Source organism: Typopeltis vanoorti, chromosome 6 (assembly GCF_054136105.1).
Source record: "Typopeltis vanoorti isolate ZY-2024b chromosome 6, IOZ_Tvanoo_1.0, whole genome shotgun sequence".
Classification (NCBI taxonomy): Eukaryota; Metazoa; Arthropoda; class Arachnida; order Uropygi; family Thelyphonidae; genus Typopeltis; species Typopeltis vanoorti.
This window is the reverse complement of record NC_143554.1, coordinates 124,372,500-124,660,857: the sequence shown is the minus strand read 5'-3', so window position 1 is coordinate 124,660,857 and position 288,358 is coordinate 124,372,500. Positions and strand designations below refer to the sequence as shown.

The window sequence follows — 288,358 nt, the reverse complement described above, 5'->3', positions numbered from 1 at the left end:
ATTATAAATGAGGTGTCAAATCCCTCCAGTTGGTGAGAGTAACCATGAAATAATTACCTGGGTGCTAGCCAGCAGTGTGAGGACCTATGTGAGAAAAGGATATAAATGGAACTACAAGTCCAGTGTCCATGAAGAGTTCAGGAGAGACGTTGCAGGTCTAGCATTGAATGAGGAGATGGCTGGAAAGGAAGTCAGTGCAGCTTGGGGGGATATTCAAGGACTGTCTAGTAGAAACAATGTCTAAATGTATTACATACATCAGAAGGCTAAATAAAGTAGGTTTGAAATGGATGAATGAAGAAATTAAGCATATGATACAGAGGAAAAAGGTGTTATGGATTTAGCATAAGAGGAGTGGTAATAATGATTTTCATGAGGATTACAAAGAACAGGTAAGGAGGATGACTTGGTTAATAAGGATAGTAAAGTGCATGAGCAGATTAGCTAATGAAGCCAAAAAGAATCCTAGGGAGTTCTTTCAATATGCAGCCACCAAAAAGAAAAAAAGAACGATTGTGGAAAGATCACATGGAATGGAGATAATGGAATAAGAACAACTGCTGTAGAGGATATATAGTTGAGATATTATATAAGCAGTTCATAAAGGTCTTTTATTCTTGTGAATGTGACATAATAGAGATTTTGAAAGCAGTTGATGATGATGAGGAGGAGAGACTGACTGTAAGTGAACAAGAGGTATATGGGGAATTGAGCAAACTTCATGTTATCAAGGCTGTGGGGATAATATATCACCACATATTTTGAAGAACCGTGCCAGGGAGTCAGCATCGGCTTTGACACACTTTTTTAATATGAATCTTGCACTAGGTCGAGTTCCAAAGGAGTGGAAGGAAGGAAGGAAGGCAGAATTGTGCCACTTCATAAGGGAGGGGATAGAACTCAAGCATCAAATTATAGGCCTATCTGTGCATTAGTTGTAGTTAAAGTGTTGGAGAGGTAGGTGAGCACCAGGATGATGGTTGACAATGGTATTATCTGTGGTGGATACATGGATTAGCTAAAAGGAGAAAATGCTTTAATAATCTACTTATTACAATAAGGTGATGTCTTCATTGGGTAGAGAAAACAGATAACAGTAGTATACTTAGATTTTGCAATAGCTTTAGATAGATTACTGAGATTATCATATGATAATTTTATAGTCAAACTAGAGTGGATGGGATTGGATATTAGATTAGTGCATTGGATCAGAGACAGGCTATCTGATCATATCAGCAAGTTGTGTATGGGGTAGCAATATCCCAGAAGAGGAAAGTCAATACTGGTATGCCTTTGGGGGGGGTCTGTTTTAGGACCATTGCTGTTTAACCTGAATCCCTTGTTCAGCTGTTTGCAGATGATGCAAAGTTGGGACAAATTATGAGGAGTAGAGCAGATATTGTAGTCTTAGAAGAAGACGTGAATGGATTGATTGAATGGGTAGGAGTAGAGATACCAGTTCAATGTTGAAAAATGTAAGGTTTTAAAATTTGGGAAACAAAGATGGGATAAAGAATTTATGCTTGCAGGGGATATATTGTTGGAGATGGAAGAAATGAGAGATCTTGGGGTGATGGTGGATAAGGATCTAAAATTTAGAGGACACGTTGAAAAAATTGTGAGGACAACATAATGAATTCTGGGAATAATGCGGAGGACACTGATTATAGAAATAAGCAGATTCTTGTTCCATTTTATAAGGCAATGATTTGGCCACACATGGACTACTTTGCACAGATTTGATCACCTGGTGTTCGAATGGACGAAGCAATGTTGGAATGCGTCCAGAGGTGACACCGACTAAGGTAGTTTCTGATCCCTGGAATGTTGTATATGAGGAAAGATTGAGAAGATGCAATTTACAGAGTCTGCTTGGTAGGAGGAAAAGGGGGTGATATGATAGAGACTAACAAGTCAGTAACGGATTGTTACAGGATCAGTGTTGAAGAGGTGTTTCATAAAACAGTGGGAAATCAGGGGAGGACAAGAGGTCATCCCTGGGAGCTGTATAAGGAAGGGGTGAACAAGGGCATGAGAAGCAGGTTTTTTGCAGTGGGAGTTGTGAATGATCGAAATGCACTGACTGAGAGATCCTGGTGTCTGTAGAGCATCTGAATGTTTTTAAGATACAGTATGATAAGCTCCGTGCATGACAAAAGGGAACTCCTAGATGAGTCTTTGACTCCATGGGGGGTCTTAGGGTAGTAATAATAATAATAAGTTAAATCTGGTCTTCTGGGTTTCTTGAGGATGAGGAATCAGTGGAGAAGATTCAAAGGCAAGTGACCAAAATGGTTAGTGGTCTATGAGATATTCCCTGCGAGGATAGATTGAAGGTGTGTGGATTGCAGAAGTTGGTTGATAGGAGAAAAAGAGGGGATATGATAGAAACATTTAAGTTGCTTAAAGGGTTTTATAGGATAGATGCAGGGGAAATTTTCAGCACTTGGCTAGAGGAACCAGAAAAAGGGGGTCATCCCTGGAAGTTGAATAAAAGTGTGGTTAGTAAAGGGGGGGGGGGTGAAGACTAGATTTCTTGCTTGGAGAGTTATGAATGACTGGAATGAGTTGCCAGAGTCAGTTGTGAGCACTTTGTTTGTTAATGGGTTCAAGGAGAAGTAAGATAGATTGTGTGGTTAGTTTGGGTCTCCCGTGATGAGTCTTTGGACTCCATGAAGGTGCCTCTACAATAATAATAATAATATATTCCACATTCTTGCCCCAATGTGTCATTTCATCTTTCCAATCTTGTGCTAATTTGCATTGTTGGATCGTACTTCCTTGTTTTTGATCCGCCATCTTGTTTTAATTCTGTTCTTAAACAAGTAATAAGTTGCTGGTTGATTACTAATTTAAATATAGAGAAATTTATATTTTTAGACTGTGCCACTCTATATTTAGATTAGTCTAATGAAATGTAGTGAAACCAAGCATCAACTAATTTTATATCAATATTATTTCTTACGTTGATGAGTATATCTCTTATTTTTGACGCTCCCACTAGGTTCGATAATTTCATGAACGAGAGATTCAGGGGCAAACACAATTTTAAAATCATCAAAACAAAACATTTAATTAAGGGTTATATATTATACATATAAATTCAATTCTGAGAACAAGATAATATAAATGTTTTAGCTTAACTGGTCACATCTTACAGATTCAGTCTATGGGCATCCTGCTATCAGACTTATAGCTTTCACAATATTAAAATAACTTTTAATAGAGTTCGATATCACAAAATCTCTTAGTAACAAATTTTACTATTATCATACAATCAGTAAAGTCTCAATACATTAATGTTGGCAACAAATGCTTCATAAGTATACACTTTCATACTTCATACTCCGCCTGATTTCAGCAAAACACGTGATAGTTAATGTGGGTAATAAAGGAGGAATTACACATATATCTCTGCACTGAAGTAACATAAAATTGGACAGTTCTTACCGGATAAATCCTTTGCTCATCAATTTCACTATGGGCACACTTTATAACTCTATTTACTTAGCACACTATGGCAACACTATTTAGAATAAATCTTCTCAATGATAACTGAAATATCCTGACTGGTCGCACTTCACAAGTATAGACGTACTTGGATAAAGGAAAAAGCTTATTCCTTCTTTAACACTATTTGACCAATTCAGCTCTCTGTTAAAGTTCCATGAAACTAATGGAACATGTAGTAATTCTTTAACTTATAGAATTATTTTCAGTTGCCTATTACTTTTCCGGTCCTTAAATAGTCCAATTACAGCACTAAAGTTCTAGACACAGCAATCCTTTGCATTCACCTTGCTGCATCTCCTATTCTCCTCGCCTGTCTGTGCTATACTCAATGCTCTCGTGTCCTCGAATGGTCAGTCCTGAAAAAGAGAAGCCTTGGTTTTCTCCGCTCTCAGCTTATATACCTCCCTTCTTTTTTTCCTGCCAAAATTGTTTCTCACGCTCTAGCTTATGTCAATTCCTTCTCTCCGTTGAATATCATATCTCGTGATCCATGCACACGCTAGCTATTTCTAGCCCGTCACCATAGTAACAAACAAAATAAAATAAAAACAGAAATATTGCATAACATTATATCTTTACATACTGGTAGTGATAAATAAAAAATTAAAATATTATAATTCACATAAGGCATATTAAACTTATATATACAATTCCTCATAATATTAAATTAGGAATAATCAAAACAAACAGAATAATATTTCAATACAAGGTCCTATCATTGCTAACACATATTTTCGATTAATTAATAAAATTTAATAAATAAACTCAAGGCAATTATATGAATAATAATTTACAATCATGGGATTAATACCAAATAATTTTTACAAGTACAGCCTTTGGTATGGTGGATTATGTTGGATTCTGAAGGAAGTATTAATAATTTTAATTTCTCTTCATTCAGAATCCAACAACATCTTCCTTTGAATCCCTTGTTCTATAATAGCAACTATATATTTTTCTTTGTTTACCTGCTATCTGTGGGAATCCAGCCCAATACTGATGCTTCTCTCAAATACTCCTTGACTATTTCTCTTGTACCACTGATGTCTTTTCTTGCAGCTTCTGATGCACAGTACTATTCTATAATGCTTTCTAATTGTGTGACATAATTATCTGTTTTTTATTTCAATATATTTTCCTCTCTTCTTAAGTGAAAATTCCCTACCTTAAAACTGCATGATCACTCTCTCACTTATCAGACAGAATTGAAGGGAATACCAGATGGTTTAATATAAAATTAGGTGTACTACAAAGGTGCACACTATGCCCACTCTTAATCATCTATATGGATCACATTATGAAAGGACGTGGCATCAGAGCTAATATTAGTGTTAGATATATCAAACAGCTTCATTCTTATGAACAAATTCACTGGAAGTAAATCTCAAGGATTTACTAACTAAACTGAATAATAGCTGTAACAAATTTAGAATGAAAATCAGCAATAAAGAGACCAAAACTATGAAAAAGGAACAGAAAATGCCCATAGAACAAGTAAAATATTTTAATTATTTTGGTGCAGTTTTTAGTGAATATATGGCAAATTAAATATGGAAACAGACAAAAGAATATGGTTGCTTAAGGGCCAAAGCCAAATAACTAGGAGAAAACCTCCACAATACCTTCAAGGAATGCAAAAAACTGACTGGGGCTTTTGACCTAATGTCCAATCCTCACCTACACGTGATGAGCCCCATTGGTAGGTATCCAATGGGTACTAAATGAATAAGGATGGACTGGCAATATCAGACTTAGCTGACCAAATTGTACTCTCTGTTGGCTTAAACCACAAAAACATATGATTATATAATATGATGAAATTTCCTATCTGATGTGTCCAGTTACAACCCCTGCTATTTTTGTCAAGGAAACAGTATGAACAGTGAAAAGTCAGCTACTGGAACAAATTCCAACTCAACATCTAGAAGGAGATTGACAAAAAGAACAACAAACCCAATGTCAGATCTAGCAAAGATTTGAGTGACAGTCATCCTAAGACCAAATTAATACCCGCTTTCTCTTTTTTTTTTTTTTTACCAATTTAGATGGTGCCTAATTAGAACTGTAGTCTTTGTGTTGCTCGCTACAACTGCTCATACTAGTCCCATTGTTATATCGGATTCTGGTTGTCTCACTACTGTAACAAACTTTGTTTGTGTGCTTTGAAGATGCTGGATAGAATACCAGCGAAATATTAGCAATGAAGGCAATAAATAGTTATTTTCTTATCAATCTGTGTTTGCATCTATACCATTAAAACTTAATCAACATTATGTGATCTTGATTTAGAAGTTTACTATTATTCATTAAAACTACTGCTGTTTCAATTACTGGTTGTTTTTCAGTTTCACTATTATGTGTTTCATAAACTGTCAGCATAAATCTTCGAAATAACATAGAGCTTCAGATGAAGAGTAAAGATGTAAGATTTGCCTAGAGTACTGCTAATTTTTTCCCTTTAAAACGCCTGGAAGTCAGTACCAGTGCACACCAAATATACAATTTCACCTTAACACTTGATTAAAAGTTAAGTCAGCCCTTTTACTGATGAGAATACAGATGCTCGTGAAACTTTCCTTGCTGACTTCTTTTTTTTATAATTTAACCATGACATATAAATTATGTTTTATTGAAAATTTTGCTCAGTATTTTTATACAATACTGAACATTCTGTATCACCTCCATCATACTTTCAAAATTTAGAAATTATGTATTTTTTGAAACAGGTGGTGGATACATAGGGCACTGAATATTTGTCATACATATATAACTGCTCTCTCTCTTTCTTTTTTTCTTCTTGCCAAATGAGATATTTGGACAGATATTGCAATACCTTGTGGGATTTTTTTTTTAGAGACGGAGCATGAGAAGAAAGGAAGGCACTTTTAGAATTTTAAACAAAGGAAGACACTTCACAGTGTTGGAAAGTATCTTCCTTTCAATCTGCTCGATTGGTCATTGAAGTGTCAACAGGTGACCCACATCCATTTTAGTGGTTACTCCTAGTGTATGGAAGATTTAAAAAATTTCTCTTACAAGAGTTACTTATAAATCTGCAAATATGTTTTATATTCTAATAAAACATATTCTAATTTTCCTATATTTGCTTCATAGAGTGTTTAAGAATATAGAACTGTTATGGGCATGAGGTGAAAAACAGAACTTTATATCCTAACAAAAATATTCAGCAGAACTACTCATCATATCTGACCTGTCAAGTGCTTGTGTTATCTTTATGGTATTCTATTACACAATGGAGTTCATTATTTGCCGACTTGTCTGTCTCTCTTTCTCGATGATTTCATACAATTTATATAGTATGCTTCCCACTATTTTTACTGTCCATGGGAATACACTGACCAACAAATCAGCCAAAGATTTCTTCTGCTATAGGCAAAAACATAAATATTTTCTTCCAGGTAGCAGATGAAGACAGAGAAGTGCTTAAGTTTAAGTGAATTATATTCATAATTCAGGAATTAATGGACCATCATTTATGCATCAGCATAATCACAAAAACGTTAATCCTATTTGAGAGTGTTGGATCTGGTAATAGCATCTAAAGATCTATCTATAACTACAGTAGCAACTCTACCTCTGATCAGGGAAAGTGACCATGCAATCTTGTCCTGAGAGGTTGCCCAACATGTGGAAATTTCGGTCAAGAAAAGGTTTATTCAGAACTACAAAGCTGGCTATTATGAAAAACTTAAGAGAAAACTTGGAGTAGCTCCATGGTATAAGAAACTACATGGAATGAATGTCATTAGTGTATGGAAAGTGGTCAAGGATTGTTTGAGTGAGGCAGTATCAGAGTGCTTACCCACAGTCAGGAGAATGAACCAAATAGGGATTAAGTGAATGATTAGCACTATAAAGTATGAGCTGCAAAAAAAGAAAACATTATGGAAAGAACGTAAATAAAAAGGTGATCAGTATGTTCATGAGCAACATAAAGCACAAGCAAAAAGGGGGTAATTAGTATGGTAAGGAAGGTTAAATCAAATTTTGAAAAAAAAATTGACTAAGCAGGCTAAACTAAATCCAAAAGACTTTTTTCCTGCAAAAGCAAGTAAGAGAAATAATGATTATGGAAAGATAACTTACTCAGTGCTGATGACAGGAAAGTGACAGAAGCAGAAGAAACAGTTCAGTTACTCAGTGATTACTTTGCAATGGTATATTATCCCAATGATGACTTTGCAGTTAGTAAGGTGACAGAGACTGATGTGAGCTTTGAGGTAGATGAACTGGAGGTATTCAGTATACTGAAAAATATTAATGTGAATACAATTCACATTAATATTTTTTCAGAACGGTATGTTCAGGAACATACCGTTCAGTGGTCCTGAACGGTATGTCAGCTCTTATGTTACGAGAATGTGCATGTGAACTTGCAGTGCCTCTGACAAAGTTGCTTAATCTAAGTCTCAGCTCTGGTAAGGTTCCAAGGGAGTGGAAAGAGGGTAAGATAGTTCCATTACATAAAGGTGACTCCAAGACAAAAGTAGCAAATTACAGACCAATTAGTATCTCTGGAGTAGTGGTTAAAATATTGGAAAAGTTGGTTAAAAGTAAAATTCAGGAATAGGTGAATATGATACTCTACAGGAGCAGCATGGCTTTGTAAAAGGTAGGTTCTACCTCAGTAATTTATTGATATTTTATAATAAGGTGACAGCAGAATTGGATAAAGGAAATGGATACTCCATGACAGTGTTGGATATTGCAAAGGCATTTGACAGAATATTGTGTAGAAAACTATTATGTAATTGGAGCAAATGGAAATGGATATGAGGTTGGTGGAATGGATGGGGGGAGGTATATATGGTGGAGTGGAATCAAGTTGAATGAAGGTGATTAGTGGAGTGGCTCAGGACTCTGTACTCTATTCAGTTGTTTGCTAATGATGTAAAACTAGGGAGGGCAATAGGTGATAAAGGTGATGTAGATATCTTACAGGATGATTTAAATATATCAGAAGCATGAGCAAAGGACAATGATTGTCATTTCAATGTCGCAAAATGTAAGGTAATGCACTTTGAGATGAAAGCATTACATACTTCAAATCATATTGATAGTACTAGTTTACAGGAAATTGATGAAGGTAATATCTGGAAGTGATGGTGAAGAGAGATAGAGAGAGAGAGATTTGAAATTCAGTGGACATATTGCATGAGCTGGCAAAACAGCTCAGAGGATTACTTGGATGCTGAAGAATGCATTAGTGAAATTATTATTATTATTATTATTATTATTATTATTATTTCGGGCGACTACAGGGAGTCCTTAGACTCATCGAGGGAGGCCCTAAACATCATGTCCATACAACTATACGACATTCTCGCAGTATCTATCATACCTTGCCTTGAACTCGCTCACCGTCATAGCACCCACAACAGACTCTGGCAGCTTATTCCACTCATTTACCACTCTAAAAGTAAAGAACCCAGCTCTAACACCCCTGCTAACCACACTCTTGCCCAGCTTCCATAGGTGTCCCCTAGTTCTCCCACCACCAGTCCTGATCTCAAAAATATCCTCTGAATTAATCCTATAGAATCCCTTTAGCAATTTGAATGTCTCAATCATATCTCCCCTTTTCCACCTATCAACTAGTTTCTGCAACCCACAAATCTTCAACCTGTTCTCATATGGTTCATTCCATAGACCTGCTATCATCTTAGTCACTCGCCTCTGGATCCTCTCCACCTCCTCCCCATCAAGAAGGAACCGAAGTGACCAAATCTGGGCACAGTAGTCGAGATGAGGTCTTATCAAGGCTCGGTACAGAGGTACAATAACTTGCTTGTCTCTGCTCGTCAAGATATTTTTCAACAACCAAGTGAGTTGATGAGCTGATTCAGCTACTTTTGCAATGTGCCCCCTAAACTTCATCTCCCTATCCACCAACACTCCCAAGTCCCTGGCCTCATCAATCTCTTGGAGTACAGTTCCACCGATGTGGTATACTGCTGCTAATCTTTTCACCCCAAAATGCATAACCTTACATTTTGTCACATTAAATTGACATCCATTCTCCTTAGCCCAGAACTCCAATCTATCTAAGTCATCCTGCAAGTCTTTGACATCTTCTGCATTCACTATCGCCCTACCCAACTTTGCATCATCAGCGAACAAATGAACTGTTCTTCTTAGATCCTTCCCTATATCGTTAATGAACAAATTAAACAGCGATGGTTCAAGAACAGAACCCTGCGGCACACCACTAGTCACAGGCCGTCTTTTGAACTCTACTCCTGAATAAACTACTCTTTGATATCTCTCATTCAACCACCCACCTATCCATCTCACCAACCCTATATCCATTCCCATATGTTGTAGTTTACGGATTAGTATTCCATGTGGTATCCTGTCAAACACCTTTGACAGGTCCAGCAGTATCACTGTAAACCCATTTCCCTTATCCAGTTCAGCCATCACCTTGTTATAAAACTTGAGCAAGTTACTGAGGCATGATCTACCCTTCACAAAGCCATGCTGTCCCCTGTACAGTATCTCATTTTCATCAATCCATTCCTGTATTTTTCCCTTGACTACTTTCTCCAAGACCTTGACAACGACAATTTATAAGGCTATGATTTGGCCACATGTTGACTATTGTGCACAGATTTGGTCATCTGCATTTCTCAGGGATTTTGAGGTGGTGGAGAAAATTCATAGACAAGTGTCCTAGCTGGTGGCAGGTCTGTGGAATGTTCCCTATGAGGATAGATTGAGGGCGTGTGGGTTACAGAATTTAGCTAACAAGCAGAGGAGAGGAGATATGAGAGAAATGTATATGTTATTAAAGGGATTCCATAAGATTGACACAAATGTTTCAATGTGTGCGTCTCCTGAAATGAGTCTTGTTGACTCCATTCCATGGAGTACCCATATAAATAATAATAATAATATTTACAGAGCCAAGCCATGTGCCAGAATGCCACCATACAGGTGGTTACAAAATCAAATGAAATTACAGTTAAGGCCACAACTAAAATCAAAATGATTCTAAATACAAAAATTAAAAAAATTTAGATAAATGAAATGATTGCATGACACATCATTATATTCAAAAAAAAAAAAAAAAAGAAGAAGAAAACAGGGAAAAAGCACACTATTACTTACCATTGTTATTTATGAGGATGAGAATCTCCCAAATTTTAGCAATGGATAGGCAGTTATTCCAGTTTAAGTTGGGGCAGTACAGAAGTACTTCAGCACCCTTCTTAAATACTTGCTTAAACTTAAAAGCACCAATGTAAAAGGTGAGTATTGGACCAGAGGATATTGTGGTCAGGGTCCACTCCCTGTCGAATAAGGTCCGATATTTCAGGTTTACTGTTGATGATAAGACACATATTCTTGTAGTTGTTTTTTGACTGAATTGCCTATTTGTCTAAAATACGAGCAAAGACACTCACACTAAACCTGGTAAACACCAGGGAAGAAGAGAGAGGCTATGTTTATTTTTTGTGGATGGTAACCAGGAGGAGATTTTGTTGTTAGGGAAGAATGTAGGGACTAAACTATATCTTTTCAGCAGTTTTGCAATTGCTTCCAAGATACCTGCAATGTATGGGATAGGAATTTGCCATACTGGTTCAGGAGTTTTGGGATTATTATTATTACTGAAAGACCCTATGGAGTTAAAGACTCATTTAGGAGGTCCTTTTATCATACACACATCTCATCATACCATGCCTTAAACATACTCAAATTCTCTGAAGACACCACCCTCTCAGGCAAAACATTCCATTCATTCACAATTCTGCATGCAAAAAAAACCTGCTTCTCACTCCCCTGCTCACACCCTCTTTATACAGCTTCCAGAGATGACCTCTGGTTCTCCCCTGATCTCCCACTGTTTTGTGTAGAAACTCTCCAATACTGATCCTATAACAACCCCTTACTAACTTGAAGGTCTCTATCATATCTTCCCTCTTCCTCCTCCTATCCACTAGATTCTGCAAACTGAATTTTCTCAATCTTTCCTCACATTCGCCATTCCATAGTCAGTCTCCTCTGGACTCTTCCCAACATCTCTTCGTCCTTTTGAAAACCAGGTGACCAAATCTGTGCACAGTAGTCCATGTGTGACCTAATCAAAGCTTTATATAATGGAACAAGAATCTCCCTACTTGTACAAGTCAGTGTCCTCTGCATCATTCAGAGAAGTATGTGTGTTGTCCTCACATATATTTATCTTATCCACTATCCCCCAAGAACTCTTATTTCCTCTGCCTCCGACAATATATCCCCACCAAGTATAAATTCTACATTCCATCTTTGTTTCCCAAATTTTAAAACCTTACATTTTACAACATTGAGCTCGCATCCCCATTCCCGTGCCATTCACTCAATTTATTCAAGTCTTCTTGTAAAGCCCCAACATTCTACTCTTCATAGTTCATCCGTACTTTGCATCATCTGCAAACAACTTAATATTTCCATCCAAATCTTCGCTAATATCATTAACATACAAGTTAAACAGCAATAGCCCTCAAACAGACCCCTGAGGTAAACCACTAGTGACTTTTCTCTTCTCACAACTTGCTGATACCTATCAGAACACCAGTCTCTGATCCAATGCACTAATCTAATATCCAAAACCATCTGCTCTAGTTTGACTATCAAATTATCATGCAATAATCTATCAAAAGCATTTGCGAAATCTAAGTATATTACTGTGTATCCCTCTCCTCTGTCCTAGGAAGCTATCACCTTATAATAATAAGTAAGTAGATTACTAAAATATGGCCTCCCTTTAGCAAATCCATGCTGTAAATCCAAGATGATACCATTGTTATCGACCCAATTCTCGATCCTGGTTCTCACAAGCTTCTCTAACAACTTAACCACAGATTGATAGAAACCTGAAATTTTGGGGACAATATTGCAAAGGTGGTGAAGGTAACACAGAGGACTGCTGCAATAATGAGAAGGACACTGACCAGCAGAGATAAAACAGTTATCATTCCATTTTATAAGACCCTGATCAGACACACTTGGACTATTGTTCTCATATTTGGTCCCCAGGATTTGAAAGGGATAAATTAACTGCAGAAAGAGTACAAAGGCAGATAACAAAGATGGTTTCAGGACTGTACAATGTTAGTTATGAGGACTGGCTGAGGGAATGTGGACTCCATAGTTTGGTGGATAGAAGAAGGAGAGGTGATATGATTGAGACTTTTAAGCTGTTGAGAGGTGGTTACAGGGTTGGCACTGGAGAGTTCTTTCACTTGGTTGAACAGTGTGAAGGAGTGATGACAAGGGGCCATCCCTGGAAGTTACGAAATGAAACCGTGAGCAAGAGGGTGAGGAGTGGTTTCTTTGCATGGAAGGTGGTTGAACCATAGAATGCATTGCCTGATAGAGTGGTGAGAGCGAGAACGGTCAGTGAGTTTAAGGAGTGGTATGATAGACTTTTTGTTTCCTAAGAGGGACCTCCTATGATGAGTCTTGATAGACTTTGTGTTTCCTAGGAAGGACCTCCCACAATGAGTCTTTTGACTCCATGGAGGCCTGAATAATAATAATAATAATAATAATAATAGAATTACCCCCCTCCCTTTTTTACCCCTATCTATCCTCATGAAATACATCATACCCTTCCATCTCAATTGCTGTCAGAATGTCATCCTCATCCCACCATGTCTCACTTATTCCAACAATTTTTGGGTGTAAAAATTAATTAATGCAACCATTTCTTCGTTTGCTTTGTTTCTTACACCTTCTAGCATTTGTATACAAACACAGCAGCTCATTCCTGGATCTATAGCTAATTCCACTGATACCACTAATTTGAGTGATTTTTTCCATATTCAACTCAAGCCATTTTACTTTCTCCTTATTCATCTTAGAACCCTCTTCAACTCCAAATGTTTCCTCTTGATCCCAGGTCATCCCCCTTCCTTTCCTGTCTACACGTGCATTCACATCCTCTAGTAGCATCCAACTTTCTCACGCTGCGTTCCCCTGTCCATCCTGAGCCTCCCCATTTCCCTGTCTGTCTTGCACACCTGTTCTCTCATTCTCTATACTCATATCATTCACTTCTTCATTTATAACCATCTCTTCAATTTCTCCTGTCTTACTCTCCGGCTCTTCCACATCACTTCTCACTTGATCAGATTCATTCTGTGCACTCACTTCTCTACCTTCCAGCAGCAATCTTGCCAAGCAACTCACACAAAACCACTCAAATACAGTCCATCACTCTTATACAGTTCACTTCGTCCTTCAAACTCATTCCACACATTAACAAACTGCACTCCTTTCTCCCTACACATTTTTGCTAACATATCATTCATAATCCTTGCTCTCCTGTTGTGTCCAGGATATGTTTAAACTTCCATACAGTAAAGCCCTTCTGTTGCATGATGCACTGGATGTTGTTCAGTTCTTCTTGGAAAGCTTGGGAATTGTAGGAGATAACATGTGCTGTATTGAGCAAAGTTTTGAAGATGCCTGTTTTTTTGAGATGGATGATAGGCTGAATTTTGTTATATGCAACAGATTGTGTAGATAGGTTTATGGTGAACAGACATTTTGGCTTTAATTGTAATTTCATTTGATTTTGTAATCACCATATAGTGTCATTCTGGCAAGTTGCTTGGTTCAGTAGAATTAATGTCCTTTGTTCCAGCTTCCCCTTGTGATTATGCTGATACAATGTGATAGTATGTTAATTTCTGCCCATAATATTTGCAATAATAAAAATTATTATTCTTTATTCTTGTGAATACATGTGTCTAATAATCTATTCATAATGGTTTTGGTGGGGATTTTTTAAATGCAAAAGGGCATGCAAGAATACCCAAGCTCAGCTATAATATCATTTTTAAACTGCTTAAGATAACTTGAGCTTAGTAGCGAAAGATTAATGAGAGAGATAATTTCTAGTTATATTATCAGCCATTTTAGTTAGATTATAATGTACACTCACGAGCAGTTGAATTAGAGATACCTGCCGTGTTGGCAAAATGATGCTGTGGTCAACCCGGCGAATGGAATAGTGCCGCGTGATGGGGATGTTGTCAGACCTTGTACTGATTGTCTGAGTAATAGTCGAGCACAGAATGGGGAAGACTCGAGATCTCAGCAAATTTGATCACGGCCAGATAGTCGAAGGCAGACGTATGGGGCACTCCATCTCCAAAGTTGTGCAGGCATTGGGCTTTTCACGGGCCACTGTGTCGAGAGTGTACCATGAGTACATGGAATCGAGTAAAACCAGAGCCGCCAGGGAAAACTTCCGTGATGTACAACGTGTTGATAACAGGGGATGCCACCGACTAGCTCGAATGGTAACAGTGGATAGATGGGGCCACAGTGCCGAAGATCACTCGCCAATTCAATGCTGGACGACAACAACGTGTGAGCAGCCACACCATCCAGAACCATCTCCTCGCTATCGGGTACAGAAGCCACCACCAGTCTAGGTTACCTCTGCTCACCGCACATCACAAGGCACAACGATTAGCATGGGTGCAGGAACACCACCATTGGACCCTCGACGCATGGAAAAAGGTCATCTGGACTGATGAATCGAGTACACGTTGGTACACGCCGATGGCAGGATATGAGTGCGTCACCAAGCACATGAAGCGATGGATCCCTCGTGTCAGCAGGGCACCGTTCAGGCAAGTGGTGGTGGTATCCTCGTATGGGGACTGTTTACGTGGGATGAAATGGGTTCCCCTGGTACATCTATCATCATCCCTCACTGGTGAACGATACGGGGACCTGCTACAGATCATGTGCACCCATTTCTGCACCTACAGCACCCTGCAGGAGACCTGTACCTACAGCAAGACAATGCACCGGCCCACTGCTCCCGAATTGTGACCGAATTGGTGGATGAACACTCCACAGACATTAAGATGCTTGGTTGGTCCCCGAGGTCCCCTGACCTCAACCCTATTGAACACATCTGGGATGCTGTCGAGAGAGATGTATGTGCCCTGGATCCTGCTCCGACCAATCTCCATGCATTGTGGGAGGCTGTGCAGTGGTCATGGATTAATTTGGCTCTCCAATGTTTCCGGTGCCTTGTGGAGTCCGTGCCATGCTGCATTGCCACTGTCATCAAGGCAAAAGGGGGTGCTACTTGCTACTAGGCAGGTATCTCTAATTCAACTGCTCACGAATGTATATGATTCTGATTTCTGAACCACAAACATTACTTCCTTACAAAGTACTATATATATGTACTACAGGACGATTTAAATATGCTGGCAAAATGGGCAAAAGTTAATGGATGTCAGTTCAATGTGGAAAGTTATGCATTTTGGGATTAAAAGATTACCAGCTGTGTACTACACTGATGGAATGGTACTCCAAGAGATTGATGAGGCTAGGGACTTAGTGTTGTTGGTGGATAGGGAGATGAAGTTCAGGGGACACATTGCTAAGGTGTCCAAGACTGCACATAGGGTTACTTGGTTATTGAGGAACACACTAACATCCAGAGATAAAGAGGTTATTATTCCCCTTTATAAAGCATTGATAATTCCATATTTGGATTACAGGGCTCAGGTCTGGTTACCTGGTTTCCTTGGAGATGAGGAGGTTGTGGAGAGGGTTGAGAGGAGAGTGACTAAATTGGTGAATGATGTAAAAAATGCTCCCTACATTGATAGATTGGGAGCTTGGATTGCAGAGGTTGGTTGATAGGCAGAGAAGAGGGGATATGATAGAAACATTTAAATTACTAAAAGGTTTTTATAAGATTGATGCAGAGGAAATGTTTAGCTGTGTGATAGTGATGGAAGAAGAGGTCATCCCTGGAAATCAAGTAATAGTGTGGTTAACAAGGGTGTGAGAACGAGGTTTTTCACCTGGAGGGTGGTGAATGAGTGGAATGCATTGCCTGGCTCAGTTGTGAGCTCTTCGTCTGTAAATGAATTCAAGAAGAGATATGAGAAGTATTGTTTTGATAGTTTGGGTCTCCCACGATGAGTCTACTGACTCCATGGAGATACCCATAATAATAATAATAATAATAATAATAATAATAATAATAATATACTCACCAGTGAAACTGAAAATGTTTTCATACGAAGCATTCCCCAGCAACTTACAAATCCAAAAATGACTACAATGATACCACAAGATATTAGGCAATCAATAATGAAGAACAATACTTTATTTCTAACTATTGGATCAATAACTTCATGTGTTGCATGTCCCCAAATGCCAACACAAAATGTTATTATACCTGTGAACTGCAAATAAATAAATAAAAATATTTACAAAGAGAATAGAATAGACATTCAAAAAATAACAAGTACAAGTTATATGTTTTAGATTAACAACACATTAAACTATTACATAAGTTGGAGCAAATTAGAATGAACATGAGGTTGGTGGCATGGATAGAGGGGGGCAGCTGACTGACAGATGCCATATATACAAATTAAACACTCTGTTTAATCTATATTGATGATATAGGGAATGATTTAATGGGGTATCTAGTTGTATGCACTGGGAGGACAATGGTTAATAAAGGTTATGTAGAGATCTTGCAAGATGATTTAAATAAACTGGCAATGTAAGCAAAGGATAATGGTGCCAGTTTAATGTGGCGAAATGTTAGGTTATATATGTTGAGATAAAATGATTACATACTGTGCAGCACAATGATAGTACTATATTGCAGAAATGTGAAGGATAGGGATTTAGAGGTGATGGTGGACAGAACAGTTGAAGTTTAAAGGGCATATTGCAAAAGTTGTCAAAATATTTGAAAGGATTACTTGGATGTTGAAGAATGGCAGTTGCGAGTGATCTGACAGTGAATAATTTAAGGACATGTATAATAGGCATTGTGTGAATAATTGTTAGTGCTGATTTCCTATGATGAGTCATCTGCATATTTGTAATTATAATTGTGGGCTCCATGGAAGTGCCTGTAGCAATAGTAATGTATTCTGTTTCTGTATGGAGATTCCATTATTGAAAGTGTGGTTAATAAGAGGGTGTACAAGGTTTGTTTATCAAGAGGGAGGATGAAGATTGAGTATATGCTTGGTTCGACAGAGGGAGAATGTGAGGATGGATATTAGGAGATTATTGAAGAGCAAAAGACAACAGTAAGAAAGATATGCAGTGTTTTTCCTTATTATGACAGTGATTAACTGTGACAGACAGAAAGCAGAAATCATGAATATCTTGATGGAGATGTGTGAGGAGAAAGAATTGCAATGAATTCGAAGGATAGATGGAATTATATATATATATATTTTTTTTTTAATAATGTCCCCCACACACGAAAGGTCACAGGACCTATAACACTAACTATAGTGCTATGTGTGGATAAGTGATTAAGGAGAAAGAAGTAGCCTATTGATATTTTTCTTAAAGAGCTGGAGTTGTAATCGGTGGGAAAAACTGTATGAAAAGTAATGAAACTGTCTTTCATTCCCTCAACCTCTGTTCCAAAGAACAGAGGTTGAGGGAATGAAAGAAGATGATAAGAAGTTGTTCAGTATGTTTGGAGTTGGACAGTGTATGGATTTTGACGAGTGGCTGCTCTAGTTCTTACTATTTCAGAGGAGCAGTGTCCATGAAAGTGCCTATAGAAAAGGCACAGTCCAAAAACAGTGCACTTATGGGAAAGTAGCTGCAGGGAGTCTGTGAGGAAAGGATTATCTATTAAGTGGATTGCCATCCTCTTCAGAAAATCATAAAGAATTCTTAGGAAGGTCTCGTGTGCACCACTCCAAAATGGGAACAATGTTCCAAGATTGGTCAGATCTGAGACTTAAAAAGTGTTAGGAGTTGTGTGGAAGGGAAATAATGTTTTGAATGGAAAAGAACAACAAGCTTTTTAGAGACCAAGGAAGCTATGTATGTAATATGCTTGTGCTGGGATAAATTATGTGACAGTCAACTGAAGAAGAGAAAGGAAATTGGAATATTATTAAAAGTAAGAGGGAGCAGGATCTTTCTTGTAGGTAATTAGACAGGCCTGAGTTTTTATGGCATTGAACTTTACTAAGTTATCTTTACCCCATTTGAGGATGTGCAGGAAATCAGTGTTTAAGTCATTGGTTATGAAAGATCTTGAGGTGTCTATCATTTGAGTACTACAGGGTTTCTCGAATGAGGAAGATGAATAAAGAGTACTATCATCAGCAAAGCTGTGAATAGGATCTGAAATCACAGAGAGAGAGAAGATCTTTGATGTAAAGGAGGGAAAAGCATGGGTGAGAGAGTATAGAACCCTGGGGTACTCTGGCATTGATGGAGAAATCACCTTGATACATAATGAACACTGTTAAAAAGTTGGCAATCACCAAGCAGGAGGGAGGAGATAAGGCAGTAGCTTGTTCTGGAGTGATGTAAAGACTGATATAAAATGACTGATTACATTTAATGGTTTGATATGATTGAACTATTGAATTGGAAACATTATTACTGAAAGAAGAGTAATCAGCAGTGGCGAATCGTGGCTTGAAATCATGGGGGGTGCTGCAATTTTAGAAATATAAATACACACTGTAAGTACAATGTATATGTGTTTGGATAAAATATCAAAATTATGGTAAAAATTTTTTTAAAAAAATAAACATGAAAAAATATTGTTTATTATTGATAAAATTATACAGTTTGGTATAATTCAAATTACTTAAAAACAAAATCTATTCCTTTAATTACAATTAAAGGAATGGATTTACAATTTTTGGACATTACAATTAAACCCTTTAATTGTAATGTCCAAATATTTAAAGAGACGGAATAAACATGATAAGTGCTATGAATACTCTACTACTGGTGCAAACTGCATATAAACAACAGTGGAACTGAGCTATGGACAGTGCCGCATTATGCTAGTAGCTCGCATCTCACTATGACATGCATATGCTTGCGCACATAGCAATATGACACTGTGGTAAACACAGTGCTGCTAGCATCCTTAGCTCTCCTAAAGTGCTACAAGATGGATTTTTATTATTTTTTATACAAAATAAGAGAATTGTATAGGATTGTTGATGATAAAATTAAATATTACAAGCAAATATAAATAAATTAATAAATATATTTATATATCGAGAAAAACTGGGGGTGCTGCAGTTCCGCAGTACCTAATGCACGAGCTGCCCCTGATAATGAGTGACATGAACAAGAGATCAGAGGAAGTAAGAAGTGATATGAAACAGCAGGAGAGTAAAATAGGCAAGACTGAAGTGCTGATGAATGGAGAAGTGTGCAATGAAAGAGATTATAAGAGAACAGAAATGTAAAATGAATGTGAAATTGGGAGAGTCAGGGTAAACAGGATGACAGCATAGAGAGTGGATGTTAGAAACAACATAGACTGTCTATGTGTGTGTGTGTGTGTGTGTCAGGAATGGGAGTGGAAAAGTCAGAAATGATGAATTATATGTGTAGAAATGGTTAAAGAGCCAAAAATGAATCCCAGGATATCAGAAATATGGGAGGTGAACTTGGCACATTGATTGAGTTAAAAATTGTTGGAATGAACGAAACATAGTTGGACAAAGAAGACATCCTGAAACGTATGATGTTTTTCTTAAAGGCAAGAAGAAGAAGAAGAGGAAGAAAAGAAGGGAAAGTGCAGTTAATGAAAGCAGGACAGTTATGCCAACAAAAGGTGGAGATGTGGGAGAGAAACAGTGGCAATAGTTTTGAGGAAGCATGATGTAAGATGAAGAAGATTGGATGAGATGTTTAGTTGGCTGTTGATATAGGCCAGAGAACAAGAAAATGGTGATCATTATGGGTTATTTTAATTATGATCATGCAGAATGAAAAAATTGCATTTGACAAATAAGGAGAATGAATTTCTTAAGTTTTTTTCAGGGGAAGCTGTCTTGGGCAGCATGTAATGGAGGGCATTAGAGAATCACAAGTTCTAAATCTGATTGTATACATCCCATTCACAAATTGCATCAGAGGCTGCAAAAGTGAATGGGATGCCAAACCATAAGGATATATATTTAGAAGTAACAAGGCCAGCTAATTATGAAATGCTTAGGAGAGCTTGAAAGTATTGCATATAATCCGAATACACATCATTTCCAGGATGTGCATTCTGATTATATTTTGATAGTAATAATATTCCATGGCATATATTGAAGGAATGTTCCAATGAGTTAATAGTAGACTTGGCACACTTGTTTAACAAGAGTTTTGGTAATAGCATGATTCATAAAGGAATAAAATTGTTCCACTTCACAAAGTGTGTGATGCTACGAATTATAGGTCAATCTATGTATTGAGAGTTATTACTAAGATGTTGGAGAAATTTGTGAATGTTTAATGCTGCTTTCTTTCATAATGTGATTGATATAGATGATGAATAACAGTGGAGATAGCATACATTCTTGTCTCACACCTAATTTTACACAATCCATGAGTGATAACAGTAGCATTCTCTGTGATGATCAGCATGGGTTTATTAAAGGGACGATGTGTTATTGCAACCTACTTATGTTTACAACAATATGACCAAAATTTGGGCAAAGGAGTGGTATATTTAGGTTCTGAAGGCCCTTTGATAGATTGCCACATGAAAAGTTGATAACTAAACTGATAGATTAGTCAGTTGGATAGGCAACTGGTAGCCACACACACATACACACACAGGTATCAGCAGTTCATGTATGAGTGGAGTGGTATTGAAGAGGAAGAAAGTCACTAGTGTGCCACAGGATCTGTTTTGATTGGGAAAATTTGAAATTATAGCAAAGTATAAGCAAACAAAGTTTGTGCCTTAAGTAATTTCAAGACTGGGCAATTCGTATATAGAAGTTAATAACTTCACATTACTTGCCTTAGTATCCCATAATGCAAAGTGCATATCCTTATTGACATGTATAATGCTATGTATTATGGGAAGGATCACTATCCAGACTGGTTTCGACCTTTATTGAGGTCTCATCAGTGGGAGACAGCCCCAGAAGTGATACCAAGGTTGAAGTAAGACAGAAGCCATATTTCCATATATGAGTAGCCAAAAGGTGTCACATATTATTATTAAATACTCTGGATTAGAGATAGATGTTGGAAGTTTTTCCACTTGATTATAATATAAATACCAGATGCCAGGAAATTATATTCTTTGTTTAATCTTTTATCCAAGTGTAAGCAAACGAAGTTTGCACCTGAAGTAATTTTAGGACTGAGTAACTTGTATATAGAAGCTAATGACTTCACATCACTTGCCTTAGTATCCCATAATGCAAAGCATATATCCAACGGACATGTATAATACTATGCATTATGGGATACTAAGGCAAGTGATGTGAAGTTATTAGCTTCTATATATGAGTTGCCCAGTCCTGAAATTACTTCAGGTGCAAACTTTGTTTGCTTATACTTAGATAAAGGATTAAACTAAGAATATAATTTCTCAGCATCTTTAATTTATATTTGAAGCCTTTTGTCTACATTGGCCATGATATGTAATTTGGAATCTAATCGGTGATATTGCAAAGTTAATGCTTTGTGGAAGGATGTTGAGGTCAAAATCAGATAATGTATATGAGGACTTGATAACAATTTTATCCTGGGGTAATTTGGAATTTGTCACTGAGATTATATTTTCCAATGATTAGGTTTTATAGTATTTCCATCATTCTTTCTTTCCTGACTGTGAATATGTACTCTGATTTTTCATAGGTAAGTCTATCTAAACTGTTCCAAATTTGTAGAAAGCAGATATTCTTCTGGCATACACTTGTCTTACGCTTAAGTTTTACATAAAACCATTTTCCTACACCTCTTCCAATTCAAACTGCTGATCTTGAACTTAAGTATAGATTATGTATTTTGTATTACTTGATATATATATATAATGTCCTGTTTACAGCATATTACTGTAGCATTTTATTATTATCATTATGATGATGATTGAGGACATCAATGGGATCATATGACTCATTGTGTGAAGCCCAATAAAGTCTACCATACGACTCCTTGAATCCATTCACCGTTCGTGCTCCCACCAATCTACCAAGCAATACATTCCACGGTTCAACCACCCTCCATGCGAAGAAACCACTCCTCACTGTTTTGCTCATGACTTCCTTTTGCAACTTCCAGGGATGGCACTCTTCTTTATTTCCCCTGTTCCACCAAATGAAAGCACTCCCCAGTGTCAACCGTGTGACTACCTCTCAGCAGTTTAAAAGTTCTCTCTCCCTCTCTCACACACACATACATACATGCACACACAGGTAATCCTGTCATGCCTTAAACTTAAATACGCTCACATTCTCATTCACTTACACTCTCAGGCAAGGCATTCCAATCATTCACAAAACCTGTTTCTCACTCCCTGTTCATATCCTTCTTATAGCGCTTTCAGGAATGATCTCTTGTTCTCCTCTCATCAAACACCATTCTATGAAAAACCTCTTCCATGATAATCTGATAAAACTCCTTATGAACTTAGAAGTCTCTATCATATCCCTCCTCTTCCTCCTAGACTGCAATTTGCATTTTTTCAACCTTTCCTCATACTCAACTTCTGGAAACAAAAATCTACCTTAGTTAATTGCCTCTGGACCCTTTCCATTATCTTTCTAATAAGCAGGCGACCAAATTTGTATGCAATAGTCCATATGTGGCCTTATCAAGGTCTTATAAAATAAAACAAAATCTCCTTATTTTTGGCAATGTCCTCCACATCATTACCGGAATTTGTTATGCTGTCCTCACAATTTTAGCAATGTGTCCTCTAAAGTTTAGGTCTAACTATATACAGCTTATTCTCTAACTATACATAGATAATTCTCTTTTTACACAGCTTTTTTTTTTTACACGATTTTGAAATAACACGGTTTAGAAAACAAAAGCAATTCTATTTTTACACTTTGTATTTTGACTTAACACAGTTCAAATGGTGCTTATTTTTAAAAGTTCTGTTTGAATTCAGTTCTGTTAAAAAGGGTATTTCCATTATAATTATAATTTTCTAGTACGGTACATATGTGGTTAAACTTGAATTTTGGGGACTCCCCACCTTGATGTTTTAAATTATTATTATTATTACCCCAAGACCTCATGGAGTCAAAGACTCATCTGGGAGGTCCTTTTATGACACACACATCTCATCATACCGAGCCTTAAACACACTCAAACTCCTTGCAGACACCACACTCTCAGGCAAGGCATTCCAATCATTCACAACTCTGCACAAAAAAATACCTCTCACTCTCCTCTGGTTCTCCCCAGATCTCCCACTATTTTCTGTAGAAATTCTCCAGCATTGATCCTATAACAACCCCTTACCAACTTATAGGTTTCTGTCATATCTCCCCTCTTCCTCCTGTCCACCAGACTCTGCAAATTGCATCTTCTCAATCTTTGCTCATACTCGACATTCAAGAGGTCAGAAGCTACCTTAGTCAGTCACCCTTGAACCCTTTCCAGCATCTCTTCATCCATCTGAAAACCAGGTGACCAAATCTGGGCACAATAATCCATGTGTGGCATAATCAAAGCCTTATACAATGGAACAAGAATCTCCCCACTTCTGCAAGTCAGTGTCCTCTGCATCATTCCCAGAAGCCTTTGTGTTGCCTTCGCAATTTTGGCTATGTGTCCCCTAAATTTTAGATCGTTATCCACTATCACCCCGAGATCTCTTATTTCCTCTACCTCCAACAATATATTCTCACCAAGCATAAATTCTGCATCCCATCTTTGTTTTCCAAATTTTAAAACCTTACATTTTGCAACATTGAACTCACATCCCCATTTGCTTGCCCAATCACTCAATTTATTCAAGTCTTCTTGCAAGGTCACAACATCTTCACTACTCTTTATGGTTTGTCACAACTTTGCATCATCTGCAAACAACTGAATATCTCCATCCAAATCTTTGCCAATATCATTAATATACAAGTTAAATAGTAATGGCCCTAAAACAGACCACTGAGGCACTCCACTAGTGACTTTCCTTTTCCTGGATATCGTACCCTCATACACAACTTGTTGATACCTATCAGGGAGCCAGTCTCCAATCCAATGCACTAATCTAATATCCAACCCCATCTGCTCTAGTTTGACTGTTAACTTATCATGAGGTACTCTATCAAAAGTTTTTGCAAAATCCAAGTATGTTACTGGGTATCCTTCTCCTCTGTCCAAGGAAGCAGTCACTTTATTGTAATAAGTAAGTAGATTACTAAATCACGACCTCCCTTTAGCAAATCCATGCTGTCCATCAAAAATTATACCATTGTTGTCTACCCAACTCTGGATCCTAGTTCTCACAAGCTTCTCCAACAACTTAACCACAACATCTGACACACACAGATAGGCCTATAGTTTGACTTGAGTTCGATCACCTCCTTTATGAAGTGGCACAATCTTGCCCTCCTTCCACTCCTTAGAAACTTAACCAAGTGCAAGACTAGTATTAAAAAAATATGTCAAGGCAGGAGTCAACTCTCTGGCACTTCCCTTCAGAATATGTGGTGATATATTATCAAGTCCCAAAGCCTTATTTACATCTAGTTTACTCAACTCCCCAAACACCTCTTGCTCACTTACAGTCAGTCTATCCTCCCCATCATCAACTGCTCTCAATCTCTCCATGAAGTCACATTCACAAGATTGAAAGATCTTTATGAACTGCTCATTAAGTATCTCCACCACACATTCTGCAACAGCTGTCTTTATACCATTTTCTCTAATCGATGTCATCCTTCCATAATCATTCTTTCTTTTGCTGGCTACATATCGAAAGAACTCCCTAGGATTTTTTTTGGCTTCATTAGCTAACTGCTGTTCATACCTCTCTTTAGCTACTCTCACCAACCAAGTCACTCTCCTTGCCTGGTCTTTGAAGACCTCATGAAATTGGTTATTTCCACTTCTCTTATGCTGCCTCCACAATGCCCTTTTTCTCTGTATCGCATGCTTGATCTCTTTATTCATCCATCTCATACCTACCTTATTTAACCTTCTCACCCTTGGAATACATTTAGACATTGCATCTGCTACATAGTTTTTGAAAATCCCCCAAGCTGCATTGATCTCCTTTCCAGCTAACTCCTCATTCCATGCTACACCCGCAAGCTGTGTCTTCTGAGCTCTTCATAATCCTCTCCCCCTTTGTAGTTCTACATATATCCTTTTCTCACGGGATATCAGGGATTACTCTACTCTACTGAATGCCAAGTAGAATTTATATAGTGAAATCACAATAAAGTGTTGGTGGCTTTAAACAGTTAAGGATTGTGTGACTGTATTATTCTGCAGCAATGATTCAGGAGATCGAATATTAAAACCATTACTCATTAATCGATCCCTAAGACACCACAAACAATGAAAGGTGTGGATTTTAACACATTACCAGTGCACTAGAAGGCAAATAAAAAGGGTTGGTTCAAAAGAAATTTTTAATGAATGGTTCCATCAATGTTTTGTTCCAGAAGTTAAACGCTATTTGATGGAAAAAAATCTGGACTTTAAAGTTTTATTGATTATAGACAATGTGCCTGTCCATCCTGTTTTAGAAGTCCCCGAATGTGGAATTTTGTTTTTTGCCACCTAATACAACATCCTTAATACAACCACTAGACCAGTGTGTGACCACAATGAAAGGTGTGGATTTTAACACTTTACCAGTGCACTGGAAGGCAAATAAAAAGGGTTGGGTTCAAAAGATTATATGTATATATATACATATATAGGTGTGTGTGTGTGTGTATCTTTTATATGTATATATACATATATGTATACACATATATATACATATAATCTTTTGAACCCAACCCTTTTTCCCTTTTTATTTGCCTTCTAGTGCACTGGAAGTAAGTAAGTCAAAGTAAGTCAAACTTGACTTACTTGTCTGTTTGTTTACTTGGGAAATGGATTAAAACAAGTTTAGATTTATATACATATAAAATAGATTGGTATCTTTAACATACATATACAGGGTGTTCGGGATAAATTTGACATATTTATAATTAATTATATTTTTCCGTAAGTTACATGTATTAACACACACTTCTCTTCATTTAAAAGTTTGGACCCTTCTTCATTCACATACAAGATGTCAGAAAGGATGGATAGCTGGAACCCACCTGAATCATGGAAGAGAATAACTTGTATCATGATGATTCGTGCCCGCCATCAAAATAAGGATATTACGACTGCTGCCCAATGCTCCCTGAATACAGTAAAAACAATCAGGCATGAACTAGAGACTTGCAATGGTGACTACGAGGATGTAGCAAGAAGAAAGATCCCTAGCAGACGATCTGATTGCGTTCGTACAGCAGAATTCCTCGCAAATCTGCAGGAACAGGTGTTGAAGAACCCTGGCATTGGAATTCGGGCTTTGTTCGTGGAGTTGCTAACTGTAGTCAAGCCCTGGATAACAAGGGTAGCCAATGGTAGGCCGTATGTATGGCAGCAGGATTCGGCCCCTTGCCACACCTCTGGGAAAAGTCAAAAATGGTTGTCTGAAAATTTCTACGACTTCACCAGTCCAAATGTTTGGCCTCCAAACTCCCCAGACCTTAACCCCATGGATTATTTTGTATGGGGCGCAGTTGAAAAAGACACCAATCGCACTTCCAGTAATACAAAAGCCCAGTTAATGGATAAAATTAAAACAGTTTTTGCGGCCCTTCCCAGGGAGACTGTAGCATCAGCTTGTTCGAGGTTCCGAAGCAGAATTGAAGCTGTGATCGATGCTAATGGTGGTTATTTTGAGTAAATCTTGTTGATAGTATTGTAATTAACTCTGCCTGTAATGTTTTTTTGTCAATTCATTAAATTTAATAGATACAAAGAAGATTTTCTTTTTCCTTACGAAACTGTCAAATTTATCCCGAACACCCTGTATATATATATATATATATATGACCTGGTAACCCCACTTCCATGCCTATTCATTCAGGTAATTTAGTCATCTTATAAAGCCACATCTGTTCTACACCTCATATTTTTTCCCAGCTTTACATTATCTGAAAAGAACTGAATATCCCCATTCAAACCTTCCCCAATATTAACATACAAGTTAAACAGCTGAACTTTTGATTGTATGTTAAACATGATTAATAAGTTAAACAATGATATGTTAAACAAATGATAAGTTTATGTTTAAGCAAATGATATTTTTAAACATATCATTTGTTTAATAAATTATATGTTTAAACAAATTAAACTACTTATCATGTGTCAATCAATCTATGAAAAACCTTTGAAAAATATGAGTATACCACTGTGTATGCATCTCTTGTGCAATGCACATGTCAACTTATTGTAATAAGTAAACAGATAACTAAAACATGATCTTCTTTTAGCAAACCTACTGTTCATTAAAGAGAATGCCACTATTGTCAACCCAATTTTGGATATTGTTATTTACTCCAACACTTTAACTACAATCCTTGACACACAGATTGGCCTATAAATTTGAAGCTTGTGTCTTGTTACTTCCCTTATGAAGTGGTACAATCTTTGACTTCCTTCTACTCCTTTGGAACTTGGTTCAAATTAAGATTCGTATTAAAGAAATATGTCAAGGAAGATGTCTACTTCCTGGCACATTCTCTCAAACTCACAGCAATATATAATCATCTTGCACAACATAAGTTTACTCAAGTTCCCACATACCTCCTGCTCCCTAGTAGTCAGTCTCTCCTCCTTCCTTTCCACAGCACTCAAATTCTGCATGATCTCACATGTTCACAAGGATAAAATACCTTTATGAACTGCTCATTTAATATCTCAACTATATCCTCTGCAGTGGTTATCCTTTTACCATTTTCACCCACCAATATCATGCTTTCATAATCATTCTTTCTTTGACTGGAAGAACTCCCTGTTTTTTTTTTTTTTTTTTTTTTTTTGGCTTCATTAGCAAACTACTGCTTCTACTGCATTTTTGCTATCCTTGCCAACCAAGTCATTTTCTTTGCCTGTCCTTTGTACCCTTCATGCAACTGATGCTGCTTTCATAATGCCTTCTTTCTTCAGACTACATGCTTAATTTTTTTCATTTATCCATTTCGCAACTACGTTATTTACTAGATGTTTAATAGCGACATGTGCATTAGACATAGTATAATGTTTTAAATAATAAATAGCTTCACGCATGTAAGAGAAAACTAAATTGAATTTACTACTCCAATATATTTCACTCAATATGTCATGAGTTTCATTCACAGAGAGGTCAGAAGAACTGGTAACATCATTTAAATTCTGAATACAAGAATAAGTCATACAGCCTGAATATAATATCACATCTCAGTCACAGCTGTACAGTAGGAAGAAACACTTTAAAAGTTCAGAGGTGTAGGTATAGATATATATTTAATTTTAAAAATTATAAACAATTAATAGCCTACATTACATATAGGCATACAGTCAGTCTGATTAAAATTAAGATGGTGGCATAGGGCTTCACATGATTAAAAACAAATAGATGATTAAATTTGAACCTACTGTAGCATAGCATTTTGGTACAGTTCCAGTGAACTCTGTGTCTAGTGTTGATGGCATGAGAAGCAAGGCCTGACTTTCAGATCCCAAAAATCTTATACAATCTTGATATTCTTGGATTTTAATAGTAGCAGAATGGCCAGTCTGTCCAAAGAAGCAAAGATGACAAGAACAGGGTATTTGATAAACACCAATCAAGGATAGAGGTGATAATGTATCTTTGATAGGTGGTAAGAAAGATGACAACTTCTGGGCTGGTTTGAAGGTAATATACAGGATGTATCAAATTCCTCCTACTGTACCACTGCAACTGAGATATGTGATATTATACATATGCTGTATGACTCTTTTTTGTATTCAGAATTTAAATGTTGTTACCAATTCTGCCTTCTCCCAAATGAAGCTCATGGCATATTGGGTAAGAAAGGGCAAAATGTATAGGAGTAAATGTTAAAGATACCAAACTATTTTAAACCTGGTTTTACTCCATTTCCCAAATAAGCAAACAGACAAGTAAGTCAAGTTTGCGCCTGCATATTGCAAGTCTAGGTGATCCCACACGTAGTGCAAGACCAAGGCAACTCATGGTAAAAGGTGGATAAGCTCTGATCACTATTCTTAATATTTACCCTTAATGCAAAGCACATCTCCTGGAGGAGATGAATGATGCTATGTATTAAAGGCAAGGGGCCACTACCCAGACCGGTTTCGACCTTTATTGAGGTCTCATCAGTGGGAGCCAGGCTAGAAATACCAAGATTTTAGTAATACAGAGCTTATAAGTATTTTACCAGAACAAGTTACCATAAGGTTAAAACACCTTATGGTAACTTGTTCTGGTAAAATACTTATAAGTTCCATATTCCATTGAAGTAACATTTACTGACTACAATAGAGTCTAATTGATTTTTGTATCTTCCATCTGAACTTTCCCATGTGTAACATGCAGTTGGTTTTTGCTCAAAATAAATGTCACTTATGATGAGACTGTGCTTGTTACAGAAGTCAATCAGCTTTTGTCCTCTCTCATTTCGAATTCCTAGTCCAAATGGACCCGTGTGTGTGGATGTTCTCTCTGATTCAACTTTTGCGTTCCATAGCACAAATAACTCGATCTTTCTTGCCTCCAACTTCCTTTATACACCATTCTATTTCATCATACATGATATCTATTTCTGCTTCCTCATTCTGTTCTGTAGGAGCATATACTTGAATGATCAGCATATATTTAGGTTTAGATTTCAGTAGAATTGCCAATACTCTATCTGATTTTTTGATTATATGGATAATGTTTTTATTAGATTTCTTCTCTACAATAAACACTACCGCTCTTCTTGATATTTCACCACCTGACGTATATTTTTTATATATCTTGCCATTTGGAAGTTCCGACTCAAAATCTGATGATCCTTTCCAAAAAGTTTCATTGTTCCTAGTATACTAATATTCAATCTCTCCATCTCTCTCATCACATTAGCCAATTTACTGCATTTATTCAATCCTCTTACATTCCAAGTAGCAATATTCAAGCAATTTTTGCATCGAGTTTCTTTATAGCAGTCACGGATTGATGATACTGCAGGGCCTGCTATATCACCCTGACACCACTGTTTCAGGCATATTGAGTCTACCCGGGCTTTTCTTTTCTGTGCAGACATGATGCTTTACATAGCGGCATTTTTTACGGAATGGGCTGCCAGAACCATCCAATGACAGTTAGTTAAATAAATTTACATAGAATAAAGAAGAAATTAGGCAAAACACTAAAACTAGCATACACCAAAAAATAGCATATATAAAATAGCAAACAGTATACATGGCTCTAAGAATTCAGTTCAAAATAAATCAATCAGTGAAAGGCTACAAATATGTGATAGTGTTGAAAAAAATTGGCAGAGTCACAAGATGAGATCAATGGCAAAATCATATTAAAACCAAGATATTAGGAAGGAAACAGACACTGCCAGCATTCAGGAATGTGTAAGAGAGTTAATCTAAGGTGGTTTGGTTACTTCCAGAATGGGAGAGGAAATGTTAGCAAAATAGGTATTTTATATCCACGATGAGTCTTTAGACTCCATGGAGGTCTGGTGTTGATAGGTAGCGATTATTATTATTAATAATTACATGGAGCCAGAGACTTATTGTGGGAGGTGCACACTTGCACACAATACTTATCCAACTTTAAACAGATTCAATGTGTCTACATTCACAACAAACTTAGGCAATGCATTCCACTCAGCAACATTCTCCATGCAAAGAACCATCTCCTCACTACTCTGCTCACACTTCCCTCATACAGTTTCTAGCGATGGTCTCTTGTTCGTTCCCCCCTCTTCTTCTTATTCACAAGCTCTGCAACTTACATTCTTTCAATCTGTATTTGTACTCTACATTCCAAAGTCCACTGACCACTTTTGTGAATCTTCTCAGGACCCTTTCCAACATATCCTCATCACATGAAAACCTGGCAACAAAATCTATGCACAATAATCCATATGAGGCCTGCTGAAGGCCTTATACAATGGCATCATAAATTCTCTATTTTTGCATGTCAGGGTCCTCCACATCATTGCCATTACCAGATGTGACGTCTTCACAACTTGTGCAATGTGGCTCCTGAATTTCAAGTCCTTGTCCACTATCACTCCTAGATCTCTCATCTCCTCTACTTCCTTTAAAGTTTTACATAAACTTAATTTATATATTAACATAAACTTAATTATGCAGTATAATAACAGAAATGGTGATGATCCACAATACATGTATCAAAATATTTAATCTATCTTATTATTATTATTATTAATATCTGATGTCCATGGAGTCAGAAACTCATTGTGAGAGGTACACACTATTGCACACAATGCTCATCCAACTGTGCTTTAAACTGTTTCAATGCATTCACAATACACTCAGGCATTGCATTCCACTCACCAACATTCTCCATGCAAAGAACCTACTTCTCACACCTTCGTTACACATTTTCCAGTGATGGCCTCTTGTTATACTCCCCTCTCCCCATTCTATGAAAAATCTCTTTCATGTCAACCTGATAACAACCCCTGACTAGCTTATATATCTCAATCATATCTACCCCCCCCTCTCTTCCTTCTATTCATGAGGCTTGGCAACTTACAACTCGAATTTTCAAATGGAATGTATAGAGTTACAATCAGATATTCAACTCAAAGAAAAATTCGATCATGTCTCTTTGCTAGATTTTTATAAGACCTATATTTCGCTTCACAATCATGTTTTATTCACATCATCAATTTTTGGTAGTGTATACATTTGTGAACAACTATTTTCAAGAATGAAGCATACAAAGAGTAAAGTTAGATCAAAATTTCTGATGAGAACCTTTCTTTTGTTTGCAAGAAAATTTCTTGCAAACAAAACCAGACATTAATGCATTGGTTTCACGTAAACAAGGCCAAATAGCTCACTAGTTTTGTGTTTATGCTGCCCTCTTTTTTTAAATGTTATAATAAAAAATTGTAAAAAATAAAGAAAGTTTTGTAACTTATATACATTAAGTATATTATACATTTTATGTGGCCCAAGACAATTCCTCTTCACCCAGGCAAGCCAAAAGGTTGAGCACAATGCTTTAAAGTTTCCCCACCAAAAAGTGATGAGATGAATAAAATCTCACATACTTCACATTCCATCATTGCTTACCAAATCTCAAAACTTTGCAACATTGAATTGGATTTAAACGGTATTGATGCGAACACAGATTGATAAGAAAATAATTATTTATTAACTTAAAAGCTAATATTTCACTGGTATTATATCCGTCATCTTCAGAGCACACAAAAAATTTGTTACAAATGTGAGACAACCATAATTTAGTGTAACAGTGGGGCTAGTATGAGTAATTGCAGCGTGCAAGACAAGACGTGTTGCACGCTGCAATTACTAACACTAGTCCCACTGTTACACCGAATTGTGGTTGTCTCACATTTGTAACAAACTTTTTTTGTGTGCTCTGAAGATGCTGGATATAATACCAGCGAAATATTAGCTTTTAAGTTAGTAAATAGTTATTTTCTTATCAATTTGTGTTCGCATCAATACTGTTTAAATCCAATTCAACATGTGTGACGAACACATAAACCTATCCATGCGTTCGCAACATTGAACTGATAGTTCCACTTACCTGACCATTCATGAAATCTGTTCAAGTCCTCTTGTAAGGCAATAACATCTGCTTGACTCTGCATTGCTCTCCCCAGTTTTGCATCATCTGCATATCACTTGTTAAACCCATCCTAATATCATTAACATACAAAGTGAACAATAATGGTCCCAAACTGACCTTTGTAGTATGCCTTAATTAAAAAATTAATTTTCTTAAAGAATTTTTCAACTGTGTCCAGGTGTAAGTTACACAGAATGAATAACGCACAGTTATCTCTTGGTGAATATACTATAATAGTAAGCACAGGCCTGGTTGGCAAATAAGTTAGCATATCTATTCTCCAGTTAAGAGGATGCGAGTTCAAATCCCACCATAGGCATGGATGTTTGTGATCGACCTGCTGTGTAGAAAAGGCATCTGCAACTGCACTTCTCCTAAAAGGAGTGTTCACTCCGAAAACCCTATGAGTTATGCAAGTGACTATATGACATCCAGTAACATCAAATGTGAATTACTAACTAATAATAGTAACCTGTGCATATCAAGAATTGAGGATACTACATTGTGACAGCATTAGCTCATTTATCCATAACAAAGGAAGCAAAACATTACTACTAAATGGTCCTAAGGAGTAGAAGGAGAGCAAGATTGTGCCACTTCATAAAGGAGGTGATTGAACTCAAGCATCAAATTATAGGCCTATCTGTGTGTCAGGTGTTGTGGTTAAGTTGTTGGAGAAGCTTGTGAAAACTAGGATCCAGGTGTTGGGTTGACAACAATGGTATTATCTTTGATGGGCAGCATGGATTTACTAAAGGGAGGTCATGCTTTAGTAATCTACTTACTTATTACAATAAAGTGACTGCTTCCTTGAACAGAGAAGAGGGATACACAGTAATATACTTAGATTTCTCAAAGGCTTTTGATAGAGTACCTTATGATAAATTGATAGTCAAACTAGAGCAGATGAGGTTGGATATTAGATTGGTGCACTGGACTGGAGACTGGCTATCTGCATATCCAGGAAAAATAAAGTCACTAGTGGAGTGCCTCAGGGATCTGTTTAGGGCCATTAGTGTTTAAGTTGTATATTAATGATATAGGTGAAGATTTGGATGGAGATATTCAGTTGTTTGCAGATGATGCAAAGTTGGGATGAACCATGAAGAAGAAGTGAAGATGTTGTGGCCTTGCAAGAAGACTTGAATAAATTGAGTAATTGGGCATGGAAATGGGGATGTGAGTTCAATGCTGCAAAATGTAAGGTTTTAAAATTTGGAAAACAAAGATGGGACGCAGAATTTATGCTTGGTGAGGATATATTGTTGGAGGTGGAAGAAATAAGAGATCTGGGGGTAATAGTGGATAAGGATCTGAAATTTAGGGGACACATAGCTAAAATTGTGAAGACAACACAAAGGTTTCTGGGAATGATGCAGAGGACACTGACTTGCAGAAGTGGGGAGATTCTTGTTCCATTGTATAAGGCTTTGATTATGCCACACATGGATTATTGTGCCCAGATTTGGTCACCTGGTTTTCAGATGGATGAAGAGATGCTGGAAAGGGTTCAAGGGTGACTGACTAAGGTAGCTTCTGACCTCTTGAATGTCGAGTATGAGCAAAGATTGAGAAGATGCAATTTGCAGAGTCTGGTGGACAGGAGGAAGAGGGGAGATATGACAGAAACCTATAAGTTGGTAAGGGGTTGTTATAGGATCAATGCTGGAGAATTTCTACAGAAAATAGTGGGAGATCGGGGGAGAACCAGAGGTCATCCCTGGAAACTGTATAAAGAAGGTGTGAGTAGGGGAGTGAGAGGCAGGTTTTTCTCAGGCAGAGTTGTAAATGATTGGAATGCCTTGCCTGAGAGTGTGGTGTCTATAAGGAGTTTGAATGTGTTCAAGGCACAGTATGACGAGCTGTGTGTGTGATAAAAGAACCTCCTAGATGAGTCTTTGACTCCATGAGGTCTTGGGATAATAATAATAATAATAATAATAATAATGGGTAGAATAATCATATATCTTGTGTAAATGTGAAATTTCCACTAAAGGAGTACATATGGAATTACAGAGTGGGTAATTATGAATAATTTAGGAGTCAGTTTGGACCCAATGACAAGGCATAAAAAAATTCAAGGGAAGGATGGAAAATAGTTGTACATTTCTGAGGGAAGCAGTATCAAGCTGTACACCCAGATACAGGAGAATATATCAGGTGGGAGTTAAATGGATGAATAACATCATTAAGGGAGTTGCTGAAGAAAGATTATTTTTAAGGAAAAGAAAGCATCAGAAAGCTCATGAATAGTCCAGTTAATATGCAAGAAGGATGAATAACATGGTAATGAAGAGAAAATCAAATATGAGATTAAATTAGAAGGAGAAGAAGAAGAAGAAATTATTGAATTTATAAGCAATCATCTGGGAAGGGTGTATATCTCTCAGGTATAGATTCTGCAATGACAGACATGAATGGACCAACATGAGATAGAGGTAGAAAAACTGGAGGTGATCAGGAAATTACAAAGTCATGAAAGTTTTGTCGGTGAAGAGGTATAATAGATATTACATGAATAAAGTTTAGTGTGGTCATCCCACAATAAGTCTCATTGTGGGATGACCACACTAACCCCAGTATAATAATAATAATAATACAGCACCATATTAATTTTTTGTTTTGAACTGGAAGGACATGTTCACTTACCCAGAACATCAAACAAAATAAAGAAAGAATGCCTGCACTTATCCAAAATTCCCTTTCCAAATATTCAATTTCATGTGTCTTGTCTTCAAATGCTATATAATTAAATACACACATTTTGAAAATATGCAAAACTACAAAATACACAGTTTATGAGAGAAATACATGTACATAATAAAACATATATATATATATATATAGAAGGTTAGTCGATTGGTAGAGCCTCTGCTACTAATGGCTCATGCAAAAGTTAAGCAAGTCTGAGCGTGGTTAGTAGTTAAAAGGGGTACAATCGTTCAATGCTGTTGGCACACTCTCCCTCGATGTGTCTTTGGATTCCCTGAAGGTGTCACATAATAATAATAATATATAATATAGCCATATTAGCTATAAATATAAATCTCTAAATCACTCAGTTCAATCTTAAATAATTCGCACTTGTTTATGCATAATACTCATGTGAGATACTGCTTTATCAAGTGATAATTGCTGTTTAACTTTTATATTAATGATATAAGTGAAGATTTGGATGGAGATATTCAGTTGTTTGCAGATGATACAAAGTTGGGATGAACCATGAAGTGTAGTGAAGATGTTGTGCCCTTACAGGAAGACTTGAATAGATTGAGTGATTGGGCACGGAAATGGGGATGTAAGTTCAATGTTGCAAAATGTAAGGTTTTAAAATTTGGAAAACAAAGATGGGATGCAGAATTTATGCTTGGAGAATATATTGTTGGAGGTAGAGGAAATAAGATATCTGGGGGGTGATAGTGGATAAGGATCTAAATTTTAGGGGACACTGCCAAAATTGTGAAGACAACACAAAGGCTTCTGGGAATGATGCGGAGGTCACTGATGTGTAGAAGTAGGGAGATTCTTGTTCCGTTGTATAAGGCTTTGATTATGCCACACATGGACTATTGTGCCCAGATTTGGTCACAGAGTTTTCAGAAGGATGAAGAGATGTTGGGAAGGGTCCAAAGGAGACTGACTAAGGTAGTTTTTGACCTCTGGAATGTCAAGTATGAGAAAAGATTGAGAAGATGTAACTTGCAGAGTCTGGTGGACAGGATGAAGAGGGGAGATATGATAGAGACCTACAAGTTGGTAAGGGGTTGTTATAGGATCAGTGTTGGAGAAATTTTACAGAGAATAGTGGGAGATCAGGGGAGAACCAGAGGTCATCCCTGGAAACTGTATAAAGAGGGTGTGAGTAGGGGAGTGAGAGGCAGGTTTTTTTTGTGCAGAGTTGTGAATGATTGGAATGATTTGCCTGAGAATGTGGTGTCTGCAAAGAGTTTGAATGTGTTTAAACTCTGAGCTGTGTGTGTGATAAAAGGACCTCCCAGATGAGTCTTTAACTCCATGAGGTCTTGGGGTGATGATAATAATAATAATAATAATGTTTCAGCAACAATAAACTATATTTCATACATCATGAGGTCAATTATGCAGTGTTAAGGTGGATAATGTTTGGATGGAGGACCATGTTGTACTGGGTGGCCTCTGTGATGAATTCTTGAACTCCATAACAATGGAGTGCAAGAATTCATCACAGAGGATAATAATAATAATTTGATTTCATAGAGTGTAACAATAATAATTTCAAATAGTGAGAACTTAACAAATTCAATGGATTTATCACAACTTTTTATCCATCATGGCAGGACTGGAATGGTCCCTATGAGGACAGATTGAGGGTGTGTGGATTGCAGAAGAGGATAGGAGAAAAAGAGGAGATATGATAGAAACATTTAAGTTGCTTAAATGGTTTTTATAGGATTGATGCAGGGGACATGTTTCAGCACTTGGCTAGAGAGACAGAACAAGGGGTCATTCCTGGAAGTTTAATAAAGGTGTGGTTAGCAGGGATGTGAGAACTACATTTTTTGCTTGGAGAGTTGTGAATGAGTGGAATGGGTTACCAGAGTCAGTTGTGAGCACTTTGTCAATGGTTCAAGGAGAGGTATGATAGATTGTATGGATAGTTTGGGTCTCCTGCAATGAGTCATCAGACTCCATGGAGGTGTCCCTACAATAATAATCTACCCTATTGATATAAAATGATAAGCCGTTTTATGAAACGTTTTTATGTAACGTTTTTGTGTCATCGTTTTTTGTCAAGTTATTTGAAACATTTTGAAACTCAGGGGCTACCCTGAGTGTCAAGTCTTCAAAATTCGAGTCATCAGAATTCAAGGAGAACCAGCCTAATAGTCCGGAACTCCGGGGGGGGGGGGTAGGCGTCAGGGACGAGGAGTCCCCCCCAGTAATAATATAATAATAATAATGATATCCAAGGTGAAAAAAAAAGCCCGCTAATTTTCGCTTTGTTATAGTGTGTTTCAAATTTCATTATTTTTTTTTTAATTTGCTGCCGCACATATCATCAGTTGTTTCTATTGTGCAATGTACACTGATTCTGAAACCTAAGGATGAACACTATTTCTGAAGATTAGAACTGCAAACTTAGACGAATCAGCTTGTGAAAATTTGTATAACTGACGATTTCGAGTAGAACGCGAGTACACATTCACATTTTTGAATATCAAGCAACGGAGTCACGTGGTAGCACTCAAAAGGATAAAAGGCAAAAGGCTGCACTAAGCGAATTGTGTTTAAAGGATGCTCTTTTCATGAAGGAATAAAGTTGCAAACTTGGGTGTACTGTAATATTCCAAAGACATCATCTTTATTATTTCGTGCGGGGAAGAATTATTTTCAAGCTTGAAGGAGGCCGAAGAATTGTTAATATTGCCAATAAGCTTTTGGAATTTCTCAAAGCGTTGTATCCAGGGCAGCGTTTCAAACCAATGGAATGTGTTCTAGACATTTGCTAAGAGGTCGTACTCACTCCACCATGAAGCATGAAGACAGATCTTTGGTTATAAGCGAAACGTACTCAACGCACCACGGCACGTCAGCTTGCAAGTCGGTTCCATTCAAGCACAGGTGCGATCTCAACAAAATGTAGCAAGACGTCAAGGATCATTGTTAGAGTACATGCAAGTACTATTTTGTTTGCTGCCATAAATTCAAGAATGCGAAATTAAAAAAAAAAAAAGAAAAGAAAAGAAATGCCGCTCATAGGCACTGCCTTAATTGTTTAGTATTCAACATATTACTCGGACATGAAAACACGCACAGCAGTACAAAAAAACTAAAATCACAACAGTATCAAGAATCCCTAAAAAGTACCTTTATGCTCCAAATTCAAAAAAGGATATTCCCAAAATCAGGGGGAGAGGAATACTTTCGTACAAAAAACAAATATCTTCGTACACAATTATACACTCTCTATCCAAAAAAGAAACCGAACGTTTCGAAAATAGAAGAAACTAGTGGTGCCACCTGTTGTATCTTTTTGTTGTCGAAAGCGGTAACCTTCATTAGTGTTGTGTCAACTGTTTATGACATTTGTTTCATTAGAAGCCGAGTTATAGTGCCAAGAGTGACAGTGTGTTTTGACTAACGGTCGGAAAATGAGTTTCAAACAAAGAGCTGCGATTGAATTTTGGGTTAAATTTGGTAAAAGTTTTACCGAAACGCATCAAATGCTTCAAAAAGCATACGGTGATGAATGCTTATCCCGTACTCAAGTTTACGAGTTGTTTAAGCGACTTTAAAGTGGTCGTGAGACGCTTCAGGACGACTAAAAGCCTTGCCGACCAAAAACTGGACTGAGCGAAGTTAACATCCAAAAAGTGCGTGATTTCATCAAAGAAAACCCGAAATCGTCAGTGAGAGTGATTGAAGATGAATTGGGGATTCCAAAATCACAACTGTGCACAACATTTAGACCGAGAGTTTGGGCCTTCGTAAATTGAATTCGCGATTTGTTCCCCACAAGTTGACCGACGACCAAAAATATATCGAATTGAACACTGCAAGGACCTCATTAAAACCGCTCGTAAGGACTCAAACTTCCTTGAAACGATCGTTACTGGTGACGAAACGTGGTGTTTGTTTTGAGTATGAGCCCGAAACAAAGCGCTAGAGTGCTGAGTGGAGACCACCAGAAGAGGGCATCCGAAAAAAAGTCGCTCAAGAAGTCAAAAATAAAGACAATGCTGATTTGTTTCTACGATTCCAAGAGCATTATCCACAAATAATTTGTTCCGCCTGGCCAAACGGTCAATGGCGAGTTTTATCTCGAAGTTTTGAAGCGATTGATAGCGAGAATTCGTCGCGTACGGCATGAATATTCGTGACGAACGGTCGGTCGTCACGATATTCATGCCACACTGTAACTCGGTATTCAAACCGAGTTACAGAGTTACAAACATGCCACACGATATTCAAAACATAGTCACTCTTGGCACTATAACCCGGCTTCTAATGAAACAAATGTCATAAACAGTTGACACAACACTAATGAAAGTTGCCACTTTCGACAACAAAAAGAAACAACAGGTGGCGCCACTAGTTTCTTCTATTTTCGAAAAGTTCGGTTCTTTTTAGAGAGAGGGTGTATAATAATTATTATAATCATATGCAATCGATATCACTTCCGATGATGTACGATTCAAGTACTTTTGGTCGCTCTTGGCTATCAGGATAAGCAGCTGTCTTACAATAATACCGAAATTATCATCATCTTAGGTAGCATCTTCATATTGAGGTTCGTAATTATGGATCTATCCATAATACAGCACTGGGGCTGGCTCCGTGTGTGTTCACGGGTTTGGTTTGCCTGTTTTGAGGGAAGAAAAACTCGAATTTCCGGGTGAAAAAAAAAAACCTCTATTACCGTATGACACTGACTAACTCGTCTTTAGCCAAAAGAGAAAAAATAAGGGTTCCTCACGTCATGGGCGGGAATCGATGCCAGCCTTTTTCGACCAAAGGATTTCTTCTATACCGACCGAGCTACGGAAGCTCTAATACCGAAATACATTCTGAAATATGTTGTGAGTGAATTCAAGATTCCCATATAATTTGAAATAATCATACACTTGGGTATTCCTTCTTTATAGAGGGGTCTGGGTTACCTTGATGGACCTGTGTTTCACTCAGGATTTCTCAATGAGAGCTGGTCACAAAGATGCCTCCAACAATCTATCTTGAGCCTCTCTCTTCCATGTTATACCCATAGATTTCACTAGTGGATCTTCCCATCTTGTAGGTCGTCTTCCCTCTTTTCTCTTTATTCTTGGTTGCCAGTTGAGTATTCTATATGTCTATCTGTTATCCCTGAGTCTGGCTATGTGACCTGCCCATCTCACTGCAGTTACCACATCTTTTATGCCTGATCTCTTTCTTAGTTCTGTGTTTCTAACATGTTCCATTTTGCTGATGATACAAATCCTGCATTGTATTGCATGCTGAGTTATTCTGAGAGTTTCTTCTTCTTTTCTTGTCGTGTTCCATGTTTCTGATCAATGTGTGAGTGATGAAAGAATGTCACTATTAAATAGTTTTGCCATCACAGAGATGTCAAGATTTGGATCAGTAAGTTCCTTTGGATCATGATGTTCCTTTTAGTCTGTTGAATGATAGCCATGAAGTTTTCTTTCTTTTTGCTAGTTCTTCATATAAACCATTATTCATTTTTAGTGTTTGTCCTAAGTAATTGTAGGAGTCAACTTGTTCTATAGGGATGTTATCAATACATATGTGACTGTCACTTGGGTAGATGTTTTTGATCCATTTTGTTTTTTCTAGATTCATTTCTAAACCTATCTTACTGCTGTCTGTGTATATTTTTTCACCCATTTCTTCTAGGTTTTTTGGGTTGTGAGATATCAGTACCAGACCATCGGAGTAGTAGACCAGCCACTAGTGACCAGATCAAGATCAGATAAGGAATCGTGACGTGATTGGTTGTTCATTTGATAACGTCATGAGTTTGTAATGTTTGGAATTTAGTGATGTCACCTCCAACTGATACTGATAACTCCAAAGTTATCAGTATCAGTTGGAGGTGACCACTAAAAGATATCCGCAAATGATGAGCTCGCTCATCTCCACTAGCCTGAGCAGACATCTTCTGGAGGAGAGAGGGAAGAATAGGGTTAGGGGGTGGAGTGGAGTGGGGGAGCATTGCAGGGAAGACCTCTGTCACCCTCTTGACTACCTTTTCACTTCCACTACCTAATGCTATTTTTTCCCCCATCCCAACAATTTCGGACATATGAGTGAGAGAACTAGTCACATGGTCTAACATCAAAAACACTTTTTGAGAATAAAATACTTAATATAACAAGGACAAATAATATAGAATACCTTTCGAGCCACAGAGATAAGATTTGCCCTATGATGCCCTATTAATCAGTGAGACTCATCTACGGCCCTGTGATAATCTCAAGCTGAGGAATTACTCTTTAATTAGACATGATAGCCCTAAAGCCAGAGGTGAAGGTATTGCAATCTTTATCAAGAAAAACATCCGTTACAATGAAATAAAAAAGATTCCTACAACTAATCTGGAAAAAACTGGCATAGAAATTTACACCATTAAAGCAGGCAATTTAAATATATATTCCGTTTATAACCTCCAGACAGAACTCTGCTATCCTCTGATATTTCTCAGCTGCTTGACACTACAGAAGCAACAATAGTAGCAGGAGATCTAAATTCAAAGCATCCCTTATGGAATAGCAAGTGTGCCAATTACAACAGAAAAATCCTTCACAATTTTGCTAAGCTGAAAAATATTATCATCGCAGGTCCGATTGAACCAACACACTATGGAATAAACGGAAGGACCAATGTATTAGATATAGCCATATTCAAAAACACATCTCATCAATTCCAGCTGCAAGTAGTTAACGACCTCAGTTCGGACCACAACCCAGTACTTCTAAAACTGGGAGAGGATCCGGAACTTATTCCCACTCAGTCATTTACTAATTTCACAAAATTCAAGGCTACAATCAACACCATCATGGATTCAGTGCTGAATATCTCCTCCCGTGAAGAAATTGACATGGCAGTCAACAACCTGGAAAGCAAAATTCAAACTGGCTTAGCCGCAGCCTCTTCTATTTCCACTCCAGTTAAAGTAAACCTACTTCCACAAGAAATCCTTGCTCTAATCAAAAACAAAAATAAAATCAGATGCCGCTTTCATAACACGCTATCTCCTCAACACCGTCAAGAGCTGGACAGAGCATCAAACTTACTTCGTTATGCACTAAAAAATCACAGAAATCAGCAACGAGAAAGAAAACTTTGTTCCCTGAAAACTGAAGATAACTCTTTATGGAAATTGGCAAAAACTCTCTGTACAGATCGTTTCAATATCCAGTCCATTCAAGGAGAAAGAGGCAGAGTTTATAGGGATGATGAAAAGGCAGAAGCTCTCGCTGAAGCTCTTCAACTTCAGTGCAGTCCTAATTATGCGCATGCGGATTTGGTCTTCATAGAGAAAATTCACCATCGAGTCCGTACTGCGCTCCAGCAGCCTAGCAGCCATGAAAATATCTGTCCCACCTCGCCTAAAGAGGTCTATTAAATCATTAGGGAGCTTAACAACAAAAAAGCCGCTGGCCCAGGTGAAATTAACAAAACAATCAAGGCCCTTCCGCACAAAGCTGTCATGCATTTGGTAGCAATTATAAATGCAATACTCAGATTAAATTATTTTCAAGTCCGATGAAAACAAGCAGACATAATCCTCATTCATAAGCCGGGAAAAGCGCCTCAGTTACTGGAAAGTTACAGACCCATCAGTCTCCTTTCATGCTTGGGAAAAATTGCGGAAAAAATCATGTTCAATCGACTTCAAGATGTGGTGAACAAAAACAACACAATACCGAAAGAGCAGTTTGGGTTTCGAACCGGGCACAGTACTACACAACAAGTTCACAGACTGGTCGAATTCATCACTACTGGATTCAATTGGCAACAACATACAGGAGCTGTTTTTCTGGATGTAGCAAAAGCCTTTGATAAGGTTCGGCACAAAGGCCTCATCTATAAATTATTTATTGCCAACGTTCCGCTCTACCTTATCAAACTTATTGACTCCTTTCTAAAAAACCGGAAATTTCAGGTCAAGTTGAAAGGACTCAAATCCTCTTTGAAAAGAATCACTGCAAGTGTTCCTCAAGGCTCGCTGCTCTCTCCGCTGCTTTTTAACATCTTCGTTGCTGACATCCGTAACACGACATCAACCACCACAGCTTGTTATGCGGACATGGCAATTTTGAGGAGATCTCTCTCTCTCTCTCTCTCTCAGGCTGAACTTAGCTACGCAGCGCTTACAAACCTAGAAAAATGGCTCAGAAAATGGAGAATAGCTGTGAATGCCGACAAAAGTACTGCCATTTTTTTCACAAGATGGAAAGCATCCCACTACGGAGAAGTCAAACTTTTCAACACAGCTATTCCATTGAAATCCAGCACCAAATATTTAGATATTAAACTAAATAACCGTCTCAACTTTAACTCTCACATCGATTATGCCTGCAGCAAGTCAAACTCCGCAATTATACAACTTTACTCTCTTGTCAACCGAAGAAGCCGTGTCAGCACTGAAAACAAACTACGAATCTATAAAGCAATTATTAGACCCACACTGACTTGACTTATGGATCACCGACTTGGGGTCACACCTCCCCTGGCAACATCAAAAAGCTACAGGTCACCCAGAACAAATGTCTCCGTATGATATTCAATGCTCCGTGGTTTGTCAGGAATACTCTCCTCCACCGAGACACTGACATTCCTGATATTCACATGTTTCTCCATTACATATTTCACCAAAGCAGCTAATCATCACAATCAACTCATTCGAGAGTCATCTAACTACGATGAAAACGATAGGTGGAAACACAAGCGTCCGAAAGCGGCTCTGCTCATCGGTACAGAGACTCCTACAGTGCCCTATAATGGGTGAACCAGGTGCTCGATAAATTCTCATTAATTTAAGCCATCTTTCATAGCGATGAAGTGATTATAATCCAAGGGATTGAGATCCATCCAGCCACAAAGGTTATTATTATTATTGTTCCGGGAAACTCCAAGGAGTCAACAGACTCATCGAGGGAGGCCCTAACATCATGTCAAGAACAACTATTCGACATTCACACAGTATCTATCATACCTTGCCTTGAACTCATTCACGGTCGTAGCACCCACAACAGACTCTGCAAGCTTATTCCACTCATTCACTACTCTCCAAGTAAAAAACCTAGCTCTAACACCCTTGTCAACCACGCTCTTGCCCAGCTTCCATTCATGGCCCCTAGTCCTCCCACCACCAGTCATATTTTCAAAAATATCTTCTGGATCAATCTTATAGAAACCCTTCAGTAATTTGAATGTCTCAATCATATCACCCCTCCTTCGCCTATCGACCAATTTCTGCAACCCACAAATCTTCAACCTATTCTCATAAGGTTCATTCCACAGACCTGCTATCATCTTGGTCACTCGTCTCTGGATCCTCTCCACTTCCTCCCCATCACGAAGAAACCCTGGTGCCCACAGGTTAAAACTTCCCTATAAAAATACCAAATCATTATACTGAACTGAATTCGTATGTTCAACGTTGACTAGGAGGGAAGTTTTTAGAGTAGATAACATTTTAAATTTAGTGACTTTTTTTTAAGTAAACAACAACACTTCTTGTTGTTCCTTTATTTGTAACCTACATAATTTTTCTTTCGGGAAATGTGAAGACGCAAAAACATATAAAGACAGCAATGGATACAAATTTATTACAAAAAAAAATAAAAAAATAAAAAACTGTGCAATACTTTCTTTCGCGTGCTATCAGTTGAAATTTTGCTTTCAATGTGGCTGGTTTAATGCTCACACCTCACCGACTTATGCTCACTCAACTATCTCTGAAACAAAAGATCAATACCAATTTACTTCCATCCAACGCTCAGTAAATATGGGAGGAAAAGTGACTTAGGTAACCTATGGAATAAGATAATTGAGAACAGAAACTTGCCCATACATGCAGGCTCAGAGATTGAAATCTAGGCAGCCTGCCAGTAGAATAGCTGTTTAACTGTTATATGAAGCCTGCTTGTTTTAGTAATCTTAAAAGTGAACATTATTAAAGGATTCGAATGTCATAACTCTATCAAATGTTGCAAAATTAAGGTAAAACAATCACTGCAGCTGCTACTATTAATAAAAATGCTTACGGTATTTTGCCTTGCTGAAAGTGATGTATGATGATCTTCGATCCGATCTTGTTTGTGAACCATTATACCTCGCAGAAGCACTTCCACTGTCAGACTCATATTCATCAACTTCCTCAATAACTTCCAGTGCATTCGTTTCCGTAAAAGTCTTACCGCTCTTACCGCGCATATTAATAAATATTTAATGGATTCAGACTTTACTTCGTATTTGTCATTATTGTCAACTATCGGGCAAAAATGAAACTAAACATAGATAATATAAATTCTGAATTTGTAATTAATAATATATGAATAAAACAATTGATATTAATATTAATAAAACAATTCTAAAATAACTAATTGAACCAACTCATCCTAAATTAATGGAGATAAATATTATCTGAGTATTACTTAATGCTGTTATTGTATCCAAACCAATTCTGTTCAATAAAATATTTTTGAAGTCTGTATTATAAGTGATAGAAATTTAAATATCGAAAAAAAAAAAAAAACACTCTAATAACCAGCTCAAAATGATTTCGCAATAGTTATCGATCTGTCCTCTAATTTTAAGCTGTTGAGAATTAGCAGTGCTCTGACATGGTTATTCAACTTGAGTACGATTTCTAAAAATTAGGAGGCCAAGATAAACTCCGGTATACAAAGAGCTAGAACAGTAGTAACCAATCATAGATCAGTCGGTATGTATCTCAGGAATGGTTATAAAGATGTTGTAGAAGCAAACTGGTATCTGCTTCCAGAAGATGAGTAGATAATACTTTGATTCCTCTATAGAAGACAGTATGGCTTTGTTAAATATAAATCTTGCTTTACGAGTGGAGGGGTGGGGGAAGATAAAAGTTCTGATAAACATCTAGAACAAAAATGATATTAAAGCATCTGATATAACCACATAAAGAACATATCTTAAAACATTTTAACCCTTAAGTTTCATCAAATTGTAATATTTTGTCCATTTTCTTTTAGGATGTATAAAAAGACATGTCACGTACATGGTGATTATCATAACTTTTCAGTGAGCTCTTGTATCAATTTGCTCACATTTTCTGAGAGACTGACTGCCGAGTTGAAGAAGATAGGAGAATGGTTGGCTGACGGATATCAGACAGTAACGTACAGAGTCACCAGTCTGATCCAGCTCATCGTTCGTCGAGATAACCGCCAGGCTGATCTCGACGAACTGGTTCTACAGGCAAATGATGGTGAATATCAGTTCAATGTCACAGTAAAATATTATGCATCTCGGACTGAGAACATTTCAGACAGCTTTTTATCGAGTATGGAAATCTGTTATACGTGGGCGCTGAAGCTAAATTTCGAGGCGATTATAGAAAGAACGTTAAAGTTTTGGGGCCGCATTGCTATGGTGTTTAAGTCATCGCAGCAAGAATAGAGAAGTCATTCTCTCACTACAGGCTTTTATAATGGAACGTCTTGAATACTATGCTCATATATGGTCCCGTGTTCAAAGGAGATTAGGAGACAGTTGAAAGATCCAGCAAAGGACATTCAACATGATATCTAACCTAGTGAATTGTGCATGTGAGGACAGACTGAGGGAATGTGGGAATGTAGACACAAGTGGGAGTACGAATAAGTTACTGATTTTTGGTATAAACAACAACAAAAAGACATACTTAATACTTTCGCTGAAAGTAAACAGTGGTGTTAACTGTTAGGAAAGCAAAGCTACACTTTTACCTATGGTACCCTGAGGGTCAGATTATCTGGAACCCTACTCTGAAGACCAAACGAACATTTTTAACACACTTCACATCTCTAGAAGCAGGCTGTTGGTCTCGCACCAGTAGACGAGAATTCCTGCCATCTAAAGACTTTCACAAACACCTATGCATAATGGGATTTGAATCCACATCTTGTTCAAGACGTACACAGAGTTTGTCAGAAGGCAATAATGTTCGTATATATAAATATTTCAAACAGGTTGACTTTCCTACCGGAGATTAAAAATTCTATGGACTTTCCAACCTCCTGTGAATCAGCATATAGTTAATCGTCGATTGTTTTAAACTAAATTGTGTACTTTTTTTTTTTTCATTTCGTCATCCCTCAGTCACTGGGATTCAAAATACCAAATCCCTTTCAAATGGGATTTTTCCTTCAGTAAATGGACACAATTCATAGGCCCATAGCAGTGTAGTATACTAATTTCAGTAAATCATGTTTCCCTAACTTTATTTTCCAAATTTAAAGCAAAAAAATCTTACTGGTACGTTATTCCGTACTTTCAGATGGTCAGTATTCACAAAACATTTATTTTAACAAACCTCAATACACCATTATCGCTCCTGCTTTTTATTTATTTATTATTATTTTAAATTAAAAATTCCACTCTCTCCCTGTTTAACTTTTCATGAAATATTGAAAATAAATACAATGATTTGGACCCATTTCTTCACCATAGTGACGGTAATTTCTACAGTGAAGTTGGATGTAAATAATAATGGTCACTTCCGAAGCGTAGATAGACGTTCTCGTGTTGTCCTCGTCTGTTTTTTTTTTTTTTTTTCCCTTAACAGAAGTTCTCTAATAATTATTGATACTGAAATTTTACACATCTGTTTCAAACAAGTCAACAATCAGTGTTTGCAGACTAGTATAATGTATTATATCATATAGCTTACATATAATCATTGTACCCAGAGCCGTATTTACACACGAAGCTCTAGCTAGGGGTCCTCGAAAAATTAGGACAATTTAAGGATCCCAAACAATGAGGGGGAGGGGAGCACTCTGGCACACCTTGGGCACCTCCAGTATGAGGAAAAGTGTAAGTATGACCTTGATTTCACCATTGGAAAAATCAAGCATATGTAAAATGTCATATCAGACTAATATTCTATGTTCATTTTTCCAGACTACAAGAAGTTCTGGCCCAAATCATAATAAAACATCAAGCCCCCACAATATTTAGACACGTGACCATGCATATTTGTAAATAACGTACTCTTGCAGCCTTCATTCCAAAACACAACTATCTGGATTGAAAAGTGTATATTGTCATTCGTTATTTCATATTATACTTTCTTATGCGTCTGTCTAATCACGAAGAATTCCACGCTACTGAATTCAAATTTAAGCAGTGCATCCTCTATAGAAGCCTAAACTATTGTGTTCATTTCGTCATATTATAGCAAAACTTCAGCACTTATGTGTTGCCAAGGTGATAGAATTCACTTATGCGCCCAAAGGTAGGAATAATACAACAGCTTTTATGCACTCCACCATCATATTAATTGAATACTGACTAACAGAGCCGTCGCCAGATTAGATCGCTCCCTGAGGCAAACAATTAAATATCGCCCCTGATGGATTATAAGACAAAAATATAAGAAAATCTCCAATTGCTATTGTGTTGTTTATTACAAGCGAAACATTAATGCAAAACGATTGCATAAATAATATTAAATGTTTGTTATATGAGGATATCGCACAATAAAACTGTTTATAAGCTCTTCTAAATTTAAATTATAAGCTATGTTCGCCTCTATCGATATAGTTCATAAACCCAACCAATCTTTCTTGGGGTCATTGCTGTTCGCAAATAATTTTTAATCAGTTTAAGCTTGGAAAAACTTCTTTCCGCATTTGCTACGCTAACAGGAATTGTTAGCATAGCGACGGCACCTACCGCAATATGGCTGAACAGCGCCCTTATTAAGCTGCGCCGTGAGGCAGGCTGCCTTTATACACTTTGTCGACGGTACTACTGACTAATATGGTATAAAATGATAAATCGCAGGAAGTTAGTTAACCTGGAGCATGGTTAAGTCTTAATCATTCTCAGTACACAAATCAAAGTCCTTTAGAGTATATCCATTGTTATTATTTATACTATTTCTGCAAAGTGATTTTTTTTCAACACTTCGCAATTCTTTAAAGTCTTTTTTTTTTATCTGACGTTTGTATAGGTTGTTTTGGATCTGTATTTCGAGCTAGATATTTGAAGAAAGTCTTGTATAGCGAGAGTTTTAAAATTACAAACTCAGGAAAACTAGAACTTCATCTAGAGGTTCTCTGGCAGATGAGTATACGTACAAGCACCCCTGAGTCAATTGCGTGTGAGAAAAATAAAAAAATCTGAATGTAGTGACTAAAATCTAATTTGGATGAAAAATAAAATTCGAGTTGGAAGCATAGTTGTAGATCCAAGAGAATACTGTAGGTTATGTAAAATAATGCCAAAAGCACCTGAAATAAGGGGCAAAAAAAAGTTATTGGCATCTGTTAATTCAATCTTGGCCTAAAGTTAGAGCATTGGTGATATTTGATTAACGGAGAATGATATGTTTATAGGGATAGAATGTACAGGTATAGTGCATTCTCTATACGATTAACGAGTATATAGAAAATGTCAATAATAACGGATATATAAAAGATGGGGAAAACGTGTGTGGGGAGGGGTATAGCTGATTATAACAGAATTATACTCAAAACGATGCAGAAATACTGAAAATTCACTGAGGCCATTTGTGTGAAATAGGAAAGGACAATACTGAATATATACATTGGGATGTCGAAGGTATCCATCATCAGATTAGTAGAATGAATGAGTTGTTATTATGTAAGACTTCAACCATGTGGACATAGATTGGAGCGAGCAGAAGTCATGTAGAATAATAATAAAAAAAAAATGGAATTTATGTAGCTATAGTAACTACCTGAAACAGCATGTGATGGAGAGGACTGAGATTGCTGGATGATCAGGTGATTATAGATCTGGCACACTCAATCCTCTCCATCATCGCATTTATCCAATTGTGTCCAAAAAATCAGAGAATAATCAATATGCTTTGATCTGGAGAGCAGTTAAACATGCGGAATTTACAGTTAAGAATAGGTATATGTAATACTGTAGAACCAGTCATTAGGATAAACTTAGACGTGCCGGAAAAAAGTCGGCATGCCAACGACTTTTTTCCGGCACGCAACCCATGGCTCACCTTAAAAATAATTAAATAAATAAATACATATCCAACAACTTCTGATAGGTTTTCATTGCATTACACATGAGGAGACTTGATGTGCAAAAGCTGGCTTAAAGGACCTTCAAGAAGTGATGCAAACAGTAACCAAGGTTGTTAATTATATTTCTGCACGTGCTTTGAATAAAAGACAATTTAAGAATCTATTGAATGAGGTGGATTCGGTGTACAAAGGACTACTAATGTACAACAATGTTTGTCGGCTTAGTCAGGGTCTTGTTCTGAAACGATTTGTCGAATGCCTGGATGAGATAAATCTCTTTTTGACTAATCAACAAATGTCTTATAAAGAAATGTGTGACTCGTGTGGGTGTTTATAAACTGATTTTTTTTTTGTTTGTTTGTTTGTTTTGCAGATTTTTGCGAACATTTAAATGACTTGAACCTTAAACTACATGACTCTTGATGTTATGTTTGATAAATAAAGACATTTGAAATGAAATTAGCAGTTGATGTAGACAATGACAGATTTAGATATTTCTAAAACCTAAAAAAAAATACATAATCTCCAAAAGGACAAAAAAACAGACCGCCAATATGATGTCTTCAAAAGCTATATTTAAACGTCATTGTGTCAACTCTTGAGCAGTTCTCTCTAAGATTTGTTAAGTTCAGAGAATTAGAAGAGGCTGCAAAATTCATTAAATTTCTAGACACTATAAAACTGGATGAATTAAACTTGCAGATGTTTTCGTGGATAAATATGGATGATTTTGAAATGCAGTTGCTTGATTTTCAAAGTATCTCAATTTGGAGACAGAAATTTGTTGACCTCAGAGTTGACTTGTAAAATATTGAAAACTCTTGATGACACTAGTAGCACATGCGTGTCTCTAAAGGTTATAAAATACTCGTATAAAACTGATATAAATTAATTTTTATGTGGACTTTTTCAATCAAAGGTGAGTTTGCTGATCTCATAAGGAGGTAGCAGAGTTTTTTCTCCCGGAAACTCGTGTCTGTATTTTTCATCCCACATACAGACAAATTGGCCCTTCAAAACACATGCAATTTACAGACAAAAAAAAATACTAGTTGTAGTGGTGGGCGGTAGATGGCGTTGATGGAGAGGATTGGTAGTAGAGGTGCGGTGTAGTAGTAGTGTTGGAGACAGTTGTATATAGTAGGTGTCCTCCCGCGATGAGTCTTCGGAATCCTTGGAGGTGTCACGAATAATAATAATAATAAATTATTTATCATCAGTGATGCAGCAGCAGTCTTATTGATGCTAAGTAAATAAAATCCACTAGTTCTCTTTCTCTAGTTTTTATTTGATGTTTTCTGTTAAAAAAATAGTAAAGATTAACTTCTGTTTATATATTTATTATGTGGGTAAAATAACATTTTATTTTATCTGTAATTTTTATGTATTATTCTTAAGGGATTAAGAATTAATAAAAGAATATCTTTAATTTTCTTTTCTTTTCTTTTATTGTGCTTTAGCCAAGTAAAAACATTACGAGATTGTGCACTGTAATATATTGGAAAAACTTAAAATAAACGTATGTCTCATTGATCTTTATAAAAAAAAATAATAATAAAAAATCAGAATTATTGTTTATTCTTTTGATGTTAAAAATTTTGTTTTGGAACTGAATATGGCAGATAGAATTACACTTAAAGGCAAATAAAAAGTATCCACGCTATCAACAGAGTAGAAGGACTTTTCCGTCACTAATTTTTGCATTCATTCAATCTTATATGACTTCCAACAGGGGCGAATTCTTCATGCTTGCTCCGCAAGCTCATTAATTAAGAAGGAATATTTATTTGTTAATAAATGCATGCATTTATAAGCATTCCATTTAGGCTTTTATTTTTGTAGACAGAAGACGTCTTAAGCTTGCGCGGCAATAATTGAGCTTTGCGTTGTGTATCGAAGGCCGATGATTGCTAGTCTAGTCACAACTACCTTGGCTTGCTCGGTTGTATGATCTTCCGGGTCCTCGCTGCAGCACTGTGATTTGATGCTCCAGTTCATTTCACAGATATTGAATAGGGTTGAGATTTGAGATCAGGACTATCGAGGCCAGTCAAGTGTGGCGAATTTCATGTCCACAAAACACACAGAGCAGCAGCCTTGTGGTATGGTGCATTGTCTTGCTGAGAGAGACAATAGTCAGTTCTGTAGAAATAGTAGGAAGCAGTGCATTGTCCAGAATGTTCAGATACTTCTCGGAGTTTAATGTTTGTGGCACCACAAAGGTTCGAGGCAAAACCAGGATAAACAACAATACCATCACACAGTTACCTCCGAAATTCATAGGTGGGGGTTGCACACTCCAGTAAGAGATGTTCACCAAGCATACGCCACACTCACACTGGTTAATCTGCTTTATACAGGGTGTAATATGATTCATCGCTCCATAACACAGATTTGAAAGCTTCCACCTACTGCTGTACATGTTCTTTGCACCCGAAAACGACGCTGCATGTTGGATCAAGCGATGGGGAGTGGTATATTGTGGTCCTACCATGGAAACCCATCTTGTCAGTTTCGGCTCTGATTGCTTTTGTGCAGATCCATGTTCTAGTCGATGGCCAGAACTCTGTATTTTCAACTTGCTAGCCGATGCATGATGGTTTTTACGCTCACATTGGGTGAGTATGCCGGGCCATTCACTGCATGTAGAACTTGTAGTTGAATCCATGGGCTTCCATCTCGGTATGGTATCACTTTGTTGTTGATGTGCGATAGCCACACTTGTCAACAAATTGTCAAACAGATAGGTCTACAACAAGGTATCCTATCACAATGCCTCTTTCAAAATCCGTCAGCACCCTTCTCACAGCCATTTCACCATGACACAGTGTTACTGTATCATGGTGAAATGGTAATCACGTTAATTCCGTGTGGTATCCTGTCAAAGGCCTTTGCAAAGTCCAGAAATATCACTGCAAACTCATTACTCTTATCCAATTCAGCGATCACTGTATTATAAAATGTGCAAAGACAAGCAAGTTATTGTTCCTCTTTATCGAGTTCCAAAGGAGTGGAAGGAGGGCAAGATTGTACCATTTCATAAGGGAGGTGAAATAACTCAAGCATCAAATTATAGCCTTATCTGTGTGTCAGGTTGTAGTTAAGTTATTCGAGAAGCTGGTGAGAACTAGGATCCAGAACTGCATTGACAATGGTATTATCTTTGATGGACAGCATGGATTTGCTAAAGGGAGGTCAAGTTTTAGTAATCTAATTACTTATTATTATAACGTGACAGCTTCCTTGGATAGAGGAGAAGGATACACAGTAATATGTTTAGATTTCGCAAAGTTTTTTGATAATTACCGCATGATAAGTTGATAGTCAAACTAGAGTGAACGGGTTGGATATTAGTACATTGGATTGGAGAAGACTGGCTATCTGATAGGTATGAGCAAGTTATGTATGGGGGAGCAATGTCCCGAAATAGGAAAGTCACCAGTGGTCTACCGCAGGGTCTGTTTAACTTGCATGCTAATGATATTGGATTGAGATATTCAGTTGTTTGTAGATGATGCAAAGTTGGAACGAACTATGAAGTGTAGAGATGTTTTGGCCTTACAAGAACGAACAAATTGAGTGAATGGGCACAGGAATGGGGGATGAGAGTTCAATGTTGCAAAATCTAAGTTTTTAAAATTTGGGAAACAAAAATGCATGGGTGTCTGCAGAGAGGGGAAACGGGACACCATCCCCCTGGGATGGAGTAAAAAATTCCACAAATTATAATCGTAAAAGTGATTGAGATATATGACTTACACCTTCGACCATAGGACGCTTTGTCCGTCTTAAAATTTTATTACGGGTCGGCCGGTTTCGGCCCTGAGGTAACCTGTGAACTAAGACTAGTTCGTTTTCCCTCTGTGTCTGGTGAGTGTAATTGTAAATTTATAGTGAAAGAAATTTAAAAAGAAAAATACAAATTTTAAAAGATAAGCGTATATAATTCTATAATCTACTCGTAAAAAAAAAAAAATTAAATAAATAAAAATGTATAGATGTAATTATTTGTCTCCAAGCTTTTCATGCCCCTCCCCCCCCCCCCGGAAAATTTCCTGCAGACGTCCATGGCTTTTGGATACACAAGTTGATCCGATTCCTGGAACATCAATTCAAAATGACCCTGTGAAGTTAATTTCAGTAAATAATTTATTAGAATATGATGTTCGTTCTTACGTCGGAGTTTCCGCTATAACACCAACTTTAACATTTGAAATCCTTTCTAATACTTATGTTCCCAACAGGGACTATGATTTCAAAAAAGATTCTTCCAGAAAGAGACAGTTTAGATTTGCTTGGTTAGAGGAATACTCACCACAGCTGTGTTATTCAAAACTACAAAGAGGTGCGTTTTGCAAATATTGTTTTGTCTGTACCAAAAGTACAGTACAAAAACAAAAAGTACGGGATATCAAGGCCAGTGGCGCATCCAGGGAATGGGGCCAAGGGGCCCGACCCTTCGAAAAGAAAAAAAACTCACTAGAAAATTTTCCAAAAATCTTTTCTAATTAAAATTCATTTTTTTTATTTATGTTGGTCATGTCTTCTATTTCTATACTACTTATGAATTAGTGATCCTTGCAGATGCTCAGTCATTGGTCGTATGCGATGCATAGTGTGTATTCTCAAATCGTCTACTCAACTCGGTCCATACCAAGATTAAATCCTGAGTGCGTGGCCCCACTCCAAGATTAAATCCTGAGTGTGCCACTGATCAAGGCGCATTTATAAAAACTCCATTTATAAAATATAAAGATTTTAACCAAGCCGCCCAGAAATCACATGCCATCTCAATGGCACAAAGAAACTGCTATTGATGAGCAGAATTTTATAACAATCCACAAACATCCAGAAAAAAGCTATAATTTGTGAAATTGATAATTCATACAAAAAAACTATACAGTCCAATAGAATTAAATTAGGTTCTATTTTATCAGCCATTGTATTTTGTCCCACACATGATTTGCCATTAGGGGGGAAAAGGAGTGATTCTGGAATTTACATGATTTATTTCAATTTCGGATCGAAATGGGAGACTTAATTTTAAAAGATCATTTGATGAAAACTCCAGCAAATGTCTGGTACTTCTGTAGGAACTGGACATCAACTAATAGAACTTTGTGAAATGGAAATACGAGAAAGCATTGTATCTGCTGCAAATAAATTTATTGGATTTTCAGTGTTGGCTGATGAAGCCATAGATATTGCTGGGATATAGCAACTTTCACTTGGCATTAGGTTTATTAACGAAAACAAAAATATAAGGGAAGAATTTTTAGGATTTACAAACCACTATGATATGGAGTTATTTTATTTTTTAAATTATTCATTTTAATTTATTAATTTAACCACCTTATCGGGTATTATGGATCAAATAGGCATCCTCATACGCTTCGTATCCATCCAATATTTCAATGGTATTCCAAGTTTAATACGTACTTCGCATCCATGATAACCTTGACGGCTATAGACATCTTGGCCGATTGAAATGATACTGCTGGGCATTGTAAAGGCATTTGAACAGGATACCGCATAGAACTGTATTAAATAAATTTGAGCTAATGTGATGGATATTAAGTTGATGAAATGGATAAGAGGGTAGCTTACGTACACATCAAATAGTCGTATATGAATAGAGTAGAATCCAGGTAACTACTGCAGTGTCTTGAGGCTCTACACTTCGACCGCTTCTGGTTAATTTTTAACATTGTTAGTATAGGAAATAATATGAAAAGAAATCATTTCCTGTATTAACGATGAATGAAACCTGAGTAAGACAACAATTAATAACGATATGATAGAACAAGATTATTCAAATAGGCTGAAAGTATGAAACATGATTTAAATGGGTTTAATGATTTAAATAGGCTCACAGAATTATGTTATAAATTTGGAATGAAAAGATCATAAGCTATGTACTTGCCCTGATTGGACGAGGAGTTGACATTTAGAGGAAAATCGCATAACTACACAAAACAGCTCTTAGGAGCACTTAAAATTTCAAGAATACACCAAGCAGAATGTCTGTGTAGAACTGCATACATGACGTTTGCATCCATAGTGCTATGCTCCATGAAGAAAGTCCATTCTGGGTTTGATAATAGGCACTGGCTGGAGGAACTTTTCTAAACCTTTCTGCAACCAATTTACGAGTGAGTGGGTCTCTGATATGGACATGCGAATTTTTGTTTTCATTCCAGAAACTCAAGAAAATAAACCGTACGACATACGGGGCCGGCTGAAGCGGGCGCCGCCGCCAGGGAACGGTTCATAAGTTAATTTTTAAGAAACAAAATTTTTATCATAAAAACAAAAGAATTCTTAGAATGATCAATATTAAAATAAATGAAGCCGTATACACTGAATAAAAATTAAAAAAAAAAAATGTATACTGCCGCCTCTTTGATCAGCCGGCTGTTTACAATTTTGCAGCTAGAGCAGGCTAAATGCTTGCCTGCAGAATGTTGTGTCTACTGCAGTCTATCTAAAGTGAAAAAACGGTGAACAGTTTTTATGCGCAGAAACGAGTTTTCGTACAAAACATTTGTTGCTAGTTAACCAGTCATATGGTACGCATCTCAGTAGGCTACTGACAGTAGCGCAGTACGGACTATAATTTCGTCTCTCTGTCGTGTTGTGTAATAATTTCTTGTGGGTATAAAATAGAAATGGAATCAAAAATTAAAAAAAAAAAGTTATCCCGTGCACAAAATCATAAGCGTCATGCTGCGAAAGCAACAGATATTAAGAAACAAACTGGGGCTCTTAATAAATTTGTTAAAATATTAAAATATTCTGATGCAGGTAACCAACTCCATACATCAAAAATCAGAGTTGAAGAACTGTGCACATCATCCTGTTTGCATGAAGGCACTATTGCAACTATTGAACAAGATAAATATTATTTTAACGGTGTCTCCATGGAGTCAAAAGACTCATCGCGGGAGACCCGACATTGACACACTAACCATTATTTACACAATACCTGTCATACCTCTCTTTAAATTCATTCACAGTTGAAGCATTCACAACCACCTCTGGCAAAGCATTCCACCCATTCACAACCCTCCAAGTAAAAAATCTAGTCCTAACACCCTTGTTAACCACACTCTTACACAATCTCCAGGGATGGCCCCTCGTTCTCTCACATCCTGCACTGGGCTTAAGAATATCATCAGTATCAATCCTGTAAAATCCCTTTAACAATTTAAATACCTCTATCATATCTCCTCTCCTACGTCTATCAATTAGTTTTTGGAGCCCACAGATCATCAATCTATCCTCATAGGGAACATCCCACAGACCTGCAACAATCTTTGTAACCGCCTCTGAATCCTCTCCACCACTTCCGCATCACCAAGAAATCCTGGCGACCAGATCTGTGTACCATAGTCCAAATGCGGCCTTATTAATGCCTTATAGAGTGGAACAATAACGTCCCTATCCCTGCTTGTTAGTGTGTTCCTCGACAACCATGTAATTTGATGTGATGTTTTGGCAATCTTTGCAATATGCCCTTTAACTTTATTGAATGGAAATATCCACAATTTTGCATCATCAGCAAACAAGTGGATATTTCCATTCAAGGTATTTCCAATATCATTGATGTATAAATTAAACAATAGAGGACCAAGAACCGAGTTCCCTCAAGGGCTCACTTTAGTGAGTACAGGCATGGCAAACCCGAGGTACCTGATGCTGGACCATGCCTTACTTCATGTAATATATATCTGTTATATTATTCTGTAGACTGGTCCCTCCTCTTCTTTCTTTGCTTCTTTCTCCTCTCCTTGCTCCTTCCCCCTGATGCTATTAGAGTATTCGAGGGCTAGGGGCGAGTCTTTCCTATCTTGCTAAGTCATTTCGTCTTATGCAGCCACCGAAGGAGGTAAGCTAGCCTCAATAGGTGCCGGTCCCAAGCCCGGATAAATGCGAGGGTTGATGTCAGGAAGGGCATCCGGTCGGAAAACTTCAGTGCCAACTCAAAGTATGATTATGAGTCGAAGAGAAAATGATATAAGGGCTAGGGCGTACCCCTTAAGCGACGCGCAGCCACATCGCCCTACAGCTGTGAGAAGTGAACGAGGGCTACCTCATCAAGGGCGGGTGCGGTTAAAGAAGCGAGCTCAGCAGGTGGAGAGGATGTTGCGAGTGGGAACACTGAATGTTGGAAGCATGACTGGAAGGGGAAGAGAGGTGGCAGACATGATGAGGAAGAGGAAGTTGGACATTTTATGTGTGCAAGAGACAAGGTGGAAAGGCAAAGGAACTGGGAGATGGATATAAATTGTTCTACTCTGGAGCGAATAACGAGGGAAGAAATGGTGTAGGAATTGTGGTGTGTGGCAGAATGAAGGGTGAAATACTGGACGTGGGTAGAAGGAACGACAGGATCATGCGAATGAAATTGGGTCTTGGAGAAGAGCGGGTCGTCGTATTATGTGTATATGGCCCGCAAGTTGGTTGTACAGCAGAGGAAAAAGATGAGTTCTGGAACGTGTTAGATGAAGAAATGAGGGAATTGGAAGAAAATGAGATGGTGATTGTCGGAGGAGACTTGAACGGGCACATAGGAAGACAGAATAGAGACTGTGAAAGGGTGCATGGTGGCCACGGAGTGGGAATGATGAACCAGGAAGGAGAGAGGGTTGTGGACTTTGCAGTGGCGTTTGATCTGGCAATTGTGAACTCGTTTTTCTTCAAGAGGGAAGAACATTTGATAACATTTAGAAGTGGTAACAACAGCTCACAAATTGACTACATTTTGACTAGAAGAAAACATCTTAAGATTGTGACAAATTGTAAAGTAATTCCAACGGATCAAGTAGCACAACAACACCGACTGCTGTGCGCAGACTTTAAAATAAGATCGAAGATAAGAACTTCTGGTTGCCATGGGATGAAAACAATTAAGTGGTTTCGCTTAAAAGAGGAGAGTGTGAGGAATCGTTTTAGGGAGAGAGTGTTAGAGAGGATTTCGGATGGACTGGAAAGTGTACAAGATTGGTGGAAACATAATTCAAAAGTAATCCTGAGCTGTGCAATCGAGGTGCTTGGTGAGACATCTGGAAATATTAGAGAGCAGAAGGAGGGTTGGTGGTGGAATAATGATGTACAAGTGGCAGTGAGAGCTAAGAGGAAGGCAAAGCAGAAGTGGGATGAGTCAATAGTAGAAGAGGACAGAGAGGTGTACAAAGAGAGAAAGCAAGAATCCAAGAGAGTTGTGGCACAGGCGAAGGCCATGGCATATCAAGATCTGTATGATCAATTAGAAACAAAGGAAGGACAGAGAAAAATTTACCAACTAGCGAAATGTAGAAATAAAGCAGCTAAGGACATCTTACACGTGAGGCAGATCAAAGGGGCTGAAGGAAGAGTATTATGAAGGGATGTGGACATAAGAAACAGATGGAAAATATACTTTGAGGGACTTTTGAATGAGGAAAATGCAAGGACTCACAGAGGAGATGGGCAGCCTTCTGAGGGGATGGTGCAGAACATCAGTAGAATGGAAGTGACGGAGGCCATGAAGAGGATGAGGAATGGAAAAGCGGTGGGCCCCGACAGAATTCCAGTAGAGGCATGGAAGGCACTGGGGGAAGAGGCAATTGACCTGCTGTGGGACCTGTTCATGAAAGTTTGCCAACAGGAAAATATACCCGAGGAATTGAGGGAGAGTACTCTTGTTCCCATCTACAAGGGTAAAGGGGATGCACAAGACTAAAAATTACAGAGGAATAAAGTTGATGTCCCACACAATGAAGATCCTAGAAAGGGTTCTTGATGGTAGATTGAAGGAGGAGGTGGAGATTGCAAAGGAACAATTTGGCTTCATGCCTGGTAGATCAACAACAGATGCTATCTTTGGGTTACGACAGATGATGGAAAAATATCAAGAGAAACAAAGGGAGCTACATCTGGTATTTATTGATCTGGAGAAAGCATATGATAGTGCCAAGGCAAGAAGTCTGGAGGTGTCTGAGGGAGAAGAAGGTGCCGGATAAATATGTCAGGTTGGTGCGGGAAATGTACAGAAATGTGAAGACAAGTGTTCGGACCTGTTTGGGACAGACAGAAAGTTTTCAAGTAACAGTTGGCTTGCATCAAGGGTCAGCATTGTCCGTTTCTGTTTAATATTGTGATGGAGGTGGTAACAGAGGAAGTGAGAGAAGATGCACCTTGGACAATGTTGTATGCAGATGACATCTTGCTGTGTGTAGATTCCAGAGAAGCGGAAACTAAACTGGAAAGATGGAGAAAAGTACTGGAAAAGAGAGAGGTATGAGACTGAGCAGAAGTAAGACAGAGTATATGTGTTGCGCAGTGGGCGGTGGCCAGGAGACAGATCTGGAGCTGGAAGGAAATGTCATCAGGAAGGTGAGAGACTTTAGATACTTAGGTTCAACAGTGGAAGAAGATGGAGAAGCTGAGAAAGAAGTGGGATGTAGGATACAAGCGGGTTGGAGGAACTGTAGGGAGATGGCTGGAGTGTTATGCGATAAGAGGGTGCCGATCAATCTGAAAGGCAAAATTTATAGGACAGTAGTGAGGCCAGCTATGACATATGCTATAGAAACTGTGGCCCTGAGGAAAAATAACATTAGCAGGATGGAAGTAGCAGAGATGAGAATGCTTAGGTGGATGTGCGGTGTGACCAGAAAGGATCATCTGAGAAATGACTATGTCAGGGGAACAGTGAAAGTTACGAACTTAGGAGCGAAAATACAGGAGGCAAGGTTGAGATGGTTCGGTCATGTGATGAGGAGGGAGGACGAATATGTGGGAAGAAGGGTCATGCAGATGGATGTGCAAGGAAGGAGGAAGTGTGGGTGGCCAAAGAAGAGATGGAGGGAGCTGGTAGAAGAGGACTTGAAGATGAAGCACTTGAATGTGGCGACAGCCCAAGACAGGAAGGTGTGGAGGAGACTCATAACAAACGGTGACCCCACTTAAGTGGGAGAAGCTGCAGAAGAAGAAGAGGACCAAGAACTGAGCCCCAAGGTACACCACTAATCACTTGCCTTTTCCTGGACTCAGCTCCTCCGTAAACCACTCTTTAATATCTGTCTGCCAGCCATCCTTTAATCCAAATCACCATCTTCGGATCCAAACCCATTTGCTCTAATTTATGTAACAGAGTTCCATGTGGAATCCTGTCAAAAGCCTTTGCAAAGTCAAGCAGTATCACTGAGTAAGGATTTCCTTTATCCAACTCCACTGTTACTTTATTATAGAATATAAGCAAATTACTTAGGCAAGACCTACCCTTCACAAAACCATGTTGCCCCTTATAAAGTATCATATTGCTGTCCACCCAGTCCTGAATTCTAATTTTGACCAATTTCTCCAAAATCTTAACCACCACTCCAGATATATTGATTGGTCTATAATTTGCAACCTCAGTCTTAGAGCCTCTCTTGTGCAATGGAACTATTTTCCCCTCTATTGGCACTTTACCAGAACAGAGGCTTAAATTAAACATTCTGGTTAGAGGAGTTGCTAATTCTCTTGCACATTCTCGTAACACACGGGCGATATGCCATCTAACCCAGTGGTAGTGTTTTCCCCTCTATTGGCACTTTACCAGAACTGAGGCTTAAATTAAACATTCTGGTTAGAGGAGTTGCTAATTCTCTTGCACATTCTCGTAACACACGGGCGATATGCCATCTAACCCAGTGGTAGTGTTAGCATTAAGGTTCTTTAATATATTAAGCACCTCAATTTCATCTATCTCTATACTCTCATCAGTCAATGGCACATCTGACACTGCACTATCACTACGAAGATGGTACACTTTTGCGAAATGATCAAAGTAATTGAATCTAAGCAATTCAACTATTTGATTAGCTTCAGTAATTTCCCTACCAACACTTTTTAAAGTAATCTTTCCATGGATATTCTTCCTTTTACTAGCCACATAGCGAAAGAACTCTTTAGGGGTTCTTTTGGATTCATCAGCTAGCTTCATCTCATTAGCTTTGGCTTTCCTTACCATACAGGTTACTCTCTTTGCCTGTACCTTATATTGCTCATTGGAACGCTCATCATCTTTTTCTTTATACGTCCTCCACAACCTTTTCTTTATCTGCAACTCCTGTTTAATAGTATTATTCATCCATTTTACTCCTACTTGATTTCTCCTTCTGACTCTGGGAATACAGTCTAATAGTTTTCTTCAAATACTCCTTGAGAATCTCCCACGCACCATCAACATCCCTCTCCTTGAATTTCTCATGCCATAATACAGCTGAAAGCTGACTTCTCAGCTTGCCATAATCACCAGCCTTGTAATTCCACATATACCCATTCTTAATAGAATATTCAGCACATCTTTCAATCTCCCCGGTCAAGACCACATGATCGCTTTCCCCAAGTGGAGACATTGTAACTAAATTACTTATTGATATGTTCTCCGATGTTATGACCAGATCTAACACTCTAGAATCTCTTGTCCCTTCCATCACATGCTGTCTCAGATAATTCTCTCTTAACAACTGTATAAACTCCATTTCCTTTGTTCCTTGTGACCACTCCTTCCCCCCCCAATCTATGTCCCCAAAGTTAAAATCCCCCATAATAATTACTTTACCTTTACTCATCGTGCTAATTTGTCAATACATGCTATATATTCTCCCTTATTCCCCTTGGATTATAGCAACAACCAATTACATATTTCGCCTTGTTAATCTCTATCTCACACCAAACAGCCTCTAATGAACTGCCCTCTACATACCTGTCACAGTGAGGTACTTCTATCTTTTTTGGCTTTAATGTTTCGTCTATCATTAATAAAACCCCTACCCCCATTCTGTCATCTCTGTCCTGCCTGAAAATACTGTACCCCTTACATTCAATCCCAAGAACTATATCATTCTTGGTTAACCAAGTTTCGCTAATTCCTATAATTTTTGGCCATGTTGTACTAATGACAAAAATTCTTCACACTTATTCCTAATACTTCGAGCATTAGTATACATAAACTGCAATACTCCCTTCCTCCCATAATATCCCTGTGCGAATTACCTCATTCTGTATACAGTTAACATTCTGCGAACAATTAATCCCAATTTCACAACGATTAATGACCTTAGTACCATTTACAGTTGACTCTATCACCTGCCTCCCTAGCAAATCCAATTTCCCTGTTTATGACCCTTTACTCTGTCCTTTATCAATAAATGTTCTAAATGCCAAGCTCCTCATCCATTTAAGTGCAAACCATCTCTCTTAAAATACTCCTTCCTTTTATCAAACTCATTCCAGACATTCATAAAATGAATATTCAGTTTCATTTCTTTGTAAAACCTTTTACACAATCTTGACACCATTCCAAGATTGTGTAAAAGGTTTTGCAAAGAAATGAAACTGAATATGAACATGATTTAAGTGAAAAATAGTTACGATTTAGTCAACTACAGATTTAGTTGAAGTCGACCACGAAACTAACACATTGTTAGTCTCTGTGAATTTAGAAGATCCAGGTGAACAGGGAAATATTGATGAAAAATTAAGTTGTATTAATTGAAATGGGGCCTGTTCAAAATAAATATATAATATATCCCAGAGATACATATGGTCGTAAATTTGGCGACACGTATTATAATAGAAAAATGGAAAACGGGAGCTCGTGCCAAGAACATGGCTCATTTATTCCAAAACTTTAAATTCTGTTTTTTGCTTTTGTTGCAAACTTGTCGCACCTACTGAATCACCCACTGAGTCTTGTAGAAGGTTAGGACGATTGGAGAAATGTAAGTACAACTTTACATAGACATGAGACTAGTTTAACTCACATGAAAAATTTCTTAAAATGGAAGGAACTTGATAAAAATTAAAAACAAAACAAAACTACTATTGATTTTGATTTCCAGACTAAAAGCATGTATGAAATGGAAAAGAAACATTGGACGAGTGTTTTAGAACGCTTGATTGAAATTATATAAAATTCGTTGGTAGCCGAAATTTAGCTTTTCGCGGATCATCTGATAAATTATATTAAAGAAATAACGGCAATTTTTTTAAATTAATCGAACTGTTTGCGAAGTTTGATCCAGTTATGGAAAATCATGTTGCAAGGGCCCTACAACGAAACAATAAAGTACACTGTTTGAGTAAAGACACTCAAAATGAAATATTGGAAACTTTAAGTAACGCAATCAGGGATACAATTTTATTATCAATTCTAAAATCTAAATATTATTCCATAATTTTAGCCTGCACACCTGATGCAAGTAAAACAGAACAAACGACCATTATTATTCGTTTTGTTTCCTGTGACAACGGAACAGGGCCATAAGAGGCAATCATCTTGATTGTAAGGGAAGCGGCACTCCCATGGACCCCTAGCAGGATCTATCCTCCCCTTCTTCTTTGAGGAAGATCCACTTTCTTTAATCTTTCCTATAAGACCTTATCAGCCAACTCTTCTTACTTTATGACACTTATGCTATTAGAGTACTCGAGGGTCATGGGGTCTTTTCATTTCTGGCCTTACAACTATGCCCTCTCTATAAACCTTACTATATTTCTTCTATAATCTACTCTTTCCCCTTCAATATACCCTATTCCTCCTATGGGTTTAAATTTGGAAGAAGGCTAGTTCAGAAGCCTTAAGGTAGCAGCCTTACCACTGAACTATTCCATCGTCAGGCTAGTCCCCTGACATGGAGAACATAATCCTACTTGTAAGCTGACAGAAAAAGATAATTGGATTGAATCTATGGTAAACGACCCTGGAATGGAAAAGGGAAAACGAAAATGGAAACGACAAAATCTAATACACATAGCAAACTGGAATGTAAGAGGAATAGCATATAAAGAAATAGAATTAGACCAGTTATTAAATGAAAGAAATTTTAAAATAGCAGTAATCACTGAAACAAAAAAGAAATTAAAAGGAACTATGAGAACTGAAAATTTTAATGTGATATACAGTGGAGTCGACAGAGACCAAAGAGCACAAGCAGGAGTCATGATTTGGATTTATAACTCCCTTTCAAAACAGTTAAAACATTATAAATTATGGAATGAAAGAAAAATAGAAGCTAGAATAAAAATAGATAGAGGCTATTTAACAATAATTGGTTTATATGCCCCAGAAGGAAGAGAACAGGATAATATTGCTTTTCATAATCAGCTACAAAACATATATAATAAAATAAATAAAAATGATTACATAATTTTAGCAGGAGACTTAAATGCAAGAATTGGAAACACGAAAATTAATAATAATATAGGAACACATGGAGAACACACTCTAAACAGAAATGGTAAAAAATTGATTGACTTTGTAGTTTATAATAACCTAAAAATAATGAATTCCTTCTATAAACATAAAGACATACAGAAATATACTTGGGCAACAAAAGGATGGAAATCAATATTAGATTACTTCATATTAAACGAAAAGACATCAAAATTTTCACTAGATGTTGGCGTTCACAGAGGATATGAAATAAGCAGTGACCACTTCCTTGTTAAAATAAAATTAAGATTACCACCTAAATGGCTACAAGTAACAAGAACAGAAAGAAAAATTGAAACATTTGTTTATAAAACTAGACTATTGAATGACACAAATGTACAATGGCTATATGAACAAAGAATTAACCAATATCTAGATAAAATAAAACAAAATGAAGAAATAGAATGGCTTAATATAAAAACGATTCTAAATGCAGCAGCAAATGAAAGCTTACGAAAGACCAAAAAATTCAATAAAAGAAAAAAACTGAAGATCTGGGATGATACAATCAAAGAATTAATCAAAAAGAAAAAAGAAGCCTATCACAAATGGTTAAGCAGTAAAAGATTAGAAGATGAAATAGAATATAAAAGAATAAGAGCCATAGCTAAACGAGAAGTCAGAAAAAGATAGAGAATCATGGAATAAACTTGTTTCTAATTTAGAACATGATTTATATAAAATAAGACCCAATGTATATAAGATTTTGAAACACTTAAATGCAGATACCAAAGAAAACATAAAATTAAACATTGAATTGAAACTAGAAGAATTTCTAAATTACTACACAGAACTGTGGACAGACAAATATTTTAAAAAAGACAACTGGCAAACGATTAACGAAAATGAAAAGGAAATAACTGAAGAATTAGAAATCAGCATAAAATAAACAAGAAACGGAAAATCACCTGGAGAAGATAAGCTACGTTCAGAACTATATAAATACGCAGGAAAAAATTCAAAGAAAGACTTATTTTTAAATAAAATTTACTCAGCTGGTATCCCCCCCCCCCCCAATAGAATGGAAAAAAGCATTTGTGATTCCTATCTTTAAGAAAGGTAAGAGAGATGACCCTAAAATCTATAGAGGTATCAGTATACTAAATTCCTGTTACAAAATATATAGCAGAATCTTAAATAACAAACTAATGAAATATTCCGAAAACTTTATTCTAGAGGTACAGAATGGATTTCGAAAAGGACGATCATGTATAGACCCAGCCTTTTGCCTAAAATTAATAATAGAGAAAAGAAGAGAATATAATTTAGAAACACATGTTTAATTTATTGACTTTGAAAAAGCATTTGACAAAGTTAAAAGAAACATATTATTTAACATATTAAAAGAAAGACAAATACCAAATAATATCCTTAAAGCTATCACGAGTATATACGAAAATAATCAAACACAAATAAGATTAAATCACGAGCTATCATATACGAGAGAGATAAACCGAGGGGTCCGACAGGGATGTCCCCTCTCAGCAACTCTTTTTAATATTTACTTAAATGAAATAATAATAAAATGGAGTAAAAATTTACATCAAGGAATTAAACTTTCACCTACAGTTAACTTAAACACTCTCCTCTTTGCAGATGACCAAATAATAATTACAAATTCTGAAGATAACTTACAGAAAGCTATTTTAAATCTAAATGAGATATCCAAAGATTATGATATGATAATATCAACGGAAAAATCAAAAACTACAGCCTTTAAAGGACAAGATCCAGCAAGAACTAAAATAGTAACAGATAACAAGATCTTAGAACAGGTGAATTCATTTAACTACATAGGATGTATGATCACATATGAAAATGAAAAAGATATAAACGTAAAAATTGCAAAATATTTAAAAATAACAGGTGTAATTAACTCTATATTTAAACCAAACCTAGTTCAAAAACAAACCAGGCTAAAAGTATACAATACATTAGCCCTACCTGTCTTAATGTATGGAAGCGAATTCTGGACAATAAAACAAAAAGACAAATAAAGATTAACAACAGCAGAAATGAAGTTTATGAGAAAAACTGCAAAGTATACCCTATTTGATCACAAAAGAAACGAAGATATTATGAAAGAATTAAATCAAGAACCAGTAAGAGAAAAAATTAAAAATTATAAACATAAATGGATGAAACATGTTCAAAGAATGAAAACAGAAAGATTACCAAAACAAGCCTTAAAGTACAAGCCATTAGGAAAAAGAAAACCAGGACGTCCTCTTAAACGATGACTTCTAAGGCCGGAACAGGCCATGCTAGGCCTAAATCCTTGATACGTATGATGATGATGACAATGGAATTGTCAAGATCAGGGAAATTTAGATTTTGCAGATGTATCAGATTCCACAGGACCTGGTTTATGTGCAACAATAATGGAACAACTGGAAAAATGGAACATTCCCATTGAAGACATGCGAGGTCAAGGGTATGACAATGGGGCAAATATGGGCTCCAAAATTTGCTTTTGAACAAAAATTCTCTAGCTTTTTACGTGCCATGTGCTGCTCGTACTCTACATTTAATCATTAACGATGCAGCCAAAGTGAATGCAGATACACTTAGTTTCTTTGCAATTATTCAAGAAATATACAATTCTTTTCATTCTCTTACAAACGTCGGGCAATCCTTTTAAAGTTCGTAAAAAAAAATAACATTGAAACAGCCATCAAAAACGCGATGGGAAAGTAAAATTAATGCAATCCGCCCTCTACGATAGCAGTTAAGAGAAATGTATGATGCAATTTTAAATTTTAAATAATGAAAATTTTAATAAAGAAACTCAGCATGAAGCACAAACATTATGTGCTAAAATAAAGGACTACAAATTTATTTACTCTCTTATTATTTGGCATGATTTACTTAACAGAATAAAGCCTGTGAGTAAAATGCTTCAAGACAAAAATATGAACATTACACTTGCTTTAGAATCTATCGAAAACAAAAATATTCTTACAAGAGTGTCGATCGGATACAAATTTTAAAGAAGTTCTAAAAACGGCAAAATAACTGAGTGAAGAGGTGGATGGAGAACAAGAATTTAAACCTGGTACGGAAGTTCGACGAAGAAAGAAGACATGATTGTCTTCTCTACATGATGCTCGTAGTCCATCAATTGGACTACGAGCATCATGACGAAACGTCACAATCGACAGAAGATAAATTTAGAGTTAGTGGATGTGTTTTATACACTTCTAGACGTTGCAATGTGTTCGTTAATAGAACGTTTTGAACAACTAAAAGATATGATAATTTCATTTTCTTGTATAGATTACTACAAATTAATAACGAAGATTTACGAAAAATTTGTGACGATTTAGAGATTCTCTTGAAGGACTGCGACAATAAAAACGTAAATGCAATAGAACTATATGACGAGTTATGTGCTTTCCGGGATATTATTCAGAAGGATAATTTAAATATTTAAAAGCCCTTTCGATATTCTTAATTTTATTGTGTCCAATAATTTATCTTTCCCTAACTTTTCAATTGCTTTAAGAATACTATTAACCTTACCTGTTAGTGTAGCGAGCGGTGAACATTCCTTTTCCAAGTTGAAATTGATTAAAACCCACTTAAGAACAAGTATATGTCACAAAAAAGGCTTGTTAGTTTGGCGTTAATAGCTATTGAAAATGATATATGTGCGGAATTAGACGTTAAAACCATTATTTCTAATTTTGTGAATATGAAATAAAAAACCTTAAAATTTTAATAAAAAAAATTCGAGTATATTTATGAAATTTAATTTAGTTTGTATTCATTTTGTTATTCTGTAAAGATATTATTTTTTGAATACTTATTAAATGTTCTAATTATTTCTGAATTATTTTATTATTTTCTCATCTATCTTGATTTTTTTTTAATATGCTAAAAGATAGTTCCACTTATAAAAATTATTACAAGTTACTAAGAATTTAGTAACTTGTAATACTTTTAAAATGCAAAAATTTTTTAAACTTTAGTTCAAATAAATTTTAACTTTAATTAAAATTCATTTTAATTTTGTCAGAAATTCGCGTTGGTGAGAAGGCTATAATTCCATTATATTTAACGATTAAAGTGAAGTGACTTTATCAAAATTTGCTTTAACTTTTGAGAATTTTTTTGAATATATGGGTTTTTAACGATTATCCTGCCTAGTCAACACTCCCGGTTCGTTACATTTAGCGAACCAACAAGTGGCTGTTCTGTCAAAATTTATTTAAGAAATTTCAAATAATTTAAATTTTTATTATTGTAAAAGAACTATACACTCCCAGATCGTTACAGGGGCGCTGAAATAGAAACTGCATGCAGGCGTCAAAGACCCTAGCGCTGGCTCTGATGACATACACTATTTTCAGACAGCAATATATTATAATAGTGATGAGATGGCATGTGGGATACCTGTCCATTAGTCTTCATATGCACTCATTGGAAAGAAGTCAACGAATACCATAGTGAGAGGAAAAAACAACCATGGCCCTACCTTAATAAGATTTAGGGCCTCCTTTTGCTGCAACGGATGAAGCAATCCTATAAGCACATATCCCATAAGCCCACGATAGCAATCAATAAAAAGTTTGGACCATTCTTCCTGTACGAATTTAGTGAAGCTCTGGACTGTTGTACGTGGATGTCCTTTAATCTCACCTGATGCTCCAGTTCATTTCACAGATACTGAATAGAGTTGAGATCAGATCTGTTGAAGCCAGTCAAGTGTAGTGAATTTCATGTCCACAAAACGCACAGAGCAGCAGCCTTGTGATATGGTGCATTGTCTTGCTGAGAGAAACAATGGTCAGTTCTATCGAAATAGCAGGAAGCAGTGCATTGTCCAGAATGTTCAGATATTTCTCGGAGTTTAATGTTCAAGGCAAAACCAGGAAAAACAGCACAATACCATCACACAGTTACCTCCGAATTTCATAGGTGGGGTTATGCATTCTAGTAAGAGATGTTCACCAGGCATACGCCACACCCACACTGATCCATCTGCTTTGTACAGGGTGCAATATGATTCGTTGCTCCATAACACAGATTTGAAAGCTTCCACCTCTTGCTGTTCATGTTCTCTGCACCATCGAGAATGACGCTGCATGTTGGTTCAAATAATGTGGGGTGGTATATTGTGGTCCTACCATGGATACCTATCTTGTCAGTTTTGGTTCCGATTGCTTTTATACAGATACATGCTCTAGTCGATGCCCAGAACTGTATTTTCAACGTGCCTGCCAATGCATGATGGTTTTACATATTATCCTTTGTAGCATCTTATGCTCACATTGAGTGAGTACGCTGGGCCATTCACTGCGTGCGAACTTGCAGTTGAATCCCTGGGCTTCCATCTCATTATGGTATCACTGATTGTTGACGTGGGATACCCCAATTTTTCAGCAATTTGCCAAACAAACAAGGTATACTATTGCAATTCCTCTTTCAAACTCTGTCAGCGCCCCTCTCACAGCCACCTCACCATGAAACAGTGCAACTGTATCATGGTGAAATGGTTAACATGTTAATTCCATGTGGTATCCTGTCAAAGGCATTTGCAAAGTCCAGCAATATCACTATAAACTCATTACTCTTATCCAATTCAGCCATCACTATAAAATGTGCAAAGAAAAGCAAGTTATTGTTCCCCTTTATCGAGTTCCAAAGGAGTGGAAGGAGGGCAAGAATGTGCCGCTTCATAAGGGCAGTGGTAGAACTCAAGCATCAAATTATAGGCCTATCAGTGTGTCAGGTGTAGTTAAGTTGTTGGAGAAGCTGGTGTGAACTTGGTCTCACCATCTTCATCTTTGTTGGACAGCATGGATTTGCTAAAGGGAGGTCATGTTTTATAATCTACTTACTTGAGAGTTTATTTTTCACTTGGTTAGACTATAATAAGTTTAATTTGATCCTTTATCCAAGTGTGAGCAAACAAAGTTTGCGCCTGAAAGTATCTTCAGGACAGGCATAAGGTAGTACAACACCGGGCAACTCGTTGCAAAGGTGGAGAAAGATCTCATCACTCCTATATTGCATTATGGGAGATACTGAGATAGGAGTGATGAGAGCTTTCTCCACGTTTGCAACGAGTTTCCTGGTGTTGTACTACCTACCCCAGTCCTGAAGATACTTTCAGGTGCAAACTTTTTGTTTGCTCACACTTGGATAAAGGATTAAACTAAACTTATTATAATCTACTTACTTATTATTATAAGGTGACAGCTTCCTTGGACAGAGAAGGATACACAGTAATATGCTTAGAGTTCGCAAAGGTTTTTGATAGATTACCGCATGATAAGTTGATAGTCAAACTAGAGTGAATGGGGTTGGATATTAGTACATTGGATAGGAGATTGGCTATCTGATAGGTATCAGCAAGTTATGTATGGGGGAGCAATATCATGGAATAAGAAAGTCACCAGTGGTCTATGCCAGGGGTCTGTTTAACTTGTATGCTAATGATATTGGATTGAGATATTCAGTTGTTTGTAGATGATGCAAAGTTGGGATCAGCTATGAAGACTAGAGAAGACCTTACAAGAATGAACAAATTGAGTGAATGGGCACAGGAATGGGGATGAGAGATCAATGTTGCGAAATCTAAGTTTTTAAAATTTAGGAAACAAAGATGCATGAACATCTGCAGAGAGGGGAAACGGGACACTTTCCCCCTGGGATGGAGTAAAAAATTCCACAAATTATAATCGTAAAATTGATTGAGATATGTGACCTTACACCTCGACCACGGGACGCTTTGTCCGTCTTAAAATTTTATTATCGGTTGGCCGGTTTTGGCCCTTGGCAGGGTAACCTGTGAACAGCAACCAGTTCGTTTTCCCTCTGTGTGTATTGAGTTACTGAGTGAAGTGTGAATTGTAAATTTATAGTGAAAGAAATTTAAAAAAGAAAAATACAAATTTTAAAAGTTAAGTGTATGTAATTCTATAATCTACTTGTAAAAAAAAAAAAAAAAAATTAAATAACAATGTATTGATGTAATTATTTGTCTCCAAGCTTTGCTTCCCCCCCTCCCCATGGAAAATATTCTGCACGAGCCCATGGCTTTTGGATACACAAGTTGATCTGATTCCTGGAACATCGATTCAAAATGACTCCATCAAATAATTTATTAGAATATGATATTCGTTCTATAACACCAACTTTAAAATTTGAAATCCTTTGTAATACTTATGTTCCCAACAATGACTATGATTTCAAAAAAGATTCTTCTGGAAAGAGACAGTTTGGATTTGCTTGGTTAGAGGAATACTCACCACAGTTGTTATTGAAAACTACAAAAAAGTGCATTTTGGAAATATTGCACTTTGTTTGTACTAAAAGTACAGTACAAACAATAAGTATGGGCTATTAAGGCACATTTATAAAAACTCTATTTATAAAATATAAAGATTTTAACCAAGCCACAAGAAATCACATGTCATCTCAATGGCAAAAAGAAGCTGCTATTGATGAGCAGAATTTTATAATGGATGATCAGTTTGAATGGTAGCAAGAGTAGCCTCATATGGGAATAAGTGCTTGGGAGAGGGGAGGGGAATACATCAGGTAATAGTGAATCTTGTGGAGTTGGCAGGGGATAAAGATAGGTATAGAAAGTGACATTTTTCTTCTTTATACTAATGCCTAGAGTATCCAGAATAAAGGATATGAATTGGTGGTGCCGATAGCATTAGCCAGTCCAAAGATTATTGGAATCTGTGAGAAATGGTTGACGGAAGATTATATACTGACAGTAATAAAAGTAGAAGGGAAAAGAAAGGAAAATGCAGTGGTGGAGTACTGCTTATGGCAAGTGATGAATTATGTCTTCTCAGAGTGGAGGATTTCGAGGGCAGTGACACTGATGGTTTTTAAATCATATGGTGTGAGGTAGAGGTGGGCAAGATAGAATATTTAGTGGGGTGGTGCTACAAGCCAGGGAGCATAGAGAGTGAAGAGCAGGAGACATTCAGGCAGTTGAGCTTGGTGAGTGCAAAATGAATTATTGCTATGAGAGATTTTAACAGCCATATAAATTGGGAAGAGGAAATGGCAAGTAATAGTATGGGAATGATTTCTGGAATTCATGAGGGACAAATGTCTTAGACAACATGTAGCAGAAGAAGAAACACAAAGTTCATGAGTTTTGGATTTGGTCATAGCATCAGAAGATCTAATTATAACTGAGATGGCATATCTGCTCCAGTTGGACAGAGTGACCATGGATTTGGAAGAAGAATAGACATACAGGAGAATCAAAGAGAAAGGAATGCATGTGGAGTTAAAAGCCAGGTGATTATAATAGTCTTAGATATCAACTTGGGTCAGTTCCATGGAGGGAGAAATTAGATGGGTGAGATATCATCAGTGCTACAAACTTGTGAAGGAATATTTATTAGCAGAAATAGCAAGTTGCATACCATGAGTGAAGAAGTGAATATAATTTGGTGTAAAGTAGATGACGAACAATATCAAATGGGAACTACATGTAAAAAAGAGGTTATAGAAGATATATAAGGAGAGTGGTTGAGAGCAGATGCATGAAGAATAAAAGACAGGTCAGGAGAGTGACTAAGCAAAGAAGGCAAAACTGGAACATGAGAATAGACTGGCCCCGAGAACCAAATAAAATCCTAAGGAATTTTTTCACTATATGATCAGTAGGAGGAGAGATGATTGTGGAAGAATGACATTGTTGAATAAAATGGGAATCGAGTGACTGATGCAAAGGACATAGTGGAGTTGCTCAATGAACACCTTGGGGTATTTCAATCTGGAGTAGGTTTTAATACTAGAGAGATAGGGCAGGTTCGGGGTTTAGAAGTGAAAGAAGAGCATGTGTTTAAAATACTGAGTACTCTGGATATCAATAAAGCAATGGGACTGGATGGGATTTCGGCACGTGTTTTGAGAGAATGTGCTAAAGAACTGACAGCTCCATTGACCTGGCTTTTCAATGAGTCTGGACATAGGAAAAGTGCTCAAGGAGTGGAAAGAAGTTAAGATAATGCCATTGCATAAGGGTAATAGCAGACTGGAAGTATCAAAATATAGTCTAGTTTAGATGCTAGAATACTGAATTGGATTCAAGATTGGCTATCTGACAGGTATCAGAGAGTTGTGTATGAGAAAGTATCAGGGAGGCTGCAAGTAGGATCTCACATGGATCAGTACTGGGACCTGTATTGTTTAACCTTTATATCAATGACATTGTAAATGGATTGCAGGGGGATATTCAGTTATTTGCAGATGATGTGAAGCTGGGAAGTGTTATTAGTAATTGAGCAGATGTAATAGCCCTGCAAAATGATTTGAATAAACTGGCCAGATCAGCAAATGAATGGGGCAGTTTAATTCAGCTAAATGTAAAGTCTTGAAGTTTGCGATACACTGATGGGAGGCTGCATACTCTGTTGGAGGAATTGTGCTTGAGGAAGTTGGGGGGGGGCAAGGGATCTGAGGATGATGATTGGCAGAAACCTGAAATTCAGGGACCATACTGCAAAGATGGTGAAAGTAACCCAGAGGTCTGCTGCAATACTTAGAAGGATGATGACCTGCAGAGATAAATGAGTTGTATAAAGCCCTGATCATACCACACCTGGACTATTGTGCTCAAATTTGGTCCCCAGGATTTGAAGAGGATAAATTAACCATGGAAAGAGTGCAGAGGTAAATAACAAAGATAATATCAGGACTACAATGTTAGTTATGAGGATAGGCTGAGGGAATATGGACTGCAGAGTTTGGTAGATAGAAGGAGAAGTGATATGACTGAGACTTTTAACTTGTTGAGAGGTAATTACAGGATTGACGTTTGGGAGTTTTTTTGTTGGGTGGAACAGGGGGAAGGAGTGAGGACAAGGGGGCCCATCCCTGGAAGTTAAGAAAGGAAATTGTGAGCAAGTGGGTAAGGAGTAGTTTCTTTGAATGGAGAGTGGTTGAATCATGGATTGCCAGATAGAGTGGTAATAGCAAGAATGATCAATGAGTTCAAGGGTATGACAGACTGTGTTTTCCAGGGGACTCTTATGATGAGTTTTGTGACTCAATGGAGGCCTGAATCATGATAATAATAATAATAAGAAGAATATTTTATACACAGAAGAAACTGACAGTATTATTTTTATAATTACATTATTAAATATGCATGTACTTAATAATTTTTTTTAACAAATTTGGCACATAATTTGCATGTAATATTGCCATTTTTAAGAAAAGCATATATGAGTATATATAAAACAGTGAAAAACTGAATATATATATATATATATATATATATATATATATATATTGGTAATCTGGATGATCTTTTCCTTCATAGGTGATCTAATTCATGAAACCTTTATAGAATCACCTACTGTTGTATAGGTGCTGCTATAAAAAGCAGCATATAACAAGGCACAAAATATATACATGAAGACATCAAATTGATAATTTGTTACTAAACAAATATTTTACAGTTCAATAAATACTATAAATATGCCTCAAGCAATTCTCTGATGTGCTTCATTTTATGCATTAAATAGATAGATAGCAGAAACCCATGAAACTCCAAACATCCCACAATGAAGGATGTTACTGCAGATGTCAGAAGGATTTTCATTTTCAAAGTTTCAATAAATCTTAAGCAACCCTGTAAAGAAAAAAACACATTAATTAAAAAAAAAAAATTACTAACAAAAATTATTTATATTCTTACTGAGCCTAAAATATTTAATTAAAATATTCCAAACATTTAAAGAAGAATGCTGGCTATGGAGAGAGGTTGAAGAGATATGGATTGGAGAGTTTGGTGGATAGGAGGAAGAGAGGTGATATGATATAGATGTTTAAGTTAGTGAGAGGATTTTATAAGACTAATCCAGAGGGGATTATAAAAAGAGTAAGTAGAAGGTGAGACGGGAAGGATCAGAGGTCATTCCTTGAAGTTATGTAAAAGTGTGGTGAAGAAGGGTGTCAGGAGTAGATTTTTTTACATGGAGAACTGTCAGTGAATGGAATGGAATGCATTGCCAGAATGTGTTGTTAATGCAAGGGGTGTTAAGGATTTTAAGATTCTATATGATAAATATGTTGTCAGTTGAATGAACCTCCCACGATGAGTCTGTTGACTCCTTGGAGGGTGTAATAATGATAATAATAATAATAATAATAATAAAATATTATAGTCTGCATTCCATATAGAATGCTCTTAGATTGTTCTAAATGACCAGTTTCCTCTTATATTCTTTATCAAGCTTTTCACTTTTGTAGCTTGCACCTTATGAATTTTATCAATGTGTGCTATTTTATATCTCTTCTAGCAACTTTGTTTTACCCAGAGCTTATCTGATTTCCTCTTATATCGTTATTCTCTATCATGCTTTTCACTTTTCTAGCTTGAACCTTACACATCTTATCGATGCATGATATTTTATATCTTTTCTGACCTGATCTCTTTATTTATTTGCCCAAATAAAGTTTCTGCTTAGTCTCTGATGAGAACTATCAGATCAAAACAGCTGTCAGATAGTGAAACACTTAATTATTGCTAGTTTGGTTGACTGAATGGATGGCATCCTTACTCTAAAACCTAGTCACCAAAAGTTAGGGCTAAATAGCCTTGCTTATTTTCTTTGGGGAATAAAAGGTATTAGTGAATAGAAGAAAAAAAAAAGGCTACTATTACTATCATTCCAACTCAGTTGAAAATTATTCTGTTAATTAATCAGTTCCTGCTTCAGATCATGCTAACCGGAGAAGTGCTGAGACAGCAAAAGAAGTGGATAATCTTAAGTGGCTATATGGAGATGCAAAAATTACCCTTTACTAGCTGCAAAATTTGTAAAGAGAGATGCAAGAATTAATCTCTTCCATCATGCTGAAGATGTCATAATACTAAACTCAATGGCATTAGACAGGATACCACATAGAACCCAATTATGTAAAGTGGAACAAATGGGGATGGATATGCTGTGAAATTTGTACTTCAGGTAATTCAGGGATCTTGCAGGATAAATCTGACTGACTGATGGGGCAAAGGAGAATGGTTACCATTTCAACATGGAAAATGAAAATGGATTCAATTTGGGATAAAAAGATTATAAACTGTGTATTACTTTGATGGAACTTTTTTGTATAATGAGACTTGTGGAGTATCCATAATTATAGAATTGCACATACCATAGTAAAAATTAATTTATTATATAGATATTTCATCATACCTATCATAAGACATCATCAGTGTGAGAAGGGAACAACAAGGAATTTGGATAAAAGAAAAAGTAGCATGTTCATTGGTTAAAAACAATTGGGCTGAAAAAATTTAACTTACATAATTTAAATTTAAAAATTAAACTTAAGAACTTTTAATTCAATGTTATGCTAGGCCAAATTGGTGAGGTTTGATGATCCGGATGTGGTTTTGATGTTCAGAGATATGTTTATTAACAGATTGTCCTGTTCATCTGTAGTAAGAGAAGTTGCACAAATATGGTATTTTGTATATGCTACATATCATCACTGATGCTATGTGGCATTTGTCTTTTGGAGAAGGCACCAGATTATGAATTTGGTTGATTGGTTTGTAAGTAGCAATGAGTTTATATTTTTTCTCATAATGTTTCCCACTCATTCAGAGATGCCTTTAATATATGATATAGGAGTCATGGATTGTATTCGTTTAGTATAGCTTTGTTTGAAAGTATGGCTAAGTTTCCAGTTCTTGTTTATCCTTAACCACCCTCCTATACATCTCACCAACCCTATATCCATCCCCATATGCAGCAGTTTACTGATTAGAATTCCATGTGATATTCGGTCAAAGGCCTTAGCAAGGTCCAGCAGTATCACTGTAAACCCATTACTCTTATCCAGTTTAGCCGTCACTGTGTTATAAAACGTGAGCAAGTTACTGAGGCATGATCTACCCTTCACAAAACAATGCTGTCCCCCCCATACAGCATCCCATTTTCATCAATCCATTCCTGTATTTTTCTCTTGACTACTTTCTCCAAAACCTTGACTACGACTCCTGATATGCTGATCAGTCGGTAATTTGCAAAAGCAGTCTTGGAACCTCTTTTATGCAGTTGAACTATTTTCCCCTCTATTCCACCTGCTCGGGACTAACCCAGACCCAAGACTCAAATTAAACAAAATGGTCAAGAGCACTGACAATTCATTAGCCGCTTCACGTAAAACCTGAGCTGGTATACCATCCAATCTCACAGATGTATTCACATTAAGGTTTTGTAATATACTATTCACCTCAATTCCCATATAAGCTATTGGTTCCTTCATTCCTGCAATATCACTACCTGGATGATGTACTCTTGCAAAGTGCTCGCTCAGTAATTCCACTATATCAACTGATTCAGTTACCTCCTACCATCAGTATTCCTTAAAATCATTCTGTCGTACACAGTTGTTTCTTTTTTTGCAGCTCAAGCTTAATGGTGTTATTCATCCATTTAACCCCTACTTGATTTACTATCCAGACTCTAGGTATACAGCAGCCATTACCTCCTTCAAACGCTCCTTTACCGCTTCCCATGCGCTATCAATCTCCAGCCCTTGCAGTTTTACATGCCATGGCACTGAACCAAGCAATCTCCTAAGCTTGTCATACTTACCAGCCCAGTAATTCTACATGTACCCTGTCTTAATTGAAAATTCCACACATTTAGCCGCCTCCCAGGTCAAGACCTTATGATCACTCTCACCAATTGGTGACAACATGGTCATATTTAATACAATCAAATTCTCAGATGCAATTACTAGGTCAAGCACTCTCGAACCCCTAGTATATTCCATTACATGCTGTCTCAGGTAGTTATCCCTTAATTACTACATAAAATCCAATTCCTTCCTCCCATGTGTCCTCTCCTCCTTCCAATCGATGTTACCATAGTTGAAATTATCATTATCATTATCATCATTATTATTATCATTATTCAGGCCCCAAGGAGTCAAAAGACTCATCAAGGGAGGTCCTTCCTAAGACATAAAGTCTGTCAAGACTCATCGAGGGAAGGTCCCCCCCTGAGAAACACAAAGTCTATCATACCACTCTTTAAATTCACTGACCGTTCTCGCTCCCACCACTCCATCAGGCAATGCATTCCACGGCCCTCCACACAAAGAAACCACTCCTTACCCTCTTGATCACAGTTTCCTTTCGTAACTTCCAGGGATGGCCTCTTGTCATCACTCCTTTCCGCTGATCAACCAAGCGAAAGAACTCCCCAGTGTCAACCCTGTAACCACCTCTCAACAGTTTAAAAGTCTCAATCATATCACCTCTCCTTCTTCTATCCACCAAACTCTGCAGCCCACATTCTCTCAGCCGATCCTCATAACTATCCTTGTACAGTCCTGCAACCATCTTTGTATCCTTTCCACAGTTAATTTATCCCCTTCAAATCCTGGGGACCAAATCTGAGAACAATAGTCCAAGTGTGGTCTGATCAGAGACTTATACAACGGAATGATAACCCTCTTATCTCTGCAGGTCAGTGTCCTTCTCATAATAGCAGCAATCCTCTGTGTTACCTTCACCACCTTTGCAATATGTCCCCTAAACTTCAGGTTTCTATCAATCATCAACCCCAGATCTCTTGTCTCCCCTACTTCCTCCAGTCCCCCATGATAATTACCTTCCTTCCACTCATTGTGTCTATTTGCTTATGCATACTATCTCCACCATGTATTCCATCACCTGGTCTATAGCAGCACCCAACGGTATATTTTGTTCTGCTAGTCTCAATCTCACACTAAATAGCCTCAGATGTGCTCTTTTCACTATCCTGCAGTTCAACTTCTATTCTGCTTGGCTGCAGTTCATCAGTTATCATCAACATTTCTGCTAACATATGTTAGCATAAATGTGTGAAAAGTAAGGAGTGCAGTTTGTTAATATGTGGAATGAGTTTGAAGGAAGAACTGAACTGTATAAGAGTGATGAACTGCATTTGAATGGTTTTGGTGTGAGTCATTTGGAGAGACTGTGGCTGAAAGGGAGAGTAATGAGTGCAGAGAATGAATCTGAGCAAAGTAAGAAGTGATATGAAAGAGCAGGAGAGAATGAAGTGGTGCTTATGAATGAAGAAGTGGGTAGCATGAGTGTAGAGAATGAGAGAACAAGTGTGAAAGACAAACAGGAAAATGAGGAGATCAGGGTGGATGGGGGAACACAGTTTGAGAAAGGTTAATACTCCAAGAGGATGCGAATGCACATATAGACAAAAAGGGAAGGGGATGACATGGGATGTAAAGAAAATGGTTTGATTTGATGAGAGTTCTGGAATGAGTAAGGAGAAAAAGAAATGGCTCAATGAAAGTATGGAGGAGTGACATCTAATATCAGTGAAACATGTTACAGATCCAGGAATGAGCTATTATGTTTGTTTACGAATGCTAGAAGTATCAAAAACAAGGGAAATTAAATGATTGCATCGATTGGGTTCGTGCAACCAAAAATTGTTGGAATAAGTGAGACATGGTTGGATGAGGATGGCATCCTGACAAGAATACAAGTGGAGTGGTATAATGCATTTCGTGAAGATAGAAAGGGTAAAAAGGGAGATGGAGTGCTATTAATGATAGAAAAAGAGTTTTGTCCATACAAAGTAGAGAAGTAAGGGGGAAATAGTGGTCATGGTTTTGAGGCAGAATTTGTGAGATGGAGGTGAATAGAATGAAATATATTGTTGAATATTGCTATAGACTGGTAATGTGGAGATAATGAGCAGAAAATGTATAAGAAAATTAAGCAAGCAAATTTGAAAAGGGTGATCATTATGGGCGATTTTAATTAAGCCAATATAGATTGGGATAATGAGATATTCCAATCTGGATATCTGAACAACTGGAAGTAAAGAAAACGACTTTCTTCAGTTTTTGAGGAACAACTATCTCATGCAGTATAGTACATGAAGATTAGGGATCTTGTATTTGATCATCTCATCAGAAGATATAAATGAGGTGAAAAATCTCCCTCAAGTTGGTGAAAGTGACCAAGAAGTGATTACCTGGGTAGTTGCCAGCCATGTGAGGACTTTTGTTAGCAAAGGGTATATGTGAAACTACAAGACTGGTGATTATGAAAAGCTCCAGAAACAGCTTGCAGGTGTAGCATAGAATGAGGAGTTGGCTGGAAAGGAGTTCAATGCAGCTTGGGTGATATTCAACAAATATCTAGTAGAAGCAATGTCTAAATGTATTCCAATGGTCAATAGGTTAAATAAGGTAGATGTGAAATGGATGAAGGAAGATATTAAGCATGTGATACATGGGGAAACAGGTATTATGGAGACAACATAAGAGGAGTCGTAATAATCACTTCCATGAGGAACACAAAGACCAGGCAAGGAGGGTGACTAGGTTGGTAAGGGTAGCAAAAGTGTAGTATGAGCAGTAATTAGCTAATGAAGCAAAAAAAAAAAACTTGGGAGTTGTTTCCATATGTATCCAGCAAAAAAAGAGTGATTATGGTAGGATGACACTGACTGGAGAGAAATATCTTAACTATATCCTCCTACTGTGGAGGATATAGTTAAGATATTTAATGAGCCATTCATAAAGGACATTCATCCTTCTGAATGTGACATCATGGAAAGTTTGAAACAAGTGGATGATGAGGAGGAGAGACTTACTGTGAGTGAGGAAGAGATATATGGGAGGTTGTGGGACTTGATATATTATGATTCAGGCCTCCAGGGAGTCACAAGACTTATTGTGCAAGGTCCATTCTAGAAAACACAGTCTATTGTACCACTTCTTGAACTCATTAACCATCTGTGCTATCACCACTTTATCAGGCAATGCATTCCATGATTCAACTACCCTCCATGCAAAGAAACCACTCCTTACAGCTTCCTTTCGTAACTTCCAGATATGGCACCTTGCCCTTGCTCCTTTCCCCTGTTCCACCAAAAGAAAGAACTCCCTAGTGTCAACCTTGTAACTACCTCTCAATAGTTTATGTCTCAATCATACACCTTTCATTCTTCTATCTACCAAACTCTGCAGTGCACATTCCCTCATCCAATTTTTGTAACTAACATTGTACACTTCTGATACCATCTTTGTTATATTCCTATGCACTCTTTCTTTAGTTAACTTATCCTCTTTAAATCCTGTGCCAAATCTGAGCACACTTGGACTGTGGGCTGATCAGGGCTTTATACAATAGAATGGCAACTCTTTTATTTCTGCAGGTAAGCATCCACTTCAGTATTGCAGCATTGAATATTGAGTATTCAGTATTGAGTCTTCACCACCTTTGCAATATGTTCCCCTGAATTTCAGGTTTCTATCAATCATCACTCCCTCCCAGATCCCTTGCTTCCCCCACTTCCTCCAGTATCTCCAGAGTATGCAGTGTCCCATCGATATATAAACTTCGACTATATTTAGCAGCATTAAATTGATATCCTCCTCCATTCATTTGCCCATCTCTCAAATTTATTGAAATCATCTTGCAGAGCTACTACATCTGTACTATTACTTACTAATAACCTTTTCCAGATTCACATCATCTGCAAACAACTGAATATCCCTCCTGCAATCTATTGACAATGTCACTGATATAAAGGTTAAACAATACAGGTCTCAGTACTGAGCCCTGTGGGACCCCACTTATAACATTCTGCTTCCTCAATACTGCTCCCCCATACACAACTCTCTGATTCTTATCAGATAGTCAATCCTGAATACAGTTGACCAGCCTGACATCTAAACCCATGTCCTGCAACTTAGATATCAGTTTATCATGTGGTACCCTGTCAAATGACTTTGAAAAAAAAAAAAAAAAAAGGCAGAGTAAGCTTTTTCCTCATCAACCACTCTTGTCACTTAACCACCTTACAGGCCATTATGGATCAAATACGCATCCTCATATGCTTCATATCCATCATATATTTCAATGTAATACCAATGGTATTACAATTTTAATATGCATTTCACATCCATGGTAACTTGGACATATATATATATATATGTGTGTCCTGGCCGGTTAAAAGGTAATCACATTACTAAAACAAGAGTGTCCATTAACATATCCATGGTAACTCTCAAGATAACATTATCCTCATCTGCCCAGCGCTGTATATGATCCCTCACTAATTTCTCCTACTGATGAAATACAAACTGGTCTATAGTTTGACACTTCCAGTCTCCTACCACCCTTATGCCCTCATATCTTATCCTCCTTCTACTCTTTGGGCACTTTTCCTATGGCCAGAATTTAATTGAAAAACCAGGTCGAAAGAACTGGCAGCTCCATTGTGCAGACATGGAGCTGTCAGTTCTTTAGCACATCCTCTCAAAACCCATGGCGAAATTCCATCCAGTCCCACTGCTTTATTGACATCCAGAGTACTTGGTTGAAACACACTCTTTTCTTTCACTTTTAAAATTCAAACCTGCCCTATCCCTCTAGTATTAAAAACATACTTCTCCAGGATGAAATACCCCAATAAAGTGTTCATTGAGGAACTCCATTATACCCTTTGCATCAGTCACTCTATTCCCATTTTTATGCAACAATGTCATTCTTCCACAATCATTTCTCCTCCTACTGGCCACATAGCAGAAAAATTCCTTAGGATTTTCTTTGGATCTCAGGGCCAATCTCTTCTCATATTCCAGTTTTGTGTTCCTTACTATATTAGCCACTCTTCTGGCCTGAGCATATTTTAAAGGAATGTGCCAGGGAGTCGACATCTGCCATGACATATTTGTTTAATATGAGTCTTACATTGGGTCAAGTTCCAAAGGAGTTGGAAAGATGACAATACTGTACAGCTTCATAAAGGAGGTGACAGAATGCAAGCATCGAATTATAGGCCTAGCTCTGTGTCAGGTGTTGCGTTTAAAGTGGTGGAAAGACTGGTAAAAATCACGATCCAGAATTAGGTTTACAGTAATGGTATTATATTTGATGGACAGCATGAATTTGCTAAAGATAAGTCATGTGTTAATAATCTATAATAGTTACTTTTTACAATAAAGTGACAGCACTGGATGTGGGAGATGGATACACAGTAGTATACTTAGATTTTGCAAAGACTTTTGATAGATTACTCCATAATAAACTGATAGTCAAACTAGAGTGAACAGGTTTGAAAATTAGACTAGTGCACTGGATTGGAGATTGTCTGTGTGATAGGTATTAAGAAGTTGTCTATGGAGGAGCAATATCCCAAAAGAGGAAAGTCACTAGTGGTGTGCCACAGGGCACACCATTGCTGTTTAACTTGTATGTTAATGATATTGGGGAAGATTTGAATGATCAGCCATTTGCAGATGATGCAATGATGGGATGAACTATGAGGAGTAGAGTAGATGTTTTGGCCTTACAAGAAGGCTTGAGTAGACTGAGTGAATGGTCATGGGAGTGGAAATACCAGTTCAATGTTGCAAAATGTAAGGTTTTAAAATTTGGTAAACAAAGATGAAATGTATAATTTACTCTCTTAGGGGGGTATATTGTTGGAGGAAGTAACAGATCTTGGAGTGATGCTGGACAAGGATCTGAATTTAGAAGGCATATTACCAAAATTCTGAGGACAACACACTGAATTCTGGCAAAGATACACAGGACACTGACTTGTTAAAGTAAGGCGATTCTGGTTCCAATTCCAATTTATAAGGCTCTGGTTAGGCCCCACATGGACTTCTGTGCACATATTTGGTGACCTGGTTTTCAAAAGGATGAAGAGATGTTGGAGAGGATCCAGAGATGATTGACCAAAATAGCTTCTGATCTCTGTAATGCTGAACATGAAGAAAAGTTGAAGCGATGCAATATACAGAGTCTAGTGGATAGGGAGAAGAGGGATAATATGATAGAGATGTACAAGTTAATAAGGAGTTGTTATAGGATTAAAGTTGAAGAGATTTTTTATAAAATGATAGGTGATTTGAGGAGAACAAGAGGTCATCTCTGGAATCTGTATAAGGAGAGCGTGAGAGGCAAGTTTTTTGCATTGAGAGTTGTGAATGATTGAATCCTAGTGTCTGCAGAGAATTTGAATGCTTTTAAGGTACAGTATGATGAACTGTGTGCATGATACTGTACCTTAAAAACATACTCATAAAACATACTCATCTAGGAGGTCCCTTTTAAGGGACCTCCTAGATGAGTATGTGACTCCATTGGGGTCTTAGGATAATAATAATAATCTTTTGGACTTAATAATTGCACGAAAGAAGCAGACGACTGACTGACTGAGAGAAGGGAATGCCTGACCTCCATATTAATATTAGAAGCTTTGGAATACAAATTTATCCTAAAGAATAACCAAACTTTCATTATATGAAGGATGATATTTATAGCATTGATGTATTAACAGAAGTATCTGCAACATATGAGACATAACTAGCCATCAAATGTCAGACTTTTAAAGATAAAAACTGTAAAAACAAACCAAGATGGTAAAATATTTAGTTAAAAATTGGCAGTAAAAGAAATAAATTATATATTAGAACATGCAGGAAGCATCTACAAAGAAACAAAAATAATACCAAAGGAGAATGAGACATATATATATGAATGACACACACACACACACACACACACACACACACACACACACACACACACACACACACACACACACACACACACACACAATAGTCAAGAAATAATTGAAATCTAATTACTTCATTCTGTATTAATCACATCAATATGGACATTAACAATAACTATTTTTACTATGATCATATCAAAAGCAATGAATTCACTATTCCTCTCAAACAACTGAATGGACCCAGCTGGCAATGTCAAATTTTGCTGATACCCAGTATAATAATCTTAAAGTCAAATATATTGCAAAACAATAAAGAATAAAGAAAAAAAATTAATTAAAGCTAAACAGAATCAAGGATAATGCACATTATACAAGTAGATATACAAAAAAAAAAAAAGATGTTATATATATAGAGAGAGATCTAATAATACAATAAGAAGCTAAATATAGAAGAAAATGTAATCACTACATAATGCAGATTGGAAATGTAAAAGGAAACAATAACTATTGCTATTACTACTATAAACGAATGAACTTTTGCATGAGATGCTAAATTACACATAAAAGTATTGCCTTTGAAACCATAACACACACATCTTCATATGTAAGACCAAATCCCTCAAATAGTTAGCAAATGATTTCAACCAGCAGAATGCAAACTCCATCTGACAACTACAGGAAGCAATTCTCCTCCACACAAAGCATTGTCCCCAACTAAGACAATAAGCAGTTCAGACAATGTGATTTCCACCAATAACAAAGGATGAACTCGATTCTGTAAAGTAAGGCTAACAAAATAACACTAACAAAGACATATTGATGGAAATGGATTGAAAGATATTGATGAAACCAGTAATAATAACAATATTATTATTATTAAGAGATGGTCAATTAACTGAAGTTTGATTATTCTAAAGCTGTTAAATAAAATCTTTGAAAGAGAGGTCCCTAACATCTTTTAAACCAAAAATCACATTAATCACTCTCCCAAACATAAATATGGAAAAAGCACATTATAAGCAACTGCAGACCAAGTGCTACATTGCTGATGATCAACCAAATTATAGAGTAAATTATGCATCACTCACACTCTCCAATGTATATATAAAAATTCCACATTATTCTAAAAACAGTATGCTTAAAAAAACAAAAAGGAGCAATGCTACTTGTGGAAGATTTTACTTGCCTAATCTATTTAACTTTGCATCTTTTTTTTTTCCCTCGGCCATCTTCAAAGACATCTCGAGAGTCCCATACTAATCATTATTCACACAATACCAATCATACTTCTTGAACTCATTCACTGATAAAGCTTTCACAACTGCCTCAACAAACAAATTTTATCTATCTGCCACTCTCCAAGCAAAAAATCTAATCTTGCTAACACACTCATATCATTTCTAGGGATGATCGTGAGTTCTCTTCCTGCCATATTGAAAAAAATCTTCCATGTCAATTCTATTAAAATCCTTTTAAGTTTTTACCAGACAGCCTCTTTTCCACCCATTAATTAGCCTTTGTATCTCAGAGACCTTTAATCTCTCCTCATAAAGAGAATTCTATGGTCCTGTCATAATCTTAGACATTCTTCTCTGAATCCTCACCAAAACATAGAAAATAGTAGCAGTTGGTTTTATTGACTTATCAAAAGCACTTAACACACTCCTAAAATATTACTTGACAGTTACTGTCAGTTCTGGAATAGGTTGGTCTTATACTTTAAACTTGGCCTGGAATAAAGGATGCAAATCACACATATAAGGATCAAACCACAACAGAGGGGCATTAGTAATATGTTGAGTCCCACAGGGATGTCTCTCCTTTGCTTAACATATATATGCATGACATATATATGTTAAATCCAACTTTCTTTTATAATAAACAGAGGATCCTTTGGAAAAATACTAAGCCCATCCATGAAAGCCATTTTAGGCTTCCATGGATGAACCAACTAAATCTCTTTAACTTGAACTGGAATGCTGGATTATTCATTCAAAAATGTGGGCCATTTTGATCCTAAATGGCTGTAAAACTTTTTTAAGATAAATTAATTAAGCTTTTTTATAAACTTTTATGAGATTTATGCATAAAACACTTTTCTGTTCAGTTCTTTTCACATGAAAGAATTCTAACAGTGGGATGCTAAGTTTGCTTATTGAGAATTGCAAGAGAACGTAGCAGAAGATTTGAGCTGTACTGAAATACCAGTGTCCTTAAGTACTGTTTTTATTGGAGTTTTGTTGTTTATATTGTGTTTTACTGCATGTTTATTCTTACCAAGAGGATGAGGTCAGAGTCGGGTGAGTTTAGAGGTAGCAGAGAAGAAAAAGATAAGTTTTTGAAATTTTTATTAGAGTTTTCTACTTTAAATAACACAACATAAAGTAATTTGCAGTTGGGAAATTCTACTCAGAAACATAAAATTTTTAGTACAGTTTAGTAGTTCTGAGTACTGGTTCTTCATGTACTATTTAAATGATGGCTGCAGCTCAGTCTACTAATAGCTTGTCACCAAGTCTTTTCACATTTAAGGACTATATTTTGCATAGCATACTACAGGATATTGTGATATGCAGTGTTTGTTGCATGTATGCATCCCAGAAGTTGGCAAGAAATGGAGAGTGCATACATGTAGAAAATGGGAAGAACTTTGTGAGTAGGAGATTAGTATATTAGTAAACCTTGGCAGCACTGTGTCAGAGGCAGGAGAATACCGAACTAGAAAGATGAGCAGTGTGATAGAGGGTGAGGATAACAAGTGGAATGTAAATGAAAAAATAAAAGTGGGAAGCGTGGAAAGTTTGAATCATTGTGATGTTTCCGGAGATGGTCTTAGTTGGGAGGATGACTTGTGAGCAAGAGTTGGTAGCTTGCAGAGAGAGAGAGAGAGAGATGTACTGAAAGAGGAGGCAGAATGTCTCAAGAATGAGTTGAGAAGTGTAAAAGAAGAGATTAAGTGAATGGAAGCAAGGAATGCAAAGCAAATCAGAGTAGGAGTGAGAGAGGATTATGGGAATGATAGAAGAGGAGAGAATAGAAACAGCAGAAGAGAGGAATGAGAAAAATGTGAGGGAGTGCTGGAACCAGGTAGAGAGAGATGCCAGGATAGCAGGTAAGTAGGGGAACAAAGAAAGTGTTAGGAGGAAGGGAGAGAGGGAGAGAGAGAGAGAGAGAGAGAGAGAGAGTGAGAGATGCAGGTGAGCAAAACTGTGGCTATGGCAATGAAGAGGGCTGAAAAGGTGGATGAGAGGATTGTGATGGTGGGCACAAATAACCTGAGAGGCAATGTAAATCTGGTAGCAAGAGATCTCAGGTTCATGCTTGAGACTGTATGGAAGAAAAGACTCAAAAAAGGAAGATAGTGTGTGTATATAGGTAGTTTTTGGTATTGAGACTACATATTAATATAAAGAGTTTATTAAAAATAAACGATTAAAAAACCTGACAAGTTTCGTGTGTTGTAAGACTTACATCATCAGGGGTAATCTGAAAAATGTAATATCTTACAAAGCATGAAACTTGTCAGGTTTTTTAATTGTTAAATTTTAATGAACTCTTTATATTAATATGTGGTCTAAATACCGAAAACTACCTACAGAACTGCTTAACCACAGAAACCTATCCACGTATTTCAAGCCTCTCTTCTGGCATATTTTTGCTATCATATCATTCATTATCAATGCTCTTCTCCTCAGGCCTTCATTATCATAACTGGTCAACACACACACACACACACACACACACACACACACACACACACACACACACACACACACACACACACACACACACACACACACTATGTCATCATCATCATCAAATTCCTGACATGTACCCTCAAGGGGTGTACAGGATATGATAGTACTTCATGAAAAATTTACCTCATTACTAACTTCCCATCTGCAATTTTCCTCCAAATTAGTCTGTTACTTGCCAAGACTCCAACATCATTACCAGATCTTATATTTCTATCATCTAAGGCACTTTGTATCTTATCAATCCAACCTATATCTTGGTCTTCCTCGGGGTCGTTTTCCTGCCAACCTGGCGGAGAAGACTTGTTTTGCTAATCTTTCCTCACCCATTCTGTTCAAGTGACCATACCACCTGAGATTAGCTCCGCTAACGCATTCCTGGATGCTGACAATGTCAAGTTCTTTCCTAACATCCTCATTTTTAAGATGATATTGCCATTGATGCCATCTGTTCACGCCTCTAATCTTATTCAGGATTCTCATATCTGCGGTCTTTAGTCTTTGGTCAAGTGTTTTACTTCTGACCCAGCTCTCAGATCCATAAGTTAAAACTGGTTTGAAAACTGTCTTGTATACAGCTAATTTAGTGTTCTGACTAATTTCTCTCTTATTCCATATGAATTTATTCAATTGACTTCCTACAATACCAGCTTTGTTGATTCTGTTGTCTATTTCCATATTTAATTTACCATCTTCACTAAAAATCATGCCTAAGTAGCTGAAATGTTTTACTTGTTCCACAGGTTCCTCATTCAAAACACAGTTGACATTTTCAACAATTCTACCTATTTTCATTGTCTTTAACTTTTTATTGCTGATCTTCATACCACATCTATTACAACAGTTATTCAATTTAGTCAGGGAATCTTGCAAACTTGTAGCAGATTTATTTAGAAGTATAACATCGTCCGCATAAAGCAAAGAGCTGACATTAACATCTCCAATTCTGATATCATGTTTAATACCACTTTCCAGTTTAGCAAAAGATTAGCAAAACAAGTCCTCTGCCAGGTTGGCAGGAAAACATGATATCAGAATAATGTGATCCATATAGATAATGAATATTAGAGGGGATAATGTACATCATTGTCTCACACCAGATTTAACATTAAACCATCTTCCCGTACTTCCTTCAATTATAACTGCTGACTTGCAACTCAAATAAAGACTAAGTACCCATTGACACCATATAACTGTAGTGTATTGAATAGTTTCTCTCTTGGCACCTTGTCATATGCCTTTTCCAAATTGACAAAACTTAAATTCAGATCTTTGTTATATTCCCATGCTTTCTCGACTATTTGTCGTAAAGTGAAGATCTGATCCTGACAGCCTTTATTTGGCCTGAACCCAGCTTGTTCTTCACCAAGCTTTTCTTCCACAATTCTTCTCAACCGTTTCTCAAGTATACCGGCATAAATCTTGCCCGGAACACTCAGTAGGGAAATACCTCTGTAATTCTCACATTCAGTTTTATTTCCGTTTTTATATATGGGTACTATTAGAACTCTACTCCAATCATCACGAATTTGTCCCTCTGTCCAGGCCTTCTGAACTATGCAGTGCAGCCACTGTAAGACTTTTATACCACCATACTTAAGCATTTCTGGTTAAATATCATCTACTCCTGCTGCCTTTCCACATTTCAAGCCTTTGATGTCTTTTTCTACTTCAAGTATGGATATGTATTCCTCACTGTATGCCTGTTGAGTGTTTTTTAATCACTGTGCTATCACTACTTGTTTCATTAAGCAATTTTTCGAAGTAATTACTCCATACTTCAAGGATATCTTTTTCTCCTGTTTTCATGCCACCTTTATCATCTCTAACTCCTTTTACAGCATTCTCTCCTCCATTTCTAAGCTTCTTCAACAACCTCCAGAATATCTTACCACCTTGTTGATATTTATTTTCTATGTTCTTGCCAAATTCGTCCCATGACCTTTGTTAAGCACTGTGTAAAACACTAGTTTTACACAGTGTTTGGCTTTCTTACATTTGTCTCTGTATTCTCTAAGAGCAAAAGCTGACTTATTTGCCAGGAACTTTTGATATGCTTTCTTCACTGTATGTAGATATATTTTCTTCACTGCCTGATTAACTTCCTGTGTCCACCATGGAGTTCTGGTTTTTCTATCCTTGCAGATAACCTCACCACATGCCTCTCTGGCAGAATCAATCAGGATTTTCTTCAAGGTTTGCCACTGATTCTCTAAGGTTTGGTTCTTGTTCTCAAACTCTTTCATTTTTTCTTCAATAATCTTTGTGTATTTTAGTCTACAGTTCACATCTGAGAGCTGCTCAACTTTCATTCCCTTTAAAACTTTCTTACATGTCATTCTTTTCAATATGAAATTCAATTTTATCTTACGCAAGACTAAATAATGATCGCTTCTAATTTCAAATCCTCTGTACACTCTGGTGCCCTGCACTAGGGAAAAAACATCACTATCAACAATAACATAGTCAATGAGACTTTTCTTATTCCTTGCCTCTTCTCTCCATGTGAATTTGTGTAAATTTTTATGTTGGAACATGGTGTTAGTAATAACCAGTCCATGTCCTGAGCAGAAATCCAACAGGTATTTGCCAATATTATCAGCTTTGCTCTTTTCTCCAAATTTTCCCAAAACATTTTTGTATGTCTGACAATCACGTCCTACTCTGCTATTTAGATCACCAACAAGGACCAACTTTTCCTTTTTCATTATGTCAGTAGCTTTCTCTAGAGCCGCAAAAAATTCCTCCACTTCTACCTTAGTAGAGTTTTCTGTGGGACCATAGGTACAAATAAGTCTCATTGTCCTGTTCCCCATTCTGATATTTGTCCACATCACTCTACTTGACAGTGCCTACCATTCAAGAAGATGAGCCTCGTATATTGTGTTGAATACTATGGCTACTCCTTCTTTTCCTTGATTGTCATTGCCTGAATATAACATTTTGTATTTATTGCTCAGAAAGATCTCACAAGTTTTTATCTTTTTTGTTTCAGTCACCCCTATTATGTCAATCTGGTACTTATCTAGTTCCTCAGCTAGCTCCATTTCTTTGCCATTCAGGCTTCTTATGTTGATAGTTCTGATCTTTAACTCTGGTGATGTTGAGTTGGGGTGTGCTTTCAGATTTGTTCCAGTAACTGACTTTTCACTAATCGCCCTGGTTCCCTGGAGAAAACAACGGGGGCCTTGTTTAATCGGGCGCCGCCCCAGCCGGCATGAAATTTTGTCATGCTGTACCACCATTTTGTTTATTGGTTTAAGACAATAAGAATACAATTTGGTCGGCTAAATCCCAAATTTCCATCCCATCCTCATTTGTTCAGTATCCAGGTAGATACCCAACAGGGTGCACCACAAGAAGGTGAGGATTGGACATTAGGTCAGAAGCCCTGGTCGGTTCTCCGCATTCCATTCCTTTAAAGGCTATGTGGAGGTCTCCTCTCAATTATACAGCTTTGACCCTTAAGCAACACGCTGTGTTGACAAGCATAATGCCTCCCAAGCATCCATTATGTGGATGCTTGGGAGGCATTTGAGGACAGAAAGGAACTGTATGTAAGAGACCACTTGCATCTGAATGAGGAAGGACATAGGCATCTGGAGAGAGAGATTGTTGTCTCTGAATGAGTCAGTGTGTCAATGCAGGGAAACTAGAATTATCAGGGTGGATGGTAGCAGAGGTGACCTCTTGTGGGAATAGGTGCTTGGAAGAAGGAGAAATATATTGAGTAATGCTGAATCCAGTGGAGTCTGGAGGGGATAATGATAGGTATAGAAACAGTAACTTTTTCATTCTTTATACTAATGCATGGAGTATCCAGTATGAAGGATCTCTGAGACGTGATTGATGGAAGATGATATACTGACAGTAATAGAAGTAGCAGGGTATAACATTTTTCTAGACGAAAGGAATGGAAAATAAGTGGTGAAGTACTGCTTTTGACAAGTGATGAATTATGTCCTCTCAGAGTGGATGATTTCAAGGGCAATAACAATAATGGTTTTTAGAGCATTTGGTGTGAGGTAGATGTGGGCAAGACAGGATATTTAGTGGCGTATAGCTGCAAACTAGAGAGCAGAGAGAGTCAGGAGCAGGAGATGTTTAAACAGTTGAACTTGGAAAGTGCAAGAAGCATGATTGTTATGGGAGATTTTAACTACAGCAGTATAAATTGGGAAGAGGAAACTGCATGTAGTAATAAGGGAATGGAATTTCTAGAATTCTTGAGAGATAAATGTCTTAGGCAACATGTAGTAGATGAAACATGAGGTTCAAGAGTTTTGGATTTGGTCATAGCATCAAAAGAGCTGATAATAACTGAGATGGCATCTCAGTTCCAATTGGAAAGAGTGATCATGTGGTTTTGATTTTGATTTGGAAGATGAATAGACATGCAGGAGTATCAAAGAGAAAGGAATGCATGTGGAATTATAAGCCAGGTGATTATAATAGTCTTAGATATCAACTTGGGGCAGTTCCATGGAGGGAGGAATTGGAAGGGTGAGATAACATTAGTGCTTGGGAAATTGTGAAGGAATATTTATTAGAAGCAACAGTAAGCTGTTGTAAGTAAGCAATTTGGTGTAAGTGGATGACAAACAATATCAAACAGGAAAAAAAGGTTAAAAAGCAGTTATGGAAGTGATATAAAGGATTGGGGTGGGGTTCATGAAGAAACAAAACTTAGGTCAGGAGAGTAACTATTATGGAAAAGAAGGCAAAACTGGAATATGAGAAGAGATTGGCCCTGAAATCCAAAGAAAATCCCAAGGAATTTTTTAGCTATGTGGCCAGTAGGAGGAGAAATTGTGGGAGAATGACATTGTTGGATAAAAATGGGAATAGAGTGACTGATGCAAAGGACATAGCGTAGTTGCTCAATGAACACTTTATTGGGGTATGTCATCCTGGAGAAGTAGGCTTTAATATTAGAGGGATAGGGCAGGTATAGAAGTGAAAGAAGAGAGATTGTGTTTCAAATACTGAGTCCTCTAGATGTCAATAAAGCAGTGGGACTGGATGGAATTTTGACACAGGTTTTGAGAAAATGTGTTAAAGAAGTGATAGCTTGGCATTTCAATGAAAGTCTGGCTTAGGGAAAGGTACCCAAGGAGTGGAAGGAGGGTAAGGTAGTGCCATTGCATAAGGGAGGTAGCAGACTGGAAGTGTCTAATTCTAAGTGAGTTTGTGTGTCATCATTAGTTGTTAAGATCTTGGAGAAATTAGTGAGGGACCATATACAGCATTGGGCAGATGAGGGTAATGTTATCTGTGAGAGTCAACCTGGATTTGTTAAGGAGTCCTCTTGCTTTAGTAATATAACTGTCTTTTAATAAAGTGGCAAGAGCCGTTGATGAAGAAAAGACATATTCTGCCATTTTTGTTTGATTTTACAAAAGGCATTTGACAGGCTACTACATGATAAGCTGATATTTAAATTGCAGCACACGGGTTTAGATGCGAGGTTAGTAAACTGGATTCAAGATTGGCTATCTGATAAATATCAGAGAGATATGTATGAGGGAGGGGGGAGATATCATGAAGGCAGATGTTTACGAGTGGGGTCCAACAGGGCTCAGTACTGAGACCTGTATTGTTTAACCTTTATATCAATGACATTATCAATGGATTGCAGGAGAGATATTCAGTTTTTTGCAGATGATGTGATGCTGGAAAGGGTTATTAGTAATACTGCAGATGTTGTATTATTTCAAATCCTCTTGCCCTGAAAGAGGATTTGAATAAACTGGACAGATAGGCAAATGAATGGGGATTTCAGTTTAATACAGCAAAATGTAAAGTCTTGAAGTTTGGAAGGCTGCATACTTTGTCCTTACATCAATGGAAGGCTGCATATTTTGTCCTTATATCAATGGAAGGCTGCATACTCTGTCCTGAAGGAGGTAGGGAAGGCAAGGGATCTGGGAGATGATGATTGATAGAAACCTGAAATTCTGGGAACATATTAGAAAGGTGGTGAAGGTAAGGTAACCCAGATGATTGCTGCAATACTGAGAAGGACGCTGACCTGCAAAGATAAAAGAGTTGCAGTATGATCAGAACTTAATACAATGGAATGACAAAGTCCTGATCATACTGCACATGGACTATTGTGTTCAAATTTGGCCCCCAGGATTTGAAGAGGATAAATTAACTGTGGAAAGAGTTCAGAGGCGAATAACAGAGATGATATCAGGACTGTACAATGATAGGCTGAGGGGATGTGGGCTGCAGAGTTTTGTAGATAGAAGGAGAGGTGATATGACTAAGACTTTTAACTTGTTTAGAGGTAGTTACACGATTGACATTTGGGAGTTCCACTAAACAAAAGTCACAGTTGACTTTTGTTTGAGGGAACTGGGGGGAAGGAGCAAGGACAAGGGGCCATCCCTGGAAGTTACGAAAGGAAGTTGTGAGCAAGAGGGTGAGGAGTGGTTTCTCTGCACGGAGTGTGGTTGAACCGTGGAATGCATTGCCTGATAGAGTGGTGAGAGCACAAACAGTCAATGAGTTTAAGGATTGGTATGATAGACTCTTTCAATAAATGGCATGAGAATAAACTACCTCTGCTTTGCAGATGACATTGTCCTGATTGAAAAAGACACAGCTAGGTTGGAACAGACATTGCAAACACTATATACAGAAGGAAAAAAATATGGACTAAATGTCAACTTTGAAAAAACTAAAACAATGATATTTGGACAACAGGAGTTACTGAACAGAGTTACCATAGACAGATTTCAACTGGAAAATGTGGAACACTTCACATATCTGAGATGTCACATGATGCATGACTTGGACCTCAAAAAGAGATAAAAATTAGAATAGCCAGAGCAACAACTATTTTAAAAGCCACCGACAAAATATGGAAGAGCTGAGCTATAAAGATTCAAGCTAAACTGTGCATTGTAGAAACCTGTATCTTCAGCAGCATGCTCTGTGGATGTGAGGCCTGGGTACTCCTGGGAGAATCTGAAAGGAGAATATTAGCATTTGAGAGGAAGTGCTATAGAAAGATCTTGAGAATAAGCTGGATCCAGAAAGTGAACAATGAGGAAATTTACAGATGAATACAACCAAAAGAAAACTTGATCCAGAAAGTGAACAATAAGGAAATTTACAGATGAATACAATCAAAAGAAAACTTGATCCAGAAAATAATCAAAAGGAAACTACATCTCTTTGGCCATATATGTAGAATGAACAATGAGAGGAAAATAAAAATGCTGCTGTTTGGGATGATTGAAGGAAAGAACAAAAAAGGAAGATCAAACAGAGAATGTGGTGAGGAAATTATCAAATGGTTTGGAAACTCTATACACAAACTGAGTCATTTTGCACAAAATAGAATGCAATGGAAGAATCATATCAAGATGGCATCAGATGCCTATGGGCATTGGCCCCATGGTTGTTGATGATGATGATAGACTCAGCATTTTCTAGGATGGACTTCCCATGATGTCCTTTGACTCCATGGAGGCCTGAATCTTAATAATAATAATAATTATAATAAACATAAACCATAAAATATTCCAGAATGAATAACTCATTCCATCATCAGTGCTACAGAACCACAACTAAAGCATGCCATCTAGGATGATTATATAATTTATTTAATAAGGACTTTTCAAATGAGGATCAGTTCACGTTCAGATGAAAAAAAAAAACAAGCTAGAAAAGGTCTGAGTAGAAAGGACCTATTGAAACCTTTTTTAGCTTTTTTATTTTTTCAAGGAGGAGTCCTAATGATCAGGAATTACTGATAGGCTACAGAACTTAGGTTTATAAAATGCTAAATTAACCTAATACAAAGAGAAAACACAGAATGGAAATTTGTATTGCATAACTTTAAACAAAATACAAAACACTACTTGCTACACAAAAAAACACACATAAAAACTGAAACTCACAGTTTTATATATTTGACTGTCATCAAAAACTGTGTGATATGGTGGAGGTCCATGGTTACACGTAGAGGCTTCTATCTCCTCCTGGTCTTTGCAACATTCAGGTATAACTACTTCAGAAGTGTTTGCTTTCCTCTGAACTATCCACCATACTGTATTTTGAAAGTCATCTGGACCATCAAGGCCACAACAGTGGTTCTAAAAAAATTACATACAGTGTTATATTTAATACAATAAGAATAATTATAATTTGCTATGATTATTATTAATATCTCTGGGGGGGGGGTCAAAACTATTATCCTATTACCACAATGCTTGTCACATCACACCACTAGTCATACACATAAAACTGAAACTCACAGTTTCAGTTTTTATGTGTTTAATATCTCCATTGGGGTCAAAACTGTTATTCTAATTGCCACAATGTCTCTCACATCGCACCACTAGTCATTACTAATACTATGTTTTAACATAAAGATGTGCACAGGCTCACATGGAGAGAAGACACAAGAAATGAGAAAGCCTCATTGACTACATCATTGTTGATAGTGATAACTTTGTGTTCATTCAGGTTGCAAGAGTGTACAGAGGATTTGAATTTGGAAGTGATCAGTACTTAGTACTAAGAGGGATAAAAATGGATATCACATTGAAAAGAACAGTGTGTAAGAAAGTTTTCAAAAGAATTAAAGTTGAGCAGCTTTTAAAAATAAATTGTAGACTTGACTATACAAACATGATTGAATCAAAAATGAAACAAATTGAAAACAAGAACCAAACCTTGACGTTTCAGTGGCAAACTCTGAAGAAGACATTGACTGATTCAGCTAGTGAGGCATGTGGTGAAATTGTCTGCAAGGATAGAAAAATAAGAACACCATGGTGGATGCAAGAAGTTCAAGAAGCAGTCCTGGAAAAGAAGAAAGCATACCAAAAGTTATTAGCAAATAAGTCAGCATATTCCCTAAAAGAATGCAGTGAAAAATTATTATTATTATTATTATGTGATACCTCCAAGGAGTCCAAAGACTCATCGAGGAAGGGCACCTACTCTACAATTCTTCATCTCCGCCAACTACGATGAACCACATCATCTACACCAATGCTATCTACTGCCTGCTGCCACCACCACCACCACTAGTATTTTCACAGACAATCACAAACATCTATGCCCACAGCAGGATTCGAACCCACAGCCTTTTGGCTGGAGAGCAGATATGCTAACCACTCAGCAAACCAGGCCGGCCAATGAGAGAGCTAAGCTGTGTGTAAAAGTAGCTAAGTAAAAGTCATGGGAAGACATTGGTAAGAATAAGAATATGCTGGTTGTGGGAGGACTAGGGGACATCCATGGAAACTGGGCAAAAGTGTGGTTAGTAAAGGTGTTAGAGCTGGGTTCTTTACTTTTAGAGTAGTGAATGAGTGGAATGCGCTCCCTGAGTCTGTGGTGGATGCTGTGACAGTGAATGAGTTTAAGGCGAGGTATGATAGATACTGTATGAATGTCAAATAGTTGTGACGAATATGATTTGGGGCCTCCCTCGATGAGTCCAATGACTCCCTGGAGTTGCCCGTAATAATAGTAATAGTAATATAGAAAATAAATATCAGGAAGGTGGAAAATGTTCTGGAGGTTATTGAAGAAACTTAGAAATAGAGGAAAGAGTACTGTAATAGGAATCAAAGATGAAAAAGGTGACAAGAAAACTGAAGATAGGGATATTCTAGATGTCTGGAGTAATTACTTTGAAAGATTGTTAAACGAACAAAGCAGTGACAGAACCATACTAGAACATTTTCAAGAGGAGGCAAAGAGGAGTATATATATCAATACTTGAGGTAGAAAAAGCTATCAAAAACTTGAAATGCGGAAAGGCAGCTGAAGTAGATGATATTTGACCAAAAATGCTAAGTATGGAGATATAAAAATTTTGCAGTGGCTATACTGCATAATTCAAAGAGCCTTTTTAGAAGGTCAAATTCCCAATGATTGGAGTAGAACTCTCATAGTACCCATCTACAATCTAAAAAAAAAGGGTAATAAAACTGAATGTGAGAATTACAGAGGAATTTCTCTACTAGGTGTTCCAGATAAGATTTATGCAAGAATACTTGAAAAGTGGTTGAGAAAGATCGTGGAAGAGAAACTTGGAGAAGGATGCTGGATTCAGGCCAAATAGAGGTTGTTGAGATCAGATTTTCGCTTTAAGACAAGTAGGTGAGAAATTGTGAGCATATGACAAGAATCTGTATTTAAATTTGGAAAAGGCAAATGACAAGGTGCTCAGAGAAAAGCTTTTCAAAATACTACAATTATATGGGGTGAATGAAACATTATACAGAGCAATACATAGGCTATATTTAAATTGTTAGTCAGCAGTTAGAAATTGAAGGAAATGCAGGAAGAGGATTTCATGTAAAATCAGGGGTAAGACAAGGAGGCACATTATCTATATGGATTGCATTATGAAAGAAAGTAGCATCAGGCCTTATATTTAGGCCCTCCCCTCAGTGGGAGCTAGATCGGAAGAAACCTTAAGAGAGCAAAAGCTCATATCCCAGGGAAAGCAACCACTTCTGCAATATAAGTAAAGGATGGCCTCCAGAAACTCTGGCAATCCCTCAGATCACTCTAAACTCAGCAAGTGCAAGCGATCCAAAGGATCATTTTACTCAGCAGTGGTTCCACTCACTGACAGGCTCATCCTGCCAAGGAGAGGAACCCTCAGCATTGGCTCTTCCCAATAGCAGGCTCACCCCCACCATCAAGCAGAGCATTATGAGATACCAAACTCAGTAGTAGTCCTACTCAGAGACAGGCAAAAATCCACCCCCTGAGCAGAGCCTCTCATATCTCTGTGCAGCAACTACCTTTGCACAAAAACACATCAGTGGGAGCCAGACCCCATAGGTGATACAAAGTTTCAACTTTCAACTTTATTGGCTTAAAGGGTGAAGCAGATGCTTTTCATATTCCCCACTGTCTGATGAGGAAAACTGTGAGAGGGAAAATATTAATGAGCCTCTTGCTTGCCCTGAGTGAGCCTGAGGATTAATCATTGAGGTTGCAGTTTAAAATAGCTTTTGGTCTTTTGTACTTGGTGTAATCTGTTGCATTGTAATTTGCAGCTAGTTGAATTAGATTATTAGGATGCGCAGATGCTATTGAAAAGAACTTAGGTTGCTATGGTCTGCATGAAGGTATAGTAACTAAGTTCTTTTCTGATTCCAAAGGATTATTCTGAGACATTTATTCTGCACACGTTGTAGTTTGAGGATATTAGTATTAGCAGTATGACTCCAAGCCGGAGAAGCACAGATGAGTATAGGATGAATCATCAACTTATATATAAGTAGTTTGATTCTGATGCTCAATTTGCTGTTTCTGTTTATTAGAGGATAGAGCTGTGCAATGATTTTTGATGTCTTTAAACATTGAGTCTTGATATGGGAGCTGAAAGTCAATTTTCTGTCCAACAATATGCCAAGATATTTGATCTCAGACTTCCAAGGGATTTCTGTGTTAAATAGGAGAATGTGTCCAGTAGGAAGCATCGATCTTCTGGCGAACAGTATGGCTACGCTCTTCAGAGGATTTATTTTGAGTCGCCATTTGGTGAAATATTGTTCAATTATCAGTAGATTTTCCTGCAGTCTTTTGATTGCTAGGTGCGGTTTTAAATATCTAGCTAATATCACTGTATCATCTGCATATAAAGCTTTGACAGATGACAGTGGGATGTGCGGAATATCACACATATAAATGGAGAAAAGAGTTGGTGCCAGTAGTGATCCTTGTGGGACACCAGCCAAGATGCGTTTTTGTATGGAGAGTGTGCCATTTAACTTAACTTGCATGCACCTATCATAGAGGTATGATCTGATCAGGTGAACCACTTCCAATGGTATTCCAGATGTTATCATTTTATATAGAAAGCTGTAGCGCCAGACTTTGTCGAATGCACTGGCTATGTCAAGGAAAACAGCCACAGTACATTGACGCCAGTTAAATCCCATGGTAATATATTCTACCAATCTGTATACTTGTTGTGTAGTACTGTGAAATTGTTGGAATCCAAATTGCTCCTCAGGAAAAATGTTTAATTTGTGCACTAGTTCTTGGAGTCTAGTGAGAATGACTTTCTCGGCAATTTTGCCTAGGTTGGAGATGAGGCTAATTGGTCTGTCGTTTTGAGGTGATCGCAGATCTTTCCCAGGTTTATGGATTGGAATTACATCTGCTAGTTTCCAGTGGGAAGGAAAATATTTGTAGTGTAAGATGGAGTTTATAATGTTAGTCAGATGCACAATAGCTGTGTGAGGGTAGTAGTTTAATCACCCTGTTTGTGATTCCATCAGGTCCAGGAGCCTTTTTGTTTTTAAGCTTCTTGTTATGCCATATAATTCTACAGGTGATGTGGGTGCAATTTGACTAGAGCATATGATAGAAAGTTTCAGCGAAGATCTGACATGTCGATGAACCTTGTATATGTGATTGAAGTCGAAATGGTCATATGAGGGTTTGCATTGCTTTTCTAGAGATTTTACTATTGCCTCGGCTTTGTCTGCGTCGGTATGGATAAGGCTAGTATCTGTTTGGAGAGGAGGAAGAGGTTTGTTTTTATTCTTGATGTTTTTGATAAGATTCCATATGGAGTGATTGTCAGGAGAGATAAAATTCAATTTTCCTTCCAAATTTGATTTCTGTGCACTGTGAGGGCATCTCTAACTGCAGAGTTGAATCTGTTCAAGATTCTTTTATCTTGAGGTGCTTGCATGTTGTGATATCTTTTTCTTGCTCTGTTCTTTTCTCTGATCAAGTTCATAATTCTTCTGGCAAGTGGTTAGATCTGGGGGTAGTTCTGGAAATAGTTACTGCTGCAACAGTAGTGTTGATTTGTTTAGTTAGATCCTTTATAGCTGTTTCAATTTTCTCTGTGGATTTAATCAATGGTACAGGATCAATATATTTTGGGAATACTTTAGATAGCTTATCCCAAGGTATATATATGAGTGGGAGGGGAGGAGACAGGTTATCCTGGTTTCCCAGCTTTAACAGAATGGGATTGTGGTCAGATGAAAGATCATTTAGAGTTACTACACTGTACTGGAGTCTTATATTCTGTAGGATAGTTATGTCTAGTACATCAGCTGGACTGTATGTGTTGTGATGGGTAGGCACTGTGGGGCCTGCCACAACCACATTGTTGGATCCAGAGTAGTTAGTAAGGATGTGACCAATTTTATTTGTGGAATGGCTATTCCAGATAGGATGCTTGGCGTTTAAGTCGCCAGCCATGATGACAGGCTCTCTGTTGATCAGTACAGCATTCAGATCTGAAAACAGTAATGTTTTTTGTGGAGGATTATATGCTGCAAAAATCTTTAGTTTGCCCACCATGCACGTGAGAATTTCTATGCCTGTAATGTCAAGATTAATGGTGAATGGAATATTCATAGAGTGATGATTGATGTAATTTTTAATGTAAATAGTGCCACCTCCTCTGCAGGATAATCTGTCAGTTCTGTACATCTGGTATCCATTTATCAAGAGTATATCTGGCTGACACCTTTGGGTGAACTCCCGGAGCTCCAAGATTCTACCTCTTAATCCATTTGCATTCCATGCTATGATCTGTAAAGAATCTGGTTTTATTTTATTTCTGTTCATGAGTGAGCACTGAGACTTGTGTGTCCTTTAGAAATCTATTTGTAGAGCATGGTGAGGGGTTGGATCTGCTAAAATCCAACAGCATATTTGCCAAGGAAGAGGTAATAATAGCTGTCAGATTCGGATGTGATGTTGGCTGTTCCAGGGATGTCTGTTTAGGGTGAGTTACATCTGCATATGTCCTAGATTGTTGTCTCTGAGTTGTTCTTTTACGGGCCTCTGACATCAGCAGATGGGCTTCTTACCCTTTATGTTGATCTTTACGAGGCTGAGAAGTAGTCTCTGACGTAGGTGTGCTAAGAGAGGAAGAGTATGTTCCTTCTTCTTCTGGTTTTCAATTTCTTGGATTGTGCGTGCATCCTCTGTAGTTGGCAGTGTGAGAACTGCCACAATTGGCACGTTTAGCCAGGGTAGATTTTGGCTTAGAGCATGTATTTGTTGGGTGGCTGACCCCACATTTTAAGCATTTAAATTCAGCCTTGCACATTTTCTGGGCATAACCAAACTTCTGACAGCTGTGGCATTGCCCTGTTGAAGCCCTTTTCCTTAATGGTTCTATAGTGATTTTCAGCCCACAGATAGACGTCAGATCATATATGTGCTTGTAGGTTTGACTGATCTCTACTAATACCAGTGGCATTAGAGTCTTGTCTCTCCTGGTCATTCTGCTGGCTTTTACAGGTGGTAAATCTTGCTGGTGTAGATCTGCAGTGATTTCTTCTGTGGAAACATCTTCAGATAAACCTCTGATGACTACCTTGAGGTTTTTTCTGATCCTAGTGAAAAAGTGTGGTACTGAATACCTCTGATATTCAATTCAGAGGTTAACTGTCGATAATCCATCATTATCCTGGGTTGGATTTTAATACCGTCTGTGATATTCTTCGCTTGGGATCTCTTATGAGAGTTGTAAGTTGTACATCATAGTCCTTAGCGACATCCATTTATTCTTTTCACACAGAAGAATTAAGGCTATCTTTTCACTTGAGGAGGTAGGAGAGTCCGGGACAGGGCCATCTTCTTCCATTTCATCCGCATTGGGTGGTTCAGAGGCTGCAGTTTTGCGTTTTTTGCAAGTGTGATCTTCCTGATAATCGGTGTGGTCAGTAAGGGGATTATTATTATTATTATTACCACCAAAGACCCAATGGAGTCAAAGACTCATCTGGGAGGTCCTTTCATCACACACACACACACACACACACAGCTCATCATACTGTGTTTTAAACACATTCAAACTCTTTGCAGACACCACATTCTCAGGCAAGGCATTCCAATCATTCACAACTCTGCACAAAAAAAAACCTGCCTCTCACTCCCCTACTCACACCCTCTTAATACAGTTTCCAGGGATGACCTCTGGTTCTCCCCTGATCTCCCACTATTCTCTGTAAAACTTCTCCAGCATTCATCCTATAACAACCGCTTGCCAACTTGTAGGTCTCTATCATATCCCCCCCCTTCCTCCTGTCCACCAGATTCTGCAAATTACATCTTCTCAATCTTTCCTCATACTTGACATTCCAGAGGTCAGAAACTACCTTAAAAAATTTCATTCCAAAGATAATCCTCAGCAGTTGTTGCTATTTCGCTAGCGCTGTCTTGAAGAAATTCTAAGAGTTGAGAGTCATCTGTATCAACTTCTTTTATTTCATGAACTACAACTTCTCCTGGCCATTTTGTGTGAAGCAGATTGCCTACATGTTTAAATATTGCCAGAAGCTGTTTAAAATTAAGTTCTTCGTATGGTGCAAAAGTTGAAGTAATGCATTCATTGAAATTGTCATTGAAAAATTTCTTCTTAATCCTCCTAGACATCACTCAGAAGAAACAAATAGATTCAAAGGCAATATATCTATTCCTTACATAAGTACAGGTTCACATAAATTAGCAAAAGTTCTAAGAAAATACAATATCAGAACCTTGTTCACTCCACTTCCAAAGATCCATTTCTTAATAAGCCATCCAAAACCTTGTCATCATCAACTCAAATACCCTGGTGTATATAAAATATTGTGTGATTGTGATATTCCTTATTTTGGGCAGACAGACAAATCTGTCGAATTGCATATGGAAGAACACAAGGGACATTACTTACAAGAGACAGCGAGCGAGTGCATTATCAAGTCATATCCTTTTCTCAGCAAATCCTAATGATGAAAATCAAAGTCACAAAGTCTGCTGGGAAAAAAAATCTACTAACATCTTCCATTGCAATGATGAATTAGAGAGAAAAATCGTGGAATCTAGAGAAATCATCTTCAATCCTGTTCATCTAAATAATAACTTGAGCTAAAACCTCCCAGATAGTCATTCAGCTGTAATCATGTACTGGCGTTCACGTGATGCTGCAAGCACGCACGCACTCTCCCAACAATGCAACAAACGAAAGAACAGCTTTAAATACAACTACAACGTTTTCATGCTAATTATATATAGAGACTGTCTATATTGTTCATAGTCTTTTAACCTTCAATGTTTAGTGTTTTTTCTTTTTTCTTTCTTTTATAATGTCACCTGAAGAAGGCTGTTACAGGCCGAAACTAGTAGTGTTTTTATATTAAAACCTTTTTACTTAAATCTCGGTTCTAGTCATTCAATTCTTCATAAATAATATATATATATAATCACTTTTATCTGTCAAACTTTGCTTCATATAAAAGAAATTCATCTGTTAATTTTGGGATAATTATTTGTTTCACTCATTTCTGCTGTAAACTTCCAACTCTTTCAAATCATCTCTCGCTTGCTCACTAATTCAACTTCCTTTTCAGAAGTACAATGTTCACATAGGCTCACCACTGCCTAACGTGGTAAAGAACATGGCAGCGAGATGAAAGAAAGAATAGGAGACAAGAGAAAGTGTGGATTTGTAGGAAGTGTGATACATTATTAGAACACGAGGCAATAAATGTGAAATTTAAGACTGAAAAGACGATGTATATGAAAGAAACGGAAATGAAATGAAAGCTTGTGAAACTGAGGGAGTGAAAGAATGCAAGACTGTGGAAGCAAAAGTTAGTGATAAGAGAGTGAAATAAAGTATGAATAAGGAAATGGAAGTAAGGTACGGCAAAATGAGAGGTAACAAGACTGCAGGAGTGGAAGAGAGTGAAATGCAAGATTTGATGAAACAGTTTATTGAAAATGAAAAGAGGAATATGCAGAATGATGTTAGATGTTAAGCGGAAACTAATGATGGTGTGCAAAAGAATAGAGTGAAAGAAAAAATAGTAAAAGAGGTGACGAGTGAATCCAGAATAGCAGTATATGGAGATTCCATGGTTAGAGGATTAGTTAATGGGAGGTCCATAAGGTCTGCTATCCAGGAGGGAGAATAAGTAGGATAATTCAGGAGTTAGACATGAGGAAGAAATGATCAAGAGAGTTAGTGGTGATTGTGGGGATAAATGATCTAAGTGAACATAAGGAGCATGTGAGGGTGAATATCAGGAAGTTATTGAGAAGAGCAAAAGATAACAGTATAGTGGGAAAGGTCAGTGTGTTGCTGAGGTATAATGAGTTGCAATGGAGAGCCAAAATTATGAATGATATGCTAGTGCAGCTGTGTGAGGAGAAGGGAGTACAGTTTGTGGATGTATGGCATGTATTTGAGGGAAGAATGAAATTATACAAGCATGATGGATGGAAGTACAGTGTGTGATGTATGCAAGAGATTTAGTGAAAAATCAGGAGAGTGGTATTGAAGAGACAGAAGTGCTTGGCAGTGAAAACAGTAGTATGACAGATGAAGAGAGAATAGGAATGCAAGAACAGAGAAATGGGGGGGGGACCTGGGTGGACAGGGAGACATGGCATAGGGAGAGTTGAAAGTGATAATGAATGTGTGTATGAAGATGAAGTATATTATGATGTGGGTGGAGAAGGTGAAACTGAGCAGATGTATGTGGCAAGTGGTGATAAAAGTGATTGGGCAGGTGTAGTGGAGAAATCACAACCGACAAGTGGCTTGGATAGGACTGGTTATAGACATAAAAATAATTACTGTACTTGTTTACAAATGTCAGAAGTATCAGAAATAAGGGGGATGAAATGGTTTCACTGATTGAGTTTATTTGCCCCAAAATCATTGGAATAAGTGAAACATAGTTGAATGAAGATGATATTCTAACAGGAATAGAAATGGAAGGATACAGTATTTAGAAAGGACAAGAAGGGGGTGCTGAGGTGATAGAAGGAGAATTATGTCGACATAAGATAGACATAAAAGAGGGAAATAGTGGCAATGGTTATTAGGCAGTGTAGTGTAATGAGGTTAACAGGAAAACATAGTTGGATGTTACTATAGGCCTAGAAATGTGGAGGGTAGTGATGAAGAAACGTATAAACAACTTGGATTAGTGAACAAAAGAAGGGTAATTATTATTATATTTTATGATTTTAATTATGGCAATATAGACTGGAATGAAGAGACAGCATTTGGGAATAAGGAAAATGAATTTCTCGAGTTATTGAGAGATCTCAGACATAAAGAAGGGCATTGATCATTTCATCAGAGGATGTAACTGTGAGTGGGGTTTCACACTTTCCTCCAGTTGGTGAGAGTGATCATGAAGTGATCACCTGGGTTGTGGCTTGCCACATGCAGACTTTTGTGAGGAAAAGATATATGTGAAATTATAAGGCTAGTGATTATGACAAGCTTAGGAGACAGATTGAAGCTATAACATGGAATGAGGAAGTTGAGCGATAAGGAAATAAATGCTGCTTGGGAAATGACAAAGAAATGCATAACAGCATCAATGTGTGAATGTATTCCGAAGGCCAAAAGGCTGAATAAGGTAGGTGTAAAATGGATGAATAAGGAGCTTAAGCATGAAATCTGGAAAAAGAAAATACTTTTGAGGAAGTATAAGATGAACAATGGTAATAATCGGTTACATGAAGAGTATAAAGTAAAAGTCAGGAGAGTGAGGAAAACAAAAAGTAGAACATGAGCAGAAATTGGCAAATCAGGCAAAGAAAAACCCTAGAGAGTTTTTTTAGACATGCAGCAAGTAGAAGGAAAAATACTCATGGTAAGATGATGTTAATGGATGAAAATGATAGAATGGTAACTGCTGCAGAAGAAATTGTTGAGGTATTCATTGATCAATTTATAAAAGTGTTTCATCCTCATCAGGGTGGAATCATGAGGTGTAGAAGACATAGACGAGAATGGCTTAATTGTGAGTGAGCAAGAGGTATTTGAAGAAAGAAATAACCCTGATGTCAATAAGGCGATAAGATTTGATGACATATAATCACTCATCTTGAGGGAATGTTCCAGAGAATTGGCAGTAGCATTGGCCTGTTTAATAAGAGTCTTGCAAGCAACAGCACAGGTTCCAAAGTAGTGGAAGGAGGGTAAAATTTTTCCACTGCATAAAGCTGGTGATAAGGCTGTAGCTTCAAATTATAGGCCAATCTGTATATCTGGAGTTGTGTTGAAGATACCGGAGAGATTGTTGAGGAGTAGGATACAGAAATCAGCATGGGTTTGTTAAAGGAAGATCATATTTTACTGACTTGCTTATGTACTATAACAAGGTGACAAATATCTTGGATAAGGGAGATGCATATACAGTGGTGTATTTGGATTTTGTAAAAGCTTTTGATAGACTGCCACACAACAAACTGTTAAATAAATTGAAAGAAATGGGATAGGATAACAGACTTCTGAGTTGGTTATCAGATAGGTATCAGAAAGTTGTATATGGGAGTGCAGTATTCCAGAAGAGGAAGGTCACTAGTGACGCACTGCAGGGATCAATGTTGTTCAATTTGTATGTTAATGTTGTTTTATTTTTGACGGTATATATCAGAGCACAAAATTATAAGTAAATAATAATTTATTGACTTATTGCTGATATTTCGCTGGTGTTATAACCAGCATCTTCAGAGCACAAAAACTTTGTGCTCTGAAGATGCTGAAAAAACTTTGTGTCTTTGTGCTGCTGCTACAATTTTGTTAAACTAGTTTGTTGATTATACCATGTTGTTGTAGTCTCACGTATTATGACAAACTGTATTTTTGTGCTCTGAAGATGCTGGTTATAACACCAGTGAAATATCAGCAATAAGTCAAAAAATTATCATTTACTTATAATTTTGTGTTCTGATATATACCGTCAAAAATAAAACAACATGTACGACGAATACATAAGCCTTTCTACACGTTTGTATGTTAATGATATTGGGATTGGTTTAACTAGTGATATGCAGTTGTTTACAGATGATGCAAAAGTGGGAAGAGCAATGCTGATTATGTGCACAGATGGGAGTGCAGTAATCCAAAAGAGGAAGGTCACTAGTGATGTACTGCAGGGATCAATGTTGTTCAATTTGTATGTTAATGATATTGGGATTGGTTTAACTAGTGATATGCAGCTGTTTACAGATGATGCAAAAGTGGGGAGAGCAATGCAGATTATGTGCAAAGATCTATGTGCAGAGATTTCTTGGGGATGAGAAAGTGAAGCAGAGGTCCTCCTTACCATAGTGAAGATGACAATGTCACTGTCTGCAACACAAAAGGGTTTACTATGGTCATCTGCTCAGAAGGCACACTCAATAGAAACCAAGGAACAATCTTATTTGATATTTGGAAATTGCTTATTAGATCTTTTTTGCACATCATACTTTCACTTTTCAGCCAACTATTGTGAGCCATCACTGAACAATAGCTGACCCGTGCCAGTTTTCACACTCCACTTGTTTTCTGTTTTTAACTTATATTCTAAGGATTATAAATATTATTACTGAAAGCACTTGTTTAATTTAAATGTCTTTATTTATGAAATTATTGGCTAAGTTTCACAGCCATTATTAATACAATTCTAGGAAAACATAAAAAAATAGAACAATTCAATAGAAAGCATGTGATATTATTATTATTTACATAACACCTCCAGTGAGTCCAAAGACTCATCGAGAAAGGGTACCTACTCTACAACTCTCTGTCTCCACCACTCCACCAGCCTTCATCATCTACACTAACGACATCTACTGCCGACCACCACCACTACTAGTATTTTCACCAACAAACATCCATGCTCACGTTAGGATTTGAATCCGCTGGAGAGCGGTTACGTTAACCACTAGCCCAAGCAGGCCAGCTTGTTATGTGCACTATCAGCTGCAGGAGCTCCATCTGCATTAATAGACATCCAAAATAAATTACAATAAAATAATTTAGTTAATAAATTATTTTTAACTATAAAGAAGAAATTAATTACAAATTAAGGAACACATGAATGGTGAGTATTAGTCAGCATAACTTCCCAAAATTGAGAAAGTTTTAGATAATCGTTTTTGTTCAGGTTTGAGTGTGAATGTGTGTTTCACACCCAAACCAAAGCTTTCCTTGTACAGTAATCCAGAAGAAAATAACTTTTGTGTAACACTTTGGTTTTGTTCCAGGAATCCTGTTTTGTAGATAATACGAGGCTTGCTAAACCAGATTTGTTGGGTTCTTTAAGTAAAATGTATTCCTGATGTTCTTCAAAATAAATTTGTGCATTTTATGCATTTGTGCAATTTTTTTTTTAGTATTATGATTATTATTCAGGTCTCCACAGAGTCAAGAGACTCATTGTGGGAGATCCTCCCTAAGAAACACAAAGTCTATCATACCACTCCTTGAACTCATTGACCATTCTTGCTCTCACCACTCTATCAGGCAATGCATTCAACCACCCTCCACGCAAAAAAACCAATCTTCACTCTCTTGCTCACAGCTTCCTTTCGTAACTTCCAGGGATGGCCCCCTTGTCATTTGTGAAATTAGAACAAACTGTATAAACAGATAGAGGGAACAGTTATGGGTCTCCCCTTTCCCCAACTCTAGCTAATTACTTTATGGGACATTTCAAATAACATATTCTGGATATTTTTTCACCTACATCATTGATTTGGTATAGATATGTTATTGATAATGAGTTTGTGGTATGGAACTCCTCCTTGTCAGATTTTTATGAATTTCTTGGAAAAATTAATTCAATAAACTCAAGAATCAAATTTACCCTGATGTTCTCATTCTCTACGTCAACCAAATGGTAGTACAGTTCTCAGTATACAGAAAACCAACTACATTGTAAATACATTGATCCTAACTTACATCATTACCCTTTTTCAAAAACATGGTGTAATCAAATCTTTAGTTGATAGAGCTCATAAAATATGTTCTACAGATTCTCTTCTAAACAAAGAAATGTTTATTTTAGAACTACCTTTATCTCTAATGGTTATAATGCAAAAACTATCAATAAAATAATCAATAATTATAGCTGTCATCTTAACCCACCTCAAGAAGAAATTACCAGAATTTGTATTCCACATGTTAAAAGACTTTCAGAAAAAGTAGTATGACTACAACGTATTAACTTAAAAGTCTCTTTCCATTCAGTCAGTTTATAAACTTTAATACCTTCCTTATCTCACCATCTTCCTCTTTCTTATCCTGGAGTTTACAGAATGCCCTGCTCTTGCAGCTTATGCTATTATGGACTAGTCATTCTGCACAAATTTGTTGTGAAGAACATTAGGAATACATTTCACTTAAAGAACCCAACAAATCTGATTTAGCAAGCCACGCATTATCTACAAAACACAGAATTCAGTGGAACAAAACCAATGTTACACAAAAGTTATTTTCTTCTGGAAAGACTGTACAAAGAAAGCTATGAAGCACACATTTATAACCCAAATCTGAACAAAACGATTGCCTTAAACTTTATAAATTTTGGGAAGTTATACTGAATAATACTCACCATTCACGCGTTCCTTAATCTGTAATTAATTTTTTGCTTACATTTCAAAAAATTTATTAACTAAATTATTTTTTTGCAATTTATTTTGGATATCTATTAATACAGATGGAGCTATTCTCCTGCAGCTGATAGTACACATAATATCAAATGCTTTCAACTGAATTGTTATCTTTTTTTGTATGTTTTCCTATAACTGTATTGACAATAGCTATGAAACTTACCTGAAAATTTTACAAATAAAGACATTTAAACATGATTCTGGTAATAATATTTTATAATGAATACATAATTCTCTTTCCCCTAAAGTTTAAATACTCGTGTTGGAGGATGGAAGGGGGGGGGGTGTATTTGTTCACTGGATGTAACATATTTGTCATCCCTGAAATTAAAGTCAGTCTTCCATATTTGATTAATATTTTGTGGAATAAGATTCATAATTACTATAATAAGAATAAAGCCCACAATTACTAGCCATATAACTGTAGAATTCTCTCGGATACTTCATCGTCATCAAATTCCTGCCATGTGCCCTCAAGGGGGTTTACAGGATATGATACTACTACATGAAAAATTTACATCATTACTAACTTCCTGTCAATTTTCCTCCAAATTAGTCTGTTACCTGTCAAGACTCCAACATTATCAGATCTTATATTTCTATTTTCTAAGGCACTTTTTTACCATATCAATCCATCTTTATCTTGGTCTTCCTCTGGGTCTTTTTCCTGCCAACCTGGCAGAGAACACTTGTTTTCATAATCTTTCCTCTCCTATTCTGTTTAAGTGACCATACTACCTGAGATTAGCTCTGCTAACACATTCATGGATACTAACAATCTCAAGTTCTCTCCTAATATCCCAATTTTTAATATGATATTGCCATTGATGCCATTTGTTCATGCCACTAATCTTTCTCAGGACTCTCATATCTGCGGTCTTTAGTCTTTGGTATAGTGTTTTATTTCTAATCCAGCTCTTAGATCCATAAATTCAAATTGTTTTGAACACTGTCTTATATACAGCTAATTTAGTGTTTTGACTTAATTTCTCTCTTATTCCATATAAATTTATTCAATTGACTTCCCACCATACCAGCTTTGATTAATATTTTGTGGAATAAGATCTGTTGTCTATTTAAATATTTCATTTACCATCTTCACTAAAAATCATGCCCAAGTAGCTGAAATGTTTTACTTGTTCTACAGGTTCTCCATTCACAATGCAGTTGATATTTTCAATGCTTCTGCCTATTTTCATTGTCTTTGTCTTATTATTGCTGACCTTCATACCATATCTATTATAACAGTTATTCAATTTAGTGAGGGAATCTTGCAGATTTATTTAGAAGTATAACATCATTTGCAAAAAACAAAGAGCTGAGATTAACATCTCCAACTTTAATATCAGGTTTAATACCACTTTTCTTTATAATGCAATCCATATAGATAATGAATAACAGAGATGATAATGTGCATCGTTGTCTGACACCAGATTTAACATTAAACCATCTTCCTGTACTTCCTTCAATTCTAACTGCTGTCTTACAACTCAAATAAAGATTAAATATTGCTTAATATGATGCCCCTTTGACACCATATAACTAACATTTTGAATAGCTTTTCTCTTGGCACCTTGTCTTTTCAAGATCTGCAAAACTTTAAATACAGATCTTTGTTATATTCCCATGATTTCTCAACTATTTGTCGTAAAGTGAAAATCCGATCCTAACAGCCTTTATTTGACCTGAATCCAGCTTGTTCTTCACCAAGCTTTTCTTCCACAATCATTCTCAACTGTTTCTCAAGTATACTTGTGTAAATCTTACCAGGAACACTTGATAGAGAAATACCTCTGTAATTCTCACATTCAGTTTTTCCCTTTTTATATGTGGGTACTAAGAGAGCTCTACTCCAATCATCGGGAATTCGTCCCTCTGTCCAGGCTTTCTGAACTATGCAGTGCAGCCACTGTAAGAATTTTTTCAGTACAATTAATGGCATTTTTAATTCAATAAATGAAAAGAAGAAAATGATGTAAAAAAAAGTGGTTTCAAGTTTCACTTTCTTTAAATAAGATGCTATGCAGAAAACAATAACAATGATTGCCTCAAGTCATCAGCTTCAAAACTAATGTGCTTGAGAAGAAAAATGAATATATTTACACAATATCAGATAGATACACTGCATGGATAACTGATGAAACTACAACTCAAAATTATCTACATATTTTGAAAATGCCATAACATCATTATATATATATATATATATATATATATATATATATATATATATATATATATATATATATAATGATATATATAATGATAAGCATACATACTTTTATGTGGAAATACCGCACAGCTTCATTAAGAGAAATGAAGGTATAATTTCCAAAGTGTTTATTGAAGTTTTCATGAGTTCCTTTAAAAGCAACAGATGCAATCTGAAAACAAAAACATGCCATTATTAATATAATTAACTATACCGCTCAAAACAATTAGGGGATATTTTGGTTTTCTTGTAAATTATAAAAATAATTTACAAATATAACACATGTATTTTAAAATATTCTTAATATACAACAGTGTAAAACATGCAACTGCATAAAAAATCATGTTAAAACTTGTTGAAACATGTCTTAGCCGTATTAGCAAGTGGGGGGTATAAAAGCATGGCTTGTTGCACTCAGTTCCACAGTGCATAATTATCACTTCAATTGTAAATTCGTGTCACCTACCACCCATTATTTTGTTAAAAATGGCAGAGAAACATGATACCTGGGAATCCATGGCTTGAAGAGCCATTGATCAATTAGAAGCAGGAAAAAAGCAGCAAGTTGTCGCTCAGGCGTGTCGTGTATCTCAAAACGTAATTTCATGATTTTGGAATTGCTTCTTTCTGGAGATGGGAAATGTTCGAAATCGTCTTTGTGCCATAGGTTCATATGCTGGAAGGCCAGTGGTTTGCATTCCACTTACTGCAAATCAGAAAAGAGACCAAAGAATTTGGGCATAGGCACACTGCAATTGAACAAACGAGGATTGAACTCATGTACTTTTTAGTAACGAGTCCAGGTTCAGTCTGCAACCAGGTAACTGACGTATTTTGATATGGTGTGAAAGTGGAACAAATAATAATCCACAGTTTGTTCGTAAAAGATCCCAACATCAAGGTGGGAGTTTGATGGTATGGGCAGGAATAAGTATAGGTGGCCATACTGATCTCTATTTTATCAGAAATGGTCCCTTAACAGCGCAAAGGAATCACGGCGGAATTTTGGAACGTCCATAATGCTGCTGCAATTGGCCAAGAATTCATTTTTATGGATGGCAATGCTCGTCCATCCACACCATGCAAATTTGGTACAAGAGTGGTCTGTGGAAGAAGGTACTGAATGAATGGACTGGCCTGCCTGTTCATTGGATTGTAATACAATCAAACATGCCTGGGATGCTTTAAGTAGGCATGTTTCTGCTCGACTGGTATCACCACATTTGCTTCAAGAGCTCAAAATGGCTCTCACAGAAGAGTGGGGAAATATCCCACAAGAACTCTTTGATCATCTTATCTGGTCCATGCAATCAAGATGTACCACTGCTTTGGCTGTTAATGGAGACCATACGCCTTATTAAAAATTAACAAAAGTGTTTTTGGCTACTCTTGTTGTTATTCTTGTTAAAATTATTTCACACTAAAATGTATAATTTGTTAAATTTGTAATAAATATCGATTCTCTCTCCTACCGGCCGAGGTGGATGAAATAGCCAGACAATCCCAGAATTTTTCATGGATCAAAACTTCATCCGTATTCTATGATTTACGTACGAATGATTTACCCTCCTTTAATCTGTACCTGCCGTTAATCCCTTAATGGCGATTTTAGAGCCATTAGCAGATTAACTGTGGTGGAAGGACTTGTCACTTGTCTTTACATGTGCTGTGGTACTTGGAATTTGCTTTACTGTACTAGGATATTTGATCTTTTTTTCTTTTTTTTTGTGGAATAATTTATTGTGTCTCTTTCCAAAAATAGAAGTTTCACATCTGCCAAAATAAATAATCAATCTTGAAATGACCACAGATCAGCCTTTGCAATGAATATATTTTAGTAATAGTAAATTTCCTTCACTTTACTGATAATATAGATTCTTTTCGTGAATTTTCAAATGTTTGCTTGCATTTAAAATATTTTGTCAAATATTTATATTTTTAAATAACATTTAGTGAAATAAATATGACATTTTGCTTTCTTTCTTTGCAAAATACCTTTATTTCAATTTTAGGAACGATTTTTTTTTTTTTTTTTTTTTTATGAACAACAAATGATTATACACTTCATTACTCGGTTTTGATATTGTGTCTTTTTTTTAGTGTCAAAAATTTATATCCAGTGGTATTTTATCAGAGACACTCTTCGCCTTCTTCTTTTGCTTAAAATTGCAACAGATTTATTTATTTTTTTTTTTTTGTAGGATGCACATTACTATAATATCCAGTGCCTAACCACTAGATATATTGAAAATATAATAGAAGGATATCCTGTATGGAATGATTCAAAATTTATGCTAATTTTTAGGATTTTTTTTACTGCAACTCCCCCCCCCCCGCCTCCTGTCTTGGAACTCAGTTACATAACTACTTTAAATTTCTACTGGTTTGAAAGCTTTCAGACAGTATTCAAAATCTCTTATTTCAGTTTACCATTTTGACAAAAGAAATAAAGCAATAATATTGTTGTATATTGGAAGCTACTAATTCTGTACTCTTTCTTTGCATCTGAAATCAGCTGGCCAGCAGTCTGCTGAAATTATTCTAAGATTTAGAAATACTATGCTATATTGTCAATATGGCAAACTGTATATCACGCAAAAGAAAGTTCAGTTGTGTTATATTTCTTTCTTTCTTTCTTTAAAAAAAAATTCTAAATATTACTACTTCTATTGCTGCTGGTTGCTATTTCTGAAATACATCTTAGAAATGCTAGACAATAATCCACTTAGCTGGAGGAAAAGCTAAAATCTTAGATTACTCTTTTGAGAAACACAAGAGAGAAACTTTCCCAGAAGTTGCAGTAAATTGCCTCAAGCAAGAATGTCTTGTTTTCTTTTCAGTTGTTCAGACATCCTAACACAGAAAAACTGATATCTCTTCAACAGGCTGATGCAGTATTTATGCCAAAAATGATTTCTTTATTTATAGTGACCAGTTTCACTTTTATTATCGAAAAATTCTAAATTATTTGATACAATTATCTTGAAAAAAAAAAAAGGATTTGAATATTACTATTATTACATAACATCTCCAGGGAGTCCAAAGACTCACGAGGGAGGGCACCTGCTCTACCTCCACCACTTCACTAACCACAACCACTTTTATCTACACCAGCACCATCTACCGTCGACCACCACCACTATTTTCACAGACAATCACCCACATCCATGCCAGGATTTGAACCTGCAGCCTTTTGGCTGGAGAATAGATACGCTACCCACTCGGCCAACATGCCGGCTCGAATTAAAATTTTCGTGATCAAAATGCTTGATCAACACATGTGAACATAATACTTGTCACTAAAGCATAAATTGCTAAAAACATTAATCAGATCCACAATTCACCATCAATAATACATGAAACTAATTCGTGAGCCACCATCTTTTTTCCTCCATATTTTAAGAGAAAAGGCACATATCTGTTACATAATCATTTATTTTTTGGTTGGGGGGGGGGTAGACATATTCAATCTGTTACAAACATAAATCACTTCGGGAACATGCTCATGCAGTTTAGTGTAAAATAGTAGCAAAAGTTTAACTACTTCAATAATGTTACGTATCTAAACTAGAAGAAAATGTCATTATGTCTGCTGATGTTAGAAATCTTACATAAATATTTTTTTTGGCATGAATTCTCTATCAGCTATAATGTAATCGATTTACAGATTTTTGCACTGTTGTATTGCCAAAAGAAATATGTGCAGTAATTTCTTCTTTCTATAACAAGAAAAAAAAAACAGATAATAACAGAAGAAAAATATGTAGTATTTTCTTTTTCATTGGGTGAATTTACAATGTTCATTCTTTGTGTTTTGAAATGAAAGTGCAAATGATTATTTTCTTACCATTTTTGCCAATAGAAAATCTGCTATAATTATACTAGTGACATTTTACCGTTTTTCTCCCTCAGGAGAAAAGAAATAATGCAATAATATTGTTCAATCTGTCGAACTTTATTGTAGTGCAAATATTTATTATCAAACTTTGCTGTTTTGTAATAAAAAAATATTCGTGCAACTTTAGAAATTTTTAATCTGTGGCACACACTGATATTAAAATTCAATAGACAAAGTTTCGGCAAACTGTATTCCTATTTACAAAAAAACTGGCGGACGTGTGTAAGAAGAGCTCTGGATTAAGATAAGTATTCTTGGAATAATTAAGTATATATGAGTATTTGTTTGAGTAAGAGCTGCTGTAAAAGTTGTGCGCTAGCAGTATTATTAGTAAGGAGGATTTTCATTTGCCTAAACTTAATTCCGAATTCATTATTATTAGACCTCAGAGCAGTAACCGGCAAAAAAAAAAAAAAAAAAAAAAAAAAAAAAAAAAAACATGCCGACGGTTTTGTCATTCCATGATTTTAATTTAGACTTCAGTCGTTTCGTTAAGTGTGAGGTGTGTTATACGTATTCTTTCTATTACATAAATGATTTGTGGATGTTTAGGGCAGATGGTATGTGCGAAGTGAACCTGAACGAGGAATTGATGAATGCAAACATGAAATTGATGACAGAAAGTGTTAGTAGCGAGAATGTCGCGGGGAAAATGAGTGCACATTCGAAAGAGAGGCGAAATAATGTCAAAAAATCAGTAAAAAAGAAAACGGGTGATATAAAAACCATAACGTATGTTAAAAAGGACGAAGGTGAGGCAAGAGTGGCAGAAGGAAACGAAATTAAGGGAATGAATGAAACTGGAAACAACTTGATGCAGGAATCGAAAATGGAAAAAAATCGAAAGAATGAATGATAGTGAAAGTTGGACACATGTTGGACCGAAAGTACGGAAGCACAGAAGGATGAATGAGAGTGAAAGTGAGAAGAGGAGGTTGAGAGTTAGAAAATTAGAAAGACTGAATGATAGAGAGAATGTGACGTGAGATTCGGAAGTTGAATTGGATTCAGTGAGGAAAGAGATGAAATGGGTGCAAAATGAAATTAAGAGAATTCAGGTCAAAACTATTAAAATAAATCATGATGGCATGAAAGAGTTAACGAAAGTGGTGTTGTATGGCGACTCCATTATTAAAGGTGTGCTGGACGATAGGATGCATAAGGTATGTTTTCCAGGCAGTAAAATGAGTAGAGTGATTGAGGCACTGGATATGAGGAGGGGGTGAGCAAAGCAGTTGATAGTTTTAATTGGTACGAAATGATTTGACAGAGGACAAAGAGGAAGTCAGAATGGATATCAGGCGGCTGCTTAGGATAAAAGAGAATAGTGTGACAGGAAGGGTGGTCAGCATGTTGCCTAGGTATCACTGTGGTGAAATGAGGCAGAAAGCAAGGATTATGAATGATATGCTGGCTGAAATGTGTGAGGAGATGGGAGTGCAGTTTGTTAATGTGTGGAATGAGTTTGAGGGATGAAGTGAACTGTATGGGAGTGATGAACTGCATTTGAGTGGTTATGGTGTGAGTCACTTGGAGAGACTGCTGCTGGAAGGTAGAAAGGTGAGTAGAGTGAGAGAGAATGAATCAGATCAAGTGGGAAGTGATGTGGAAGAGCAGGAGAGTAAGACAGGAGAGATTGAAGAGGTGGGTGTGCAAGAAGAGCAGGGAAACAGGGAGGCTCAGGGTGGACAGGGGTACACAGTGTGAGAAAGGTGGATGCTCCGAGAGGAGGTGAGAGCATGATTAGAGAGGAAAGGAATGGGATGACCTGGGATCAAGAGGAAACAGTTGGAATTGAGAAGGGTTCTAAAATGAAGAAGCAGAAAGGGAAATGTCCCAAGTCGAACATGGAGAGATCACATCAAGCGGGTGGTACCAGTGGAACTAACTGTAGATCCAGAAATGAGTTGTTGTGTTTGTATACAAATGCAAGAAGTATAAGAAACAAGGTAAATGAAATGGTTGTATTAATTGCATTTGTTCGCCCAAAGATTGTCGGAATAAGTGAGACATGGTTGGAAGAGGATGACATCCTGATAAGAATAGAGATGGAAGGGTATGATGTGTTTTGTAAGGATAGAAGGGGTAAAAAGGGAGGGGGGAGTGCTACTGATGATAGAGAAAGAGTTATGTCCCCACAAAGTAGAGATGCAACAGGGAAATAGTGCCAGTGGTTTTGAGGCAGTATGGTGTGAGATAGAGGTCAATGGAATCAAATACTTGGTTGGATGTTGTTATAGATCAGGTAATGTGGATGGTGGCGATAATGAAATGTATAATCAAATTAACCAAGCAAATAAGAAAAGGATGATCATTATGGGCGATTTTAATTATGGCAATATAGACTGGAATGATGAGATAGCAACCGGAAGTGAAGAAAATGAGTTTCTTGAGTTTTTGAGGGATAACTACCTCAGACAGTATGTAACACAGAGGGCATGTGAGGATTGAGGGGCTTGGATTTGGTCACCTCATCAGAGGATGTAATTATAAATGAGGTGTCAAATCATCCACCAATTGGTGAGAGTGACCATGAGGTGATTACCTGGGTGGTTGCCAGCAGTGTGAGGACTTTTGTGAGAAAAGGGTATATGTGAAACTACAAGTGTGTGTGTGTGGGGGGGGGTCATTATGAAGAGCTCAGGAGACAGCTTGCGAGCGTAACATGGAATGAGGAGTTAGCTGGAAAAGAGATCAATGCAGCTTGGGGGATTATCAAAAATTATTTAATAGATGCAATGTCTAAATGAATTCCAAGAATGAGAAGGTTAAATAAGGTAGGTGTGAGATGGATGACTAGAGATTAAGCATGCAATACAGAGAAAGAGGGCATTGTGGAGGCAGTATAAGAGAAGTGGAAATAACCAATTCCGTGAGGTCTACAAAGACTAGGCAAGGAGGATGACTTGGTTGGTGAGGGTAGCTAAAAAAAAGTATGAACAGCAGTTAGCTAATGAAGCGAAAAATAATGCTAAGGAGTTCTTTCAATATGTAGGCAGCAAAAGAAAGAATAATTATGGAAGGACGACATTGATAGGAGAAAATAGTATATAAAGACAGCTGTTGCAGAATGTGTGGTGGAGATACTTAATGAGCAGTTCATAAAGGTCTTTCAATCTTGTGAATGTGACTACATGGAGAGAGATTGAGAGCAGTAGATGATGGGAAGGAGAGACTGACTGTAAGTGAGCAAGAGGTGTATGGGGAGTTGAGTAAACTAGATGTTAATAAAGCTGTGGGACATGATAATATATCACCACATATTCGGAAGGAATGTGCCAGGGAGTTCACACCTGCCTTGATATATTTTTTAATATGAGTCTTGCACTCGGTCAAGTTCCTAAGAAGTGGAAGGAGGGCAAGATTGTGCCACTTCATAAAGGAGGTGATCGAACTCAAGCATCAAATTATAGGCCTATCTGTGTGTCAGGTGTTGTGGTTAAGTTGTTTGAGAAGCTTGTGTGAACTAGGATCCACAGTTGAGTTGACGACAATGGTATTATCTTTGATGGACAGCGTGGATTTGCTAATGGGAGGTCATGTTTTAGTAATCTACTTACTTATTACAATAAAGTGACTGCTTCCTTGGACAGAGGAGAAGGGTACACAGTAATGTTCTTAGATTTCACAAAGGCTTTTGATAGAGTACCTCATGATAAATTGATAGGCAAACTAGAGCAGATGCAGTTGGATATTAGATTAGTGCATTGGATTGGAGACTGGCTATCTGATAGGTATCAAAAAGTTGTGTATGGGGGGGGGGTGCCTCAGGGATCTGTTTTAGGGCTATTATTGTTTGACTTATATATTAATGATATAGGTGAAGATTTGGATGGAGATATTCAGTTGTTTGCAGATGATGCAAAGTAGGGACGAACCATGAAGAGTAGTGAAGATATTGTAGCTTGCAAGAAGACTTGAATAAATTGGCTGATTGGGTATGAAAATGGGGATGTGAGTTCAATCTTGCAAAATGCAAGGTTTTAAAATTTTAAAAACAAAGATGGGATGCAGAATATGCTTGTGAGGATATATTGTTGAAGGTGGAAGAAATAAGAGATCTGGGGGTGATAGTGGATAAGGATCTGAAATTTAGGTGACACATAGCCAAAATTGTGACGACAACACAAAGGCTTCTGGGAATGATGCGAAGGAAACTGACGTGTAGAAGTAGGATGATTCTTGTTCCTTTGTATATGGCTTTGTATAGGCCACACATGGATTACTGTGGCCAGATTTGGTCACCTGGTTTTCAGAAGGACGAACAGATGTTGGAAAGGGTCCAAAGGCAACTGACTTAGGTAGTTTCTGACCTCTGGAATGTCAAGTATGAGTAAAGATTGAGAAAATGCAATTTGCAGAGTCTGGTGGACAGGAAGAGGGAAGATATGATAGAGACCTACAAGTTGGTAAGGGGTTGTTATAGGATCAGTGCTGGAGAAGTTCTACAGAAAATAGTGGGAGATCAGGGGAGAACCAGAGGTCATCCCTGGAAACTGTATAAAGAAGGTGTGAGTAGAGGAGTGAGAGGCAGGTTTTTCTCATGCAGAGTTGTAAATGATTGGAATGACTTACCTGAGAGTGTGGTGTCTTTGACTCCAAGTCTTGAGGTCTTGGGGTAATAATAATAATAATAATAAAAACAATCTTATAGTAGACATATTTGAAAAAAAGTTGTATTAGACGATAATGTGGCACAAAGAATGTTTCAAAAATTAAGAAATAAAACATCTCAGAGAATGATTTACCCTACTATTCAGAATTGTTTGGAATACAATTAAGGTATTATATATATATATATATATATATATATATATATATTTATTTGTTGAAAAGCTTTAATGACTGTTACCGAGAGATAAAGATATGACAAGATATATTTAAAAAGATGCTACTAGTTTACTAGTTTCGTTGAATAGATCAACATCCTCAGGTATCCCAATCAAAGAAATATATAAAAAAATTACAGAGACTTAAAATTGTAATAACAGAACAAGTATAAAAAGACAGTAGCGTGTTTATATATATATATATATATATATATATATATATATATATATATATATATATATATACACATATATATATACCTTAATTGTATTCCAAACAATTATATATATATAAATATACATATGTTAAAGATACCAAGCAATTTTAAACCTGGTTTTACTCCATTTTTCCCAAGTAAGCAAACAGACAAATATGTCAAGTTTGCGCCTGCAAGTGATGCAAGACTAGCTGATCCTACAGGTAGCGCAAGACCAAGGCAACTCGTGGTAGAAGTGGAACAAGCTCCGATCACTAATCTTAATATTTACCCTTAATGCCAAAACACATCTCCAAGAAGGGGATGTATGATGTTTTGTATTAAAGGCAAGGGGCCACTACCCAGACCGGTTTCAACCTTTTTTGAGGTCTCATCAGTGGGAGCTAGGCTAGAAATACCAAGATTTAGTAATACAGAGCTTGTATAAGTATTTTACCAAAACAAGTTGCCATAAGGTGTTTTAACCTTATTAAATAAAAATCTCAGGAGGAGATATAGATGTAGAAAGTATTTTTACCTTGGGTATAATTATGTTAAAGATACCAAGCAATTTTAAACCTGGTTTTACTCCATTTTTCCGAAGTATTTCTAGCCTAGCTCCCACTGATGAGACCTCAAAAAAGGTCGAAACCGGTCTGGGTAGTGGCCCCTTGCCTTTAATACAAAACATCATACATCCCCTTCTTGGAGATGTGTTTTGGCATTAAGGGTAAATATTAAGATTAGTGATCGGAGCTTGTTCCACTTCTACCACGAGTTGCCTTGGTCTTGCACTACCTGTAGGATCAGCTAGTCTTGCATCACTTGCAGGCGCAAACTTGACATATTTGTCTGTTTGCTTACTTGGGAAAAATGGAGCAAAACCAGGTTTAAAATTGCTTGGTATCTTTAACATAATTATACCCAAGGTAAAAATACTTTCTACATAAATATACATAATATATATGTGTGTGTGTGTGTGTGTGTGTGTGTGTGAAGTACAAATGTGAAATTACACACACACACACACACACACACACACACACACACACACACACACACATATATATTTATATAAATATCAATTCTATTGTTGTGAAAACATGAAATTTCTCATTTGATGCATGCACACATACATATTTTGTATCAGAGAATATACGCAAATGTATTGCTTACTTTAAAATTGGAGAAAAATATATAAACTAGCAGAAAATATATACATATCAATTTAAATAATAACCATTCATTTCATTTTGTAAAGACCGATTATACAGGAAAACCAATAAGGTGAAAGTGCAATGAACAGTAGGTTATGATATTTTGAAAAAAACTTAGTGATATGATATGACGAAATTAGCACAAAAACATTAAACATTGATTCTCTAAGGTAATGCAATATTTACCGTATTTTCCGGCATATAAGACACACTTTTTTCTTTGAAAATAGGTCCAAAAAACAGGGTGCATCTTATATGCCGATACTCAGTTTTTTATCACACTCATTTCTGGAAATTTTCTCTGTTCCGAGTTACGTGATTTCTTTCTTGCAGTGTGTGAGAGCAGTCCAGTTACGTTAGTTATGTATTCCAGTTATGCATTCTTCCAGTTACTGGAATACATTCTAGTATTCCAGTTATGGATAGATATCATTCGATCTAGGTGCTCTGGCGGACAGTTAAAGAAGCCTGCCCTGCTAGTATGGGATCAGTTTCATTCTCACAGAACAGAAGATGATAAAATTAAACTCAAGGAATTGAAAACTCAGTTAGCTATAATTCCAGGAGGTCTAACTAGTCAGCTTCAACCTTTATATGTCTGTATTAATAAACCATTTAATGGATTTATGAAGGAGAAGTGGAACAATGCATCCAGAAGACTTTCAGATTTTCAGAAGAAGATTCAGATTTTGAGGTCGTGCCATCAGGAAGAAGGAAGAGGCCTAGCATTTCGCAAGTTGTCAAAGCTTCATGGGATGCTGTGAAAACTGAGATAGTGGTTAAATCATTTAAGAAGTGTGTCATTAGTAATGCACTGGATGGTATAGAGGACAATTTGTTGTATGAGGACTCAGATCCTGATTTAGAAGAAGATTCAAGTGTCTCTTCCTTTAGCTCTGGAGATGAATTTCTGGATTTTGACGAAGAAGATTAAAAGGTGGGTACTCTATTCCCTTGTTAAATTAGGTATTTATTGAAAGTAGGCCTACTTTTTACTTTATATTTGAAATACTGTAAATTCATTATAATATTCAGTGATAAAGTTTTCTTGCTAAAAAATGTGTGCAAAAAAGGGGGTGCATCTTATATGCCGGCAAATACAGTAAGTGAAGAAAGTATGCAAGGATTTATATTTTGTCCTGGAATTATAAATTGTACAATAAAAAGAGAAAATAAAAATAATTTCTATATTTTTAACCTCTCTAATATAACTAACAGCGAAGTTACCCAGCATAAAACAAGGAACTGCTTTCCTTGTTATAGGGAACTGAGACTCAGCTTTGGGAGATAATCTGTGTAAGTGTTCTCTACAGCATGAAGGATTATCGCACCTTCTAAAGGACAGAACAGTCAAATTGCACTTCTTATCCATGTTCTTTCAACAGGTGTATTGAATCGTATCCAGATTTAGCTGGACACACATATATATATGTACACGTCCTGGCCGGTTGGAGGGTTATTTAAACAATATCTCATCAATTACACCTTATCCACAAGTAAGAAATATTTATTCATGTATAAAGTACATGAATAAACAAAGTACCCAATAGTTATAATTATTTGCAGAAATTTATAATTATCTGACAAAAACTAAAATATCCCCTAATTGTTTTGAGCAATGTACATAATGTTGTGTGTACAGATTAGTTAGTCCTCCACTTCAGTGTTACTGAGTTACATTTGGAGAATAAGAAAAGAATCCTGCCTATGACTGGCAGAGAGGTAATGAAGGATGTGAAGGAGATAAAGAGTCTGTGGGAGAGCTAAAAAGGAACTGAAATTTTGGTGACATGCTGCAAAAGTTTTGATAATTATAATAAATATGGAATTATAATGAAAAAAAAATTTACTGAGCAGTCTTGCAGTCTTAAACTTAAGGCTAAGTTAACAACAAAAATTACTGTCCATTCTATGTGCTATACCAAATAGGCATACTAGAACAGAATTTTTGGTTATTGAGATTTCTATTGTTTCTGGAACTATCATAATGTCTATTGTCCAGGTTATGTTATTCAAGGAACTATATTGAGTAGTGATAATTCTGGGAAAATCTGAAGTGTGCATCAAAAGTTATGTTTTTTTTTTTTTTTTTTTTAATAACATGGAAAGTCATAGGAACATGGAAGGAACTACTTGAGAGGGTGGTAAAAGTCCAAATGGTGGACAAGTTCAAGAAATGGTATGATAGAATTTGTGTTGTTAGGCATTAACCTCTCATAATGACTCTATGGAGGTTAGGAAAAAGATGATGATAATAATAATAATAATATTTTTTAAGCTCCATTACATTGTTAGACTAGAGATATAATTTCATTTTTGCACTGCAAATGGTCTGAATTAAATTAAAATCAAAATGACTTAACAAATCTTAAGAGCTCCTAAACAACCAATTTCATTAAATTCCACCTGGATAGTAGGAAATTAACAAATAACAAATCCTGAAACAGACCCCAACTCAACATTAGCATTCGGCACTATCAAGATAAGAAGCCTGAATGGCAAAGAAATGGAGCTAGCCGAGGAATTGGATAAGTACTAGATCAACATAATAGGGGTGACTGAAAGAAAAAAGACAAAATCTGGTGAGATCTTTGTGAGCAATAAATACAAAATGTTATATTCAGGCAATGACAATCAAGTAAAAGAAGGAGTAGTATTCAATACACCTATATATGCCGGCCAGGTTGACCGAGCGGTTAGCGTATCTGCTTTCCAGCCAAAAGGCTGTGGATTCGAATCCCGCCATAGGCATGGATATTTGTGATTGTCTGTGGAAACACCAGTGGTGGTGGTGGCAAGCAGTAGATGGCATTGGTGTAGTTGGTGGTGGAGAGAGAGAGAGAGAGAGAGATGTAGAGTAGGTGTCCTCCCTCGATGAGTCTTTGGACTCCCTGGAGGTGTCATGTAATAATAATAATAAGAGTTATTATTATTATTATTTATTTACCTTCGATAAAATATTAATTTCTTAGAAAATGAATGCAACTTTTCAAGAAAAGTAATAATCATGCTTTTTTTTTTTTTTTGTTTTGAAGAGTAGACTTCATTTGCGAAGACAATCATCCTTATTATTATCATCATCATCAAATTCCTGATAGATATATATTATATATATATATATATGAAAGAATGATCATTAACTTGGTTAACATACATATTTTTTTTTTAACATACATTTTTTTTTAAGCTTCAGTGTTTTAGTGTTTTTTCTTTCTTTTATGATGTCACCCGATGAAGGCTGTTACAAGCCGAAACTAGTCATGTTTTTATATTAAAACCTTTTTTACTTAAATCTCGGTACTAGTCATTCAATTCTTTTAAAAAAAAAAATATATATATATATATATATATATAGCCAGCAAAGGTTGGTCGATTGGTAGAGCTTCTGTTACTGATGGCTCAAGCAAAACGTTATGCAAGTTTTCATATTTGCGCGTGCCCAGAATTTATGGCCTACCAAAAGTACACAAAACAGACACGCCATTACGTCCAATTGTGGAAGGAATTGACAGTCCAAATTACTACTTAGCCAAAAAATTAGCGGCCACACTCAAGGAATTGGCTGGTCATTCTCCTTCCTACATAAAAAATACACAACAATTCATAAACAAAATTAAAAATATTACACTCAACGACCAAGATCTATTAGTCAGCTTTGACATAACTTCCCTTTTCACCAATGTCCCAATCAATGATACTATCCTACTCTTACAGAACATATTTCCACACGACATCACGGCCCTCTTTGCCCACGTACTCCGCTCCGGATACTTCGTGCGGCAAAACAATATTTACCTTCAAAAAGAGGGTACCACCATGGGCTCTCCACTCTCCCCCCCCCCCCCAATAGCGAACTTTTACATAGAAGATTTTGAGCAACAAGTTCTAGAATCAGCGTGCCTAAAGCCCAAAATTTGGCTCAGATACGTCAATGATATTTTTGCCATTTGGCCCCACGGCCGCCAAGCACTAGATACATTCTTTAGCCACCTGAACAAACAACACAAACGCATCCAATTCACCATTGAAATTGAAAAAAACAACTCTCTTCCATTCCTAGACACACTTGTCACATGTCTTCCTTCAGGCTGTCTCTCCTTCTCAGTTTACCGCAAACCTACACACACAGGCCAGTACATACACAAAACTTCTTATCACCACCCAACACAAAAACTAGGGGTCATAAGCACCCTTAAACACAGAGCTCAAACCATTTGTTCAAATGAACAAGCTCTTAACCATGAATATGAGACCATCAAACATACCTTTATAAAAAATGGATACAGTATAAAAACCATTCATAAGATCCTCCACAAAGATACCACTAATAACAAAAAATCTATTTATTTATTAATAATTGAATAAATAAATAAATTATTTATTTTATTATTTTTATTTTTTTTTTCCACTAGAGGGCAGGCTAAGAAAAAAGGTTAGTTAACAAACCATTTGTTCAAATGAACAAGCTCTTAACCATGAATATGAGACCATCAAACATACCTTTATAAAAAATGGATGCACTATAAAAACCATTCACAAGATCCTCCACAAAGATACCACTAATAACAAAAAAGATTTCAAGAATGCTATTGCTATACCATATGTTAGAGGCATTTCAGAAAAAATAGACAGAACACTACAGAAATACAACATCAAAACCACCTTTAAACCCCCGACAAAATTAAGACATCTACTCAGTTCTTCCAAGGATCCCCTGCCACGCTTAGCCCACCCAGGGGTTTACAAAATAGATTGCACACGTAACATACCATACATAGGGGAAACAGGGCGAACCATCCCAATCAGAAAGGATGAACACAAACGTCACATAAAATACCTCCATTTTGGAAAAACCGGCCTTTCTGACCACGCACTCCATACATACCACAGAAATGACTGGAAAGGTACCAAGTCCCTACACCGCACCAAAACCTGGTTTGAGTGGAAATTCAAGGAAGCATGTGAAATACTCAAACATGATCCGAATCTGAATAAAAATGATGGTCTAACAATTCCAAGAACGTGGGGGACCCATCTACAACCTTCATAGCAACCACGAAGAAAAATCTCAATACAAGACCTAGTGAAGTGTTTTTGTTTTTTTTTTTCCTTTCTTGAACATTCAATAGCAACCTGTACTGTACAAATCCAGAAGATAATCGTAATATAACTATATAATTCCAGAAGAATCCTAGTACGTGAGGACTTTAGCAGAGTTTATTGTAGTTTTTATTTTTTTGTTTATTTTATTTTTATTTATTTATTTATTTATTTATTTTTATTTTTTATTTATTTATTTTTTTTTCCGCTAGAGGGCAGGCTAAGAAAAAAGACTAGTTAACAACGTACATGTAATTTACTTGTATAGAGTGCAACAGCATGTAGCTTGTTCTTATACTTCTGAATGCATCCTTCTGAAGATGACCTCAATACAGGGGTCGAAACGTAAAGTTATTATTTTATTATTAATCAGTAAAATAATCTTTTCAACACGTATGTTTTGTGTACCTAATTTAACAAATATGAATGCTGATCACCGTGTAACCTTAAAAGAAAGAGTTAAGCAAGTTTGATCACGTTAGTAGTTGGAAGGAGATCAATCGTTCAATGCTGTTGGCACTCTCCCTTGATGAGTCTTTGGACTCCGTGGAGGTGTTACATAATAATAATAATATTCCATAGTATTCAACACTAAATACAAGGCTAATCTTCTTGAATGGCAAGCAACATCAAGTAGAGTGATGTGGGCAAATATCAGAATGGGGAACTGGACAATGTAGGAAATTATTAATTATAAATGTAGAGTAGGAAATTATTAATATCAGTTCAAATCCTTTTGCCATATTTTGTCAAAAAAAAAAAAAAAAATGGTCTGCTTTCCAAGCTATAGATGTGTTTTACTATTACTGTGGCATGAATGTTTGTAAATCTGGGTCATTAAGCACTGGTGATTATGATATATAGGCTCTTCCAGTCAGTGAGATGACTTGCATATGGCTTATTTCCATAAATAGACTCTGGCAAGGAGAGTATTGCTGTGTTAAAAGTGTACCTTCCATAGCTTAAGGAAATACTAACTAGATTTCTATGTGCCTTTCATTGCTTGGTTGTCATGCTTCTTCTCTAGCAGTCTAGAGATCTCGCTTCGACACAAAATGAGTTTCTGGTATCTGTTCCCCTTTCTACCTATATGTAGTATGGGTGAAACCCACCTTGATCATGCTCTCCACACCATAATTATTTAACTAGGGAGCTAGTACCACCTCCATTCAAGCGTACAGCAGTAAAGGGGTTTCTGCAGTTCAGCTGTCAGATAGTACACCGAACCAAACTTGTTGGACTCTCTTTGGGGTGCTTTCCAATCTACTGAATAATACTGCTGACATTTGCTTTGCTAGCTTGTGCCTGGAGAGAGTCCAAGTATTGCAGCTTGCAAGGAGCAAACTGCACCCTGACCACAGTTGGATTGGAGTCTGGGAGCTTCCTGTGTAGAAGTGCTGACCCCTACTCTTTCATCACTGCTGCATGGTCCTGCTCTTTAAAATTTTCCATTATTTTACTTGCAACCATGATAGAGAGCATAAAAAATTCTGCAGTCGAATGCAGTTTAAAAAATCTCCCAAAAAACCTTCCAAAAAGCTCGTGTCGGTTTTTACAAATAAAATATAACACAAATATACATAAAAAATCCAACAAAATATCAGAATTCAATGCAATAAAAAACTTTGAGATTGGCTTTACCAATAGCCGAGGTTATAATTAAATTATAATATCAACATCCAAACCTGATATGTTATTCATGACTAAACCACAATTGGCATCCTCTGCAAAAACATCTCACCTCAGCCTCCCTCATTAATTTTTTATGCTCTATATCATGTTTGCAAGTAAAATGATGGAAAAATTTAAAGAGCAGGTGCATGCAGAAGCAATGAAAGACTAGGGATCAGCACTTCTACACAGGAAGCACCTAGACTCCAATCCAAGTGCGACTTCAGCTTGCAGCTTGCTTCTTACAAGCAGCATTACTTGGACTCTCTCTCTCCAGGAACAACCTAGCAAAGTAAATCTCAGCACTAGCTTCCTCATTACATCTGCCATTATGCCAGGGGGTCTGATATGTCATCAAATGTGGGATCTCCTTTATATTATTATTATTCAGGCATCCATGGAGTCAAAAGACTCATCGTGGGAGGTCCTTCCTAAGAAACACAGTCTATCAAGACTCTTCGAGGGAGGAGGTCTTCCCCCCTAAGAAACACAAAGTCTATCATACCACTCCTTAAACTCATTGACCGTTCTCGCTCTCACCACTCCATCAGGCAATGCATTCCATGGTTCAACCACCCTCCATGCAAAGAAACCACTCCTCACCCTCTTTCTCACAGTTTCCTTTCGTAACTACCAGGGATGGCCCCTTGTGATGACTCCTTCCCGCTGTTCAACCAAGCGAAAGAACTTCCCAGTGTCAACCCTGTAACCACCTCTCAACAGTTTAAAAGTCTCAATCATATCACCTCTCCTTCTATCCACCAAACTCTGCAGTCCACACTCTGTCAGCTGATCCTCATAACTATCATTGTACAGTCCTGAAACCATCTTTGTTATCTGCCTTTGTACTCTTTCCACAGTTAATTTATCCCCTTCAACTCCTGGGGACCAGATCTGAGAACAATAGTCTAAGTGTGGTCTGATCAGAGTCTTATACAACTGAATGATGATCTGCTAAGATCATATAAAGGAGACAGCTAATCACATACTGTTTACTAACCCTAACAGTGATGTAATCTTAATTGGTGATTTCAATGTCCGCAATTCAGACTGGCTTCCCATTTCCAGCCTTAGAGATGAAGCTAGAAAAGAAGTCAAATTATTTGATATCAGTAATGACAACACCCTGAAATGTTTCTTATCCACCTTCCAAATACACTGTTGATGTTAGCTCTTCTCTTGGTATGTCTGACCAAAACCTTCTTCATGTCTCCACTCAAAACCTCAACTCTTATCCAAAACCTGTTCTCCAACAACATATCAAAGCAGTCCAAGAGCCAAAAATTCAGGATATGTCCAATGACTCCCATCAAAAACCTCACTCTCACTCAGATTACATTACAGCTCATAAAAATTCCAAATAAATTCATTCATCAACAAATTCTAAGCAGATTTTGTAGAAGAGAAATGCACGAATCTTGTCTCCTTCCAAAGAGCAAATCAAATCTCCTGGTTCCTTGAGTGGAATGCAACTTCTATCCTTCCATGGTTTCACATCTCACATCCTAATAGTATAATAGTAACATCTCCTCTAAGCATCAATATTTTCCCCTCCAACTCTTGTATAGATGACCAAGACAGATCGACCTCCACTATTACACAAACTATTGAACTAGTCACTTCTTATCATGTATGAACATGATCTGAACACATTGAACCAACTTGTCATTCTCAATCTTCATCCCTACACCTCTGCTCTTTTGAACAGTCTTCCCCATACTGTTTCTCCCAAGTGATCAAGAAACACAAACAAATTCCTTTTTTCTTTCTAGTTACTTGTCTGCACTTGGTACTGTTGTGTCACAGGTCTTGGCAACTCTTTTGGAAGAAGTGGAGGAAGCTTATTATCTATAAAAAATGTCATTGAACCACAAAGAGTGGGGCCTCTATTCTGCTTGCTGGAAGCCAAGTAGCATGACAGATGGATAAGCTCCAAGTACAAACAGACATACTGTACACACACACACACACATAGTGATCTCTCAATTATTCAATTATCACATAACCAAAATATTCAGTTAACCAGTCCTTGGATGGGTTAGCATACTATTATTATTATTATTAGCTACTTCACTGAGTCCTTAGACTCATCAAGGGGGGGGGGGGAGGGGCAAAACATCAAGCCAAACACTATCCAACATTTACACAGTATCTATCATACTTGAACTTGTTCACAGTCATGGCACTCACAGCAGACTCTGGCAACCTACTCCACTCATTCACCAGTCTCCAAGCAAAAAATCTAGTCCTTACAATCTCTGCTAACTACTCTTGCTCAGTTTCTGAGGATGGTCTCTAGTTCTCCCACCACCAGATCTGTTCAGAAAAATTTTATCTGTATTAACTTATAAAAATTCTTCAGTTATTTCCATTTCTCAATCATATTGTCCCTTTTTCCACCTGTCAACCAATTTCTGTAACCCACAAATCTTCAACCCCGTTCTCATGTGGTTCATGCCATCTTGGTCACTCTCCTGTGGATTCTCCACCTTCTTCTCATTGCCAAGAAATCCAGGTGACCAGATCTATGTGCAGTAGTCAAGATGGGATTTTGCCAATGGTCGATAAAGAGGTATAATAACCTGGTTGTCTCTACTTATCAAGATATTCTTCAGTAACCAAGTAATCTGTTTTAGTCACTTTTGCAATATGCCTTCTAAACTTTAACTCCCTATCCACCAACAACTCCAAATCCCTGGCTTCATAAATTTCTTGGAGTATGGGTCCATCAATGTGGTACACAGCTGGTAATATTTTCACCCCAATAGCCTTACACTTTGACATGTCAAACTGACATCCATTCTCCTTTGCCAGAGTGGCAGTCTATCCAAACATCCTGCAAAATTTTGATATCATCTGTATTAATTATTGCTCTACCCAATTTTGCATCATCCAAACAACTGAATAGTTCCTCTCCAATCCTTGCCTATATTGTTAATGCACAAATTAAATAGTAGCAGCCCAAGAACAGAGCCCTGTGGCATGCCACTAGCCACAGGCCTTCTAGTGGACTCTACTGATGAATAAACTACTCTTTGATATCTCTCCATCAACCACCCCTCTTATCCACCTTGGCCAATGTTATAATCCATCCCCATGTGCTGCAATTTATTGATTAGCATTCCATGTGGTATCCTGTCAAAAGCATTTGCAAAGTGCAGCAGTATCACTGTAAATCCATTACTTTCATCCAACTCAGCTGTCACTGTATTAAAAAACATGAGCAAGCAGAGGCACGACTTACTCTTGACAAAACCGTGGTTCCCCCATACAGTGTTCTATTTCTGTTTATCCATTCCTGTAATTTGCTCTTGACCAACTTCTCCAGTACTTTGACAATGACTCCTGATATGCTGATCAGTCAATAATTTGCTATATCACCTACATCTTGAAGCCTCCTTCATACGATGAAACTATTTTCTCCCTTTCCACCCGCCTTAAGAGCTAACCGAGAGCTGAGACTTAGATTAAATAATGTGGTCAAAGGCACTGCCAATTCCTTTTCATAAAACTTGAACTAGTATCCCATCTAATCCTGCAGCTGTATTCATATCAAGGTTGGGTAATATGCTATGCATTTCCAATTATTCATTTACCTCGGTTTTCAAATAAGCCTTGTTCCGAATATTCCTAGCATTATTTGGAATTATTAGTATACTAGCATTAGTATACATAAAACCAAAATCCCCTTAGGCCCACCGCCATCCTGATGCTTTATACTAATTATTCCATTCTGGTTTGTTATCAGCAGTACTAATTTACGCATTTTAGATACATTCTCACTGATATCTGTGTACCTGCTCAACAGCGTTCCACTCCTAAAAGCTCTGGTTTTCCTGATTTTGCACATCTACTTTCACTTCATTCAACAATGATTTTTCCAGACTCTGAATACCTCATCCATTCAAATTCAAATCATTCTTCTTGTATAAATCTTTTTGTCCATCAAACTCACTCCACCCATCCACATCATTCCTCTTGCATAACCTACAGATCGACTCATTCACTATTATGGCCCTCTTCCTCAGCTAAACTCTGTCACACTGCAACAACAGACTCACTATCATCTGACTTCTAGAACAACTTTACATAATCCTGCATTAAGTCAAATGCAATGTCAGCTAAACGATAAGTAAATAAATTTATTTCCAAATGTGAAAATATAATTGAGCCTCCGTAGCTCAGTCGGTATAGACAAAGCCCTTTGGTCAGAAAGACCTGGGTTCAATTCCCATCCAAGACGTGAGGAACCTTTATCTTTATCTTGACTAAAGGCAAGTTAGCAGGTCTCATATGGAGGTAGGGGGTTTTTTCACCTAGAAACTCGGGTTTTTCATCCCCTAGAAAAGGGCAAACTGGCCCCATGAACACACACACACACACATCTAGAGACATAGGACACACTGGGAGGCACAGGGCCATCCATTTTATCCTCAAAATGGTCACAGTTGTGAATTCCACAGCTAAAAGAACCTCAATGGTCCATGAAAGAGCTTAAGGAAAAACAAGGGAATATAATTGAAAGATCACTGGGTGTATGTATACACAATTGCAGAAAAGAAAAAAAAAATTAATGAAAATATCACTCCAAGAAAGGGTGTCAAAGAAGTACAGAAGTATGATCTTGGCAGCCCCAACAATCAGAATCAGTTTTTTTTTAAGATGGTGTTTTATGTCTAATAAGCATTATGTTTAATACTGTCAAAAACCAAAGAATGGAGCAACTATTGATATTGAGTTTTGTGGAAAGCTTAGGAAAAGTCCCACTGAAATGCACAAAATGTTATAAACAGTTATAATGAACATAAGGTTCTGTCCTGAACAAAACATATTTCAATGTTTAAACATTATAAAAGAGGACAGAGAGGCTAAAGCAGATGATCCTTGAAATGGATGGCACACAACAACTCTCAGTTCCGAATTGCAAAAAATTGTCGAACTTAGTAACAATTAACTCCAAGAATGTTAGTGAGTTAAATGTGAGTTAAAGTAATATGGCCCACCACAGACTTGGGGAAAAAGAAAAATTTGTACAATGTTTGTTCTACAGTGTATGATGATGAAAAACCCAGACAACTGGATGACTGAAAATATTTTGTTCACACAGTTGATAGGGAACCTGATTTCCTAAATATCATCATAACTGGGGATGAGAGTTGTTGTTTCCAGTATGATCCTGAGACTAAAAGACACAGAATTGTGATCACCAAGCACAACAAGATCCACATAAAAGTTTGTTTCTAGAAATCAGATTTCCTATTTAACTTCTTAACCTTTGAAATTACATTCAAGAATTATTACTGTTAATTATCCTTGTCCAGTTCTGCAGAATTGATCTCCTTTCCACTTAATTGCTTATCCCATGCTATTGCTGCAATCTGTCTCTTAAACTGTCCACAATTATCCCTACCTTGTAGTCACATATCTATTCTTTACTCAAAGAAACCCTCACATTGGCAGCTACCAAACCAGTAATTATCCTTCACAGTCACTTTCACCAAATAGAGTGAAATCCACCATTTCATTCACAATAACATTCTCTGATACAACAATGACATCCCAAACTCTTAATCCCTATGTACCCCTCTGTTACATAGTGCAACATATTGGAGATATCTGATTTTACTCAGTTTGAGACATTTCCAACTTAAGATCTATTAAATTAATTGTAACATTTATTAATTGTAATACTTGAATAATTGTAACTTTATACTGAACTGAAACAATGCAAGTTATTCCCATTTCTGTTTTTATTGCCATAACAATCCTCATATCCCCAGTCACTCATATTATTATTATTATTATTATTCAGGCCTCCATGGAGTCAAAAGACTCATCATGGGAGGTCCTTCCTAAGAAACACAAAGTCTATCATACCAAAAATCATTGACTGTTCTCGCTCTCACCACTCCATCAGGCAATGCATTCCATGGTTCAACCACCCTCCATGTAAAGAAACCACTCCTCACCCTCTTGCTCTCTTAATACATAATTATATGCTCTCTTAATACATAATTACTTTATGAACTATTTTTGTGCCAAGCAAAGTTAATTAACTTACTTCTTTCCAATAACCAAATGCAATTCCACCAGCAATCAATTCCAGCAGCAATATGGCACCAACTGTGTACAGATACTAAATTATAAAAAAAAAATGATAAATAAATAGATATTAAAATAATGTTGTAAGGTCACTGGACAGCACAAGTTTCAGTAAGTTCTTAAAAGGCACCATGATATTAACTGCAACCATGAAGCATTTATTTTGGTAGGACTGGATGGAAAGGTGAAAGGGGGAGGAGGAGAGGGAGAGAGAGAGAAAGAATCAATTCTAAACAGCAAATTTAAGAAAATACTGAACAATAATTGGAGGGTGCTAGTGAGCCAAGCGCTGTGGACGTACCTAAGAAGAGCTCCTGATTCAGATAAGTTATTCTAGGAATAATTAATTATATATGCGAATCCCACAGTATTATTGAGCATATTCATGTGGATATGATCTCATGTATGCCAGTTGGATGGCTGAGGAATAACAATCAGGCAGCTTATAGTTTAAGTTACTATTTCAGGTGGACCATATTGAGGACAATTTCTGTTGATGTAGTAATTCTTCTCTCAAGCTCTCCTTATGACTCTACAGCCCAAATTGAGCATTGGCTTCCTGGATTTGTAACCTCCAGCTCTCTCTGTGCAAAACTTTACTCTGCCAGTTTGGACATTGTAATATGTATTGGTATCTATCCATCTTGTTCTTGGTGTTTTTCTCTTGGTCTTTTATCAAGAATTTTATTATTTGTCTTAAGAATACTGTAATTTTCCATAAAAAATTATATCCTGCCCACTGCAACTTTTTAAAACTTTACACTGGATATTGTGGATTCTTTATAAAGTTGATATAACTCATAGTTGTATCTAATCCTCCAGAGACCATTATTATTCACTTGGCCAAATAATTTTCTAAAGCTTTTCCTTTCAGAAGCTGAAATCGTATTCTCTACTTTTGTCTTAAACATTCAGGTTTCACATCTATGGGTAGCAACTGGGAAAATTATTAGTTTATATATTTTTTCCCATTATTTGGAAGTTAAATTTAAGGGTCTGGGCCACACTTGCCATGTTTGAAGATTGGATCTTGAACTGTTTTATGCCTGCTGTGGAACGTTATTGTTGCCTGTGTAGCTCAGTGGATGTGGCGTTTGCACACCACCACGCTTGGCCACATGAAGGAAGACTTCGTTTCGAGTCTAGTCGGCGACTAGAGGAAATTTTTCTAAGCCTTTTTTCGACCGGTTCCCGAGTTAGTCGATCTCTGGCACGGGCAAGCAGGTTTTTCCTCTCGGGTTTTTCGTCCTGTAAACTCAAGAAAATCGACCGTGGAACCCACATTATTTCAGACATTAAATATATTGTGTTAGGGTTAGGGACCATGAGATGGCAGCACATTTGAGCCGTCTCTCTTCACTGTGCCACTTAATTAGTGATAGCTTTGGGCCATCTGTCTCTGATTGGGTACCAGTGGAGATTGAACTGCCCACTCAGTCTCCAAAAGTTAGATAGGGCTAAATGGCCTCGCCTACTCCCGTATACGGGAATAAAAAGGCGTTAGCTGATTATATGCGTAATTGTTTGAGTAAGAGCGGCTGTAAACGTTGTGTGTTACCGGTATTATTAGTGTGGGGGGTTTTTCTTGCCTAAACTTAATTATGAAATTGTTATTATTAAACCTAGTAACCTGCAGGAAAAAAAAAAAAAAAGACAGCGGCATTATCATTCCATGATTTTAATTTAGATTTTAGTCGTTTCGTTAAGTGTGAGGTCTGTTATATGTATTCCTTCAATTACATAAATGATTTGTGGATGTTTAGTGCAGATGGAAGAAGGGTGTGTGTGCGAAGTGTGACCTGAATGAGGAACTGATGAATGCAAATATGAAATTGATGGTAGAAAGTGTTAGTAAAGATTGTGTCGCAAGTGCACATTTGAAAGAGGAGGATGGTGGGAAAGAGATGCGAAAAAATGTTAAAAAATCAGAAAAAAAGAAAAAGAGTGATTTGAAAACCGTAACGGATGTTAAAAGGGACGAAAGTGAGGCGAGAGTGGCAGAAAGAAATGAAATTGAGAGAACGAAAGAAAGTAGAAATGGTGTGATGCAGAAATCGCAAGTGAAAAAAATCAAAAGAATAAATGATAGTGAAAAAAGAATGAATGATGGCAAAAGTTGGACGCATGTTGGACTGAGTGTACTGAAACAAAGAAAGATGAATGAGAGTAAAAGTGAGAAGAATGATAACAAAAGTTGGACGCATGTTAGTCCAAAAGTACGGAAACAAAGAAAGATGAATTAGAGGGGAAAGTGGAAGAGGGGGTCGAGAGTTACAAAGTTACAAAGATTTAATAATAGAGAGAATGTGTCATGAGGTTCGGAAGTCAATTGGATTGGATGAGGCAAGAAATGAAATGGATGCGGAATGAAATTAAGAGAATTCAGGTCAAAACTATTAAAATAAATCACGATGGCATGAAAGAGTTAACGAAAGATGAGAAAGTGGCGTTGTATGGCGACTCCATTATTAAAGGCGTGCTAGAGGATAAAATGCACAAGTATGTTTTCCAGGCGGTAAAATGTGTAGAGTGATTGAGGCATTGTATATGAGGCGGGAGCGAGCAAAAGGGTTAATTGTATTAATTGGTACAAATGATTTGAGAGAGAACAAAGGGCATGTCAGAATGAATGTCAGGAGGCTGCTTGGAAAGATAAAAGAGAATAGTGTGACAGGAAGGGTAGTCGGTGTGTTGCTTAGGTATGTTGCTTAGGTGAAATGAGGTGGAGAGCAAGGATTATGAATGATATTCTGGCTGAAATGTGTGAGGAAATGGGAGTACAGTTTGTTAATGTGTGGAATGAGTTTGAGGGAACGAAATGAGCTGTATGGGAGCGATAGCCTGCATTTGAGTGGTTATGGTGTGAGTCGCTTGGAGAGACTGCTGCTGCTGGAAGGTAGAGAAGTGAATAGAGAGAATGAATCAGATTGAGAGAGGGGGAGTGATGTGGAAGAGCAGGAGAGTAAGACAGGAGAGATTGAAGAAGAGGAAATGAATGGGTAAGTAAGTGGTATGAGTATAGAAAATGAGAGAATGGGCGTGCAAGAGGAGAAGGGAAATGGGGAGGCCCAGGGTGGACACGGGTACACAGCATGAGAAAGGTGGATGCTCCAAGAGGAGGTGAGAGGATGTGTACGCAGGAAAGAAATGGGATGACCAGGGATCAAGAGGAAACAGATGAAATTGAAAAGGATTCTAAAATGAAGAAGCAGAAAGAGAAATTGCCCCATCCAGCATGGAGAGATCACATCGAGTGAGTGGTATTAGTGGAACTAGCTTTAGATCCAGAAATGAGCTGTCATGTTTGTAAACCAATGCCAGAAGTATAAGAAAAAAGGCAGATGAAATGGTTGCACTAATTGAGTCTGTTCACCCAAAGATTGTCGGAATAAGTGAGACATGGTTAAATGAGAACAGCATCCTGACAGGAATAGAGATGGAAGAGTAAGATATGTTTTGTGAGGATAGAAGGGGTAAAAAGGGAGGGGGGAGTGCTATTGATGACAGAGAAAGAGTTATGTCCATACAAGGTAGAGATGCAAGAGGGAAATAGGGCCAGTGGTTTTGAGGCAGTATGGTGTGAGATAGAGGTGAATAGAATCAAATACTTGGTGGGATGTTGTTATAGACCTGGTAATGTGGATGGTGGTAAATAGTAAAATGTATAGTCAAATAAGCCAAGCAAATAAGAAAAGGGTGATCACTATGGGTGATTTTAATTATGGAAATATAGACTGGAATGAAGAGATAGCAACTGGAAGTAAAGAAAATGAGTTTCTTGTTTTTGAGGGATAACTACCTCAGACAGTATGTAACAGAGGGTACACGAGGATTAAGGGTCTTGGATTTGGTCATCTCATCAGAGGATGTAATTATAAATGAGGTGTCAAATCATCCACCAATTGGTGAAAGTGACCATGAGGTGATTACCTGCAGTGCAAAGGACCCCTGTGAAAAAAGCGTATATGTGGAACTACAAGGGGGGGACGATTATGAAGAGCTCAGGAGACAGCTTGCGGGTGTAGCATGAAATGAGGAGTTAGCTGGAAAAGAGATCAATGCAGCTTGGGGGATTTTCAAAAACTATTTAGTAGATGCAATGTCTAAATGTATTCCAAGGGTGAGAAAATTAAATAAGGTAGGTGCGAGATGGATGACTAGAGATTAAGCATGCGATACAGAGAAAAAAGACATTGTGGAGGCAGCATAAGAGAAGTGGAAGTAACAATTTCATGAGGTCTACAAAGACCAGGCAAGGAGGGTGACTTGGTTAGTGAGAGTAGCTAAAGAGAGGTATGAACAGCAGTTAGCTGATGAACCCAAAAATAATCCTAGGGTGTTCTTTCGATATGTAGCCAGCAGAAGTAAGAATGATTATGGAAGGATGACGTTGATTGGAGGAAATGGTATAAAGACAGCTATTGCAGATACTTAATGAGCAGTTCATAAAGATCTTTCAATCTTGTGAATGTGACTTCATGGAGAGATTGACTGTAAGTGAGCAAGAGGTGTTTGGGGAGTTGAGTAAACTAGATGTAAATAAGGCTGTGGGACTTGATAATATATATCACCGTGTAGTCTGAAGGAACGTGCCAGAGAGATTACACCTGCCTTGACATATTTTTTTAATATGAATCTTGCACTTTTTCAAGTTCCTAAAGAGTGGAAGGAGGGCAAGATTGTGTCACTTCATAAAGGAGGTGATCGAATTCAAGTATCAAACTATAGGCCTATCTCTGTGTCAGGTGTTGTGGTTAAGTTGTTGGAGAAGCTTGTGAGAACTAGTATCCAGAGTTGGGTTGACAACAATGGTATAATCTTTGATGGACAGCATGGATTTGCTAAAGGGAGGTCATGTTTTAGTAATCTACTTACTTATTACAATAAAGCGACTGCTTCCTTGGACAGAGGAAAAGGATACACAGTAATATACTTGGATTTCGCAAAGACTTTTGATAGAGTACCTCATGATAAGTTGACAGTCAAACTAGAGCAGATGGGGTTGGATATTAGATTAGTGCATTGGATTGGAGACTGGCTATCTGATAGGTATCAACAAGTTGTGTATGGGGGTGTGATATCCAGGAAAAGGAAAGTCACTAGTGGAGTGCCTCAGGGATCTGTTTTAGGGCCATTACTATTTAACTTGTATATTAATGATCTTAGCGATGATTTGGATAGAGATATTCAGTTGTTTGCAGATGATGCAAAGTTGGGACAAACCATAAAGAGTAGTGAAGATGTTGTGACCTTGCAAGAAGACTTGAATAAATTGAGTGATTGGGCAAGCAAATGGGGATGTGAGTGCAACGTTGCAAAATGTAAGGTTTTAAAATTTGGAAAAGAAAGATGGGACGCAGAATTCATGCTTGGTGAGAATATATTGTTGGAGGTAGAGGAAACAAGAGATCTGGGGGTGATAGTGGATAAGGATCTAAAATTTAGGGGACACATCGCCAAAATTGTGAAGACAACACAAAGGCATCTGGGAATGATACGGAGGACACTGACTTGTAGACGTAGGGAGATTCTTGTTCCATTGTATAAGGGTTTGATTAGGCCACACATGGACTATTGTGCCCACATTTTGTCACCGGGCTTCCAGAAGGATGAAGAGATGTTGGAAAGGGTCCAAAGGTGACTGACTAAGGTAATTTCTGACCTCTGGAATATTGAGTATAAAGAAAGATTGAGAAGATGTAATTTGCAGAGTCTGGTGGAGAGAAGGAACAGGGGAGATATAACAGAGACCTACAAGTTGGTAAGAGGTTGTTATAAGATCAATGGTGGAGAAGTTCTACAGAGAATAGTGGGAGATCAGGGGAGAACCAGAAGTCATCCCTGGAAACTGTATAAAGAGGGTGTGAGTAGGGAAGTGAGAGGCAGGTTTTTTTGTGCAGAGTTGTGAATGATTGGAATGCCTTGCCTGAGAGGGGGGGGGGTGTCTGCAAGGAGTTTGAGTGTGTTTAAGACACGGTATGATGAGATGTGTGTGTGTGATAAAAGGACCTCCCAGAAGTCTTTGACTCCATGAGATCTTGGAAAATAATGATAATTTTATTTGTAATACCAAGTTTAACAATAGAACATTTATTAAAATATATCAGTAGTTTAACATGTCTGTATAATATTACTAACTTGAAACAGAATAAAAAATATTAGTCATACATCTCTGAATATTAAGATCAAAGTATAATTTTTGATATTTCACTGAAAGGTTACATTAAAATGCATTAAATACACTAGAATGAGGAGAATTAAAGATGAAATTAGTTGCCTCGTAATATAAATTAGTGGCCCATCATGTTAAGAGGAATTCTTAGTGTCAAACAACTTAGCTTCACAGAATTCTAATTAAGCCTAATTTTATAGCAACAATACATTTTATTTGCAGGTGTAAACTTCTGTGGCTAATTGGTTCAAGAGACATATTTCGGTGATTACACCACATTTTTTATTATTCAGTTATACAATATACTGAAATAATAATAGTTCCCTACAAGTTTTGTAAATCGTAGGATTTACATCTTCAGAGGTAAATAGTATAACTTAAAGTTTAAACAAGAGAAATTAATAAATACAAATCATAATTGTCTGGCTATTCACAAACTCAAATAACAGAATGCAGATATAAAATGTTATTGACGTTGAACAACACTGGACGATGTCACCTGTTCTTGTTCTCGTTCATACAGTCCGAGATCAGATTGATGTAGATTTTTTTATTAGAGCTGACCACACTTGATGGAGAATTAAACCTTGATTTTTATTGCATTGGGTTGGGTTTTTTCCAGCATATAGCTTCTTTAGATTTTCATATGTAGCAGTTATTTTCTATATATGACATTGTTTTTTGCCAGAGTACATCGTGTCCAGTGGAAGTGGTATGGAAAGCAAGACCCGTTTTTTGTTCTCTTTTGTATTGTACATCTTTTTGATGTTCAGCCATGTGTATTTCTCCATATCTTCCTGTCTGTCCTACGTAGCAAATCCCGCAAGAGCAATGGATTTTGTAGACTTCTGGTTTTTTAAGAGGATGATGAGGTGGTTTGGTGGATGTAGGAATCTTCAGATTTTTTCCATAGGAAGGAAGGCTAAGTTAATGTACCACTGGTAATACATTTTATGTCTTCATAATTAATCCTGTTAATGTGGCACAACTTATAAAAGTTTCATCTCTGAAAATCAGCACCACCAGATTGCAAATTTCATCCATCTCATTATCAGTGTCCCACTGATACAGAGAACAGAAAGGAAGAGGTGTGAAAAAAAGAGAAAGGAATGCTTCACTAAGTGAGAAAGAAAAAGTAGGGAGAAAGTCACATACAGTTATCCCATTATAAGAGATCTGCTTGATGAGAGAGAGAGAGAATTAGATATTGAGTTTGTTGACATGGGTTGACAGAGTTGAGTTGAGGATGCCATGGCAACAAATAAGTCAATGCATAGGTTATGCAATGTATGCATTAGTCAATGCAAGAAAATTATGTGGAGTTTGGAAATGGGTGGATTGAGTCTGATGGACAAAAGGACTTATACAAGATGGATGGTTTTCACATGAATGAATATGGTGTTCAGAGTTGAGAAGATGTAATTTGCAGAGTCTGGTAGAGAGAAGATATGATAGAGACCTACAAGTTGGTAAGGGGTTGTTATAAGATCAATCGTGGAGAAATTTTACAGAGAATAGTGGGAGATCAGGGGAGAACCAGAGGTCATCCCTGGAAAACGTATAAAGAGGGTGCGAGTAGGGGAGTGAGAGGCAGGTTTTTTCGTGCAGAGTTGTGAATGATTGGAATGCCTTGCCTGAGAGTGTGTGTCTGCAAGGAGTTTGAGTGTGTTTAAGACACGGTATGATGAGATGTGTGTGTGGTAAAAGGACCTCCCAGATGAGTCTTTGACTCCATGAGGTCTTGGGATAATAATAATAATAATATGTTTAACTGGAGGACAGTAAACATAGTGAATTTGAAGCCATTTGGAGTTAGAGTCCAACATGAAAAAATATAAAATTTGTTGTTGCTATAGAACGAGATGTAAAGGATGATGCCTTTCCTTTAGTGTTGCCAGCATTCGTTTTACACAAATCATGGTCTCTACAACCATGTTATCAATAATTATTTTAATTTTCCAATGTTTCGACCTTCATATTCAGGTCATCATCTGGAGTACACACACATATATACAGAGACAAGCTAGATTACATTTCACACAGTATGCTGTAGAGACAATGAACTCATCAATGGTTTTTTACTGGCCTGAATGAATTCCAGTTAAAAATAAAATAAAATTACAATAAATAAATGAAATAAAATAAAATAACTACATCACAGCTATATTCTATTTAAGACAATATCAGAGAAACATTCTTTTACAGTAAAAACGATGTCCTAATTTAACATGACAATTGTTATATTAGATTTAAGATTCTGTATTATCTATGGCCCTATTTATAATAAACTCTTGGGAAGAAAGGTTAAATGGGTAGAATATGTGCCTTCCATATTCCTGGGATTTTTAGACCATCACTATTGTCAAGATTAGGGTGGTTGATAAGAATCTCACAGGGCTCCTTAAATTTATGTTCATACCATTTTGGTGTGATGTAAACAACAGGTGCTTTTCCAGTCAATTCTATGTAAAGCGTTCAGGGATGATCAGAAAGACCAGCTTGACCATAGTTATTATATTTAATGTGTCGTTTATGTTCCTCTTTTCTGATAGGAATTGTGCATCCTATTTCCCTTATGTAGGGCAAATTACAGGTGTAATGAATATGGGATACTCCAGGGTGGGCCAGTGGAGGAAGTGGATTGGATCCTTGAATGAGTTGAGTAAGTTCTGTAATTTTGCAGAAGGTTTACAGGTGGCTTTAAGGTTGTATTTCTGTAGTATTCTGTTTAGGGAGGAAAGGATGAGTTGTTATTTTGTCTGATATCCCTTTAATATATGGAATGGTTACAGTTTTATTGTAGTCCAGTTTATTTTTGTTTTTAAGTGAGGTCTTGTACAGAATTTTGTTGATGTTATTTTGGCTATAACTATTTTATGGGAAGGTATTGCTGATAACATTTAATTCATCTTTAAGTGCTTTGTTCATTGGAGCGAATCTTCAAAGCCCTGCTTTTTACAGTATTAATGAACCCAAGGTTTTGTGTTGGGTGGTGGTAGGGGTTTATGCATATATATTGGCCAGTGTGTGTGTTGGTTTCTGGTAAACAGTGAAGGAAAGACTGCCAGAAGGAAGACGTGAGACAAGTGTATTTAGAAACAGAAGTATGTTCTGCTTTTCAATCTCAATTGTGAATTGAATGCATTTGTGTTATTTGTTTAGATGGCTGAGGAAAGTGTAATGTCTGGCGGCCACGGGGCCAGATAGCGAAAATATCGTCAATGTATCTAAGCCAGACTTTAGGTTTTAAAGGAGAGAAATCTAGAGCACATTGCTCAAAATGTTCCATGTAAAATTTATTAACTTAAATGAAACATTTAAGTTAATAAATAGTTATTTTCTTATCAATCTGTGTTCATATCAATACCGTTAAATCTATTACAACATGTCTGACGAACACATAAGCCTATCCGCGCATTCCATGTAAAAGTTAGTAATGGGGGGGGGTAATGGTGAGCCCATGGCTGTGCCTTCTTTTTGAAGGTAGAAAGTGTTTTACCACACAAAATAGCTAGAACATACATGTGCAAAGAGTGCTGTGATATCGGGAGGGAATCTGTCCTGTAAGAAAAGGATTGTGATCATTGATCGGGACATTTGTGAAGAGGCAGAGACGTCAAAACTGACTAATAATCATCTTTTTCCAGTGTGATGTCTTTGATTTTGTTTACAAAGTGTTGTGTGTTTTTAATATAGGAAGGGGAATGACCTACCAACTCCCTGAGCGCTGATGCTAGTTTCTTGCTAGGTAATAATTGGGGCTGTCTATACTATCGACTGGAGTGGTGTGTTTTGTTTGTGAATCTTTGGTAGGCTAAATTCTTGGGGAATGAGCATACTGCAGTAATTTTCTAACTGTATCTTTGGGTGATGTAGTGACTGATTTAAGGCTTCTCCATTTTCTTTTTTATTCGAATGGTTGGGTCATAGTTAACAAGTTGATAGGTGCTGTTGTCTGAGACTATTAGATTCATTTTTTGTAAGTATGTAGTTTGATTTAGAATAACTGTGGCACTGCTTTTATCAGCTCTAGTAATTACGTTGTCCAGATTTAATTTTAATGATTTCACTGCTTTCAGTTCAGATTTTGTTAGGAAGCTAGTTATTGTTTTTGTATAATATAAATTTAAAATGTTAGAGGTTTCTAAATGTATTTTATCTGCTATGGTAGTTAGGATAAATCTTAAACTTCTTTCTATATGGTAAATAAAATCAAGTTTGTTAATCATTCTGGGTGCCATGGCAAAGTTGAAACCTTTGCTGAGTACTGAGAGTTCATCATTGTTCAGGGAGTGGTTAGATTCGTTGAGTATATGATTGTTCGCTGTAGGCAGTTGGTGGCTCCTGTTGACCCTTGCTTCTGGTTGGTATTTGTTATCATAAATTTAACAAAAAAATAAATTTTTTAATTTATTTATTAATGGGCAGTACCCCCATTTAAAGCTTCATGGGCCACCACTGCATAAACTCCTACCACAACCCGACACAACTTGGGGCCATTAATACTCTAAAAAAGAGGGCTTTGAAGATTTGCTTCAATGACAAGCACTTAAAGATGAATTAAATGTTATCAGCAATACCTTCCTATAAAATGGTTACAGCCAAAATAATATCAACAAAATTCTGTACAAGACCTCACTTAAAAACAAAAATAAACTGGACTACAATAAAACTGTAACCATTCCATACATTAAAGGGATATCAGACAAAATAACTCAACTCATCCTTTCCTCCCTAATAGAATACTACAGAAATATAACCTTAAAGCCACCTGTAAACCTTCTGCAAAATTACAGAACTTACTCAACTCATTCAAGGATCCAATCCACTTCCTCCACTGGCCCACCCTGGAGTATCCCATATTCATTACACCTGTAATTTGCCCTATATAAGGGAAATAGGATGCACAATTCCTATCAGAAAAAAGGAACATAAACGACACATTAAATATAATAACTATGGTCAAGCTGGTCTTTCTGATCATCCCTGAATGCTTTACATAGAATTGACTGGAAAAGCACCTGTTGTTTACATCACACCAAAATGGTATGAACATAAATTTAAGGAACCCTGTAGGATTCTTATCACCCACCCTAATCTTGACAATAATGATGGTCTAAAAATCCCAGGAATTATGGAAGGCACATGTTCTACCCACTTAACCTTTCTTCCTAAGAGTTTATTATAAATAGGACCATAGTCCTATTTATAATTATGTAATTCAGGATCTTAAATCTAATATAACAATTGTCATGTTAAATTAGGAGATCATTTTTAGTGTAACAAAACTATTTATACGAAAGAATGTTTCTCTGATATTGTCTTAAATAGAATATAGCTTTGATGTAGTTATTTTATTTCATTTATTTATTGTAATTTTATTTTATTTTCACTAGAAGTCAGGCCAGTAAAATAACCATTGATCAATTCATTGTCTCTTCAGCATACTGTGTGAAATGTAATTTATAAATAATTATTTATAACATAGTTGTAGAGTCCGTAATTCGAAAAAAATTATAAAATGAAAAAAATAAATAAATAAATTAAGGATGATGCAGTGCCAAATAAATTCAATGAACGAAGGGTGAGTATTTGTTATTGGAGACAGACTTCAACTATGTGTACATAGATTGGAAGCACGAAAAGAGGAAGGAACACATGGGATCAAGAAAATGGAATTTATGCATACTAAGGAATAATCACCTGAGGCAGCATTTCATGAAATGTACTAGGGGTTTCAGAGTGGTAGATCTAGTAACTGCATCAAAGGGTTTGTCTGTAATGAAGCTGACCACATTGACATCAAATGGTGAGAATGATCATGTGGTCATGGCCCGAGAGAGGATTAAATATGTGGAATTTTCAGTTAAGGATGTGGGGTTAAATTAAAGGGTGGAATTAAAGAGCTTGTAAGTATGACAAAAGGAGATTGTTTGGAGCAATGCAATGGCATGAGGAACTTCAAGGATTGGATACTGATAATGCATAGGAAGTGCTGATGGAGTGTTTGAGGGAAGTAATAGTAGACCATACCTAGAGTCCAGAGGATAAATAAAGAGGGAGTTAAATGAATTAGAAACATCATTAAGTAGGAGTTAATTCAAAGAGATTGGTGATCAGTATCAGAAGCACATGAGCAGTACAAAGAAGGGTGACAAGTATGGCAAGAAAGACACAGAGTTTGAGAGGAAATTAGTGATGCAAACCAAAGGTAATCCTAAAGAGTTCTTGCAGTATACAGCAAGTAAAAGGCAGAATGATTGGGGAAGAATAATTTTGATGAATGACAATTGTAGGGAGGTAACTGAAACAGACAAAATAGTTGAATTACTAAGTGAACTTTGCAAGGGTATATCATCCAGGTGGAGATATTGCAGGAACAAAAGAGGCAAAGGATTATATATAAAGAGAGGTAGATGAACTGGAGGTGCATAGGATATTATAGAACTTGATGTGAATATAGCTACGGGATTAAATGGTATATATACCAGTTCAAGTGTTGCAAGAAGGTGTAATGAATCGGCAGTGCATTTGACCACACTGTTTAATTTAAGTTTTGGCTCTGGGTTGGTCCCAAGGGAGTGGAAAAAGAGGTAAAATAGTTCCATTGCATTAATGAGACTCCAAGATTGAGGTAGCAAATTACTGATAAGCATCTCAAGAGTTGTGCTCAAGGGTATTAGAAAAGTTGGTTAAGGGAAAAATTCAAGAATGAGTAGAAAAGAATGGGATACTATATTGGGAGGGAGGACAACCAAGGCTGTACTTGCACTTTTCCTGAGGCAGGCAGGGCCCCGAGTCGCTAGAATGCCCTGGGGAACCTCCCACATTGTTTGAGGCTCTTAAATTGAACCTAATTTTTTTTGGAGAGATCCCAGCTAGTCTCATGTGCTTGTGCATAAGTACAGCTCTGAGGACAACATGGGTTTGTGAAGGGTAGGTCATACCTGGTCAAGATGGAATCTTGGGCAGCATGTAAAGAAGGGCACGTGAAGATCGAGAGTTTTATATCTGATCATATCGTCAGAGAATGTAATTGTGAGTGGGGTTTGACACTTTCCTCCAGTTGATAAGAGTGATCATGAAGTGATCACCTGGGTTGTGGTTGGCCATATGCAGACTTCTGTGAGGAAAGGATATATATTTGGAATTACAAGGCTGGTGATTATGACAAGCTTAGGAGACAGTCTGGAACTAAGAATGGAATGAGGAGTTGAACAGTAAGGAAACAAATGATGCTTGGGAACTGACAAAGAAATACATAACAGCATCAATGTGTGAATGTATTCTGAAGGCCAAAAGGCTGAATAAGGTAGGTATAAAATGGATGAATGAGGGGCTTAAGCATGAAATCTAGAAGAAGGTACTTTGGAGGCAGTACAAGATGAATAATGGTAATAATCAGTTACATGAAGAATATAAAGAACAAGTTAGGAAAGTGACTCCATTAGTAAGGAAAACAAAAGTGAGCAGAAATTGGAAAAAACAGGCGAAGAAAAACCCTAGAGAGTTTTATAGATATGTGGCAAGAAGAATGATCATGGAAAGATTATGCTAATGGATAGGATTTGATGACACATCACCGTGTGTTTAGGGAATGTTCCAGGGGATTAGCATGCTTGTTTAATAAGAGTCTTACAAGCGCACAGGTTCCAAGGGAGTGAAAAGAAGGTAAAATTGTTTCCCTACATAAAGGTGGTGATAAGGCTATGGTAAAAGTATGAGAGAGAGAGAGAGAGAGAGAGAGAGATTGGGAGAAGTAGGATATAGATTCGGTTGAAAACAGCAGTATTCTTTGTGGTTATCAGCATGGATTTGTTAAGGGGGAGATCTTGTTTTACTAACTTATGTACTATAACAAGGTGACAAATATCGCAGACAGGGGAAATGCATATACAATGGTGTACTTGGAGTTTGCAAAAGCTTTTGATAGGCTCCCACACGACAAACTAATAAATAAATTGAAACAGATTTCTGATACCTATCTGACAGTGACTGGCTGTCAGATAGGTATCAGATAATTGTATATGGGGGTGCAGTATCCCACAAGAGAAAGGTCACTAGTGATGTATCGCAAGGATCAGTTTTGGGACCATTGTTATTCAATTTGTATATTAATGATATTGGGATGGGTTTACCTAGTGATATGTAGCTGTTTGCAGATGATGCAAAACTGGGGAGAGCAATGCACAGTCAAAGAGATATTATGGCCTTGCAGGAGGACTTGAATAGACTGCATGAATGGGCAGGTTAGTGGAATTATCAGTTCAATGTTGCAAAGTGTAAGGTTTTAAAATTTGATGAGCAACGATGGGATACAGAATATACACTTGGTGGGGAAACTTTAAAGGAGGTAGAGGAAATGAGAGATCATGAGAGAAAAAAGAGATTATGATGGCATTATGTAAGGCTGTGATCAGGTCTCATATGGATTATTGTGCACAGATCTGGTTGCTGGGTTTTCATGGTGATGAAGATATGTTGGAAAGGGTCAAGAGAAGATTCATGAAGATTGTCAGTGGTCTTTGGAATACGATAACAGATTAAGAGAATATAAAATTGCAAAGACTCCTGAACAGGAGGAAGAGGGGAGGAGGAATATGATTGAGACATATAAGCTAGTCAGGGGTTGTTATCAAGTTGACATGAAAGAGATTTTTCATAGAATGAGAGAGGGGGGGGGGGGAGAGCAAGAGGCCATCACTGGAAACTGTATAAAGAGGGTGTAAGCAGAGGAGTGAGTGGAATGTACTGCCTGAGTGTGTTGTGAATGTAGACACATTGAATCATTTTAAGGATGGTTGGATGTGCGCAATAGTGTGTACCTCCCATGATGAGTCTCTGATACATGGAGGTCGGATGTTAATATAATAACAATACCTTAGTAACTTGCTTTTTATAACACAGTGATAACCGAGATGGATAATGGTAATGGGTACATGGTGATACTGCTGGACTTCGCAAAAGCTTTTGAGAGGATACTGCATGGAATTCTGATAAATAAATTGCAATACATGGGGATAGATATGAAGGTGATGAAATATATAAGAGGATGGTTGATGGAGAGATAATAGACAAAAGTTTATTCAGGAGTAGAGTCCAGTAGGCGTCTGTGTCTAGTGGCATGTTGCAAGGCTCTATATTTGAGTGATTACTACTTAATGTGTACATTAATGATATAGGAAATGATCTGAGAGCAAATATTTAGTTGTTTGCCGATTTTGCAGAATTGTAGAACAATAGTCAATAAAGATTATGTTAAAATTTTGTAGGATGATTTAAATAGACTCAGTATGGGCAAGGGACAACAGATCAGTTTAATGTGGCAAAGTGTAAGGTTATGCATTTTAGGATGACAAGATTACCAGATGTGTATCATATTGATGAAACTGTCCTCCAGGAAACTGATAAAGCCAGAAATCTCCAGGAGACTGATAAATAAAGAAATTGATTTGGGGGGAAGGGTGGGGTGGTGTTAATGAATAGGGTGTTGAAATTTATATAACATACTACAAAAGTGGCTAAAACAGCTCATTAGATAGCTTAGTTACTGAAGAACATCCTAGATTGACTACTGTGTACTGATCTGATCACCTTGGTTTCTTTGGGTTGAGGTGGAGAGGATCCAGAGGTAAGTGGCTGAGATTTTCGTGGGTCTATAGAATGCACCTTATGAGGACAGGTTGAATATTTGTGGGTTAGAGAAATTGCCTGAAAGGCACAAAAGGATTGATGTGCCTGAAACATAGAAATTACCAAAAGATTTTCACAGGATTAATACAGAGAAACTTTTTCAGAACAGGTCTGGTGGTGGGAGAATTAGGGGGCCATCCTTGAAACTTGAGCAAGAGTGTGTGAGGACTAGATTTTTTGCTTGGAGTGAATGAGCTGAATAGGTTTCCAGAGTTTATTATGGGTGTCATGGCTGTGAATGAGTTCATATAAAAGTATGATAGATATTGTACAAACACTAATAATGCTTGGCACAATGTTCAGGGCTTCCCTCAATGATTATACAGACATCATTTACTTTTCCATGTAGTAGCAGTAGTAATAATAATAATAATACTTCTGCTCTTAGAAGTGCAAAATCTGACACTTAACATTAACCTTGCTCATGTTAAGTCTAAGATACCGTACAATCTATTAAATCTTCCTTTAAACAATTCAAAATAAGCAGCAAACACAAGATTTGAGAGTGGCATCAGAAGATTTCTTGAAAATCATAATTGATGTTAATAGAGAGTTTTGTAGTGGTAGGACTTCATGATAGATATATCACTGGATGTTTTAAGAGAATATTCTAAGGAGTTATCAACTGCCTTGATATACTTGTTTAACATTACATCTTACAATGGTCCCACTATTAGGGAACCAAGATAGTGAAGGAAAAAAATATGCTATTGGTATAAAACATCAACTAATAAACAGGAAAAACATAACAAGCATAGTAACATGGAATGTAAGAACTCTTCACCAGGAAGGAGCATTGGAAATACTACTGCATGATTTAGACAACTACCGATGGGAAGTGATTGGACTCTGTAAAACCAGATGGACTGGAAAAGGAGATTTCCACCATGAACAGTACAAACTCTTAACTTCAGGCAGGGAGGACAGCAAACACCAAGAAGGAGTAGCACTTATATTAAAACCAAAGGCTCAAAACTCTCTATTGTCCTACAATCCTATCTCACCTATGATAATTAAAGCAAGATTAAAAACATCAATCGGATCACTAACTATTATTCAAGTATACTCACCAACTTCGACATCATCAGAAGAAGACATTGAGGATTTCTATATAGATTTGCAAAAATTAATACAGCAGACGTCGAGTCAAGATCTCCTAATTGTAATGGGGGACTTAAATGTAAAAGTAGGCAAAGACTGGGATACTTGGCCAAGAGTAATCGGAAAGTTCGGGTATGGAGAAAGCAATGAATGTGGTGAAAGAATGCTCAAATAATAGACTAACAATAACTAACACTCTATCTTTAAACATCCAAAACCCCAAAGAAAATGGACATCACCAGATATCACCAGACAGACAAACCAAGAATATGACAGACTCTATTATTGTAAACCAAAGATGGAAATCAAGTATCCTAAACTGCAGATCCTTCTCTGCAGATTGTGGATCAGACCATAAGCTAGTATTAGCAAACCTAAGAATAGTTAAAATCTGGAAGCACTTTTAGAGTCAAAAGGAGACTGAATGTAAAAAAACTACAAGGCAACAATATTCTAAGAAAATATCAATTAGAACTAGATAAAAACCTGAAGAAACCGCCAAAACAGAATATAAACATCGTAGAACATTGGTGCAAATTAAAGGAAATAATTTTTCCTTTCTCTTTTTACTTCATTCGATATCCAATACTTTTTATTTTCTCTTTACACAGAAAGAGAAAATAAAAAGGATTGGATATCAAATGAAGTAAAAAGGTTAAGTGATCAAAGGAAAAGCATGAAGCTAAAACAGAACTATAACAAAAATGAATATTATTATTATTATTCAGGCCTCCATGGAATCAAAAGACTCATCGTGGAAGGTCCTTCCTAAGAAACACAAAGTCTATCAAGACCCATCGAGGGAAGGTCCCCCCCCCCCTAAGAAACACAAAGTCAATCATACCACTCCTTAAATTCATTGACCATTCTCGCTCTCACCACTCCATCAGGCAATGCATTCCATGGTTCAACCACCCTCCATGCAAAGAAACCACTCCTCACCCTCTTGCTCACAGATTCCTTTTGTAACTTCCAAGGATGGCCTCTTGTCATCACTCCTTCCTGCTGTTCAACCAAGCAAAAGAACTCCCTGGTGTCAACCCTGTAACCACCTCTCAACAGTTTAAAAGTCTCAATCATATCACCTCTCCTTCTTCTATCCACCAAACTCTGCAGTCTACATTTCCTCAGCCAATCCTCATAACTATCATTGTACAGTCCTGAAACCATCTTTGTCATCTGCCTTTGCACCCTTTCCACAGTTAATTTATCCCCTTCAAATCCTGGGGACCAAATCTGAGAACAATAGTCTAAGTGTAGTCTGATCAGGGTCTTATACAACGGAATTATAACTGATTTATCTCTGCAGGTCAGCGGCCTTCTCATTATTGCAGCAATCCCCTGTGTTACCTTCACCACCTTTGCAACATCTCCCATAAATTTGAGGTTTCTATCAATCATCAACCCCAGATCTCTTGTCTCCCCTACTTCCTCCAGAATAACTCCTCCCATAGAGTATGCAGTGTCCCATCAATGTTTCCCAAACCTCAAGACCTTACATTTTGCTGCATTAAACTGACATCCCCCATTTATTTGCCCATCAATCTAGCGTATTCAAATCCTCTTGCAGGACTGCCGCATCTGCACTATTACTAATAATCCTTCCCAGCTTCGCAACATCTGCAAACAACTGAATATCCCCTTGCAATCCACTGACAATGTATTGATGTAAAGGTTAAACAATATAGTTCCCAGTACTGAAACCTGTGGGAACCCACTTGTAACCCTCTGCTTCCTTGAAATTGCCCCACCATACACAACTCTCTGATACCTATCAGACAGCCAATCCTGAATCCAGTTGACCAATCTGACATCCAGAGCCATGTGCTGCAACTTAAATATCAGCTTATCATGTGGCACCATGTCAAATGCCTTTGCTAAGTCTAAGAAAATGGCAGTATATGCCTTTCCCCTCATCTAATGCTCTTGTAACGTTATCATAAAAGGCTAGCATATTGCTAAAACAAGAGCACCCCTTCACAAATCCATGTCAACTCTCATAGATAACGTTACCCTCATCTGCCAAATACTGTATACGGTTCTTCACTACTTTCTCCAAGATCTTACTAAATACTGATGACACACAAACTGGCCTATAATTAGACACTTCCAGTCTACTACTGCCCTTATGTAATGGCACTATCTTACCTTCTTTCCATTCCATGGGCACCTTTCCTGCAGCCAGACTTTCATTGAAAAGATAGGTCAAAGACACTGTCAGTTCCCTAGCATATTCTCTCAAAACTCGTGGTGAAATACCATCCAGTCCCACAGCTTTACTGGCATCCAGAGTACTCGGTATTTGAAACACACTCTCCTCCTGTACCTCTAAACGACGAACCTGCCCAATCCCTCTAGTATTAAATCTGACTCCTCCTCCAGGATGAATTACTCCAATAAAGTGTTCATTGAACAATTCCACTATGTCCTCTGCATCAGTCACTCTATTCCCATTTTTATCTCACAATATTATTCTTCCACAGTCATTTTCTCCTCCTACTGGCCACATATCTAAAAAATTCCCTAGGATTTTCTTTGGAATTTAGGGCCAATCTCCTTTCATATTCAAGTTTTATCTTCCTTACCATACTAGTCACTTTTCTGGCCTGTGTCTTATACTCTTCATGCATCTTCTCTTCACCTGTTTCTTATATCTCTTCTATAGCCTCTTTTTTGCATGCAATTCCTGTTTAATATTGTTTGTCATTCACCTTACTCCAAATTGTGTCCTCTTGTTCACTCGTGGTATACAACTTACCATTGCTGTTAACAAATATTCTTTCATAATTTCCCATGCACTAATGATATCCCGGCCTTCCAATTCCTCACTCCATGAAACTTCCCAAAGTTGACGTCTTAGACTATTATAATCACCTGTCTTATAATTCCACATGCGTTCCCTTCTCTTTGATACTCCTGCATGTCTATTCATTTTTCAAATCAAAACCATATGGTCACTCTCCCCAACTGGTGGGAGAGATGTCATCTCAGTTATTATCAACTCTTCTGATGCTATAACCAAATCTAAAACTCTTGAACCTCTTGTTCTCTCTATTACATGTTGCCTAAGACATTTGTCCCTCAAGAATTCTAGAAATTCCATTCCCTTATTGCTACAAGCATCTTCCTCTCCACAATTTATACTACTGTAGTTAAAATCTCCCATAACAATCATTCTTCTTGCACTTGCCAAACTCAACTGTCTAAACATTTCCTGGTCCCAGCCTCTGTGCTCCTGGGTCTGTAGCAACACCCCACTAAATATCCTGTCTTGCCCACCTCTACCTCACACCATATGCTTTCGAAATCATTAGTGCCACTGCCTTCCAAAGTCTCCATTCTTAGAGGACATAGGTCGTCACTTATCATAAGCAGTACTCCACCACCATGCTTTCCCTTCCTATCCTGCCGAAAAATGTTGTACCCAGCAACTTCTATTCCTGTCATTATATCCTCTTCTATCAACCAAATCTGAGTGATCCCAATAATTTTTGGCCAGCTGATGCTATCTGCGCCACCAATTCCTCTCCTTTATTCCGGATACTCCTGGCATTAGCATAAAGCATATAAATGCCACTGTTTCTATGCCTAGCATTATCCCCTCGAGACTCAACTATATAATAGATTAACCAGAGAAATTAGAAAACTAGTTAAAAGAGACAAGAATAACTGGTTAGAAGAAAAATGCAAAATGGCAGAAAAGCTATCAAATTAGTAAGACATGGACAACAAAAATTATAATGATCAAAAACAAAGAGGGACAACTAATTGAAAGTAAAACAAAAAGAATGGCCAGATGGGAAGAACACTTCAAAGATTTATATAATAAAAACAGCTCCCAGGATATTATGATTCCAGCCACTGAAATGGAAGAGGAAATAAATATCTTTACCAAAGAAATAATAGCACACAGCATAGAAAAACTCAAAATTAGGAAACCACCTGGCATTGATCAAATACATGCAGAATTCTTAAAAGCAGGAAAGTAACAACTTTTGGAACCATTAAAAACATTATTCGAACGGATCTACAAAAACAAAGCAGTGCCTACTGATTGGACCAAATCGGTCATAACTCCTATATACAAAAAAAGAGATAAAACAGAATACAATAATTACAGAGGCATTAGCCTCCTCAGTATTCCAAGTACGGTTTTTATGAAAGTACTCCAAAAACAAATTAAGCTATATATAGAACTGGCACTAGGAGAAGAATAAGTCGCTTTCAGACCAGGGTGAAGCACAATTGATCAACTATTCACCTTAAGACAGCTAATAGAAAAGACATTAGAGTACAATGAAAGTTGCTACATAAATTTCATAGACTTTCGTCAGGATTTGATTCAATCCGTGGAAAACTATGGAAGAATTTGGAACTACCAACAAAACCATAAGAATAATAAAGAATCTGCATGAGAAATCTGAAAGTGCAATACGAATGGAGGACACCTTAACCAACTGGTTCCACACAGAGAGAGAGAGAGAGTGGACTAAGGCAGGGATGCAATCTGTCTGTCACCAGACCAGTTCAATCTTACACTGGAAGAAGCAACCAATAAGGCCTTAAACAATGAAGACTCCAGAATCAAAATATATGGGAAAAATGTGACAAATTTAAAATTTGCAGACGACATTGAATTACTTGCAAACACAGAAGAAAATCTACAGTGAATTTCTGATAAAATAAAGGAGTGTACAAAATCTGGATTAAACATATAGACAAAACAAAAATTATGCAAATAGGAAAAAGAAGCACCAATCTGAAATTTGAAATTGATAGTAAGAATCTGGAGCAGGTAGAAAACTTCACCTACCTTGGAGGAGTTATTAGGCACAATGGTGAAATTATAAAAGATATAAACAGACAAATCAGTTAAGCATCCCAAACTTTTGGACGACTTAATAAAATATGGAAGTCAAGAGGCATCAAACAAGTAACAAAAGTAAGAATCTATGAACCAATGATCCTCCCAATACTCCTCTATGAAAGTGAATGCTGGAATCTCAAAAAGGCTGAAGAGAAAAAATTATTAGTTACTGAAATGGGTTGGCTAAGAAGATTACTTGGAGTATCTCTGCTGGATGGACTAAGAAACAAAGACATAAGGAAATGACTAAAACAAGAAATAACAATAATAGACAAAATCCAAGAAAGAAGACTGCAATGGTTTGGCCATGTGACAAGAATGAAAACAGAAAGACTACCATCTAAAGCCTTGAATACAACGATGGAAGGTAAAAGATCCAAAGGACGGCCCAGAATTAGATGGATAGACAAAATAAAGGAGGACCTGAAAACCAAATCACAACAAGCGACACCAAACTGGACAGAATTGTTCGGACTCTCCTGGGACAGACAGAAGTGGAAAGAGTTCATTCGGCCTCATCATCATCCACATAGATGATGGAAGAGAGTAGAAGAAGTCTTACAATGGGTCAAATTCCAAAGGAATGAGAAGAGGATAAAATTGTTCTGCTTCATGAGGGAAGTTTAATAAGACTATGAATTATAGGCCAATCTGTGTTGAATAGCTAGTGAGGACCAATATCCATAACTGAGTTAATAACAACAGAAGTCTCTTGGATAAACAGCATCTTGCTAAAAGAAGATCATGTTTTAGCAATCTACTCACTTATAGCTAGCTGTATAAGGGTAGTGTGAGCAAGAGAGTGAGAAGTAGGTTTTTTGCATAAAGAATGGGGAATGATTGAAATGCACTGACTGAGAGTGGTGAGTGTAGAGAATATGAATGTATTTAAGGCACAGTGTGATGAGCTGTGTGTGTGTGGGTGGGTGGGTTGGTGGATGGGTGTGAGAGAGAGAGGGAGAGAGATGGACCTCCAATGATGAGTAATGACTCATTCAGGTCTGAAGATACTACCATTGCTGCTGCTGCTGCTACTACTAATAATAATAATAGGAAAATAAACAAGCATCACTAGTTAGAAAATAAGACAAACCAGCAAGTTAAAAATGAATAATACCATATCCCTCTGCTACAAATGCCATAAATATCTTGATCAGGTCACTTATGGATTACTCTGCACAGATGTGATCACCTGGTTTTTAAAAGGATGAACAGAAATTGGAATGGATTCAAAGACAATTGACTAGGTGGTTTCTGGTTTATGGAATGTTATGAAGAAAGGTTCAGGAAATGAAATTTGCAGTCTAGTGAACAGTAAATGTGGGGTGTGTGGGGGGGGTGATTGAGACATATAAGTTGGTAAGAGGTTATCTCCAGATTAATCCCCCCAACCGGCTGAGGTGGAAGAAACAGCTAGATCTACCTAGCTTTTTTCATGGATCAAAATTTCGGTATTCTTCCTTTTATCCTGTCATTACGTTCCTCCGCAGTTAATCCCGTCACGGCTATTCTAGAACCATTCTCACTCACCAACAGTGGATTAACTGTTGGTGAGTGACTTTTGTGTCACCTGTCTTTTCCTCTATTGTTGGAATATTCTGTGGCATGTATCTAGAGCATGGTCTGCAAGACCAGAGTGGCTGTACTGGTGAAACTGGATGTAGTCCTTCTGCTCTGAAATTCTAATTATCGTTGTCCTGCCTGTTTGGCCAAAGTACGACAGCTAACAGCTGCAAGGGACCTGGTAAATGCCAGGTAGGTCTAAGGGAAGTCATTAGTCTTTAGTGGAGCAGATAAGGGACACCAATTTTATATATGGTCTGTAACACGAGGTCAAGCCATGTTTTTTTAGGATTTTGGTAATTTTTTCCAAGGTGCCTCAGATGTAGGGAATAGTAATGGATTTAGAGAATCCTTGTTGTGAAGGGGGAGGGGGAAAGGGGGGGTTGTGGTTCACTGGTTTCAATATTTTTTGGATTTTTTTAGGGGGGGGGGGGAAGCCATTGGTTGAGATGAGGATGTGGTTAAGTTCTGCAGGTTAGGGCATTGTCATTTGAACAAATGAGTTTACCCTGTTGTGTAGTGTCTTAATAACTCCATATTGTTGTGGGGGGGGGGGGAATTGTTGGTGAATGTATTTTATGGAGGCTTTTGAAGAGAAGCCTTAAACTCTGCCCCACAAAAACCAACCACATGGCTTTGCTACATTGACAATGTGTTTGCTATTTGGCCACCTGGCTCTGATACACTCCTCTCCTTCCTAACACACATACACAACCAACACCACCCGAAATCAAGTTCACCCTGGAAAAAGAGAAAACAACAGCCTCCCTTTCTTAGACACACTAGTCACCTGCCAGCCTGACGGAACCTTGGTTTTCTGAGTTTATAGAAACCCCACCCATACAGGCAGATACATTGGTGTCCCTTATCCGCTCCACTAAAAACCAACCACTTCCCTTAGACCTACCTGGTGTTTACCAGGTCCCTTGCAGCAGTAAGCTGTCCTACTTTGGCCAAACAGGCAGGACAGCGAATATCAGAATTTCAGAACACAAGAACTACATCCGGTTTCACCAGTACAGCCACTCTGGTCTTGCGGACCATGCTCTAGATACACGCCACAGAATACAGTGGAAGAAAGCCACGGTAATGCACCGTAGAAAATTCAAATTTGAAAGGCTATTCATGGACTCAGCCTCAGCCCTAAGAAACAGTCAAAACCTCAACAAATTTGGTTGCATGAGACTGCCCCAAATTTGGGAGACTTACATCAGAAGACCTTCAGCCCAACATCCAAGAATACCTACATAGTTTTAGGGCGATTACTGTTTAACTTGTATATTAATGATATTGACAAAGATTTGGATGGAGATATTCAGTTGTTTGCAGATGATGCAAAGTTGGGACAAACCATAAAGAGTAGTGAAGATGTTGTGGCCTTACAAGAAGACTTGAATAAATTGAGTGATTGAGCACAGAAATGGGGATGTGAGTTCAATGTTGCAAAATGTAGGGTTTTAAAATGTGGAAAACAAAGATGGGATGCAGAATTTATGCTTGGTGAGAATATATTGTTGGAGGTAGAGGAAATAAGAGATCTGGGGGTAATAGTGGATAAGGATCTAAAATTTAGGGGACACATCACCAAAATTGTGAAGACAACACAAAGGCTTCTGGGAATGATGCGGAGGACACTGACGTGTAGAAGTAGGGAGATTCTTGTTCCATTGTATAAGGCTTTGATTAGGCCACACATGGACTATTGTGCTCAGATTTGGTCACCGGGTTTTCAGAAGGATGAAGAGATGTTTGGAAGGGTCCAAAGGCGACTGACTAAGGTAATTCTGACCTCTGGAATGTCGAGCATGAGGAAAGATTGAGAAGATGTAATCAGCAGAGTCTGGTGGAGAGGAGGAAGGGGAGGGGGAATACAATAGAGATCTACAAGTTGGTAAGGGGTTGTTATAGGTTCAATGGTGGAGAAGTTCTACAGAGAATAGTGAGAGATCAGGGGAGAACCAGAGGTCATCCCTGGAAACTGTATAAAGAGGGTGTGAGTAGGGAGTGAGAGGCAGGTTTTTTTTGTGCAGAGTTATGAATGATTTGAATGCCTTGCCTGAGAGTGTGGTGTCTGCAAGGAGTTTGAGTGTGTTTAAGGCATGGTATGCTGGGTGTGTGATAAAAGGACCTCCCAGATGAGTCTTTGACTCCATGAGGTCTTGGGGTAATAATAATAATAATAATAATAATAATAATAATAGCCCACTAGGGTGGCACCACCAGAACTTTTAGGAGAACAATAGCTTCCTGCTTCATCCTCATTTACTGTGTGTAGTGTCTGCTTTCGAAAAATTGAAACAAATTTCACATGTGCAAAAATATAAGGGTAATGGGTTTACATTAATAATACTGGACCTTGCCAAGGCTTTTGATAGGATACCACATAGAACCCTAATCAGTAAACTGGAGCAGATGGGGATAGATATAGGGTTGGTGAGATGGATAGGAGTGTGGCTGAAGGAGAGATACCAGAGAGTAGTTTATTCAGGAGTGGAGTCTAAAAGACGGCTTGTGACTAGTGGAGTGCCACAGGGTTCTGTTCTTGGACCTTTGTTCATCAATGATATAGGAAAGGATTTGAGAGGAAGTATTCACTTGTTTGCTGATGATGCAAAGTTGGGTAGAGCAATTATGAATGCACAGGATGTCAAAATTTTACAGGATGATTTGGATAGTTTGGAGGACTGGGCTAGGAAAAATGGATGTCAATTTAATGTGCCAAAGTTAAGGTTATGCACTTTGGGGTGAAAAGAATAGCAGCAGTATATCGCATTGGTGGAACCGTACTCCAGGAGATTGATGAGGCCAGGGATTTGGGAGTGTTGGTGGATAGGGAATTGAAGTTTAGGGAGCACATTGCAAAAGTGACTAAAACAGCTCACCAAATCACTTGGCTTCTGAAAAATACTTTAACATGCAGAGACAAACAAGTTGTTGTTCCTTTGTATCGAGCCTTGATAAGACGCCATCTGGACTACTGTGCCCAGTTATGGGCACCAGGGTTTCTTCGTGATGGGGAGGAAGTGGAGAGGATCCAGAGTCGAGTGACCAAGATGATAGCAGTGTCTGTGGAATGAACCTTATGAGAATAGGTTGAAGATTTGTGGGTTGCAGAAATTGGTCGATAGGCAAAGGAGGGGTGATATGATTGAGACATTCAAATTACTGAAGGGTTTCTATAAGATTGATCCAGAAGATATTTTTGAAAATATGACTGGTGGTGGGAGGACTAGGGGCCATGAGTGGAAGCTGGGCAAGAGCGTGGTTGACAAGGGTGTTAGAGTTAGGTTTTTAACTTGGAGAGTAGTGAATGAGTGGAATAAGCTTCCAGAGTCTGTTGTGGGTGCTACGGCCGTGAATGAGTTAAAGGCAAGGTATGATAGATACTGTGTGAATGTCGAATAGTTGTTCTTGACATGATGTTAGGGCCTCCCTCGATGAGTCTGTCGACTCCTTGGAGTTGCCCGGAACAGTAATAATAATAATAATAATAATAATAATAAAATAATCTATCATGAAATGACCACTGATCAGCGTTTGCAATGAATCTATTTAGTAATAGTAAATTTGCTGTATTTTATTCTTCAAATCAGTGCACTGGAAGAGTTGCACTGATTGTTCTTTCATTTTATTTATAACTTAGAAAGAATTTTTTGGGTGGAATTGTCAAAATGGTTGCTTTGAAAATATTATATCACATATTTATATTTTTAAATAATATTTATTGAAATAAATATGACCTTTTGCTTTCTTTCCTAGCAAAATACAGTTATATGGATCATCACATTTCAGTTTTAGAAACAATTTTTTTTTTGTTTTGTCTTTATGAACAACAAATGTTAAAATGCATTACTCGGTTTTTCCGATTGCGAGTCTTTTTGGTATTAAAAATTTCTATCCAATGATATTTTAGCAGTGATTCTTCAGCTTTGTCTTTTTTTTTTCTTTTTTTTTTGTATTATGCACATTACTATAATATCCAGTGCATATCCTCATAGATATGTTAAAAATATAATACGAAAACATATACGGAATAATTCAAAATTTTTGCTCATTTTGAAGGATTTCTAATGCTTGCCCCCCCCCCCATCCTCTCCTGGAACTCAATTAAATCTACTCTAAATTTCTACAGGTTTGACAAAAGAAATACGTCAATAATATTGTTGTACTGTGAGGCTTCTCATTCTGTACTATTTCTCTGCAATCTATAATCAGCTGTTCTACTGTCTGCTGAAATTATTTGAAATTTTAGAAATATTATGCTATATTTTCACAATGCAAAATTATTTATATGCATACCACACAAAAGAAAGTTCAGTGGTATTATTTTTGTTATTATATTATAATAGTAGTATTATTAAAAATGTTTCTTTCTCTTAAAAAATCTAAATATTACTACTTGTACTACTGCTGCTGGTTGCTATTTCTGAAATAATCTGTTCTTAGAAATACTTGATAATAATCCTCTTAGCTGGAGGAAAATCTAAAAGCTTAGATTACTCTCACTGCTATTGAAAAAGAAAAGAGGGAACAATTCTCGATTATAATAAATTTAGTTTAATCCTTTATCCAAGTGTGAGCAAACAAAGTTTGCGCCTGAAAGTATATTCAGGACTGGGGTAGGGTAGTACAACACTAGGGAAACTCTTTGCAAAGGTGGAGCAAGTTAACATCACTCCTATCTCAGTATCCCCCATAATGCAAAACACATCTCCTTGCAGATATGTCTAATGTTATGCATTAAGGGAAGGGCCTCTACCCAGACTAGTTTCGACCTTTATTGAGGTCTCTTCAGTGGGAGCCAGGCCCAAGTGGAGATACAAGCCAGAAGCATTAGAAAGGTCATCTCTACCTATAGGAGTTGCCAAATGGTGCACTACCTTTTTAATAAATTACTTTGGAACCAAGTAAAAATAAACTTTCAATTCTCCATTAGTCACACTAAAGTGCATCAAGCTGTAGTGTGAGATACACCAAGAATGTCGTGTTTCGTTTTCAATTGTTGATTAGTAGACACCCTAACACAGAAAGAAATACAGACATTTCTTTTACAGGCTGATATAGTATTTATGCTAAAATAAGTTCTTAATTTATAATGATCAGTTTCGCCTATAATTTTGAAAAATTATAAATTATTTGATACAATTATCTTGAAAAAGAGGATTTGAATTATTTTAAAAGAAAAGGAGCATATGCTTTACATAATCTTATATTTTTAGGGGAAGGGTTATAGACCTATTCAGTTTGCAAATATTTCAGAGAATTTATTTTATAAATCATTAGCAAAACAACTGTTACAAACATAAATCACTTAGGGAACATGCACATTCATTTTAGTGTAAAATAGTAGCAAAGGTTTAGCTACTTCAACAATGACATGTATCTAGACAAGAAAATGTCGTTGTGTCTGCTGATATTAGAACTCTTATGTGAATAATTTTTTCTGACATGATTTCTCTATTTGTTATAATGTAATCAATTTCCAGATTTATTTCCAATTGCATACCCTATGTTATACGCAGTGATTTCTTCTTTGTACTACAAGAAAAAAAATCAGATAACAGAAGAAAAATATGTAGTATTTTCTTTTTCTTTGGGTGAATTTACAATGTTCCTTCTTTGAGTTTTGAAAAGAAAGTACAAAAGATTTTTTTCTTACTATTTTTTCCATTATAACATCTGATATAATTATAAGAGTGACAATAATATCACTCGTATAATTATATCAGATGTTATAATGGCAAAAATAGTAAGAAAATATCGAGACCGGGGTTCGATTCGTCGCCGGGGAGCGATGTTTTTACAATCTCAGCAGCAGTTTAATTATAAGAGTGACATTTTACCATTTTTCTCCCACACGGGAAACAGAAATAAGACAATAATACTGTTGATTCTGTCAAACTTCATTGTAGCAGACATTTTTATTATAAAGCTTTGTAATATATATATCTCCCAAACAAGAAATTTGGAACTCATATCACATCGATGTTGAGTGTTGGCAAGTTGGAAATGTTCATGTTACTATTTATATATTTTATTTATTAATTTTATTTTATTATTTTTTTTGGTGAAATAGTTTACCTGGAATACTCTTTACAGTTCAAGAGGAACTGGAGAGAGTATTCCAGTTCCTCTTATATTTTATTCCTTCGAAAATATCATTCTGTATAAGAAGAACTTAAAAATTTGCCTTCAAGATGAACTGGAAACAATAGTCAGGCATCTCAAATTATATGAATAATTTTTTCTGACATGATTTCTCTATTAGTTATAATGTAATTGCAGGTGTAGACTTCTGTGGCTAATTTGGTTCAAAAGATATATTTCGGTGATTACACCACATTTTTTATTATTCAGTTATACAAAATACTGAAATAATAATTTCCCGACAAGTTTCAAAAATCATAGGATTTACATCTTCAGGGGATAAATAGTATAACTTAAAGTTTAAACAAGAGAATTAATAAATACAAATCATAATCGTCTGGCTATTCATAAACTCAAATAACAGAATGCAGACATAAAACGTTATTGACATTGAACAATACTGAATGATGTCACGTGTTCTTGTTCATACAGTCCGAGCTCAGATTGAAGTAGATTTTTTATTAGAGCTGACCACACTTGACAGAGAATTAAACCTTGATTTTTATTGCATTGGGTTGGGTTTTTTAGCATATTAGCAGCTTCTTTAAATTTTCTTATATAACTGTTGTTTCATATGTATGACATCGTCATTTTTTGCCAAAGTACATCGTGTCCAGTGGAAGTGGTATGGAAAGCAAGACCCGTTTTTTTTTTGTTCTCTTTTGTATTGTACGTCTTTTTGGTGTTCAGTAATGCATATTTCTCCAGATCTTCCTGTCTGTCCTACGTAGCAAATCCCGCAAGTGCAATAGATTTTGTAGACTCCTGGTTTTTTAAGAGGATGATGAGGTGGTTTTGGTGGATGTAGGAATCTTGAGATTTTTTCCATAGGAAGGAAGGCTACTTTTATATTGTGTTTGTCCATTAGTTTGGCTAGCTTATCTGTAACATTTTAGCGCTTTTGTAATCCTGTTTTATTATGTTGTTAGTTGGAAGCATTTTAAGGATTCTCTTGATGGTTTTTGTTTCATATCCATTCTGTTGGAGGATTTGTGTTAAGTATTTTAGTTCTTCATTACATCTTTCTTGTGTGCTGGAGATATTGTATGCTCTGTCTTGAAGAGTTTTAATTAAGCTTATTTTTTGTGAAGGATGGTGGTGCGAGGTTGCATTTAGAAATCTTCCAGTGTTTGTCGGCTTAAAATCAAGCCGACAAACACGGGAAGATAAAAATCAAGGTTTAATTCTCTGTCAAGTGTGGTCAGCTCTATAAAAAATCTAACTCAATCTGAGCTCGGACTGTATGAACGAGAACAAGAACATGTGACATCGTCCAGTATTGTTCAACGTCAATAACGTTTTATATCTGCATTCTGTTATTTGAGTTTCAAATAACAGAATGCAGATATAAAACCTACCAACTCTGCCTATCAACCAATTTCTGCAACCCACAAATCTTCAACCTGTTCTCATAAGATTCATCCCATAGAACTGCTATCATCTTGGTCACTGGTCTCTGGATCCCCTCCACCTCCTTCCCAATCAAGAAAAAAACCTGGAGCCCATATCTGGGCACAGTAGTCTAGATGAGGGTCTTATCAAGGCTTGATGCAGAGGACCAATAACCTGTTTATCTCTGCTTGTTAAAGGATTTTTCAGTAACCAAGTGATTTGATGAGCTGATTTAGCCACTTTTGCGATGTGCCCCTAAACTTCAACTCCCTATCCACCAACACTCCCAAAACCCTGGCCTCGTCAATCTCCTGGAGTACAGTTCCCCCAATGTGATATACTGCTGCTAATCTTTTCACCCCAAAATGCATAAACTTACATTTTGCCACATTAAATTAACATCCATTCTCCTTAACCCAGTCCTCCAAACTATCCAAATTATCCTGCAAAATTTTTAACTTCCTGTGCACTATTGCTCTATCTAACTTTTGAATCATCAGCAAACAAATGAACACTTCCTCTCAAATCCTTTCCTATATCGTTAATGAACAAATTAAACAGTAGTGGTCCAAGAACAGAACCCTATGGCACCACTAGTCACAGGTCGTCTTTTGGACTCTACTCCTGAATAAACCACTCTTTGGTATCTCTCCATTAACCACCCTCCTATACATCTCACCAACCCTATATCTATCCCCATATGCAGCAGTTTACTGATTATAATTCCATGTGATATTCGGTCAAAGGCCTTAGCAAGGTCCAGTAGAATCACTGTAAACCCATTACCCTTATCCAGTTCAGCCATCACTGTGTTATAAAACGTGAACAAGTTACTGAGGCATGATCTGCCCTTCACAAAACTATGCTGTCCCCCATACAGTATCCTATTTTCATCTAGCTGATACTGTATTTTCCTCTTGACTATTTTCTCCAAGACCTTGAAAATGATTCTTGATATGCTGTTCGGTCAGTAATTTACAACAGTCTTGGAACCTCCTTCATGCAGTGGAACTATTTTTCCCTCTTTCCACCCCCTCGGGACTAACCCAGACCCGAGACTCAAATTAAAGAAAATGGTCAAGGGCACTGACAATTCTTTAGCCGCTTCATGTACAACACGAGCTGGTATACCATCCAATCCCACAGATGTATTGATATTGAGGTTTTGTAATAGACTATTCGCCTCCACTTCATTCACCACAATTCCTGTATAAGCTATTGGTTCATTCATTCCTGCAATGTCATCACCTGGATGATATACTCTTGCATGCAAAGTGCTCGCTCAGTAATTCCACTATATCAATTGATTCAGTTATCTCCCTACCATCGGGATTCTTTAAAATCATTCTGCTGTATACATTTTTTCTTTTACTTGCAACATATCGAAAAACCTGTTTGGAATTCTCTTTAGCATGCATGGCTAATGTTCTTTCATAATCCGCTTTTGCTTTTCTTACCACACTCGTTATCCTTCTGGCCTGCACTTCATACCATTCATGTGCCTGCCAGTCACCTTTCTCCTTAAATTCCCTCCACAGTTGTTTCTATTTTTGCAGCTCAAGCTTAATGCTGTTCATCCATTTAACCCCTACTTGATTTATTATTCGGAATCTGGGTATACAGTCAGCCATTGCCTCTTGCAAACATTTGTTAACCCTTGCAGTTTTACATGCCATGGCACTGAACCAATCAAACTCCTAAGCCTGTCATACTTACCAGCCCGATAATTCCACATGTACCCTGTCTTAATTGTAAATTCCACACCTTTAGCCATCTCTCATCCAATTGGTGAGAGTGACCCTATGATCACTCTCACCAATTGGTGGCAACGTTGTCATATTCGTTACAGCCAAATTCTCAGATGCAATTACTAGGTCAAGCACTCTCTGACCCCTAGTATTTTCCATTACATGTTGTCGCAGATAGTTATCCCTTAATAACTGCATAAAATCCAATTCCTTCCTCCCATGTGTTCTCTCCAACTTCCAATGAATGATACCATAGTTGAAATCTCCCATAATAATTACCCTCCTTCCACTCATTTCTTCTATTTGCTTATGCATACTATCTCCACCATCTATTTCATCACCTGGTCTACAGCAGCACCGAACTGTATATTTTGTTCTACTAGTCTCACTCTCTCACACCAAATAGCCTTAATTGTGCTATTATCTCTATCCTGTAGTTCAACTTCTATTCTCCTTGGCTGCAGCTCATCAACTATCATCAATAACATTCCTCTCCCCATTTTATTCTCCCTGTCACTCCTGAACACATCATACCCCTCACATTCAATCCCAATAGCTATATCATCTTCTGTCAGCCATTCACTAATGCCAATAACCTGTGGCCTGAAAGTGCCAACCAAGGCCAAAAATTCTTCCTTCTTGTTCCTAATACTTCTGGCATTAGTATACATGAATTGCAGAAGCCAATTTGTCCCATCCTTATTTTGATGCCTTATACTAACTATCCTATTCTGATTTGTTGTCCTTCGTACTCGCTCGGGCATATTACACACATTCATACACCCAACTGTCTCCCAGCATCTCTACTCCCCCCCCCCTTAATAACTCTAGTTTCCCTGATTCTGCACATCCACTTCCACTTCATTCAACAAGACCTTTTCAAGAGTCTGTACATCAAATTCATTCAAATGCAAACCATCCATCTTATATAAATCCTTTTGCCCATCGAACTCACTCCACATATCGACAAATTCCAAACCACTCCTCCTGCATAATCGGTGCATAAAGTCATTAGCAATTATGGTCCACCTTCTATACTCTTCGCTTTCATACCGTGGCAACAGAATCTCCATCCTAACTCTCTCACTCTTCTCTTTTGCTACCTCAAGTAATTCCTTCAAATCCTCTCTCATAGCCATTTTGTCTCCTTTCAAATCTTTCATTCCTGCTACTACTATCAATTCTTTCACTCTCTGCTTTTGCATTCTAATTGACTCTTTATTCTAATTAGCAGTGCGCTTTTGCTTTCGTAACCTTTCTTACTTATTCTGTTGTGTACTATGTTTTCCACCTTTCGTATTTACTAGTCATATGCCTATGAACATTGGAAAATTTATTTGTTAAGACTGCACCACCAGTATTTCTATATATCGGCATAAGACTCAGTAATGCATCTGGTAGAGCTCTCTCTCTCTCTTACTAGCATAAATTCCTTCAATAAAGTTTACATAAACAGTCGTGGTTCTAAAGTACTTAAACTACACTTTTAATGCCTTAGTAGTTTCCTGCTCACAGATCCGAGTTTATTTATGAACAGTGCATTGTAAAATAAAATATCAGGCGGCACTCTATTGACATATAATTAAAACACATTTATTTACATTAATAACAAAATACATTAATTAAACGATAGGGAGGTTACTCTGTCTACCTAACCATTAGACTTTTAGTATAAAGAAACAAGCTTTCCCTTTTCAATACTAAATAACTATATAATATAATTACTCAATTACTTCTCTGCTTATAAAATCAAATTACTGAAACTAATTTACTCGCAAAGAGGTTAACTAGCTATGCCAAGTAATCTCACAAATTATATTCCAATTAATAACAAATCAGAGGGCTCTCTTCTTATTACTATTTCTTATCAGTTCATCTATAATGTATCTCCTAGATTACAAAAGGAATGTACAACAAAAGATGGAACAAACTTACAGAGGCTCTGTGTTGCACACTCATCCAAAGGTCTTGCACTAAAGTCCCTATGCTTTTCCTCTCATCTCGGGCCTTAGGCTTCCGTCTCCAGACGGAAGGTCACGGGAGGTCAACCCTAAGGTTGACCTCCCGTGGCAAAAAGACATCCGACTGACACTGCCTCGGATATTTACATCGGCTGTTCTCTCGCATTCCCATTCTTCTCCTCTGGCGTGGGCTGGATCCTACTGCTGATATTTCTGCCTTTAACTGCCGAAAATTCTTCAGGGGTTGTAACCCCCCAAAGAATTCGGCACGACTACTTGATCTTCTGTTAAGACCAACCCATTCTTTCTTCTCCTCCATGCACTCCTTTAATCCCATCTTGTCGGGCAGCAGAAACTTGTCTGAACGTTGCCGATCTCTTTGACACTAACTTTGAAGGTGTTTATACGCAGAGCTCGCAAACAAATACACTTAATCATAAATAACTTTCTTATGCCCTTATGCATAGCTATTATACAAAGTTCAGGTGGCAAAGAATTGCCTTTGTTTTTTACATTCTAAAAATTTTTGTTAAAGCAGTAAGTACAGTCAATTCCCATAGGGTTATTTACATTAATATTTAGCATAAAATACATAAACATACAAGGTTATTTTTGTAAAAATCTCATGAGACTTGACCTCTGTAAAAATCTATGTAAAGCGCTTTGGTACTTCCAAGCTACATCAAGTTTTACACTATCTATTTGACCAACCAAGTGAGCTTATCACATCATATCATTTATGCAATCAATTTATTTCCTTAAAAATTTCATTTATGTGTTTATATGTAAAGTAAAGATATATGACATTCCATTTATCTTGACACCACAGCAAGTAGCCTCAAAGCCATTACACACATATGACCTTGTTTTACCTTCACTAAACATAACTGTCATTCTCACCTTTTCTTCCTTTCAATACTCCCAGAAAATTACATATCCTTCTCTTTCCATTCCTATTTATATACCCTCAATTACCCAAATTTCACATATATCAATAATCCATGAACAAACCAACTCAATCAATGGAACAAGCTCATCCATATTCTTGATTGGCTTAAATGCAAGAGTATGTTATATTATACAGAACAGTCAAGGCTGTACTGTATTTGTCCATAGATATATCATATCAGTTTCCTCATAAAAATTGCTGATATTCTGGATTTAAGTATCAGTGCAATGAGGGGTTTCCTATAACTGATGCTGTAGAAATATTAGTCAAAACAGAGAAGAAACTTCTTTAAGTAATGTGCAGATGCTGGATCAGCTAGCAACTAATTTATTAACCATGAGAAAGATGCTAACATGAACATTGAAAGTCGGTAATTTAACTATAAATAAAAGAAATCAATTACAACCTGAAAATGTTCTATGATCCTCAATTTCATAATTAGCATGTAGTGCATGTAATTTTAATTATTTAATCATGTATTACTCAGCATATTCAGTGAAATAACTACAATTTTCTGGGTCACCCTGCAACAAACTTTTTGTGAGGAGAAGGGATTACTTGAGAAGTTTATATATTCTTTACAATTTGCTTTGTCCCCCCCCCAAGGAGCTTGGGCCTTACTTTCTCACATTGGTGGGTTTCACAGTATATTGTAGTTACACAATAGTAAGCAAAAAGTGCTGAAAACTCACCACGGAAACTGTAAACATTTCCATATGAAGAACTGCCAAGCAACCTACAAAACCAAAAATAGCTACAAGGGCACCACTACAAATGAGACACAAAGCAATAAATGACTGTAGCTTATTTCCAACTATTGGATCAATCAGATGATGTGATGCTTTTGCCCAAATACCAACACAGAAAATTATTACACCTGCAACCTGCAAATAAATTACAAATGAGAATTACAAAATTAACAAAAGTTTCATACACAATAAAGAGAAGTTTCATTCAGTTTTTATATTGAAAAATAAACCTGGTTTTGTTATCAGAAGATTGTTGTGACAGAAACCCATTAATACATAAAAATGATATTCCAATAAAACACATAATAGTATGATTTTATGAAAATTGTATAATGATGACCAAAAGGAGGAAGGGGCATGAGAGGGTGGTTGCATAATAGAGTTTAGTCAAAATCTGGTATACTGAAGAATGAGATCAGAAAGATGAGGTGATGGGTTAGAAGGGGGTGATGGTCTATTGAGTTGAGATAAAAAAGAGAAAGAGGTATATTGTACATTAATCTCACTCAACTTTATAAATGATGACTAACTACAGATTTATTACTTATATAAGACTTTATTTAACATAGAATTTTTGCCCTAGTATCAAGAGCATCTTTAGTGTAACTTTCAAATTATAGAAGGGGAAACTGAGAGACTTCACAATGAAAACACATGAGCTACATGTACTGTACTTGATATAGCCTGGCAAGGTAAAACAACATTCTAAAAATACACATTCCTAACTGTACAAATTTAAACAAGAGAGAAAATATTAATTAATTAATTTAAAAAAATTACTGATTATGAAATGTGAGGAGAGGAACTATTTTCCAATAGAAGGAAAAATTTCAGGCTATCATTTCTGTTCAGATGTGGATGGTGAAGCAAGGTTTCCTTACTCTCTTTGTATAAATGTTCCATAAAATAACTACTTTTATGAAGACCTTAATCCTCTTCCAGAGGACTCAATGTTTGGCAAAGAAGCAAATTCCAAAAGTACCAAATGTTCTGGCTCATGGAATTTAATGTAATTGATGTGTTCATCACATTGAACAGCTGTTGATCTACCAGCTTGGCCAAAATATCAACCGACACTGGTACAGAATTTAATAGGCTCCAGGGTCAGCCAAAGGTGGAAATTTATCTTTTGCAGAGCCTATTCATTCATGGAATTCAAGGAATTTGCAAAGTAAATTCCATGCCAATGTGGGTTATAATATTTTTGGCAAACTGGTAGATGCTCCTCACAGTCTTTTTGTCGAACATTCACATCTCTCTGTGACTGTATTCTTCTCCCTCAGTCAGATCTCACCTAATTTGTGAGCAATCAAACAAATTAATAGCAAACACTAATGCCTCAAACAGAAGGTAGTGAGAGGATGCTATTGACTCCTTCCAACATTTTTCCTGCACTTCTGGAAAAAATGGTGTGTGAGAGAATATGAGAGCCAAGAATATGAATGGGCATACAGAAGAGGCTGCAGGAGCAAAAGCAAGGAACAGAAAAGAGCATGAAGGGGAAAAATCAAAAGACTATGAGAATGAAAGAGAACATGAATGTAAAAACAAAGGTGAAATTGCTGATATGAAAGAGAGTATAATTGCCAGAATGCAAGACTTGATTAATGAAATGATTAAGATAAGAAACAAGATAAGACATATGCAAAATGAAATTAGACATTTGGTGGATATGAATGGAAGGGAACAAAAGACTAAAATGAAAGATAGCAGAGAAAAAGAGATAGCTAATAAAAGTGTGATGGATGATAAGATGCATAAAGTCTGTTTTCCAAGGCGGGGGGGGGGGGGGAAAGACTGAACAGGGTGATTGATGCTTTGGATATGTGGAAGTAAATGTGAAAGGGAGTTAATGGTTGTGGTAGGATAGTTAGAGTACTGCACAGGTATAACAATGATGAGTTGGAAGGGCAAGAAAAGTCATTAACTATGTGCTAGTGGAGCAGTGTGAGGAGAAAGGAGTGGAGTTTCTTGATGTAAGGAACATATTCCGGTGACTAATGGAACTGTATAAAAATGATGGGTTGCATTTAAATAGAACTTGTGTGAATCAAATGGGGGACACTGTTACTAGAAGGGGATGTGATAATGCATGATGTGATAAAGGGATCAGATGAAATCAGATGAGATATGAAAGAGCAGGTGAGTGGAACAGATGAGACTGAAGCATTTCTGAATGGACAAGAAGGTAACAAGAGGAATGAGAATGTGAGAGGGGAATACATGGGTTTTCTATTTGGTCTCATGGCCAGACATATTAGACTTTTTCCTCTGTCACATCAATAGGCTTTAACCTAGAATCCAATTTACAATGGAAAAGGAAACTAATAATAGTCTAGCCTTTCAAAACACCTTGGTCATCTGCCTGATTAATGGTAACCTCACCTTTACAGTATACAGGAAACCCTCTCACAAAGACAGATACATTCACAAACCTTCCCATCATCCCCCTTCTCAACAACATAGTATCATTAAAACACTAACCAACAGAGAGAGACTGTAAATGTTGTTCTAGTGAGGCATCTCTTGCAGCAGAACTCAATCATATACACCACACTTTTTTTTTTATCTAATAGCTACAGTTCCTACAGTATCAAAAAAATAATCTTTTCACCAATCCATGGCCTTCTCTTCAGAAAGATTTTAGTAATGCTATCATCATTCCCTATGTCTAAGGCATATCAGAAAAAAATAGCCAACATCTTAAAGAAATGTAATCATTGCACAACTTTCAAGCCCCACTTAAAACTATCTATGCTTATTTGCTCCACTAAAGACAAACTCCCTCCTTTCTCAATTCCAGGTGTAAGGTGTATATAGAGTTCCTTTTTCCTGCAAGTTGGCATACTATGGACAGATGGGAAGATCAGATACCATCTGCATGGAAGAAGATAAGAAATACATCTGCAGTCATGAATGACTACAATCAATTGAATCTTGCAGACCATGCTTTGGATATGACCCACAGAATCAACTGGAAAAAGATCACCATGCTCCATCACAGGAAATTCAGAAGAGAGACTGTTTTTAAAATCTGCTACTGTTCTTAAAACTCAGCCTAATTTGAATAAATATGGCTGCATAAAACTTCCCACAATATGGAAAACACTAATTCTTCAACATCCCAGTTTCTTAGGCAGCTGACAAGTGCCCATAGAAGGCACCCCATATAGTTAGGAGTCTAGCCTTTTATTCACATGTCACTTAGTTTTGCATTGTCTTTATGTGTCTGTGTTACAATTCTCATAGTATATGCCATGAAGAATTTTTTCCTATAACTGAGACAAAATACTGGAAGAATTAAATATTATTTTTAATCCTTTCTTTCATGCTTACACGTTGATCAGAATACATTTTGAAAAATTATGGAGACAACTACCGTGTTATAGTATAACACGGTAGTTGTCTCCATAATTTTTCAAAATGTATTATTTTGAATGTGTTGTTTCACTCCATTAAACTTCTGACATGAGATGATCAACACAGGAATGGGATACATGGAGTAGTTGAGTCTGAGAAGATATATGGGGTAAGGAGTTATAAAGGAAAACAAGCAAGATCAGGTGTGAAGAAGTCAAAGATAATGGGTGGCTTGGATAGAACTGTTATGCTTATTTGTGAATGCCAAAAGTATCAGAAATCAGGGAGATGCTGTAATAGTACTGCATTGATTGATTTTATTCTCATGAAAAACAGTTGGAATAAGTGAAACATGATTAGATGAGGATGACATCCTGATGGGAACAGAAACAGAAGAGTGTAATGTTTTATGTGAGGATAGGAAGGGCAAGGAGAGGGGGGGGTTTGATAGGATGAAATATTTAGTTGGATGTTGCTATAGGCTAGAATATGGAGGATGAAGACAAAGAATAGGCAAATTGGTTTAGTGAGCAAGACAAGGGTGATCGTTATAGGTGATTTTAATTATGGTAACATAAACTGGAACACACAAATATCATCTGGGAATAAGGAAAAGAAGAGTTCTTGAGGAACAATTGTCTTAGGCGATAAATAACAGAGTGTACATGAGACTTGGAGTCTTAAATCTGATCATATCATATCATCAGAGGATTTTTATTGCAAATAGGGTGTCTAACTTGAATTGAAGAGAGCAACCATGAGGTAATCATTTGGTTGTAGCCAGTCATATGAGGATTTCTGTGAAGAAAGGATATAGATGGAACTACAATGACAGTGATTAAGGAAAACTTTGAGAACTGGGGAACTATTGCATGGAAAGAGGACAGCTGTATCTAGGGCACTGATGAAGAGCAAAAGATTAGGCATGCAATCTGGTAAAAGAAACTTTATGGAAGCAGAACAAGATGAAGGATAATAATTACTTATATAAGGAGTACAGATGTTAGGCTAGGATGGTGAATTCAGTTGGCAAGGGAAGCAAAAGTGCAATATAAGCAGAAAACAGCAATATGAGCTGAATGTACCTCACACACAGCACTGGTATGCTTAATGTCCTCTCATGTATGTGATCAATATATCTACCCTATATACAGTGGCGTATTTAGGTATTTCCCGCCCCTAGGCCCGCAGAAAGTGTCGCCCCCATGACCTGCCCATAGGCAGATTATGATCCCAATCTCCACTGACTGAAGTTGCCGTTGAATCCCACTTGCTTCACATCTCATAACTTTCTTCTGGGTGGTGTCATTTTCAATTTCGGACAAAGTGGAAATTATTTCCGTCCATTCTTCATGAAGATTCTGACAGGCATCATCACGAGCTACTAACGAGTAGCCGAAGGATGTTTGATTACTTTTGCAGAAGTTTCCAGGTGCTTTCTTAGAACACTCCGCCAATGTGTTGAAGACGTGAAAAATACGTACAGTTGCTGAAGGACATCAAAAAATGCGGAAGAGTATGTACAGGATTCGGCAGCGCAAGTACCAATTAGAGACAGAGAATGTCCAGTGAATTCTGCCAATGGATTTATTTCAAGAATTCTTGCTTGCAGTCCTGTTTACTTGCCTGACATGTTACTAGCATTATCATATGCCTGAACCTCTGCAATTTGCTACATCAATTCCAAGCTTGTTTAATGAAGTCAAAACTGCCTCTTGTAACTCTTCAGATTTGTGACTTACATTAGGAATGGAAAGCAAGAAACGTTCCACAGGAGTTCCATGTTCTTTCACATATCGTACAATGAAGGACAGCTGATCAACATGAGACAAGTCTGGTGTTGAGTCAACACTTATGGAATAGTAGTTAGCTATTTTAAGTTCTTCCACAATAAATTCTGATTACTTTCTCGCCCATTATTTTAATAAATTCCCCATACGTGTCAAAGGAAAGATAGGAAACGAAAACTTTTCCTTTTTTTCCTGCTTTTTTACAATGTGCTCAGCAAGAAAGGGATCAAATTCACTAATTCCTATTGCCTTCGTGTCAAGTTACTGATAACAATATGGTAGCGTTCAGTGCACATGTCTCGGTCTGTATAATTATGCAGAATCTGATTACATGCCAATATGATTGCAGACTAAACTTACAATGAGGAAAAGAAAATATTTCTCTACTATATATATAATATTCATCCAAGCTTGAATGGCTTCCTCAGTCTTAAATAAAAGGCTGGTTATATTCCACTAATTCGAGCCCTACCCAAGGGCCTATGAGTTGTGAAAATACTTTTTGAATATGAATGCTATGCAAACAAAGTGGCCTATTGCAGCTGCCCAATTTTGAATCCATCTAACTCAAGTGCTTCTAGATGTTTTTTCAGTGTTTTAGGGATGGCACCTAAAGCACCTATTATGGGAACAACTTTCATTTTCTTTTGCCAGATTCATTCAACTTTGACTTGCAACTCGCGATACTATGTGATTTTTTCAGTTTCTTTGTCGTCAATCCGACTATCTCCTAGTACTGATATTTTTTGATAAACTGAATACTCTTGTTTTCACTTTTTTCAACCACTGTTGTATCGGATGTATTACATTCCAAGCTTTTCTCGGTCTAGATTTTGAAATCCCAGAGTATTTTAGCTTTTTCATTCTCAATCACTTTCGGGTGAATTTTATGCTTCCAAAAGTCTTCAGATACTTTAAACCCATACTTTTTACACAAATGCCATGCCTTTTATGGTACTCAATATGTAAGATTTTGCTGCACCCACTTATGTGTTCTACCGTTTCTTCCTTTTCTTTGCACAATCTGCATTTACTATCTTCTTGAAGTTTTTGTATTTTTGCCATAACATTGGTAATGGCCTTCTTGTTCTGCAAAAATACCAATTCTGTTTCTTTCTTTAGTGCTCCATTTCTCAACCATTGCCAGGTCAAGTTGCTATCAGCACTGTCCTCTATGCCGTGAAGGTATTTTTCCATGCAATGCCTTATTTTTCCATCTTTCAGTTCTCACTTTTAGTTGGTTGGTTTTCTATTCCAATTTTGTCTCCATGGGTTTATATAAACTCTCTTTAATTATCTCAATTAGAAATATTTTCCATTGTTTGCTGCAGATAATCATTCAGATTTCATTTTCTTCTTCAATAACTTGCTTTACTTGTAATAATCCTCTGCCTCCTTTATTGCATGAATAGAGCCTATCAATTACACTGCAAGGATTGAGGGCATGGTGCATTGTCATTAATTTTTGAGTTTTTTGGTCTAAATCCTCCACCTCTAGCTGGGTTCATTCAACAATGCCTGCTGAATATCTCAGAACAGGTATGGCCCAGGTGTTAATTGCATTTATCAAATTTCCAGCATTAAGCATTGACTTAAGGAGTTTCCTTAGTAGCCTTATGTATTCTGCTCTAGTTTTTTCTTTGATCTTATTGTGCAGAATTTCTGATGCTTCTAAAATTCCCAAATATTTGTCCTGTCCTGTCAGGTGTCTTCTCCCTCCAGGAGATTGACTACCATGTGTCTCCACCATGTCCTATTCTGCACCTCTCTGCTGCATTACTCATATGAGAGATAGGTCCAGTCTTCTATATTTTTCATCCACTCCAGTCTTTGTCTTCCTCTCTTTCTCTTTCCCTCAACAGTTCCTTCAAGAAGTGTCCTTTGTAGGCAGTTATGGCTCAGAATATGTCCAAAATATCCGACTTTTCTCTTTTTAATTTCTTTCTTCAGGCTCCTGTTTACTCCTACCATCTCTAGTACCTCTTCATTTGTCTTTTTTTCTTTCCATAATATTCTCATAATTCTTTGCAGCATCCACATTTCAAAGGCCTCCAGTTTTTTCATACCCAGATTGGAGAGTGTCCATGTCTCTACTCCATATAATAACGTAGACCATATGTAGCATTTGCAGATTCTTAGTCTTGTTTTCAGATTTAATTCTCTAGATGCTAGTAGATTTTTCATACTGTTGAAAGTTGACCTTGCAATTTCAATCCTTTTTCTAATTTCATCTTATGTCCTACCATTCTCTGTGATCAAGTGTCCGAGGTATATGTATTTTTGCACCTGTTCTAATTTATTTCCTTTTATATCGATGCATATTTTTGGTATTTTCTTTTCTCTTGAAATTATTCATGATTTTTGTCTTTTTAAAGTTGAAACTGAGGCCATACTGTTCGCTATACTTGAGGGTTTCATCTATAAGAGTTTTGAGGTCATATTTGTTTTCAGCTAGAAGAACCGTGTCATCTGCATATCTTAGATTATTAATATTTCTGCTCCCTACAGTGATTCCTTTGAGGTTACTAATTTTATTAAATATTTCTTCTGTGTATAGGTTAAAAGAGAATTGGAGAAAAGACACAGCCTTGTCTCACACCTTTCTGAATTCTTCTGAGGTCTCTCTATTTATTCTCAAAGATGCAGTCTGTTCTCAGTTAATAGCCTAATGTCTTTTCCATCCATGCCTATTTTTGAAAGGATTTCAATTAATTGTTCATGTTGGACATTGTCAAATGCCTTTTTGTAATCTATGAAGCAGAGGAACACATCTTTTTGTTTTTCTAGATATCTTTCTATGATGGTTCTGATGTTGAAAATACCTTCTCTTGTACCTACATTTTCCTTGAAGCAACTTTGTGTATCATTTATTTCTATGTTTATTTTTCTTTTATTTCTTTCAAGAATAACGTATAGGAGGACGTTTTATACTTGATTGATGAGGCTGATCGTCCTGAACTCTTCACATCTTGTAGCTTTTGTTTTTTTGGGAATTGGAACGAAAATTGAGTGATTAATATCTTTGGGTAGAAAAATAGTCTCGTATATTTTATTGCATAATTTTGTTAAAAATTTCAGTCCTTCATCGAGAGCCCTCAACCATTCTGCCAGGATGTTATCTATTCCTGCAGCTTTATGTGGTTTTAGTTTTCTGACAGCAATTTCAACTTCACAGAGTAAAATGGATGGTCCTTCTAAATCAGTCTGTTCAGGAATATGATTTCTTTGTTGTTCATATAATTTCCTTGTGTATTCAATCCATCTTTCCATGATTTCTTTTTTATCCATTAGAATATGGTCTCTTGAGTTTCTAATGACACTTGCATGGTTTGCTGTATTTGTCCTGCTTGTCATTTCTCTGATCTTTTCATGGATTTCTCTGCTTCTGTGTTTTCTATCTAGGTTTTCTATATCTATACATTTATATTCAATCCATTCCCCTTTGGCTTTCCTGCATTCTTTTTTTATTTCTTTATTCATGCTTTTATATTCAGGTTTGTTCTTTAACTTTTTTCTTTGTTCCATCAACGTCAGTATTTTTTCATTCATCAAAGGTTTATTCCTTTTCCTTTTTAATTGTGGGAGTGTATTTTTGGCTGCTTCATTGATGCTATTCTTGAATGTTTGCCAGTTCATGTTAATTTCATCAATTGGCATTCTATTTTCTGTGTGAGTTGTGGTGTCAGACTTGTTACGGGATTCTGTGAATTCTTTTATAACGCAGTCTTTAACTTCTTGGTTGTTAAGTGAGTCTGAATTATAAGTTTCTCTTATGAATGGTTGGCTTTGTATCTTAAGTTTTATTTTGATTTTTGCAATCACCGGGTTGTGGTCCGATCCTATGTCTGCTCCAGGATATGTTTTTCTTTGTGTTATTGCATTTCGGAATCTTCTGCTTATTATTATATAGTCAATTTGGTTTCTATAGATGTCCCCAGAGCTTGTCCAGGTATATAGTCTTCTGGGAGGATGTTTAAACAGTGTGTTGGCAATTATTAGGTCATTGGTTTCACAGAATTGAATTAATCTTTCACCTCTTTCATTTCTGATTCCAAGCCCTCCCTTGGTTTCCCATGCAAAATGCGATTTTTTCTGAGCCCACTTTTGCATTTAGGTCGCCCATCAGTATAATAACATCATCTGACTTAGCACTGGAGATTGCAGTTTGGATGTCTTCATAAAATTGTTCCAACTCTTCATCTGGGTGATCTTGGGTTGGTGCATATGCTTGGATAATATACAGGTTGAATGGTTGTGCAGTTATTTTGGCTGTTATGATTCTGTCATTTATGGGCCAATATCTCTGTATAGATTTTGCAATTCTATTACTTAGGACAAGCACTTGTCCTAAGTAATAGAATAGAATAACTCTGGCAGTGACTTACTCCATTAAGCTGTAAGTCACTGCCAGAGTAGATTATAGCGTGATTTTTTTTTTTATTATGCCTGTATCTGTCCACCTCACTTCACAGATACCTACAATATTGGCCTTCATCTCTTCTAATTCCTGGAGTAGGTTATCTAATTTGCCTGCCTTGTAGAGTGTTCTGACATTCCATGTTACTATTTTCAAGAGATTGCTCCTGGTTTTCAGACAAGGGATATCTGAGAATATCCTCCCTGCAGGGTTTAGGATATTATCTTCATACACTACCTTAGTAGTTCTTGTCTTACAAGTCCCAATTTCAAGCTCTTCTTCCCTGTAGCTATAAGAGTTGCAGGGGTCTCGACCACATCTCTAACTTCATATTGTGACATGGTGTATTTCCATGGTTGACAATGGATAAATACATGGTGAAGCTCCGATCTCTTCCACGACAGCTGGCCACGAGTCCCTTAGATGTCAGGAGTGTGCCCTCGATGTGCCGCACATCTTGCTGTTATTCCCTTGATGCCATTGATCAGTCAGTATTGATTCTTCTGCCATCTTGGCCATTCCAGACTTTGTGCACATAAGGGGTGACAATCCCTATTTACAGCATTCTATATTGTTGATACCCTCACTTAGTTTAGTCCACCAGCCGAGATGGTTTACCGGGGTGTGGCCACTGGTGTGCACTACCAACTTCTTGGAGCCAAAAGTGAGAGTTGAGTGTATGTGAGGACCAGAGCCCAATATCCTGACCCTGAGATCAGCGGCTGACATCGATACTAAGGTGCTACCTCTCCATACACCCCATACACCCCCAGATCTTCAAATTTTATTGCCTTGATTTTTTCACCATTGAGCAGCTCGAATTCATTCAGATCTTTAAACTTTCCCCTTGTTACTCGCATTTGTCATTTGTGCATTTGTCTAAGACAAAATCCATTGATATATCTTGACTGAATATGTGCACAGTATTAAGATGATCCAAGTTCATTTTCTGATTTTGCATACAACTTCAGATCGTCCATGTATAAAAGGTGAGATATCTTTGCACTTTTTTGCGCAGTTTGATAACCATGAGCAGTTTTATTTAAAATTCTAGTTAAGGGGGATCAATGACAAGATAAACAATAGAGGAGATAATGAGTCTCCTTGAAAGATACCCCTTTTTATGTTTACCTCTCCAATTTCTTCTCTATTCAGAACCAACATTGTTTTCCAATTTTTCACGCTGGATTGCAAAACGTTTTGTACGTTTTTGCTAATACCAAATAGTTGTGTGCATTTTAAAATCCAACTATGAGGCACCGAATGAAATGCTTTTTTTATAATCTATCCAAGCCATATGAAGGTTGATTTTTCTACGTTTACAATTTTTCAGAATCATTTTATCAATCAGCAATTGGTCTTTTGTGCCTCTTGAATTTTTGCTACTACCTTTTTGTTCAATTGGAAAAAGAGAATTTGCTTTAAGATAGCTGTATATTTTGTCAGCTAGTATGCCTGTGAGTAGCTTAAAAGTTGTTAGCAGGCAGGTTATTGGTCAGAAAATTTTCTGACTTCGGGCCTTTTTCTTTATCCTTTATGATCAAAAACGTTTTCCCTTCTGCGAGTCTTCTTTGCTTTGTCCTTCTAAAGCATAGTTAAATTGGTTAGCAAGCCTTTTGTGTAACCCTGTCAGATATTTCAACCAGTAGCCATGTAATTCATACTTCCAGGATGTTAACCAATTTTTTATCCCTTTAGCTTGCTTTTGAATCATTTCAGTTGGTCCATTTTTGGTTTTTGAGATTCGTTCATAATTTGTTCAATCCACTTTGCCTTGTTATTGTGCCTCTTAGGATTGTCCCATAGGTTCTGCCAAAACTGAAGTGTATTTTCTTTGTCTGTGGTATTTATATTTTCTTTCAGATTATCATTCCTGCAGCAATCAATTTTCTTGTAAAATTGGTGCCGATTCACGTGAACCATCGAATTTTGCTTGTACTGTTCAATGCGTGCACTATATCTTCTTATTTTAGCTGCAACTATTATTTGCTTCAGTTCCTCTAATACTTCATCGATAGGTTGTGTTCCAATATTACATCTCTTTATGAGGTTATTTCGGATTTTCTTGTTTTTCAGATTCTTTTCCTTAACGTTTTTCAAATTGCTCACTTCTGCTCTCTATGTTCACTGGGCATCTACAGATGCCTATGGTCACTCCGATGCTCAGTGATGTTCCACACCAGGCCTCGCCATGCAGTCCTGTTGTTTGCTTTTCTGCCAGCCTCAACTCTCTGAAGATCAGTCACTCCACACACACGCCATCCATCCATCTCATTGATGGTCTATCCCTGCCTCTTTTTCCAGGAACTTTACCTTCTATTACTGTTCTGAGAAGTCCTCCTTCCATCCTTTCTATGTGTCCAAAATATTTTAACTTTCTTCTGTCAATATCCTTAAGGAGCCTTAAAGTTCTACTGATCTTTTCTAACACCCATTAATTCGTATGCCTTTCAGTATGTGATATCCTCAACAGCCTTTTGTAACACCACATCTCAAAAGCAGATGTCTGTTTCTTATCTGACTTCTTTAGGTTCCAAGTCTCGCATCCATAAGTCGCAGTTGGAAAAACATCTGCATCCAAAATCCTCAACTTTGTTCCCATGGAGATAGATCCATCCTTCCAGATTTTAGACAGGTCTCTGACTGTTGTTTTAGCCATTCCTAATCTTTTTCTGACGTCTTATGAACAGCAATTCTGCACATTAATAATGGATCCCAGGTACTCAAACTTGCTGACTTCCTCAATTCTTTCTGCATTAAGATCCACTTGTTTCTCAAGAGCTTCTCTTTTTGTTTTTCCTTTCAGAACCATGATCTTTGTCTTGCTAGAATTGAGTTGAAGTCCTCTGTTATTACTGATCTTGTTAACTTTGTCAAGAATTAGTCCTAGTTCTTCCATGTCATTACAAAGGAGTACTGTATCATCAGTGTACCTCAGATTACTGATCAATCTACCTCCTATCCTAATTCCTGTCCTGAGCTCATTCAATGCTTCATGCATGATGTCCTCTGCATATATACTAAACAAGTGAGGAGAAAGTAAACATCCTTGTCTAACTCCTTTTCCAACTTGAAGCCAGTCAGTCAATCCAACACCTGTTCTTACTGTGGCTTCTTGCTCCTTATACAAGTTGGCTATCAACCTGATAGTGTGTTGAGGAAAACCCATTCTTTTCATTACTTCCCAGAGTTTCACATGCTCAACACAGTCTAAGAAACACATTACCAGAGGGCATCTGAATTCTTTATATTTTTCTATGATCTGTCTAAGGCAAAGGATCTGATCTCTGGTGCCCCTACCTTTCCCAAAACCTGCTTGTTCCTCGGGCATCTCTGCCTCAACTTTGGCCTCAATCCTATTTAGCATGATCTTTAATAAAATTTTGCTTGCATGAGATATTATTATTATTATTATTTCGGGCGACTCCAGGAGTCCTTAGACTCATCGAGGGAGGCCCTAAACATCATGTCCACACAACTATGCGATTACATTCTCACAGTATCTATCATACCTTCTCTTGAACTCGTTCACCATCATAGCACCCACAACAGACTCTGGCAGCTTATTCCACTCATTTACCACTCTAAAAGTAAAGAACCCAGCTCTAACACCCCTGCTAACCACACTCTTGCCCAGCTTCCATAGGTGTCCCCTAGTTCTCCCACCACCAGTCCTGATCTCAAAAATATCCTCTGAATTAATCCTATAGAATCCCTTTAGCAATTTGAATGTCTCAATCATATCTCCCCTCCTCCGCCTATCAACTAGTTTCTGCAACCCACAAATCTTCAACCTGTTCTCATATGGTTCATTCCATAGACCTGTTATCATCTTAGTCACTCGCCTCTGGATCCTCTCCACCTCCTCCCCATCAAGAAGGAACCGAGGTGACCAAACTAATATTCTATAATTAACTAATAGTTCTATAATTCTTGTATGCTTTCATATCACCTTTCTTGTGTATGAAAACTGACTTCTTCCAGTCTCTAGACCATGATCCTGTATCCCATATCCTTGTAATCAATCTATGAAACACTCTTATCCCTCCATCCCCTGTGGCCTTAATTAACTCTGCTGGGATTTCATCTGCACCTGGGGCCTTATTGCTGTTGAGCTGCTTAACTGCTCTTTCAACTTCATGCCTAAGTGGAGGAGGTTCCAAATCAAAATTTTCTTGATGGGAGGACTCCACATTTTCTTTATCCACTTTGCTGTACAGTTCCTCACAGTATTCTTTCCATCTGTTTTTGATTTCCAACTCTTCTGTAAGTAATGATCCATTCCTGTCTTTGATGACATTGCTCTGAGTTTAAAAATTGTATTCTCCAGTTGATGCTTCCATTTTGGTTCCTGAGCCTTACTGCTTTTGGGTTCACTAATCCTATAGCCTAATTCAGAAATTACGATGTAGGCTATTGAGTACATAAGTTGATTTGTTTGTCTACTAGTTCCAGTAGGGTACTTGCAGCTTTATTGGCTTCTTGTAGGAGTTCCTTTAGTTTTTGTTGAGGTGCTTGTCTCAATACTGGAAGCCTAACTCGTTCCAGGTTGCTGTTCATTTGCTTGATAATTTTTTTTTGCGAGTTCTTGTTCCTTCTCTGATAGCTTCCTTTCAGCTATTTGTATATTTTCAAGATTTTCAGCATTCTGCATGTTGGAATCTGGTTCTGCTCCATTCATATTCTTGGTCATTTCAGGGGTCAGTACAGTCTCCTTTTACAGCTTGAGTTTTCAGTGCTTCTAGCTCTTCTTCTTCTTATTCTGCTATCTTCTATCGAAGGTCAGCGACCATCTTGGTGAACAAACTGTGCTCTTGTGCTAATCTGAGCAGTTGAGCACTGCTCTTTCCTGTCCACGTCTTGATGTTGTCAAACCATGATATTCTTTTTCTTCCTCTAGTTCCTTCGCCACCAATTCTTCCTATCAAAATAGTTTGTAGAAGTTGGTATTTGCTGTTTCTAATTCTAGCTTCTAGCTCAAGTTCACTAAATATCTTGCGTTTGATAATGAAACTGAGCTGCTTCATCAACCTTTCGAATGAAATTTACGAATTTGGGTGTCGTTCAAGCCAAAGTTGGAACATTCATTTCTGAAATCCCCTAACTGAGGAGTTTGAACCATAGAAGCACTGCATGACTTGTGAATTTTCAGCTATGCTCCACTTTTCCCTAGTAATTACTTTTGAGTTCTGTGGATCTTACTTCTGTACCCCATTTGTCACTGGATGTCCAGGAAGCCTAACATCCAGTGTGGTCCTTGGTAACCTGTGAGACGACTGATGAGGTATAGAGTTCTGATTTGCCTTCACCATTTTTAACTGGGGGTGGGCAGGTACCTGAGGAGAAGGTAGACTCCCACTGCATGAGGTGGAAAAATAGGAAAAAAATTACTCCTAGCCCTTGAATACTCTAGTAGCATTGGAGGGGGGGGGGGGGAGCAAGATGAAAAGAAATACAGAGGGAAAGAAGAGTAGGGACCAGTCTACAGATAATATAGCAAGTGTATATTACATGAAGTAAGGCATGGTCCAGCTTCAGGTGCCTCGGGTTCACTGTGCCCGTACTCACCAGAGTGAGCCCTTGATATATATATATATATATATATATATATATATATATATAATAGCTATTCAGACCAAGAAGAAATCTTAGAGAGCTCTTTCAGTATGCGGCAAAAAGAAGAAAGGATGATGTTAATGGTTGAAATTAGTAAACTGGTAACTGCTACATAGGATATGAAGTTGACAATTATTATATCAGAGTATTTCATCCCCATGAATGTGACATCATGAGTAGCTTGAGTGTAGAGGATATGATGGTGGGGGGGACAGTGTGAGAGCAGAAAGTACATGGGGAATTAAGTAAATTTGATGATAATAAAGTAGTAGGGCTTGACAAGTCCCACTACTAGAGAGTTACCAGAGAGTTACTGGCACCCTTGGCATACCTCTGTAAGAAGTCTTGTAACAGTGAATCACAAAGAAGTAGAAAAGGGTAAAATTGTTTCATTTCACAAAGGATGACAAAACTGAGGCTACAATTATAGTCAATCTGTGTGTATGGGGGGTTGTGGTTAAGATGTTCAAGAAGTTGAGCTAGGATTACATTGGACTGATAATAACAAAGTTCTCTGCTCAAGTACTATATTAAGGAGACAAATTTGCTGGACAAGGGAGATATGTACATAGTAGTATACTTGGATTTTTCATGACCTTTGATGTATTTCCACAAGACAATTTGGTAACTAAACTGGAAAAGATGGAGATGGATAATAGATTGGTGAGTTTGATGAGTGATGGATTGTTGGACAGGTATCAACAATCTCAACAAAAGGGAGGGGGGATTCCAAAACAGGAAGGTCAATGTCACTAAAAGTGTTGTACAGGGATCAATTTTGGGACCATCGTTGTTTATCTTGTACATTAATGATATTTAGACAAGCTTAACTGAAGATATGCAGTTGTCTGAAGATGATGCAAACTTGGAAAGAACTATGAGGAGCAGAGTAGATGTTGTGTTTTATAAGAGAATCTGAATAGACTTTGTGAGTGAGTAAATGAGTAGACCACTAAATCAATGTTGCAAAGGGTAGTAGGGTATTGAAATTTGATGAGCAAGGATGAGATGTAGACAGAGGCATATATTCAGGATGTGCTAGGTGTACATCACACTCCTAGGAAATTCATGGAGAAATAAATTTTGAGTAGTCATTTATTTTAAACAAATAGTCATAAACTGTTACAAATATCAAGACATTCACAGTACCTATAAATCAGATAAGGTGAGTGTTGCCATCAAATCATGTATTGACTAGTTGTATATGAAACAAAAAAAATGTGGTTCCCTATGCTGAATCTGTGACAAGGGATTGATATGCATTTTTAACAGGTAAAGTCAAGCAAAGACTATGTAATACACAGGCAGGCACATGCACACTGACTGGAATCAAAGGTGTGCAGGCTTTAAGCAGCAAAGCAAGCTTAGTTTTACTTTTTTGTGTATATTGGCCAGTATGTGTAGGCGTATAATAAACAGTGAAGGAAGATGTGTAACAAGTGTATCTAGAAAATTAAGAGTGTTCTGACTTTCATTTTCAATTGGATCTGCTTGGAAAAGGAAATGGATCCATAATCAGTGCCTGTAATTCCCCTTATATAAGTGAAATTGGATGCACAATTCCTATCCAAAAAAAGGAACACAAACAACACATAAATTTAATAACTATAATAAATCTGGCCTTTCAGATCATGCTCTGAATACTCTAAATGGAATTGAGAATTGACTGGAAATACCCCTATTCATTACATCACACTAAAATGGTATGTGCACAAATCAAAGTGGCCTATGAAATTCTAGTCAACCAACCTAATCTTAACAATAATAAAGGTCTAAAAATCCCAAGAAAATGGATGGTACATATTCTACCAACATAACCTTTTGTTATAAGAGTCATTATAAATTATAATTAAGAATAAAGTAATCCAGGATCTTAGCCTTATTATAAAAAACACATTAAACTATTCATTAAGCAACCACTATTGCTGTATTAAAAGTATTAATATGAATTTGTTCTCTGACCATGTTATAAATAGGATATAGGTTGGTTACTTACTTATTCCACTTCACTCCATTGGGAGCATAGGGCCACAACCACAGATCTCCATCTGATTCTGTTTTGTGCTTCTCTATTTATCTGTGTCCAAATCTTTCCAATCTTTCTGAGGTGTTCTTCTACTCCTCTCTGCCAGTTCATCTTTGGTCTACCTCTCTTCCTCTTTCCTTGTGGATTCCACTCTAATACTTGTTTGAGTTTGTTCTTTTCCAATTTTCTTAGTACACATCTTATCCATTTCTGTTTTCTCTGACTGATATCATACAATACTGGTTTTTGTTTAGTTTTCCCCTAACCCCCTATTGGATATCTTTTCTATTTTATTTGCAGGATTTTTTTTTTTCACAAGTGGTCATGCCAGTAAAATAACAGTTGATTAAATTACTGTCACTTTGGCATGCTGTCTGAAATATAATAGTCTTGTCTTTGCATATATATATATTTGTATACTCCAGAGGATGACCTTAATATGAAGGTGAAAACATTGGGAAATTAAAGTAATTATTCTTAACATGGTTGTAGTCCCCATAATTTATGAATATGAATACTAATCACCGTGTAATATTAAAGGAAAGGATTCTCAAGAAAAAAGTTGCTTAATCCACAGTTTCCTATGCTGTGTGGCACACATCACCAGAATTAAATAGTAAATTTTCATAAAAGAAACTTACATTCACAGACTGATTTTTAAAATGACAACTGACATATATAGAATAGTCTAAAACTTCAGGGTGAGCAGCGTATTGAGATATCAAACACTTGGCTCATTGTTGAGCTGAGTTATGTATGTCTATCATAGTCCACTTCAGCTTTTTAGGTCTTTAATGTATGCTGACCAAAGTTACTTTAAAAAGGGGCTTTGTTGAACTGAGCTGGACAGTGACATTCCAACAACTTCTTTGAATTTATGCACATAGGTATTGAATTCGATATATGTCATTCTTGTGAACTGTCAAAGTGATGTTTTTTCATTGGTGGAAAGAAATGCTATGCTACATTAATATACCTATCATTTTCCCATGCTTAATGTGTCTTTCATTATAATTATTACTATCTCAAGATCCCCGTGGAGTCAAAGACTCATCTAGGTGGTGGTGCCTTTGTCATACACAGTTCATCACACCTTAAATACATTCAAATTCTCTGCAGAAAACACTCCTAGGCAATGGCATTCCAATCCTTCACAAGTCCATGAAAAAAACCTGCTTCTCACTCCATTACTTAGAACCTCCTTATACAGCTTTTAGGAATGACTTCCTGTTCTCCTCTCATCTTCCACTATTTTATAAAACTCCTCTTCAACATTAATCCTATAACAACCTGTTATCAACTTGTAGGTCTCTATCATATCACCCCTCTTCTTCCTATCCACTAGACTCTAAACAGCATCTTCTCAAGCTTTCTTCATCATTCCAGAGATTGATAACTACCTTTCTGGACCCTTCCCATTATTTTTTCATCTTTTAGAAAACAAGGTGAACAAATCCATGCACAATAATCATTGTAGCTTGATCAGGCCTTAAACAATGGAACAGAATTTCTTTGTCTACAAGTCAGTATCCTCTGAATCATTGCCAGAATTTATTGTATTGTCCTAACAATTTTGATGATGTGTCCTCTAAATTTTAGATCCTTATCCACCACTAATCCAAGGTCTAGTTCCTCCATCTCTAACATTATATATATATATATATATATATATATATATCCATCAAGTGTAAACTGTACATTGCATCTGTGTTTTCTAAATTTTAAACTTTACATTTTGAAATGTTGAACTGGAATCGCCACTCCTGTACCCATTCACTAAGTCTATTCTGCTCTACTCCTCAGTTCTTCCTAACTTGGCATCATTTGCAAACAACTGAATATTCCCCATTCAGGTCTAACCCAATATCCTTTAAGTTACAGCTTAAACAGCAATGGCCCTAAAACAAACCGCTCAGGCACACCACTAATGACTTTGCACTTCTCAGATTTTGCTTCCCCATACACAACTTGTTGATACCCATCAGACAGTCAATCTCCAATTCAATGCATTAATCTAATATCCAACCTAATCTGCTCTAGTTTGACTAACTTATCATTCAATAATCTATAAAAAAACCTTTGTAAAATCAAAGTACACCACTTTTCCTCATCCATTTTCCTCATCCAATGCAGCTGTCACTTTATTGTAATAAGTGAGTAGATTACTAAATCACCTCCCTTTAGCAAATCCATGCTGTTCATCAAAAATAATACCACTGTTTTCAACCCAATTCTGGATCCTGGTTCCCACTGATCTCTCCAACTCTTTAACACTACACACAGATTGGTCTATAATTTGATGTTCAAGTTATGTCACTCCTTTATGAAGTGGTACAATTTTGCCTTCCTTCCACTCCTTTGGATGTGGAAGGAAGGCAAAATTCCACCCCAGTGTAAGACTCACACTAAACAAATATGCCAAGGCAGATGTCAACTTCTTGGCACATTCCTTCAAAATATGCAGTGATATATCATCAAGCTCCATGGCCTTATTAAAATCAAGTTTGCTTAATTCCCCCATATACCTCTTCCTCACTCACAGTAGGTCTCTTCTCTTCATCATCCACTGCTCTCAAACTCTCCATGATGTCATCTTCACAAGAATGAAAGTCCTTTATGAACAGCTCATTAAATATTTCAACTATATCTTCCACAACAGTTATCCTTATACCATTCTCTCCAATCAATGTCATCCTACTATAACCTTTTTTTTTTGCTGGATACATATGGAAAGAACTCCAAGTTTTTTTTTGGCTTCATTAGCTAATTACTGCTCATACTGCACTTTTGCTACCCTTACCAATCAAGTCATCCTCCTTGCCTCCCGATTCTTGGAATACATTTAGACATTGCTTTATTATTATTATTATTATCTTAAGAGCCCATGGAGTCAAAGACTCATTTAGGAGATTCATTTGTCATACAAATGGCTCATCATACAGTGCCTTAAACACATTCAACTTCTCTGCAGACACCACACTTTCAGGCAATGCATTCCAACTGGTCACAACTCTCTATGCAAAAAAAACCTCCTTCTCACTCCCTTGCTCGCACCCTCATTATACAGCTTCCAAGGATGACCTCTTGTTCTCCCCTGATTTTTCCATTTTATTTGCCAACTTGTCTCTATCACATCATCTCTCTTCCTCCTACCCACTAGACCATCGTTTCTCAAACTGTGGTACATGTACCGCTAATGGTACATTACATTATTTTTGGTGGTACAATTTTTATACAAAGTATTTAAATAAATATTCAGAAAAATGTATTTTAATATTGTAATGAGTAAACTGTTCCAAGAATTTAGAGCAGCTCATTAACAGCTTGAACAGCTTGGCGAATCGAATAAAACAAACAAATAAATTTTATTGCAGTTTTATGTGAATTTTCGGACATGAAGTCTCATTAGCGTGTCATAAGGGTTTTCATATTTAATATTTATTTTGAAACGGTATTTTTGTATGTAAAAAAATTATAATAAACAAAGTACATATAACATAATGAAAAATAAAAGCAATGGATTGTGATTTTAAGAGTAATATATTATTTTACATGAAAATGTATTTTATTAAGATAATTATGTGATATTCTGTTAAAAAAATATAACATAAACACTCCATTTGGGATGAATTGATTTTTAATCGGGAAATGCTTTTATGGTGGTACATATTTTTTTTTTTTTATTCTTATTTTATGTGGTAAAAATTTAAAAAGTTTGAGAACCCCTGCACTAGACTATAAATAGTATCATCTCAACCTTTCTTCATATTCAACATTCTGGAGATCAGAAACTATTTTATAATAAATTTAGTCTAATCCTTTATCCAAGTGTGAGCAAACAAAGTTTGTGCCTGAAAATATCTTCAGGACTGGGGTAAGGTAGTACAACACCGGGCAACTCGTAGCAAAGGTGGACCAAGCTAACATCATTCCTATCTCAGTATCTCCCATTATGCAAAACACATCTCTTTGCAGATATGTATAATATCATGCATTAAGGGAAGGGCCACTCCCAGACTAGTTTCGACTTGAGTGGGAGCCAGGCCCAATAGTGGAGATACCAGGCAGAAGGAATGGCAAGGTCATCTTTATCTATAGGAGTTGCCAAAAGGTGTGCCACCTTTTTATTAAATTACTCTGGATTTAGAGAAAGATGTTAAAAGTTTATTTTTCACTTGGTTAGACTATAATAAATTTAGTTTAATCCTTTATCCAAGTGTGAGCAAACAAAGTTTGTGCCTGAAAATATCTTCAGGACTGGGGTAAGGTAGTACAACACTGGGAAACTCGTAGTAAAGGTTCCACTATCGGGCCTGGCTCCCACTGAAGAGACCTCAACAAACGTCGAAAACTAGTCTGGGTAGTGGCCCTTCCCTTAATGCATGACATTATACATATCCGCAAGGAGATGTGTTTTGCATTATGGGAGATACTGAGATAGGAGGGATGTTAGCTTGATCCACCTTTGCTACGAGTTGTCCGGTGTTGTACTACCTTACCCCAGTCCTATAGATATTTTCAGGCACAAACTTTGTTTGCTCACACTTGGATAAAGGATTAAACTAAATTTATTATAGCTAACCAAGTGAAAAATAAACTAGAAACTATTTTAGTATATTACCTCTGGACAATCTACAAGATTTCTTCATTCTTTTGAAAACTAGGTGACCAAATCTGTGCACAGTAGTCCATAACTTGCCTAATCAGAGCTTTGTACAAGGAACTAGAATCTCCCTACTTCTAAAAGACACTGTTGTCTGTATCATTGCCATAATTCGTTGTGTTGTCCTAACAATTGTGTCATTTTCTGACTGTCATTCACTCTTGATATTTTATCACTAGTCACAGCAGCTTGTTTGGTATCAACACTGCTCATCATTAAATGCACTTTGTTTTTCAAATTTTTAAGAGCTCTTTTTAGTTCCTCCTTAACAAATGGCTGATTGCATGGCTCAAGCCCATTGGTAGAAAAATTTAGCCTTTGTTTCTCTTGTTGCTCTTTCAGTATTAAAAATTCGGGAGAATATGAAGATGTTGCTGAGATTATGGAAAATATTTCTCCCAAAGTATCTACAATAGCTTTGGTTTCAGCAATAGCACTTCCATTATGGTTTAAGGTAGAAAAACAGTGTGTTCTACATCCAACTTTCATTTTCCGGATTTTATCTCACACAATTTTTGCACTGGTCGTTTGATTAATTGAAGAGGTAAATTGGATCCATGATTGTTTTTGACTCCGATGTCTTATATAATGTGCTTTGGCCAAAGTATGGTTAGAAGTTTGATGTGGTGGGGTATATATGAAATATATCCCATGCTATGTGTTGATCTTTGTTGTGGAAATCAAGATGATGTTCTCGGGATGGAGGCTGTTGCTGCTTGGATAATGCACTCTGTTATGTACTTTACTGCTTCATCGACAGGTGTCTGACTGATGGTGTCAGCAAGATGAGAAAAAGTGTTCCAGTCAGCCTGGTCCATTTCCCATATGGGCATCTGTGTAGGTGAACATGGTTCCTGTGAAGACATTGTGCAAAGAACAGGAAAGTGATTGCTTCCATATATATGTTCCCTTTGATGTCCCATGAGAGCACTGGAAGAATGGAAGGGGAGCAGATTGTAAGATCAATTGCAGAATATGAGTAGGCAAAGTATAGAGTCTATTATTCAGATGGAAGAGGTCATTATTATCAAGGATTCTTTCAATGATTTAACCTCATCTAGTTGTGTTGCCACTACCCCAGAGTATTGTGACCATTAGGTCACCCATCAGAAGTATTGGTTCAGGAAGTTGCAATATAAAGTTATCAAGATCGATTTCATTTAAGTCAGCACTCAGTGGTAAATAAATTGAGCATACTGTAATAAGAAATCCCATGGCCAGACAAATTGTTACTGCTTCCAGAGTAGTATTAAGTTAGACATGATGGAAAGGAGTATGACTGCCCACTAGGATAGATCCTCCTCCATGAGCAGGACCACCTCCAGTTCTGTCCTTGCATACAACAGTGAAATTCCTTAAGGTAGGGTCCTCACTGGGTTTTAAGTATGTTTGTGTAGACAATAATAAATTTAGCTTAATCCTTTATCCAAGTGTAAGCTAACAAAGTTTGCGCCTGAAAATATCTTCAGGACTGAGGTGGTGCAACACCACGCAACTCTGAGCAAAGGTGGACCAAGCTCTCATCACTCCTTGTCTCAGTATCTCCCATAATGCAAAGCACATCTCCTTGTAGACATGACTGCTATGCATTAAGGGAAGTGCCACTACCCAGACCGGTTTCGACCTTTATTGAGGTTTCGTAGTGGGAGGCAGACCCAAACGTGGAGATACTAAGGCAGAAGCAATAGGAGCAGTCATATTTACCTATACAAGTTGCCAACAGGTGTACCACCTTATAAGTGAATTACTCTGGATTTAGAGAAAGATGTTGGAAGTTTATTTTGCACTTGGTTAGATTATAATAAATTTAGTTTAATCCTTTATCCAAGTGTAAGCAAACAAAGTTTGTGCCTGAAAATATCTTCAGGACTGAGGTAAGGTGGTTCAACACCAGGAAACTCCAAGCAAAGGTGGACCAAGCTCTCATCACTCCTTGTCTCAGTATACAGCAAGGTTTGCACGTCTGCAACAAAATCTTTATATCATTGATATTCTGGCAAAACCTATGAGGGTTCCATTGTAAAACTTTTCCTATTGTTTTATAGCTTTATAGACCTGTCTGGTTTTTGGGAGGTTGAGGGCTTACCTTTGTCAGATTTATATTTATCAATTGTTTGTTGGGTCAGTTGGAAAGTTTAATTTACTTTCAGTTAATACCAAAGTGTCATTTTTTTTTTGTGTGTGGGGATGTTTAGTGGTTTATCTTTAAGTGATATCTTTGCCATCCTTTTTTTTGACAAGTGGGTTCTCATCGAATGGAAACATTTTTGGAGTTGCCTCTAGAGTATATGACATCAGTATAGGTCATGCAACTGATGCGCTGAACAGAGAAGCACTCACGATCATAAAGTTCGGGTAAGGTGAAATTATCAGACTGTGGAATAGACATATGAGTTTGAGTTGCTGTTGACATTTTCTTATTTGCTACCTTCTCAGCATATGAGGATCTAAGAACAGGTGTGGCAGTGACTAGATTTCTTCTTGCATCCTGATATGTTTTGTTCTGTTTTAATTTTTTGTATTTCTTTTACATCTTTCCACTTCTGAGATGCATGAGAGTATGCTGGATGATCTCCCTGACAGCTGACACATTTAGTTTTTTTTTGCAAAGCAAGATTTGTTATCATGCTCTTTACTACCAAATCAGGGCAGATGGTAGAGTCATGACTTAGAAATATGGGCATGCCCAAACTGAGACATTTAAAGAATCTTAGCAGATTATGGATGTACATTCTAACAGCACGATGTTCCTGGTTGGAACCAGGTAACCATTCCTACTTATCAGGATGTGGCTCACACCTGTCACTCCCTGATCTTTAAGCTCTGAACATATCTCTTCATTAGGAACATCAAGAAGATCCTATTCTGATATCACTCCTCTACAGGAGTTGGGTATTTTATGAGGTGTTACTGTGATTGGTATTCCACCCACTGATGTTGCTCTCTCAGTAGTTTCTCAGAATGTTGCTGACACAATGTTTCTGCAAGAATATCACCAGAACATAATTTCTTAACAGTTTTGGGAGGTCCTGCCAGTCCTTCTAAGGCCTTTTGAATAAAGAAGAGTAACATTTTCCCTATTGGGTTTCTCCTGTTGCATGGATGATCAAAAACACTGGTACATTTATACTAGTATCATATATATCTTTTGTTTCTTACTTCTGTTACCAAATGTTGTATCTATGGTATCAGTACTTGGTTGAGACTTTGTTAGGGCCCCTAAAAAGTTTGAGGATGAAGAATTTATACTCAAGGTGTTTTTGGTTTGGCACCACAGTCACATATGGACACCCACTGACTGGCAAGATGATTGTGTTCGGGAGTGGAATGTCAGGACTACCCCAGACCCTATACTAGCACTACAGCAAGCCTTGATCCATACCCAAGACCGTGAGGTAAGAGACTTACTGCATTACTGTTGACCCTTACAGGCAAGCCAACTAGTCGACTGATTCTGGCTGGGCCATCCAGGACCACCCATCTCGCTGAAACAGAAACCAAAGGAGTTCAAGACTACCAGGATACCCCTTTCTGAATGTCCACGAGTCACATAGCAAACATGGCAGCAGGACACTGGATCCCAGTGATGGAAGTCTGGAAGAAAGTATAGTTAAAAATACTCACAAGAAGTGGGGCAAAGAATATTGGAAGAAAGTAAAGAAAAAGAGGAAGAATGAAAAGGGATAGTACCACTGGGAGGTCCCTTCCACCACAGAATAAGTAGGAGGGACAACTTAAGAAGAATCGTAATAATAATAATTCCATGATTAATATAAAGAACAGTTAAGGAGAGTGACTTGGTTGGTAAGGTTAGCAAAACTTCAGTATGAGAGCAGTTAGCTAATGAAACCAAAAAATCTCCTAAGGAGTTCTTTAGATATGTAGCCAGCAAAAAAAAATTATTGAATTATTACAGTAGGATGGCATTGATTGGAGAAAATAGCATAAGGACAATTGCTGCAGAAGGTATAGCTGAGATATTTAATGAGCAGTTCATAAAGGACTTTCATCCTTGTAAATGTGACCTCATGGAGAGTTTGAGAGCAGCAGATGTTGAGGAGGAGAGACCTATTGTGAGTAAAAATGAGGTATATGAGGAATTAAGCACATTTAATATTAATAAGGCTATGGAACTTGAAGATATATCACTGCATATTTTGAAGGAATGTGCCAGGAAGTTGACATCTGCCTTGACATATTTGTTTATTATGAGTCTTACACTGGGTCAAATTCCAAAGGAGTGGAAGGACGACAAGACTGTACCATTTCATAAAAGAAAATGACAGAACTCAACATCAAATTATAGGCCAATCTGTATGTAGCAGGTGTTGTGGTTTAAGTGTGGAGAAGATAACAAGATTCAGGATCCAGAATTGGATTTGGCAGTAATGGCATTATCTCTGGTGGACAGCATGGTTTTGCTAAAGGAAGGTCATGTTTAGTAATCTACTTACTTATTACAATAAGGTGACAGCAGCATTGGATGTGAGAGATTGATGCAAAGTAGTATACTTAGACTCTGCAAAGGCTTTTGATACATTACCTCACGATAAGTTGATAGTCAAACTAATGGCATATTTAGGTATAGGCTGTATAGGCCCGGGCCTAGAGTGGCAAATTTTGAGGGGTGGCGGAAATTTCTGGGCTCTCATTTCTTTAATTATATTTATATTATGAATTTACGACATAAATAGGTTATGCATGTAAATCAACATGTTCATTAAATATGGGGGGTCACTTTCTGTGGGCCTAGGGGCGGGAAATACCTAAATACACCACTGAGTCAAACTAGAGCAGATGGAGTTGATATTAGATTAGTGCATTTAATTTAATGTAATTTTGCTAATTTTAATTTTGAATAGGGATATTGAGTTGTTTGCAGACAATGCAAATTTGGGATGAAAGTCTGCTCTACTATGAGGAGTAGAGAAGATGTTGTGGCCTTACAAGAAGACTTCAATAAACTGAGTGAATGGGCACGGGAGTGGGAATCCCACTTCAATGTTGCGAAATGTAAGGTTTTAAAATTTGGAAAACAAAGATGGGATGTAGAATTTACTCTTGATGGGATATATTCTTGGAGGTGGAGGAAATAAGAGATCTTGGGATGATGGTGGATAAAGATCTAAAATTTAGAGGACACAGCCAAAATTGCAAGGATGACACAATGAATTCTGGCAATGATGCAGAGGACACTGACTTGTAGAAGTAAGGAGATTGTCGTTCCATTGTATAAAGCCTTGATTAGACCACATAATGACTATTGCGTACAGATTTGTTCACCTGGTTTTCAAAAAGATGAAGATATATTGGAAAAGGTCCAGAAGCAATTGACTAAAATAGTTTCTAATCTCTGGAAAGTTGAATATGAAGAAAGGTTGAGATGATACTATTTACAGAGTCTAGTTGATAGGGTCTCTGGAAGCTGAATAAGGAGGGTGTGAGCAATGGAGTGAGAAGAAGGATTTTTTGCATGGAGAGCTGTGAATGATTGGAATGCATTATTCATCATCTGTATTATTATTATTATTACATGACACCTCCAGGTGGTCTAAGGACTCATCGCAGGAGGGTACTCTAATCTACTTCACTAAATACATCTCGCCCTCTCCACTAATCGTGTGGACAGACTTATGTGTTCGTCGAACATGTTGTTTATTATTTTAACGGTATAATAGAACACAGAAACTAAGTAAATAATTAATTTATTAACTTGATGCTGATATTGTTCTTAGAGGCGACAAAAGCCCTAAAACACACTCCAAATCTCAACAAATATGGCTGTATTAATTTGCCGAAGATCTGGGAGACAGTCATATTAAGAAAAAACTAGCACTTTTCTAGGACTCTAGTAATATATGATAGTATTTTTTTTTTTTCAGATAAGGGCGCCAAAATCAGGACTTTAGTCTTTGTGTTGCTGCTACAATTTTGTTTAAGTACACCATGTTGTTTTAGTCTCGCGTATTGTGACAAACAGTGTTTTTGTGCTCTGAATATGCTGGTTATAATACTAGCGAAATATCAGCATCAAGTTAATAAATTAATTATTTACTTAGTTTCTGTGTTCTATTATACTCTCCACTAATACTTCATTCTCCTACTACGACACTACTACCATCAATACCATCTACTGCCCATTACCACCACCACCAACAGTATTTTTTGTCTGTAAGTTGCCTGTGTTCTCAAGGCCGATTTGTCTGTACATAATGATGGAAAACCTGAGTTTACGGGGGAAAAAAACCCAGCTACCTCCATATGAGATCGGCTAACTCACCTTTAAATGAAAAGCCCATATTAGGATTCCCCTCGTCACAACAAGAATCAAACTCAGATCTTTTCCAATCAAAGGGTGCAATGTTCCACTGTACTTCCAATTGCGCTATGGAGGCACATGACATGCATTTATATGGATCACATTATGAAAGAAAGTGACATTATACCTGATATTAGAATTGGAGAGATCAAACTTACTCTTCATTTTATGCAAATGATGTTGTACTTCTTAACACATCCAATGCAAGTCTTCATCATCTGTTCAGAGGGCATCCACAGATGGTGTATCACTCTGATGCTCGGTGATGTGCCACACCAGGCCTCACCATGTAGTCGTGTTGTATGCTTTTCTAGAGGTTTCAACTCTCTGAAAATCAGTCACCCACACATACATACACACACCATCCATCTATCTCACTGATGGTATATTCCTTCCTCTTTTTCTAGGAACTTCGCCTTCTATTACTATTCTGAGAAGTCCTCCTTCCATCCTTTCAATGTGTCCAAATATTTTAACTTTCTTCTCTCAATATCCTTAAGGAGTCTTAAAGTTCTACTGATCTTTTCCAACACCTATTCATTTGTAAGCCTTTCAGTATATGATAACCACAACAGCCTTCTGAAACAAAACACCACATCTCAAAAGTAGGTATCCTTTTCTTATCTAACTTCTTTAAGTTCCAGATCTCACATTCATAAGTCTCTGTGGGGAAAAACAACTGCATCCAAAATCCTCAACTTTGTTCCCATGGAGAAATATCCATCCTTCCAGATTTTAGACAAGTCTCTGACTGTTGTTTTAGCCATTCCTAATCTTCTTCTGAAATCTTCTAAACAGCAATTCTTCACATTAATACTGGATTCCCAGGTGCTCAAACTTGCTGACTTTCTCAATTCTTGCTAGGATTGAGTTGAAGTCCTTTGTTATTACTGATCTTATTAACTTTATCAAGAATTTGTCCTAGTTCTTCCTTGTCATTACAGAGGAGTATTGTATCATCAGCATACCTCAGATTATTGATCTACCACCTATCTTAATTCCTGTCTTGAGCTCATGTCCTCAGCATATATATATATACTAAAGAAGTGAGAAGAAAGGATACATCCTTGTCTAACTTCCTTTCCAGCCTGAAGCCAATAGTTAATCCAACACCTGTTCTTACTGTGGCTTTTTTCTCCCTGTACAAGTTGCTATCAACCTGACAGTGTGTTGAGGAAAACCCATTCTTTTCATTACTTCCCACAGTTACACATGCTAAATACAGTCAAAAGCTTTAGAGCAGTCTAAAAAACACATTACCAGAGGGAGTCTAAATTCTTTATATTTTTCTATGATCTGTCTAAGGCAAAGGATCTGATCTCTGGTGCCCTTAACTTTCCTAAAATCTGCTTGTTCTTCGGGCATCTCTGCCTCAACTTTGGCCTCAGTCCTATTTAGCACGATCTTCAATAAAATTTTGCTTGCATGAGATATTAAACTAATAGTGCCATAGTTCTTACAAGTCTCCATATTTCCTTTCTAATGTAGTGGTATGAAAACCGACTTCTTCCAGTCATTAAGCCATAATCCTGTCTCCCATATCCTTGTAATCAATCTATGAAACACTCTTATCGCTCCATCCCCTGTAGTTTTTAATTAACTTTGCTGGGATTCCATCTGCACCTGAGGCCTTACTGCTGTTAAGCTGCTTAACTGCTCTTTCAACTTCATGCCAAAGTGGAGGAGGTTTCAAATTGGAATTTTCCTGGTAAGAGAGAGAGATCCTAAATTGTCTTTATCCACTCTGTTGTACAGTTCCTCACAGTATTCTTTCCATCTGTTTTTGATTTTCAATTCTTCTGTTAGTAACGCTCCATTCCTGTCTTCAATTTGGGCTTAAACTTGTGCTTTAGGTCACAAACTAAATAAAACATCCTTTTATAATTGTGCCCCTTCATGCGGAACTCTATCTCTTCACATTTATTATTATAAAACGTTTTCATGTCCTGCTTGATGGCTCTTCTGACTTCTCTATGTAATCTATTATATTCTTCAATCCATCTGTCTCTCTGTTTTTCCAGCTCTTCTTTTTTTTATTTTATTAGTTCCCATGTTCCGATATCCATGGGTCTCTTGGTCTTCTTATTGGGCAGAGATACTTCTTGGCTGTATCCTGTATCACCTTGACTCCTTCCCAAAGCATTTCTGGAGAATTCTCCTCATTGGTCTCAAAAAATCATCCAACTGAGTGGATGTTTCCTGTGAATCCACTAAGAATTGCTCTAACATCCAGTCTAGTGGGATGTGCCAACTTGGAAGTTTTGGAGTCTTAGTCTTACTTTGTCTCTTACTAACTGATGGTCTATACCACAATCTGCTCCAGGACAAGTATGCACATCAGAGATGCTTGTCTTCCACCACTGGAGAGTCTGGATGTAATCAATCTGGTGCCTTGATCTATCAGTGTTAGATATCAAAGTATGTGTCTGTTGTGGGTGTTTCTGGAAACAGGTACATACATACATACATAATTTATTCACAATATGATACAATGTGAAAAGGGAGAAAAGATTTATATTAAAAATTAAATATTGAAAATTATGGTCTTCCAAGTCTTTCTATCTTGAGGTAACTGGTAGATGTCAGATGGAGTTTTGCTTGATGGCTCTTCTGACTTCTCTATGTAATCTATTATATTCTTCAGCCTACTGATGGTTTCACATGTGTATTGCCAAAATTGTTTGCATGGTCATCCTCTACTGCGTTTTCCATCTTCTGGTTTGTACAGGACGAGGGATCCCAAAAAGGGCAAGACTTCAGTATGTCTGAGTTGATGCCAAAGGCATCCGAGTTGTAGTTTTTTGACTATACTGACAAGTGATTCTTGCTTAGCCAGATTTAGCACAGCAAAGTTAGTGATGCAGTCCATCCAGGTGTATCCAAGGTTCAGTCTGAGACATGCAGTTCCAAAGGAGTTTATTAGATCTGTAGTTTTTTTGGTGCTTATTGTCCAGGTTTGACAACCTTGCATGGTATAGTCTTAATTTTATCTTTAATGATACTAATGATGATTTCCAGATGGGGCAGAGTTTGTTATGAAAGACTAGAGCCAGCTGTTTACGTTTTCTGATAATTTTCTGTATTGCTGATGTACGATCCAAGGTATTGAAAGTCCTTTACTCTTTCTAAAGGTTTATTGTTGATATGAAGTATAAGGTTTTCACAAACCTATTGAGAATACTTTGGACTTTTGGATGTTGATCTGCAGACCAATAAGTTTAGCCTGTGCCTCTAGTAGACTGAGATGTTTTTGTGCATTTGTTGGTTCTGTATCAATAAGTACAACATCATCAGCAAAGCTAAGATCAGTTATTTGCATGGTGTCGGTGGGTGTTTTAATGTTAAAACCAAGATTTTCTATGTTGATGGTCTGGAAGATGTAATCCAAGCATATTAACACATTTACCGCCAACTATGAGTATACTCGTAGTTGATATATGAGACTCACAAGCCAACTACAAATATACTCGTATGACGCTTACCGCCGGCAACGAGATTACTTGTACTGACCTTAAAGAAGTGAAAGTGCTTGCCGTGCAGAGCGAGCAGCGAAAGTGTGTATACTCTTAGTTGGTATATATGAGCCTCACAAGTCAACTACGAATATACTCATATGTCAATTACTGCCAGCAACGAGATTTTGCTTGGCATGTGGTAACAAACTATCTCCGAGGAGCGTGGCAGCGAACGTGTTAAAAACAAATAAGGTGCTAGGACGTCACCTTGCAGGACTCCTGTTGCCACTGGAAATGATTCGGATGTTTCTGTTTTAAAGATTACTGTAGCATTGTAATCTTTATAAGGCACTGAGATTGCTTGTATGAGTTTTGAGGGTAGACCATAGAAGCTGAGTATTTTAAATATTGCTTCTCTATTAATGGAGTCAAAGGCTTTTTTGAGGTCTATAAAGGTTAAAATGAGTGATAAGTTTTTAATCATGTGAACCTTCTATGATTTTTCTGATGCAATATATCTGTTCTTTTGTACATTGTTTTTTTAGAAATCCAGTTTGTTTTTTTCTTAAAAGTGGTGTTAACCTCCCAAACAGCCAGGACGTCTATAGACATCCAGCTAAATCTCGATATGATTAAGCCCACCTGTTGAAAGAACAGGGATAAGAAGTGCAATTTGACCATCATGTCCATTAGAAGGTGTGATAAACTCTCACGCTGAAGAGAACAGTTAATCGAATTATCACACGTTCGTAGCTGCCTCTCAGTTGCCTATAACAAGAAACGCACTTCCTTGTTCTATGCTGGGTAACTGGATCTTAGTTATATTGGATAGACTAAAAATATCGAAATTATTTATATTTTTATTTTCTCTTTTTATTGTACAATACAATTTTCATGTCTGGACAAAATAAAGATCTTGCATAATTTCTTCACTTAAATATTGCCTTACCTTGGAGAACCAATTTCATTTTTAATTTTTTTGCACTAATTTTTTTCTAATCGCTTACTTGACAAAACATTTTTCTTTGTTTTCGAAGAAATTAATTCACGATAATTATTTGAAATATTCTTTTAAAAAAAGAAAAGAAAACCGGCTGCCAACGTTCCAGATTATATTATTTTTATTTTTGTTCAAAATCATCGAAATCGAATAATACTTCACAGATTTCCTTTAGGACACGTTTGAGCAACTTTGCTTTATAGAGAATAACATGAAATTCTTTAATCATATCACTAAATTTTTTCTTTTTATAGTAATCTACTGTTCTTTGTACTTTCACATTCTTGGTTTCCTTGTATAATTGGTCATTACAAAATGAAATTAACAGTTATGATTTAAATTTATATGATATTTTTCTGCATAATTCAGATATTTTATTCTCCAATTTTTAAAGTAAACGATACATTTGCTTATTTTTATCATTCAAAATATGTATATCAAATGCATCAAATGTGAAATTTCATTTCCTTTTAGAATAGAAATGAACTGTATTTCGCCTCTGATGGTTCCCCCACCCCCACCCCGTTGCATCATTATCACACACAAGAAAACTGTTATGAAACATAGGTACAGTTTTTATTTAATTCGTTATTTTTTTCTAGTAATTGTTCCACATAACTTTAATTTTTTGATACTGAAACTATGTGATGACTATTATAAATTAGCAAATTATAAATCAGAAAATATACATAGTATTTCCTGATTATTATAAATCAGGAAATTATGTGTTATTCAGTAATAGGCGAAATTAATATTTAAAATCACTGTCATCCTTCAAATGCAATATCAGAATAAAGAAAGTGGAAAAACCAAACAAGAAATTTCTGCCTGTAAAATATTCAGATATATTGCTTGAGGCTCTTTTTTCCAATAAAACTGAGTTTTATTGGAGACTCTAATATACTTCTCAAACAGGACTCTCTGCCTAAAAATCATGCCTAAGTGGCTGAAATGTTTTTCATGTTCTATAGGGGTTCTCTATTCACAATGCAGTTGATTTTCAATGCTTCCACCTATTTTCATTGTCTTTGTTTTGTTATTGCTGACCTTCATACCATATCTATTACAACAGTTATTGAATTTATTATTATTATTATTATTATTATTATATATCAGTTCTAAAGCCGGTACAAGATCTAGAGGGAATCTGCAATTTTTGTATACCAATGCTAGAAGCATTCGAAATAAGAGAGAAGAATTTTTGGCATTAGTCAGTGAAATCTCACCAAAAGTTGTAGGCATTAGTGAAACTTGGCTGTCAGCAGAAAATGTGGTCACTGGAATTGAATGTGATGGGTACAGTATTTTCAGGGAGGATAGAGAAGATAGAACAGGAGGAGGAGTACTGTTGATGATAGCTGATGTGTTGCAGCCAAAGAAAGTAGTATATAATGATGATAGACATGTGAATGAGAGTTCATTTGAGGCAGTCTGGTGCGAAATAGTGACCCACGCAACCAAATATACAGTTGGATGCTGCTATAGGCCAGGGAGTATGGGGGGAGATATTGAATTCATGCATCAGCAACTTAGTGCAATGAGTGAAGGCTTAGTGATTATTATGGGGGATTTTAATTATGGTGATATCAATTGGAAGGAGGAAATATGGAGTTCATACATCTTCTACGAGATAATTACTTGAAACAGCACGTAATTGAAGGGACACGTGGTGTGAGAGTGTTGGACCTGGTTATTGGTTCAGAGGTTATATGCATAAGTAAGGTGTCCTCGTTACCTCCAGTTGGTGAAAGCGATCATGTGGTATTGACTTGGGAAGTTGCAAAATCTGTGGATTTTTCTATTAAGAAGGGGTATGTACGGAACTACAGGTTAGGCAATTATAACAAGCTTCGGAGTGAGCTTGCAGCCATCCCATGGCAGAACATATTGCAAGGGAAAGATGTTAGCAGTGCTTGGGATAAAATCAGCGGGTATCTGAGGAAAGCAATATCAGATTGTGTCCCCATGGTCAGGAGGTCAAACAAGGCAGGCATTAGATGGATGAGCAGTAGTATCAAGCTTGAACTGCAAAAAAAGAAAATGTTATGGAGAATTTACAAGGAGAAAGGCGATCAGGACACCCATGAGCAGTACAAGGCTCAAGCTAGGAAGGTTACCAGCATAGTAAGAAAAGCTAAATCAGATTATGAGAAGACCTTAGCCAAAGAGATCAAGGGTAATCCCAAAGAGTTCTTCCGCTATGTGGCAAGTAAGAGGAAGAATGACTTCGGAAGGATAACCTTAGTGGGTGCTGATGGTACTGAGGTGACAAAATCAGATGTAATAGTCGAGTTACTGAGTGATCACTTTTCAAAAGTCTATCACCCAAGTGAGGATATCTCTATACCTATAGCAATACCTAATGTGAGAATTGAAGCTAAAGAATCAGAGGTATTAAATATATTGCAAAACTTAAATGCAAACACTGCGGTAGGCTTAGATGGAATATCAGCTCGGGTGTTGCGTGAATGTGCAAATGAATTGTCAACCCCTCTTACCTGGATATTTAATTTAAGTTTGAACTCTGGTATGGTCCCTAGGGAGTGGAAGTTAGGCAAAGTGGTTCCTTTGCATAAGGGTGGCTCTAAAACTGCGGTATTGAATTACAGACCAATCACCATCTCAGGAGTAGTGGTAAAAGTATTGGAAAAGTTGGTTAAAGACAAAATTCAAGAATGGGTGGATCAGGATATGATACTCTATAGAGGCCAACATGGTTTTGTTAAAGGTAGATCCTGCCTTAGCAATCTATTAACTATTCATAATAGAATAACATCCGAGTTGGACAAAGGAACTGGCTACATAGTGGTACTTCTGGATTTTGCTAAGGCTTTTGACAGGATACCCCATAGAACACTGTTACGCAAATTGGAGCAGATGGGAATGGATATTAAATTGGTGATATGGATAGGAGAATGGCTCAGGGAGAGATACCATAAGGTGGTGTATGGAGGAGCCGAGTCCAGAATGAGGCAGGTGACCAGTGGTGTGCCTCAGGGCTCTGTGCTTGGGCCAATGTTGTTTAATTTGTATATAAATGATATAGGAAACGGCTTAAAGGGAGATATTCAGTTGTTTGCTGATGATACAAAGTTGTGTAGTGCAATAAAAAATCAAGCTGATGTTGAAAGTTTGCAGGAGGATTTAAATAAGCTGGTAAAATGGGCAAAAGAAAATGGATGTCAGTTCAATGTGGAAAAGTGTAAAGTCATGCATTTTGGGATTAAAAGATTACCAGCTGTGTACTACATTGATGGAAAGGTACTCCAAGAGATTAATGAGGCTAGGGACTTAGGGGTATTGGTAGATAGGGAGATGAAGTTCAGAGGACACATTGCTAAGGTGTCCAAGATTGCACATAGGATTACTTGGTTGTTGAGGAACACACTGACATCCAGAGATAAAGAGGTTATTATTCCCCTTTATAAAGCATTGATACTTCCACATTTGGATTACTGTGCTCAGGTCTGGTCACCTGGATTCCTTGGAGATGAGGAGGCTGTGGAGAGGGTTCAGAGAAGAGTGACCAAGTTGGTGAGTGATATAAAAAATGCTCCCTACATTGATAGATTGAGAGCTTGTGGATTGCAGAGATTGGTTGATAGGCGAAGAAGAGGGGATATGATAGAAACATTCAAATTACTAAAAGGTTTTTATAGGATTGATGCAGGGGAAATGTTTCAGCTGTGTGATAGTGATGGAAGAACAAGAGGTCATCTCTGGAAATTAAAGAAGAGTGTGGTTAACAAAGGTGTCAGAACAAGGTTTTTTGCCTGGAGGGTGGTGAATGAATGGAATTCATTGCCTGACTTAGTTGTGAGCTCTTCGTCTGTGAATGAATTCAAGAAGAGATATGACAGATATTGTTTTGCTAGTTTAGGTCTCCCGCGATGAGTCTACTGACTCCATGGAGATACCCGTAATAATAATAATAATAATAATAATAATAATAATAATATTTAGGCCTCCATGGAGTCAAAAGACTCATCGTGGGGGGTCCTTCCTAAGAAACACAGTCTATCAAGACTCTTCGAGGGAGGAGGTCTTCCCCCCTAAGAAACACAAAGTCTATCATACCACTCCTTAAACTCATTGACCGTTCTCGCTCTCACCACTCCATCAGGCAATGCATTCCATGGTTCAACCACCCTCCATGCAAAGAAACCACTCCTCACCCTCTTTCTCACAGTTTCCTTTCGTAACTACCAGGGATGGCCCCTTGTGATGACTCCTTCCCGCTGTTCAACCAAGCGAAAGAACTTCCCAGTGTCAACCCTGTAACCACCTCTCAACAGTTTAAAAGTCTCAATTATATCACCTCTCCTTCTTCTATCCACCAAACTCTGCAGTACGCATTCCCTCAGCCGATCCTCATAACTATCATTGTACAGTCCTGAAACCATCTTTGTTATCTGCCTTTGTACCCTTTCCACAGTTAATTTGTCCCCTTCAAATCCTGGGGACCAAATATGAGAACAATAGTCCAAGTGTGGTCTGATCAGGGTCTTATACAATGGAATGATAACTGTTTTATCTCTGCAGGTCAGCATCCTTCTCATTATTGCAGCAATCCTCTCTGTTACCTTCACCACCTTTGCAATATGTCCCCTAAATTTCAGGTTTCTATCAATCATCAAACCCAAATCTCTTGTTTCCCCTACTTCCTCCAGTATAACTCCTCCCATAGAGTATGCAGTGTCCCATCGATGTTTCCCAAACCTCAAGACCTTACATTTTGCTGCATTAAATTTAGTCAGAGAATCTTGCAGACTTGTAGTGGATTTATTTAGAAGTATAACACATCTGCATAAAGCAAAGAACTGAGATTAACATTTCCAATTTTGATATCAGGTTTAATACCACTTTTTTTCATAATGTGATCCATATAAATAATGAATAACAGAGGGGATAACGTACATCATTGTCTGATACTAGATGTAACATTAAACCATCTTCCTGTACTTCCTTCAATTCTCACTGCTGACTCATATAAAGACTAAGTATTGCTTGATATAATGCCCCATTGACACCATACAACTGTAGCATTTTAAATAGCTTCTCTTTTGGCAGCTTGTCATATGCTTTTTCCAGATCTACAAAACTTTTTATTATTATTATTATATCACATTCCCAGGGAGTCCAAAGACTCATCGAGGGAGGGCATCTACTCTACAACTCTACATCTCACTACTCCACCAACCTTCATCATCATCATCTAACACCAATGCCATCTACTGCCGACTACCACCACTAGTACTTTCACAGACAATCACAAATATCCATGCCCATGGCAGGATTCGAACCCGCAGCCTTTTGGCTGGAGAGCGGATACGCTAACCACTTGGCTGACCAGACAGGGAGCAAAACCTAAATACAGACCTTTGTTATATTCCCATGATTTCTCAACTATTTGTCGTAAGGTGAAAATCTGATCCTCACAGCCTCTATTTGGCCTGAATCCAGCTTGTTCTTCACAAGCTTTTCTTCCACAATCCATCTCAACCATTTCTCAAGTATACTTGCATAAAACTTACCAGGAACATTCAGAAGAGAAACACCTCTGTAATTCTCACATTCAGTTTTATGTTTATATATGGGTACTGTGAGAGAGCCCTACTCCAATCACATGGAATTCATCCCTCTATCCAGGCCTTCTGAAATATGCAGTGCACCCACTATAAGATTTTATACCATACTTGAGCATTTCAGGTTGATATCAACTACTCCAGCTGTCTTTCTGCATTTCAGGCTTTTGATGGCTTTTTCTACTTCAAGTATGGATATGTATTACTGATTACATGCTTGGTCAGTGTTTTACCACTATGCTGTCACTGACTGTTTCATCGAGCAATTTTTTGAAGTAATTAAGAATTTAGACATCAAGGATATCTTATTCTACAGTTGTCATTTCATCTTTATCATCTCTAATTCCTTTTCCGGCACTCTTTTCTCCATTTCTGAGCTTCTTCAACAACCTCCAGAATATCTTGCCAACTTCTTGATATTTATTTTCTATGTTCTTACCAAAGTCTTCCCATGACTTTTGTTTAGCTAGTTTTACACAAAGTTTAGTTTTCTTACATTTGTCTCTGTATTTTCTAAGAGCAAAGCTGACTTATTTGCCAGGAACTTTTGATATGCTTTCTTCTTTTCCTTCACTGCCTCTTTAACTTCCTGTGTCCACCAGGGAGTTCTGATTTTTCTATCCTTGCAGACAACCTCACTGCATACCTCTCTGCCTGAATCAATCAATGTTTTATTCAGGGCTTGCCAATGAATCTCCAAGGTTTGTTTCCTGTTCTCAAACTCTTTTCTTCAATAATGTTTGTGTATTTTAGTCTACAGTTCACATCTGAGAGCTGCTCAACTTTTATTCCATTTAAAACTTTCTTACATGTTCTTCTTTTCAATATGAAATTCAATTTTATCCTGCTCAAGACTAAATGGTGATCACTTCCAATTTCAAATCCTCTGAACACTCTGGTGTTCTGCACCAGGGAGAAAACATCACTATCAACAATAAAATAGTCAATGAGACTTTTCTTATTTCTTGCCTCTTCTCTCCATGTGAATTTGTGCACATTTTTATGTTGGAACATTATGTTAGTAATAACCAGTCCATGTCATGAGCAGAAATCCAACAGGTATTTGCCATTATTATTAGCTTTGCTTTCTCCAAATTTTCCCAAAATATTTTTGTATGTACTTTTCATTTTTCATTGTGTCAGTTGCTTTCTCTAAAGTCTCAAAAAATTCCTCCACTTCTACCGTAGTATAATATGGGACCATACACACAAATAAGTCTCATTGTCCAGTTCCCCATTCTAATATCTACCCATATCACTCTACTTGATATTGCCTGCCATTCAATAAGATTAGCCTTAATTAGAAGAAACACACATATAAACCACAGTGAAAATTATTTAATTGTAAATATTTCATCCTAAGTATCTTAGGACATCATCAGTACAGTATTTAAACAAAAATTAGGAATAACATACAGTTAGGGTGCATGATTACAATAGAATCTCATGAAAACGTGCATAACGTGCTAAAGTGGTACAAAAAACATTAATTATTTAACACAGTTTTGTATGATAATTTCCCATACTTTAGGAATAGTAAGAACGGCATTGTGGTTTAGGTTTGGTCTGTGTAGTAGGGCTTCAGAACTTTCTTTGTATAAACGTTTGTTTAAAAGTTTGCATAAACTTTGGGAAAAGGCTAAACTTTTACATAGATCTTTATTTAAACCTGAACATTTATACAAAGAAAGTTCTGAAGCCCTACTACACAGACCAAACCTAAACCGCAACAACATTCTTACTATTCCTAAAGTATGGGAATTATCATACAAAACTCTGTTAAATAATTAACGTTTTTTTTTTTTTTTTTGTACCACTTTAGCACGTTATGCACGTTTTCATGAGATTCTATTGTAATCATGCGCCCTAACTGTATGTTATTCCTAATTTTTGTTTAAATACTGTACTGATGATGTCCTAAGATACTTAGGATGAAATATTTACAATTAAATAATTTTCACTGTGGTTTGTACATGTGTTTCTTCTAATTATGAACGCACCACAGGTTTCGTTATTTAAAAAAGATTAGCCTTGTATTTAGTGTTGAATACTATGGCTACTCCTTTTCCTTGATTGGAATGATGGTATACATCATGGCAGAATTTTAAATATTTAGAGTGATATCACTACAGGCCAGTGAATGTAGTGGAAAATGATTCTGAATTTCTCACACACGAGACTGGTGAGTGGCAGGAGGGTGACTTTAACCATGACAGCATTCATTGGAAGTAGGAAATATCATGTGTGAGTATTGCGGAAACAGTAATCTAATGAAAGAAATGAGGCACAGAAGTTGTGAAGATCATCCACATGCCATACAGTATGTAGATGTGAGTGAGTGTGTATTTGTTTCTCCATTGGGGGAAGAGATTTGCACTAGATTTTGGTCTGAGCTGCCTAGAGAACAAACAACATTCACAGCACACTTAGATGGGTTGCTAGTGAGGAAGAGATTCAGGGTGTTTGAGATTGTCTGGTAGGCATGTGAACAAGTTGTGTGAAATCATTTGTGATTGCAAATGTCTCAGCCTCTCTATCTGCTTGATCTGGGTAGTTGGAAGACAGCAGCAAGCTAGTGTCTGTGAAGTCTCCAAGGAAGATGACTTCATTATTAGGAAAATTGGTATGAAGAAAATCAACATTTACTGAAAGGTAATTAAAGAGTTTTCTTTGATTTTCTTTAATTTCTGGTTTTCAGGAAAATAAAGGAACTAGAGAAGGACTCTTCAACATTAGAACTATTATAGAAAGATATCTGGAGAAGCAGAAATAAGTCTACTTATTTTTCATTGACTACACCGAGGCTTTTGACAATATACAACACGAACAACTAATCGAAGGCATCAGAAAATTAGGAGCAGATAGTAAAGATACCAGATTACTGATAAATCTATATTGGGATCAAACTGCCTCAATAAAAATATCAGGAGAAACCTCGGAGGAATTTCCAGTAAAGAAGGGTGTCAGACAAGGCTGTGTTCTTTCTATTATATTTTAATCTCTATACTGAAAATATCCCAGCAATTAGGAGAATTTAAAGAAGTCAGCATAGGAGACAGAAATATAAACAACTTAAGATATGCAGACAATACAGTACTGCTAGCTGAAAATAAAAAATATCTTCAAAATCTACTAGAAGAGACGCTGAAACTAAGTGAAAAATATTTTTTCTTTTAAAGTTACACGGTGATCAGCATTCATATTTGTAGATTTAGGGACACAAAAACACACGTGTTGAACAGATTGTTTTATTAATTACTAATAAAATAAAACTTGACGTTTCAACCCCTGTATCGAGGAAAATATGGACTTAATTTCAGCTTCAAAAAAACCAAAACCATGCTAGTAACAAGAGAAAAAGGGAGAATACTAAATATAAATATTAAGATCAGAGGAAATACCTTAGATCAAGTAGAGAGTTTATATTTGGGTCAAATATTACAGAGAACGGAAAGTGTGATAAGGAAATATTAAGAAGAATAGAAATGGCTAGATCAACCTTCATTAGCATGAAAAACATTCTGACCTCAAGAGAAATTCACACAAAAACAAGAATTAGGCTGTCCAAATGCTACATATGGTCAACACTGCTATATGGAGCAGAAACCTGGACAATATCAAAATATTGTGAAAATAAAATAAAAGCCTTTGAGATGTGGATCCTCAGAAGAATTCTTAGAGTCCCATGGACTGCCAAAAAGACTAATTTAGAAATATTACAGATGATTGGAGAAGATAGGAATCTGTTGAAAACCATTAAGAAAAGCAAAACCACCTACCTTGGTCACATACTAAGGTATGTGACCAAGGTAGGTGGATCAGTACATGAATCCCTACAAAAAACACTTCTAGAAGGAATATATATATATATATATATATACACACACACTATACACACACATATGTGTGTGTGTGTAGTCCAGATGATAACCTTAATGTGATGGCTGAAATGTCAAGTGTTTATTTTGGTTTATATTAAACTAAAGTTTTACTCTAACACGGTAGTTGTTTCCATAATTTTCATGATGTATTCTGATCACCGTGTAAGCATGAAGGAAAGGAGATTCAGCACAAGCATATCACATAAATAGTTTCTCCTGCCTCCAAGTATCTTTTTTTACTCAAACACGGTAAAAGGTAGTTGTTTCCATAATTTTCATGATGTAATCTGATCACCGTGTAAGCATGAAGGAAAGGAGATTCAGCACAAACAAATCACATAAATAGCTTCTTCTGCTCCAAGTATCTTTTTTTACTCAAGATGTTATTTTTGGCCTATCCAGTTGCTAACCCTGTACAAATCCCAAATCTACCCAAAGTATCATCCAGAATGTACTCACATTCTGGGTGATACTCTCCAAAAACTTTTCATACTATCCATTAGAGGGCAGTTTGGTTATACACGTACTTCTATGGATGCAACCGCACTGGACTGGCATCTCTCATTCTTGCACTTTCCACTAGGCCTGAAATAACATAAACAACAGCTGTCTAACATTCATTCACAGACCAACTGCAATTCACCAAACTTGCTGTCTCTCCTCCTCTTTCATTTCACTCTGGGTATTCCCTAAGGACTACAATCTTCATCTATTCAAAAAAAAAAAAAAACTAATAGTTTCCTTCTCTCTTCATGCATACTCACATACAGCACTAATATGCTGTAGTTCTGGCAACATTTTATATATTATTATTATTGCACAGGCATCTCCATGGGATCCTAAGACTCATTGTGAGAAGACCAAACTATCAACACAATATCAATCATACCTCTCCTTGAAATAATTAACAGACTTGTTTGAATACCCGATCTCTGTTTTACTAATTACATAATTAGTGCCTTCTTGTTAGTGGTATTGGACATTCATCCACCAAAACCAGAGAAGGTTGTATTCATTACAAAGTCATAAGTAGAATGGTTTCAGAAACTTTCACCACTCTATCTATCACTTGTACCTAAGTTGCTTGCCATCTTGTTTCTTGAGTACTGACATTGTCTGCATATTTTTCAGGTTGTAATCAACTCTTACAGTCTTTTGCTCCTGTAGCAGGGTTGACAGTCTCTTATGAAGCTATGGCCTTAAGAGAGAAGAAGAAGACAGGAAAGATGAAGTGAGTGGTCTGTCCTGAAGGAGATTGGGGGTTGAATAATTATAGATTATATAGGATTTTCCTATTTAATTTTACTTTTAAGGGACTCTCTCCAGCTTTGGAGGACAGTTTCCCAAAAGTGGATTCTGGCAATTCAATGGACTAGACAGTATTGTCTTTTATAATTTGTTTGGTGTTTTTCCTTACTGTTAGTGTTTTTTCCTATGTTATATAATTTTATTTTAAGTTATTTTAATTTATTTTTTTATATATTTAGTTTTTATTTTGATTATTTATTTATTTTTTTATTTAATTATTTATTTAATAATTTTTTAATTATTATTTTTTGGTTAAGGGATAATGATAACTAACTTTTCTTCTCTGCATCCAGAGAGTTGCTCAGGTGTTGGTTATTTGGGAATTTTGAATAATTATTTTCATTCCCATACCTATGCATTCACATTGGTTATTAGGTGTATGTCAGAGGCTTGGGGAGAACACTTCTCTGAAAGTGATAGAGATATTGGTGTGCTTGTTAGCCTGGTTAACATATGCTCTGGTAGCATTATTTAAGAGTATAGTACCATAGGCTTTAAGTAAATAAAGAACCTAAAAGGTTGATTAAACCTGAGCATGGGGGGCCAGGCTAACATAAAGATCTGTTTAGGATTAAATTATAATCAAGTGTAAAAGTGAGAATTTTTGGGGATAAAAAAAAAAATTAAAATTAAAAAAATAATAATAATAAAATAAAATAAAAAAAAGGAGGGTTGTTGTGGCCATTTTGTTTACTTTTCTTGGAATTGGTCATTGAAGTTTCAGAATGATCTATCTAGCCTTCAGATAGGTAGCATAATGCAGGTGAGGAACTCCATCTTTTCCTGAAAAGATTTGGTCCCAGTTCTGCTAACTGTAGTCTCAGGTAGTTTTTGATTGAGGCTCTTGAACTTCTTTTAATATCCTCTATTGTTTTCTTTTGTTTTTCATATGTTACAATATTCCTGATTTTCCAAATGTGATATTTAATTTAAATTAGTAGGTAGAGTAGTTGATTTTTCAAGTTTCCTTTCCCTGGTAGGTCTTGCAGGTATAGTGCTTGTTCCTTTCCGAGTGTGGGGATGTTGAAGGTGCTGCTTACATTAGCCTATATTTGTGTTGCCACTGTGCATTGATAGAACAGGTGTTCTTGGGTTTCTTGTAGGGTGCAAAAGGCACAGCACAATTTGCACTTTGAAGTATTCTCCATTTCAGGAGTTTTGTGTTTACTGGTAAGATGTTGTGTAACATCCTCCAGTTAAAATTGTGTCTGGATGGATAGGTGTACTTGAAGTAGCAGTGTTTCCATTTTTCCTTTTCTTGGAGGAGTGTGTCTGTTGGAATGTTACTAATTGCCTGTAATGTGTCCTTTTTTTTTTGTTCTTGAAAGTGTTTTTTGTTCTTCTTTGTGGTGATGATTCTTGCTTTTATAGATATGGTTCTGTAGTATTCTGATGAAATTTTTGCCTTTTCACCAATGTGGGTTTGGCCTGTGAACATTTTGTATTTTACTCCTAGCCAGTACTGGCACATTTCATGGGAGGTGTGTGCAGTTTGCATAATCTTAATTACCTGCATAATTTTCTCTACTGAAAGCATATCTGTTATTCTTGGGGGATGTTTAGACCCCCTTGTTCCTTTCTTTGGGCCAATTTGTCTTTACTAACCTTTGCCTTTTTATTGTTCCAGAAAAAGCTGTAGATAATGTCTTCCAGTCTTTTAGTTTGTAGTTTGCTGAATGGAAATGGAGTTGTATAGTATTTTATCAAGGGGATCATTAACTGTTTGATGATTTGTGCTTTTCCAGTGGCAGTTAGGAGTACAGATTGCCAGGTTTCTTTTATACAGATGATTTTCTTAATTATTTCTTCTTCATTTTCAAGTTGGCCTAGGTGGTTGAAAGGAATTCCTAGTATGGTGATTGGTGCTGGATGTTGTGTTGCCCCAGCTCCTGTTATACTTTTCTGTTGTCTGGAAGAGAGTCTTAAGGGCAGTGTTATTGGTTAGGATGCAAGTGACATCATCAGCATGTAAAACACATTTTATTTCATGTTTCTTTGTTGGGGTTATAAATCCTTTAATTTCTGAGTTCTGTCTGATCATTTTTGCAAGCAACTCAATTTGTGTTACGTATAGAGCTGGTGAAACAGGGCAGCCTTGCCTTACACCTTGCATTATATTGATATCATCAGAGAGGTTGCCGTTGATGCATATTTTGCTAATTATGTTCTTGTATAGGCAGTTTATCATAAGTAGGAAGTGTGGGCCATAGTTATGTGCTGTTAGGGTTGCTCTTAAGAGTTCATGGTTAACTCAGTCAAAAGCTTTGCTTTGGTCAAAGGAAACCAATGTTGCATTTCTTTTTTTTTCATGGGTGTACTGGATGATATCTCTGATTAAACTAGTTGTCTGGAAGGTGTATCTGCCTGGTATAGCACAGGTTTCATTTGTGTGTATTATTGTTTTTAGTGTTGGGCTCAGTCTATTATTATTTTGGCTAATATTATGTAGTCAGTGTTTTCAGCAAGGTGATAGGCCTCCAATTGCTGACCTGCAATATGTCTGTCTTAGGCTTTGGGATTAGGGTTATAATTCCTAGTTTCTGTGAGGGTGCTAATTCACCATCTTTGATGAGTGTGTTGTAGACTTGTGTCAGGATGGGAGCTAGGTTGTTATTAAATGTTCTGTAAAAGGTGCTCCCAAGTCCATCTGAGCCTGGTGATTTATTTAATTTCAGTGTGGAGACTGCCTGCTTTACTTCTATTTCTGTAATTTCTCTTTCCAAATCCTCTCTGTCTTCTTGTGGTATCTTAGGTAGGGTGCTGATTATTTCCTCCCATTCCTTCATGTTTGATTGTTTTGTGGCATGTAGTTCTCTGTAGTAAGTTGTGAAGATTCTACTTATTTCTATAGGATCTGTAACTGTTAGGCCTAGGTGCTGTATTTCCTCTATTGCCTGTTCCTGTCATTTTTTAATTTGGTTGTAGAAGGGCTTGGTGAATTTTATCTCTGCTGATATGTTGGTCAACCTGCTTTTTAACTGTAGGGTGTTTAGTTGTGTTTCTTTGATTCTTTCTATTTCTAATTCGTACTTTTTTGATCAGGTCCTTCATTCTGGGCATGTTGTGGTTGTTTGAGCCAGCTTTTAATATATTGATTTTCTTGTAGAGTGTGGAAGTCATCTGTCTTTGTTCTTTCTTTTTGTTTTTTTCCAATTCCATTATTATTGTACGACATTCTTCCTTTAGGTTTTCCCACACTTTCATCAATGGTCTTTGAGTTCTGCTTAGTTCTGTTTTTCCTGTTTCCCAGCTTGCAGTTACAGTCTCTTCCAGTGTTGGTAGTAGATCTGGCTCTTTCATTAGAGATGGGTTCATGCACCAGAATCCAGGCCCATGATTTGGTGGTTTGTACTTTATGTTGATGATTACCATCATGTGGTCTGATAGATTTTTACTGTTATTTACTGAGACTGTATCTGTTGAGTCTAGGAGGTGATGTAGATTTTTACTGAGGTAAAGCCTGTCTATTCTTGTGGATACTCTTCCATTGGTCCAAATGGGTGGGGGGGGGTTGGGTTGTATTTAGGATTTTGTGCTGTATTTCACACATAGTGTGTTTAAGTTTAGTTTAAGCCTTGTATTCCTCTATGGGTGTTGCCTCCTATTTTATCCGATTCATCTATTAAGCAGTTGAAGTCACCTCCAAATATGTGCTCATGTGGCCCTTCCATGTAAGTGTCAAGGTTCTTAAATAAAAGTAATCTTTGGTGTCCATTATTGGGTGCATATATATTTGTGAAGTTTACTCTTTGGTTTCCCAGTTTGGTTATTACAGATATTATTCTTCCTTCTTGGTCTCGTGTGCTGGAGATGGTTTTTTTCCTGGAAAGTCTGCTGCCAGGATCATGGCTGTTTCCCCTGGCAATATTGCTTCCTCCACTCCAGTACACTGTGATGTTGTGTATTTTCTCAATTTTCTTGATTTCTGTGAGTTTGGTGATATGGGTTTCCTGAAGGAAAAAGCACATGGATGCCTTTTATTTTCATTTGGTTGATTATTTCCCCTTGTTTTTGTGGAGTTATGCAGACCCTTGTGTTTAGGGTGCCTATTCTAAGAAGTGTTCTAACCATTGTTGAATTTTAGTTTTTTTTTTTTTTTCCTATTTTGATCTGGTTCCTTTTCCTTTCACTTTCCTGCTGTTTTCTTTGGTCTTTTCATTACTGGTAGTGGAGTCGCTGTGACATTCTGATTCATATGGCATATCTAGAATGTCAATTTCTGCTATATTTTCTCTGTTTGTTGGGCAGTTTTTTTTTGCTGTGATCTTTGGTTTCTGAAAAGGTTTCTGTTGTACTATTAGTTTTAGTGTGATTCTTGGTTTCTTGGTTTGAAGGTTGCTCAACATTCTGCGTTTCTCTAGTCTGTTTCTTTGTATGGTGAACCGGGGTTGCTTTTGGGTTTGGGCATGCCTCTGTTCTGCTTTTAGTTGTATTATTTTGTTTTGAGGATTCTCTTGGCTTGTTCTTGATCGAAGTAATCCGTACCTTGGGAGTAGTTAATGAGTTGGTCTGTGGGGTAGGCAGTGATTGTGTTTCGCTGCTTCTCTTGGTTTTGATTTTATCATCAAGTGAGATGCTTCCCCTTTTTTTCCCATCAGTGTTATTGTCTTCAATTGATTCTGGAATTATTAGCTGCTTAGGGCTATTTTTAATATTTCCTACTGTAGGATCCACCTTATCTTCAATTTCTCTGGTATTTGTTATTGGCATCCCTTCTTCTGAATTTGGTTCTTGGTCTGATTCTTTACATTGGGTGATAATGTTTGTAGATTTAGAAGGTGCTGGTGGGTTTTTGGTTGTTGAGTGTCTTGCATTTCCCTGTATTGACAAAATGTCACTTCCTTTTTCTGAGTTACAGTGATGATCTTGCATCTGTGTTACTGAGGTTTCCTGACATATATTTGTGGTTGTCTCTGTTTTCTCATTTCCTGTAGGTGGGCGTGTAGTACCTGTATCTTTTCCATTTAGTGTCTCCTGTGTTTCAACACTTGTTGTCGGGGTTGAATTTGGTTTGTCCTTTTCAATTTTGTTATCTCTGGGTGAAATAATTAACAGACAAAGCACTTACAACTGACTCAAGCAACCTATTCCAATCATTCACTACTTCTCATGAGAAAAATCTAGTCCTCACTCCCTTACCCAACTTCCAGGAATGACCCATTGTTCTGTCCTCCCCCCAACCAAGTGCTGAAACATTTCCCCTGCATCAATTGAGTGGTGCTAGCGCGGCCATAGCACGTGGTGGTGAATATGAGCTGTGCAGAACAAAGTGATTTTTAATCGGTGAATAGTCTGTTTTTTTCCCCTGTTTTTCTACGTTTTTGAGTGCTAAATTGTTTCTCTGAATACGAGTGTACTTCAGTGGTTGTTTTTTGGAAGTTAGTTGCTGTCGCGATATAATATATTTTGGTTACCGTCGGAATCGAATACATAATGGTAAAAGACAAAACAAAGCTAAGTTTTCATTACTGTATTTAGTTATATTTCATTTTATTTAATTATATTTAGTGTACTTAAATGTTTTTTTGCTTGTAATTGTTTGTACTTTTTTTTCTTATTTATTTAACGGAATTTATTTAATGGAATTAATTGAATAATTATTAAAGATTACGCTACTCGGCAGTAAGGAATGATGGCGGATTCAGCTGCAGTCGCAAGTGGCATATCGCCAAGTCCTCCGGCATTTAAGAACTCTATTATAAGTAATATCATAAGGGACTTTGTGGCATGCAGTACTTGCGGCATGCATGCGTCTCGGGAATTGGATATGTGGCTTGTGAAAGAGAGTGGAGAGCGTATGTGCGCAAAATGCAGGCAGTTGAAGGAAATAAGTGCATTAGAAATATCAATATCCAAACTTGTTGCTCCAGGAACAGGGAATGAATGTAGGAAGACAAGTAGTGTGATAGGAGAGAAGGAAAAAAATATATATATGAATGAGAAAATAATAGTTGATAGTGTGGAAGGTGTGAGTGACTGTGAAAGTTTAGAAGATGGTTTTGTTTGGGAGAGTGAATTTAGATTAAGAGTGACTGACCTGCAGAGGGAGATAGATGAGCTGAAAGAGGAGGTGGAATGTCTTGTGAATGAGAGCAGAAGTATGAAAGATAAGATTAGGAGAATGGAAGAGATAAATGCAAGGCGAATCAGAGTAGAGGAGAGAGAGAAAGAATTTAGGGAGTATGAGTGAGAGGTATGGGGTGCTAGAAGAGGAGAGAATGGAAACAGTAGAAGAGAGGGAATGAGAGAGAGGTATGGGAATGCTAGCAGACGAGAGGATGGAAACAGTAGGAGAGACGGAATGAGAGAGAGATATGGAAGTGCTAGAAGAGGAGAGAATGGAAATGGTAGGAGAGATGGAATGAGAGAGAGGTATGGGAATGCTAGAAGATGAGAGGAGATGGAAACAGTAGGAGAGACAGAATGAGAGAGGGATATGGAAGTGCTAGAAGTGGAGAAAATGGAAACAGTAGGAGAGAGGGAATGAGAGAGATGTATGGGAGTGCTAGAAGAGAGAATGGAAACAGTAGGAGAGAGAGGTATGAGAATGAGAGAGACCTATGGGAATGAAAGAAGAGGAGAGAATGGAAACAATAGGAGAGAGGGAATGGTAAGAGGTATAATGTATGGCGACTCAATGATCCGTGGTGTTCAAGATAGGATGCGTGAGGAGTGTTTGCCAGGAGGAACAACAGAAAGGGTGGCTATGGCAATTAAGAGAGGTGAAAGGGTGGATGAGATGATTGTGATGGTAGGAACTAATGACTTGAGTGGTAATGTAAGTCGGGCAGCGAGAGATATGAGATTTTTGCTTGAGACTGTACGGAAAAAGACAGAGAGAGGAAAAATAGTGTGCGTGTTGCCTAGGTATGATAATGATGAAGTGAGCAGAAGAGCAGTGATATTGAATGGCATAATAGCAAGAATGTGTGACAAGAGAGGACTGGTATATGTGGATGCTTGGAGTGCGTTTGAGGAAAGAGGAATTATATGTGAGAGACCGTTTACATTTGAATGAGGAAGGACATAGGCATCTGGAGAGACTGCTGTCGTGAACGAGTCAGTGTGTCCCAGGGAGGATGATGGCAAGGGTGGCCTCTTGTGGGAATGGATACTTGGAAGAAGGGAGACGATGTCAGGTAACACTGATCCCAGTGGAATCTAGAAGGGATAATGCTGGGTATAGAAACAATGGCATTTATATACTTTATACTAATGCCAGGAGTATCTGGAATAAGGGAGAGGAATTGGTGGCGCAGATAGCATCAGCCTGGCCAAAAATTATTGCGATCACTGAGACATGGTTGACAGAAGGGGATATAACAACAGGAATAGAAGTCACTGGGTATAGCATTTTTCATCAGGATAGGAGGGGAAAGCGTGGTGGTGGGTACTGCTTATGATAAGTGATGATCTATGTCCTCTAAGAGTGGATGCTTTGGAAGGAAGTGAGACAAATGATTTTGAGAGCATATGGTGTGAGGTAGAGATAGGCAAGACAGGATATTTATTGGGGTGTTGCTACCATTAGTAGATAGATTTTAACTACAGTTAAAATCTACCATAACAATCATTCTTCTTGCACTTGCCAAACTTAGCTGTCTAAACATCCCCAAGAGCACAGAGGATGGGGACCAGGGGATGTTTAGACAGCTAAGTTTGGCAAGTGCAAGAAGAATGATTGTTATGGTAGATTTTAACTACAAGTATAAACTGGAGAGAGGAAGATGCATGTAGCAATAGGGGAATGGAATTTCTAGAATTCTTGAGGGACAAATGTCTTAGGCAACATGTAACAGAGGGAACAAGAGGTTCAAGAGTTTGGGATTTGGTTATAGCATCAGAAGAGTAGATAATAACTGAGTTGATAATAACATCTCTCCCACCAGTGGGAGAGAGTGACCATATGGTTTTGACTTGGAAAATGAATAGACATGCAGGAGTATCAAAGAGACGGGAACTTATGTGGAATTATAATGCAGGTGATTATAATAGTCTTAGACGTCAACTTCGGGAAGTTTCATGGCGGGAGGAATTGGAAGACCGGGATATCATTGGTGCATGAGAAATTGTGAAAGACTATTTGTTAGCAGCAATGGTAAGTTGTATACCACGAGTGAAGAAGAGGACACAATTTGGAGTAAAGTGGATGACAAACAATATTAAACAGGAATTGCATGCGAAAAAGAGGCTATGGAAGAGATATAAGGAGACAGGTGAAGAGAAGATGCATGAAGAGTATAAGACACAGGCCAGAAAAGTGACTAGTATGGTAAGGAAAATGAAACTGGAATATGAGAGGAGATTAGCCCTAAGATCCAAAGAAAATCCTAGGGAATTTTTTAGATATGTGGCCAGTAGGAGGAGAAATGACTGTGGAAGAATGATATTGTGGGATAAAAATGGGAATAGAGTGACTGATGCAGAGGACATAGTGGAATTGTTTGATGAACACTTTATTGGAGTATTTCATCCTAGAGGAGTCAGTTTTAATGCTAGAGGGATAGGGCTGGTAGGTTTAGAAGTACAGGAGGAGAGTGTGTTTCAGATACTGAGTACTCTGGATGTCAGTAAAGCTGTGGGACTGGATGGTAGTTCACCCCGAGTTTTGAGAGAATGTGCTTGGGAACTGACAGTGCCATTAACCTGGCTTTTCAATGAAAATCTGGCTTTGGCAAAGGTGCCCAGGGAATGGAAGGAAGGTAAGATAGTGCCATTGCATAAGGGTGGTAACAGACTGGAAGTGTCTAATTATAGGCCAGTCTGTGTGTCATCAGTAGTTGTTAAGATCCTGGAGAAAGTAGTGAGGGACCGTATACAGCATTGAGCAGATGAGGGTAATGTTATCTGTGAGAGTCAACATGGATTTGTGAAAGGGCGCTCTTGTTTTAGCAATATGCTAGCCTTTTATAATAAAGTTACAAGAACATTAGATGAGGGAAAGGCATATACTGCAATTTTCTTAGACTTAGCAAAGGGTGCCACATGATAAGCTGATATTTAAGTTGCAACACATGGGTCTGGATGTCAGATTGGTCAACTGGATTCAGGATTGGCTGTCTGATAGGTTATCAGAGAGTTGTGTATGGTGGAGCAGTTTCCAGGAGGCAGAGGATTACAAGTGGGGTCCCACAGGGCTCAGTACTAGGACCTATATTGTTTAACCTTTATATCAATGACATTGCAAGGGGATATTCAGTTGTTTGCAGATGATGCGAAGCTGGGAAGGATTATTAGTAAAGAGGATTTAAATAAGCTAGATAGATGGGCAAATGAATGGGGGATGTCAATTTAATGCAGAAAAATGTAAGGTCTTGAGGTTTGGGAAACATCGATGGGATGCTGCATACTCTATGAGAGGAGTTATATTGGAGGAAGTAGAGGAGAAAAGAGATCTGGGGTTGATGATTGATAGAAACCTGAAGTTTAGGGGACATATTGCAAAGGTGGTAAAGGTAACACAGAGGATTGATGCAATTATGAGAAGGACACTGACCTGCAGAGATAAGAGGGTTATCATTGGTTGTACCAGAGAATTGTGAGAGTGTGAACGTAGAAAGTGTGAACGATAGTATTAATGGTTTTACTGAGAATAAAAATGATGAGAGAGATGCAATGAGTGAGATCGCGTTGTTGAATGGTGCGATACAAAGGGCAAAACAGCAGCTAGAGCATATGAGCAAAAGTCGACTGAATGAACCAGCCAATAATAAAAAGTATGACAGGAAAAATAGACGTATGAGTGTGAACATGAACAAAATGAAGGATAGAGTGCTGTATGGAGACTCGTTAGTACTAGATGTGATAATAGATGATTTGACAAAATCGTACCAACCTGGTGTGACAATAAAGGATGTAACTGAGTCTATTAGAGAGCAAAAGGAAAGGGTGAAAGAAATGATTGTTGTGGCAGGTAAGAATGATTTGAAAGGAGTCAAAATGGAAATGATAGAAGACCTGAATGAATTGTTTGAGGTAGCAAAAGAAAAGAGTGAGAGAGTTAGAATGATTAGTCTTTTGCCACGGTATGACAGTGAAATGTTTAAAAGGAGGGCCATAATTGTGAATGCCTTTATGCATGGGTTATGTATGACGAGTGGTGTGGAATTTGTGGACGTGTGGAGCGAGTTCGATGGGCGAAAGGATCTATATAAGATGGATGGCTTGCATTTGAATGGTTACGTGTAAGAAGACTTGAGAAGGTGTTGCTGAATGTGGTGGATGTGCAAATTCAGGGAAACTAGATTTATTAAGGGGAGGGGAGTAGATATACAGTCCTTAGGGAGGCAGTTGAATGTAAGAATGAATATAATATGCCCGAGCAAATAAGGACAACAAATCAGAGTGGGATATTTAATATAAGGCATTAAGGTAGGGTTGGCGCTAATCGGGGTCTTAAATTCATGTACACTAATGCTAGGAGTATTAGGAACAAGAAAGAAGAGTTTTTGGCCATGGTTGGCACTTCCACACCACAGGTTATTGGTATTAGTGAAACATGGCTGACTGTAGATGATATAGCTAGTGGGATTGAATGTGATGGGTATAGTGTGTTCAGGAATGACAGGGAGAATAAAATGGGGGGACGAGTATTGTTGATGATGGCTGATGAGCTGCAGTCAAGGAGAACAGAAGTTGAATTGCAGGATAGAGAAAAGAGCACATTTGAGGCCATTTGGTGTGAGATTGTGGCTCGCAGAACTAAATATACAATTGGGTGCTGCTATAGACCAGGTGATGGAAAAGATGGTGGTGACAGTATGCACAAGCAAATAGAAGAAATGAGTGGAAGGACAGTGATTATTATGGGAGATTTCAACTATGGTCGCATTGATTGGCGTGAGGAGAGGACACACGGGAGGAAGGAATTGGATTTTATGCGGTTATTAAGGGATAACTATCTGCGACAGCATGTAATGGAAAATACAAGGGATCAGAGAGTGCTTGACCTAGTAATTACATCTGAGGATTTGGCTGTAACAAATATGACCACATTGCCACCAATCGGTGAGAGTGATCATAGGGTCTTGACTTGAGAGGTGGCTAAAGGTGTAGAATTTTCAATTAAGACAGGGTACATGTGGAATTATTGGGCTGGAAAGTATGACAAGCTTAGGAGTTTGATTGGTTCAGTGCCATGGCATGTACAACTGCAAGGACTAGAAGTCGATAGTGCATGGGAGGTAGTTAAGAAGTGTTTGCATGAAGCAATGACTGACTGTATACCTAGAGTCCGAATAATAAATCAACTAGGGGTTAAATGGATGAATAACACCATTAAGCCTGAGCTGCAAAAAAAGAAACAACTATGGAGGGAATTTAAGGAGAAAGGTGACCAGCAGGCACACGAACGGTATAAAGCGCAGGCCAGAAGCATAACGAGTGTGGTAAGAAAAGCAAAAAAGGATTACGAAAGATCATTGGCCATGCAGGCTAAAGAGAATCCTAAACACTTTTTTAGATACGTAGCAAGTAAAAGGAAAAATGTATATGGCAGAATGATTTTAAAGAATGCCGATGGTAGGGGGGTAACTGAATCAGTTGATATAGTTGAGTTACTGAGTGAGCACTTTAAAAGAATATATCATCCAGGAGGTGATATTGCAGAAACAAATGTACCAGTAGATTATATAGGAATTGTGGTGAATGAAGTGGAGGTGAGTAGTCTATTGCATAACCTCAATGTCAATACATCTGTGGGATTGGATGGTATACCAGGTCGAGTTGTACGAGAAGCAGCTAAAGAATTGTCAGTACCCTTGACCATTTTGTTTAATTTGAGTCTCGGATCTGGGTTAGTCCCGAGGGGGTGGAAAGAGGGGAAAATAGTTCCACTGCATAAAGGTGGTTCCAAGACTGCTGTTGTAAATTACCGACCAATTAGCATATCAGGAATCACTGTCAAGGTCTTAGAGAAATTAGTCAAGAAAAGAATACAAGATTGGATAGATGAAAATGGGATATTGTATGGGGGACAACATGGTTTTGTGAAGGGTAGATCATGCCTCAGTAACTTGCTCACGTTTTATAACACATTGACGGCTGAACTGGATAGGGGTAATGGGTTTACAGTAATACTACTGGACCTTGCAAGGCTTTTGATAGGATAACACATAGAACCCTAATCAGTAAACTGGAGCAGATGGGGATATATATATAGGGTTGGTGAGATGGATAGCAGGGTGGTTGAAGGAGAGATACCAGAGAGTGGTTTATTCAGGAGTGGAGTCTAAAAGATGGCTTGTGACTAGTGGAGTGCCACAGGGTTCTGTTCTTGGACCACTGCTTTTCAATTTGTTCATCAATGATATACGAAAGGATTTGAGAGGAAGTGTTCACTTGCTTGCTGATGTTGCAAAGTTGGGTAGAGCAATTATGAGTGCACAGGATGTCAAAATTTTACAGGATGATTTGGATAGTTTGGAGGACTGGGCTAGGAAAAATGGATGTCAAATTAATGTGCCAAAGTGTAAGGTTATGCACTTTGGGGTGAAAAGAATAGCAGCAGTATATCGCATTGGTGGAGAGGATCCAGAGACGAGTGACCAAGATGATAACAGGTCTGTGGAATGAACCTCATGAGAACAGGTTGAAGATTTGTGGGCTGCAGAAATTGGTCGATAGGCGGATGAGAGGTGATATGATTGAGACATTGAAATTAATAAAGGGTTTCTATAAGATTGATCCAGAAGATATTTTTGAAAATATGACTGGTGGTGGGAGGACTAGGGACCATGAATGGAAGTTGGGCAAGAATGTGGTTGAGAAGGGTGTTAGAGCTAGGTGTTTACTTGGAGAGTAGCGAATGAGTAGAATAAGCTTGCAGAGTCTGTTGTGGGTGCTACGACCGTGAATGAGTTCAAGGCAAGGTATGATAGATACTGTGTTAATGTCGAATAGTTGTTCTTGACATGATGTTAGGGCCTCCATCGATGAGTCTGTCGACTCCTTGGAGTTGCCCGGAACAATAATAATAATAATCATTCCGTTGTATAAGTCTCTGATCAGACCACACTTGGACTGTTGTTCTCAGATTTGGTCCCCAGGATTTGAAAGGGATAAATTAACCGTGGAAAGGATACAAAGACGGATGACAAAGATGGTTTCAGGACTGTACAAGGATAGTTATGAGGATCGGCTGAGGGAATGTGGACTGCAGAGTTTGCTAGATAGAAGAAGGAGAGCTGATATGATTGAGACTTTTAAACTGTTGAGAGGTGGTTACAAAGTTGACACTGGGGAGTTCTTTTGCTTGGTTGAACAGCGGGAAGGAGTGATGACAAGAGGCCGTCCCTGGAAGAAAGGAAACTGTGAGCAAGAGGGTAAGGAATGCTTTCTTTGCATGGAGAGTGGTTGAACCGTGGAATGCATTGCCTGATGGAGTGGTGGGAGCGAGAACGGTTAATGAGTTTAAAGAGTGGTATGATAGACTTTGTGTTTCTTAGGGGGGACCTCCTCTCAATGAGTCTTGACAGACTTTATGTTCTTAGGAAGGATCTCCCACGATGAGTCTTTTGACTCCATGGAGGCCTGAATAATAATAATAATAAATAATAATAAAATAATAATAATAATAATCAATTATATAAAAGCCTTTAAGTAACTTAATTGTTTCTATCATATCACCTGCCCATTTTACCCATCTACCAACTTCTGCAATCCACAAACTTTCAATCTATTCTCATAGGGATCATTGCACAGACCACTCACCATCCTGAACATCTCCCTTTATTGCTCTCACATCTGCAGTACTACAAAATCCTCCTTAAGAAGACTAGTATTATCCTGAAAAAGACTTCTTATAATGCATCAATCAGAAACCCGGTCACTTAAGGGATACGTAAAGGTCAAATTGTCTGTTGTTTGGCGAGCGAATAAGAGCTGGATGACATTGCAGATTTTCAGTGAATATTTTTCCTATGCTACCAATTATATATTTGGTTTAGCCCTTTATCCAAGTGTAAGCAAACAAAGTTTGCGCCTGAACTATTTTCAGGACTGGGTCAACTTGTGGCAAAAGGTGGTATAACTTCTCATCACTTGCCTTAGTATCCCATAATGCAAAGCATCTCCTTGCAGACATGTATAATGCTATGCATTAAGGGAAGGTTCACTACCCAGACTAGTTTCGACCTTTATTGAGGTCTCATCAGTAGGAGCCAAACCCAGAGTGGTGATTACTAAGGTGGAAGTAATGGTGAAGTCGTATTTATATTGGTATATGGAAAGAAATTTATATTGGTATATGGAGTATGCACCAAATGAGAGTCTGTCTTATAGTTTCAACTGAAGTTTGGATCAAGATGTCACCAGATTCTTAACTTTTAAAATGATTTATGGAGATCTGCTAACCTTTCTGGAGGAAGAGGAGTGTTTCTAGTGAGCATTCTCTTGAGTAAAGAATTAAATATGGAATATGTTTAGAAGGAAGTGAACCAGATTTTTTTTTCATTTCTCACTTTTGTTAAGATTTGTTTCAGTTACATAGCTGAGATGTTGTTAGGATATCCAAATAAGGTGAATAATTGAAATTCTCAGCCAGGACTCCTTTTACACATGAATCCCCACTATTCAGCATGCACAGAAATATTATCCATGAATGAGACTGGGACATTGACTGTAGGAAAGGAGACTCAGTATGGTGCCACCAATGTGACAAACAGTTCCAAGAACACACAGTCTCTCATGGAGGCCTGAAATGTTTTGAAAATGTACATTTGGTATAAATGTACATTTTCAAAATGTACAAATAACTAGTAACACTCAAAGGCTCACTTTGGTGAGTACAGGCATGGCAAACCCAAGCTACCTGATGCTGGGCTAAGGCTTATTTCATGTAATATATATCTGTTATATTATCTGTTGACTGGTCCCTCCACTTTTTCTTTCCTTCTTTTTCATCTTGTTCCCCCCCCCCAGTGCTATTAGAGTACTCATGGGCTAGGGGTGAATCTTTTCTATTTGCTATTTCATTTTGTCTTATGCAGTAAAGATGGTGTAACCCACAAGAGTTACAGATGCATATTCCTTAGCATCTGTTCTCCAGTGGATTGGCCACTTTTAAACCTGACAGAAAGATAGAAAATGTATCTCCCAAGCCACCCAACCAGTGTGGGAGATTAGAACAAAAAAAAAAAAAAAAAAAAAAAACCAAGACAAAGTTTCATGGCAAAGAGAAAAAAGAAAGGCCACATTGACCAAGGCCAAAAAGGACATTTGCCGATTTTGATGAATCTTTCCCAGGTGAATGAAGATGCGAACTCAAGCCCTGAAGTGAGGTCCACCTCTGATAAAAGAACTGGGAAAACAATCACGAAAACTTCTGCTAAAACTATAACTAAATCTGCCACTAAAATGTATGCAATAAAAATTGCCTCATTGAATGTCTGTTACATTGAATGTACATTACAATCAGAGGATACATTAGTAGAACTAGAAGCCCTGGGAAAGATCAACTTGGAAATCATTGGCCTTTCGGAGGTGAGACATAACACCAAAAAAAAAAATTATATATTATTAAAAGATTCACTTCACCTATATAACTTTGAAGTTCTTAACAATTTCAACTTTAATTCATATTATAGATTAATAAGAGGAACCTTCTGGTTTCCAAAAAACCAAAAATAGGAATAATTGGTTCAGAAACAGACAACCAAGAGTCCGCACGGTTAGCCTAGTGGCTTTGTGCTTTGCAACCATATGCCTGGGGAAGGAGTGTTCCAGGTTCAATTCCCGTCGAAGACGTGAGGAACTTGATGATCTTTCTCAGGCATAGCCAAGTTAGCCGGCCTTGGGCGCGGGCAGTAGGGTTTTTTCCACCAGTTTATCTGGTGTTTTTCATCCTGCAAGCAGGGAAACCAGCCCCGTGAACATACGCTTCTACAGTCAAGAATATACCCCCCCCCCCGCGGCAGACTAGGCAACAGGTTGGCTGGGAGTGGTACTAACAAAGAAGTCGCATCTAAGTAATATGCAGACCCTGCACAGGAAGCGGGAATAACGCGTAGTGAAAGAAAAAGAAACAAACCAAGAGTTCAAGATCTACCAAGATACCAGAAGAAATTTAGAAACAACCTAAGCAAATATTAACAACTCTCAAAAATCAACTAGGTTAAATAATACTCAGAGCTTTGCAATAATATAGAAGTAATGAAGTAAGCATGCAAACCACTAAACAGCAACAGGAAAAATAAAGAGTCAAAAATAACTGACAAACTAAAAACTTAATAAAGCAAAGAGAACTACTAAAGGAAAAAGGTTCCAATCAGTACAAAACAAAACAGAGATGGACTAAACTAAATTAGTCGAAAGAGAAATTAGAAAAAATTTAAGGAATTTCAACATAAATAAAATCAAACAAACCCTAGAACAAGGCACATCTTTAAAAACAGCCAAAAATCGCCTAAAATTTGGCAAACCTTGGATTCCTTCCATATTAGATGAATTTGGGCATAAAACAAATAACAGATCTGAAATTCCCAGAATAGCAACAAAATTCTACCAAGAATTATATTCTACCAAGAAACAGACAACCAAACAAATAGAACGTGTGATGATCCTATCTTGGAAATCACCGAAGAAGAAATAGAACAGGCAGTTAAACAAATGAAAAATGGCAAAGCACAGGGCAGTGATCAAATTCCAGCAGAACTCTTCAAAATAAGACTCGTGGAATTATTACCAGAACTTCTCAAACTATACAATGGTATCCTACATACAGAAACAGTACCAAGGCAGCGGTTAAATTCAAAAATAATACTACTTCATAAGAAGGGTGACAGATATAAGCAACTACAGCCCCATAAGTCTCATTTCACATAATTATAAAATATTTAATAGGATTATCCAAAATAGAATTACAAGCCAATTAGATCAGAACCAACCATATGAACAAGCAGGATTTAGAAAAGGTCTTTCAACTATTGATCACCAACATACTATCAACCAAATTATTGAAAAATATCAAGAATATTATAAGTCGCCATACATAGCATTCATTGACTTCCAGGAAGCATTTGACTTGATAGAACACAAGCTGCTATTCCTGGGACTCCAAAATCAAAGCATAGAAAATAAATATATCAGAATATTCAAAAATATTTATAATAGTAGCACAGCAGAAATCAAACTTGAGACAACAGGACTATCCTTCAATCTAGAAAGAAGAGTCAAACAGGGAGACCTGATAGCACACAAGCTATTCACTTCATTGTTGGAAATGTTATTTAGAGAACTGAAATGGTTTAAACATTTTAGGTAAAAATTTAAGCAATCTTAGATTTGCTAACGACATAGCACTTTTCTCTGAAAACATCTCAGAATTGGAAACAATGATCAGAGATCTAAGTAATAAAAGGCATATAGATTAAATATAAACTACAGCAAATCTAAACTAATGACTAACGACACAGAAATTTCAATAACTGTTGAAAACAGAATAATAAGTTACAAAGAAGATTTTAAATATTTGGGCCAGATAATATCATTTAAAAACAGGATGGAAAAAGAAATAGATGCCAGAATCACCGATGCTTGGAGAAGCTATTGGAGTTTAAAAGAGTGGATGAAGAGAGACCTACCAATCAGTCTAAAATGCAAACTTCATAATATGATCATACTACCCATTCTAACCTATGGATCACAAGCATGGTCACTAACAACTAAACAAGTGACCAAGCTAAGAACATGACAAAGAGCAAAGGAAAGAAGTATGTTAAGCATCAAAAGGAAAGAAAAAATAAGAGCCTTAAAAATAAGACAGAAAACAAAAGTCCCTAAAATGGAAATAGGCAGGACTTGTTAAGAAAACAAGATGACACATGGAATAAACTTAACACTTACTGGATACCTGAAGAGGGAAAGAGAAGTAGAGGTAGACAGAAAAACAGATGAAAAGATGAATTTACTCTAACAGCAGGACTAACTTGATCAAGAACAGCCCAAAATTGAGCTGAATGAAATAACATGTGGGAGGGGAGGCCTTTGCCCAGCAGTGTTATTCTAAAGCCTGGCAACAACAACAACTAGTATCTCAGTAAAAACAGTACAAATAACTTATTTGATAAGGGTCAAGGAGATACACAGACTAAGGTGCAAGAGAACAAAAGGTTTGAATTACAGATGAGGCAATTAAAGCTACAAGATGTATCATATCTATTAATTGTGTGCTGTTCTCCTGACCAGCTTGCCTGTTTTACAGAATAAAAACTCTGCAACATCTGTATGAAACTCTAACTCACCTCCAGCTAAAAGGCCCAGAGGCGTAGCTAGTGGGGGGGGGGGGGGCGGAGAGGGCGGTCTGCAATTTTAACCTTATTGAACTTATTGGCAGTTGATTCTAAAATACAGTCTTGAGAACTCATTTCCAAATATTGTAATACTATTGCAAATTTTCCTCACAACTGCTGTAAGTGCTGCTAGTTGTGAGAGGAGTTTTTCTAAATTAAAAGTGATTAAGAATACCTACATTACTATGAAATAGACCTTGACAATGTCATCGACAATTTTCCTAACAGAAAAGCAAGAAAAATAACATTTTAGAATGTTGAATTTAACGTTTTACTTCAAAAATAAACATAGTGTTTTAATTTATTTCCTTATACGTCATTTTGACCTTTTGTAGTATTTTTGGTGTGTATTGAAGGGCGGCAAACTCAGGGATCGCCCCGGGCAGCAAAAGCTCTAGCTACACCACTAAAAAGGCCCCTTATAAAGATTCTTTGCAGCCTAGATAGAATTATGGAATTTAAACCTAGGGCTATCTGAAGAACAAATATGACACACTCTCAAATACACTACAAATAAGAGATTATCCCCAAAAAGCGCATGTAAGATGTTATAAACAGTATTAAACAAGGAATATAAGTTCTGCACCTACACAGAACTTATAAATCAAGATATGATAGGCATTTTGTGATAGAAAGAATTGTCCAATCTGTTGGATTGGCTTATTCTATTTTAGATTTGCTCTCTAACCAAAAGGCTGCAAAGATTTGAATCCTGTCGTGGGTATGAATGTTTGCAATTGCCTTTAGGTTGGAGATGAATTTCATTGCAGAGTCTAAGACTCTGCTTAGAATCTTAGCCTAAAGCCACTTGAAAAAGTCCTACATGTTTACAGCAGGGTTTACACTCTCTCTCTCTATATATATATATATGTGTGTGTGTGTGTGCGTGTGTGTGTGTGCACATAATAATCCTTCTGCCTGGTTGGCTGAGTGGTTAGTTGTATCCACCCTCCAGCCAAAAGGCAGTGGGTTTGAATTCCACTGTGGGCATGGATGTTTGTGGTTGTCTGATTGAAACTTGTTATTGAAAATACTGGTGATGGTTGGCAGTAGATGGCATTGGTGTAGATCAGGGGTATTCCACCCATCGATCGCGATCAACGGTCGATCGCGGAGCGATTTTTGGTCGATCTCTTGTGTATTCTTCCTTACTTACAAATTTAATTAAAACTGAAAACATAATATTTTATTTATCATTATTTTGTATTATTTTTAATTTGTTTTAAGTGTATTGCTATTGTTTATTTATTTTTCGTTAAAATTGTCAAATCAGTAATTTTCTTATAAGTCCGGGTAAATGAATTAATTTGGATCAGTGGAAGTCAAACAGTGAGTCGAGTGAATACGATTATAAGCAAAGTGTAAAAACTCGATTGTAGCTTAAATATTAAATATTCCAAAGCACACTACATCGATTTTTTTTTTAAGTTAAGTCCCATGTGAATATTGTAAAAAAATAAACTTTGTTTTGTCTCGGTATAGTTTGTATTAGACGTTTTTGTAAATAACTCTTTTGAAGCTAACTGTATATACTGCTTTAATAAGAATATGTTAGTGTTAAAAACAAAGGAAATGTTTTTTGTCGTTGAAGCTGTACATGGCAGCATTAGAAAGACTGTTATTGAAACTTGTATGTATGAGAAAGGCTTGCAGCCTCTAAGTGTAAACATCTCCGAAGTCAGTCAGAAAAAATTCAAACAACTTTCCGATAGCCAGCAACTTACAATCAAAAGAAAGCAGAGGAGAACAAAAGGCAAGCCGAACTTGAAACTTAAGATGAAAGACTCATACCGATTCTTTGGGGGTTGCCAAACTTCATGCGAGGCCTCAGATGAGGTCTAATAAAAAGAGACTGAAGCAAGCAGAAGGAGTCCCGGTTCCAGAATTGCTGTCAGAGAGGAGGCCGCACAGTCCAGAGTCGCCGTGAGAGAGACTGCCAGGATCCAAGTTGCTTGAGAGAGGAGATTCCCGCTTACAGAAAGGAGCTTCTCGGTTCGAGACGTTGCTAGAGAGAGTCCACTTCTAGGCTGCAGACAAGGTTTCAAATTGCTGAAAGGAAGAGTTCCAATTGCGAAGAAAAGTTTCCAGGCCACGTTAATGTCAGACATTCACCAGTGTGTGTTGCGTTTTCATTACAATTTGATGAATCAAACGACTTCACTGATATTGCTCAGTAAATGATATTTATTCACATGGTATTTCAAGATTATTCAAGTAGAGAAGAACTTTTGAAAATTATACCATTACTGGGAATGACTAGGGAAGAAGACATTTTTTTGGCATTTGATGAATTTGTGAAACAACACAAACTTCCACTTTTTAAACTTGTGTCTATTACTACTGATGGTGCTCCTGCAATGATAGGTAATAAATTAAGCTTCATTTCATTATGTAAAAACGATGACAAATATCCCGATTTTTTAATGTATCACTGTATTATTCATCAACAAGTAATGTGTAGTAAAAGATTAAACACAAAAGATGTTTTGGATATTATATTTAAAATTGTAAATTCTGTTCAAGGAAAAGCCCTGCAATGGTGGTTATTTAAATTACAGGCAGATGATAATAGGGAACTTCTGTTGTACAATAATGTTAAGTGGTCAGCAGAAGTTGATTTTTAGAAAGAGATTTCTTGTATTAATTAACGATATAAAAATTTTTCTTGTTGAAAAAGGAGATGTTTATCCACAATTGAGTGATAAAATATGGTTGTTACATTTATCATTTTATTATTATTATTATTATTCAGGCCTCCATGGAGTCAAAAGACTCATCGTGGGAGGTCCTTCTTAAGAAACACAGACCATCAAGACTCATCGAGGGGAGGTCTATCATACCACTCCTTATCAAAGCCTATCATACCACTCCTTAAACTCATTGACCGTTCTCACTCTCACCACTTCATCAGGCAATGTATTCCATGGTTCAACCACCATTCATGCAAAGAAACCACTCCTCACAATCTTGCTCAAAGTTTCCTTTCATAACTTCCAGGAATGGCCTCTTATCATCACTCCTTCCTGCTATTCAAGAACTCCCCAGTATCAACCCTATAACCACCTCTCAACAGTTTAAAAGACTCAATCATATCACCTCTCCTTCTTCTATCCACCAAGCTCTACAGTCTACATTCCCTCAGCCGATCCTTATAACTATCATTGTACAGTCCTGAAACCATCTTTGTCATCTGCCTTTGTACCCTTTCCACGGTTAATTTATCCCCTTCAAATCCTGGGGACCAAATCTGAGAACAATAGTCTAAGTGTGGTCTGATCAGGGTCTTATACAATGGAATGATAACCGTTTTATCTCTGCAGGTCAGTGTCCTTCTCATTATTGCAGCAATCCTCTGTGTTATTACCTTCACCACCTTTGCAATATGTCCCCTAAATTTCAGGTTTCTATCAATCATCAACCCGAGATCTCGTCTTCCCTACTTCCTCCAGCATAACTCCTCCCATAGGATATGCAGTGTCCCATCGATGTTTTTCAAACCTCAAGACCTTACATTTTGCTGCATTAAACCAACATCCCCCATTCATTTGCCTATCTATCTAGCTTATTCAAATCCTCTTGCAGGGCTGCCACATCTGCACTATTACTAATAATCCTTCCCAGCTTCGCATCCGCAACCAACTGAATATCCCCTTGCAATCCACTGACAATGTCATTGATATAAAGGTTAAACAATATAGGTCCCAGTACTGAGTCCTGTGAGACCCCATTTGTAACCCTCTGCTTCCTTGAAACTGCCTCACCATACACAACTCTCTGATACCTATTGGACAGCCAATCGTGAATCCTGTTGACCAATCTGACATCCAGACCCATGTGCTGCAACTTTAATATCAGCTTATCATGTGGCACCCTGTCAAATGCCTTTGCTAAGTCTAAGAAAATGGCAGTATATGCCTTTCCCTCATCTAATGCTCTTGTAACGTTATCATAAAAAACTAGCATATTGCTAAAACAAAGTCACTACTTTCTCCAAGATCTTCCTAACTACTGATGACACACAAACTGGCCTATAATTAGAGACTTCCAGTCTGCTACCACCCTTATGCAATGGCACTATCTTACCTTCCTTCCATTCCATGGGCATCTTTCCCATAGACAGACTTTCATTGAAAAGCCAGGTCAAAGGCACTGTCAGTTCCTTAGCACATTCCTTCAAAACTCATGGTGAAATGCCATCCAGTCCCACAGCTTTACTGACATCCAGAGTACGCAGTATTTGAAACACACTCTCCCCCTATACCTCTAAACCTCGAACCTGCCAAATCCCTCTAGCATTAAAACTGACTCCTCCAGGATGAAATACTCCAATAAAGTGTTCATTGAACAATTTCACTATGTCCTCTGCATCAGTCAATCTATTCCCATTTTTATCCCATTCTTCCACAGTCATTTCTCCTCCTACTAGCCACATATTTAAAATATTCCCTAGGATTTTCTTTGGATCTTAGGGCCAATCTCCTCTCATATTCCAGTTTCATCTTCCTTACCATACTACTCACTCTTCTAGCCTGTGTCTTATACTCTTCATGCATCTTCTCTTCACCTGTCTCCTTATATCTCTTCCATAGCCTCTTTTTCGCATGCAATTCCTATTTAATATTGTTTGTCATCCACTTTACTCCAAATTGTGCTCTCTGGTTCACTCGTGCTTTACAACTTACCATTGCTGCTAACAAATATTCTTTCATAATTTCCCACGCACTAATGATATCCCAGCCTTCCAATTCCTCCCTCCATGAAACTTCCCCAAGTTGACGTCTTAGACTATTATAATCACCCGCCTTAAATTTTTAGTAGATTTCTGTACGAAATTAAGCAACTTAAACTTAGAGTTACAAGGTAGAGATAAAAATTTAATTGACATGTTAAGTTCAATAAAAACTATCCAACGATACTTACTTTTATTAAAGAAAAATATAAATGACTGCAAATTTAGACGTCTCCATTTATGCAGACGTACTAAATGGTATCGAGTTCTTGGTATAGCCTTTTTAGAAAGGAGAAATTTTACTTAATTACTACTATACCTTTTTTTAAATCAAAACCAAGAGGTTGCAAAACCTTTTTTGAACAAAATCAAAAAATGCTTCGCTATGATTTAAAAGAATTTATTCATGAAATAGAATTAGTTAAGGATGAAATAAATTCACGATTTAAAGATTTTAATAAAACTGATATGATTGTATCTTTTATCAATAATCCATTTCAAGAAAACTTGAATATTCCAGAAATTTCAAATAAAATTAGTGGGCTGTTTGATATAAACCAAGCTGAAGTAGAACTTGAGATAATAAACATTCAGAATAGTTTACATTTAAAATCAATAAACAATGAAGTCATTTGCAAGTATGCACATGAAAACTGATATTGCGCGTAAAATTTTGTCGTGTTTCGGATCGACATACTTGTCGGAATCCGCGTTTTCAAATATGATCGTCATAAAAAATCAATGAAGAAACCAAATTACAAATGATCATTTGGATGATTGTCTGCGATTGGCCACTTCTTCATATCTACTTGACTATGAAAATGTTGCGAGATCCAAACAATGCGAAATTTCACATTAACTTTTTTTTTTTTTTAATCAATCAGCATTTCCTGTAACTTGTGAGTTTGTAATCAATCTGTTGTTTTTTCTAACTTTGGCTTTCCAAAATAGAGAAATAAATATTTTATTCCAAAATTGGAATAAAATAAATATTCCAATAAATATTTTATTCCAAAATATTTATTGGAATATTTATTCCTATAATTTTTTTTTTTTTTTTGTTGCATTAAAATATTTGTTGTATTAAAATAATTAAAAGTGATAAATAAATTTTTAAATACACAAATAAAGTTTTTAGTTGTGTATTTTTTTTAGTTGTTTATTTGTGCATAATCAGATATCAGGTTGGGGGGACGTGATCTATATAAGAGAGGAGATCGCCAAATAACTTTTTATAGAAAAGTAGCTCGCAAAGTAAAAAAGTTTGAACACCACTGCTGTAGATGATGGTAGTTGCGATTCACTGTAGTTGGTGGATTGAGTGATGGAGACAGACAGTTGTAGAGTAGGTGCCCTAGCCTTGATAAATCTTTGGACTCCCTGGAGATGTCCCATAATAATAATAATAATTAGTATATGTGTGCATGTGTATGTGTGGAAAAATTCTTACCCCACTCATGATATTAACAGGTTTATGCAAGAATGTTTCTTGGAAGGGAGCCACATAAAAAAATAATAATCTCCAACAAGTAATAATATAAGACTTATATAGTAATAAATTAAACATGTCAAGAAACCACATTCTTGACATGTCCAAACCTCCATCCAAGTACAAGCAAACAAAGTTTGCCAGCAAAGTTCCTTCATGACCAGGCCACTTGTATATACGACTTGTATTGAGTGATACAAAGAAAAAACAAAAAAAGACACTTATTCCATATAAGAACAACATTGCCATTAATTAATAAGTTACATTTGAAATTTTTTTTGTCATTTTATTCAATTACTTCTATAGCACTGCATTAAATTTGTTTTCTAATGAACAGTAAGTTTACTTACCCAAAACAAGAAACAAATGAAAAATATTGTGCCTGCACTCGACCTAAATTCCCTCTCTAGAAGATAAATTTCATGTGTCTTGTCTGCAAATGCTGCATAAAATAATCCACATATAGTGAAAATATTAAAAACTATAATATTTAATTAAACCTTTTCATACTTTATTAATAGCAGTGGCTAAAAATCTCTCAGTTCAATTTTGAATAGATCAAGTTTGCATGGGTGTTTTGTACATGAAAGCCAGCATATATTTCTTCAGTTATAACAGCAAAGAAAGAAGACACATGGCTAGGATAATTATATATTGTCTAATACATAAATATATATGAACTAATGTGATTCTTTAAACATATGTGGATTCCTATAATTTTATATGAATTTCATCATATAACTATCACATTTTTTATTATGGGTTAATTATAATGAAAGTAAAATCTCTAAAGGTTACATACAAAAAAAAAAGAAGAAAGAATAAATAAATAAACCACTTCATTAGGCAATCAGTGTGTTACAAACCAATACAGTTCAGTGGTATTTAAGTACAAATTCAGTTTTCATAAAAGTTGAAATATAAATTTAAAAAAAAAGCTCAAATGAAAAATGAAATAAAATAAAAGCTTATTCCTATGGTTCAAATAGAAATTCATAAGAGTACTGCATAGCTTACAAATATTTTTGCAATGATTATCTTCTTCCTGTATGATGGTTAACTGACATGACTGGCACACTGTAATTAACTAGGGAAATTGCAGTGCTTCCGTTTGAGAGTATAGCAGTAAAGCAGTTCTGTAGACTGACCACTTAGTACTCAAGACCAAACCTGATGGCAGCATGTCAGGAAACTCCCTGAATAATGTAAATAATCTTGTTGCTATTTACTCTGCTAAATCATGAATGGAGTTACTGAGTAAATCAGTATGCAGGGGACACTGTCAAGATTACACTTACACTGAAGTCTAGGCACAACCTGTGTGTAAATCATTTAGACTGTTCTTGCAATCTGAAAGCATACACTGCACTGTACATTTTTAACAACAACTATGAATAAATAATATCACATAACACTGTGGTTTAAAAAAAAAAATGCAAAAGATATCAAAAATATAACAAAAAATTGCAAAAAGAAGCAAAAATATATCCTAAAACTTTTATTATTATTATTATTATTATATAGGTATCTCCAAGAGCCAGACGACTCATCATGGGCACACACACATGCGCAGCCAGCAACTATCATACCTCTCCTTAAACTCATTTTCTGTCAGTGTACTCACAACTAGTTCTGGCAATCTATTCTATCCATTCATCATTTTCCAAGGAGCATCCATAGCTCAGTCAGTAATAGACAAAGCCCTTTGGTCAGAAAGACCAGGATTCAATTCCTGTCTATGATATGAGGAACCTTCATCAGGTCTTTTTTGACTAAAGGTGAGTTAGCCAGTTTCATACAAGGGCACAGGTTTTTCTTCCAAAAACTCAGTTTTTTTCATCTCTCAAAACAGTCAAGCTGGCCGATGACCACACATATCTACAGACAGAACATTTTGAGGAATGACAGTACCTGCACTGCCCCCAGCTAGGAAGTAGTAACTTCTGACCTATATCTCATCTCATCTCAGATCCAGATGACAATACTGATATCCAGGATACTCCCATATATTACCAACCATTGGTGCACCCAGGGAGGGGGCCAAGGGGCCCTGGCCTCCCCAAAAGAAAAAGGAAAAAAACACTAGAAAAATTTCCAAAAATCTTTTCTTAATTAAATTCATTTTTTTAAAATTTATGTTGGGTCGAGTCTTCTATTTCCATGCTATTTATGAATTAATAGTCATATAAGGTGGGAATACCCTATAGAGCTCAGGAATCCTCGCTGTGTGAACGAAGTAGTGCTCGGGTGCTACTTCATTTGCCTGAGCCGGGCCAGAGGAGATCATGGGTATCATGTATTGGCAATCACTGCAGATGCTCAGTGATAGCTTGTGTGCAATGTGCAGTGTGTATTCTCAAATCATCTATTCAACTCATTCCCCCCAAGATTAAATCTTGAGTCTTGGCCCCCCCTCCAAGATTAAATCTTGAGTCTTGGCCCCCCCTCCAAGATTAAATCCTGAGTGCACCACTGCAACCAACCAATCACTCTTCAAGCAAAAAATTTATTCTGCACACCCTTATTAACCACATTCTTACAGAGCTTTAAGGAGTGATTCCCAGTCCTCTCGCTAATTGTCATATAAAAGGCATATCCCAATCATGACATGTTAGGTTATAGACCACTGTGATATAGCAAATCACTACTTTTTTTTCCCACTTGTAGATACATGTAATGATTTAATAATGTTTTTAAGGAGCCACACACATATGCATAACTGATGTAAATAAAGCATTTAGTTACATCAGATAAGCAAACAAAAAATTCAGAATAATTTTTGCAAATTAAAAAGGTATTCTGAATAGCTTGGCTTAAGGGAACATATCAACTAGTTTGGTCATCAATCTACACCATTAAAAGTTTTTCCATTTCTACAATAAGACTGTCATGGTTACAGATAACTGTAGTATTAACTAGTGAAGAAAACTAATGAACTTTTCCCTACACTAAGAAACTTGAGCTTCACTTACTCCACTAGAGCGTAGTGGATAGAAAGAGGAGGGAAGACATTGTTGAGACAATTATACGAATTTAAAGCAAGAGATGCAAAAAAAAGAAAACACTGTGTAGGAAATATAAGGAACAAAGTGATCAGCATACTCATTAGCATTTGCAAAATGCAAGCAAGAAGGGTGATGACTAGCATGGTAAGAAAGGCCAAATGAAATTATGAGAGAGAATTAGCCAAACAGACCAAAGTAAACCGAAAAGAGTTTTTTCATTATGTAGCAAGTAAGAGGAAAAATGACTGTGGTAGAATGACTTTAAACAATACCCATGGTAGGAAGGTGACTGAACCAAAAGAAATAGTTGAGTTGCTGAGTGATCATTTTACAGTTGCTGATGTTACACAGATGCATACATATCAACATTGAGGTAGATGAACAGGTGTTCAGCATATTAAAAAACATGAACGTGAACATACCAGTGGGACTGGATGGCATATCAGCCCGTGTATTACGTGAATGTGCAAGAAAATTGGCATTGCCACTAACAAAGTTGTTCGATCTTAGTCTCAGCTCTGGCAGGGTTCCAAGGGAGTGGAAAGAGGTAAGATAGTTCCATTGCATAAAGGTGGTTCCAAGACAGAGGTAGCAAATTACAGACCAATTAATATATCAGGAGCGGTTGTTAAAGTATTGCAAAAGTTGGTGAAAGTTAAAATACAACAGTGGGCAAATAGGAATGCAATACTCTATAGTGGGCAGCATGACTTTGCAAAGGGTAAGTCCTGTCTTAGTAATTTATTAACATTTTATAATAAACTGAGAGCAGAATTGGATAAAGGTAATGGCTACACCATGATACTGCTCACCTTTGCCAAGGCATCTGACAGAATACCACATGGAAAGCTATTACGAGAAATGGGGCAAATGGGAATGGTGGCTGATTGCATGGATAGGAGGGTGACTGATGGACAGGCACCAGAAAGTAGTATATGGTGGAGTGGAATCTAGGAAAATGATGGTGACTATTGGAGTGCCTCAGAGTTCAGTACTAAGGCCACTACTCTTTAATTTGTATATCAATGATATAGAGAAAGATTTATTATTATTATATGGGCACTTCAATGGAGTCTGAAGACTCAAGGCACTTGCCTCCAGACAATCTATCATACCTCTCCTTGAACCCATTAACGGACAAAGCACTCACAACTGACTCTGGCAACCCATTCCATTCATTCACAACTCTCCAAGCAAAGAATCTAGTCCTCACACCCCTACTAACCACACCTTTATTAAATTTCCAGAAATGACCCCTTGTTCTGGTCCCTCTAGCCAAGTGCTGAAACATTTCCCCTGCATCTATCCTATAAAACCCTTTAAGCAACTTAAATGTTTCTATCATATCCCCTCTTTTTCTCCTATCAACCAATTTCTGCAATCCACACACCTTCAATCTTATCCTCATAGGGAACATTCAACAGGCCATTCACCATCTTGGTCACTCACCTCTGAATTCTCTTTACCATTTCCTCATCCCCAAGAAATCCAGAAGACCAGATTTGAGCACAGTAATCCAGATATGGGTATATCAAGGCCTTATAAAGAGGAATGACAACTTCTTTATCTCTACTTGTTAATCTGTTCTTCAATAGCCAAGTAATCTTTGCGTACCATACGCAGCGCTGTCGATTTCCTCCAACAAACCCACAACCTGCCACAGCTGTAAAATTGGTGTCGCAGATAAAAAAAAGGGTATATTCTGCGAGTTTTGTTGCGACTGGCTGCACACTTCCTGCTCCAAAATAGACAAATCAGCTCAAAAGCTATTTCTCAAACTCAACCAGCCGTTTTTCTGTTCGCTGTGCCTCCCACCTGTAAAACAACTCCTGAACATAGGTAAACGTGTCGAAAACATCGAGCAGCACATCAATACCATGAATGAAACTTTTTCCTCCAAAATATGGGTGGTGGAAGCTAAGCTCGAACAAATTAACAACCAGCACCGCAATGCAAACTCACCTTTGCCTGTGACCTAACAGCATTAATGGTATACGACTTGATGGAGGCCAAAAACAAAAAATTCAATGCTATTATTTTGAACTTTCCGAGGGAAAATCATTAAAAGAGGACATCAACAAATTAGCTGAATGATGCAGCACCAACTCTAAAAATATCGTCAGGTGCCATCGTTTCGAGCCTATAAATAAAAGAAAGGATGGAATGAACTTTCCACACCTCGTAAATGTGACTTGTTACACTCTGACAAGCACATCTAAATTAATAACAGCGATCAACAAGTTCAAAGGCACTTGCCCAAATCATGCATATGTGCTCGACCAGACCTAACATTTGCTGCACAGAGGGAACAAGGATGCCAGCTTTGAAGAGAACCTGAAAAAAAACATCAAAATGGAGACACCAGCTGTATCATCAACTACAAGCAAGTTAAACTGGTACAAAAATCAAGTGATGCCACTAGTAGCCCCCATGGAAACCAGTATGTAGGAACTACATGCTTCACAGAACCATGCATATTCACTTCACCAACATCCATGGTCTCAACTCCAACCATAATAGTGTCCACTACCACCTTCAGTTTACCAAACCCCACCTACTTTTTAACACCTTTTGACACAAGGGTGTCATCTGCACATACATCCACTCTGACATACCCTGCCAGAGAGCACCCAACCTAGAATCGCTCAACTTTGACCTTCTTTGGTCGAAAATATCCCTTCCCCCACTCAGTCAAATTCATTTGCTGTCTCTATCGCTCCCTCCAATGCAACCAAACACTCTAAGCTCTTTAATTTTCTCTCCTTAAAAACTGATTTTTTGTAATCCCACTTTCCCCAAAGCGAAATTATCCTCCTAGGAGATTTTAATGTCCACAACACCAGCTGGCTTTCCTCCTCCAGTTGTACAGATCTTGCAGGCAGAGATGCTGAAACATTTGCCATCACTAACAACCTTACAGAACTTGTTCAAATGCCAACTAGAATACCAGATAACCCGAACCACTCCACAAACACCCTAGATCTCTTCCTCACCAATAACCCATCCAAATACACAGTGAAAGTAATGCCCCACCTAGGTAATTCTGACCATAATCTAGTGCTCATCTCCTCCCCCATGCAACAACGCTTACATAGCCACTCCCATACAAGAGTAGTTTGGCATTATAACAATGCCAAGTGGGACAGCCTCCACAACTTCTATGCCACATTTCCATGTTGAACTATTGCTTCCGGCCTTCCAATCCAAACATATGCACCGAACTTATCACCAAAGTAATCCTCAGTGGCATGGAAACACACATTCCCCACACTACTCTGAACTGCCATTTCCTAACTAAACCCTGGTTCTCCAAAAGATGTGCCAAGGCTGTACAGATGAAAAATCAAACATATCATAACTGGCTGAAATCAAGAACCCCCATCCTCCCTTAGAGCTTATACTGAAGCCCAAAATGGAGGAAAAAAAAAAAAAAAATCAATGCGCTTCTGAAACAGAGTTCAAAAGAGCAAAAAGAAAAGCAGAAAACAAGCAGCCTGTCCAAATGGCAGCAGAGGCTATTGGTCTCTCATCAAAGCAATTGGCTGTAACTTCTACCCAACACTATTCTCGCCCTTATCATACCCTGATGGCTCTATTGCATCATCACCCATAGAAAAAGCCAATCTTCTAGCTTCACACTTTGCCTCCAATGTATGCATAACTGACAATGGTAAATTTCCCCCAACCATTCCAGATGCCCAACATACAATGCCCCTATATCCTTTTGCCAGGATGAGATTAGAAAAATACTGACCAAATTAGACAAAAAAAAAGTCTCCTAATGATGGCATTTCTCGAATTGTCCTGAAAGTTTGTGCACCAGAACTGACTCCTATCCTATGTTGCCTATATATATTCTCTTACTCCACTAGTATCTATCCTACAACCTGGAACCTTGCCTATAATCAACCCATTCCCAAGAAAAGTGACAAGTCACTGAAACCCAACTACCACTCTATCTCACTTACTTCAATTCTGTCTAAAGTAATGGAAAAAATCATCAGTTCCCAACTCCTACACAACCTTGAAGGCACCCACCTAATAAATGACTGTCAGTATGGATTCCGTTGCTGCCGATCAATAGGAAATCTGCTAACATATGTCACCCATCTCTTGACAAATGCCATGGAGAAGTTTTTCAAATCTCAAGTGCTTGATATCTCCAAACCTTTTGACCAGATCTGGCACAAAGGCTTACTAAGCAAACTGCCATCATTTGGTTTGTTCCAGGATTTCTGCAGTTGGACTGCCAGCTTTCTGTCTGGATGTGCACTTCTGTGTGTGATGGTGAATGGTTCCTTATCCTCTCACCATTCAACTAATCCTGGGGTTCTACAAGGTTCACCAACCCTGTTCCTGCTATATATATATATATATATATATATCAATGACCTACTTCAGCTGACCTCAAACCCAATACAGTTTTGCAGATGACAGCACATTGCACTCCTCACTTTCATTTGATAAACCTTACCCTACACAACTCACCTCAACCTACAGAACATCAACCACCACCACTTTCAATTCTGAACTCTAAGCCATCCTCCAACGGGATTGATAACCTCATCAATTTCAATGCTAATAAGATGCAGTTCCATCATATTTCTCATAAAAAAGAACCATTTTTTCCCAGCATTCTTTTTGACGTTACCCAAATTTCCAGAAAGTTTGAGATTTCTCTTCTTGGAATTACCCTGACATGAAACCTCTCCTGACATAAACACATCACAACCATTGCATCCTCAGCTTCAAAAAAACTCGGCATCACTCAAGATGTTACTTCACCCCTGAACAGCTGTTGGCATTATACAAATCACAAATCCACCCAGCTATTGAATACTGCTCTCATATATGGGGTGGGGCCCCCCTAAAAGCTCCGTCAAAATGCTTGACTCAATGCAGAGGAGCGTTATTAACTTATTAATGACCCATCTCTTACCAATTCGCTCTCCCCACTTTCACATAAATGTTTGGTTTCTGCAATATGTATATTCTACAAATATTTCCATTGGAAATGCTCATCTGAAATCGCAAAAGTGGCTAAATCAGCTTATCAAATCACTTGGTTGCTGAAAAATCCTTTATCAAGCAGAGACAAACAGGTTATTGTTCCTCTGTATCGAGCCTTGATAAGATCCCATCTAGACTACTGTGCAGATATGGGAGGCAGGGTTTCTTCTTGATGGGGAAGAGGTGGAGAGGATCCAGAGATGAGTGACCAAGATGACAACAGGTCTATGGAATGAACCTTATGCGAACAGGTTGAAGATTCGTGGGTTGCAGAAATTGGTTGATAGGCGGAAAAGGTGTGATATGATTGAGACATTCAAATTACTGAAGGATTTCTATAGGATTAATTCAGAAGATTACTTAAATTAAGGGGATATTAAATCCCGCATAGTTTTAAAACCAAATAAGAAACTCAAAGATCGGAATCAGAGAGTTTCTTGCCGAATATAGTAAACTATAAAGTATCGGCGCCACTAGCGTCAGCCAATGCAAGTGATCCTAGTACGTAGTACAATACCGGGCAACTCGTTGCAAAGGTGGAGGAAGTTCAGATTGCTATTCTTAGGTATTTTCCATAATGTAAAAACACATTTCCTAGGAAATGTATGCTGTTATTACATTATGGAGGGAGGTCACTACCCAGACCGGTTTCAGCCTTTTTTTAGGCTTCATCAGTGAGTAGCTAGACCTAATACCAAAGTGTATAGTGAAAAGAACTTATGTACTCTGCGAACGAGTTTTCCAAACAGGTGCAACCATTAAGTTACTTAAGTATAAAGAGCTAATAAGCTTCATTTCGGCAATGAAAACATTACTTAAATTAAGGGGATATTAAATCCCGCATAGTTTTAAAACCGAATAAGAAACTCAAAGATCGGAATCAGAGAGTTTCTTGCCGAATATAGTAAACTATAAAGTATCGGCAACACTAGCGTTAGCCAATGCAAGTGATCCTGGTACGTAATGTAAGTAATGTTTTCATTGCCGAAATGAAGCTCATTAGCTCTTTATACTTAAGTAACTTAATGGTTGCACCTGTTTGGAAAACTCGTTCGCAGAGTACATAAGTTCTTTTTGCTATACACATTTTTGGTATTAGGTCTGGCTACTCACTGATGAAGCCTCAAAAAAGGCTGAAACCGGTCTGGGTAGTGACCTCCCTCCATAATGTAATAACAGCATACATTTCCTAGGAATGTATGCTGTTATTACATTATGGAAAATGACCTAAGAATAGCGATCTGAACTTCCTCCACCTTTGCAACGAGTTGCCCGGTATTGTACTACGTACTAGGATCACTTGCATTGGCTAATGCTAGTGTCGCCGATACTTTATAGTTTACTATATTTGGCAAGAAACTTTCTGATTCCGATCTTTGAGTTTCTTATTTGGTTTTAAAACTATGTGGGATTTAATATCCCCTTAATTTAAGTAATGTTTTCATTGCCGAAATGAAGCTTATTAGCTCTTTATACTTAAGTAATTCAGAAGATATTTTTAAGAATAGGACTGGTGGTGGGAGGACTAGGGGCAATACATGGAAGCTGGGCAAGAGTGTGGTTAGCAAGGGTGTTAGAGCTAGGTTTTTTACTTGGAGAGTGGTGAATGAGTGGAATAAGCTGCCAGAGTCTGTTGTGGGTGCCATGACTGTGAATGAGTTCAAGGTGAGGTATGATAGATACTGTGTGAAAGTCGAATGGTTGTTCTTGACATGACGTTAGGGCCTCCTTCGATGAGTTTGTCGACTCCTTGGAGTTACCCGTAATAATAATAATTATTATTATCATAAAGTGAAGCATCGTAAGATGAGTCTTATTGTGTTGAAAAATCTCTTTTGTGTCAAGCTTATAGAACTCCTTTAGTAATTTATAAGTTTCTACATGTCCCCTCTTTTCTGCCTATCTACTAAACTCTGCAGCTTCAATCTGCAGAGTTTAGTAGATTAGGCACCTTCAATCTGTCCTTATAGGGAACAATCCGTACACCTGTTAACAGCTTGTTACTTGTCTCTAGTTCTTCTCCACCTCCTTCTGATCCCCAAGAAACCTAGTGAAATCTATCCACGGTAGTTAAGGTGTGGCTGAATAAAGAGACCTTATAAAGGGGGATGACAACCTCTCTGTCTTTACTTGCTAGTGTGTTTGCAACATCCAAGTAACCCTTTGAGCTTATTAGCTCAAAGAAGCTTATATACTTAAGTAACTTTGATCTTTTTACTTTGATCTTTTGATCTTTATACTTAAGTAACTTTGAGCTATTCTATTTTCCCATTTTTCCAATATGCCATCTAATATTCAACTCTCTTCCTCATGTCTAGTCTCATCAGTTTCCTGCAATCCAGTACCATCAGTGTGATACTCAATACGTAATCTTTTCATCCTGATGTGCATAACCTTACTTTTTGCTACAAATTGAGACCTATTATCCTTTATCCTCAATGCTAATTTATTTAAATCATCCTGAAAGATATCCACACACCTTTACCAACTAATACTCTCCCCACTTTTGCATCATGAGCAAACAAATATATTGCTATTACTGAAATAAGAGCCAACAGGCTTCACTTTGACGAAGTATAATTATTCATAATTAAGTGGATACTGAATACCACATTATTTCATAGCTGAATAAGAAACTCAAAGATAGGAAATCTAATCTAAGAGTTTCATGCCGAATATAGAAAACTATATAAAGTTTGGCAAGTCCAAGTGTAAGCCAACACCTGGTAGTGCATACCACAGCTTCTAGGAGATGTATTACTGTTCAACATTATGAGAGAAGCTCACTACCCAGACTATTTTCGACTTTTTTGAGGTCTCATCAGTGAGTAGGTAGTCTTATTTCAGTAATTGTATTTGTGCACCTTTTGGCAACTCGTACAGTAAAGAAATAAGCTCTGACTATTGAAACCTTAGTATTACATCTACTCACTGATGAGACCTCAAAAAATGTCGAAACCGGTATTGGTAGTGACCTTCTCTCATAATGTAGAACAGTAATATATCTCTTAGGAGCTGTGTTTTATATTATGGGAAAATACTAAGGACAGTGATTGGAACTTGCTCCACCTTTACTATGAGTTGCCCTGGCATTGCACTTACCAGGTGTTGGCTTGCACTTGAACTCGCCAAACTTTATATAGTTTTCTATATTCGGCATGAAACTCGTAGATTAGATTTCCTATAAGAAATAATGTGGTATTCGATATCCACTTAATTTTGAATAATTTTAAATAAATTTCTGTTAAGTGAAACCCAGTCATTTTCAACTCTTGTTGACTTGTGAACAAAGGCTCTCTATCCCACTTGGCCTCTTGTCTTTTCTTTCAGCAAATATAAGATCAAGTTGGTAAGTTCCTTTATGCTGTCATCTAACTCTTTTATGATCTTCTTCTCATGCACTCAATCTTCTCCAGCATAACTCCCTTTTCCAATGATTCATTTGCTTGCATAATATGTCCAAGGTACATTAACTTTTGTTTAATGATCATTGCCTCCAAGGAGCATTCTGTCTTTATATTCTCTAAAAAATCTCCTTATCAGTCCATGGGATTCTTAACAGTCTCCTCCACACTCATAATTCAAACGAATCAAAGGCTAGCGACCATAGTATAGAGCCTTCAGGCACACCCACCACTAGTCACCCTCATTCTCCTAGATTTTACTTCACCATATACTACTCTCTAGTGTCTGTCAGCCACTTCCGTATCCATGCCGCAAACTGCATATCCATTCCCATTTGCTTCAACTTTTGTAATAGTTTTTCCATGTAGTATTCTGTGAAATGTCTTTGTAAATTCCAGCAGTATCATGGTACAGCTATTTCCCTCATCTACTTCTGCTGTCATTCTATTATAAAATGTGAATAAATTACTAAGGTATGACCTACCTTTTACAATGCAGTGCTTACTTTGCCTAAAGTACTGTTTGCAGCATCTAATTCTGTATGAGAAAATCTATAACAAATTCAAAGCAGACTTACTGTCCTGTCAGGTGTCTCCTCCCTCCAGGAGATTGACTACCATGCATCTCCACCATGTCCTATTCTACGCCTCTCTGCTGCATTCCTTATATGAGAGATAGGTCCAGTCCTCTATATTTTTCATCCACTCAGTTATGTCTCAGAATATGTCCAAAATAGCTGACTTTTCTCTTTTTAATTTCTTTCATCAGGCTCCTGATTATGCCTAAAGTACTGTTTGCAGCATCTTCATTTGTCTTCTCATGATATCCTCATAATTCTTTGCAGCATCCACATATCAAAGGCCTCCAGTTTTTTCACACTCAGATTGGAGAGTGTCCATGTCTCTACTCCATATAATAATGTAGACCATATGTAGCATTTGGAGATTCTTAGTCTTGTTTTCAGATTTAATTCTCTAGATGTTAACAGATTTTTCATACTGTTGAAAGTTGACCTTGCAATTTCAGTCCTTTTTCTAATTTCATCTTCTGTCCTACCATTCTCTGTGATCAAGTGTCCATGAAATTATCATGATTTTTGTCTTTTTAAAGTTGAAACTGAGGCCGTACTGTTCGCTGTGCTTGAGGGTTTCTTCTATAAGAGTTTTGAGGTCATATTTGTTTTCAGCTAGAAGAACTGTGTCATCTGCATATCTTAGGTTATTAATATTTCTGCCCCCTACAGTGATTCCTTTGAGGTTACTAATTTTATTAAATATTTCTTCTGTGTACAGGTTAAAGAGAATCGGAGAAAAGACACAGTCTTGTCTCACACCTTTCTGAAATGGGAATTCTTCTGACTTAACAGACTTAGTAAAGGAACAAATCTAAAAAATATCCAAATTTTTTTGAAAGAAAGAAAAAAGTACAATTTTTAATTGCTGTAATTTATTAGCTATCAACTTCTTTTCAGTTTCAAGAATACAAGATACGACTGATTCATGATAATTAAAGTATGAGAAAATTAAAGTAATTTCTTTTTGTTATTAAAACAGGATCAGTATTCAGGGTGAGGTAGAACATTTCTTTTAGAAACTCAACAAGAGTTGCAAACTAGGTTAGCAAATTCAATACTGATGATGATTTTTCTTCAACAGTGCAGCACTATCAGTGGCATAAATCAGAAAAACAAAGTTAATGAAATCTATATCATCAATTGATTGGTTTGGAAAAATGTATATGACCATGTTGAGAACTGCCTATCAATTAGGCAAAAGACATTCAGCAGCACAAATATCTCCTACTGGCCTGATATGTACAAACATTCCTGTCAACTGTTGACAAATAATATTGCTATAGAGAGTAGTAAAGTGGGTGTTACTTTTCTTGTTTTGGTATACTGCAACCCCACCAGCTCATTGACAATCTCACTTCATTTATATGACACAACTAAAGTTAAGCACACTAACCTGCTCATTGTTATTTAGCAAAGTTTCAGAGAGCATTAATATCTGGCAATGCTAAGTGACAGCATCTTTGAGATCTTCAGAATGAGTTGAAAAACAAAGAAAGGATAAGAAAGACAAAAAATGGATAAGTTTTTTTTGTCCTTGGTAAACTCAAGTAAAGAGACTTCTATGGGGTTGTTTTCAATGGATTACTCACTAACCTTTCAAATTTCTTTTGGAGAGGTAACATCAACTGCACATATCCCAATCCATGTTGAAAAGTTTTATCACTAGAAGGAGAAATGATGTAAACTCCATCTATATCGTTTATTCAGGACAAGGTGACATAACCCAACACCTGCTCTGCTAGTGGTTCTTCTCATATTCATATACAACCGAATTGAAAGTTCCTCCTTGAGATTTATGAATGCCAATGGAACAAGCCGGAAGGGGAGGAGAAAGTGTATCCTTTAAATGACATTGTTTTATTATTTAGAAACACACTGGCAATGTGGCATCTGATTTGAATAAAGTCATAACTGATGTCATGTGATTGGTTGTATTGGTTTTCTTGTTTCTTGGCTAGGGAGCTGACTCACAGAGCACTTAGAAATTTGATCCAACATCATTAATGCTGGATGAGAATTTTTCAAATTCAATGCTTGTCAGTCAACTCAAAGCTCCAATCACTTATTGATCAGAAACGTCTACATTTGTAGTGATGAGATGATGAGATATGGTTTGCCAACAACCAAGGAAAGTTCATAGTGCTAGCTGCCAGTGTCTAAAATGGACATTTCATATAGTTTCTATCTTATGCAAACTTCTTGCTCTGCATTTTTGCACCCATTGAATATGCCTTGCATAACTGAAGTCAACCTGTCCTCTTATGAGTTAAGCACTGAGTTATTATAACAATTTATAGAATGATTGTGAAGAAATAGTCTTACACTTGAGGCAAAGTTGATCAGCTTTTTCAGTCATAAAACAGGATTCAATCAGCTCTCTTTCGAAATCTCCAATTGGTGCCATTACTGATTTTGGTTAATACAGTGGAAAAAGCAAGTCAGGCTGATGCATCACTTTATTGAACTTGTAAGAATGAGCTTAAATGTTTTTGAGCTTACAAGCTCAACAATTTTTCTCATGATGAGCTCTTTAATCTGTTAGTAAACAGAAGTAGCTCATGAGAAAAACTGATGAAGATTTTCTATTAAATACATATCCTTCCCAACAAAGTTATAGTAAACATACTGTTATTCATTTAGCTCACATCTTCTTGATATAACAGTTTGGCACCTATCATTTTGATGTCATTGATAATAAGCACACAAACATATTTAAACAAGGTTCTGTTGTTGAGCAACTTCCTATGGCAGCAGCAGCATGTTCTTGGAGATCAATATCTTTAATGAACTGTCATATTGTCAATAGCAGCTGCTGCCTTTTCCATCAAAATGTTATTCTCTTTATATTTTTCATGACTTTTCTGATTGGTGGCTGTGTTCATATGGGTTGGGGAGGTGTAATGTCTCTTAATTGCCTGGGCAGCACACAGAACAAAACATATTTCAAAAGATGTAATACATGTGCATTTCTCACTGCTCATCTTTTGTTCCTGTGCTCATGCTGCAATTATACGTTCTTCTTCTCTTCCGTCTAAGATGGGTTGAGTCTTCTCTTGAGCAGGATCTTCCAGTCTTCTCTATTCCTTGCTGTTCTAAAAAGTTCCTTATATGTTCTGCATCCCGAGATGTTCTTTATTAATTTCAGCCAGGTAATTCTTGGTCTTCCAGGTCTTCTTTTTTTTTTTTTTTTTTTTTTTTTCAGTTGGAAAAGTATTGATTAGGACATTAGGAAGTCTGTCTGCATTCATGCTTATAGTGTGGCCAAACCATCTCAGTTGTTGTTTTCTAATTTTTTCTATTATTGTCTTTTTATACAATAATTGTTGTCTGACTGTGCTGTTTGTTTTCTTTTCTATCCAACTTGTTCTATTTATTTTTCTTAAGCATTTCATTTCAAATGCCGGCAGTTTTTTCTCCTCTCTTTTCTTAACTGTCCACACTTCTGCTCCATAGATGACTGTTGGTATAATTATTGCTTCATATAATTTGATTTTGGCCTGCTTAGATATCTTTTTTGTTTTCCAGACTTTTGTAATTTTCACATGGTGGGAAAATGAGAGAGTAAATTGATTGGTCTGTAATTTCTGCAGTCTCTTTTGTCTCCTTTCTTGTATATTAGGATGATCTTTCCAGTTCTTCAGTCATCTAAGATCTCTCCTGTTTGTAGTATTTTATTGAATAGAGTTGTTAAATATTCTATTGATGTGCTGCCTCCATATGACCACAGTTCAGCAGGGATAGTATCAATGCCTGGTGCTTTATTGTTTTTCATCTGTTTTATTGCATATCTAACTTCTTCTTGTAAAATTTTTTGGTGGTTGTTATTTTCTTCTATTGTTGGCATTGTTGTTTTGTTTTGTTTCCTTGGTGAAAGATAGTCTTGAAATGGTTTGACCAGATTTTTCTTATATCTTCAATATTCCGGGTTTCGGACATCTTATTGTTTATCATTGGTACTGCTTTTGCTAAGAATTCCTTAGTAATTTCTCTTATAGTGTCATGGAAGACTTTTAGGTTGTTTTGTTGGTATGTTTTTTGGCATTTCTTAGCTTTATCTTCTAACCATTCTTCTTTGGCAGAGGTTATCAACTTAATTTTCTAGTGCTTTGTATTTTTCTCTATTGTCTTCATTGTTTTGTTGGTTTACAAGTATCTTGGCCTCTCTTTTCTCGTCTATTGTAGCTACGATTTCTTGGGGTTATCCACTGTTTGTTTATTTTGGGTTTGGTACCTACAGTGTCTTTTACAATTGATAACACTGTTTCTTTTCCTTCTTCCCAGTATTTCCTGCTGTTCTAGAAGATGGAGGATTTTAATTTCAAGCACATCTGTTCTAAAAATTGACTTCTGCTTGAGCTTTCTTTTAGTTTTGATAGGTTGATGTTTTCTTCTTTTCTGATATTGTTTTTCCTGTTGAATTTTATCTTCACTTTGGCAGTTAATATTTCATGGTCAGTGTCGAAATCAAAGCTTCTTAATGTTCGTACATTATTTACTGATCTTTTCAATTGTTTGTTTATGATGATATAGTCTATGTAGTTCTTTATATTACCATCTGGGGATGTCCATGTATATTTATTATTAGGGCGTTGATAGAATAATGTGTTTGTAATCATTAGATCGTTTGCTTTACAGAAGTGGAGTAATTGTTATCCTCTGTCATTAAGCTCTCTGTATCCAAATTTCCCCATCACATCTTTTTTTGTCTGCTGTGAACTGTCCTATTTTAGCATTAAAATCTCCCATCACTATCATGAGTTCTCTATTTTTGGAATTATCTATTTCCTGTTGTAGTTCTTCATAGAAATTTTCTATTTCTTCCTCTGAATGGTTGCTGTCTGGTGCATATACAGGCAGCCCTCAGTTTATGCTGGTTCAATTTACACCGATTCACAATAACGCTGGTTGCCTGCGCGTGCTTTCTTACTGTAGTGTGGTTGACTGAGAAACGACGTTAGTGGGCACTCTAGTGTTTAAGTGTTTACCGAGCTACAACGATGTATATGTATCAAAGCTAGTTTTAATGTTGAATCTACCTAATTGTTCTATTTAATTTTTTTTTTAAATTGATAAAGTACGTAATTACATACCATGTCTGATAATAGAAGTGCAGAAAAATTAGCAGAACTTGGTGTTAAGAAGGCACGGAAATCAACCACACTTGAAAAGAAGGTGGAGATGATTCGAAGAATGGAAGATGGGCAGACACGTGATAATGTCTGTAGGAGTATGAACTTACCTCCATTGACTGTTACTACGATTATGAAAAATGCAGATAGAATAAAACAGTCTGCGCAACAATCTATGGCAGCACTAAATGCAAAACATGTACATTATAGCAGGGGTGGCTGCTTTTCCTAAAGAATTTTAAGACTGTGTAGAACAAGGAAGTTATCTTCCTTATCTCATTTTTAATGTTGATGAGACTTGGCTCTACTGGAAAAAATTGCCATCAAGCACCTTCATTTCCTGTGAAGAACGTTCCGCTCCAGGTTTTAAAGCTGCAAAAGATAGACTTACTGTGAATGGTACACCAATGTTGGTGTACCATTCACAGACACCACGCGCCTTCAAGGGTCTAAAAGCCATGCTGCCAGTCTATTGGAAATGGAACAAGAAGGCCTGGGTTACACAAGACGTTTTTATAGATTGATACACAAATTATTTTTGTTCTACTGTGCTTCGCTTCTGTAAAGAAAATGATTTGCCAGCCAAGGCATTGCTTCTCTTGTTTAATGCCCCTGGACATCCTCAAAACCTTGCTGAAGTAAGAATACCATTGGATGTCAAGGTTGTTTACATGCCTCCAAACACAACATCGCTTTTGAAACCGATGGATCAGGGGATTATATCAATCTTCAAAGCCTATTACCTCCATATAACATTTATGGAAATGGTAAGAGTCTTGGACACTTCAGGAAAAACTATTAAAGACTATTGACGGTCATTCGATATTTTGAAGGGCATTAACAACATCAAGGCAGCTTGGAACAACGTGTCAGCAAAGGGCTTAAAAGGAGCATAGCAAAAACTTCTTCCAGCATTTATGCACAATGTTGAGGAATTAGAACAAGAGGAGAATGTTACTGAAGATGTTACCAAGCTTGCATGAGAGGTGGAATTGTACGATATTACAGCTGAAGATATGACAGAAGTCTTAGAGAGCCATGATAAACCGCTTTCCAATGAAGATTTAAAAGAATTAGCCAAACAATTAAGTCAATATCCAAAGGAGGAGAAAGAAAATGAAGAAGGTCCTCTGAGAGATATGAAAACGGCCGATTTACAGCATATTCTTGCAAGCAAAGAGACATTGACTGATGAACTCTGTGAAATGGACCACGATTGGGAATGGAGTGCGAACATAAAAAGGAGTCTAATCGCGTCTATTTGACCTTACACTGAACTCCTTAAAGAAAAAAAAGAAAATCTAGCCAGTTAACACTGGATACTTTTTTTTCAAAAAAAATGCAGGTGATCCGAAACCAGAAACTTTAACACAGAAATATGTAATATCTTTTCAAAGTTTTATATTTTTTGTATATAATTTCGTTTTGTTTTCGTTATTAATAATTTCATTTTAACAAATATATATGTATGTATTATCAATGCGTATATTTTCATGTGTATATTTTTTGACTGCACGGAACATAACTTCATACCTCCCATTAAAATTGGGTTCGTTTTACACCGATTCGGTTTAAGCCCATTTTTTCAGGAACGGAACTGAGGCGTAAACTGGGGGCTGCCTGCATCTGGATTATTTTAATTGTTTGACCTTTTTCTTTTGCTTGAAGTCTGGCTGTGATTATTCTAGGAGACACTGGTTTTATTTCAATTACTGAGTGTGTAAGTTTCTTCTAAATTAATAACGCAACTCCTTCTCTGTGTATGTTATCTTTTCTTCCTGAGAAGTATAGTCTTCCTTCTAGTAAATCCATGAATTCATCCCAACACAATGTGTCTCTGATAAACCTAAAATACTCCATTTCACTCTTTTTAAATTTTCCTGGATTAATTGCAATTTTCCAGGTCAGTATAATGATCTTATGTTGAGGGTGGCTACGTGTTTCACGTCCTTGGCTGACCACATTGCTGATTTCACACCTACTCTATGTGGTCTTCGAGTAGGCGCATCGGCTGTCCCGTATGCAGTAGCACTATCTCGGTTTGTAGACTTTCTCCAGCTCATGAAAGTTACTGGCATAATAATGTAGCTAGCTTGTCATGCCTCTGCTACATCCTTTGGTCGACGGTTCTTTATTCTTTATTCAGAGCAGCCCATTTGGGTTTCCCCCCATCTGCCACCCAGGGGACACACCTGGCAGGAGTGTGGTCTCCCCCAAGAATTATACATTAACTCACTGGAATGCCCTATTGATTATCTAACATATTACATTACAAATTAAGCTTTCACTCTCTCTTTATGATTCAATATGTCATCCCTAAAACGCTTCAATATGCTAAATTCAACCTGCTATGTAGAAAAATGTTTTTTTTTTTCATGTTTTCATTACTGGAGGTTATATGTAGGAAATGCTATGAATAGTGTAAAATAACAGATGCTGTTGATTAGAAGCAATCTTTCTTGAAGCCTTTAATCCTTAACCAGTTCCAGAGTTAGATGATCTGTAGCATGGCCAAGTGGGTCTTTTTTCCCCAGAAACTCAGATTTTTCATCCTGTGAGCGCAAGAAAATCAATTACAGAACTTACACTGTTTCATGCAATAATATATTGTGTTAGAGTTAAGGACCACAAGATGGTCACAGGTGTCATCTTAATATCATTGATGAGTTGGCCAGCTATTATTATTATGTAACGCCTCCAGGGAGTCGGAAGACTCATCGAGGGAGGGCACGTACTTAACAACTCTCCATCTCCACCAACCGCAATTACCTTCATCATCTATACCAAGGATCACCACTAGAATTTTCAGAGACAATCACAAACATCAATGCCCACAGCAGATTCAAACCAACAGCCTTTTGGCTTGAGAGTGGATACATTAACCACTCGGCCAACCAGGCTGGCAACCAAGCTATCTGATTGGCTATAGGTGGGGATTGACTCTCTCCCTCAATCTCCAAAAGTTATATATATGGCTAATCCAGCATTGCCTTTTCTCTCTTCTCTCTATGGGGAATAACAGGCTTTAGAGGATTTATTTATTTATTTATTTTATTATTTAAGTAATAACATATCAAGTATATTATATTTGACAAGATTATATATTTTTTAATCATTTACCCCAATACAAGCAAATAAAGTTTGCATGTGAAGTATCATGATGATTTCGCTACTTATATGTAGAAGCTGTTATAGAATTATACTGATAATTCATTATAAAAATTATGGAAACAACTACCATGTTAGAGTAAAACTTCAGTTTAATATAAACCAAAATAATTACTTCATGCTTCGACCTTACATTAAAGTCATCATCTGGAGTACACACACACACACACACACACACACACACACACACACACACACACAAAGAAACAAGCTGCACTACAATCTACATGGTATGCTAAAGTTACATTGATTTGGTCAACCGTTTTAATGGTTGACCAAATTTTAACTATTGGCCTGACCTCTGGTGAAAAACAGAATTACTACGTCAAAACTAGAGTCCTGTTATTATGATCATCTATTAAGTTACAAAAATAAATTAGCGAGAGAGTAACATGTTCACATAAAATAATAAATTTAGTTTAATCCTTTATCCAAGTGTGAGCAAACAAAGTTTGTGCCTGAAAGTATCTTCAGGACTGGGGTAAGGTGGTACAACACCGGGAAACTCGTTGCAAAGGTGGAGCAAGCAAACATCACTCCTATCTCAGTATCTCTCATAATACAAAACACATCTCCTTGTGGCTATGTATAATGTTATGCATTAAGGGAAGGGCCACACACCCAGACTAGTTTCGACCTTTATTGAGGTCTCTTCAGTGGGAGCCTGGCCCAAGTGGAGATACCAGGCAGAAGCATTAGCAAGGTCATCTCTACCTATAGGAGTTGCCAAATGGTGCACCACCTTTTTATTAAATTACTCTGGATTTAGAGAAAGATGTTGAAAGTTTATTTTTCACTTGGTTAGACTATAATAAATTTAGTTTAATCCTTTATCCAAGTGTGAGCAATCAAAGTTTGCGCCTGAAAGTTTTCAGGCGCAAACTTTGTTTGTAGATCATAGGGCAGCTTGTTTCTGTGTGTGTGTGTGTGTGTGTGTGTGCGCGCTCCAAATGTTGACCTTAATGTGAAGGTCAAAATGTCCAGTAATTATTTTGGTTTATATTAAACTGAAGTTTTACTCTAACACAATAGTTTGCACAATTTTTATGATGAATTCTGATCACAATGTAAGCATGAAGGAAAGAATTATACTGATAAGTTTCTTTCTTTTTTTCTCCCATTTATTACAATTATTATTATTTTATTTGGTTAACTGGAAATTTACTTCTTGAGAGGGGAGGAGGACGTGCTATATTTGTATGACTTCTTGGGAGGGAGGAGGAGGTGCTCCTATAATCTCTGCTTCCTAATCCTCCAACCATATGGTGAAGGTCAAATACCATATGGTTAATATAGTATCTGACCATATTAACCATATGGTTAATAAAACAAATAGAACTTCACTGTGAAGTTAAATGATTTTCAGTTCACTGATCTAATCTGACTTGCAGCAGTATCCAAACTTCTTTGCATTCACCATAATAGTTTCTGGCATAACATGTACTCACCACCACCAAATATCTTTTTTTTTTTTGAAAGAGAGGTCTAATATAATAATAAATGTTAGGTGAAGCTGCAGGGGTACTATAAAAGTGCAAAAATAAAAGAAACTGCTCAAACAATAGCTAATTCATCAATTGAGTGGATGACAGGTAACAAAAACAGACTTCCTTTAAAATTTTGTTACCTCTCAATTTCTCAACTGAAAAATTTCTTTGAAGTGTATATAACAATACGCAAAACTCATAGAGATGCTTTCCCCTCCTAAGAAATACATGATCCTTTTAGTCATGATCTTCCTCTTCTGTCAGAAATAAACCCTGCATTCCTTGGAGCTCAGACAACCATTTTAACCAATGTTGCACCAGCATCCACTGATCACTGATTATTCTAAATCAACAGTATCTTTGCATTCACCATAATAGTTTCTGGCATAACATGTACTCACCACCAAATATCAATTTTTTTTTTTTGAAAGAGAGATCTAATATAATTATTATATTAGTATAATATAGCAGGGGTGGCCAGAGTTTTTGCAGCAAGAGCCATAGTTACCTACCAGAAATTGTTAAGAGCCACATACCAAAGGTCTAATAAATTCCCCTTCGGTATAAGGCCGTTTTGCACGTGCGATGTTCCATGATTTTAAAACTAGCCTCTATTACAGTTTTAGATTCTTCAGTAAATTTTGTGATGAGGTTAATTTGGTTAATAACTGAAGAAGAAAAATAAAATATTAATATTTAAATCATTTGGAATTTAAATTATTACCTTTTTTTTTTTAATATAAGAAGTAACAAATTCAGTAATGTATCTTTTTAAATTTTCTGACAAGGTAATATAAATATAACTACATTGCCGATCATCATTCAGAAAAACTTTAGGTGATTGCCCCATGTCTGCTAGAAAATTAAGAAAAATTATAAATATTTTTTATTTGTTAGTTGAGCTGCAATAAAACTTAAGAAGAGCCACATGCAGCTCGCGAGCCGCAGTTTGGCCACGGTGGTAATATCGTATAATAATCAGAGATAGTAATGGTTGCAATAAAAATTAAATTATATTGTAAATTTTAGATTAAATAAGCCTGTGCAGCTCTGCAGAAGTGATATTTGCATTCATAGAACTAGGCTGCCTGAAAAAAAAAAAAAAAAGAGACCCAAGTTCAATTCTGGTCACGGACTAGAGGAACCTTAGTCTTTTTTCAACTGGTTCTCACATTATTCAATCTCTAGCATGGGCAAGTGGGTTTTCTTTCCTCCAGAAAACTCTGGATTTTCATTCCATAAACTCAAGAAAATTGACCACAGAACCCATACTATTTCAGACAATAAATATTGTATTAGGATTAGGGACAACAAGATGGCAGCACTTGTCAGCCATCTCTGCACTACATGCTGTATTAAAAATATGGAGTGTTTTGGGCCAGTTATCTTAGCTGCTCTGTCTCCAAAAGTTCGACAAGGTTAAAAAAAAAAAAAAAAAAAAAAGCATCTTCTACTCCCTAGAGAAAATAAGGGAATAAAAGGCGTTGGAGGATTATCTTTTTATTAAATAAAATTTTATTCGTAATTATAAAAACTACTTATATTTTAATTCACAATATTTTATTTTTTTAACAAAGAAAATCATACATAGACATAACACTTATCATCATTAATATTAAGACCTAAGTTCGATTCTAGGCATGAAGAGAGGAATCTTTATATGGCGATTTTTCTATTGGAGATAACTTAGCCGATCTCAAAAGGTGGTAACAGAAGTTTTTCTCACGGAAACTCGGATTTTTCACGTAGTATACAAGTAAATCGTCCAACACGACACGCGCAATTTACAGACACAAAATACTTCGGAGGTGGTGTGTGGTGTTGGTCGGTAGGTGGCGTTGTGTAGTAGCCTGATTAAGTAGAGGAGATGGTGAATTGTTGTGTGACGGGATAGTGTGCCCTCATACGATGACACCAAGGACTCCTTGGAGGTGTCAAATAGTAATAATAATATGGTAACCGGCACTGCTTTTTTTCAGCATCAATTGATTCAAAAAAAAAAATTACAGTTCCTCGTAACCGTAAAGTTTCACAACGGTTGAATAGATGCAATGTAAATGCGGAGAGCGTAACTTCCTTAGGTACCCAAGAGTATTCAAATTAGTACTTCTCATGACCGGAAACAATGCTGGACCTACGCGTACACGTAATAAAAGTATTATTTTTATTAAGGAATTTTTTAAGCAAGATCTCAATTATTTTGTACATATTTTACGTTTACGACACCAGAAGCACCAATTTGCCACAAAATCCTTGGCCTTTTTTACCACTAGCGTGAATACCCACAAATATTCCTGTTATTTGTCGGCAAATAATATCGAGATGGGGAGTAATAACATGCGCGTTATTTTCTTGTTTGGGTACATGTATCTTGTTTTGCTTTCTCTGTTTGTTTTGGCTAGTGGCGATGGGATTGGACACCAAGGCGCTAAATCAACAAATCATACACTCATAGATGTGAATTATATTGGCAATGAAACGGCTGAATTCATGATATAAAATTTATGTATATTTTCTTATGTGCCAAACTCAATAAAGAAATATTTTAAAAATGTTTCATTCATATATTTCAAATATATAAGTGACTTGAAAATTTTTATTAATATGTATACAGGAAATCGTTATTAAGGTAGATTAAGTATAATTAGCATGTTATTCATAACTTATATGGCCCTTTATAAATCATAAGGTCCCATTTCAGCTGCCGATAAGCTTCCATATGTTCCCATACGCCACTAGCACTAAGGCTACAAGTGATCCAGATATAAAACTCTTCTGCTAGAGAATCATATTTAACCGAAATCATTTTAGCCAGGGGTGGAACATCGTTTCAGGATAACCCCTTTTGAAAAATTGAAACACCATTGTCTACAGTCGCATCGCGGTGTGTATTTTTTTCTCAATGAATAAATGAATATCTGAATCTATGCTAACAATAATCAATTACTTACAGTATTTTATTTTTCGGAAAGTAATGTACTGAGTTTCTCGATCTGCCGTTTTCCGTGTCGAACTTTGCTGGCTTGTAGATTTGGTGTCAGCCGTACTATCAGAGTCCAATTTTTCTTCGACTTCTTGAATAACTTCCATTTATATTCTTTTTTTTAAGTTTTGCTGAACACTTTAAAAATAATAATAAACGAAATAAAAGCTTCACGAGTTGCAGTTAATATTTCGTATTCTTCAGTAACTTCTATAGTATTATTTTATTGTCTGACAGAAGCATTAATTAAAATATCTTACCATGCTTCAAAACAATATTTTTTGTTCTTATAGCAACTGTCGGAGGTAAATGAAATTAACGTAGCAAAATTTATTATTATTATTATTATCAATCTTGACACCCAAGGAGTCCGATGGCTCATCGCGGGAAGACACAACTATCTCAATCACTACACCATGAATCATCTCCATCAACGCCATCTACCGCCCTACGGACATTTGTCATTTAATATATATAAACATACAGTATATTAAACGAAATATTAATTATAAACTTATTTCAATTGAATTATATCTTTATATATATATATTAATACAAATTATATATACACAGGCATCAATTATTATATAGATTTCATATGTGTGTGTGTGTGTACTTACGCACAAAAATACAAAAAGAAATTATTCCAATGAAAATTTATAAACCATTTCAATCTAAATGCCAAAAAAATCAATAAAATAAAGATTAAATGCAGCGTGAACAATGAAATAATGAAAATTTCCTTTTCATGATTTTTTTGCCAACTGAGTGTAAACTGGAATCATCTTGTTGTAGAAAGTAGAACAGAAATGAAGCCTTCATCATTTAAGTATTTAGTTTTCGTTCAAGGGAACTAAAAGCAAGTACACTGCTTGGAGAGAAGCTAACGGACCGTACTGTGAGGAACAAACAGCCATGGCACCCAACTTAATAAGATGTGGGGCCTCCTTTCGATATGATGAGTGCATCAATCCTAGGGGATATATTTTCCAGAGGTGCATGGTAGCGATCAATGGGGATTTTTGACCATTCTTTCTGTGGGCATGTAATAAGGTCCTGTACTGTTCTGGGGAGGATGCCCATTGACCACACCCGAAGCTCCAGTTCATCCCACAGATGTTCAATAGGGTTAAGATCAGGCCTCTGTGGAAGGCCAGTCAAGTGTGATGATGTTATGTCCACAAACCACGCAGTTAGAGCAGCAGTTTAATGACACAGTTAATCATCTTGCTGAAACATAATGGTCACTTCTGAAAAAACGCCACAAAGTAGGAAGATTGCATTATCCCCAATGTTCATATTCCTCAGGAGTTCAATCTTTGTGGCACTACAAACAAAGATCCAAGACCAAACCAGGAAAAACAGGTCAATACCATCACACTGTCAGCAAAAAATTTCGTACTTGGGGTTATGCACTCTTGTAAGAGATGTTCACAGGCATCTGCCACATCCACACCTGTCTATCTTCTCGTTAGTGGATGTGTGACCCAAATGTTTCTGTGCAGGTTCGTGTTTCAGCCAATGCTCGGAACTCCGTTTCAACGTTCCGGAAGACGGATTGCGGTTTTTACATATTATCCTTTGTAGCATCCCACGGTCGTGCTGAAACAGATAACGGTCAGTTCCACATGTGTTTCTACAGAAACCCATGACACACCTTGCACATGGGGGTGTCCATTAACTTCTTTCTAAGCAGTGTATATATATGTTTCTGTAATATCGGTTGTGAATCTAAATACTTTATGGGACAGAAAGAGATCGCTCGATAATCCGAATTAGTATTTCAGGGGATACATTACAAATATGTTTAAAATTACAAAAAAATGAAACGATGAGAAGAATACTGACAGGCAGAAACAGGTCTTCCAGTGTGTTCTTGGTCGGTCAACATATGCAACTTTACATCGATTTCACTGTTTAAATTAAGGTACTTCTGCCTAGTGAAAAGTTGATATTTGCATTCCTATAGTTATAAAGAGGAACATTTCAAAAGGAAGTGTAGAGTAATCGTGAGGAGTTGTGACATGAGACGTTTGGTTGGGAAAATTTGCTTCAAATTCCGTCTAGGACACAGAGAAACTCTACAAGTCCTTTTAATTGAAACGAGTTAGCCAGTTAATTAATTAGCGTATCTTATATGGAGCAGAGGGTTTCTCTGCAGAAACTCGTGCTTTTCATTCTGAAAACTGAAAACTCACTGAGGATAGGTACAATTAACACAGAATGCACTGGCATCATAGTCTGCTGAGCGTATGCACAATTAGACAGCATACGATTTTTAGTGTTAATTTAAAAAAACCTCCGCAGTTTTATATACATTTTTATAGTTCTATTGCTTAATTTATTCATATTAAAACCTTCCCATTACGTTCTGATTAACTGCTTGAAGATTAAATTGCACTTAATGACAAGCAGATTATGATCACTGCTTGCCAGTTGGTATCTTCATAAATCCTAAGGTTTTCTACATAGACTGCTTTGAGGAAATTAAAAAGTATAAAGGATATCAGCTAACGCCTTTTTGTTCCCATATAAAGAGTAGGTGAGGCCATTTTTAAGCCCTATCTAACTTTTTGGAGACTGAGTGTGCAGTTCAATCTCCACTGGTAGCAAATCAGAGATAGCTGGCCCAAGGCTATCACTAATTAATCGGTACGCAGTGAAGAAGGCGGCTAGTAAGTGCCACCATCTGGTGGCCGTAACCCTAACACAATATATTTAATGTCTGAAAATAGTGTGGGCTCGATGGCCGATTTTCTTGAGTTTACGGGACGAAAAACCCGCTAGCCCATGCTAGAGATTGACTAACTCTGGAACCGGTCGAGAAAAGGCTTAGAAAAAGTTCCTCTAGTCGGCGACTAGACTCGAACGCCATTCGTCGTGCGGCCAAGCGCTGTAGAGTGCAAACATCACTTCTACTGAGCTATAACTGATAAGATTTGAAAAAAAAATCAATATTTTATTCAAGGGGAGTAGGCGAGGTCGTTTTAACCCTATTTAGCTTTTGATGATTGAATGGGCAGTTCAGTCTCCACTGCTAGCCAATCAGAGATAGCTGGCAAGCTATCTCTGATTGGCTACCAGTGGAGACTGGCCCAAGGGAATCGCTAATTTAATCTGCAAACAGTGAAGAGACGACTAACAAGTGGCGCAATAGCGGTACTTGGATTAAAATCCATTCGGCGACTAAATTTTAATCTGTCTTCCTTGATGAAGTCAAGCCCATGGAGTGAAAGCGCTACTTCCACTGAGTAAGCGTCCAGCTTCTACTACATAGGCTCTTTGACTATTGACTACATTTCTTTCTCTAAATATGTCCGCATCTTTTTTTTTTTTTTTTTTTTTTGCACTCTTCCATTTCTAATACCACTTTCAAAATTTCTCTTATTCCTTGTTTTAACTATCGCTTTGAAATCGCACAGTACCATAAAGTTCTTATTGCTTTTCATTCGATCCATGAAGTCTTCTATTATTAAGTCTACTCCTGTGCCATTCCACTCTTCGGAATCAGATGCTGGCATATAGACTTTCAATATAAGTGTATTAACCAATTCGCTATCTATTTCAAACATTGTTATAACTATAGATTAAATTTCTTCGCTTCTCTTATCCTTAATATATAACATTTGACAGAGTACCACATGACAAGCTGATATTTAAGTTGCAGCACATGGGTTTGAATGTCAGGTTGGTCAATTGGATTCAGAATTGGCTGTTTTGACTAGGACCTATATTGTTTAACCTTTATATCAATACATTGTCAGTGGATCGCAGGGGGATATTCGGTTGTTTGCGGATGATGTGAAGTGGGAAAGGTTATTAGTAATAGTGCAGATGTGGTAGCCCTGCAAGAGGATTTCAATACACTAGACAGATGGGCAAATGAATGGGGGATTGTTGGTTAATACAGCAAGATGTGAGGTCTTGAAGTTTGGGACAATTCATACTCTATTTGAGGAGTTGTACTAGAGGAAGTAAGAGAGACCAGAGATCTGGGGTTGATGATTGATAGAAACCTCAAATTCAGGGGACATATTGCAAAGGTGGCGAAGGTAACACAGAGGATTGTTGCAATACTGAAAAGAATGCTGACCTGCAGAGATAAAAGAGTTATCATTCCATTGTATAAGACCCTGATCAGACCACACATAGACTATTGTTCTCAAATTTGGTCCCGAGGATTTGAAGGGGATAAATTAACTGTGGAAAGGGTACAGAGGCAGATAACAAAGATGGTTTCAGGACTGCACAATGTTAGTTATGAGGATCGCCTGAGGGAATGTAGACTGCAGAGTTTGGTGGATAGAAGAAGGAGAGGTGATATGATTGAGACTTTTAAACTGTTGAGAGGTGGTAACAGGGTTGACACTGGGAAGTTCTTTCGCTTGGTTGAATAGTGGGAAGGAGTGATGACAAGGGGCCATCCCTGGAAGTTATGAAAGGAAGCTGTGAAAAGTGGTTTCTTTGCATGGAGGGGGATGATTGAAACATGGAATGCGTTTCATGATGCAGTGGTGAGAGCGAGAATGGTCAATGAGTTCAAGGAGTGGTATGATAGACTTTGTTTCCTAGGAGGGACCTCCCACGATGAGTCTTGATAAACTTTGTGTTTCCTAGGAGGAAACACAAGGACCTCACGCAATGAATCTTTTGCCTCCATAGAGGCCTGAATAATAATAATAATAAAAAAAAAAAAATCAGCTAACGCCTTTTTATTCCCATATATACGGGAGTAGGCGAGGCCATTTAGCCCTATCTAACTTTTGGAGACTGAGTGGGCAGTTCAATCTCCACTGGTACCCAATCAGAGACAGATAGCCCAAGGCTATCACTAATTAAGCGGTACGCAGTGAAGAGAGACGGCTCAAATGTGCCGCCATCTCGTGGTCTCTAACCCTAACACAATATATTTAATGTCTGAAATAATGTGGGTTCTACGGTCGATTTTCTTGAGTTTACAGGACGAAAAACCCGAGTTTCCGGGAGGAGAAACCTGCTTGCCCGTGCCAGAGATCGACTAACTCGGGAACCGGTCGAAAAAAGGCTTAGAAAAATTTCCTCTAGTCGCCGACTAGACTCGAAACCAAGACTTCCTTCGTGCGGCCTAGCGCGATGGTGTGCAAACGCCACATCCACTGAGCTACACATAATAATAATAATAATAATAATAACACCTTATTCGTCACACAAAATCTCTATTTCCTTTCCTTGCAATTATTTCAGAAACATCTATGATATTACTGTTAAAACGTTTTACCTTGGATTCCATTTTCCTTCAGTTTATCCTATTTTTGCAGTCATGTTTTTAAATATTTCAAGTTTCAATTTTTATGCAAAGATTTTCTTATACTTTACGGGAGTAAAGAGCCTTTGTTATCTTTCCTGCTGAAATAATATTTCTAATCGCAGGTCTGCTTTTCTTGCAATTTTAGTTTTTCTTTTCTTTTGATTTATTCCATGATACCTTATTTTGATAGAAATAATACAGTAATTAGCAATTGTTTTCTAAATTGCAGTACCTTACCAAGCTGGCATTATCTTGATAAAATATAAAATAAATCACCTAATGCCTATTATTCCCTTAAACGAAGCAGGCGAGCCTTTTAACCCTAACTCGCTTTTGGAGATTGGGTGGACAGTTCAATCTCCCCCAATAGCCAATCAGAGATAGCTGGCCCAAGACTATCACAAATTATAAGTGGCAACCGATGAAGAGATGGGATAACAAGTGCTGCTGTCTCATGGTACCTAACCCTAACAGGAAATGTTACTGTCTGAAATAATGTGGGTTCTATGGTCGATTTTCTTGAGTTTACAGGATGTAAAAACCCACTTGCCTGTGCCAGATCGACTAACTCCGAAACTAGTCAAAAGGAAGACAGAAAGAGTTCCTGTAGTCAGTGACCAGACTTGAACTTAAGTCTATCTTTGTGAGGCCTAGTGTATGATGCAAATGCCACTTCCAATGGGCTATATAGATGCTCTTTAATTATTTTTTTATGTGCTTACAACATTCCACTAAATTCGAGTTCCATTTGAAAGAAGTTCTGATACTTGCTATTGCCTTCGTTCAGGGATATTTATTGACTTTCCAATCTACAAAAAAAGCACTCTGCAAGCCAGGGACACATTGTTCAGGATATGTTCTTCACAAAGATAGAACGACTTTGAAAATGAAAAGCTGAGAAATATGTATGAGATGTATCACAATACCATGAGGTTGATGAAACCCAGTGTCACTCAGCCTAGTACAAAAGTATTACCTCTACAGAAACTCTTGTTCCTGAAGAGACAACATTATTACATTGTTTATTTCAACCATTTTTGTTTTTCTTTTCTCTTCCTGATATCAAAAGTATATTCATTATAGCTAGCTATTCACAATAAAAAATATAAACATTTGCACTTAGCAGAGTATGTGGCTTCATAGTGATGTCGAAATCCAAAAGAAAGAAAAAAAAAGGACAGAATATAGAGTTGAGTCTAGTCTTTGCTATTCATTTATAGATTCATTAGACATCATCAGATATGGGTGCTCATGACTATTTGGAAAGGACATGTGTGCCACACGAGCTTTCACCAGGTGATCCAGTTGCATGCTTTTCTGGAGACCCCAACTCTCTGAAGGCCAGCCAGTGAGATACATTGTCTGCCCATCTCATTGAGAGTTTGTCACTTTTTCCAGGAACTTTACCTTCACTTACTGCTTTGAGACGCTCTCCTTCCACTCTTTCAGTGTGCTCAAGCTAGTTTGGTATTCTTCTGCCAATATTCTTAAATAGTCTTAAGGTCCTACCAAGCCATTACAGTTACAATCCATTTCTCTACCTTTCAGTAAATGAGATCTTCAACAGACTCATGTAACAATACTGAAAAGCAGCTATCCTTTTCCAACCAGACTTCTAAGGATTAAAAGTTTTGCACTTACACATTGCTATTGAAAAAAACAGCTGCATCAACAAGTTTCAGCTTCGTTTCTGAAGGTATAGATTCCTTCCAGGTTTCAGAGAAGTCTGACTGTTATTTTAGTCATTCATATCCTTCTTCTGAAGTCTACTGAACAGCAATTCTTCACATGAATGATGGATACCAAGTACTTGAATTTGCTGACTTCCTGAATTATTTCTCCATAAAGGTACCTTTGTTTCTCAGGAGCTTCACTGTCTATTTCCTTCAAGAATCATTATCTTTTTTTTTTCGTAGGGTTGAATTTAAGTCCTTCTTGCCAATCTCGTTAATTCTGGTAAGGAGGATTCATCTTATTTCTTTCCCATCATTACAAAGGAGTGCTGTATCATAAGCATACCACAGGCTGCTGATCCATTTGCCACCAATCCTAATTCCTGTTTTAAGCTCATTAAATGCAACATACATGATGTCATCGACATAAATAATAAGCAGGTGAGGAGAAAGTAAGCATCCTTCCCTAACTTCCTGAAGCTAGTTATTTAATCCAACAGCTATTCTTATTTACTGTACTAGTTACCTATCAGCCTGATAATGTGTTCAGGAGAACCCGTTATTTTCATTACTTCCCACAATTTCACATGTTCGAAAGCTTTGGAGTGGTCAATGAAACACATTACCAAAGGGAGTCTAAACTCTCCATACTTAAACTACAACTTGACTCATTAACTACAACTACCATGGAGGTAGTTGTAGTTGTCAACTGATGACTCGTCAAGTTGATCATTATACCTCTTAGCAACAATTTTCAAGGACAGTTATTGAAGCAGCTGAAAATATCCACGGAAGAAAATGCAGCATTAATAAACTTTGGATCACCCAAGAAATATTATAATATTTCTTGGGTGATATTATGACCTTATAAAAAAATTATATATACACAGGTATCCCTCGATTAACGCGGTTAATTAATCCCACGATGTTATCGCGTATATCAAATCAAATCTAATAATCAATGGTAAAAAGTACAATTCGTCCCTGATCGATTACTGTACTAATAGTTTGTTTTATATGGTACTCTTTTAGGAAAGATAAAAAATGAATGCAAAGTAAATGTTTAATAAATACTTGTACCTACATTAGTTACTGAAATGTTTTTTAATCAAAAGAAGTTAAAAAGAGTCGTTTGAACAGTTTTAGTTTTTTTCTTATCGGCATAAATTCTACCATAACAAGCAAAATAACTCTCCAGACCTCGGCAAACAAGCATTCTTTGATTAACATCTGGATCTACATCCATTACTTGCTGCTTAAGCGATTCTAAACTGCGAAATATTCCATCCAGTTCTTTGACTGTTATTTTCTTTGGAATCTGATCTTCACATTCTATTTGTTCGTTGTCTTCATATGTGCGTTGTTCAATTTCAAGAAGATCGTTGTCACTGAAATCTTTTGAATTTGAATCCAATAATTCTTTTACATCTGCATCAACACCATCAAAAACGAGGTCTTCACCAATTGCAACGATTTCTTTGACCCATTGTCCACAGGATTTTGAAAACAACCTAAGTCATTAGCGCATTCTGGCAGAAGGTTTTTACAAACAGCTTTTATGCAACTAGAAGACACTTGCTCCCACAAGTCACGAATGTTCTCAATTGCGTGATTAATGTTAAATTTTTTCCAAAATTTGTGAAGCGTAATCGCATTTTCTCCTGTTGTTGTTTCTACTGCCTTTGAGAATGTCTTTGTAAGAAAATAGGCTTTGAAATTTGCAATGACGCCCATATCCATGGGTTGTAGAAATGATGTTGTATTTGGTAGGAAATATAAAACTTTCACATTCTCACACAGATCATTAAGAAAATTTGGATGACGACGAGGCTAGCAGCCTCGTGCGTGAGCATGATTTTGTGTGATAAATTTAAAGGCACGTTAATCAAAACTCTTGCCGCGTATATCAAGGGATTGCCGCAATTTATTTCGCTGCGATAATCAAATCCGCGTTAAGCAAGGGATACCTGTGTATATATATATGTAGAAAGTTTTTTTAACTTGGGTATACAATGCTAAAGATACCAAGCAATTTTATAAGATAGGTTTTAATCCATTTTTCCCAAGTGAAGCAAACAGACAAAAAGTCAAGTTTGTGCCTGAATGTAGTTCAAGTCTGAGGCAACTCGTACTAAAGGTGGAGTAAGCTCCGATCACTTTCCTTAGTATTTCCTCCTAATGCAAAGCACATCCCCTTGCAGAGATGTATGATGCTATGCATTAAAGACAAGGGCCACTACCAAGACCGGTTTCGACCTTTATTGAGGTCTCTTCAGTGGGAGCCAGACCCATAAATGCCAAGGTTGAAGTGATGCGGAGCTTATAGATTTTACCTAAACAAGTTACCATGATGTGCTTTGCACTAGGGGGAAATACTAAGAAAAGTGATCGGAGCTTACTCCACCTTTACTATGAGTTGCCTCAGACTTGAACTCCATTCAAGTGCAAACTTGATTTATTTGTCTGTTTGCTTCACTTGGGAAAAAAGGATTAAAACCTAGCTTATAAAATTGCTTGGTATCTTTAACATAGTATACCCAAGTTAAAAAACTTTCTACATCTTACTCTCATCCAGAGATTTTTATTTAATAAGGTCAAAGCACCTTGTGGCAACTTGTTTAGATAAAATCTATAAGCTCTGCATCAGATACATGTTACTAAGTGTAAAATCATGCATTTTGAAAAGAGAAAGAGAGAGAGAGAGAAAAGCTGGAATGAGATGCATTATACTTGAGGAACTCCTGAAGGAAGGTTAAAGAAGTGAGGGATCTGAGAGTGTTTATGCATAGGGACTAATGTTCATATTCCATGAGGTGCAAAGTTTGCCGAACAAATCACTAGCATAATGAGGACACTGACAAGTAAGAATAAAGAGTGATAGTTCCATTGCATAGGGGATTAATTACCGCAGACTGATTTGATGGCCTAGATATTTGAGTGATACGGAAACATTGCTGGCCTGGTTGGCCGAGTGGTCAGCGTATATGCTCTCCAGCCAAAAGGATGCGGGTTTGAATCCCACCATGGATGTTTGTGATTGTCTGTGAAAATACTAGTGATGGTGGTGGTTAGCGGTAGATGGTGTTGATGTAGATGATGAAGGTAGTTATGGTTGCTGAAGTGGTGGAGATGGAGAGTTATGGAGTAGGTGCCCTCCTGCCTTCCCTCGATGAGTTTTTGGACTCTCTGGAGGTGTTATGTAATAATAATAATAAGATTACATTTTTTGCCTGCCTGGTTGGCCGAGTGGTTAGTGTATCCATTCTCCAGCCAAAAGGCTGCGGGTTTAAATCCCGCTGTGGGTATGGATGTTTGTAATTGTCTGTGAAAATACTAGTGGTGGTGGTGGTGGACAGTAGATGGCATTGGTGTAGATGATGGGTTGGTGGATGGTGGGTGAATGAGGATGAGTGGTGGAGACGGAGAGTTGTAGAGTAGGTACCCTCCCTCGATGAGGCTTTGGACTCCATGGAGGTATCAAATAAAAATAATAATTAGAGGAAATGCAGGGTGAGTGATTTCAATCTTGGAAATATTGAGTACTAGGTGAGATTAATGGAAAGTGTTCTTGCAGAGCTTGACATTTCATCCTAGAAACTATATAAAGGCCATGTTCACAATCTTGATTTGCTGAATGGATGGTGTCTTCTGTCTCCAACCAGTAGGTCATGGATTCAAGTTTCTCTGTGGGTATGGAGGTTTCTGAATGTCTTCAAATGTGAGATGAATTTTATCACCTGATTTGGAAACGCTACTCTACTTATCAGAGACATAAAATGGCTTGAAAAATTTCCATGAGGGATAGATTGGGTTGTATATGCACTTCATTGCTAAATATTTTGAAGACAAGGCATGATATATTATTATTATGATTCAGGCCTCCACGAAGTCAAAAGACTCATCATGGAAGGCCCTTCCTAGAAAACACACAGTCTATCACACCACTCCTTGAATTCATTGACCATTCGTACTCTCACCACTCTATCAGGCAATGCATTCCATGATTCAACCATCCTCCATGCAAAGAAACCACTCCTCACTCTCTTGCTCACAGCTTCTTTTTGTAACTTCCAGGGATGGCCCCTTGTCCTTGCTCCTTCTCCCTATTCCACCAAGTGAAAGAACTCTTCATTGTCAGCCCTGTAACCACCTTTCAACAGTTAAATAGTCTTAATTATATGACCTCTCCTTCTATCTACCAACCTCTGCAGCCCACATTCTCTCAGCCTCTCCTCATAACTAATATTGTACAGTCCTGAAGCCATCTTTATTATTCCCCTCTGTACCTTTTCCACAGTTAATTTATCTCTTTCAAATCCTAGGCTTTATAGAATGGAATTGCAACTCTTTTATCTCTACAGGTCAGCATCCTTCTCAGTATTGCAGCAATCCACTGGGTTTCCGCCATCTTTGCAATATGTTTCCTAAATTTCAAGTTTCTATCAATCACCTCCAGATGTCTTGCTTCTCCTACTTCCTCCAGTTCATCTCCTCTCATAGAGTATGCAGAGTGTCCCAATGATGTGTCCCAAACCTCAAGACCTTACATTTCGCTGCATTAAACTGAAACTCCCATTCATCTGTCTACTTTATTCAAATCCTCTTGCAGGGCTGCCACATCTGCAGTATTACTAATAACCCTTCCTAGCTTCACATCATCTGCAAACAACTGAATATCCTCCTGCGATCCACTGACAATGTCATTGATATAAAGGTCAAACAATACAGGTACTGAACCGTGTGGGACCTCACTTGTAACCTTTGGCCTCCTTGATATTGCCCCACCATACTCAACTCTCTGATAGCTATCAGATAGTCAATCCTGAATCCAATTCACTATCCTGACATCTAAACACATGTGCTGCAACTTAACTATCAGCTTATAATCTGGTATCCTGTCAAATGCCTTTGCAAAATCCCAAAAAAAATGTTGTGGTCTGTGAGAGTTTGCCTCCTGGATGAATCTTCTAATCTATGAGGCTTAGGAATAATACTGTAACTTAAATTTAATATAGTATGCTAGTATTTTTATGTGAAATTTATAAAATTATTAATTTCATAAATTTTACTTTTCCTATCCACATTTTGTGTGATGAGATGGGGTGTAGCTTGGACTGTTTCATCCCCCCCTTCTTCCAAATAATACATTGACTTGTAGAAGTAAGGATGTTATGGTTCCTTTGTATAAGGCTTTGATCAGGCCACATATGGATTACTGTGCACAGATCTGGTCACCTGGTTTTCAAAAAGATGAAATTGCGTTGGAAAAAGTTCAGAGGCGATTGACTAAGGTGGTTTCTAGTCTCTGGAATGTAGAGTATGAAGACAGATTGACAAAATGCAATTTGCAGAAATTGGTGGATAGGAGGAGGAGAGGGGATACGATTGAGACATATAAGCTGTTGAGTGGTTATTACCAGATTAACGTCGGGGAGATTTTGCACAGAATGGGTGAGGATAGCAGGAGAACAAGAGGTCATTCCTGGAAGCTGTATAAGGAGGGTGTGAGCAAGGGAGTGAGGAGCAGGTTTTTTGCATGGAGAGCGGTGAATGATTGGAATGCTTTGCCCGAGAGTGTGGTGTGTGCAGAGACAGTGAATATATTTAAGGCATAGTATGATAAGCTGTGTGTATAACAGTGGACCTCCCACGATGAGTCTTTGACTCCATGGAGGTTTTTATAATAATAATAATAATAAAAATAATATATCATTATTGGTGTTTTTTCCTATTATTGCAAACCTAACAGTAGAATAATTTATAATAGACAGGACAAGAAATCATATTCTGGTTTTAAATCTTTATCCAAGCATAAACAAAGTAGATGCATGAAACATCTTCACTAGGCTACTTGTAGATATAGTCCGACCACATACACGAGAGATATCGTTAGCACACTGCAAGAAAAGTCAATTCATATTGAAGGGGAGAAAGAAATAAGGCGATGTACGAATTGGTCACCAACACATGAAATCATGTGCTTTATATGTAAATACAAGAAATAGTTACCACTTTAAAAACTACAATGATCATAAAAAAAGTTAAATTTCCAACATCTAATAATAAACACTCATTCCACAATACGAATTAATTACCCTATTATCGGAATGGATTCTCCTTCTTTTGACATGCGTAGAATCTAATAATAAACACTCATTCCACAATACGAATTAATTACCTTATTATCAGAATGGATTCTCCTTCTTTTGACATGCGCAGAAGTGTCGAAGGTCTTGTATCTGTGGGCGTACTATAGAGGATGTTAACTCCATATCAGTTGCCTTGCTATCCCATAATGCACATCATGTCCTTTCAGAAATGTATATTGCTATGTATTATGGAAGGTGTCACTACCCAGATCAGTTTATGACTTATCTTATTCTCATCTATGGGAGCTAGACGAAGGAAGGTACTGAGGTTAAATAGAAATAATTTTCCATACTCAAGTAATAAAATGGTGTATCTAGAAAAGATTTTTTGTTTAGTTACAACTAAGCTTAATTTTAACAATGTGAAAAAGCTTTCTTTGACAGTGAAATCACAAACACTAGGATAACAGTGTTAATGAAAATCACACTGCTTATTTTATTCCAATTGTATAAAGCGAACCAAGCTTCCTAAGTTTTACTGTCTGCAATTACTCCTCAGAAGAACATAAAAGGCCAGCTTTGGAAAGAATGTTTACCTATTACAACTTTTCAGCATCAGAAATGATAGTGCAAATCAAAAGTTGGGGAAGTTGAAGAGTTTGTAAACTTGTAATATGTTATTTTGCACATGAAAGTTTTTTATATATGTGTGTGTGTGTATGCATCTTACTAGGTTCTTGAACCTGTGAGGAGGACAATACACAATCCTTTCTTTTAGTGTTACATGGTGATAAGCATTCATTTTTGAAATTATGGATTCTACAACCATGTTAAAATAACTCTTTTTATTATCCCGACGTTTCGATCTTCATCTGGAGCATACATAAATATACAAGACAAGCTGCGTTACATTTCAAACTGTAAGCTAGAGAAACAATGAGAGCAAGGAGCAAGGAGAGCCTGTGTAGCTCAGTGGATGTGGCGTTTGCACACCATCGCGCTAGGCCGCACGAAGGAAGTCTTGGTTTCGAGTCTAGTCGGCGACTAGAGGAAATTTTTCTAAGCCTTTTTTCGACCGGTTCCCGAGTTAGTCGATCTCTGGCACGGGCAAGCAGGTTTTTCCTCCCGGAAACTCGGGTTTTTCGTCCTGTAAACTCAAGAAAATCGACCGTAGAACCCACATTATTTCAGACATTAAAATATATTGTGTTAGGGTTAGAGACCACGAGATGGCGGCACATTTGAGCCGTCTCTCTTCACTGCGTACCGCTTAATTAGTGATAGCCTTGGGCCATCTGTCTCTGATTGGGTACCAGTGGAGATTGAACTGCCCACTCAGTCTCCAAAAGTTAGATAGGGCTAAATGGCCTCGCCTACTCCCGTATATACGGGAATAAAAAAGGCGTTAGCGGATTTTTTTTTTTTTTTTTTTTTTTATAAAAAAAATTACATCAAGCTAGATTTAATTTATGATTACATGAATAAACATTCTTGCTTACAGATGGTTTTCCTTTCAATAACAGTGATGTTCTATTTCTATTATTACAATTGTTATTTTTGATTTTAAAAAAAAAAATATTTATAAATCACAACATGAATAAACATTCTTTCTTATAGATTTTTTTTCTTTAACAGTGATGTCCTATTTTTTAGTATTAAAGTTATTTTAGATTTAGGATCCCAGATTTTATACAGTCCTGTTTATGGTTGTTCTTAGAGAGGAAAGATTTGTGGGATGAATATATGCCATCCATATGTATGAGATTTTTAGAACCATCATTATTGTTTAGATTGAGGTGGTTGATAATGATCTCACAAGCTTCCTTAAATTTGCGTTCATACCATGTTTTGGTGTGATGTAGACAACTAGTGTTTTTCCAGTCAATTCTATGTAAGGTGTTCAGGGCATGATCAGAAAGGCCAGCTTCACCATAATTATTATATTTGATGTGTCATTTATGTTCTTTTTGTCTGATCGGAATTAGAATTTTTTTTTTTTTTTTACTAGAAGTTATGCCAGTGAGTAGCATATGATCAAATCATTGTTTCTCTAGCTTATGATTTGAAATGTAATGCAGCTTGTCTTGTATATTTATGTATGCTCCAGATGATGATCTTGATATGAAGATCGAAACGTCGGGATAATAAAAAGAGTTATTTTAACACAGTTGTAGAATCCATAATTTCCAAAATGAAAAATGGATAATACACAACTTCTCATAAGACTGTTTACGTTGTGTTATGTTTATATTTTGTTGATGTCATTCTTAAGTTTTTCATTATTAAAAAGTCTATTTAAATGAAATACAACCAAGTGGCCACTTTATTAGGAACACAACCCCATTCAGGAAAATGGGGAAATGTTCTTAATAAAGGGACAATCAGTGTAAATCAACTGTTAAGAATTAATACTGTCTTATTCCTTCATGATAGAAGATGCATTTGAACCTAATGTTAGAAATCAGATTTTGTTTCAGTCCTTAGCTCTATTTCACAGAGAACAAAAAGGAGCAAGGCCTCATGTCTGTCAAAAAGTATTTTCCAATACATCTTGATTTAGTCCAATGGTTGAAATATATTTCACTTCATTTATTTTTAATAATCCCATTAAAAATATTTTGTAAAAAATAGTTTTTAATAAATAGTTTTCTTTGTTTGCAAATAAATTTTGAATTTCAAATTGATTGTTCAAATAATTTCCAGAAACACAGTTTAGTGGCTTTGTTGGATGTGTGACCACCCAAAATTATAAACATCAAATCCATTGTTCACAGATTTACAAACTCTGCAATTTTTCACATCAGGAAAATGATGACAAATCCCAAATGGCCAACTGTAGCTTAATAAGGAAAATAATAATATTTTTATATTTTCTTAGGCATCACCATGGAGTCAGACTCATCATAGAAGACCCATACTAAACATTATTCATACCATTTGCTGTTTTAAGGATACTTGTGACATAAGATTGAATGATATATTCACGTAAACACAAGAAAGATATTTAACCAAATATTTCTTTTTTTTTTTTTAATTATTTTTTTTTCAATCATGTCTCTACTTCAAAATATTCCGTTTCATACTTAGTGATATAACATCACGCACCGTGTTCTATTTTTAATGATCTATTGTTAGGATTCTAGCTTGTATTTTTTTTTTTTAAACTGCTCTTGTAATACCACTGAAGATGGTCTGCTATTTCCAGACCGAAATATTTGGTTAAATAAATATCTTTCTTGTGTTTACGTGAATATATCATTCATTATTCATACCATACTCATCATACATTCCTCGAACTCATTCCTTCACACCTGAAGCACTTACAACTGCCTCTGACAATCCATTCTGTCCATTCACCACTTTCTAAGCAAAAAAAATACAGTTCTCACACCCATACTAAGCACACTCCTGCACAACTTTCCAGGCCCCTCTATTATCTCCCTTCCTGCCGTGTATTGAAAAAATTCTGTGTCAATCCTATAAAATCCCTTTAATAACTTGTATATTTATTGTAAAGCCACCAAATGGTTATTGCCTTACAACAAGACGTGAACAGATTGAGTGAATGGACATGGGAATGAGGATACCAGTTCAATGTTGCGAAATATAAGGTTTTAAAATTTGGAATACAAAGACGGGATGTAGGATTTACTCTTGGTGGGAATATATTGTTGAAAATGGAAATAAGAAATCTTGAGGTGATGAGTGCTATTGATGATAAAAAAACGTCATGTCCATACATGCTGGTCTGGTTGGCTGAGTGGTTAGCATATCCGCTCTCCAGCCAAAAAGGCTGTGGGTTCGAATCCCACTGTGGGCATGGATGTTTGTGAAAATACTAGTGGCTGACAGTAGATGGTGTTGGTTTATATTGGTGATTGCCGATTATTGGATGACAGGTGGATCAGGTTGAGTAGTGGAGATGGAGAGTTGTAGAGTAGATATCTCCCTCGATGAGTCTTGGACTTCCTGGAGGTGTCAAATAATAATAATACAAGTTAGAGATGCAACAGGGGGAAATAGTGCTTTTGAGGGGTATGATGTGAGATAGAGTTGAAAAGGATGAAATACTTCATTGGATGTATTAGCAAGCAAGTGGGAAAAGGGTTTGATATTTGAATCTCATCATCCTAATCTATATTGCTGCAATTCAAATACCAAACCCTTTTCCCATTTGCTTGCTAATATCCAATGAAGTATTTCATCCTTTTCAACTCTATCTCACAGAAGTTTTTGAGTGACAACTATCTCAGGCAGTATGTAACAGCAGGCACAAGAGGATTGTGAGTTTTGGATTTGATCATTTCATCAGAGCATGTTATTATAAATGAGGGGTCAAATCTCCCTTCAGCTGGTGAGAGTTGAAACCATCTGAGGACTTCTGTGAGGAAAGGATGTATAGGGAACTGCAAGGCTGGTGATTATGAGAAGCTCATGAGACAGCTTGCATCTGTAGCATGGAATGAAGAGGTGGGTGAAATGATCAATGCTGCTTGTGTGATATTCAAGAACTATCTAGTAGAAGCAATATCTAAGTGTATTCCAAAGGTCAAAAGGTTAAATAAACTAGGTGTGAAATGGATGAAGCACTTACAACTGCCTCTGACAATCCATTCACCACTGTGACAAGGAAGCATGCAATACAGAGTTAAAGAGGATTATGAGGAATACAAAGAACAGGGCAGGAGGGTGACTTGATTATATTTCCCTCAATTATACCTCTCATTCCTCTCTAAAACACTGTTAAATCTTTCTGCAAGTTCATTATTATTGTTATTATTATTATCAACAGACCTCAATGGAGTCTGGAGACTCATTGTGGGAGGTCCCACTCTCACATGCACTGCTAATTGTACCTCAACTAAAATGCATTTACTGTCCCTGCACTCACCACACTCTCAGGCAATGCATTCTAATCACCCACCACTCTCCATGCAAAATATCTACTCCTCATCCTCTTGCTCACACCCACCTTATATAGCTTCCAGGAATGGCCTCTCACTCTCCCCTTGTCTCCAGATATTCTGTGAAAAATATCCACACTAATCTGGTAATTATCCCTTACCAACTTAACGTGTCAGTCATGTCTCCAATCTTCCTTCTATCCATTAGGCTGTAATTTGCATTCTCTCTTTTTCTTAATCTGTCCTCATATTCCACATTCCAGAAAATGTAAACCAACTTAGTCAATTGTCTCTGGACCCTCTCCAACACCTTGTCATTGTTTTGAAACCCTGCAACCAAATCTGTGCACAGTAATCCACATGTGGCCTGATCAAAGGCTTGTACAATGGAATTAAAACATCCTTTACTTCTACATGTCAGTGTTCTTTATATCATTTCCATAATCCACTGTGTTGTCCCTCACATTATTTGGCATATAAGATTCTATGTGAATCACTGTGTCTATATGAATATCTAATCTGTGTATCTATGTGAATCACTGAACTGTGTTGCAGACTTTAAAATTTGCATACTATACAGTGTGCAAATTTTGGTAGGAAGTATATGAACTGCTACCCAGAAGTTCAAGAGGGAATTTGAGTAATGCATGCAAACTGATTGTTGTACAGTCTTCCATTGATATAAGTGGTGAGCAGTATCAGCACGCCCTTTGTGAATCAGCATGCCAACAGCCAGCAAGCTAAGCAGCTGCCTTCTTGCAGTTTTGTAATGTCGTGTTTTAATGGTTCAGCAATTTTCTTTTTAAATCTGATATTGCAGATTTTAAGGAGCAAAGAATCTTCATCAAATTTTGCAGGTTTTGAAGTGGCTAAGGGAGATCATCCAGTGCAAATGTCCAGACAAATGGAAGAACAATGACTCAGTTCTTCATTTCAAAAGAGACAGCGGAAACTAAGAGTTAGGTTGAGTAATTTTTTTTTTGTGTTTTTTTTTAAATGGTCAAATTCCCTAAACTTTTGGGTAGTACCTTGTGTATTATTTTCTGATTTGTTGCACCCATTATTAGTACAGGAAAATAAGACTGAATCAAATGAACATAAAAAAAAAATTTGTGGAAAAGAAATAGTATATGGGCCTGGATGACTAATTCCCATAAATGACATTTTTGCACAGCTTTATTAAATTATGTTAGTTTATAGAATAAATAACAAACATAGCTTAATATATTTATGTGTATTTGTTTCATTTTACCACTAACTAGTAGTAACTGCAGTATATGTTAAACGATGTTCAACCACCAAGGTCACTTGTTGTCAGAATGTTATTTTATTCATTAATAAATTTGGGTATCAAGATAACATGGACAAATTATTATTTATACAGTAATTGCATAGATATAAACACTATACAGTAAGCTAAAAATGCAAGAAGCAATATAAAGAAATATATATTGTTTTATATGGTGATAATATATGAACATTACTAACTTATAGATTGGTATTATCACTGCCATACCAAATATGTTAAACATTTGAATTTACATCAAAACAATTACAATATTAACAGGCGGCCAATAAAGACAAGAATGATATTCAGGTAAAGCATCCATTATCTATTAAAAGAATTTTTTTTTACCTAATTATCTTGTTTGAAAGATCTTTGCTAATATCACAGTTTGTTTTCAGTGAACATCACTGATGATATTTAATTGAGCCCTACAGAAATACAATAGAGAACTACCAACAGGTAACTCTCCTGTTTATATTTAGACAGTCCTAATGAAATAAGCAAAATCATCATATAATGGGCGTTCATAGAACTTTTAAAATTTTCCTAATTTTAGAAAGTTATTTGTTAAGTACAGCAAAAAAAAAGGAAAAAAAGTACAGTAATCTCTCAATTAACCAGTCATGATGGAAAATGATTTTGCATACCAGTTAACTAAACAAAGTGCTGTTCCTTCATCAGTTTTTTTTTTTTTTAAGCATTCAAGGACTGGTGTGGGGTGGTAACTGTATTGGATGGAGGACATGCTTACACAAAGGCATTTGACAGAATATCACCTGATTTTGCAAAGAGACTTTTAATTGAACACATTCATCCCAGCCCTCTCGATATCAACTATTGATAAAATTGAGGAGAGATGGGAATAGGGATAGTCAAAGATAGCCTGTATACTGAGATGGCTGCTTCAAAGAAGCCAGCAAACTGTGTTGGGGGGGGGGGAGATATCTTGAAAGAGAAGGAGAGGATTATTCCAGAAAATGTGTAAAGAAAAATTGTTGTTCAAAATCATTATTCATTTCCTATCTGTGTTGGAATTTTTTTTTTTATCTAGGATGAGTTATTCTGGTTCTATATTCTTGATATATCAGTAGTAAAAATGATGGTGATGTTGCATGAGTTTCCAGGATAGGGAGAAGCAGTAGCGAAGAAGATGCAAATGTAACACTAAACATGAATAGCGAATGAAATCATATTTTAGTCCCTGATATTGAAAAATGCATTTCCAATAATGTAGCAATGCTTGTATATTAACAACAGTTATGTTCAAACTAGTGTTCATTTCACTGCTCACATGTTGTGTTGCTTTCATGGGTAAATAAAAAATTCCAACACTTAATATAGAAAATTCAAGATTTGCAATTTCTTTGTTTATATTTTTCTGTATTTCATCAATAACTGTATATTGGACTTTAATAGAAATTACATTCTTCTTTTCATTTTGCTTTCATTTCTATTTTATCCGGAAATGGTTTTCAACTATGCTATTTATATATAGAAAACAGCTGACTTCACATCAAGTAGCCCTTGTGTATACCATAATGCATAACACTCTTCTTGGATGTGTATAATATCATGTATTAGGATAAAATTCACCACTTGGTTTCAAGTGCTTCAAACATTAAGTATCTCTGTCATGATGATCTAATTCAATCATCAGGTTAGATCATCTGAAATGTAAAAGCCAAATGGTGTATCAAGATTCCTTTGACACACCATTTTTATTCAATTCAGTTCTCATCAGTGGGAGCTAGATGATGGATTTATGTGACTGTGAGTTCCACTCATGAAAGTTGCCAGCTGTATATTAAACTACTACTGTGGGTTAGCTAAGCCTAGACAATCCAATTTTCCTGCTCTAGGGACCCGATGTGGTACTTTATCAAGCCATATCAAACCTCCAATAAACAGGATGGTGGTCTCATGTTGGGTGTAAAGACTCATCTACCACAAAAAAGACAACCACAAATATCCATGCCTAAAGTGAGATTTAAACCCACAGCCTGTTTTTAGATGAGGAAATATATTATCTGCTCAGCCTACTAGACTAGCTAT

The 288,358-nt window shown here is 37.0% G+C and overlaps 1 protein-coding gene across 3 annotated transcripts; it reads right to left on the bottom strand.

Annotated features, from left to right (window-relative positions):
• Window positions 1-76,327: 76,327 nt before the first annotated feature.
• On the bottom strand, window positions 76,328-267,438 carry LOC150105905 (tetraspanin-11-like). 3 transcript variants are annotated; one of them, XM_090393666.1, is made up of 8 exons: window positions 267,326-267,438; window positions 267,034-267,203; window positions 242,655-242,746; window positions 174,323-174,514; window positions 137,997-138,071; window positions 115,091-115,195; window positions 98,315-98,509; window positions 76,328-76,766 (listed from the first exon to the last, which is right to left on the bottom strand). In XM_090393666.1, the coding sequence occupies exons 2-8, from the start codon at window positions 267,170-267,172 to the stop codon at window positions 76,605-76,607; spliced, it is 960 nt and encodes a 319-aa protein (XP_090249792.1). In that variant the 5' UTR covers window positions 267,173-267,203; window positions 267,326-267,438; the 3' UTR covers window positions 76,328-76,604. The 3 variants fall into 3 exon arrangements, with proteins under 3 accessions (XP_090249792.1, XP_090249790.1, XP_090249793.1); XM_090393664.1 differs by having other exon boundaries at window positions 267,034-267,401; XM_090393667.1 differs by lacking the exon at window positions 137,997-138,071 and having other exon boundaries at window positions 267,034-267,401.
• Between the last annotated feature and the right edge of the window lie 20,920 nt (window positions 267,439-288,358).

Excerpts from the sequence above, each read along its gene's own strand:
- LOC150105905 (XM_090393666.1), bottom strand. The coding sequence starts at position 267,172 with ATGGAAGTTATTCAAGAAGTCGAAGAAAAATTGGACTCTGATAGTACG. Across the intron at positions 98,510-115,090 it reads TGCGGTATTTCCACATAAAA|AACCACTGTTGTGGCCTTGA; the intron begins GTATGTATGCTT and ends TAATTTTTTTAG. Across the intron at positions 76,767-98,314 it reads ACAGTCAAATATATAAAACT|GGTTGCTTAAGATTTATTGA; the intron begins GTGAGTTTCAGT and ends TTTTCTTTACAG.